At 43.3% G+C, this 288,358-nt stretch overlaps 4 protein-coding genes across 10 annotated transcripts; 1 reads left to right on the top strand and 3 right to left on the bottom strand.

The window, feature by feature from the left end:
• Window positions 1-48,165: 48,165 nt before the first annotated feature.
• Window positions 48,166-66,323, bottom strand: LOC140733608 (protein FAM167A-like). Of its 4 annotated transcripts, XR_012100322.1 has the most exons (5): window positions 63,213-64,321; window positions 62,842-63,056; window positions 57,366-57,762; window positions 54,518-54,970; window positions 48,166-48,801 (listed from the first exon to the last, which is right to left on the bottom strand). XR_012100322.1 is itself a non-coding variant. In XM_073057176.1 (4 exons), the coding sequence occupies exons 3-4, from the start codon at window positions 57,732-57,734 to the stop codon at window positions 54,707-54,709; spliced, it is 633 nt and encodes a 210-aa protein (XP_072913277.1). In that variant the 5' UTR covers window positions 57,735-57,762; window positions 62,842-63,056; window positions 64,745-66,323; the 3' UTR covers window positions 48,166-54,706. The 4 variants fall into 4 exon arrangements, 3 of the variants coding, with proteins under 3 accessions (XP_072913277.1, XP_072913276.1, XP_072913278.1); XM_073057176.1 differs by lacking the exon at window positions 63,213-64,321 and adding an exon at window positions 64,745-66,323 and having other exon boundaries at window positions 48,166-54,970; XM_073057175.1 differs by having other exon boundaries at window positions 48,166-54,970.
• Window positions 66,324-78,861: 12,538 nt separating this feature from the next.
• Window positions 78,862-82,004, bottom strand: mpg (N-methylpurine DNA glycosylase). The gene has a single exon (XM_073057178.1). The coding sequence runs from the start codon at window positions 81,610-81,612 to the stop codon at window positions 80,827-80,829; it is 786 nt and encodes a 261-aa protein (XP_072913279.1). The 5' UTR covers window positions 81,613-82,004; the 3' UTR covers window positions 78,862-80,826.
• A 6,616-nt stretch (window positions 82,005-88,620) lies between these two features.
• blk (BLK proto-oncogene, Src family tyrosine kinase) lies at window positions 88,621-164,618 on the top strand. 4 transcript variants are annotated; one of them, XM_073057179.1, is made up of 13 exons: window positions 88,621-89,258; window positions 120,383-120,471; window positions 120,963-121,005; window positions 127,660-127,753; window positions 130,834-130,932; window positions 132,790-132,893; window positions 134,035-134,184; window positions 134,272-134,424; window positions 146,686-146,865; window positions 147,867-147,943; window positions 156,176-156,326; window positions 162,283-162,414; window positions 163,393-164,618. In XM_073057179.1, the coding sequence occupies exons 2-13, from the start codon at window positions 120,388-120,390 to the stop codon at window positions 163,590-163,592; spliced, it is 1,467 nt and encodes a 488-aa protein (XP_072913280.1). In that variant the 5' UTR covers window positions 88,621-89,258; window positions 120,383-120,387; the 3' UTR covers window positions 163,593-164,618. The 4 variants fall into 4 exon arrangements, with proteins under 4 accessions (XP_072913280.1, XP_072913283.1, XP_072913281.1 ...); XM_073057182.1 differs by having other exon boundaries at window positions 127,663-127,753; XM_073057180.1 differs by having other exon boundaries at window positions 88,621-89,057.
• A 4,508-nt stretch (window positions 164,619-169,126) lies between these two features.
• LOC140733612 (tyrosine-protein kinase Src42A) lies at window positions 169,127-217,573 on the bottom strand. The gene is made up of 10 exons (XM_073057183.1): window positions 217,195-217,573; window positions 207,053-207,174; window positions 199,185-199,318; window positions 196,652-196,814; window positions 181,491-181,652; window positions 179,022-179,077; window positions 176,749-176,902; window positions 175,220-175,351; window positions 174,880-175,095; window positions 169,127-174,722 (listed from the first exon to the last, which is right to left on the bottom strand). Exons 1-10 carry the CDS (start codon window positions 217,521-217,523, stop codon window positions 174,691-174,693), a joined length of 1,500 nt encoding a protein of 499 aa, XP_072913284.1. The 5' UTR covers window positions 217,524-217,573; the 3' UTR covers window positions 169,127-174,690.
• Window positions 217,574-288,358: the final 70,785 nt, after the last annotated feature.

The raw sequence follows: 288,358 nt of genomic DNA on the forward strand, positions 1-288,358 counted from the left end.
GTGGGGGAGGGATCTCGAGGGTGGAGAGGCTGCAAGTGGTGTCAGTAGCGCGGCCATTGACATGGTGTTGGGTGGGATGTGCGGGTCAGTGTGTGTGTGTGGTCAGTAGCGGGGTATATGACGAAGTCCCAGAAAACTGAAGATTTCTGACAGTGAGTGGTGGGAGGGGCCCGTCATATGCCATAGTCACACTTCCCAGGTGGCTCTGGAAGTCCAGCCCCAATAGCACAGGGGCGCACAGTTGAGGTATGACCAGTAACGCAAAGTCCCGATATTCTGTGCCCTGCACCACCAATGTCGCTACACAACCCACCCGGATGTCTGTGGAATGCGACCCAGAAGCCATGGTGACCTTCTGGCTTACCGGCCGTGTCACGAGTCCGCAGTGTTGCACTGTGTCTGGGTGAATAAAACTCTCAGTGCTGCCCGTGTCAAACAGGCAGCTAGTCCTGTGCCCCTCCACCAGGATGTCCATCATCGACCTGGTGAGCTGGTGTGGGGCGCTTTGGTCGAGGGTCACGGAGGCCAGAGTTGAAACGCCGTCTTGGTGCCCGGTAAGCACTCGAGGGTCGGAGGCAGGGCAAGGTGGCACTGACAAAGATGGCCGCCCCCATGCCTCGCACAAGGCGGGTAGGCAAGATGGCGGCGACCAATATGGCGACCCCCATGCCTCGCACGCGGCGCTGCTCGACCCCGCTCGTGGTTTGGACTCACCAGCCTTGGCGAAGTGGCCCTTCTTTCTGCAGCTGGAGCAGGTAGCTTCTTGGGCTGGGCAGCATTTTCGGGGGTGCTTTTCAAGTCTGCAGAAGTAACACTGCGCGGACTTGCGACTGGCAGCAGCCGAGGTCGATTCGCCGGCGGGTTGCGGGGACTTCACGGACTCGCGACTGGCAGCAGCCAAGGTCGATTCGCCGGCGGGTTGCGGGGTCTGCAGCGTCCACGGGGCCGGCGGGAGAACGCGCGCCTGGTCAGCGTCAGCATCGTGCAGAGCGGCCTCCAGCATGTCGGCCAGCTCGATCGCCAAATGTAAGGTAAGAACGGTGTGTTCCAGCAGTCGCTGGTGCACGTACACTGACCTGATCCCCATAACGAAGGCGTCTCTTACTAGCAGCTCCGCATGCTGTTCCGCCGTCAGTCCCCTGCAGTCGCAGGTCCGCACGAGTGTCTATAGGGCCCGGACAAACTCAGCGCTCGACTCTCCGGCCCGCTGCCGCTGTGTCGCTAAACGATGTCTTGCGTAGACGGTGTTCACCAGCCGCAGGTATTGTCTTTTGAGGACGTCCAGTGCCCCTTGGTGGGTCGGCAGGTCCCTGATCAGGGAGTAGACCCGCAGACTGACTCTGGAGAGGAGAATTTTGTGCATTGTTGCAAGCTCGGTCACACGAATCTCTTCCAGGTACGATTGGAAGCGTGCAAGCCAGAGTTCAAAAGCGATGCTGGCTTCCGGAGATTGAGGGTCAATATCCAACCTGTCCGGTCGTAAAATGCTCTCCATGTTTTAAAATTGCTGCTAATAAAATTGATGCACCATCAATAACTCTCGGAGACGGGAGGCGAACAATAGGCTTTTATTAGCAGCAAAAGTGACCACAACATCTTGGAGACTGAGGGAGGAGCAGTGCCTCCAATCGCCTTTATACAGGGGTCTGTGGGAGGAGCCACAGGAGCAGTCAGCAGAGGGGCGTGTCCAGACAGGTATACATAATTTACCACAATACTGCACTGCTGACATCTGCTTGTGACTTTGACATTGAGTGTGTGACCTTCCCACCCCAACATTGCTTGTCCTTGTCGATACTCAATCACAGGTCCAATCCTTCCTTTTGGCAGCCAGTTACAGTCTGATTCCCTGAAATGCTCAGTGTTGTGTTCAGTACTCCAGCCCTGAACACTCAACTCTCACAATGTGTGTGCAATGCTTCAGGCTGCCATATCCTGCAACACAGAATCACATGTCTAATAGTTCCTAAGACCTAATTGGTTATCTGACCTCCAAACCCCAACTGAGAGTCTTATCAACTCCAACACAGAGTTGTGTATAACACCTATTTGAGTGGCTGACCCATTGGCATTTTCTGTATCTTAATACAACATAGAAGGAGGCCATTTGACCCATCTACTCAATGCTAGAGCACATTGAAATTACAACCTATTCTCCCTAGAATGCCTAATCATATCTCTGACATTTCCAAGTAAAAGATATAAGAGCAGATGTAGGCCATTTGGCCCATCGTGTCTGCTCTGCCATTCAATCATGGGCTGATCCAATTCTTCCAGTCATACTTCTCTCTCTATGGGATGTACCTATCCTCCAGAAATACAAGCCATTACTGCTCTGCTATCATCCCTGCCAGTTTTCTTTTCCAATCAATTCTGGCGGACTCCTCTCTCCTGCCTCTGTAATTCTCTTCACTCCACAGTAATACTGATACATCTGACTTTAGCTTCTCCTTCTCAAATTTCCACAAGACCTCAAGATAGAAGAGCAGAAGTGGGCCATTTGGCCCATCGAGCCTGCTCCTCCATTCAATCATGGACTGATCCAATTCTTCCGGACATCTCCACTCCCCTGCCTTCATCCCATACCCTTTGATGCCCTGGCTAATCAACAACCTATCTATCTCTGCCTTAAATGCACCCAATGACTTGTCCTCCACAGCCGCTCGTGGCAACAAATTCCACAGATTTAACACCCTCTGACTAAAGTAATTTCTCCACATCTCTGTTCTAAATGGATGTCCTTCAATCCTGAAGTTTTGCCCTCTTGTCAGAGACTCCCCTACCATGGGAAATAACTTTGCCATATCTTATCTGTTCAGGCCTGTTAACATTTGGAATGTTTTTATGAGATCCCCCCCCCATTCTCCTGAACTCCAGGGAATACAGCCCAAGAGCTGCCAGATGTTCCTCATACGGTAACTGTCTCACTCCTGGAATCTTTCTTGTAAATCTTCTCTGAATCCTCTCCAATGTCAGTGTAACCTTTCTAAAATAAGCAGCCCAAAACTGCACACAATACTCCAAGTGTGGTCTCACAAGTGCCTTATAGAACCTCAACATCACATCCCTGCTCTTATATTCTATACCTCTAGAAATGAATGCCAACATTGCATTTGCCTTCTTCACCACCGACTCAACCTGGAGGTGAACCTTTGGGGTATCCTGCACAAGGACTCCCAAATCACTTTGCATCTCTGCATTTTGAATTCTCTCACCATCTAAATAATAGTTTGCCTGTTTATTTCTTCCACCAAAGTGCATAACCATACACTTTCCAACATTGTATTTCATTTGCCACTTCTTTGCCCATTCTCCTAAACTATCTAAGTCTCTCTGCAGACTCTCTGTTTCCTCAACACTACCCGCTCCTCCACCTATCTTTGTATCATCGGCAAATTTAGCCACAAATCCATTAATACTGTAGTCCAAATCATTGACTTACATCATAAAAAGCAGCGGTCCCAACACCGACCCCTGTGGCACTTTACTGGTAACCAGCAGCCAGCCAGAATAGGATCCCTTTATTCCCACTCTCTGTTTTCTGCTGATCAGCCAATGTTCCACCCATGCTAGTAACTTCACTGTAACTCCATGGTCTTTTATCTTGCTAAGCAGCCTCATGTGAGGCACCTTGTCAAAGGCCTTCTGAAAATCCAAGTACACCATGTCTACTGCATCTCCTTTGTCTACCCTGCTTGCAATTTCCTCTAAGAATTGCAGTAGGTTTGTCAGGCAGGATTTTCCTTTCAGGAAACCATGTCGGCTTTGGCCTATCTTGTCATGTGCCTCCAGGTATTCCGTAATCTCATCCCTAACAATTGATTCCAACAACTTCCCAACCATTGATGTCAGGCTAACCGGTCTATAGTTTCCTTTCTGTTGCCTCCCACCCTTCTTAAATAGCGGAGTAACATTTGCAATTTTTCAGTCATCCAGTACAATGCCAGAATCTATCAATTCTTGAAAGATCATTTTTAATGCCTCGGCAATCTCTTCAGCTACTTCCTTCAGAACCCGAAGGTGCATTCCATCAGGTCCAGGAGATTTATCCACCCTCAGACCATCAAGCTTCCTGAGCACCTTCTCAGTCGTAATTTTCACTGCACAAACTTCACTCCCGATACTCTTGAATGTCCGGTATACCGCAGATGTCTTCCACTGTGAAGACTGATGCAAAATATGCATTCAGTTCCTCTGCCATCTCTGCATCTCTCTTTACAATATCTCTAGTGTCATCTTCTGTTAGTCCTATATCTACCCTCAACTCCCTTTTACCCTTTATATACTTAAAAAAGCTTTTAGTATCTTCTTTGATATTAGTCACCAGCTTCCTTTCATAATTCATCTTTTCCTTCCTAATGACCTTCTTAGTTTCCTTTTGCATTTTCATAAGGTCCCCTATCCTCTACCTTCCCACTAGCTTAGTTTCCATGTATGCTCTCTCTTTTGCTTTTACTTTGGCTCTGACTTCACTGCCTCTGTCCAAATGCCACTAATGCCCACTAGAGAGTCTGATTTATCTCCACAAAACACAATTATATGCCTGACATCCCAGCACCCAAATGCAGTCAAAACATCATTCAACAGTGAGCTGAGGAGATGGGAGATGTGAATTCTATAATAAATGAAAGGTAAACCTATTTGCTAACAGTGGACAGATGGGCTTAATCCCTTTCACCAGTGGTGGAACTGCCAATAGTCCTCTCGTTTAAAACCAGCTTCACTGCTCGTTGGCAAAATCACTCGGAGACATTGAACAAAGAAATATATTTTGTGCTAATGACATTGTAGTATGTGGTGTCATTTAGTCTCACTGCACATCCCCTGTAGATTTCTTAATTAATTGTTATTTCAGATGCCAGACACTTGCAAGGTATGTAATGGAACTCAGCTTCCTCTGCATCTCAGATTCTTCCCACTGAAACAGTATGTATGCACTTTGTTTTCACTTTCAACAGGGACAATTTCACGTTTTCCTGCATTATTTTATGCTTACCAGATCTCTGCCAACTAACCGATCTGTATTCCATTATCATATTCTTCTGTCCTCTACACATCTTACTTCCCAACCGAATTTTGTGTGATCAGCAAATCTGGCATGTTTTCCTTTGATGGCCTTGTTAGCACACGACTCATTCCACCTTGCCAAGCAGAAAGAGGCCTACTAATGCCCGTTCTTTGATTACTATTGATGCTGATTTGTTCTGCAATAACCTTCAATGTGGCATCTTGTCAAATGCCTTCTGTAAATCTGAATAAAATATATCCAAATGTTCCCCTTTAACTTATTCATGTTACTTCTGCAAAGAACCTCAATAAATTGATCAAATATTATTCCCTTTTATAAAGACATGCTGACTTTGCATAATCACCTTGAATTTTTGAACTCTGCCATCACCTCACAAATAATGGACTAACATTCCCCATGTCAGATGTAAGGCTAACTGTCCTATTGTTTCGTGCCTTCTATTCTCTCTTATTTTTGGATAAAGGAGTTACAGTTACCTTTTTTCCCAATCTAAAAGAATTTTCCTTAAATCAAGGTAATCGTGGAAAAGTCAAACTGAAGAGGGGTAACTACAGAGGTTCTCTATGCCTAAGAAGGTTTTTCTTAGCTTTTCATTTAGAATTTTTGAAATTCTAGATCAATGTAAAATTTTGTTTCTGATCTTTTTCTTATTTCAATTGCTGTAAATTCAGGTGAATTGCCTCTATTTATTTTAAGATGTAGAATTTTACATGGATTTAATTATTTTCAGTTAAGCTAAAACTGTAAGTGGAAATTACAAGAGGTTTTCATGTATTTGTACGCATGCTTACTGACTTCAAAAATCCTGTATATATTCCATATTATTTCTAGATTTATTTGAGTTCTGATCTTAATAGAAAATTCACTTTTAATAATAAATCTATTAAGCATTTTTACATATTAAAGGATTTTCTGAAATACAGCCATAATTGAGGAATTTAGAAATCCTTAAACTGAACACTAGATGGCTATTTGACAGGGCTGGGTGCTTCTACAGGTCTGAATTTCTATGTCAATTAGAGTATTTCTCATGGCATAAAAGATACCATTGTTAAGCGAGCTAATTAATTTACACGCACAGGGCTCTCAATAAATGGATCTTATCATATTTGTTGACTTTGAAAGACAAATTGGCCTAGGCTTCAGGAAAGGAGTCTTATCTTTACAAAGAGGTCGCATAAAAGATTTTATAGAACAGGTCAGTAAATAACAAAGGCTTCTTTTTAATGCAAAGCAATGCAGCCCTGCCTAACTTGATCACATATTTAGGTTTGGAATGAGACCGATAAGGCTCCATAGAAGCATTAGACTGACGCTATCACAGGTCAGGGTGTCAGAGTTCAGTGTTCAGTTCTGGCACCATCTGTAAGGAGCTTGTACTGTACATTCTCTCACCTCATTTTCCTTGGTGCTTTGGCTTCCTCCCACAGTCTAAACATGTACTAATTAGTAGTTAATTAGTCATTGCAAATTGTCCTGTGATTAGGCGAGGATTAAATAGGTGGGTTGCTGGCTGGCATGGCTCGCTGAGCTGTAAGGGCCTTCTGCACAGTATCTCTAAATAAATAAGGTAAAATAAAAAGGTCTGTGTGTATGCACTCGAGTCGAGTTCTCTCCCCAATAATAATTAACTGCATTAAGGACACAGATACATGAACATTTTTATATAATATGCAAAGATTTTGAGTTTATTTCCAACAGTGATCAATTTTACACTTGGACTGACGTATAAAACTCCTAACATTTTGATTTAGGTAACAATGAAGATTATTATACAGTCGGCCCTCTGTATCAGTGAGCTCCGCATCCACGGATTCAACCAACTGCGGATCGAAAGGATTTGAAAAAAAAATTCCAGAAAGTTCCAAAAAGCAAAACTTGAATTTGCTGCGCGCCGAGCACTACGCTGAATCCACACGAATGAAGTGATGTGTAGGCATACCCTGCTGTAGCCTCCCGCCAGTTCACAGATCCTCAGTCTCTCTCCAGCACTCGTTGTTTGAGCATTGTTCACCTCACGTCTCGTTCGTTCGCTACTTGTGTTGTGAGCGAGAGGAAGGAGTTTAAGGCTAGTAAGGGATGGCTGGCTAGCTGTGTAAAACGCTACAGCCTTAAGAACCTAAAGATCACGGGAGAATCGGCATTGTCTGATGCCGAGGCAGCATCAACGTTCCCAGAAGAGCTACGATGGTTGCATCTGTACTTAACGTGTACAGACTTTGTTTTCTTGTCATTATTCCCTAAACAATACAGTATAACAACTATTTACATAACATTTACATTGTATTAGGTATTATAAGTAATCTAGAAATGATTTAAAGTATACGGGAGAATGTGTGTAGGTTATATGCAAATACTATGCCATTTTATATAAGGGACTTGAGCATCCGCGGATTTTGGTATCTGCGGGGGGTCCAGGAACCAATCCCCTGCAGATACCAAGAGACGACTGTAGTGAGAGAAGAAAAGAAAGATCTCATTGAAGCCTATTAATGAGGGCCTCGATAGACTGAATGTTGAAAGGATGTCTCCCATAGTGGGGGAGTCTAGGACCAGAGGGCACAGCCTCAGAATAGAAGGACACCCTTTTAGAATACAGATGAGGAGGAATTTCTTTAGCAAGGGGGTGGTAAATTTGTGGAACGCACACAAAATGCTGGAGGAACTCAGCAGGCCAGGCAGCATCTATGAAAAAGAGTAAACAGTCAACAATTCGGGCTGAGACCCTTCAGCAGGACTGGAGAAAAACAAGACGATTTAAAAGGTAGGGGGAGGGGAGAGAGAAACACAAAATGTTGGGTGAAACCGGGAAGAGAAGGGGTGAAATAAAGAGCTGGGAAGTCGATTGGTGAAAGAGATACGGGGCTGGAGAAGAGGAAATGTAAGAAGGCCATGGAAGAAAGAAAAGTGGGGGGAGGAGCACCAGAAGCAAGGAGATGAGATGAGAAAGGGAAAAGGTGATGGGGTATGGTGGGGTGGGAGGAACATTACTGGAAGTTCAAGAAATTGATGTTCGTGCCATCAGTTTGGAGGCTACCCAGACGAAATATAAGGTGTTGTTCCTCCAACCTAAATGTGGCCTCATTGCGATACAGAGGAGGCCATGGATTAACATATTGGAATGGGAATGGGAAGTGGAATTGAAATGGGTGCCCACTGGGAAAACCCGTTTTTTCTGGTGGATGGATATCTGGTGAAGTGGTCTCCCAATCTAGTCGGGTCTCACCAATATACAGGTGGCCACACCAGGAGCACGGGAATCAGTATATGAGCCCAACAGTCTCACAGGTGAAGTGTCGCCTCACCTGGAAGGACTGTCTGGGGTCCTGAATGGTGGTGAGGGAGGAGGTGTAAGGGCAGGTGTAGCACTTGTTCCACTTGCAAGGATAAGTGGCAAGAGGGAGATTGGTGTGTGCTGCGTCTGCGAGGCTGAGTCGGGCGGCGCCGTGGAAGTTCATAGCGAGGGTATTCCCTTCTGCCGGGCGTGGGATGGCGAGTCTGTCGGGACCCTGGGGACTTGTGGAAACTGTGTGGTGGTTTCTTTTGAACTTATAGTCCTTTAACATCTTGGACTATTTTTACTGTGCCCATAGTCTGTTTTTTTAATCAATTATGCTATTGTCTTCACTGTTGTAACTATATGTTGTAACTATGTGGTGTTGTGCAGGTCTTGTAGCTTTAGTTTTTGGTCTTGTTTGTCTGGTGGATTTGGAGCTCCTTTCCGGGGAACGCACGAAGACGGTAGCGCGATATTAATACGCAGCAGCCTCTCTGGACTCTGGATTGGGGATTGCCAAACGTTATGTGGATTTCCTAGTGTAGTCTGTTTTGTCATATGCTTTTGCGATATCATTCTGGAGGAACATTGTCTCATTTTTTAACTGCATTGCATTTGTGGTTTCTAAATGACAATAAACTGAATCTGAATTTTGAGGTGATTTGGTATGTCACCAAAGACCCCAGAAAATTTCTATAGATGTATGGTGGAGAGCGCTCTTACTGTTCGGTATGGAGCCTCCAAAGCACAGGATTTAAAGAGGCTACAAAGGGTTGTAGGCAACCAGCTCCAGAAAAGGCACATTCCTCCCCACTATCGAGGATATCTTCAAGCCTCAGTGCCTCAAGAAGGCAGCAGCTATCATTAAGGACGCGCATCATCATATCACCTTCTTGTTGCTACATTAACGGAGGACTTTGAGAACCCTGAAGACCCTCATCAATGACTTAGGAACAACTTCTTCCCCTCTGCTATCAGATTTCTGAATGGTCCATGAAAACTACCTTATTATTCCAATTTTTGCAATACTTACTTTGTAATTTATAGCAATTTTTATGTTTTTACACTGCATTGTTGCATAGCAACCAATTTAGTGACAGTGATATTAAATCTGATTCTGATATCTGAAGCCCCTCATTCTTCACCTCATTCTCCAATTCCCTTCTTCATTCTTTTCATATCCTTTTTATCTTCAATAAAATGTAGTGCCCAGAGCTGAACGTAATACTCACCAAGTGTCTTATAAATATTTCTACAACTAACTTGCTCTTGTACTCTCTGTTTCTTGTAATGAAATAAAGCCTTTTCTCAACTTGTCCTCATATGTGCACACTGGTTCCTCTATGCCAATCACAATTAAAATTGTACAATTTAGATTATACTGTTTCTTGTTTTATTAATTATTAATTCTCCTAAGGCTTAATCTAGCATACAGCTGCTCATACCACGTTGATCTACAGCCTTGTGTATTCTCACTGGTACACTGGACTTTTATACCACTAGTGGAGTCTGAAATTGTGCTCATTATCAAATAAAGCAGCAAATACTAAAGATACCTACCTGGCTAGGTTGTACCTGTGGACAAGGAAATAGAGTTGATGGTTCAGGTCAATGATCTGAAGCAACAAGTTAGAATAAAACAATTTTTAAGATGGAGGGTAAGTAAAAAATAAATAAATACAGTAAATAAGAAAGAGAAGGAGAAGTATATAAGAGGGAAAGATCCGAGATGGTGGCAAGGATGAGAAATTAAATGACCAAGAGGATGATAGAGCAAGGTGACATGTTCCACCCAGCTTGGTTTTACATCCTGTAAGCCTTCCTTCTTCCCAGTCATCTACCCTTTTACAGATTATCCACTCATGTATCCCTTCCATTTTACTGTAATTGGTATTACTGTGTTCTTGCCATGTGAAAAAAATACTAATGTTGTAAATCTGAAATAAAAAGAGAAAATGCTAGAAACGTTCTGCAGATCAGGTCATCATTAGCATTAAGCCAAGTATATTAGGTACTGTGAAGTCCATGTATTTTATTCTTTCCTATCATTCTAGAGGTTATGTTGAACAGATCTGCCAATATTACCAAAAGTGAGCTACGGACTCACTAGGGCATAAACATAAAACAAGACATGCACCTTTTCCCATGACCTTGTGCTGACCTACTTTAAGGTCAATCTAACCTTTGCCTCCTACATAGCCCTCCTTGTGCTTATCTAAGAGTTTATAAAATGCCCCAAATATACCTGCCTCTACCACCAGGATATTCCACGCACTCACCACTCTCCACGTAGAAAACTTATCTCTGAGTGCTCTTTTACACTTTCTTGCAATAACCTTAAAATTATGCTCCCTCATATTAGCTATTTCTGCACTGGCCTGAAGTCCCTCGCTATCTACTTGATCTACTGTATGCCTCTTATCATCTTGTACATCTCTAGAAAGTCATCTCTCATCCTCCTTTGTTCCAAAGAGAAAAGCCCTAGCTTGCTCAACCTATCCTCATAAATTATGCTCTCTAATCCAGACAGCATCCTGGTAAATCTCTTCTGTATCCTCTCTAAAACTTCTACACCCTTCCTATAATGAGGCGACCAGAACCGAACACAGTATTCCAAGTGTGGTCTAACCAGGGTTTTATCAAGCTGTAACATTACCTCACAGCACTTGAACTCAATCACCCAACACGTTTGTTATTATGTCACCTTCACATGAGTAATAATGACAATCAAGGGAGTAACGGTGCAGACTTCTCTTATAGCATGAGTGGAGTCATCCCTTGCCCACCCTTGCAGACCGACATTGTAGGCTGCTCATTTAAATTTTGAAGCTATGTTTGCTTTCACTCTTTACATCTTTTGTAACATTGGTAGACACTAGGTGAGGAGTATTTTAATATCAAATTATATGTCACAAAGATTAAAGGAAATTTGTTCTGTATCATATCTTGTAGTCTGGTTTTATTTCTAATAGTGGTTATAGTTATACCTTTTAAAGGTTTGCATCTTATTAATAAACTCCCAGAGTAAAAAAAATCAATGTCAACTCCTTTTGATGAATTGACTGAAAATTATTTTATATCAGAACCTTCATACACCTTTTGTGTGATGTACACCAAGCATTAAGCAGGATGCAAGATGTAGATTTGATGAAGTGTGTTCAATCTGATTTCAGGTTTACACCATCTGCAATTTTTGATGGACATTTTTCCTTGAGATTCTACAGAAGATAACACCATTGTGATTTTCAAATCGTCCCTGCTTTTTCTTCCCTTCTGTTGTAACTGGAATAAGCACTCCTGCAGAACAAGCGCTATCAGATAGCAAATTATCTCACTCTGAGAGACAGAACCAAGTACTGTAGTAAGTGGTATGCTTAGGAAAATCCAGCACATTTGAAGTCCGGGCTCTTTGTTTCTCTAAATCTGAGGTTTGCATTTTGTAAGAATGTGTGTGTGGAATTGTTTAAATTGAAGTAAGTGAGTGTAGAAACTCAAAATGCTCTTAGCCCATTTATTCATTTCACTCATCAAATTGTTTAGAATTCTCCATGTTACTTATGTTTTGTGGAAGAGTTATTGTGGTCGTTTCTATCCAAGGATATTTCACTTCCTGCATGCCTCTACGATTTTTAATTTTATCTGTTGATGAATTGTATCTCTTAGGTAACAGAATCCATAATGTGGATATCATACAGATGTGGTATGCATCCAATGATAAATATAATTATCATTTTTGTCCAGTGCTCTTTATTAGGCATTTGTTAGCTATTCATTTTTGCTGTAGCTTTTAGCCTTTGAACATATTGTTAATGAGATAGATGTCAAGAGATTTTATGTGGTAGTCTTAAATATTTAACATTGTTTGTAAGATGGGTTTTCTTATCCTGAATTTTGATGTAAGAGCTATTAACCTTCGTAATTCATTAGAATGTTGTGTTGGCCTAATTCTATTGTAGCTTAATCAGTGAATTTTCTTTTGAAATCAATGTATCCATTTCTCATTTGCTGATTTTTGCTCTATGTGTTCGCTGGGGTTGGAGAGCTGGGTGATTGGTTTTACAAGTTCAAGTTTATTGTCATTCAACTGTGTACATGTGTACCACCAAATGAAACAACATTCCTCCGGACCAAGGTGCACAACACTGTACATATAACTCACACACATAGCACATAAAATAATATTACCACAAATAAATTAACAAATAATAAGATGAATATATGATACAAATTAAAATGTAACAATACTGTATCATGCTACTGGCACTTCATACATGATGATACTGTACGATGAGTTTCATGCACGGTGGTAGGGAGTTCAGTCGTCTTACAGCCTGGGGATAAAAGCTAGTTCCCTTCCTAATGGTTCTCCTCTATTGCTACAGTGCCTCTTGCCTTATAGTAGGGGGTCAAAGAGATTGTTGAGTGGAATAGGAGGCATCACTCACAATGCTAAGGGCCCTGCGAATACGGCGCTCTTGATAAATAACTCTAGTGGGAGGGAGAGATGATCCCCCCAGCAGTCTTCGCAATCCTTTGTAGGTCAAATGTCCCTGACAGTGATGCAGCTGGTCAGGACACTCTCAGCGGTGTTCCTGCAAAAATTGGTTAGTGGTGGAAGACTGGGGTTCTTTCTCTTAGCTGAGGGTGCTTTGTGGATAATAGCACCAGGGAGAGTGAGATCATCCTTATTACTGTAGAAATGACACTAAGTAAGTTTCAACGCACATGATGACCAGAGTTTATTCTGCACCTTATTGCTGAATAAAATAACTTACAAGATTTCTTAAATAGTTTCTAGACCTCTGCAATTTGATATCTGCAATCTTCATTCCTATATTATTGTAGACGAAATGGCAAGACCAAATTGAGCCAATAGCCTTCAGTAATATAAGATTAATGTCACATACTGTTTTTACAGCATTATTTTTCTTTTAAGTTGTTAGCCAATAATGATTCATGTCATTGGGAAAAGCATTGTCATGTTAAACATTATTAACAAAGCCTTCAAAGAACCAAAGTCTTATCTGTCTTCATAAAACCAATGCGATGTGGTAAATCCCTCCAGGTCTTTACTGCAAAAGGCTTGTGCCGTGAAAAGCAAAACAAAAACAGTTTGATGCAGTGCCAACCGAATGCATTTCAGCGTTGTAGAAACCTGAAACAGAAAATGCTGGAAAGAAGCAAGAAGACCATTAGCAATTCATGCACTTGCAGACTGCACTTTAATGTTGTGCTTCAAATTTCCGCTCTCTACGGTATTTTGCTTTTGATGTTGGAGGACAGTCAATAGAAAGAAACGGAATCAGCGACACATATAAATGAGAGCAAATGTAGTGTTGGGGGAAGGGGTTGGGGTGGTAAACAGGAACATAACAAGAGTATGAAAGGCATTCACAATGAGAATGATTCACCACAAGCTGAGGATAAAATGGAGAGCGACATTAGGTCAAGACTCCAATGTTTCATTTGCCACCCTTTCTCCCGTTCAGTCAATCAGCTCTTAAATTAGCTCCAATTACTCATTCATACTGACAGTACTATTCTTACTTCTGTCAGAGTGCCCTGGGAAAATTGTGCTGAGTTACGTTTGTGGTAGTTTAAAATATAGTGACATGATTGTGCAGAAATTTGTATTTTACTGCACCAGAAACCCCTGAAAAGACCTCATAATGTAAAATTTCCAGCAGGGCACCAAGGTATCTGATATCCTGCTGCACACTTCAAGTCAGCAATTACATCTTGAAAAGTACTGTACAATCTTACATCCTTGTAAAGTCAAGCTTTACTTGAGAACTACGCAATACTTTGAGAAAAGAGGCAGATTTTCTTTCCACTTGTTTGAAAATTTGATTGAGTTGTGTGCCAACAGCCTAGAAAATTGTGCAGTTACCCAGAGCAACGGCGCCACATGGTGCAGCAAAGTAACCTTGTAAGTGAAATCCTGCTCTGCTAAATCTGCCTGTTTCAGGTTTCTGGAACTGTGATTTTAGTCTTTCTATTGATATGCCAATGATTTCTATTGACAATTGCTGAAAGATCTTAATACCTATGGTACACATTTAAGGAAGGGTAATTTTAGCCAGATTATGACTTATAAATCAAGTCATACTTGAATCTAATGCAGGACCAATTGCAACAGCGTGGTACGGGGATTCGAAAGAGAAATAAAAATGTGCAACATGCTAAAAAATAAACTACATCTATTAGCTGCAACGACTACAGTACCAATTTCCATTCTATTCTCATAAAAAAATCACTTATTAAGTATTTAAATAGATTGGAAAGAAATGCAAACAGCTATATCAAATCTTAAACCAATAATCAAAGCCTGATTATTCCACAAGTCTCGCTATTTTTTATGACCATTGGTAAAACTTATTTATGAAAGTCAACAATTCAGTACTGTAATCCATCATCTATTCATGAGAGTAATAGGCCGTTTCTGATTCTGTGGAGTGGATAGACTGGAGAAGAGAGTGCCCATTATATGGTTACTATCCATATTGATGAGAAAATCACTTTCTGAACAGTTAACGGGAGAACTGCATCAAAGGTTAATATCAGGTCGTGGCATTAGTTGCTCTGTCAAGTCAGTTATTGAATGGCATTTTCAGCAATCCTGACAAACACCTCAGCTGTCACAGAGAGCCTCGATGAACAAAGTGGTCACAGACTTTCCCAAAGTAGGATTGTTGACCTATAAAATAGTCTTCTATAATCACAGAGCTCTTGCTCCCAAATTTATTGATTTATAACACAATTCATTAAAAAGTCCTTCAATTGTTTTTATGACTTTTAATGAATTATTTTACAAATTAATATTATTGGGAACAAGAGCTCAAAAAGTCATAGAAATTGGGAGTGCAGAAGCAGACTCTTTGGCCCATCTAGTCCATACCATACTGTTATTCCATTTGCTCCCATCAACCTGCACCTGGACCATAGCCCTCTACACTAATCCCATCCATGTACTTATCCAAACTTCTCTTAAATTTTGGAATTGGACCTGCATCTACCACTTCCGCACTCCCACCACCTTCTGCGTAAAGAGGTTCCCCGTCATATTCCCTGTAAACTTTTCACCTTTCACCTTAACCTAGTCTCACCCAGTCTCAATGGAAAAAGCCTGCTTGCATTTACTCTATCTCTGTCCCTCACAAATCTCCCCTCATTCTCCTACACTCCAGGGAATAAAGTCTGAACCTATTCAACCCTTCCCTGTAACTCAGGTGTAATGAGTTTTCAGGCTTGTGCAGGGCACCAGGGAGCAATGGACTCCAAGGCTTTTAGAGCACCTGAATTGGTTTGTTTTTTGACGAGAGTTGTTAACCGTTCATAGTTCCTTGTGTTTTTCTGGAGTGACTCACCCTTTGTAATGCAGCCTCCTGTTCCTTCTGTTGAAGCTTGTTAACTTTATTTTGATAGGCTCAGGGGTTCTGTGTTACTTGTATTGTTTAAGTGGATGCCCAATTCACACTAATCGTAGGGTCCTGGTGTTGCTCAGCCAAGGCACTAACGTTCTTTTGGAATTATTATGAATAAACTCTCTTTGTCATCTCTACATCAAAATCTGTGGCAACATCCTTGTGATTAATTCTATAGTCCTCAGTAATTACAGAAGATTGTATGTCACAGGTCAACCATCCTACATTGGGAAAATGTGTGTCCATTTTGCTCACTGAATAACCAGCTAATTTGTAATTTCTCTCTGTAGCAATGCAGCAAGTCATAACTTCCAGGAAAGCAATCTTTCTTTATGGACTAATCAGCTTTGTGCAATATAATGTGGACTTCCAGCTGGCATCCATTTCACCAGTAATGGGTAAGAGAACATTCAGTTCAACACATAAACACTATATTGTGTGGAACAATATGCTCGGATTTCCTGTTTATCCAGTATTTTTGTAGTCTATACTTCAAGGTATTTTGCTATATGGCACATTGGTGCATTTGATAATGTTGGATTAGTTCAATGTCCAGAGTGTTATGGCAGCATAATTTCTCCTGGGTGACGTTCTCTACATGGTGATCAGGAACATGCAAGGTTGCTGTTTGAGCTTTCTGTCTTGCAAACCCTATCGAAAGAGTAATTTATGTATTCACAGATATGGTTTCATTCAGTTATGTCCAGTTGAAGATGGTTTTTGAGGAGTCATTCATAATTCTTTAAGAACAAATTATACAGAGTAAGATATTTATAATCACAATTCACCCTTGGGAAATAGAAGAAATGATCACGATCAGAGGTAAGGACAACACAGAGGTGGCTGCGGGAGGCAGAGGAATGACAGAGGCAGGATCATTTTGAGTCTTTGGACTGGGCCATGTTCAAGGACTCTCCAGAGGATTGCGTAGAGGCAGGGTGAGTTTAGAAGAAGAATGCGGGATAGTGGGCACGTTTTGCATGCCGCTGTTCTGAGGAGGCCCTGGATTGTGTAGAAGGGAAGACAGTTTAAAAGGAGCAAGGAGTAGTTGGCACATTTTGCACACCACAGTTCCCAAGGGGTGTTTGGGTAAAAGAGCTCAAAGAGTCATGGAGCATAAGAGTACAGAGGCAGGCTTTTCAGCCCATCTAGTCCATGCTGAGCTATTATTAAAGCAGGTACAGGGTTCTGAGTTGGATGATCAGCCATGATCATACTGAAAGGCGGTGCAGGCTCGAAGGGCTGAATGGCCTACTCCTGCATCTATCTTCTATGTTTCTATGATCCTGCCTGGTCCTGTCAACTTGCAAGCATGTAATTAGGCACTTGGCAAGGTCCAATAAAAAGAAGTTAGAACTGAGCAGAGCAGCCAATGTGAGAGTGGTCATTCAATTTATTTAAATCTTACATCCATCCCACAGCGTAAGCATGTAAAAATCTTTGTGTTATGGCTCTGTCGCAATGTACAGACACGTGAATATATGTCTAACAATATGTGTGAGTGGCCCAGTGTTAGAATGGGGAGTTAAGGCTTTGGCTCGTCGAGGCTTCCCCAAGGAGAGGCATAAGCCGTCGATAGGTTTTCTTCATTATTTATTCTTTATTGGACATTTAGAACAGTGGGAATGCCAGACAGGATACTGGAATGCTCCTCTTGTGGGATGTGGGAAGATTGGGAGACCTCCAGTGGCCCTGACAAATACACAGTGACGAAGTGCATCCAGCTGAAGTTTCTAAGCATTTAAGGAGTTGGAGCTGGAACTGGATGAACTCCGGATCATTCCGGAGGCTGAGGGGTTGATAGACAAAATGAACAGGACACAGTTAACTGGCTGACCATCGGGAGGGGGAAAGGTGTTAAGCAGTCTGCACAGAATACCCCTGTGGCTGTTCCTCTCATCAACAGGTTTACTGTTGGGGTGGGGGAAGATCTAGCAGAGGATACCCACAGCGGTCAAGTTTCTGGCACTGAGTCTGGCTCTGTGGCTCAGAAGGGAAGGGAGAGAAGAGGGGATTTCGTACAGAAGGGATGGTTTACTCCTGAACTAGAGGGGGACTAATATCCGAGCGGGAAGGTTTGCAAATGCTGCACTGGAGTGTTTAAACTAGATTTGTAGGGGGATGGGAACCAGAGTGTCACAACAGATAGTGGAGTGGTTGTGGAGAAAGATGTTGTTAAGCCTACATACAAAGTCAGAAATCAAAAGGTTCAGCATGGTGCAACTTTCATGTTCTGAGATGCGTATATTTCATTGCAAGGAAAAGATGGATCAGCATGTGGGTTTATAACGTTGTCGCCATTAGTGAGACTTGGTTATGGAAGGGGCAGGATTGACAGCTCAGTATTAGGCATGATAGAGTATAGGCATCCATTAATCTCGTGAGACCATGGATTTGCACCTTGGAAGGCCACCGATGTTGTCCAAGGGAAAGGCACTAGGATTCAAGCAGCTTGGCACCGGTGTTGTCGCAGAGTTAAGTGCCTTGCTCAAGGCCACAACACGCTGCCTCCGCTGAGGCTCGAACCAGTGACCTTCAGATCACTAGACCGATGCCTTATCCACTAGGCCACGCACCAACACTAATAGCGTGATTGAGTGGGAGGGATTAAAGAGGGAGAGGTAGCATTACTAGACAGGGAAAATGTCACGGTAGTGCTCAGTCAGGACAGACTGGAGAGCACATCTGGTGAGGCTTTGTGGGTAGAACTGAGGAATAAGAAAGGTATGACCACATTATAGAGAATATACTATAGACCACCCTATAGCCCACGGGATATAGAGGAGCAAATTTGTACAAACAGAAGGTTGTGATAGTAGTTCATTTTAACTTTCCACATATTGACTGGGACTCCCATACTGTAAAAAGGGCTGGATGGGGAAGAGTTTGTTAAATGTGTTCAAGAAAGTTTGCTTATTCAGTACATAGAAGTTCCAACTAGAGAGAGCGCAATACTCGATCTCCCATTATGGAATGAGACAGGGCGTGTGACAGATGTTTGTGTAGGGGCACGCTTTGCACCTGGTGATCATAATGCCATTAGATTCAAGGTAATTATGGAAAAGGTTAGGTCTGGTCCTTGAGTGAGATTCTTCATTGGAGAAGGGCCAATTTTGATAGTATCAGACAGCAGCTGGCAAGTACAGGTTTGGACAGGTGGTTTTCTGGCGAAGCTAAGTGGGAGGCCTTCAAAAGTGAAATTTTCAAAGTATTGAGTTTGTTTGTGCCCGTCAGAATAAAAGGCAGGAACAACAGGATTAGGGAGCCTTGGTTTTGAGAGATATAGTTTTGAGACCCTGGTTGAGAAAATGAAGGAGAAGCATAGCAGGTATAGGTAGGTAGGAACAAATGAGGTACTTGAGGAGTATAACAAAAGCAAGAAAACACGTAAGAAGGAAATCAGGGGAGTTAAAAGAAGGCATGTGATTGTTCTAGTAGACAAGGTGAAGGAGAATCCTAAAGACCTCTAAAGATATATTAATAGCAAAAATATTTCTGTTGGCCGATAGATCCTACAAGGGGGGGCGGGCGCGGGCGCGGGCCTGTCATCTTCCTCGCTCGGTCGCTCTCTCCGGACTGCGACCACTGCGGCCCTGGTACGGGGACCTCCGGCCCTGATCTTGTCCTCTCACCCCACCCACGACCAGCCGCACCTGGCCAAGGCGTCTGGCAGCGGGCGGGGGGGTGGGAGGCTGGAGCTCAGGCCCGGAGGCTGTCTGATGAGGCAACAAAGCCCTCAAAACTGCTTCGGTACCTTGAGTCCAAGCACCCTGCACTTAAAGACGAATCCACTGAGTTTTTTCAGCAGAAAGAGCATGAGCAGCAGGGGACAGCAGCTAAGTGCCGAGAGCCGCGAAGACTAAATTGCGGAATAGACTGGACTTAAGGAACCTGCTTCAAATATCGCTGTATTCCTGTCGTGTTTAACACCTCCCACCCCGATCGGCCGGTCCGCAAGAATATCGTCAATATTAAACCGGTCTGCAATGCAAAGAAGGGTGGGTACCCCTGGTGTTTATGCATTATTTCTACTTCCAGGCTGCGGGTTTTACTTCTGGTCTTTTCTGCCCCAGTGCACATACGTGTAACTAATCAATTTGGAGTCGATCTCGCCTTGCACTAAGGCCGAGGTGGGGGATCTTGGGCTCAAAAAGGTTGGTGACCACTAATCTACATCAATGATCTTCTAGATCATAATGTGGTAAACAGGATCAGCAAATTTGTGGATGACACTAAGATTTGGGGAAGATATAGCTTGAATTAACTCCTGTCTCGGCAAGGACCTGAAACCACTGCGATTTGCCTATTGCTCCAATAGGTCTATGGCAGATGTGATCTCATTGGCTCTTCATGCAGCCTTGGATCACCTGGACGATACAAATGCCTATCTCAGGATACTGTCTATTGACTGTGTTTAACACAATCATTCCATCAGTTCTGATCAAAAAGCTCCAGAACCTGGGCTTCTGTACCTCCCTCTGCAACTGGATCTTCAACTTCTTCACTGGAAGACCACAATCTGTGTGGATTGGAAATAACATCTCCACCTTGCTGACAATGAACATTGCCACACCTTAAGGATGTGTTTATAGCCCACTGCTCTACTCACTCTACACCTGTGACTGTGTGGCTCGGCACAGCTCAAATGCCATCTATAAATTTGCTGATGACACAACTATTTATGGCAGAATTTCCGATGGTGACATGAAGGCGTACTGGAGTGAGATAGATCAGCTGGCTGAGTGGTGCTGCAGCAACAACCTTACACTCAACATCAGTAAGACCAAAGAACAAACTGACTGTGGACTTCAGGAAGGGTAAGATAAGGGAACTCACACCAGACCTCATAGAGGGATCAGAAGTGGAAAGAGTGAGGAATTTCAAGTTCCTGGGTGTCAATATCTCTGAAGATCGAAACTGTACCCAATGTATTAATGCAGCTACAAAGAAGGCATGATAGTGGCTATATTTCATTAGGTGCTTGAAGAGATTTGTTAGATCACCAAAGACACTCGCAGATTTCTACAGGAGTACCATGCAGAGCATTCTAATGGCTGCAACACCCTCTACTATGGTGGGGCAGGGCTACTGTGGAGGATCGAAATAAGCTGCAGAGTGTTGTAAACTTAGCTCCATCAGGGCACTGGACCCTGTAGTATCCAGGACATTTTCAAAGAGTGATGTCTCAAAAAGTTGGCATCCAACATTAAGGATCCCCAGGTCATACCTTGTTCTCATTGTTACCATCAGGAAGGAGGTACAGAAGCCTTAAGACACACACTCGGTGATTCAGGAACAGCTTCTTCCCCTGTCACCCAATCTCTGAATGGATATTGAACCCATGAACATTACCACACTACTTTTTAAATTTCTATTTTTGCACTACTTATTTAATTGAACTATTTTATACATATTTACTGTAATTCACTTTTTTTCTTTTGTTATGTATTGCATTGTACCGCTGCTGCAAAGACAACAGATTTCACAACATCTGTGGTGATATTAAACCTGATTCTGATCCATTTACTTATCCAGATGGCTTTTCAATGTATCTGCCTCAGCTACTATTTCTGGCTGGTTATTCCAAATACTGTACACCACACATTTTGCATGTCCCTGATGTCCTTTTAAAACTCATGACTCTGATCTAAGCCCTCTTGTTTCTAGCACCCTCTCCCTGGAAAAAAGGATTCTGTGCTTTCACCCTATCTACACCCCTCTTAGCTACCTCTGTCAGATCACTTTTCAATCCCTTATGATCCAGGGAATAAAGTCCTATTTACACACCCTCTCCCTGTAACTCAGCCCCCAAGTTCAGATAACGTCCTGGTAAATCTTTTCTGCAATTCTTTTCTAAGTTAATAAGATCTTCCTTTTAACTGGGTGACCAAAACTATTCACAATACTCCAACAGTAGATAGATAGATAGATAGATAGATAGATAGATACTTTATTCATCCCCATGGGGAAATTCAACTTTTTTCCAATGTCTCACCAATGTCTTGTATAACTGCAACATAACTCCCTACGTCGAGACCTGATGGCAGAAGGCGAACCTGTGGCTGGCTTCATTACTCCGTGCCAATTAAAGCGTCGAGGATTGAAGTGTGAAAATAGACATGCCTGTGTTTGACCGGTCTCCCTCTCTCCTCACTACTACCGTTGGGCGGGAGGTGCAGCAGTCTTGAGTCCCACGCCGCCAGGTTCAGGAATAGTTGTTGCCCTGTAGCCATGGGGCTCCTGGAGGGGCTTCACTCCGCTGTTCATGCTCCGTGCGTTTTTCTTTACTAGTTTTTACTACCTATGCAACCTGATAAAGGCATCAAAGCCGAGGGAAAACAGCGAACCGGCGTTCCGCTCACTACTCCATGAGGTTTGCTGGTTTCAGAGCTGAACTGACTCCGCGGCTGCGGCTTGCAACCATTGGCGCTCGCAGCCATCGGTTCCTGAACCAGCTGCACTCATCTCAGCGCTGAGCTGTCTCCATGGCTGTAGCCTCACTTTCGGGGGCTCTGCCGTTAATCTTCTGTGTGTTATTTGTTTATTCTTTTCATTGATCGCACGATTTGTTCTTTTTTTGCATATTAGATGTTTGACAATCTTTGTCGGATGGCGTTTTTTAATGGGTCCTATTGTGTTTCTTTGTTTTGTGGCTGCCTGCCGGAAGCCAAATCTCAAGCTACATACTTTGATAATAAATGTGAACTTTGAACCTTCCACAATATTGACAACACCATTTTGACAACATCACCTACTGACAACATCATCTAAACATCTTGAGAAAACATCAGCACTGCGCCTCTGCTGTCCAGTTCCTTAAAAATGTTGTGCCTCTACCTCTCATTCTTCTGAACTATTGAGAGTTTAGAGTCAGTCTGCTTAATTTACAACAAGACCCACTACAAGATGATTGGCATTGACCAGTTGGGCTGAGGGACCTCTTTCTATGCTCAATGACTCTATTATTATTATTGTTATAACAGAGTAAGCATTCATTGTGTTCCCTCTATCCAAAGTATATCTTTCTGTATGTACAGAGGCTCAGAATCAGGTTTATTTTCACTGGCATGTGTTGCGAAATTTGTTAATTTCGACCTGCAGACGATACTGCATCTGCAAGGTCTCACAAAAATGAGTTGGTAAACACAAAAGATTCTGCAGATGCTCCAAATCCAGAGCAACACACACAAAATCTGGAGGAACTGAGCAGGTCAGGCAGCCAATTTGGAAGTGAATTCACCGCTGATGGTTTGGGCCAAGACCCTTCAGCAGGATTGGACATGAGGGGGGCAGAAGTCAGAATAAGAAGTAGGGAGAAGAGGAAGGAGTAGAAGCTGGCAGGTGATAATTGAATGCATGTGGGGGTGGTGGCACCTCCCAGTTTCACATTCTGCACACCACAGCTCCAAAGGAAATGCTGGATTGTGTAGCAGCAGAGTGAGTTCAAAAGAAGCGAGTAAGGGACATTGTGTGCATCAGAGTTCCCGAGGAGACATTGGAATGTGCATAATTAGGCACTTGGCAAGGATCAATAAAAAGAAATTGGGTTTAAGTGGAGCAGCCATTATGTGAGTGTCCCAGTGGGGGAGCTCAGGCTTTGGCAAGGAAAGGCAAAGGCTGTAGGTGGAGTTTTTCATTTTATTTTTTGTTCCTTCTTTCTTAGAGCAGTGGGGTGCCAGGCAGGATAGTGGAATGGTCCTCTTGCAGGACTTAGGAAGGCAGGAAGGCCTCCAGGGTCCCTAACAACTACACCTGCATGACGTGAGTCCAGCTGCAGCTTCTTACAGGTCGTGTTAAGGAACTGGAGCTGGAACTGGATGAACTCCTGATCATTTGGGAGACTGAAGGGCTGATTATCAGGACATGCAGGAAGGTAGTTTCACCTTAGGTGCAGGACACAGGTAACTGGGTGACCATCAGGAGGGGGAAAGGGGATAGGCAGTCAGTGCAGAGAACCCCTGTGGCTTTTCCCCTCAACAGCAGGTTTGAACACGGTTGAAGGGATGACCTAGCATAACAAAGCCACGGTCTGACAGAGTCTGGCTCTGTGGCTCAAAGGGGGAGGAAGAGAAGAGGATTGCAGTAGTAGTCACATAGAAACATAGAGAAACGACAGCACAATACAGGCCCTTTGGCCCACAATGCTGTGCCAAACTTCAGAAATGATGGATTTCATAGTGATTAGTGATGATGGATTTCATAGTTAGAGGAGCAGAAAGGAGATACTGTGCACGTAAAGAGACACGTGGATGGTACGTTGCCTCCTGGGTACCAGGGTCAGGGATGTCTCAGATTGGGTCCATAGCATGCTAAAGGGGGAGAGTGAGCAGCTGGAAGTCATGGTATATATTGGTACCAATTCCATAGGTAGGAAAAGGGAGAAGGTCCTGAAGACAAAATATAGTAGAAAGCTGAAATGCAAGTGCTCTAGTGTAACAATCTCTGGATTCCTGCCTGTGCCACACACCAGTAGGGGTAAGAACAGAATGATCTGCAAGATGACTGTGTAGATGGAGAAGATGAAGATGTAACATGGAAGCAAAATCAAGAAGGGTGATGAATATGGGACTGTAGGTGCTATATTTGAATGCACACAGGATACAGAATAAGGTAGATGATCTTGCAATCTTAGAGGTATGATGTTGTGGGCATTATTGAGTCATAGCTGAAAGAAGATCAGAGTTGGAAGCTTAACATCCAAGGATACACCTTTCAATGAAAGGACAGGCAGAGAACATCATACACAAAATGCTGGCAGAACTCAGCAGGCCTGATGAAGGGTTTTGGCCTGAAACGTCGTCACTACCTCCCCCCATAGATGCTGTCTGGCCTGCTGAGTTCTGCTAGCAATTTGTGTTTTTATTTTCAAGAAACTTAAGGTTGTTTTAGTAGATGATTTTAACTTTCCACATATTGATTGGGAATCCCATGCTGTGAAACATCTAGATGGGATAGAGTTTGTCAAATGTGTTCAGGAAAGTTTACTTCATCAGTATGTAGTTGTCCCAATGGGAGAGTGTGTAATACTGGAATCTGGTATTTGCGAATCAGAGAGGCCAGTTGACAGAAGCTTGTGCAGGGAGCACTTTGATCCAGTGACTACAATGCCGTTAATTTCAAAGTAACTCTGCAAAGAGATAGGTATGGTCTACAGGTTGATATTCCAAATTGGAGAAGTGCCTTCAAAGGTAAAACTTTGAGAGTACAAAGCTTGTATGTGTCTGTCAGAATAAAAGGTAAAGATAACAAGTGCAGGGAACCTTAGTTTTCAAGAAATATTGAAGCCCTAGTTAAGAGAAAAAAGGAGGTGCATAGCAGGTATAAGCAGGAAGGAACACAGGAGGTGCTTATGGAGTATAAAAATGCAAGAGAATACTTAAGAAAGAAATCAGGAAGGCTAGAAGAAGACATGAGGTTGCCCTAGCAGTCAAGGTAAAGGAAAATCCTATGGGATTCTACAGATATGTTGAGAACAAAGGGATTGCAAGGGGTATAGAAAGAGTAAATGCAAGCAGGGTTTTTCCCACTGAGGTTTGGTGGGACAACAACCAGAGGTCATGGGTTAAGCATGAAAGGTGAGAAGTTTAAGGGGAACATGAGGGGAATCTTCTTCACTCAGAGGGTCGTGAGAGTGTGGAATGAGCTGTCAGCACAAGAAGTGCATGCGAGCTCGATTTCATCATTTAAGAGATCTTTGGATCAGCACATGGATTATAGGGATATGGCGGCTATGGTCCCCGGTGCAGGTCGATGGGAGTAGGCATTATAAATGTTTTTGACATGGACTAGATGGGTTGAAGGGCCTGTTTCTGTGCTGTACCTCTCTATGATTCTATGAGAGTGGACCATAGGAGAAAGGGAAAGAGGAGACAAGCCAGGGGAGACGTGATAGGCACATAGGAAGAGGTAAGAGGCATGAGTTGGGAATAGAAGAAGAGGGGATGGTGAGAGAAATTTTTTTACTAGAAGGTGAAATCAATGTTCATGCCATTAGGATGGAGGCTTCCCAGGCAGAATATAAGGTGTCACGCCTGAGGATTGTCTTATTGTGGCACAAGAGGAAGCCACGGACTGACATGTCAGAACAGGAATGGGAATCGGAATTAAAATGTTGAGCCACGTGAAGTTCTGTTTTTGGCAGATGGAACGGTGGTGCTTAATGAAACGGTCCCTTAATTTACAAAGTGTCTCACCAATGTAGAGGTTGCTTCATCGGGAGCACCAGATACAACAGACAGCCCCTGCAGATTCACAGGTGAAGTGTTGCCTCACTTGGAAGGACTGTTTAGGGCCCTGAATGGAGCTGAGGGAGGAGGTGTAGGGGCAGGAATAGCTGTTTAATCACTTGCAGGGGTAAGTGCTGGGAGGGAGATTAGTGGGGAGGGATGAATGAACAAGGGAATCATGGAAGGAGTGATCCCTGCGGAATACGGAGAGTCAGAGGGAGGTAAGGATGTGTTTGGTGGGAGGATCCCTTTGGAGATGGTGGAAGTTGCGGTGAATGATGTGTTGGATGTGGAGTCTCATAGGCTGGCTGGTAAGGACAAGAGGAACTTTATCCCTGTTAAGGCAGAGGAAAGATGGAGTAAGAGTGGATGTCTGGAAAATGGAGGAGATGTGGGTGAGGGCAGCATCAGTGCAGAGGAAAAGAAACTCTATTGTTTGAAGGAGGACAACATCTCTGATGTCCTGAAAGGAAAGCCAGATCCTGGGAATAGATGCAGTGGAAATGAAGCAACTGAGAAAAGGGAACAGGAAGTAGGCAGAGAGGTAAGGTGTCTCTGTTGGTAAAAAATGAAATTAAATCCTTAGGAAGAGGTGATGCAGAATCAGAAGATGTAGAATCTTTGTGGGTTGAGTTAAGAAAGAGCAAAGCAAAAATGACCATGATGGGTATTACATACAGGCTTCTGAACAGTAGCCAGGGTGTGGGGTACAAATTACAAAGGGAGTTAGAAAACACATGTAAAGAGGGCGATGTTAGGATAGTGATAGGGATATCAATACGCAGGTAGATTGGGTTAATGAGGTTGGTGCTGGATCCTAAGACATGCAATTTGTAGAATGCCAATGAGAGGGCTTTTTAGAGCAGCTTTTGGTTGAGCCTACTAGAGGAATGGCAGTTCTGGATTGGGTGTTGTGTAGTGAACCAGATTTGATTAGAGAGCTTAAGGGAAAGAAACACTTAGAAGACAGTAACACACACAACATGCTGGTGGAACGTAGCAGGCCAGGCCGCATCTATAGGGAGAAGCACTGTCGACTTTTGGGCTGAGACCCTTCGTCAGGACTAACTGAAAGGAAAGATAGTAAGAGATTTGAAAGTGGGGGGGGGGAAGAAATGCGAAAAGATAGGAGAAGACTGGAGGGGATGGGGTGAAGCTGAGAGTCAGACAGGTGATTGGCAAAAGGGATACAGAGCTGGAGAACGGAAAGGATCATGGGACGGGAGGCCTACGGAGAAAGAAAGGGGGGGGGGGAGCACCAGAGGGAGATGGAGAACAGGAAGAGTGATGGGCAGAGAGAGAAAAAAAACCTAAATATATCAGGGATGGGGTAAGAAGGGGAGGGGCATTAACGGAAGTTAGAGAAGTCAACGTTCATGCCATCAGGTTGGAGGCTACCCAGCCGGTATATAAGGTGTTGTTCCTCCAACCTGAGTGTGGCTTCATCTTGACAGTAGAGGACGCCATGGATAGACATATCAGAATGGGAATGGGATGTGGAATTAAAATGTGTGGCCACTAGGAGACAGTGATCATAATATGATAGAATTCACCCTGCAATTTAAGAAGGAGAAGCTAAAGCAGATGTATCAGTATTAAAGACCCAGGTAGAGTGGATTTGGAGAGAATGTTTCCTATAGTGAGGGAGTCTAGGATCAGAGAGCACAGCCTCAGAAAATAGGGATGTCCATTTAGAACAGAGATGAGGAGGAATTTCTTAAGCCAAATGGTAGTGTACTTGTGGAATTCATTACTGCAGATGTTGTGTTGGAACACGGAAACTTCCGGGGGTGGGGGGGGGGGGGGTGAATATTTTTACAGGCACTGTATCTATAGTATGTGTGCAGTAACTTCTGATTCTTCCTCTAATCCATCTACCTCCTCCAAAGCCAACGAACCACAGTCCACACAATAGTATATTAAAGTGTGATTGTCACAGCCCTGATATGTACGGTAGGTCCATTCTTTTGTAGAAAGCAAGTGTCTTTATTTGTTCAGTTGGGGAATACAGATTTAGTTGACCAGGCTGGTATTAATTTCCCTCATCTATTTAACGTTGGTGGTAGTGAGCTATCTTGTTGAATCACCTGCACTCCTTCTGGTGACGGTACTGACATAGAGCTGCTGGAGTGCTAGCTCAGGACTCAGCCCCAGTGAGAGGATAGCAATATATATTCCAAGTCAGGATGGAGGTTACGTAAGAGGAGTCCCTGGTGTAGTGATGGTGGTGCTCCCATACAGCTGATGCCCTTGTCTTTCTTGCTCTATTGCCTACGTAAGACAAGATTGCAAGTATGGTCATAGAAGTGCAGCATTGGGAAATGATCACTTTCTACTTGCAAGAGTGATGAATCTGTGGAAATCTTTACCACAGGCAGCCATGCAGGGCAGAGGTTGATAGATTCTTGATCAGTCAGGCATTGAAGAGATATGGGGAGAAGCAAGGAGGTTGGGGCTGAAAGGAAAAAAAATAGATCAGTGATGCTGAAATGGCAGAACAGACTCAATGGGCCAAATGGCCTATGTCTTATGTTCTTGTGATCTAAGGTTACTAGTTATTGTACATTCTACTAACTGGGTGATAACCAGCTTGGAAATAGTGTGGTTAATTAACCTAGCTTCTTTGGTTATGCTTGGTTATTTAGATCTTCAACCAATGTGAGAGACATTAACAAAACTTTTTTCCTATGTACTAGTTTTATTTTATCAATCTGTTGGAGACAGTTGCTTCTGAATCAGAAGGATACAATTTCAAGCTGTATTCCATAGTCTAGAAGATCAGTAAGACCATAGACCATAAGACATAAGATACAGGAGAAAAATTAGGCCATTTGACCCATCGAGTCTGCTCTGGCATTTCGTCATGGCTGATACTATTTTCCTCTCAGCCCCAATCTCTTACCTTGTCCCTGTATCTCTTCATGCCTTGACTGACCAAGAATCTATCAACTTCTGCCTTAAATACTTGCCATAAAGACTTGGCCTCCACAGCTGACTGTGGCAAAGAATTCCACAGATTCATCACCTCTGGCTAAGGAAATTCCTTCTCATCTCCATTCTAAAAGGACACCTCTCTATTCTGAGACTGTGTCCCACCATAGACTCTCCCACCACAGGAAACATCTTCTCCACATCCACTTTATTGAGGCCTATCAACATTCCATAGGTTTCAATAAGATCATCCCTTGTTCTTCTGAATTGCGGGGAGTACAGGCCCAGAGCCATCAAGCGCTCTTTGTGTGCCAAGCCCTTCAATCCAGGAATCATTTTTATAATCTCATATAACTATGCAGGACTCATACACCTATGCATGAGTGGAAATGGAAAGCATTACTTTGTCTGGTCTCTCAAGAGGAATTAAAAGATGTTGAGGAAGAGCAAAGGAGTCAGTGTCATTGCCAAGATCCATAGATCCAATAGGCAACAGCAGAACACACTGGATTGGATTGGGTTATCAAAAATTTGCCAGTCTTAATTTCTAAGTTATGTCACTTAATGAGTGATAATAGGTGACCATAATTTAGGTGACCAGAGAATAAAGTCTGGCAATTTTTGATAACCCATGAAGCCTCATCCTCCACATTGTGCAGTTCAACCCTCAGTAAGAATTTCTGGATAAAGTCCAGTGAAAAGTTCAGTAATATTGGCCTGTTGGGGTTTGATGGGTGAATGTTTAAGTTAGCTGAATGTGCTACTGTCTAATCTACATCAAAGACTTTGGAACAGCCAAGACAGGATTATCAAACTAGCCACATTTTGTCCATGGTTGTATATTGTACAAAATCAACCTTAAACCTGTTGGAATTAATTCAGAACATAACAGAACATTCAGCAGCTCAGGAAGCAAAGATAATATTTCATATTAGTGAGTTTTCATTGGAATTTTTGGATAAAAGATACTAGAAACAGGTAATATCTTGATAAAAATAATGCAAGGTTTCTTGTTTCTGATGTTACCTTTAATCGAAAATATTTGCCATAATTTTTAATAATTAATGTTGCAGACAAAAATCTTAACATAAGATCTTTTGATCAATATTCCTTTGTAAATTTGAGACTCATCTGCGCTTATCCCATAAAATCTTCCTGTGAAACCTTCATTGAAGGCATTACTTCAGTATTTCTGATCATTTGACCCCTTTAAGTTCTATAATTAATTATTAATAATAGAGTTTGAAAAGTCATTAATCAAAGTTAACTGTCAGCAATTGTGCTATCATCATCTATGCCAGCAACATCATTAAACAGGGACACTTAGGATTGGGTTTCAGGGTAATAGTGTAGCCTTAACGATTGGTGTGAGTAAATAAAATGAGAAAATGAAGCTGGCAATATCCAATAACCGAGCCTGTTATTCTAGGCAATGGAGGGCTATCAGACTGGTCTTAGATCCTGTATTATCATTGTGCATGATCAGCAGTTTCATAACTAGTACTGGAAATTGCCACAAGCTGTTCTATTTATCTCTTTTTTATTTACAGCATTTAGAAATAAGGCGTGGAACAGGCCCAACAAGCCATGCCATTCACCTATTTAACCCTAGCATAAACACAAGGCAATTTACAATGACCAATTAGCCAACTAATCACTCCTTCCTGGGACTGGGGGAGGAACCCAGAGTAGCTGGAGGAAACCTGTGCGGTCACGGTGAGAAAGTACAAACTGCGGACAGACAGCGCCAGAAATGAATGCCGAACTCCAACACCCTGCACTGTAATAGCATCGTGCTAACCACTACGCTACCATGATGCCCCATGTTTTTCACCTTTGTGGTTTATTTGGTTTAGTTCTACACAGTGAATAATGATTAAACCCTGTAGTTTTTATGTGCATTGAGTTCCTTAATATGTTGATTAGTTGGTGAAATACAAATAAGACAGTTAGTTATGAGTAAGGATAAAATTGGAACTTGAGGGAAGGTACTAAATTTGTGTCGAACAAATTATGACAGGATAACACAGGAGCTAAGGGGTGTTGATTGGGAGAATTGCTGTCTGCCAAGTCCATATCTGACATGTGGGAGTTAAGGGTTCCAGTGAGGAGATAGGGCAAGGACGGGAAGGTAATGAAACCTCGCACGATCGGGGATGTCCTGAGGAGAAAAGGAAGCATATGTTAGCTAAAGTCAGATTGGGCTCTTGTGGAATATAAAGTTAGCAGTGAAGTGCCCAAGCAGGCAATCAGGAATGTCAAAGTAGGTCAAGAGATGTTCTTGGAAAGCAGGGTCAAAGAGAATACCAAGGCATTTTGGACTTACTAAGAAAGAGAGGATAAGTAAGGAGGGGATAGGGTCACTCAAAGATAATAAAGGGACTTTATACTTTGGGTCAGAGCTAATGGGCGAGGTACTAAATGAGTACTTTGTGTGTGTGTATTGGAGAAGGATTTGGAGGACAGTGAAGTCAAACTGGGGCATGCTAATGTGAAAGGATATTTTGAGATTAAGTGGAAGGTAGCGCTAGGTCTACAATTTCTGAGGTCCTCAGGCAACTCTGCTTGGCACCAACAATCATTCAATGGTCAAAGTCACTTCAATCACATTTCTTCCCCATTCTGATGTTTGGTCTTAACAGCAACTGAACCTCTTGACCATGTCTGCATGCTTTTATGCATTAGTTGCTGCTACATGATTGGCTGACTAGATATTTGCATTAATAAGCAGGTGTTCAGGTGTAGCGAATAAGGTGGCCACTGACTGTAGTACTATGCAATATCAGGGTTGGTTAGTAATTTTATACTTTATCTGTGGAAATCAAAACATAATACAATTTAAAGTCAAAATACGGTAGATATTGGAAACTAGACATAAAAACTGCAAATGTTGCGAAAACTCATCAGGAAAACCAATCTCTGTGGGGAGAGAAATAGAGGTTACCTCTTCAGGGAGGAAATCCTGAAGAGAGAACATAGGGAGTTAGGTAGAGAACCGAAAATCAGGTCCTCCATGGTCGTAATCTCTGGATTGCTGTTTGTGCAGACCCCAGTGAGGGAAGAAGAGGATGATTTGGAAGATGAATGTGTGTTTGAGGAACTGGTTTGGGGGGTGGGCAGGGTTTCAAATTTTGGGATCATTGGGATCTCTTCTAGGGAAGGTATGACCTGTACAAAAAGGATTGGTTACACCTGAACCGGTGGGGGGTGGGGGAGACCAATATCCTCATGGGCAGATTTGTTAGAACTGTTGGGAAGGGTTTAAATTAATCTGGCAGGAGAATAGGAACTGGAATGATAGGGCTGTGAGGGTAGTTGGTATAGGTAAAAGCAGATGCAGTGTGTAGTGAGACTGTGAGGAAGAACAGGTCAAAATTGCACAAAAATACAACTGCAGATGCTGTGGATCAAAGAATACGTACACGATGCTGGAAGAACTCAGCAGGTCAGGCAGCATCCATGAGAAAAGAGTAGCCAACGTTTCGGGCCGAGACCCTTCATCAGGAATGGAGGGGGGAAGAGAGGGCCGAAGCCCAGTAATAGAGATATTGCAGTCAGTGGAATCAGTTGAAGTGTAACTTGGAGGCAAAATTGAAAAAGTGACAAGTACAGGACTGAAGGTGTTATATCTGAATGCACGCAAAATACGGAGTAAGGTAATGATCTTGTAGCGCTATTAGAGATTGGTAGGTACGATGATGTGAGTATCACTGAGTCATGGCTGAAAGATCCTAGTTGGGAGCTTTATGTCCAAGGATACACATTGTATCAAAAGGACAGGCAGAGGGAGTGGGGTGGCTTTGTTTGTTAAAAAATGAAATCAAATCCTAAGAAGGAGATGACATAGGATCGGAAGATGTCAAATCCCTGTGGGTAGAGTTAAGAAACTGCAAAGGGAAAATGACCCTGATGGGATTACATACAGGCCTCCAAACAGTAGCCTGAATGTGGAATACAAATTTCAAAGGGACATAGAAAAGGCTTGTAAAAAGGGCAATGTTACAATAGTCATGGGGGCTTTCAATATACAGGTAGACTGGGAAAATCAGGTTGGTGCTGGATCCCAAGAGATGCAATTTGTAGAGTGCCTACAAAATGGCTTTTCAGAGCAGCTTGTGGTTGAGCTCACTAGGGGAATGGCAATGTGTCTCATGTAATAGCCCAGTTTTGATTCAGACGCTTAAGGTAAATGAACCCTTAGGAAGCAGTAACCATACTATGAGAGGACTGGAAAATTACAAATATCACTCTGCTCTTTAAGAAGGGTGAGAGACAGAAAGAAAGGAAATCACAGGCCAGTTAGCCTGACTTCAGTGGTAGGGAAGGTATTGGAGTCCATTATTAAGGACAAAGTCTCAGAATATTTGGAGGCACATAATAAATTGGGTCTTAGAAGGAAATTTTGCATGACAAGTCAGCTGGAAATCTTTGAGGAAATAACAGGCAAGATGGACAAAGGAGAATTGGTGGATTTTCCGAAAGCCTTTGACACGTGAGGCTCCTTAACAAGATAAGAGCCCATGGTATTACAGGAAAGGAACTGGCATGGATAGAAGTTTGGCTGACTGGCAGGAGGATAAAGGGGGAATAAAGGGGGTCTTTACTTGTCGGCTTTCAGTGTTCTGCAGGAGTCAGTGTCAGGACCGCTTCTTTTACAGTAGGTTAATGATTCAATGATGGATTTGATAGCTTTGTGGCCAAGTTTGCAGATGGTACAGGGATAGGTGGAGGGGTAGATAGTGTTGAGAAAACAGGGAGTCTGCAAAAGGATTTAAACAGATTGGGAGAATGGGGGAAAAAGTGGCAAATGGAATATATTTATATATGAAGAATATCAGAAATGAGAGGTGCAAAGGGACTTGGGAGTCCTTGTGCAGAGATTCATGAGAATGATTCTGAGAGTGAAAGGTTTACGTATGTGCAATGTTTGATGGCTCCAGGGCTTTACACGCTGGAGTTTAGAAGAATGATGTCTCATTGAAACCTATTGAATTTTGAAAGGCCTGAATAGAGTGGATGTGGGGAGGAGGTTTTCTATAGTGGAGGAACCCGGGACCAGAGTGCACATACTCAGAATAGAAGGACATCCACTTAGAGCAGAGTTGAGGGGGAGTTTATTTAGCCAGAGGGTGGAATTCATTGCCACAAACATCTGTGGAGGCCAGGTCACTGGGTATATTTAAAGCGGAGGTTGATGGGTTCTTGATTAGTCAGGGCATCAAAGGTTATGGGGAGAAGGGTGAAGAATGGCATTGAGAGGGATAATAAATCACACGGTGGAATACAGAACAGACTTGGGAATTTGAAACAAAATGCTGGAGGACCTCAGCAGGCCAGGCAGCATCTATGGGGAAAAAGTACAGTCAACGTTTCAGGCTGAGAACCTTCGGCAGGACTGGAGAAAAAGAGATGAGGAGTAGATTTAAAAGGTGGGGGGGAGGGGAGAGAGGAACGCAAGCTGATAGGTGAAACTGGGAGGGGGAGGGATGAACCCGGAAGTACTCAGCAAGCATCCTTTTTTAAATTTTGTTTTATCCTCTTGATTTGGACATTCCTGCTGGAGCCTGCATTTATTATTTGCCCTGAGAGGGTAATTATGAGTCCAGCACATTGATTGGTCTGGAGTCAGACAGGCCAGAAGGACAGCATGCCCTCCTTGAAGAATAAACGTGAACTACTAGCCTTTTGGTAGTTTCATGTTTATAATTAATGAACCCAGTTGATTTTTATTGCTAACTCCAGATTTATTGAGTGGCCTAATTCTGCTTCTATGTTTTTATGTAAATGACCTTTCATATTATTTTTGACACATGAATGCTAAGGAAATGGTCTTTTGTTGAAATGATGGATGTGACGAAGGATGAAAGACTCTGAGGATTTAGCTCTGAGACAGGCTATGTCACTGCTGCTGTAGAGAGAGTGCAACAGCCTGTGTGTACCGATGCATGACTCTGAGTGTGGGTTTCATGAGGCTGCAACTTCAGCTGGAATCTAAGTGGAAAAATTCAGTGAGGCATTCAGTAAGACAAGAGATGCATCTACGGAATCAAGTTTAGTAAATATCTTATCAACAACAAGGGAGAAAACAGAAACCAATGGAAAGTGAGCATTAATAAGAGAGAAACGCAAATTGCATGCGATACAGGAGCAATGCTTCTTTCATGTGGGAATTCCTGGAAAAGAAGAGCCAGTAATTTAACAGTGATTCAAAAAGAGAATACTGCAAATGTTGGGAATTTGAAACAAAATACTGGAAATACTCAGCAAGCATCCTTTTTTTTTAACTCCTGAACTACCTCCTCCCATAGATGCTGTCTGGCCTGCTGAGTTCTGCCAGTATTTTGTGTTTTTTATTCCTTTTTTTAAATTTTTGTTTTATCCTCCCGATTTGGACATTCCTGGTAAAGCCAACATTTATTATTCAGCCATACTTGCCTCTGAACTGAGAAGGTAAATATGGGTCCAACACATTGATTGGTCTGGAGTCAGAATGACAGCAGTCCTTCCTTGAAGGATAAAGGAGGACTATTTGCCATCTTGTAGTTTCAGGTTTATAATTAATGAATCCAGTTGTTTCTTTTTCTTTGCTAACTCCAGATTTATTGAATCACTTGAATTAAAATATCCCAGTTAGCACTGTAGGATTTGAACTTGTTTCTCTGGATCATTGATCCAATAGCCTTGCCAGTAACTTAACTACTGAACTACTGTTAACATTCTAAGTCAATGACTACAATTAGGCTGATATTTTTTGACGTTTAGAAAGAAAGGGTAAAAAGTCTTGCATTAAAATTTTTTGAATGTGCTGGTGATATGAAAACGTTAACTCACGTTTCTTTCTCTGCAGATGCTGCCTAAACTCCTGAGAATTTCTGGTATATATCACTTTTATAACGTAATATAATTTCCTAAGTTTGAAAACATGGTGGCTGTCAGCTTTCTAATTCTAGGGTGGTTAATCTAAACAAAACAAATCATAGTAGTAATTTTTCTACTATTTAAATAGCAAATAGTAGTAAATAATAGTATGATTTAAAACAGGCCAGTTTAATCTAGACAATATGATAATAACCAATGCATAATTTTTAATAATTATGCATTCCCTTGAAGAATAAAAATTCAACAAGTGATCTAGCCTGAAGAAATGGAACACGGGAGCATAAGGAACAGAACCAGGAATAGGCCTGAAGCCTCTTGGTCTCTTCACAATATCATGGCTGATCTTCCAGTTTAAACACCATTTACCTGTTTCATTGTTTGTTTCTCTAAATATACAGTCTCTGCTTTGAGTACAATTGATGACTGAGCTTCTCGCCCAGCCAGGTAACAAAACTATCTGCATCTGAATGAAGAAATTTCTCCCCACTTCAATCCTAAATGACCTACCTTTATTCTGAAGCTACGTCCACACTACACCAAATAAATCTGTAACTGAAGCCTTTTCTTTTCGTTTTTACCCTCCGTCCACACTAAAACAGCATTTTTGTCCCCCGAAACCGGAGCTTTTCAGAAACGCTTTCCAGGGTGGGTATTTTTGAAAATGCTGCTCGGGCAGATCAGTGTGGATGGGGTAACTGGAGACTTCTGAAAACGCTATCAGACGGCAGCGTGCTATTTCATTGTTTTCTTGAACGCAACCTAACAATTTCAGAACAGACGGCAACAAGACTGAAGCCAGAAGAGTTAGAAATGTATTCACCAAATACTTTGACCCATAACTTACTGAATAAATAAGTATACTGTACTCACTTTGTCCTGTTTTCTGTCCTTGCTCGTATGAAGGTGGTTTACCTATTCATGCAAGTACTTCTCTGACAATAGATGTGTAACAGCCTAATGTAACATTGTATGGAAATACAAGATAACACTGATGCAGACATGTTTTATACATTTAACAAGGTGCTTTATTAATGCAACAGAGTTCGTCAGTTTTTCAATGTTCGTCGTCAGCCAGGTCAATCTGCCCGTGAACTCCCTGTCGGTTGCCTCCATCAGCTCCAGTATTTGTTTTTTTTAGTTTTAAGTTCTCCTGCATGACAGCCAACAGCTGCCTGTCGTTTTAAGTTTTTCTAGTCTATAACTACACAAACGCGCACTTTTACGGCGAGATTCGACACCAAGCATGTCACTTGTTTTCGGTAGATTTGTCCTGTGCATGCGCAGGAGGAGGAGGTTCGCTGAAATCTCTGTTTCAGTGTGGATAGAGATATTTTCAAAAACACATAGTGTGGACGCCTATCGTTTTTACGTGAAACCGGCGTTTTCAAAATTATCCGGTCTAGTGTGGACGTAGCCTTAGTCGGAAATCTCCCTCCTCCATCCACTCTGTCAAGCTCGAATGGAATCTTGTACATTTCAATGAGGTTTAAACTCTCTAGAATACAAGTCTAAATGAGGTAAAAAATTTTACCCTTGTATCAAATCCTCTTGTAATGAATGGCAATAGACTATTTCTCTCCTAACTAGCCTGCTAAACTTGCATGTTAGTTTTCAGTGGCTTGTTTATAAGGATTCTGGTCCCTTTGATCAGTAGGGGTTCCCAGTCTTTCATCATTTAAACAATACTCCCTATTCCTGTCTTTTGTTACTAAAGCAGATAGTCTCACCGTACTCCATATGGTACTCCAGTGCTGTTGCTCACTGGGCTGGTCTGTATCCCCTGGCAACCACCTCACATTCTCATCGCTGTTCACATTCCCACATGTCACCTGCAAACTTAGAAACATTCTGCTTGGTTCTCTCAGGAAAATCATTGAAATAGATTGTGAATAACTGCGGCCCAAGCAGGGATCCCTGCTTGATTCCACGAGTCACTTCCTACCAGCTGAGAAGGACACTTTGATTTCTACCGTGTTTTATTATCTCTAACCTACTTTCAATCAACATTGATATATTATTCCCAGGCCATTTACTCTAATATCATTCTGTCCTGAGTTCAACCTTTTAGAAATCCACATACGTACCTCAGATCCACCATTTCCCCGTCACTTACTCCTCTAGAACCTCACCAGGCAACTCTACTAGACTAGATGAACATGACCCTTTCATAAATCAACATTGCCTCTGCTCAACCATATTATTTTTCTATGTCTTGATATCACATCTTTTATTATAGATTCCAGCCATTTTCCTTCCACATGGAGGTGACCTGATAGGGGTGTATAAGATGATGAGAGGCATTGATCGTGTGGATAGTCAGAGGCTTTTTCCCAGGGCTGAAATAGTTGCCCCAAGAGGATACAGGTTTAAGGTACTGGGGAGTAGGTACAGAGGAGATGTTGGGGTAAGTTTTCTTACGCAGAGAGTGGTGAGTGCATGGAATGGGCTGCTGGAAACGGTGGTGGAGGCGGATACGGTAGGGTCTTTTAAGAGACTTTTGGATAGGTACATGGAGCTTAGAAAAATAGAGGGCTATGGGTAAACCTAAGGTAGGGACATGTTCGGCACAGCTTTGTGGGCCGAAGGGCCTGTATTGTGCTGTAGGTTTCCTATGTTTCTGTATGCCAGGTTTGCAGGTCAGTAATTCTCTTCTTTGCTTTCTCTCTCCCCAGGTAGGTACTCTCCAAACTGCAGGAAACCATTCTAGAATTTATTGACTTTTGCAGGAGAATTCATTATCTCTAGCCATTTAAAAAATTAAGGTATTTCAGGGGTTCCCTACCTGGGGTCCACAGGCTCCTTGTTTATTGGTATTGGTCCATGGTATATAGAAAGGTTGGAAATGCCTACTTTAGATCATCGGGGTTATCAGTTGTCCAGCTTATTGACTTCTTTAGTAGTGTTACTTTATTAATAATCATATGTTTTATTGCCTCATTTGTGCTGGTCCATTCGTTTTCCACTAATTCTTAATGTTTAGTGTACCTAAAGCTGGACAGGTTCATGGATAGGAAAGGTTTAGAGGGAAAAGGGCCAAATATAGACAAGTGTGACAAACTCGGGAAGCTTGCTTTCTAACTCTGTGCTATTCTGACTCTATGAGATGCAGTCTGACCTACTGAGCATTTCCAGTATTTTCTGTTTTTATTTTAGTTTTCCAGCATATGCATCTTTATTTGATTTTCAGCTTCAGTTCTTAGCATTAAGGAATACGCTTATGTACAATTCTTTACAATGACAGACCTGCTATAAGCGCAGCGTACGAAAAATACTGAAATAAATCCTGGTAATCAGCAGATTTTCTTATCAGTTTCCAGTTGCAATTTCTGATTTAGCCCAAGCACTGTCACAGACAGACATTGTGCTGATAATCGTGGCATTGCAAGAAATCTCCATCAGGCAGTCTCTGCTCTCTTCCTTTAACACAGGGAGTGCGGCCGTGGAAATCTGTTGATGCCAATGAATCGTGTGGATAGCCCAAGGCTTTTTCCCAGGGCTGAAATGGCTAACACGAGGGGGCATAATTTTAAGGTGCTTGGAAATAGGTACCGAGGGGATGTCGGGGTAAGTTTTTCACACAGAGAGTAGTGGGTGCGTGGAATGCACTGCCGGCGACGGTGGTGGAAGTGGATACAATAGGGTCTATTAACAGCTTCTTTGAGAAGTACATGGAGCTTAGAAAAATAGAGGACTGTGCATGAGGGAAATTCTAGGCAGTCTCTATAGCAGGTTACATGGTCGGCACAACATTGTGGGCCAAAGGGCCTGTAATGTGCTGTAGATTTCTATCTTCTATGTTCTATGAATGGAACCTGGAAGTAAATTCCCAGGTATTGCCAGAACCTATATAGCTGGATTACATGACCCATTTAGGCTGGAAACTGGGTGGAAAGAAAAGGTGAAAATATATGGAAGAAGCAAGGTGATAGTTTATTAGCTCAACTTGCTTGTTTTTTCCCTTCTTCCCTCTGGGAGTGGAGGATGTACCCTGCCTGATATACTGGGATTGTCCTGCTTCACATTTTGCAACTCCTGAATTCTTGTTGAAGTTCTCACTCCCTAACTGTTCCCATTGACTCACTGACCTTCCACCTTATCCCCATGGTCGCCCCAGTTTTACCCTACCAGTCATACATTCCCTCCCCACATCGCCCAGGAGTTTCATGAGGTTCTTTTCTCTCTTTCCTGATTGCAATGAAAGGTCTTCAACCTGTAAAGTTTCTCTCTTCCCACAAAAGTGACATGACTTGCAAAGTATTTCCAGTATGTTTTGTCTTGATAATGAAGTAGTTTTCTTTACAATGATAAACGTCTATGCTTACTGCACTGAGACAGGGTGAAGATTTGATAAAGCAAGTGCAGACAGTTTCCTATCCCTGCTTTCAAATCCCTCTGATTTAGATCCACACCCAAAAGGTGTGGTCTGAAGGCAGAAGCAGGCTTTGTAGTAGGTAGGAATGCATGGTAACATCCCTTAACAAGAAAAACTTTGAGAGCTGGGGCACTTGAATGACCAACCAACAGGATTACTATTTACGCGTACTGTAGTTTTTAACAGAAAGGGCATTGTCACTTGAGGATAATTATATGAACTTCAACTAAATTCTCAATTTAAATTGAGGAGTTGTTTAATTTCTGGATTAAGCACCAGAGTGAATGCCATTACAATGAAATGCAGAGATTACACTTTCTACACTTGCAGCTTGTGACTTACCCTAGCGTATCACTGGCAGAAATATAAACAACAGTTTTATTCAGCATATGGGATGCACATCATTAGCAAAAGGGAATGGTAACGTTGCCAATTCAGTCATAGCGATGTGGGATCCACTGACATTGCTGACTATTCTGAGCCAGGTAAGGATTAGTTCCACTCCTGGCACCAATCCAGTATGTTTGCTAAAATATACTTACTCTGGGTGTGGTTGGATTGCTTGCCTGATGTTTAGAATTGAACCATATGTAATGCCCTGGTTACTATTACTACTGTCATGCTGTTATGTGTTTTATTTTCTGCAGCTTTTCTGTAAAACACAGTATGTTCTGTTAATTAAGCTTCACAGCTCAGTATTTTGGCTGCTGCTAAAATCAGGAGTTGTTTGCTCAGTTTAGGAATGTTGTGTCAGCCAATCAGGTGTGTCTTGGTAACATTCTGTCCAGTGGGATGCCATACAACATTTGAGAGAGCTTGGTGGCATCAGTTTCCTAGGAGACGGTGGGTCTTCTGTTGGCAAGTGGGAAGAAGAAGGCAGAGAAGAGCCCAAGGGAAGATGCTCACAGAATCCTGCCCGAGGGAGAGACCCCGTTGTAAGAAATGCTTTGTGCAGCTGGATGCTTCCAAGGAGGAAGTGCCAATACTCCTGAGTTAGCCATTTCGTTCATAACGGTCTTTGAGGGAAGTTCAAACCGGGTTGGTGACATGGGTTCAGTGTGTGAGTAATTAAAGCGAAGCACCGGACTAGCCAGAAACGAGCTCCAATGTTTATGCGCACATTTAATCCGGTTTTACTGTAATGGGCCCTTTTATTTTTCTAATAACTGTTTGTTAAAGTTGCAATATCTGCAAATATACTTTGACTTCAAGTTTCTGCTGCTGTAAGGTCTGTTAGTTCCTGGTGAGCGATAACTGCATGGGGCAGCACTTATACAGGATTCACCATAATTTCCGTTCCCTTACTGGAACGTTCCAACCCTCCTGTTTGGTTGAACCAGAATCATTCCGACCCAAGATGTGTGTTGCTGATTGAAGGTGGCTTCCCACCATTACCCATGCAATGTTGAGTCACGTGGCTGTTAGACTGAGTTAGCTAACGAGCCTAGTTTGTTGTGAGCCACATTGAGAGGGTTACATGTAATCTTGTCCAGCCTTCTCCACGTATCCCACTATGCTCAAAGATAATTCTGTGCATAGAGAAATACATTGACTTCTAGCTACTAAATGGCTCCTATTTAAAATATCCATCATTAAGAGTGTCAGGGGGCTGAAGTGAGTGTAGTTGTCATTGATATAGAGAAGGTTCTTGGGAAGCTGAAAGGTCTGAAGGTAGATAAGTCACCTGGACCAGATGATGTAAACCCCAGGGTTCTGAAAGAGGTAGCCAAAGAAATTGTGGAGGCATTAGTAATGATCTTTCAGGAATCTCTAGATTCTGGTATGGTTCTGGAGGACTAGAATCAGATTCAGGTTTAACATCACTGACTTGGCCCATATAGGCCTGGCAAAATGTGGGACTTGAGTTGATTTACTGAGGACTGTGATTTTATTTAAAATAGATGTAAATCTACATTGAGGGGTGTTGTAAAGTATGTAGATCATGTGTATGTTTGTGTATGTATGTAATTGTAGTGTGTGGCACGTGGCCAAGTGGTTAAGGCGTCGGTCTAGTGATCGTGAAGGTCGCTAGTTCAAGCCTTAGCTGAGGCAGTGTGTTGTGTCCTTGAGCAAGGCACTTAACCACACATTGCTGTGCGACAACACCGGTGCCAAGCTCTGTGGGTCCTAATGCCCTTCCCTTGGACAACATCGGTGACGTGGGAAACTGCCGGTCATCCATATAACCTTGCCCAGGCCTCAGTCATCATCGAAAATCGATGGACAGCCGAAGAAGATGTAATTGCAGGTAATTGCTTTTTATTTCTTCTTGCTCCTACTCTCTTCCACCCCGGTATTGTTAATATAAGTATTTACCATTGTGCAGTGAATTGCGGTTAGCCAATGCTTGTTTGTAGATATGTGTTTGTTCAATAAAGTTAAAAAATAAAGTTAAAAAAATGATATCACTGACATATATAATTAAATTTAATGTTATGCAGCAACAGTACATTGCAATATGTAATAATAAAACTAAATTAATATATAAGTATATATATATTAAAAAATGTTAAATTAAATAAGTAGTGCAAAAAAGAGAAAAAATGTAGTGAGGTAGTGTTCATGGGCTTAAGAAATCTGATGGCAGAGGGAAAGAAGCTGTTTCTGAATCGTTGAGTGTGTGCCTTCAGGCTCCTGTACCTCCTTCCTGATGGTAACTATGAGAAGAGGGTATGTCCTGGGTGGTGGGGGTCCTTAATGATGGATGCTGCCTTTTTGCGGCTTTGCTACTTGAAGATGTCCTGAATGCTGGGGAGTTAAGTGCCCATGATGGAGCTGACTGAGTTTACAATTTTCTGCAGCTTATTCCAATGATACCATCCATTCCATGGTACATCTGTAGAGATTTGCAAGTGACATACCAAATCTCCTCAATCTCCTAATCAAGTATAGTGCTGTCATGTCTTCTTTGTAACTGAGAGAAGGGAAGGAGACAGAGGAAAGGAAATTGTAAGCCGGTTAGCCTGGCTTCAGTTAATGGGAACACGTTAGAGTCCATTATTAAGGATGAGGTTACAGAGTACTTGGAGGCAGATGATAAAGTAGGCCAAAGCCAACATCGTTTCCTTAAGGGGAAAGGAAGAGGCTGTATGTCAACGATTTGGATAACAGAATTAATGGCTTTGTGGCTAAGTTTTCAGACAATACAAAGATAGGTGGAGGGGCAGGTAGTGTTGAGGAAGCAGGGAGTCTGCAGAAGGACTAGGACATGTTGTGAGAATGGGCAAAGTGGCAGATGGACTATAGTATAGGGAAGTACTTGGTCATACAGTTTTTTAGGAGTAAAGGCTTGGACTATTTTCTAAACAGGGAGAAAATTCAAAAATCAGAGATGCAAAGGGACTTAGGAGTCTTTGTGCAGGATTCCCTAAAGGTTATCTTGCAAGTTGAGTCAATGGAAAGGGAGGCAAATGCAATGTTAACATTCATTTCAAGAGGACTAAAATGTAAGAGTAAGGATGAGATGCTGAGGCTTTAAGGCATTGGTCAGACTACACTTGGAGTATTGTGAGCAGTTTTGGGCCCCTTATTTAAGAAAAGATGTGCTGACATTGGAGAGGGTCCAGAGGAGTTTCACGAGAATGATTCTAGGAATGAAGGGGTTAACATATGAGGTGCATTTGATGGCTCTGGGCTTGTACTCGCTGGAGGGAGGGTGAGTGGAATCTCATTGGAAACCCATCGAATATTGAGAGGTTCAGACAGGGTGAATGTGAAGAGGACATTTCCTCTTGTGCAGGAGACTAGGACCAGAGGGCACAGCCTCAGAGTATAGGGAAATCCATTTAGAACAGAGATGAGGAAAAATTCCTTCAGCCAGAGACTAATGAATTTGTGGAATTCATCGCCATGGATGGCTGTGGAGGCCACGTCATTGAATATATTTAAAGCAGAGGTTGATAAGATCTTGGTTGGTCAGGGCATCCAAGGATTACAGGGAGAAGGCTGGAGAATGGGGTTGAGAGGGATAATAAATCAGCCATGATGAAACGATGGAGCAGACTCGATGAGTTGAGCAGTCTAATGTCCTATGTGTTATGGTTTTTAAATTCCTCCTTTGCTCAATCCTTCCTCACAAGAATTTTAACCCGCCCCCAAGAACTGTTGTCTATGAATAAGATGCGTAAACACATCTTATTTTAATACCATGTAATCCAAAATCAATGTAACCTGCAGTAAATGCATCCGCAAAGCAAACAGCATTGTGAAGGACCCCACGCACCCCTCATACAAACTCTTCTCCCTCCTGCCATCTGGGAAAAGGCACTGAAGCATTCAGGCTCTCATGACCAGCCTATGTAACAGTTTCTTTCCCCAAGCTATCAGACTCCTCAGTATCCAGAGTCTGGACTGATACCAATCTACTGCCCTCTACAGTGCCTATTGGCTTTATTGGACTGCCCATTATTTATTGTACTGCCTGCACTGTTTTGTACACTTTATGCAGTCCTGTGTAGGTCTGTAGCCTAGTGTAGTTTTTATGTTGTTTTATGTAGTTTCAGTGTAGTTTTTGTATTGTTTCATGTAGCACCAAGGTCCTGAAAAACATTGTCTCGTTTTTACTGTGTACTGTACCAGCAGTTATGGTTGAAATGACAATAAAAAGTGACTTGACTTGATTAGTGACACTTGACATTATCCCTACAGAACTCACATCTTAAAGACAGACAAAGCAGAGTGAGCAGTGTAATGACCCCATATTAACATGCCGTGGAAGATCAGGCTCACGTTTCCACTCCATTCATTGTCATGGCGCACATCAATCTTCAGGAGGGTGAGGATCATGTTTGTATTTGCATTTTGTATCAATGCTTGTGAGTTTGTCCCACCAAGCTGCACGAAGAAATGTTACACTATCACCTAGATACAGGGGTGACAAACCTTTCAGAGAGCATGTGCCCAGATTGACAATAATCTTTTAAAAATATTCTCTTGCATGCCATTGTACAAACGTAGATTTGAGCAGAGATTATCATTGATTAATGAACTAGTAACAATAATTATGGACTTTAAGGAAACATGTTGAGTCATGTTGCATATTTGTGCATTTGTTGCATCATTGTTTTACCCATTAATTAAAGTACGTATAATAGAGACAGGTTGGAAATAAGTTAACCATTTTCAAAAAATATTAATATTAGACTTATAAAAGAACAAATGAAAAATAACATAATTTCTAAATAGTACTGTTATTGTAACTGCTTACTCTTCAGATACTGATGTGTACTCCAGGGCTGTGAGAATTTTAATATGTATCACCCAACTCACTGCTCTCGGGTTGTAAAGCAAAATGCTGTTTTATTTAGCAGTAAGGATTATGTATCTTGTTATTATGGGAGTGGTTTCAAGAATTGAGGGATATGACTATATGCCAACAAAATTTTTGTGCATGTCACCTTGGGAATGCATGTTCTTCTTTCTCACGTACTCCTAGTTTTTTTTTTCAGAGCTGTGCAATCTAAGAGCCGTAATCTGGATTAAATCATATTAACAATCATTTCCATGTGAATTTGCACCAATCTCCAAACCAGATCAAACAGTTCTGGTGGGGATCCTCACAAATGGGCCAGACACTTCCTTCCTTGCCAGATGTGCACCTAATGATTAACTCAGCCTGAACTGTAATTTAAGTCCTTCCCAGAGCATGGCTGCCATGAGGCCGTCGTACAAAATGCGGAGCATTACCCAGAGCCCATCAGTTAGGTGTCACTTGTGTGGCCACTAAGGGCACAATCTCACTCTGCACCTGACGGTCTAGGCTCACAGGAGGCTGTCAACCCATCTACCAAAGTGCTCAGACCAGTAGTGTGCTTTTTGGAGAATTTAACAAGTAAAACTCATTTAATTCCGTGTACGTTATCCATAAGCAGGAAGTATATCCTCAGTGTCAGCCTGACCCTGAGAGGACAACTCGCCAGCCCACTGGAGGAGATGAAGTGAATTGCGTGTTGTAAAAAGGTTTTAGGCTTGATCTGTATGGATGCTATTGGAGAATGGGGCTGGTAACAGTCAGTGGGGTTGTGGAAGGGGTGAATGTAGGGGAATGTGTACCAGCATTGAGGAGTGGATATTTATCATTATGGAGAGGTTATTTTGAGTTACCTTGCAAAAACATAACATTTTTTTCTGGCATTGTTCCATAGCATGATGGTTTCCCCCTTCTGGGATTTATTTTATTCCCCTCAAGAAACTTAATGCTTTTCCTACATCCATTCCGGTCTTCCCCTGCTTCGACAGACGTTAACAACTGGTGTGAGAAGGCAGAAGAGAACATTTAGAAAAGCGTTTGAACTTCCCTGCTAAGAGTGGAGGTTTTTGTTCCCAGTGGAAGAATTTTATAAATCTGTCATGGGGAGTCAATTTTTAAGGGTGGGTGTCTTTTTCATGTTTCTGTGAACTGGTGATGGAGGATGAACCTGGCTCCTCTCTGCCTGGTTGTCCTCTCTGGGTCAGCACCTCACCAGGCTGACGCCCAGGATATCCTTCCTGCTTATGGATTAAATGTGTTTCTTGCAATAAACTGCAAGCACTGCTGCCTGAAACAATCTCTTCAGGTAGAAGCTACACTGGAGCTATTACACTCTGACTTCAGCTACTTGCGTCATCTTATGTGTGTTGGGGGGAAGAATGGGGGTGGCCTGATCTGGGGTCAATTCTGCACAACATTTTGGCAGATTGAAAAGGTTGTTAAACAATTTCATTCTTCCTATTGGTATCCTCCAAGCCCTTCATTTCAATAGTGACCACTGTAGCTATGGCAACTAGGCCCTTGGCCTGAGCTCCAAAATGTTCTCACTAAGTTTCTGTCCCTCCAGCAACCTCTTTCTCTCCCAGAACCCTCCTTGAAACCTCTCACAAAAGACTTTAGTTTATGCTTTTGGCATTGTTTTCAGTGAATTGGTGTTAATCTTTGACATGAAATGCAGCCAAGTGAAACAAAAAAATTCATATTGGCAAGGATGTAGATACACAAATGATATTTCCTTTGGCTGAGGATCTAAGAACCAAGGGCATGGGGTCATAAAGTTAAAATAAGGGTTGGGCATTCAGGACAAAGAAGTTTCTTCACCCAGAGAGTTGTGAATCTTTGGAACGCACAGATTTTTTGATATTAATGCAAGTATGGTCTGAGTGTGGGAGTGTGGTGATGAGCTAAACAATTAGTACAATGACCTATTGCTGCAATGACCCATTACAATGACCTTTTTCTTGTGGAACTCAGCTCAGAAGTTGCAGAGAGGGGAGAGATTGCTCTACTACAGAGAGGGGAGACTGCCTTTTGATTGCTGCTGGGATCAATCTGCTATAGAGAGGAGAAACTGTCTTTTGGTCACTGGTGGGATCAATCGCTACTGGAGAAGGAAAGGCCTTCTGCTGTGCTCAGAGAATGTTACCCAGGTTTTCTGTGTTTTGGATGTGGACTTGGACTATAGACTTCCCCCCCCCCACAGTCTTATAATTTTTTATATTCTGTATTTTTCACCTGCGGGGAGGAGGGATTTTGTGGGTGGGGCAGGGGGATTTGGGGATTGATGTGCCTGTTCCATTTTTGATTGTTTTTTTGTGCGGGGAGGAGGGATCTGGGGGTTGATGACTATGCTGCCATTCTTTTCTTTCCTGGTTTCATGGCTATCTGGAGAAGAAGAATTTCATAGTTGCATACTTTGATAATAAATGAACCTTTGAACAATCTCAATACCTGAGTAATGAAAATTAAGGTGGGAACGTGAATCCACAAAATCTCCAACACATTGAGAGATCCTGAAGAACTTGCATTCAGGAAGATCACTCTACGGATTGGGGAACATGTTGAAGGTGCCGGGTGAGTGAACCAAGAGTACTGTCGATGTTCCTCTGATAACTCCAGCAGGTCCAACAAGCAGTGCGAGAGCAACTGCTGGTTCGACCCTGGAGCTTGTGAAGTGTCCAACAAGGGACAGCAATCCGCTGACATCACCCCTCGTTTTTCCCCATTTATGAAGAACATGATCACCAGTGTTCTTAAATCAATGAAGACAACTCCTCGGTTTTCCCTTTTTACATTTTTATTAATTTTGAAACTGCCACAACAAAGCAATAGCTACTGTCAAGGGTAGTATCCTGCTCCCATTCAGAAATTAGTAATATGATCATATTCTGCCTAATCCACATTCATATTCTTCCGACATAGAGCCAATGGTTATTACTGTCATCAGAAGAACAGAAGCAGCTGTGAGACAATGCTGTTGGGCATCTATTCAGTCTTCAAGCAAACAAATACAATCTCTCATATAATACTGCGGCTGCACACACCCAGCAGCTTGTTATGATGCTACAACATGATCAGTCAGACTGTGTTTGCTATTGGGCACTTCTTGACATTCTTCTGTTAAAACAACACCAGTCCTTTGAATTTCTCTGAATTACATTATTTCTGTAATACCTGCACTGACTTGCTGAGTTCCTTTGGATTTTTAAAAATCTGTAATTCAGAGGAAGCCCCTCCCACCCTGGTCTAGTTCCAGGAATAGTTATATACACAAGGCATCCCTTCCAAAGGAGTGGGAGAAATCTAGTTGGCTTCATTCACTCACACTTTCTCCTCTTTGGCAGTGACAGATAAGGCTGGCATCAGCTTCTTCCAACTTGGAAAAAGACCATCTGTGCTTCTGTCCACTTTCATCCTGACAATAAAAGAATGCAAAGGCACAAAACTAGATTGACTGCAGAAGGCAAGCATTAATCAGCTCCTATTCAGTTTTGTTTCTACCATGGAGACAGAAGAGATTCTGCAAATACTGGAATTCTGGGGCAACACACTCCCACAAAATGCTGGAGGAACTGAGCAGGTCAGGCAGCATCTACAGAAGGAAAAGAGCAGTTAACATTCCAGGCCAAGACCTGATGAAGGATCTCAGCCCTAAAGCATCGACTGCTCATTTCTCTCCATTGCCTGCCCTGTAGAGTTTCTCCAGAATTCAGTGTGTGAGTTCTTTCTGCCAGGGTTTCAGTGGTGTGGTACCAAGCCATAAACTCCAGGAAAGACAGAATTCTTTTAAAATCTCCAATTGTTTTCTAATAAGCTTTAAATGCCGCTGCTGGAAGTTCTGATTGATATTGCACAAGAGGATTGGACTTGCCTAGATTGCTCAGTAGTCTGCCAAGGCCAATGGATGATGCAAAGCTGATTGTAAGGGAATGGATGGCTGTTGGCAACAATGGAACCACTTCTGGGATAACTGGCTGTTGTTAGAAGCAGGGAGAAAACTATAGGTGGAGTGGGGGTGGATCCTAAATGGAATTAAACATATTTCCCTAAATTTTAAAAGAACATGTTCAATATCCCAGGTAGAGAAATTACAGATGGCCTTATCAGCAAAACAACAAAACAATAGTGATTGACTAAAGTGGTGACTTGTTCTTTCAGGATTGATATGCAAATACTCTAATTATTTTACAGATTTCTTTTTTCTGTTTTGGCTATTGAAGAATCTGATTCCCATTCTCCCTGGTCTTGTAAAACTTCGGTCAGTTTTCCCACTGTTCCATTCAGACAGGCATTGTATTATTTAGTTTGTGACTGCTACAATGATTTTGCTTTATTGCATCTGAGAAACCCACAATATAATTGGTTAATCAGCTTGCCTGATGTCTTCCTTGTTGTCAAATAGTATCAAACAGAGGAGACCCACTGAAGGATCTGTGAGGGCTGTTTTCTTTTGGTGTTACTGACAAACACTGTTCCCATATCTTTGATTACAATATCCTAAAGATAGATTTCAGAACAATGGGGCCATTTTTCCCAGGCAAATTTATTTCCCTAACCCTGGCAGGTGAAAGTGAAAATTCTAACCACATTGAGGTCCTTTAACGGTTCAGAGAATATCAACTAAGTCAAAGGACCAATATTTGGTCTTAAAGTACTTCATGTTTCCTTTCCTTCCCACCTTCATATCAAATCTAAATCCCATTCTACAGGCAATTTAAAGTATCACATAAACCCTCTTAGCCTTGGCCGATGTTGTCTTGTCTCCAGCTATTGTTTTGGGCTTTGCCTTCTGACTCAGGGAGGGTGATTGTCACAAGAACAGTGCACAAATCGCTCCCCATCTTGTTCTGCAGCAATATTAAGACTATAAATAAGTACTTTAGTTGTCATTATGGTTTTACAATGTCCCACAACAATAGCTTTAATATTTACATTTAGACACAGTGGCCATAGCTTTTTAGCACACTGAAGTTCCCTCAGATTGCAGCGGGCATTGTTTTCAATCAGCAGATGTGGGGACAGTAAGAGAGGCAGAAGTATTAATTAAAACAAATGCAATTGTTGAATAATCCACCTCTGATTTTCACTCTGTTCAGATAGTTATGTCTTCCTTCCACCTAGCATCTGATATCAAAGATGTGATCAGTTTGAGAAACTCTCTCTTTGGGGAATTGGGAGCATGAACCCACTATTTCATAGTGCTGTATTTAGGCTGTAACGTCTTCCTGACTGCACATCTCCTGGGATCATTTTCCAGCAGCTCAGAAGTTTACGTATACAGTATTCCTTTTTAAATAATTGTAGTGCATCAACTTTGTTAAATTTCAATTTTTAAAAAATGTTTACTTTGAAATTGAATGTGATTGTCTTTAAAGGGTTAAAGCTAATAAGGTTGTTGGGGATGGGACATGTATAAAAGTAGTTGCCCCATTATTGGACTCCCCATGACAGTTTTACTATGTGTAATCAGAGATTACTTTAGGATAAGCAAATGACTTCTAGTCATTGATTAAACATGGTCTTAGATAACATACCAGCAGTCACATGACTACAAAATTCATACCAGCAGTCATATGACTACATCCTAGGATTTCCCATGGTTTTCTCTGACCCCTACCAACAAGGAGGACAGGAACATCAACCACATAGAAACGGCAGCAAATCTACTTCCCTCTCCAATTTACACACCACTCTGACTTGGAAATGTAGGAGTTCCGATGTCATTGCTGGGTCTAAGTCCCAGAATTCCCTCCACAACAGCAATTTCCTCAGGACTGCAGTCCATCAAGGAGGCAACACGCCACCACCTTCTCCACAGCAATGAAGGATGGGCAATAAAAATTGGCTTTGCCAGTGATTCCCCACATCACAAAAAATGAATAGTTGAAAAAAAATTAAAATCTCAACTTGCAGTCTTCTCAGGGTTGCCATACTGGCAATCAGGAACTCACTGTGCAGGATTGTGGTAGCTGAACGGAGCAGTGACCTATCACACGATTGGTCCAAAGTGTTGTACGTCAAGCTACTGTTTCTTACCAGGCTTTTAAAAGCGTGTGGGGGATTTTCAGCGATCTGTCAAGGGACTTTACCTTGTTCACCATGCAAATTACTATTGACTATTTTGGACTGAATTTGAATTTGTGCAAGCTGATAGTCTGTTCTTTGGAGGTTGGCTACAGGCGCACAGGGAGGAGGAGCGGGGAGGCTGGCATTCTCCACTGCTAATGGTGCTCCATTGCCTCTTTCATCTGTTTATGGGGACTGGATGGGGGGTGGGGAGGAGGTCGACTTGGTGTTTGGGAGGGGCTGGTGAGACCAGGGAGACTACATGTTCTTGGAGAGGGATTGATAGCAGCAGTAGTAGAAGTGGGGAAGAGAAAGGGGGCATTTCAGCAAGGGTTCGGGTAGAGATGTAGGGTTCAGGGAGTGATGGCAGCATTTGGAGGAGTTTATTTACTTAGGGATATGGCAATGAGCCCACTCTGCTCAATTGCACACATATGACTAATTAAACTACTAACCTGTACATCTTTGGAATGCGGAAGGAAACCAGAGCACCCAGAGGAAACACACGCGGCCATGAGGAGAATGTGCAGACTCCTTACAGATTGTAGCGGAACTGAACCTGGGGGTGACTGTAAACCATTACACTAAGCACTGGGCTAACATTGTAGGCTTTGAGGGTAATCTGAGGAGTGGGTTATATATTTTAACTCGAGGCCCCCCAGGTCTGTGTACTCCTATGACAAGCTCACTCAGGACAAGAAGTCCAGGGTTTGCCTGCCATTTCAATAGGTCATGGGGAAATGGTGTGGAACTTGCGTTGGGGTTGTAAGGTTGACTTAACAACAAGAAGTGTTGAATCCATATTCATGAACTGCCATGACTTAACCTGGAAATGTTTGGAACTTTGAGCTGATTCAAACCTCGGTTTGAATACCGGTGGAAAATAAAGCACCATGTTACCCAGTTTCCAAGCCGTGTTTCTCCTATCAGTGGGGAAGAGATATGAACAACTCTGCATGAATTTCAAAGGAGACTCATATAGGATGGGGCATCAGAATCTTCAAAATGCTACAATTCATTAGGATTTGTCCCACTGGCTACATGCTCACTAAAAGCCTAACGCTTCATGGATATCAGGACCATAAGATCATAAGACATTGTAGCAAATTAGGCCATTCTGCCCATTGAGTCTGCTCCCCGTTCATCATGGCTGATCCATTTCCCTCTCAACCCTATTTTCCTGCCTCCTCCCCGTAACCTTTCGCGCCATGACTAATCTAGAACTTATCAACCTCTGTCTGAAATACACCCAATGACCTGGCCTCCACAGCCACCTGAGGCAACAAATTCCACAGATTCTCCATCTTCTGGCTACAGAAATTCCTCCTCATCTCTGTTCTAAATGGATGCCCCTCTCTATGCTGATGCTGTGCCCTCTGGTCTTAAACTCCCCACCATAGGAAACATCCTCTCCACATCCACTCTATCCAGACCTTTCAGCATGATAGGATTCAATGGGATCCCCCTTCATTCTTCTTAATTCCAGCAAGTAAAGGCCCAGAGCCATGAATGGCTCCTCATACGATAAACCAGAATCATTCTCGTGACCTCCTCTGAACCGTCTCCACTGTCAGCACATCTTTTCTTAAATAAGGGGTCCAAAACTGCTAACAACGCTTCGTGAGGCTTCACCAGTACGTTATAAAGCTTCAGCACTGGTAAGGCCTTATAAAAGTAAGGCTTCATAAGGCACTGGTGGCGCCTCAGCTGCCTTTAGGTGTCCTATACCTTAATTGAGAGGCAAATGCAGCTGAAACAATAACAAACTGGATAATGGAAAAATACAAATATGGGGAATCTAAAATAAAAACAGAAACTGCTGAATCACTCGAAAAGTCAGGCAGAATCAGTGAAATTATGAACAGAATTAACATTTCAGGTCCAATGCCCTACCCGAGGACCAGGAAATAGAGAAACACAGGTCTGAAGTTGCAGTGAAGTGGTGGGCACATGGGGGTGGGAATAGATAGAAGTAAGAGAATAATTGTGAAAGGGTGAGGTCAGGGTTGCCATGGAGATGAGTAATGGTCTGTCGGTTAATGGCAGCAGTCAGACAGTGACGGGACAAGCAATGGAGAATAAAATGTTGCAGGTTTGTTGGACATGGTCAGCAAGTCAGGAGGTGACCATGGAGAGAGGAGAAATGGAGCCAATGTCACTGATTGATGACTTAGAACAGAAATAGCGGTTCTGATGCGGACAGTGAAAGCAAGCTACCTGCAATTAAGCAATTCGATACTGAGTGTGAAAGGCTACCCAGTGTGCACGTTCCAAAGCTGAGGTGTTGTTCTAATTTTCCAGTGGGCCTTGCTCCAAATAGTGCAGGAAACCACAGGCAATAGTGCCACACAACAGGAAACTGAGGATTACGCCTGTGGACTGAATACAGATACTCCACAGAGTGTTCACCGAATCTGCATTTGAGTTTTCCAGTGTCAGCCAATCACAGATACTCATTTTACTCCATTTACCCCGCTCTCCTTGCCTTCTCTGCAAATTAAAGCAAACTTGTTTTTCCCTCTTCCCAGTTCTGATTTGAAGAGTATCTTTCCGCAGATGCTGCCTGATGCACAGAGTGGCTCCAGAATGTTCTGTTTTTGTAACTGGATTGACAGTCTCAGGTTGGGTGAATTATTTTCCAGTGGTAGTGGCACAGCATTGGTCACGGCAGGTAACCTTTCCAGCTGACAGGAATTGGTAAAAACTAAAGGGAGGGAGTATAACACATGATTTCCTAAGTTGCTGAAGTTGAGAAGAATTGAAGTCAAAGTGCTTTTAGACCGGGGTTCTCAACCCTTTTTTATGCCATTGACCAATACCATTCAGCAAGGGGTCCATGAACCTTAGGTTGGGAAACTCTCTTTGACATTCATACTGAAGAGACTTCAGGTCTGATGACCAACAGAGTCCTGTGTTTGATCAAGGGATCCCCAAATAAGGCAAAGTGACTTTCTGTAGCATGCCTGGATAAAAAGAGTATGATAATCTTTTTGAGGTCCCCATGTTTCTGATCTGCACCTCGATTACAAGGAGAGGACTGAACCACGTAACCTGCTGATACTCACCCTGCAAAGGTCATTCCTGTTACTCACGGAGAACTACCACACCAAGAATTGCTGTCATCGGGAGAAGCTTGGAGGAAACGGGGAAATAGAGTAAAGGGGAAAGCAAAACATTGGGGAAAAAAATCAGAAAAGGTAAAACTATTCAGTCTTATTCAGCTGTTAAATACAGTTAAACAATACATGGTGCTCTTAGCACAAAGAAAACCGCCTAGAATTGATGTTCATTTTAGTCACGCCGATGAGCTTGAGAGGAGCCGACAGAGAGAAGGCATTGGTCACTGGGAAGTCACAGAGCAAATCCGACAGTTCATCCCGCTCCTCCAGCTCATAGGTGGCATCGTTAAGCATCCGCTGATGCAAGTGGCAGGTCTGCTCAATCTTCAGCTTGCTGATTTCATTGCGAAGGCGCATCAGTTGCCTGGCCAGCTGTTGGTCTTGCAGACGCATTTCTGTCTGTTTTTTTTTTGTTTTAAACAAAAACTCTGTGGATTATTATTGTAACAAGCAGCAAAAACACATGAATACTGCATTAGCAAACAGGCACATTTTCTGGCTTGGTGTACTTGGCAAAACAGCCATTACAATGTTAGTTGCCGCGGTAGCATAGTTACACTGCTTCACTGAAGATAGGTCTGAGGAGTGTTGAAGATTTTCCATAATTTATATAGTAAATTCTAGTTTACATGCAGTAACTGACAAAAAAAATTGGGAAGTATGCCCAGAAATAATTTAACTTTTCACTTTTAATAAATATGTCATCAAAAAAAGGCTGATGGCCTTTGTATATTTTCTTATGTCAAATTTAAGGACAGATGGAATTGAAGCCAGAGTAATTATAACAACGTGAAACCTTCTTGCCTAGCCCACCGATATTATTCACTCAGCAAACAATTGCTTTGTAGCAAATACCTTCTTAAAAGCATTGATTTCTTGTTCCATGCCTCTCTGTCTAGCTGACTTCTTGTTGATGAAGATAACTAAGTTTCACAGATCAACAACTTATCTTTTTAGATATTTAACTTTAGGAATGTAATCGAATTGCAATTGTATTTACTGTCTATTGCCAAAAATGTAATCAAATAAGACCATAAACAATAAGATATTGGAGCTGAATTAGGCCATTTGGCCCATCGAGTCTGCTCTGCCATTTCATTATGGCTGATCCATTTTACCTCTCAGTCCCAATCTCCTACCTTCTCCCTGTGTCCTCTCATGCCCCAACCAATCAAGAATCTATTAACCTCTCCCTTAAATATTCACAAAGACTTGGCTTCCGCAGCTGCCTGTGGCAAAGAATTCCACAAAAACTAATTACAATGTCAAATTAACAATGTCATTAAATAGGATGTATTACTCTAGACTAAAATTTGCATCAGTATAATATGCAAACTCAGTTATATTGCTACCCATTTCAGTCGTTTGTTGATATCTGATTGTAACTGACAGATATGATGTTAATGGTCAATGCCCCGGTATACTGTACAGAAGGCTGCGATTCTAAATGGTGTACTTCTATGTGCTTTACGGATACTTTCTTCGCTCTCAATACTTCTTTCTTTCTTCATTCTTGATTTTTCACTTGTCAGAGTTAGCCGTTGCTACTCTTGTCACCTACCACCAGCTTTTATTTTCATTCAGGGATACAGCACAATGTCAGGCCCTTACAGTTGAACGAGCCCGCGCTGCCCAATTACGCCTGCGTGAACAATAAACCCCCTAACCCCATATGTCTTTGGGATGTGGGAGGAAATCCACACAGTCGCAGTGAGCGTGTGCAAACTCCTCACAGACAGCAGGATGAAATGAACCAGCATCGCTGGCGCTGTTAGAGCGTTATGCTAATCACTACGTGACTGTGCCGCCCCAAGTTCTAGCTCTCAAATATTATTCCGTTTTTCCCCTTCACAAGCATCATAATTGCAGCTTTTCTCTCAACTTTCCCTAGCACCAGTCAAAGATATGAAGAGATATTAGTTTTTAAAAAAAACTAATTTGTTAAGATGTTTCAGAAGTTCCAATATTAAAATTCCTCAATTTATGAGATTATTATTGAAGTAAACAAGATGACAAAGGGGGTGGGTGAAGAAAATTAAGGTGACTAAAAACTGAATATAAAAATAATTCAGCCCCCACAACTGCAATAAAATAAGATAGCTAATATCAGCAAATGAAAGATCACAGCTCTGTCTGGGAGAAAGACACCTTCTTTCTACTACATGGTTTGCATTTATTGTGTAAATTTTCAGGTAAATAAAGAGGAGGATCAGGTTAGATGGCCCTGGAGTCTTCACCCATTCAGTATGATCACAGCTGTTCTCATCACTGGCCTCATATTGTCTTCCTTATCTGAATCCTGTAACTCTATTTCCCCGTGGGTTAAAACTTTATCCGCTTCAGCTTTTGGTAAATGACAGTATTGTGCTTTAAAGAAATGGCTGTTGCCAGTAGCAATCAATTGCTGTGAAAAGAACTGCTCTTGATCACAAGGTGTGTGAGAGTGTGTGGTGACGCTCTGTTAAAACTATCATCCCTTCCATGATGCCATGGGATAAGCACCTTTGATGTGATATCTCTTCGGCAAAGTGAGCTTTATTTTAAAGCGGGGATTGAATCCTGAGCTGGCTTAAGGCACGTGCATTATGCTCAAGACACAGAAGCCTGCTTTACAGTTGATCTCACAGTAAACAAGTTGTTCAGGTAAAAATTTAAACTGCCAAGATTTGAAGTTTGCCATTTACAAAAAAAAAGTAAGAAAATCAATTTGCCCAAGTATTATTCAAATTTCAGTAATAAATAACCTTGAGGAGAAACAGAAAAGGAAAATGAAAGAGAATGTATTTAAGCTTACCAATTCCTTCCTGAGCCAGTTCAATGCCTGGTCAATATTTTCAAAGTCACTGAATTTCCCTGGAGTCAAGCTCCTATCCTTGTCAGAATTCTCACTGAGTTGCTTTTGTGCTTGCTTGAAGTTGCTGGGGTCCTCACTGGGCTTCTTTGTAGCTGCAGGCTCTTGGTCATCCAATGGCTTTGTGCTTTTCCAGTCTTTCCCTTCCAGATTTGCTTTCCACTCTAGGTAAGAAGGCCTCCTGGTTTCAAGCCTCAGTTTCTGGGTCAGTGCTTTTAAACTCCTCAGGTGATCATCAGTCTGACTCTCTGGGTTGTCCTGTTCGTCTTCGAAAAGACTTACTTCAAGTTTTGGCACAGACCAGGAGGCCATTGTGCCTTATTTACAGCGTAGCTGTTATCTGTAACAGAGAACAGAACCTCACTTTAAAAAAAAACTAACTTATTAAGACATTTCAGAAGTTCCAACGTTAAAATTCCTCAATTTATGGGATTATTATTGAAGTAAACAAGACTACCTTAAGAACTAATTTTATTTGGATTGTAAAGAATCATAAAATATAGCATTAATAATGATCATTCAGTGTATAAATATTTTTTATAATGCTCAATATAAAGAAAACTCAAAATCTAAAGATGTTAAATAACATAACCTTTTTTATAGTGACACCTTTCCGTTTTTGAAGATTGTTTTCTGACATCAAGTTCTGATAGTCATGAGTAATGGAAACACATTCCAATTTTTGAACCTACACACAGATGGCTGCTGTTTCTGCCTGTTTCCTTTAGTGCCCAGCAGGCCACAGACTCAGTACACAAACACTCAGCTGCAGGTTGCCTGTCTTAACCGAACAACAAAATCCACCATGGACAGAATTCATTCATCATTGTAATAGTCCCAACAGTAAACTGAATATTCTGTTGTTTGACTCAGCACACTTGTTTACCACCTGTCATTGTTGATGCGATTGCAATAGCAAACCTGGGCTCTAAACTTGCGGGCGGTAAACGCCTTCCATGTGGCTGAGTATTCCTGCCAGGAAGCTGTGATGCCATTACGTTGGAATAAAAAACACCAGGACGTTTATGGATGCCAGGAATTTACTTGAGCACCCTCCCATTAAGCACACTGACTTTATCTAAAGGTCAATAGAAGCTCAGATTAATGACTATCCGGACTTGCTGGACAATTGAGAGTCGCCAAGGAAATTTCCAGTGACAAATGTAGGAATACTTAAAAGAGAACAAGTTGGCGGAATTTAGAAATAAATGAAGTTTTATTTTAAATCATGTAAAGAGAAGAATAAATTAACAAGATCATCACTGGGACTTATTGGGGTGCTTTGTTAATTAGCTGATGTAACTTCAGTGTAGGATTGAGAAAAAAACTTTTCATCTCAGCTGGGGTATTTCATCATTTACCTGTTAGCAAGAAAACTCATGAGGAAGCATAAAGCAGATTTAATACTCAACAACTAAAGGTGGCCAACATCTTCTAGATTCCTTTCTTGCTGAACGGTGATTTGTAATAATATTCCACCTGTAAGGTTGTGAACAATACATTCACCTGGTAGCTTAAGGCAAGGTGACAAAGTACAGAGAAAGTTTTAAATGCTTAGCGTGCATAGATAATTAATCTGCCACTGAATCTCTTGAGCATAGCTTCAATAAATTTGAGGGTGAGGAATGATTTGTGAATGACTGGCAGATAAACTTCAGCAACAGTTTTTAGCGGTTGTGGTGGGGTTGGTCCTGAGCCTCTCCCTAAAGCGGAATCCCATATTTTCTAGGGCAGCCGAATTATCTTTCAAACCTGTTCTGATAATGCTGCTTCAATATCAGCTTTCCATTGGCAATAGCTCGCCGAACCCTGTTAGTGATTGGAGGAATCATGCAGTCAGAATTACAGAATTGGGTGTTGCAACGACCAAGCTCCTTGCAGAACACAAGCATCGTTCACTTTTGATTACTTTTCTAACAGGTGGCCACTGTTTGACTATTTAGTTTGCCTGCCATATAATTCTTTATTCTGCAATTAAATATTATCCATTATCTGGAATGAGACTTGCCGGACAGTCTGCTGTCAACCCACGCCTGAAATCGGCTGAAGGTAGCCCCTCTGCTTCAGATACTCCTGTACTTAGCACAGGTTCAATTTTAAGTAGGCTTTTAATAGGCTTCCATTAGTCCACTGAAAGCAGAGGTGCTCAGGTTAGGATTGGAGGTCACTGATTAAGAGGTTGATTATACCTGCCTTTACCCATCACCTTCTAGCTAGCCCTCCTTCCCCTCCCCCCCCACCTTTCATTCTGCCATCTTCCCCCTTCCTTTTCAGTCCTGAGGAGGGGTCTCAGCCCAAAACTGTTTATTCATTTCCTGACCTGCTGAGTTCCTCCAGCATTTTGTGTGTTATTCAGGATTTCCAGCCTCAGCAGACTTTCTTGTGTTTATGATTTGCTGATAGACCTTGGTTTGTTGAATTTTAGTGGCTTAATCAGTTTAAAATTTGTAAACATTTATCTTTGATTTATTTAGTGTGTCCTCTGTTGGGGGTATTACCCTTTACAGTATCATTTTTAATATTCTCGATCTGAAAAATGTTATTTCATACTTCTGCATATTGAATGGCATCCACTCCTACCAGTCTAATGCACTAATTATGTCCTCATTTGTCTATGAAAGTTCCCAGTCATCCAGGTCATTCAGCAGTAAATCAAGATAACTGGACTTGCTGGTTGTCTAGAAGATGTTTCGCCACTCATCCGAGAGGCTTCTTCAGTTCTGATCCATGGCGGGTAGTTTTCCGGCTTATAAACTCTGTGAGTTGTTTAATGGTATAGCAATCACATGAGGGTTGTGTTAAGAGTCGTAGAGGTAATGAGAGGGTCATTAGTCTCATCTTTGAATGAAAGGAGATGTGAACTGTTGTGGAGACGCTGGTGTAGAGATGTTAGAACTGCATTGTAAGTAGCTGATAGGTGGTGTCGTACCCCACCCCCTCTGTTCAGGGATGGGTGTTCCAGATTGACATATATGGCTTCTTTATCTCCTCTTTCAAACCACCTACAGCCTATCTTGATGCCAACTTATATTACATATCCTCTTCCTGTGTATCATTCATATTCCTCCAGCCCCTTCATATTCTTATGACTATCTAAAAGCCTCTTAAATTCCACCAAAACTTCCCAATTTCACTTCTAAACTTGGAAACCCACTCTAAACATCTACCATTCTCTGCTTAAAAACTTACCCCGCACATCACCTTTAAACTTCCCTCCTCTAACATTAAAAGTACGCCCTCTAGTTTTGCCATTTCCATCTTGGGGGGGGGGGGGGGGGGAGAATTCTGTCTACATTATTCATGCCTCTCGTAATTTATAAAAAAAACCTCTGTTAGGTCTCCCATCAACCTCTGAAGTTCTAGGGAGTCTGTCCTATCATTCCTTATACGCATAGCTCTCACCAGTTATACCAGGCAGTCTCTTCTTCACCCTCTCCACATCTTTCCTATGATGGGGTGACCAGAATTAACAGTAGACTCCAAGTGAAGTCTGACTAAAGTTTATATAGCTGCAGAATAACTTTATTACTCTTATACTTAAAACCCTGACCAATGAAGTCAAGAATGCCGTATGTGCAGACAGAAACTCTCTTGAGTATTTCCAGCACTTCTTGCTTTTACTTCAGAATTCCAACATCTGTCAATTTTGCTCTCAAATAATAAATTGAGGTTTCTTGTCAATTTGTTTCCTGAAGGGATCTGCAATCTGTGCTTCACATTGCTCCAGTTCCTCACCTTCATTCATAATGTGTGTCTAGACCTGAATTAGCCAGGCTCTTCAATCAACATCATATATAGTAGAGAGAAAAAGACCCTGGAACATTTTTAATTCCATTTTCACGAATGGTAAAGTAGAATGACTCTCAAAAGGCAAATAGACAAGGATTTACATTTAAATAGTATGAAAAGAAAGAGTGAAAAGGCAGAAAAATAGTCAAATTGTTCCAGCTGGGGGGGTTAGTATAAGTAAGAAGGACTGAATGACCTCTATGCGATTTTATACACTACAGAAGTAATCACTTTAAATATTTTCTGGTACAGTCACTAATACTGATTGATTGTTTTTGAAATAAGGTATACAGTTTATGAAAACAATTTTCTGCTTATAAATCTTTCTGTATTCCACTTATTGAATTTTTTTAACAGAGATCATTACTTATTTGTCTATATTCCAGTGAGTGAAGGGCATTCCCACACTTTTGCTCCCCTCAGAACAACCCTTCCATCTCAGTAATTAATCTATAGTGTATCATCAACAAGGAACAACATCTTTCCATGGGTAAGAGAAGAAACCGCACACAAGATTCCATGTAAAGCTTTGTACAAAAACAGCAAGATTCTAACATTGCATCAGAGTTCCAACATCCTTCCCAGCTGTAGTGGCACCTATCTATCTATACATTTGTAAACACATTCAGATCCCTCTTTAAACAATTTAACAGTTTGTCATCATTTCTAAAATATGTTTTTTTTCTAATCTTCTTTCTAAAAAGAACAATCTTACTTTTCATCACATTATACACTCAATGCCATCTTCTTCCTACAGAAATTTCTGTCCAGTTTGTTCCTCAAGCTCTACATCTTTCTCACAGCTGGGTTCATCTCAAACTTACTTATCTTCCATTTTTCAGATTTTCACTGTGGCCAATTCCATGTATACTGATTCATATGGCAAAAATGGGCCAACCGAAGGATGATGCATTATTCATACTTTTGTTTTCTACCAATCAGTCCTCACTGGTCTTACTACTCCAAATCACAAGCCTTATTCGTTAAATACTTTTGAACAATACCCAGCACTTATTGGCCTCCTCGTTAAAGGTGCCAGATGCAGCAAAACATGAAAATATTTTCATTTTATGAAATATGCCTTCTCCACCCAAACACAGTAAAATGCTCTAAAACCGCCGTGACCACTTGTGAATAGCGATTTCTAGCACTTTCCGATAACCGATGTCAGGCTCTCTGGTTTATTTTCTTTCCGGAAAAGCATCATTATGTTTACTGATTTTCATTCTACTGGAATCATTCAAGAAACCCAGAATTTTTATTCCCCTGAAGATCATCACCAATTTATACAGCGATTTTTTAGAAATCATGAGTTACAGAGCATTTATTTGCACTTTGCTAATGTTAATTACTTCAAGTTCCTCAATTAAGTTCATTGGCTTCTCTCTATTTTTGGTTTGTTGTATTGTGTCTTCTACCATGAAGCAAAACAAAATATTTGTTTAACGTTTTAGCCATTTTCTTCTAATCTTAAAGTACAGAATGTTCTACCCCCAGTGAATGGTATACGTACTTAAATCTAATTTTACAATCAGACATCTATAACTAGTTACAAATAGATTATTAAGATTTAGGACTGGCATGAATCGCCCTTGTTCGTTTTCTTTAACATGGAAATATTTGTACTCACATGCTAATACTATCTTAAACGGTTGGCGAAGATATATTTCGTTTTGAGTGCTGGTTAATATTAAGATTCTATTATTGCAAAAGCGGGAGGCAATCCTTTGTAGTGAGCCCCCACATGGCATGGATCAGAAATGTCAGATTCTGGTGGTGTGACAGTTTCATGGGTGAAACTGCCCGCCAATTCTCACTCCTTCACTCTGCCCCCTCCTCTAGATCCTGTAAAACGGGAAAGGTTTTGTTTAGGCAGGTTAAAAAAAAGAACATACGGAAGCAAATCGGACTACCCCTTCATTTCTCACATTTACCATTCTGTTCATGAGAGCCAGAAAGCCGACGTCCCTCCGAATGCACTGAGGCAGAAGGTGTGCTCACCTGCTTTTACTGAGGGAAGGAGAGGAGCCCAGGGTCCATGTTGCCCCTTTCTGATTGCACCAACTACCCGCAGCCGGCGGCCAGAGCTTCTTCTCAGCACGAGTCCCTGGGAAAGAGCTGGGATTTCTGCGTCAGGGCCGTTGCCGGGAGACCGCAGAGGGTATTTAGCTCCAGTTATTCCTCAGCTCCTCGTCTGTGTGTGTGTGCGGTGCAGACTCCTATCTGTCTCACTCCGACAGGGATTGCAGCACCAGCTGCCCGGGTCCTAGCGCCTTCATGTTACCGCCTGTCCCAGTTGTGGCGAGTCAGTGCACACAAGAACGGTTTTCAGGGCAGGTCTCGGCAGGCAATAAAGAACAGCTTAGATTCTTGATTTTAATGCCTTGTTGACTATTAGTTAAATTTAGTTCCCGATTTTCTTTTTATCTTCCTTAAGTTTTCATCCTGTTCACTTGGACCTATATATTTCCATACAAATTTCTATCCGGTTCTGCTCTGAAATTTTGACATGTTTTCGTCCTTTGTAAGCGGCATGGCGGAAGAGTGAAATGGACGATATTAAGTAGGTAACAATTTATCCAATCACTTCCATTTCCCACTTTCACAGATTTATACAGAAGGAAGTGGAACCGTGGCCCTGACTTATCCCAAGTTGGATCTGAATCTGATGAAGTTCCCGAATGGCTGCTCTGCCTAACATTAACGAATACCGTACTGTACTTTCTGAGAATAAGCCTAAGTGTCTGGTCCAAGTGGCTGAATCATTCGCTTAACTGTAGTGGGAATGTTTTATCTTCTTTTTCTAAATGACACGTTCTTTTAATGGATGGAATATATTCTGCAATGTAATTCAACACCATCCTGCAGAAAGCACTAATTTACCAGTGGATGGAGCTGATAATGAAGGGATAGCTACACACCTGGAAATAAACTGAATTTGTTGCTCAAAATAATGAATGTTTCGTTAAAGTTAAACCTTGCTCTTGGATGCTTGACGTGGCATTATTCCCTGGTGCGTAGGAGAATGAGGGGTGATTTGTTAGAGGTATATAAAATTATGATGGGTATAGATAGAGTGAATGCAAGCAGGCGTTTTCCACTGAGGTTAGGGGAGAAAAAAGACCAATGGACATGGGTTAAGGGTGAAGAGAGAAAAGTTTAAAGGGAACATGGGGGGGGGGGGCTTCTTCACACAGAGAGTGGTGGGAGTATGGAATGAGCTGCCAGATAAAGTGGTAAATGCGAGCTCACTTTTAACATTTAAGGAAAACTTGGACAGGTACATGGATGAGAGGTGTATGGAGGGATATGGTCCAGGTGCAGGTCAAGTGGGACTAGGCAGAAAAATGGTTTGGCACAGCCAAGAAGGGCCAAAAGGCCTGTTTTTGTGCTGTGATAATGTTCTATGGTTCATTACAAATGTTGTATCTCTGCAGCTGCCTAGGATCAGTTTGCTTAATTCCTATTTTTAACTATTCTGAAGTACAAAGTAAAATTATTATCTAAGTTCATATATCACACCATATACAAACCTGAGATTCATTTTCTTGTGGGCATACTCAATAATCCACAATGGAATAATGATTATAATAAAATCAATAGAATCAGGAGTCTGATGGTTGAGGGGTAATAACTACTCCTGAAGCTGGTGGTGTGAATCCTGAGGCTCCTGTACCTTCTTCCTGGTGGCACAATGAGAAGAGAACATGTGCTGGGTGATAGTGTCCCTAATGATGGATGCTGCTTTTCTGTGAAAACATATCATGTAGATGTGCTCAATGTTGGGGAGGGCTTTACCTGTGATGGACTGTACCATATCCACCACTTCTTGTAGGATTTTCCATTCAAGGGCATTGGTGTTCCCCTGCCAGGCTGTGATGCAGCCAGTCAATATACTCCCCACTGCACATCTATAGGCGTTTGTCAGAGTTTTAGATCTCATGGTAAATCTTTGCAAACTCCTAAGGAAGTAGAGACACTGAGATGTTTTCTTCCTAACTGCACTTACATGCTGGGCCCAGGACAGGTCCTCCAAAATAATAACACTGAGGCACTTAAAGTTAATAATAGATCTCTGGTTTCCTCCTCCAGAAGCCAATAATCAGCTCCTTGGTCTTGTTGAAAAGGAGTAAGAGATTGTTGTAATGGCATCACTCAGCTAGATTTTCAACCTCCTTCCTGTATGCTGATGTGTCACCACCTTTGAGTCAGCCAATGACAGAAGTGTTGTCAGCAACTTTGAATATGGCACTGGAACTGTGCTTAGCCACATTGTCGTAAGTGTAAAGTGAGTAGAGCAGGGGGCTAAGCTCACAGCCTTGTAGTGCACCTGTGTTGATGGAGATTGTGCAGGAGATGTTGTTACTAATCCAAACTGACTGGGGTCTGCGGGTGAGAAAATTGAGGATTGAATTGCACAAGGCTGTATTGAGGCCAAGGTCTTGAAGCTTATTGATTAGCTTTGAGGGGATGATGGTATTGAATGCTGAGCTATAGTCATCCTGATGTATTCATCTTTTTTGTCTACATGTTCTAGGTTTGAGTAGAGGACCAGTAAGATGCCATCTGCTATGGACCTGTTACTCTGGTAGGCAAATTGGAGTGGATCCAATCTCGGGCAGGAGTTGATATGTTTCATCATCAACCTCTCAAAACACTTCACCACTCTGGATGTAAGTGCTACTGGATGATAATCATTGAGGCAAGTTACCACATTCTTCTTAGGCAATGATATAATTGAAGCCTGCTTGAAGCAGATGGGTACCTCAGATTGCTGAAGTGAGATGATTTCTCTCTCTCTCTTTGCTTCCTATTTCACATTCCCCATTGGTGACACTGGCTGAGACCTTGCAGTTAATTGCCTGGGCTGAACCACGAAAGCAGCCACCCATAAATATGGAATCAGCTTGGTCTGGATTTCGCTCTTCCCCGTCAATGGGCTCCGCCACCCATTGTATTCTTTGTGTCAAACTGCTATGACGACATCACATGGAAATATTCTCACAAGCTGTAAACCTGGGAGTAAAAGCCACAATTTTTGAGAAACACTTGTACATAGAAAAATAAAAGGAAATGACAATTGATTCTTAATTACAATGTTAAAGTGATATTGCAATGTCATGAACTTTTTAAATAAACCACAAATTCAGAAAAACCTGTTGAATGCTGTAATATTTAGTGTGAGGGAATAAAAATCCACAAATATAAAACTAACATTTGAGCACCAGAAAACTATTAAGCAGTGATTATAACCAGTGTACTATTAAAATCCCATGCAACAAAGTTTAATACTTTTACAGTAGTAATAAATGCCTTAGATTTTCATCAGATTCTGGAATTTGGAAAATCAAAGTGGTATAGATTGCAAAATAGGATTTCCTATTGAGAAGCAGTAAATCAGTATTAGTACTGTCTGGATTACCATGATTAACCATGCAAAATGTACTACAGAGGTTGTTACCAATTTTGCTGTTTAATAACAAGGATGTAATGCAAAACCAGGCATCATCTGCAGCCATGGGGGTCATCTGATTCATCAGGGGTTTCCAAGCTAGGAACCACAGGCCCCTTGCTTAATGGCATTCGTCCATAGCATGAAAAAAAAGCTGGGAAGCCCTGTTCCTCGCGTATGCTGAAAATATCTGGCTCATTTTCTCTGACACTCCTCTTGAATCCCAATGGCAAATTCCCCACTCATATCTCATCTCTTCACCTCACCTGCCTGTCATCTACCCCTGGAGTCCTTCCACTTCCCTTTCTCCCATGGTTCACTCTCCCCTTCTATCAGATTCCTACTTCTCCAGCCCTTTGCCTTTTCCACCTATCACCTGCCAGCATCATACTTCATCCCCTCCCTCCCCCCCACCCACCTGGCTTCCAGCTTATACTCCTTCTTAATCTGGCTTCTTCTTTTTGCCCTGATGAAGGGACTCGGCCCAAAATGCCAACTATTTATTCATTTCCATAGATGCTGCCTCACTTGCTGAGTTCCTCCAGCATCTTGTATGTGATTTTGGATATTGAGTCTCAAATGGGCTGTAACAATTTCCTTGATGAAATCCTTCATTAAGCTCTTGCAACAGTTCCATTACTCTGCTTGGCGTATTTGCATTCTTATCATCTTATTTTTAAAACATGAGGTGAACTTCCAGTCTTACGCATTTTCCATCACAGCAAACCATTTACATTCATATATGTTACAACTCCACTTTATGTCAGCTCATTAGCCATTATAACTATCATCCTGAGTCCTGTCACTCAAAATTTGACTATTACAATGCTCTCCTGGGAAGTGTTATAATCATTTTATTAAATAAACTCCATCTTAAGCCATTTGCTGCCGCCCATATTTTATCTTTGAGGTAGTCACTATTCAAGGAAGGAGAATTCATTTGACGCATATTTTAAGTATGATGCCTACCATTAACCATCAAAAGCAAGAGATATTCTCACACATTGGAGGTAGTCCAGATAAGAGCTGCAAGACTATCCTTCTCATCTGAAGAATGAGTATAAAGATTAAGGGTCAGAGAACTGAACAAAACATTCTAACTGAAAGCTTCACATGTTGGATAACTTACCTTGTAGACCTGGTCAGTTCAGTGCAGACAAGCTGATGGAAGTGGGTGATCACATTGGCAAGTGTGGCTAATAAAGGAGGATCAGGAGACTTCTAGAATCTGGGGGTGCTCAAAGAAACAGAGGGGCTGAGCCGTAGACAGAGATGGGTGGTGTTGCAAAATTAGAAGTGGGGGGGGGGGGAGTTATGTGAGCGGCAGGGCAATGGAAAACCACTGCTGAAATCCTGCCCACATTTTCAAAGTTCATGGATGAGCACAGGACCAAGGACCAAAGGCTGGACGATGAACACAATCTGCTTTGACAGCCGAGGACACGAACAGCTGAACACCACTGTAAGTTTTTGTAACAGTATGAGAATATGAACTTGATGGCTGGATGGGATGTTGAGGTTTTCTATAACCAGCTTCAAACTGAAATAAGTACTGGTAAGGTTGAAGAGAGCCAGTGCAAGTGGTAGAGTTGGTTACAGTTACGGCGTTAAAAAGAAAGTTGGACAGGTTCGTGGATGGGAAAGGTTTAGAGGGATATGGGCCAAATGTAGGCAGATGTGATTAGCTCAGGAAGCTTGGTTGGCATGAAAAAGTTGACGTGGAGGGCACGGTTTTGTGCTCTATGACTCTCTGACTAGAGAACTTTTGATGAGGAACAAAGCCAATGGTTTGCTTTCTGAATGTTTAAATGGAGGAGACTGCCACTTGGTGAAAATGATCAAACAACCTGACCTCACATGGAAAACCCAGTTAATCCTACTGCCACCAAGTGGCGGTTTAAGAATGTCAATTGCAAAGGCAGTAAATATACTGCAATATGGATTTAACACCCTCCCCTGGAGGCCCGTGGAACTATCACTAAAATGGTATAGTTAACAATGGCCCAACAGATCCTAAAACTTAATTACTGTAATAGAAAAAACCTACCACACAATACAGGCCCTTCAGCCCACAAAGATGTGCTGAACATGTCCCTACCTTAGAAATTACTAGGCTTACCCATAGCCCTCTATTTTTCTAAGCTCCATGTATGAATGTGATGTCTTCCTCTTCCAGCATTGTAACTTACCCATTCATGACAGCAAGTCCTATGGTAGGATCACACTAACATCTGCAGCATAAGTTTTATTCTGCGGAAACCATTTGACTAGAACATAATTTTCCTAAAAAAATAATAATTAATCATTTCAAAATAGATTCAAGAACCTATCACCCTCAATGCCCCCAAAGCACTCCCAAGGTTTTACCAGGCTGCTGGTAGAAATTGCCTTTGGCATATTGGGTGCCACCTTCATCCATACTTCGAGCTACCTTTACACAAGCAGGTCACTGATGCAAGCTGAAGGAGATATGAGCATGCTGCTGAAAGTTCCAGGTGACTTGCCAGCCAACTACCATGACTTATGATCAATAACTTATATTTTGGACAAAAGGGAGTGGGATGGTTATATTGTTGGACTAATAATCTTGAGGCAGCCACAAAGACATTCAATTTGCATCACGGTAGTTTGTAAATCTGAATCTGAAGAGCCAATATCCATAAACAAATCCAGGACAATGCTAGATTGCTGTAAAAATTCAATTGATTTACCAATAACCTAATTCCAGACTCATATGGGCAGAAGTGGAATTTGCTCCTGTTAGCCTATTTAGAGAGTTGCCTTGACCTTGTTTTCTGCCATTGAGCCCAATCACAACAGAACACTCTACTTTTGAATCATGTGGAAGATTCACTCACAATTTCATTGGTTATGAATCTATTTTCCAGGAGCAATGTTATGCTGTTTATCTCTGAAGAGTTCCTTCAGGTTTGAACCAACTCAGAGATGAGAAGGACCTCCTTGCAAACGTTCTGCACATTCCGTTCAGCGGGCCAATCAAATGTACACTGAATAAGTGACCCCACTGTTTCTGATTTGTCATTTTGTTCACAGTGATATTATAACTATAACTAAGCAAATATAGAGTACGATTGCTGTGAAGTTGTGTGTTACATATCTAAACTGCTGATTATCACATTTGCAGAAAAAGCTCAGTGTTACACAACTGATTTGTTGAAAGCATTTAACTGTGTTAGAATAATATACTTAACAGTCCTCGAGGTGCCAACATTTCTATATACTGGAATTTGTTCTCTTTTAACTTGGGCTCTCTGCTTATGACATCACTATAACATCATTAATGAATGCGCTTTACTTCATAATATATTAGATAAGATTCAACATAAATATATACTCTGTGTTGATATTTTCACCATTAATTTCTATGCCAATAAATTCTTGCTGGAGAAAAAACAAGTTTATTCAGATTGCAACTTTACTTTTTGTAAATGTCAACTAACATGTTAATTAATGTTGACCGTCTGAAATATCTGAGTTACTTAGATTGTGCTAATTGGCATTTCATATTATTGCTTATGGTTTTAAGTAGGTTGGTTACCACTGCCTGTTGTATTTGGAAGTTCTGGATCTGATTGGTTAATGAGATTTTACAGTAGTATGGCACTATATACAAATAAAAAACTAATATACAAATATATTAAATAAAGGATAAGAGATGTCATTAGGGTAATCCTATCTGTTTGATGGACAAATAAGCATTAATAATCTCAATGATTAATTTCTAAATGCTGGCTCTCCGGATAAATCTAACAAGGGACCAAGGGAATGGGCTATTTTAGCTCTCGCATTGAGTAAAGAGAAATATTTAATCAATAATCTCGTAGTTATGAATCCTTTAAGGGAATATTGATCATAACATGTATATAAATATTGGAAATTTTTTCATTCAATCTGATTCTATCATCATAAACCTGCATAAAGCAAAGTATAAAAGGCATGAACTATTAGAGAATGTACTACCATCAGCCTGTGTAAAGTTTAATCTGTGCCTTTATGCCTTTTGTCTTTGGTTCTACTGATGCTCCAAGATGTAGTTAGATATGTAAAAAAATAAGATCATGAATTTTTGGTAAAAAAGGAAGACAGAGGAAAGGAAAAATGGTGAGATATTGAAAGGTATTCAGATGTAACCAGGTGTCTTTGCATAGAAAGTATTGAAAATTATCATGCAGGTTCTGCAAGCAATCAGGCAGGCAAATGGTCTGTTGGCCTTTATGCAGAGAATTTGATAATAAAGGATATTTGGCTGTGCAGAGGTTGCAAGTGGAAGACTGTGTACTGGTCTGGTCTGCATACCCCAAAACGAAGTTTGCCAGATTGATTCCTCCAATGTTAGGTTTGTTGAATGACAAGACATTGGCTCTTTCAAAAGTTTAGAAGGGGAAGTGATCTCATCTATCAGAAATGTACAACATTAGAAAGGATAGACGTAGATAGAGTTGACGCTTACCTTGGTTGGGGTGTCTAGAAATCATGTTTCAGAATGAGTAAACTGACCATTCATGGCAGAACTGAGATGAAATTTCTTTGACATGTCCTTAAAATTCTCTACCTGAGTGAGCTGGAGGCTGCAGCTGATGGTTATAATCCTAGATATTCGGGGAGTCAGAGGGTGAAGAATTAGTGCAGGAAAGTGGCACTGAGGTACAAGAGGCCCAGTTTGATAGAACATAGAACAGTACTGCACAAGAACAGGCCCTTCGGCCCACAATGTTGTGCAGAACCAACTAAAACATCTAAAACTACTATCTTCCAACTGCACAATGTCCATATCCCTCCATCCTCCTCACATTCATGTGCCTATCTAAATGTCCCTTAAACGCCTCTAATGTATTAGCCTGTACCACCGTAGCAGGCAGCGCATCCCAGGTATCCACTCCATCTAACCTTCAATGCATGCTCTCTGGTATTAGACATTTCTATCCCAGGGAAAAGATACTCCCTGCCTACTCTATCTATGCCTCTCATAATCTATCAGATCTCCCCTCAGCCTCCACCATTCCATAGAAAACAGCCCAAGTTTGTCTAGCCTCTCATGATAGCACATGCCCTCCAAACCAGAGAGTATACTGGTGAACCTCTTCTGCAGCCTCTCCAAAGCCTCGACATCCTTCCTGTGGTGTGGTGACCAGAACTGTATGCAATACTCCAGATGTGGCCTCACCAGATTTTTATAAAGTTGCAACATAACCGCTTGACCTCAGTGCCTTGACAAATAAAAATAAGCATTCTATAAGATTTCTTAACCACCCTATTGACTTGTGTACCCACTTTCAAGGAGCTATGAAATTGGACACCAAAATCTCTCTGCTCAGCAACATTTGCCCTACCAAGGTGCAGCACCTCACATTTATTTCCATCTGCCCATACCTGCAACTGATCTTTATTACGCTCTATTCATTGTCAGTCTTCTACACTACCCACAACTCCAACAACTGTGGTATCATTTGCAAACTTACTAACCCACCCATCTACATTTTCATTCAGGTCATTGATATACATCAAAACAGCAGAGATCCCTGCAGCACTCCACTGATTGCAGATCTCCAGCTTGACTAAGTCCCTTTGGCCACTACCCTCGATCTTCATGCACAAGCCAGTTCAGAATCCAAGCAGTCAATTCACTGTCGACTCAATGCATCTTAATCTTCTGGAGTGGCCTCCCATGAGGGACTTTGTCAAATGCCTTACTAAAATCCATATAGACAACATCCTTACCTTTATCAATCTCTCTCATCACCTTTTCAAAAAACTCAATCACGTTGATAAGACATGACCTGGCCTGCATTAAGCCATGCTGGTCCTTCCTAATTAGACCATAGATTTCCAAATGCTCCAATATCCTATCCCTGTGAATTTTCTCCAGCAATTTCCCTTCAACTGATGTGAGACCTTCAACCATCGTTCCCAGGATTTTCCCTGGTTTTCTTCTTAAATAGAGGTTCAACATTAGCCACTTGCCAGTTCTCCGGGGCCTCGCCTGTGCTTAAGAGGGGATATGAAGATACTGGTCAAGGCCCCAGCAATCTCACCTCTTACCTCCCTCCATAAACTAGAATAAATCCCATCCGGCCCTGGGGAATTATCCATCTTAATACTCATTAGGAAGCCTAACACTTCCTCCTCCTTGACCTCAAAATGCCCTATCACTCAGCACTGATCTCCTGGTCCTCCATGTCCTTTCCCTTGGTAAATCCTGAGGCAAGTACTCATTAAGTACCTCACTCACATTCTCTGCATCCAATCATTAATTGATTAGGCAGGTGGGTGGGACCGAACGGTTTACTTGATTTATTATTTTCTCTTATATATGATGAGAGGCATTGATCATGTGGATAGTCAGGGGCTTTTCCCCAGGGCTGAAATGGCTAGCAAGAGAGGGCACAGTTTTAAGCAGCTTGGAAGAGGTACAAGTGGAGAGTGGAATGGGCTGCCTGAGACGGTGGTGGAGGCAGAAATGATAGGGTTTCTTAAGAGACTCCTGGATAGGTACACAGAGCTTAGAAAAATAGAGGGCTATGGGTAACCCGAGGTAATTTCTCAAGTAAGGACATGTTCGGCACAGCTTTGTGGGCTGAGGGGCCTGTAATGTGCTGTAGGTTTTCTATGTTTGCTCTCCTTCATCCTCCCCTTCCCCTAACAGACAACATTTCTTTTGTCCTTGAGCACTTCAGTAGAATAAATATTGTCAGGATCTCTGCATGTATTTAGGGAGGACAATGTTCCTGCTCCAGAGTCCCACAAATTGACTATTGCTTAGAGAGCAACTCAGTGAAGCAGAATTCCACTACCCATATCATCAAGTTCTGATTCACAAGAGATGTCGGGTGAGTTGAGTAAGCTGCAGTAAGAGGATCCCAGCCTGTGCTCAGGGAAGTTAGTGATTCTTTTTGCCCGAGTCAGAAAGCTGGGAGCACAAACAACATCCATTTTTTGGCACTAATATATTTGCAAATAATGCAACTTAGCTGTGCTTCATTTATAGAAGCAGAAGTATCATCTATCCTGTGAGCGAGAGAGCAAAATGAAATCCTGAAATGTTATAAAATAACTATATTCCCCAAAGAGCTCCAATGTGTCACTATTTGGTCTTACACACGGGAATACCCCATTGGAGAGGATCCAGAGGAGGTTCATGAGACTGATCCCGGCAATGAAAAGGTTAATGTATGCGGATCATTTGGTGGCTCTGGGCCTGTACTCGCTGGGCTTTAGGAGAATGAGGGGATCTTGCAGAAACCTATTGAATGGGCGTGGCGAGGACACTTCCGAGAGTGGGGGGAAATTTAGGAGCAGAGGCCACAGCCTCAGAATACAAGGGAGCCCCTATAGAAAAGAGAGGAAGGAGAAATTCCTTTGTCAGAGGGTGGTGAATCTGTGGAATTCATTGCCACAGATGGCCATGGAGTGCAAGCCGTTGGATATATTTAAAATGGAGGATGACATGTTTTTGATCAGCATGGGTGTCAAATGTTCTGGGGAGAAGGCAGGAATATGGGGTTGAGAGGGATAATGAAGACCACAAAACACAGACAAAAGAAAATCTGTAGATGCTGGAAATCCAAGCAACACAGACAAAATGCTGGAGGAACTAAGACTGTATTGAAGCATCGACTGTACTTGTTTCCATAGATGCTGCCTGGCCGACTGAGTTTCATAACCAGGCTACTTGGCTCATCGGTTCCAATCTGCCAATCTCTCATGGTTGATTTATTATCCTAGGATTCAGCCATGACAGTATGGTGGAGCAGGCTTGATGGGCTGAATGGCCTAATTCTGCTCCTATGTTTTATGGCTTTGTGGTCATTCTTTAACGAAAGAGGTTTCATTTCATCAAAGTCCATTTTACTTTGAGCTGAATACATGCAATATTGCAGGTGAATGGCTAATTTCTTGGCAGCAGCCTTGATATTTAACGCTGGTCTACTTTGCCACTGAATATGAGCATGGATAGTAGGTCAAATTCCTTTGCAGCCTGTGATTTTCTTGGCTCATTGCCCTTCATTCACACCCTGAGGCACTGCCAGAGCAGATTAAATGACTAACAAGAGAAAATCTGCAGATGCTGGAAATCCGAGCAACACACACAAAATGCTGGAGGAACTCATCAGGCCAGGTAGCATCCATGGAAAAAAGTACAGTTGACATTTCGAGCCGAAACCCTTCGGTGGGACTGCTGAGTTCCACAGCAGAAAATTTGAGGTCTTCCCAGATCAATACGATTAAGTGTAAGCTTACAGAGTAATTGTGCTCCATTTCCAGAAAATGGCAGATGAATAGAGAAACTAAACAGAGCAGTTACAGCAAAAGCACTCAAAAGAAAGATTAGAATACATGTTTGGCATTAGCATTTGTCAAATCAGTCATCATTTTAGAGAGATGATAAATAATCATGTGAAGAGGATATAATAAGGGTTGATAAATTGTTTGAAATGTTGTAGGTAGTTTAGAATGATGAAAATTAAATATAGCACCCTGAGTAGAAATTTGGTCACTAATCAGAAACAAATTAGAGTTAGTTAGTGCTGCCTACATTCATTGAATTGGGAGAAGGATTGATAGGCCGTGCTACATCAGTTATGTTCTCAATAAATTAATAATTTGTGCAACACACACAAAATGCTGAAGGACTCAGCAAGTCAGGCAGCTTCTGCGGAGAGGAATAGACAGTTGGCGTTTTAGACTGCGATCCTTCATCAGAACTAAAAAGAGATCAAAGTTTGGGGGGGGGTGGTGAGGGGAAGGAATACAAGCTGGCAGGTAATAGATGGGACTAGGTGAGGGGAAAGGTAGCTGGGTGGAAGATGGGGAATGAGATGTTGTAAGATACTGGGAGAAGATAAGTAGAAAGATAAAGGCCTGAAGAAAAAGGAACCCGATAGAAGACAGTGGACCATGGAAGAAAGGTAACGAGGAGGGGAACCGTATGGAGGTAATGGACACCAGAGAAGAGGAAAAGGGGTGAGAGGAGAATCAGAATGGAAATTAGAAAGAGAGGGGAGGGAGAGGAGAGATGACTATAAGTTGAAAAAATTGATGTTCATTCCATCAAATTGGAGTTACCCAGACGGAATACAAGATGTTGCTCCTCCAGCCTGTTAACTTCGATATCTCCAACTTCTGGAAATCTCTCCCCCTTCCCTCTTTTCTATTCTCCACTCTGGTTATTCTGTCATTCCTTTTCTTGGCCCACAGATGCTCCCTGACTTGCTGATTTCCTCCATCATTTTACACGTGTTGGCAAGATTTTTGACAAATGCAGAATCTCTTGTGTTAACGAGAGCTGCAGGTCATTGACCTTTGGGCCCTACAGGAGAATGAGGTGATACAGGTAGATAGTCGCCAATAATTTGCAGGAGGCAAGTACTGGATAATTCAGGATAGAGAAACGGAATAGGCAGCAAATGCAGAGTACTTTTGTGTCTGCTCAATAGGTATACTGCTTTGGATACTGGGAGATTGTCTCAGATATTGCACTTGCAATGCCAAGACTCTGGACAGTGGACAGTGATAATGTAAGTTGCCCAAGGCAAGTTACCTTCATCTGTTGGAGTGACATGGGAGCTATGTAGCCTCAGATGTAGTGAAGACCACGCTTCAAGCCTCGGGCTTGCTTGCAGTTACAGACCAGGTGAATGACACAAAAGCACTAGTGTTGTGAGTTCGGTTGGGGCCTGGCCTCTCCCATTGGAAGTATCCTCCTATATTCCAGAAGTGGAATCACAGGCTGAATTCTGTGCATCTTTGCACTACTGGGAGACTGCACCATTGATTGCTGGGCATTGTCACTTAGGTCTTGGACCATATATGTTATTTTTCAAGTGAATATACTTCTTTGCTCGATATTTTTAATTATGTTACTTGTTTTTTTTAATGTTTGCTTGCTATTTTGAATGTTTTGCACCTTGGCTCCAGAGAAACACTGTCTCGTTCAACTATATCTATGTATAATTTGAATGATAATTAAACTTGATCTGATTTGATACTTTTAGGGGAGACAACCTATCAGAAGGAAACGGCAGCAACCGAGTCTCTAGGGACATTCTAAAGAGGAATGGAGAGCAGCCAGAAGTTGTGGTACATATTGGTTCATAAGACATAGGTAGGAAATGGGGATGGTCCCGAAGAGAGAGCATAGGGAGTTAGGTAGAAAGCTGAAAAGCAGTCCACTAGGGTAGTAATCACTGGATTGCTGCCAGTGAGGGTAAGAATAGGGTGATTTGGCATGTGAGTGCGTGGCTGAGGAATTGGTGCAGGGAGCAGGGTTTCAGATTTCTAGATCATTGGGACCTCTTCTGGGTGAGTTATGACAAATACAAAAGGAATGAGTTACACCTGAACCCAAGGGAGACCAATATCCTTGTGGGCAGTTTCCTCGCACTGTTTGCAGGGTTTAAACTAACTTGGCATGGGGATGGGAACCAGAGTGATAAAGCTGAGGATGGGGCAGATACTATACAAGTCGATGTAATGTGCATTGAGACTGTGAGGAAGGGCAGGCACAATTGCAGTCAGCGGGATGAGTTGAATTGTAACATGAGGGCAAAATCGAAAAGGGTGATGAATACTTGATTGTAGGTGGTATATATGAATGCACGCAGTATACGGAATAAGGTAGATGATCTTGTAGCGCAATTATAGAATTGCAGGGATGACGTTGTGGGCATTACTGAGTTGTGGCTGAAAGAAGATCATAATTGGGAGCCAAGGATAAACATTGTATTGAAAAGACAGGCAGGTAGGCAAAGGAGGAAGGGTGGCTCTGTTGGTTAAAAAAACCATGAAATCAAATTTGTAGAAAGTGACATAGAATTGGAAGATATAGAACACTTCTGGGTCGAGTTAAGAAACTGCAAGGGAACCAAATGGGAATTATATACAGGCCTCTGAACAGTAGCTAGGATGTGGAATCCAAATTATAAGGGAAATAGAAAAGGCATGTAAAAAAGACAATATTACAAAAGTCATGGGGGATTTCGTTATGTAGATAGACTGGGAAAATTAGGTTGGTGCTGAATTCCAAGAGAGGGGATTTGTAGAATGCATATGAGATGGCATTTGGTTGAGCCCACTAGGGGAAAGGTAATTTTGGCTTGGGTTTTGTGTAATGAACCAGATTTGATAAAGGAGCTTGACATAAACAAACTCTTAGGTAGCAGTGATCATAATATGATAGAAACCACCCTGCAGTTTAAGATAGAGAAAATAAAGTCAGGTGCATCAGTATTACAGTGTAGTAAAGAGAATTATAAAGGCACGAGAGAGTAGCTGGTCAAAGTTGATTTGGAAGGGGACACTAGCAGGGATGATGGGAGAACAGCAATGGCTGGAGTTTCTTGGGGAAATTCAAAAAATGCAGGATAGATGCATCCCAAACATGAAGAGATATTCTAAAGAGAGGATGAGTTAACTGTGGTTGACAAGGGAAGTCAAAGACAGCATAAAAGGAAATGAGAGGGCATATAACAGAGCAAAATTTGGTGGGAAGTTAGTGGATCTGGATGCTTTTTAAAAACCAACAGAAGGCAACAAAATAAAAATGTCATAAGGAGAGAAAAGATGAAATATGGTTAGCTGGCCAATAATATCAAAGACGATACAAAAACTGTTTTGCAGATCTACAGTAAGAGATGGGAGTGGATATTGGGCCACTGGAGAGGTGGTAATGGGAGAAAAGAAATGGAGAATGAACTTAATATGTATTTTGTATCAATCTTTACTGTGAAAGACACTAGCAGTATGCCAGAAATTTGAGTGTGTCGGGGGCAGAAGTGATTGTAGTTGCTGTAACAAAGAAAATTCTTGGGAAGCCGAAAGGTTTGAAAGTAGGTAAGTCACCTGGACCAGATGAACCCTCAGGGTTCTCTGAAAGAGATAGCAGGAGAAATTGTGCAGGCATTAGTGATGATCTTTCAAGAATCACTGGATTCCAGAATGGCTCCTGAGGACTGGAGAATTGTAAATGTCACTCCCCTCGTTATGAAAGGAAGGAGCCAAAAGAAAGGAAATTATAGGCCAGTTAGTCTGGCCTAAAAGTTGAGTCCATTATATATGATGTTTCAGGGTACTTAGAAATACATGATAAAATAAGTCAAAATCAGAATGGGTTCCTTTAGGGGAAACCTTGTCTGTTGAATTCTTTGAGGAAATAACAGGCAGGATAAACAAAGGAGAGTCAGTAATCTTGTTTACTTGGATTTTCAGAAGGCCTTTGGCAGTTTAACAAGATAAGAGCTCATGATGTTACAGGGAAGATACTAGCTATTAGTAATTAGTGGTGTTCTACAAGGGTCAGTGTTAGGACTGCTTCTTTTCAAGTTATATGTCAATGATTTGGATGACAGAATTGATGGCTTTTTGGATGACACAAAGATGGGTGGAGGGGTAGGTAGTGTTGAATAAGCAGAGAGTTTGCAGAAGGACATTACAGATTGGGAGAATGGGCAAAGAAGTGGCAGATGGAATATAGTGTAGCGAAGTGCATGGTCATGGTGCATGCAATAAAGGTGTAGACTATTTTCCAAACAGGGAGAAAATTCAAAAATTAGAGGTGAAAGGGACATGGGAGTTCTTGTGTAGGATTCCCTAAAGGTTAACTTGCAGATTGAGTTGGTGCTAAGGAAGGCAAATGGAATGTTAGCATTAATTTTGAGAAGACTAGAATATAAGAGCAACAATGTAATACTGAGGCTTTATAAGGCATTGGTCAGACTGCACTTTAAATATTGTGAGCAGTTTTGGGCCCCTTATTTAAGAAAATGGAATTGGATAGGATCAGGAGGAGGTTCAAGAGAATTATTCCAGGGATGAAATGGTTAATGTATGAGGAGCATTTGATGGCTCAGAGCCTGTACTCACTGGAATTTAGAAGACTGAGAGGGGATCTTATTGAAACCTACTGAATATTGTAAAGCCAGAAATAAAGTGGAAGTGGAGAGGATATTTCCTATAGTGAGTGAGTCAAGGACCAAGGGGCATAACCTCAGTCTAGAGGGACCTCCATTTAGCACAAACACTAAGATGAATTTATTTGGTCAAATGTTACTGAATTTGTGGAATTCATTGCCACAGATGGCTGTGGAGACAAGTCATTGAGTATACTTAAAGCTGAGGATGATAGGTTCTTGATTTGTCAAGGTGTAAAGGTTACAGGAAGAAGCAGGAGAATGGGGTTGAGAAGAATAATAGAGCAGCCATGAGGAATGGTGAAGCAGACTCAATGAGCCGAATGTCCCAATTCTGCTTCTCTGTCTACGGTCCAAGTCGTAGGATGTGTCATATTACAATACACCATTAACACAATGTATCTGTGCCTCTGAACCCCATGTTCCTCTACCTCTTTTGGATACGTTGTCCATGGCATATACATATAGGATATCTCTAGACGTGGATGGTTCTAATTATGTGAAGAGAGTTGAGATACTGGAACTGATAAACTGAGAGATGTTTAAAATGATTACGTATTTTGATAGTGAGGGAGGAAATGTTTCTCATTTGGAGAAGTCAGCAACTAAAATGTTAAAAATTACCACACAGGGAATGAGGAGAAAAGTTGGGAGGAATATGTATAATGACATAGATTACAATCACTCATCTCTAGGCAAAAGCACACATCTCAAATGGGATTGTGTCTATAAACCAAGGAGAACGCTAAGTTTTGTGGAGCACCAGAGCTGTGGGATTTTTGTTAAATGTTAGATAAACAGCTGGTCCAGACCCAATGACTGGTTGGTTTCTGTATTATATGGTATTTATAACCTACCATAACAAATATAAAAAAATTATTGTGAACAGTTAATTGAAATGTACATTATACAAACATGTTTATGGTGTACTTAAGGTACTTATCTACCTGTACCTGTGCAATTTTAAAACGCTGAGTCCATCTTACATCTATTACACCTTAACACTGATTTTTTTGTATTTTAGTAAATAATCGTTTTACATTACTTCAGAGATTTAAAATTGTGTTTCCTTTCTTTTTTGTCAAGCTATGCGCTATTTCAATATGGCCATTATAAGGACGGAATCAGAACACTTCAATTCCTGTAATGTCACACACAAAATTACATTACAGAGCCACTGACAGTATAACGAGGGCATCGAAAAGGATGAGATTTTATGGATACAACCCCAGTACGATCAGTCGTTCATCGTCTCTGCTTTCCTATCTATAACGCTCACACACTTGTTGCCTTTGATGTAAAACCGGAGAGGTTTGCTAACCCACTCCCCTGCATACCCTATACCAATTCGGCTCGTGGAGATTATATCAGCTCCGACAATGGCTGCAGGACCTCGTTCCATCCAGAGACCCGTGTCCGTGGCCAAGTGCTCCTTGTTAAAGCTCTTGGTGATGTCCAGCGCTTGGCACAGTTTGGAGGGGCCGTTACACAGTTGGTGGTCTTTGAGGGGTTTGCCCCCTGCCCTCCTCCGCTGGCCGCGGAGCCCCCTCATTGCGTCCAGCCCTTGCAGAGGCTCCAGCGAGCGCACCAGCACGGCCGCTCCATCGCCCTGGCTCGACACGTTGAGGCAGAAGTAAACGCCGTAGATCTGGTAAACGTACAGCGTGCCCGGGCTCATGAACATCGCCTCATTCCTGAGGCTCCGCCTGCCGCCGCGGGAGTGCGAGGCCTCATCCTCCCCGCCCAGGTAAGCTTCGGTCTCCACGATCCTGCCCCTCAGCTCGGTGCCGTCGGCCAGCTTGCGCACCATCACCTGCCCCAGGAACTCCCGGGCCAAAGCCACGCAAGGCCGGCTGAAGAAGTCCCACAGAAGCCTGCCAGGGTGCGACAAGCCAGCGGGACGTTGCTCGGAGCAGGCCGCGCCATCCTCCCGGGTCTCCTCCGCCTTTTCAGCAGCCGCCTGCAGTACACTGGATGGCCCTGGGCTTGCGGTGCGCACCAGCCCCCTTCTCCTCGATGCCATTCCAAGCAGAGGCCGCTGCAGGCAGCACTTACGCTCCTCACCCGCGGAACAGGAAGTAGGAGCCAGTCCCGACAGACGACCACTCCGGGCGCCCTGGGTCACCCCCAGCACCTTGACTGCTGTGTCCCAATTCAAACTCTCTGCTGCGATAGCACACTTTAGCGGTTTTGCCTTCAGCCGAGCAAGTTAAAAGAGCTACAACGTTCTCGCTATTTTACCCTGTTAAATTACCTACAATCTGTGTGCCCTTCTTTCTCAAGAGACTCTTCTAGAAATTCAAATCCCCCCGCGGCCGTGATGGAAATTAAATTCAGCAATCCACGGTTTCAAAATAAAAGAGCAACTAACTATTAGGAATCAAACTCTCCTGACTACAGTACTGGATTGTAAAAAGAATCCTGTTCACTGATGCCCCTAGGGGAGGAAATCTGCCATTAGGTGTGAGTCCAGACCTAGCAGCATGATTGGCTCTGAATTTGGAATCGCCAATAAATTCCAGTCAGTGTCTCACAGATCTTCAGTAGTACATTTAAAAGAAAGATCAAACTACTCGCTCCGAAGGTTTCCCGAACCCAAGCGATTACATTAATATAGATGATCTCAGTTCCTCACATTACGCCCCCTGAATTCTCATCATTATCAGTTAGGTTTTTCAGCCAGTCCAAATCCAAAGCTGCTTCCCGGGTTTTTCTATATCGTCTGGCCAATTCACCCCAAGTAAATGCTGATCCTGACTACTCTCACATCTATCTACCCCGAGCGTCCCAACGCCGAGAGCTTCAAGTCGGCCGGGAGAACAAAAAACAAGGCATCAATTCTGTTCATTTGATGTTACTCAGTGTGGTATATTCAAATGGTATAAAGTACATTGAATAATTACGAATGGGTGGACCACATAGATTCATTCCGCCTCTTTCAATGCCAATACTAAATCAGAAATGAATATCTATATACCTCGTCAAAGGTCAAAGCACGACGTAGTCCGCACATCTGGGAATGACGTTGGGCAGAACCGAGACAACTCAGGAGCATCTCAGGAAATCAGTAGGAAAAGTCAGCTCTTGGGACAACCTGCTCTTCAACGATGGAAACCGTGACAAAACAGCTCATGACATACAGGAAAGTTCTGTATGTTTTCAGATTTAAATGTCCTTGCTCACTATTTCCAGGTTCGGTAATCACTGACAGAAGTTGCATGTGCCTGCATAAAAATTGCGAATTCCTGTTAAGAATTCAAGATGCCAGCTTCCTAGTACATTTCTGTTCAGTTTTTTTCCGAAGCAACCTCGAACTCTAAGCTCTGGGCTTTGTTTTTCCCATCCTCAGTATTGGAGGCTCTGCAGTGCTGGGCGTCATATCGTCACTCAGTACCTAACCACCCTGGTAAGGCGACTTATTCAATTCACCGGCTGACCCTTTGGGTCGATGGAATGAATCCCTTGTTCCCAAAGCCACGCTTTACTTCAGTGGGTTTGTTACTACGGGGAGAGAGGGCCCTGCTGAACACCCAGTCATGACTGGGCCTTTGCGTAGGAGTGGTGAGATGTAAAAGAAGCGCTGAGGCAGAGCTGGCAGTACCCTCCCACACTGGCTGGTTCATCACGTCGGAGGATGCCAGTCTGTAGAAAGTCCGGTGTTCCACTGGAGTCACCAGCTCCAAGTCGTTACGTTGGCGGACGGCCGCGGCGACCTCTAAACGGGCATCACCACCACCGCGAGTAGATGCATCATCGCAACGACGTCTTCCTGTCACCTAAATGGGTGGTGGGTAGCAAGCTGGAAGCAGGGAAGAGACGAAATGGAACAAATCGCCATTACTTCACTGCAACAAAATACAGTGCTGTATAAAAATACCTATCATCACAGACACCTGTAAACATTCAATGGCATAACTGCGGGGTCAGCGTGCGGTGGACAATGTAGTGGCTATGGCCCGAAATTAGCCGGGGAGTTTGATTAGAAGGTGGCTCAGTTGAATGTGTTCCTATCTGCGATCCATTAAGTCTGAATCAAAATCCACAGTCACGACAAAATAAAAAGGAATCCATAAAAGGCTGCAGATGCTGGTATCGGACGCAAAAGAAACGCAATTTACCAGAGCAACCGAGTGCGCCAGGAACAGCCTGCAGAGAACCTCGACTATCCAGATGCTGCCTGACCCGCTGAGTTTCTCCAGCAGTTTGCTTTTATTGAAAACTGTAGAAAGAATCCTACTTTGTAACCACACTGAAAATAATGAATTGCTGAGTGACATCACGATGTCCCGTAAATTGCCACTCTTTTATGTATGGAATACTCTGTACAATGAAATGTGCAGCTGATCGTCAATAAATTACCATTGTAACAGTATTGTGCCATAAATGACAGCGGTCAGCATGAGAAAGCGCGCTTAATACGATCCTGATTGCTGAACGGGTGCTTGCCCTCTTCTCATTACTGCCATTGGGGAGGAGGTACAGGAGCCCGAAAACCCACACTTTACCTGTTAGGATCAGATTCATCCCCTCTGCCATCAGATTTCTGAATAGTCCTCGAGCCCATGAGTGCCACCTCGCACATTTTTTGAAAGTTTTATTCATGTAGCAACTTACTGTAAGTAATAAATTTATGTCTTACTCTTTGCTGCCAACACGCAATTGCACTCCATATATCAGTGATAATAAACCTCATTCTGATTCTGTTTCTCAGAATGTTTTCGCAGATCTCAGGTGTTCGCTACACTCAACTGCACAGCATGTTTGCTTATAATTGGATCTATCTTTTTGTTTGCTGTTAATCAGAAAGCGAGGATGCCCCGATATCTTCACTTATACTTAATATTGAAGAATGTGCTCTATTATAAATAACACCAAGTATTCGGAAGCAAACGATTCATCGCATTGATTTTAATGTCTTACTTTTACTGTATTTAATGCAGGCAAGTTTTGACGGCATCAGCAAAATTGGAATGTTTTTATTTTGCGCTGCCTGTATTTTGCCAAGTCTTTGACGGCAGTGAATTCCAAGAAACGCCGGGTTCAGGTGTGGATGACGAAATGCTGAGGGTTGAAAGCCTCCACAGAAACCTGGACAGCTCTGGCGAGAGATTCTTCTGATGCTCACCCAGCGGAATTCGGGCGTGGAGGTCGCGGATTGGAGTAGCAGCCACATAGGCTGCCAACAAGCCCGATAAGCAGCGAGTTCAGTAATCCAAAAAAAACTTTTGAATAATGTAGAATTTCTTCCCATCAAATCTGGAGACAGTCTAACAATCCGAGTGACTGGGAATACTGTCGATCGGCTTTGCGGACAATATTTACTCATTAAAATAGACTTATTTACTTGGTGTTTTTCCATGCTTTTTCTTTACCATTCAGTGTTTGCTGGACTTTTTTTTTTACACTTATATATGTCCTTTTGGAGACGAACACTAGATCCCTCTCTCGGGGCCACTATGTAATATTATCATTTCGTTATTGTAGGCTAAATGGCAGGTTTGATTTAATACAATTTCATGGAAAAATGTCACAGTTTCACCTGCAGCCTTCAGAAAGTTTAAACTAAATTTATTATCAAAGTACATATGTCACCTGAGAGGCATTTTCTTGCGAGCATGCACAGTAAATACAAAGGGACATAATAGAATCAATGAAAAAGGACAAAACGCACAAAGTGCGGGAGGAACAGTCGGAAGATGTCACCCAGCAATTTAACGTGCGGGGGAAAAGAGTGAACAGCCGGCATTTCGAGCCGAGTCCTTTCATCAGGACTTCGTGATGAAGGGTCTCAGCCCGAATCGTTGATTCTTTACTATTTTCCACTGATGCTGCCTGGCCTGACGAGTTCCTCCAGCACTTTTTGTGTGTCGCTCGGATTTCCAGCGTCTGCAGATTAGTCAAACAAAAGACAACAAACGATGCAAATAGAATGAGAAAAAAAAACAACATAATAAATATTAATCGGTAAAGCTAAAGCAAATTCAAGTAGTAGAGCTATATTCTAAAGACGAAAATATGAACTTTGGACTAGATAAGTGCAAAACAGTAAAGGAAGGTGCAGCAGAGCTAGTGGAATATAAAATAGAGCAGCAGTATACTATGTATACAGGATAGAATGCGAAACATAAATATCTTGGGTATTTATCCCAGATAAACTACATAGTGCAATAAAGGGATTTGTTTCAAGGCTTAAGAAGATCTGCCAAATAGAACCCAATAGTAAAAATATAACAAAGGCAACAAATACTTTCGCTGTACCCATATTAACGTATTCTTTTGGCATAATATCTTGGTCTGAAACTGACCTGGAAAATTTACAAAGAAAAATAAGAACTGAAATGACAAATTTTAGAAAACATTTAGAATAGTACTACCTGGGACAGAAAGAGGAAAAGAAAAACAGACAGAAATAATTACACAACAGTCATATAAAAACATATATTTTCATCAACGAGGACAGGATTTAGTGCCTCATGCAAGCATACGTAATTCTGATCCTTAGTGGTACATGCCAGTAAACCTAAATGAAACCACAACCCCCCCCCCCCCCCCAATTAAGAAATTATCACTGCAGAAGAAAAAGTTAACCAATGGAAGAACCTGACCTTTCATGGAAGACATCCCCACTATCTGAGCAGACTAGATGTTGACAAGGAAGTGTTGAACGCCAGGCTCAGATTGGGACTCCTCTTCCCAGAAACGGAGGGGCTCCTTGTGGCAACACAGGACCAGGTGGTTAATACAAAAATATTAAAAAAAAACATAATAAAAGACCAACAGATTGAAGACAATAAAAGCAGAAAATGCCAAAAGAAACCAGAAACAATCCAGCATATTACAGAATCCTGCAGCAGTTTAACTCAGTCTGATTACTGACACAGGCACAATCAAAATGGCAAACATCATTCATCAAAATCTTGCTTTAGAATACAAACTCCATACCTTACTATAAATACAAGCCTGATCCAGTTTTTGAGTCCCACAAATTATATTACTTCAATCCATAATAACCATCCACATATAATATTACAGGACACAGAGTGTATTGAAGTGAGGCAAAGAGGCAGCAACTTTATGAACCCTACACAGATTACAGAGGAGGAGCTGTTCTTTGTCTTGAGGCAAATTAGTGTGGATAACTTGCTTGGGCCTGACATGGTGTTCCCTCGAACACTGGGGGAGGCAAGAACAGTAATTGCCAGAGTCCTTGCAGAGATATTTAAATCATCCTTGGTGACAGGAGAGGTACCAGAGGATTAGAGGATAGCTAATGTTGTTCCACTGTTTAAGAAAAGTTCTAAAGATAACCCAGGAAATTATAGGCTGGCGAGCCTGACATCGGTAGTGGGAAACTTATTGGAAGGGATCTAAGTGACTGGATATATAAGTATTTGGAGAGACATGGACTGATTAAGGGTAGTCAGTATGGCTTTGTGCATGGTCCTTGCTCACTATTTCCAGTTTCCGTAATCACTGACAGAAGTTACATGTGCCTGCATAAAAATTGCGAATTCCTGTTAAGAATTCAAGATACCAGCTTCCTAGTACATTTCTGTTCAGTGTGGCAGAACAAAGGGATTTGGGAATACAGGTCCATAATTCATTAAAAATGGGGTCAAAGATAGATAGGGTCATAAAGAAAGCTTTTGTCACATTGGCCTTCATAAATCAAAGTATTGAGTGCTGGAGATGGGATGTTATGTTGAAGTTGTATAAGATGTTGTTGAGGCCTATTTTGGAGTATTGTGTGCAGGTTTGGTCACCTTCCTACAGGAAAGATGTAAATAAGGTTGAAAACGTACAGAGAAAAATTACCAGGATGTTGCCAGATCTGGAGGACCTGAGTTATAAGGAAAGATTAAATAGTTTAGGACTTTATTCCTTGTAATGCTGAAGATTGAGAGGAGATGAGATAGAGGTATACAAAATTATGAGGTGTATAGATAAAAATTTTTATAAAATGGCTTTTTCCATTGAGGTTTGGTGGGACTACAACTAGAGGTCATGGGTTAAGGTTGAAAGGCGAAAATTTTAAGGAGAACATAGGGGAAACATCTTCACTCAGAGGGTAGTAAGAGTGTGGAATGAACTGCCAGCGCAAGTGGTTCATGTGAGCTCCATTTGAATGCTTAAGAGAAGTTTGCATAGGTACGTTGGTGGTACAGGTATGGAGGGCTATGATCCTGGTGCAGGTCAATAGGAGTAGGCAGTTTACTTAGCTCAGCACACACTAGATGGGCAGAAGGGCCTGTTTCTGTGCTGTACTTTTCTATGACTCCAAACAAGGAACAACAACTTAGTTAATAGATATAGCTATTCCAAACAAACGTAACATACACATATAATGTGAAAAAACACCAGGCATATTAGAAATTAAAAGATGAAATTGAAAGACTATGGAACGTGAACATTTTCCCAATAGCAATAACTAGGACAGGTATCATTACACAATAGTATTAACCAATTAAGCCTATACAGCAATATTTATATACATCTCCAGAAAGTCACGATAATAAACTCGACTAGAATAGTTCCAAAGTTCCTAGCAATTGAGAAATGTGTATGCATGGCTATGCTTGGACCTCAGTTTTACCAGAGAAAAGTATAACACTAATAATGTAATAAATATCGAGAACGTGAGATGAAGAGTCCTTGAATGATCGTGGAGGGAAGTTATGGCCTCTGGTTCAAGAGCCTGATGGTGTGGGTCTTGAGGCTCTTGTAAATTCTTCCTGATGGAAGCAGCGAGAAGAGAGCGTGGTTTTCACGGCGCGGGTCCTTGATAATACTGCTTTCTGCGACAACACCCTGTATAGATACACTCGGACAAGCAAAAAGGGAATTGAAAAAAATACCGCCTGGATGGGCAACGGTGGATGGGAACGTTACTTATCTACCGCGGCTGGACTTCAATGTCACCTGGGTTTACAAAGGGTTAAATTTTACCGACAGCGTGGGACCATGGTGAGTCCAGAAGGCAGTTCCCATTTAGCCGCTCAGCAGCTCGCATGCGGTGTAGCAACACCCCTTGATTCAGAAAATTTGCTCCTGGCATCTCAGAGCGACGCTTCCTTTTTGTTGGAGAAATAATTAATAAAGAAAATGACACGGAAGAGCCAAGGCTTGACTCCACCCGTGGCGGCATCTCAGCAACGTGTGGCTAGTCCAGCTGAGAAGTCCGTTCAACCTGTGGCGTAGGGTGGACAGGGGTGCCAGACGAGAGCGGACGCGAGCTGAAGGGAGGTCGGACTCGGCTCGGCTTACCCGCTACCGAAGCCCCTGCGCCGAGGAAGCAGCGCGCAATGCAAGTCTTTCATGCGGCTGATGTGACTGACTGACCTGAGTTCCCCACTGCGCTGAGGCACCCTAATTCTTCGCCTGCATCCTCTCTGGTGCCGGGCCAGCGTGGTCGAAGGGCTGTATTATCGCCGATCATTTTCTGTGGAAACTAGACCAAGACAAAACAAGGTGTGTTGTGGCCATTTTCGATCCGATGGTTTCCGATTATTCTCGATGTCCAACTTGATTAGACAGCCAGGAAAATAGAACAAACTTGCGCCTCTCAGCCGGGTTGTAAAGGACGTCCCCTCATGTTACCTTCCGCAGAATCAGATGAAGCCGTTGCCATTTTCACCGATTGAGACTTAATGTAAATAGACTACATTTCAGGTAAATATACAATAAAGTTGAACTTTCGTATAAAGATTCAGTTAAGTAAAATAGTTCTTTTCAAAGGAAAAGATTAAGACGATCAGTGAGATGTATCTGTACGATAAAGGTTGTCTATTTGTAATCGCCAATATTTGAAGTGAGGGGTACAGTCTTTCAGAAGATGAGTGGAATCCAACCAGGAGAAAGTCAAATCTTTCCGAGGGTGACAGGATGATAATATCGTTTAACATCAGTACGGGGACGGGATATCGCCATGATAGAGTTAACTTTGTACTTAAGTGAGGTGAACTTTCTCAGATCGCTCGCCGTGTTTTACAACTGTCGTTTATTATTACCGTTAGATGGGATATTGCCAACCCCGAAGTCCTCGCCCCTCACTTTTTAATTCAACTAAAGCCGCTTGCCCCCCTCCCCCCCCCAAATACACGGAACATCATGAATCGCTGGATTACACAAAGGCACAAAGTCAATTAATTTCAAATTAACCTTAAAGACATGATAATTGGTAATTACTTCCGAACAATCTCTTCGGTACTGAAAATTAGCAGCAGCAATTGCCGATTCCCACTCTTTCAGATTTCATTTATGATAAGTGATTTTAATTTTTTTTTCCTTTTTCACTCCTACTTGGATCTTTTGTCTTTTATTTCGCTTTCTATTCCTGCTCTGAAATTAAAGCCAGTATTCTCACAGGCACTTCCTGCTTTTCAACACCGGTTCTGAAGTTCATTTGGTAAAGTAGTTTTGCCTGCTTGCCACAGGTGTCCTGCAGTGGCCACAGCCTTCTGCAACTTGCATTGCAAAGCCTGGAAGTAAGTTTGTGGACTAATGGCAGATGGAGTTCAACCCAGATAAGTGTGAGGTGGTTCATTTTGGTTGGTCAAATATATTGCAGAATGGTATGACTCTTGGCAGTGTGGAGGATCAGAGGGATCTTGAGTCCATAGGACACTCAAATCAACTGTGCAAGTTGACTCTGTGGTTAAGAAGGTGTACAGTGCTTTGGCCTTCATCAATGGTGGGATTGAGTTTAAGAGCCGGGAGGTAATGTCAGACCCCACTTGGAGTACTGTGCTCAATTCTGCTCGCCTCACTATAGGAAGGACGTGGAAACCATAGAAAGGGTGCAGAGGAGATTTACAAGGATGTTGCCTGGATTGGGGAGCATGCCTTCTAGATTGAATGATCTTGGCCTTTTCTCCTTGGAGTGACGGAGGATGAGAGGTGACCTGATAGAGGTGTACAAGATAATGAGAGGCATTGATCGTGTGGATAGTCAGAGGCTTTTCCCCAGGGCTGAAATGGCTAGCACGAGAGGACATAGTTTTAAAGCGCTTGGAAGTAGGTACAGAGGAGATGTCAGGGGTAAGGTTTTTACACAGAGAGTGGTGAGTATGTGGAATGGGCTGCTGCCGGCAGTGGTGGTGCAGGCGGAAACGATAGGGTCTTTTAAGAGACTCCTGGATGGCTACATGGAGCTTAGAAAAATAGAGGGCTATGGGTAACCCGAGGTAATTTCTAAGGTAAGGACATGTTCGGCACAGCTTTGTTGGCTGACGGGCGTGTATTGTGCTGTAGGTTTTCTATGTCTCTATGTGAATGTACCCAGGCACTGGTCATTCCCAGCCCATAGTGGAATTCTGTGCCTTGCTCCTATTTATATATTTAATTATAGGATCAAAATAGCAAAATCACATTTATTTCATGTTGCTTTGCATTCCATTAGTACTGGAAACAACAGTACTATGGTAAGTGCAATGTACCTGTATCTTATCACAGAACTGGGCTAGACAAACACATGAGAGAAAGGAATACAGGGGATTTGATGAGAGCATTAGAAAAGGACAGGGAGGTACAGGCAGTAATTGAAATGCTCCCGAGCACATTGCATTTGTAACCACGCAGCTGAAATTGGACTCAGCTAGAAAAAGTTTATGAAACATGCAAGATTTTCTTTGTTGCACTGTATTTCATTATACCCTGCAATTAATAAATAAAATCGAGCATATGTGAGTTTTAAATTTTCATTCTAAGTATTCATAGTATGCAAATTACAAGAAGATTTAAAGTGCTGCGGATTTTTCAGGCTGTGTTTAAAAAAAAAAAAAAAAAAAAAAAAATCCTGCTCAGAGAAATGGTTGGTTTTTCTCGCAGCTGTAAAAAAATATAAAGGGAGTTTTGGAGAGGTGGTATCTAGGTATAAGTGAATTGAGATGTATGGTTTGTTTTCACACAGAATTTTCTGTCAAATTCATGTTACCAAGAAACTGGGTAACTACTTAGAGAAGAGATTTTTGTAGGGCCCCATGAAGAGGACAAAGTTACAGGGTTAATTGGATTGCTCATCCAACAGGACACACAGGCATGATGAGCCTTATGAAGATAAGACATAGGAGCAGAATTAGACCATTTGGCTTATTGATTCTTCTTCGTCTGATTTATTTTCCTTCTCAAGCTCATCTCCTGCCTTCTCCCTATCACCTTTGACGACTTTACTAATCAGGAACCTATCCACCTCCGCTTTAAATATACCCAATGACTTGGCCTCCATGGCCGTCTGTGGCAATGAATTCCACAGGTTCACCAACCTCTGGCTAAAGAACTTCCTCCTTATCTCTGTTCTAATGAGACATCCTTCTATTCTGAGGCTGAAGTAGGACAAGATCAGATCATTCAGTGCCTCAAACCAGCAACAAAGTACTGCCACGTTATCTTTATCTTAGTATCACTTTCCTGTACTAATGCTGTAACTAAACATTCTTTACATTCTGGGTGAAGAAGTCCCTGAATGGCTGATCCTTTATTGTGTAATTGCCTCCCCTTTTTCTGGATATCCCAACCAATAGATGATCATTGCTGCATTATCAAACCCAGAATTAAGATTATTTCTCATTCTTCTCTACTCTAGAGCGTACAGCCACAGATTATATAATCTCTCCTCATATAATAAATGTATTATCACAGGAATTAATCCAGTGAAACTGTGCAGCATTCCCTCCATTACACACCCATTCTTGCTAAATCTCAAACATAGAACTGTACACAGTATTGAAGGAGCAATCACCCCAGGTCCAATGAATTTGTATTAAGACATCTTTATTCTTGTACTCAACTCTTCTTTAAATAAAGGACAATATACTATGTACCTTCCTAATTGATTGTTATGCTTGCATATTAGCTTCAAGTGATGCACATACAAGATCTGTCAGACCTTGATCTGTGCTATGGAGTTAGACTATTCAGCAGTAAATAAGCTCTAGCCAATTTAAGTGGAAGTTTTCTCAATGTAGTATTCTAGAAGATTGATTCATTGAACATTATGTCTTCAGAATAACAGAAGGTTTTAAAGTCAGTGAAGCTTTGAAGAATAACTTTTCATAGGTTGTTTCTAAATCTATTTCTAGAACTAAAATCTGTTCCTGAACTCACATTATTTGCAACCTGAAGCTTTGAATGTTTAATATTTATCTTCAGTGATAAGAAGCAGAGATTGCAAATGGTTTTGCAGGGTATTTGGGGTGGCTGACCATTTAAGTTTGAGCAATTTAAATAAATATATTTAAGCTAAAGAGTGCTGATGACATAATATAAGTAATTGGGATTTTTAAGAGGACAAAATATAATATTAAATTCTGCTAATGCTAGGAAGTAGAAACAGAGAATACTGTGATAGCTCAAGGAGAAAAGTGTCTTGTTTGTAATTAATCTTTAGAAATATCGGTATTCCACAGAGTTGTTTTTGGGCAGCTGTTTGAACTGAGTTTAAGAGCAGAACTCTTTAAGAATAATTTGGAATTTGGGCTGTAAATGTGTTTTATTAATAAAACTGATTATTATTTAGTAATATTTATCAAATCTGCAACCCTCTGTGTGAATGTTCATTAAGTAATATCGAAATTTGTGTGCTGATTTTTGCAGCAAATAAAAATGACGATGGATTTTGTCATATTCTTACAAAAAACCCTTTTTGCTCAATAACAATCTTCAGGAGCATTACAATCAGAAACAGGAGCTGGTTGTTAAGCCCGTCAGACCTGTTTCACCAGTCTATAAGCCCTTGGTGTATCAAAACACAAATAGGAACCTTAGTTTTGTATTTCTTTCTACCCCCTTACTTATCAAAAAACAATTTACCCTGCCTTAAACATATTTAAAGAGACTGCTTCCCATATCCTTTGAGGTTGTGAGGTGCAACGACTCATGACCCTCAGAGCGAAAATAACAGGAACCCTCAACTGTTTGTGAAATGGAGAGCACTTTATTTTCAAATGGTGGCCTCAGGAAGAATTGCCCTTTCCATTTACACCCTATGACCACCTGTCATATATGTTTTACTAACACTTAAGGAAGAAATCCGCCTACATTTCTGGTATGATCTGTGTGACACCACAGAATCTCTTAACAATTTGTCTCTTAATAAGTTCGAGGTGACTAGATGTGGACAATAAAAACTTCAAACCAGTGTCACATGTGGCACAAATAAACTCAATCTTTCATTATTATAAAATTTTTCAAACTGCAGTTTACTTACCATTTGATCACACTTCTGACATGATATATTCTATTTCTCTTGGGCAAGTAGCCCAATAAAAAATACTGTAACTCACTAAAATACTGATTTGGCCTTTCAGATTAATGAGCAGCTGACAACACTCGGTAAGCATAACATCTTAATAAGATTGTCGGTTTCATTAAGCCTCAGACCAAAACTGTGAGAGATCAAAGTAAATGCATTTTGTATTTTATGTGCAGCCATTTATCACCTCTCCATTTCATTAATAGCCGTGCTCAGGATTTTGCTGAAAATGTCACAGTGGCCAAGTCCATTGCTAAGTGCATACTTACATTAGTTGCACTGGCAATTAACTTTGTGTAAAGGAAAATATATTTTCACATGGAGATGAGGAAACAAATTCAAGAGTATGGGAAATCTCAAATAATTGTAGAAAAGCTAGAGAATATGTCAGTGGCTAGAAGGGAAACACAATGCTGAAGATCTATTTATTGTGTAGACTGTGGTAGATCCATTTAGAGCTTTTATCTCTTTTAGTTTCTTGACCACTCACCTGCAAACTGATTTGTTCATTTTGATGAAGAAGTTTGGCTTGGCCACCTAGACTGATTTATGTTGTGTTCCTTTTATTGTACTTTTAGGTGAACACGCTCCACTGTAATGTCTGAGGAAACATATATTTGTTGGTTTTATTATCTGTGGGCAGTTCATGGGGCGCATGTGGAGACGAGCATCAAATGCTGTTGACAGATCATCAACCCTTTCGTCTAGATGAAAGTTGTTGGTCTGTCAACATGTTCAGATGTCCGTGGAGGAATGCTGCCAACTGGCTCATTCCAGATTGCAGCAGTACCTGCTGCGGAACGCACTGTAGCCACCGCAAGGGCTCGGTGAAGAAGGACCACAGTGTAGGTTTCTTCTCCCGGAGAGGAAAGGGTCTGGTTGGGGAAAGGAAGCCCCTCAATTATTTTTCCCCTCCCCATCCTACTTTCAAATCTCTTACTATCTTTCCTTTCAGTTAGTCCTGACGAAGGGTCTCGGCCCGAAACGTCGACAACGCTTCTCCCTATAGATGCTGCCTGGCCTGCTGTGTTCCACCAGCATTTTGTGTGTGTTGCTTGAATTTCCAGCATCTGCAGATTTCCTTGTGTTTGCCCCTCAATTATTTTAATAGTTGGTATACTACCCCAGAGTCCCACACGAATGGCAGCAGAGATCTATATCAATGTAATAGAAGAGTACGGAAAGGAACGTAAAGAATGAAAAGGCATTGAATGATTATTCTTGTAAATAATTTTAAAATTATGAATAAAGTTTATTTGTTTAAAAATAGGCAGTTTAACAACTTAATAAGCATTAACTTTTTCAAACTTTGCTCTTAAAACACCTTAATAGATTCAAGGAGGACGCCAAAATGAATGCCTAATATTTTGAAACGCATTGGTGATTGATCATCGGTTTATTATTGTCAGATGTACTGAGTTAAAATGAAAAGCTTTGTTTGCATACCATCCAGACAGTTCATTCTTTCCATGGGTGCATCGAGGCAGTACCTAAGGAAGACAGAATATATCGCTGAGTCCCAGAAAAGGTGCAAGTAGGCAAATAGAGTGCAAGGGCCACAATGAAGCTGATTGAGAGATCACAGCTATCCCAGAGTCTTATAATAGCAGGATAAACTGTCCTTGAGCCTGATGGTACATGTGTTCAAGCTTTTGCGTCCTCTGCCTGATTGGGTGTGTGAAGAGAGAATGACCAGGCTGCGAACGATCCTTGATGATGTTGGCCACTTTCCTGAGGCAGAAGGAAATGTAGACAGAGTTAATAGTGGGAGGCTGATTTGCATGATGAAATAGGCTATGTTTTCAACTCTGCAATTTCTTGCGGTCTCGCGCAGAACTGTTGTCGTACCAAGCTGCGGTGCATCTGGGAGATTTATTTTTTTCTCTGTTTATGAGCAAAGAATGACTTCATGGAAGTTTGGTTTAAACATATTCTTTGTTTGGACCTGATAAAGTAACACAGAATATTCACAATATAGGTATGAATGTTGTAGAATTCGAAGTGGTTTCTATTAATTTCAGCCTTTCCTTTAGAAGTGAGGAAACTATGGACCTCCCCCTCTAATCTGGAAGATCACTATTGACAGCAACTGCTGTTATCTGCAGATTGCCCTTATTTGAGTGGTATGTTTTAAAAATCATAAAAGAGATTATTCTTAGCTTACATGATCCCATTGTGGGGCCTTGTCACATTTCAGTTAAAGTATTAATCAATCTGATTTTTAAAGTACTTAAATGTTATGGGTATAAAAGTAGAGAGGTTGTACTTCCATTGTATTGGGCTATGGTAAAATCACATTTAGAGTATTGAGCACAGTATTCGCCTTCTTATTTAAGTAAGTATGCTAACACGCTGGAGGCATTTTAGAGAAGCTTTACTGAACCAGTATTTGGAATAAGTGGGTTATCTTAGCTGTAAAGATCAGTTAACAATGATGAAGTAAAAGCGTAAAATGTCGGAAGCTCTCACCAGGCTCAGGAAGCATTTGTGGAGGGAGACATGTATGACGTTTATGTAGACGACTCTTCATCAGAACTTTTGTTTCTAAAATTTTCTGTTTTTATGAGAGATTTCCAGCACCTGCAATCTTTCTGACTTTCATTTACCATTGTATCTTTAGAAGAGTGAAAGGGGATTGGATTAAAATATAAAAGATTCTGAAAGGTTTCTTCATGAATGTTTGCGAGAATGCTTTCCCATGTGGGGACCTAGAACTAAAGGTCACAGTTTTACAATGAATGGTTGCCCATTTTAGATGGAGATGAGATTTTTTCCCTCTCAGATACTTGCAACTGTTTGGAATTTTCTTCTTAAAGTCTTTTAGCTCAACTAGATGAATTGTTAAGTGAAGGTTACCGGGGTAGATTGGAATGAAGAATAGATGTATTGTTAGATTAGCTTTGATCTTGTTGAACAGAGAAGCAGGCTCAAGGGGTTCAATGGCTTACTACCTTCCTAATTTGTATGATGGTAAGACCGTAAGATATAGGAGCAGATTTAAGCCATTTGGCCTATCGAGTCTGCTCCACTATTTCATCATGGCTGACCCATTTTTCCTCTCAGCCCCAATCTCCTGCTTTCTCCCCATATCCCTTCATGCCCTAACCAATCAAGAATCAACTTCTGCCTTAAATACACATACAGACTGGGCCTCCACAGCTGCCTGTGGCAAAGAATTCCACAGATTCACCATTCTGAAGCTCATGAAATTCCATCTCATCTTCGTTCTAAAAGGACACCCCTCTATTTTGAGACTATGTCCTCTGGTCTTAGACTCTCCCACCACATGAAACATCCTCTCCACATTCAATCTATCAAGGCCTTTCACCATTGACAGGTTTCAATGAGGTCACCTCTCATTCTTCTGAATTATAACCAATACAGGCCCAGAGCCATCAGACACTCTTCATATGACAAGACGTTCAAACCTGAAATCATTTTCATGAAACTCCTTTGAACCCCGAACAGTATCAGCACATCCTTTCTAAGATAAATGGCCCCAAACTGCTCACAGTACTCCCAGTGAGGCCTCGCCAGTGCTTTATGAAGTCTCAACATTACATCCTTGCTTTTATATTCTAGTCTTCTTGAAATTTATGCTAACATTGCATTTGCCGCCTTCACCACAGATTCAATCTGCAAAATAACCTTTAGGGAATCCTGCACAAGGACTCCCAGTCTCTTGGTGCCTCAGTTTTTTGTAATTTGTCTCCTTTTAGAAAATAGTCAACCTTTTCATTTCTTCTACCAAACTGCATAATCATACACATCCTGACATTATATCCCATCTGTCATTTCTTTGCCCATTCTCCTAATTTGTCTGTCCATCTTTAGCCTCTCTACTTCCTCAAAACTACCTGTCCCTCCAACTATCTCCATATTGTCTGCAAACTTTGCAACAAAGCCATCAATTCCATCATCCAAATCATTAACATATAATGTAAAAGGAATCAGTCCCAATACAGACACCTGTGAAACACCACTAGTCACTGGCAGCCAGCCAGAAAAGGCTCCCTTTATTCCCACTCTTTGCCTCCTGCCAATCAGCCGCTGCGTTATCCATGCCAGAATCTTTCCTGTAATACCATGGACCGCACGTGTGGCACCTTGTCAAAGGCCTTCTGAAAATCCAAGTACACAACATCAACCGATTCTCCTTTGTCTATCCTGCTTGTTATTTCTTCAAAGAATTCCAACAGGTTTGTCAGGCAAGAATTTATTGAACACCAGACACATAAACTGGTAAATTGCAATAAACAAACAAACATACACACAAAATGCTGGTGGAACACAGCAGGCCAGGCAGCATCTATAAGGAGAAGCACTGTCGAAGTTTCGGGCCGAGACCCTTCATCAGGACCCTTCATTCAAATTGCATTAAAAATAGTTTTAATTTGAAATTAGTATTGTCAAGTCATATAAGACTTGCAGTAACACGGCAGCGTGCTCCTACTCAGCATCCTCTTGAGGGAAAGCCAAAGGGGTGTGTGTGTGTGTCTATGAAGAATGCTTTAAGGAAGTGCAAGATCAGTCCTGAGGACCTGGAGGATGTTGCTGCTGACCATAACACTTGGCGACAGCTGTGTAGAGATGGGGTTCGTATTCTGGAATGGAAAGAACAACCAGAAGACAGCAGAAGAGAGCAGGAAGAAATGCAGCAATGGTTGCCATCACTACCACCACTGCCACATATACATGTCCCACCTGCAATAGAACTTGTGGGTCCAGGATAGGACTGTATAGTCATCAAAGATCTCACCGTTAAAGGAGTGGACGTCGTCATTGGATTCCGATGGACAACCGAAGAAGAGTGAGTGTGTGTGTGTGTGTGTATATATATCTATATCTATATATATATATACACACACACACGCACAAACATTTGTATATATATGTATGTATGTGTGTATATTTTTTTTGCATGATTGTATGTTTGCTTGCGATCTTGAATGTGTTATGAGTGCCATGTGCTGCGCATGTTTGCACTTTTGCCCCAGAGGAATGCTACTTCGTTCGGCTGTATTCATGAGTAGTTGAATGATGATTAAACTTCAACTTGAACTTCCATTTCTAATTACCTCTCTTGACTGCTTTCAATGAACTATGTGCTTGTACTGTTAAGTCCCTTTGTTCCTACACTCCCCGTGCCCCTCCATTCACAGTGTCAGTCTTATACTGGTCTAACTTTAAATGTGAACAGTGCGCTTTTTTTGCTTATGATAGCTGTTGTTCTGCAATATGCTATCTGCGTGTTAAATTGCTAACTGAATTCTAACTGAGACAAATTCAGCAATATTGCTTTCAAATGATGTCCCGATCAAAAATAGATGGATATATCATAGTCTGAAGCCAAAGGATTTTTTGCTCAGTTAAAGAGCTAGCTCAGTCTGAGAGCAATAAGGGATTTTTATTTATTTAGTGATACAGTGTGGATCCCTTCAAACCACACCACCGCAGCAACCCCACAACTCTGATCAACCCGAACCTAATGATAGAGCAATTCACAATGACTAATTAACCTACCCGGTACACCTTTGGACTGTGGGAGGAAACCTGAGCACACGGGAGAAAACTGGGGAATTATTCTTTTTCCATGATGAAGATAATTATCAGTTTTTCAATAGGACATAAAACTCATTGGACTGGAATAGGTCTAGTAAAATGGAGTTATCTCAATGACTGACAATCTAAACTGCTTATCCTAGAAATTTATCATGTAGTACAACATTCCTGTGTGGAATTTTAACAATAAACTTGAATTTGAAGTACATCTTGGTGACACTGAAAGGTGTCTTGCCCGACCAGATCCCGAATCACGGAGTCTCTTGTTTAGGGCTCGTTACAATTTGCTGCCTTTTTTGGTAAAACATGCTACTTTCTGTAGGTGTCCCAGCTTCACTGGCTTGCTCTTCTCATCATGACCCCACCCACCATACGAAGCTCGCAGCGCCGATACCTGCTTCCACCACAAGTCCCACCTTCACTGTAACGTGTGATAGGGGAGCCTCTGTCTATCTTTCTGACAATGCCTCTACTCTGCAGTAGTGGAGTGAGTGGCTTAGTGCAAGTCAAACATGAACAGACTGTGCTCTATTGTACAAACCCCATTTCCAGAAAAGTTGGGATATTTTCCAAAATGCAATAAAAACAAAAATCTGTGATATGTTAATTCACGTGAACCCTTATTTAACTGACAAAAGTACAAAGAAAAGATTTTCAATAGTTTTACTGACCAACTTAATTGTATTTTGTAAATATACACAAACTTAGAATTTGATGGCTGCAACACACTCAACAAAAGTTGGGACAGAGTTAAAATAAGATTGAAAAGTGCACAGAATATTCAAGTAACACCGGTTTGGAAGACTCCACATTAAGCAGGCTAATTGGTAGCAGGTGAGGTATCATGACTGGATATAAAAGTAGCGTCCATCAAAGGCTCAGTCTTTGCAAGCAAGGATGGGTCATGGCTCACCCCTTTGTGCCAAAATTCATGAGAGAATTGTTAGTCAGTTCAAAAGGAACATTTCCCAATGCAAGATTGCAGAGAATTTAGGTCTTTCAACATCTACAGTACATAATATTGTGAAAAGATTCAGAGAATTCAGAGATATCTCAGTGCGTAAAGGACAAGGTCGGAAACCACTGTTGAATGTGCGTGATCTTCGAGCCCTCAGGCGGCACTGCCTAAGAAACCGTCATGCTGCTGTGACAATTATAGCCACCAGGGCTCAGGAGTACTTCGGAAAACCATTGTCACTTAACACAGTCCGTTGCTGCATCCAGAAATGCAACTCGAAACTGTATTACGCAAGGAGAAAGACATACATCAACTCTATGCAGAAACGCCGGCGAGTTCTCTGGGCCCCAGCTCATCTCAGATGGACCGAAAGACTGTGGAATTGTGTGCTGTGGTCAGATGAGTCCACATTTCAGCTAGTTTTTGGAAAAAACGGGCATCGAGTTCTCCGTGCCAAAGATGAAAACGACCATCCTAATTGTTAACAGTGAAAGGTGCAAAAGCCAGCATCTGTGATGGTATGGGGGTGCATCAGTGCCTACGGCATGGGTGAGTTGCATGTATGTGAAGGTACCATTGACTCTGAGGCATATATTATGATTTTAGAGAGACATATGTTGCCATCAAGGCGATGTCTCTTCCCGGGACATCCATGCTTATTTCAGCAGGACAATGCGAGACCACATTCTGCACGGGCTACAACAGCGTGGCTTTGTAGACACAGAGTGCGTGTGCTTGACTGGCCTGCTGCCAGTCCAGATCTATCTCCTATTGAAAATGTATGGCGCATCATGAAGAGGAGAAGCAGACAACAGAGACCACGGACTGCTGAGCAGCTGAAGTCTTATATCAAGCAAGAATGGACAAAATTTCCAATTGCAAATCTACTACAATTAGTATCTTCAGTTCCAAAATGATTAAAAAGTGTTATTAAAAGGAAAGATGATGTAACACAATGGTAAACATGCCTCTGTCCCAACTTTTGTTGAGTGTGTTGCAGCCATCAAATTCTAAATTTGTGTATATTTACAAAATACAATTAAGTTGGTCAGTAAAACTATTGAAAATCTTTTCTTTGTACTCTTGTCAGTTAAATAAAGGTTCACGTGAATTAACATGTCACAGACTTTTGTTTTTATTGCATTTTGGAAAATATCCCAACTTTTCTGGAAATGGGGTTTGTACATGAACCCTAGCATGTGATGGAGCTTTGCAACAAATGCCCCTTGAAGCAATGTGAAGCAAGAAGCACCTACCATGTAAAGTTTCTCTCCCTGTGCAGGAGAAAAAAATCCTAAACCTGTTTCTGTTCATCACAATACTGTTTCATGATGTATCGGATGTGCTCTCTAGAATCTGGGACTAAATACCAATTTAACCAATCGCTAGAGCATTTGAACAGCTTACTTTTAATTTTCATAAAAGCCCTCCTGTCATGGAAAATTAGATGTTTAGAACAGTGAATTGCTTATTTACCAAGATACTTCGCAGCTGCCTGTCTTACTTTTTCTCGATAAATCAAAGATCGCTGGTTTGTTTCTTCGAAACACTGTGCATAAAAATCAGGGTTGCAACTAACCTACACCATTTTTAACTTAAACTCCACGAAAACATCATGGTCACAAATTGTAATAGCATTCTGACAAATTCTGATTTCAAGTTTCAGTGGCTGCTTCCAGATGTCAGCTAAACACAACATTTCTAATTTTATAAATCAGATTTCAAAATGGAGAAATAGTTATTATTTTCTGAATCCGTAGTTACGCTGCTCTGTTCACTGCAGTTTTCACTGCCATCTCCAAATTTGTCGTCTGAGCTCTTAAAAGTGCAACATGATGACCAGATATCTGCAATAAACAATGTCAAAGCAACTTGTACCACAAATGTAATTTACTTAGAAAATCGGTCTCAGGAAACTGAGACAGGAGATGCTGTGACTACAGAAAGAGGAGCCAGGATAGTTCCTCCCAGGTGTTAGGGTCAAGGATCTCTTTGAGTGGCTGAAGGAGATTAGTGAGGGGGGAGGAAATTATGACTTGGGTAGAAGAAGGGATGAGGTCTTGCAGAATGAATATAGGGAGTGAGGTGAAACGTTAAGAAGCAGGACCTCCGGAGTAGTACTATGTGTAAACAAGGTCAGAAGTAGAAAGGCCAAATGAATTTGTGGATGAGGAGTTGGTACAAAGGGCAGGGACTTGGGTTCTTGGATGACTGGGGATCTCTTCTGGGGAAGGTGCGACCTGTACAAGAGGGCCAGGTTGCACTTGAACAAGGGAGAGGGTCCTACTCAGGAGAGTACGAAAGTGACCTTCCGTTAGAGAACGAGGCAGGACAAGTAACTGATGGTGCAGACACAGAGCACTTTGGCTCTGGTGGCCATAATTCTATTAGTTTTTACATTGAATTAAATTGACTTTATTACTTACATCCTTCATATATGTGAAGAGTAAAAATCTTTACATTACGTCTCTGCCTAAATGTGCAATTGATAGTAATTTGTAATAAATAGTATGTGCAGCAGGACAGTAACAAGAGGGTTAAATATGAACAGTCAATATAACATAGAAATACAATTGTATCAGCATGAATTAATCAGTCTGATGGCCTGGCGGAAGAAGCTGTCCTGGAGCCTGATGGTCCTGGCTTTTATGCTGCGGTACTGTTTCCTGGTTGGTTGCAGCTGGAACAGTTTGTGGTTGGGGTGACTCATGTCCCCAATGATCCTTTGGGCCCTTTTTACACACCTGTCTTGAGTAGTGGGAAGTACACATCTACAGATGTGCTGGGCTGTCCGCACCACTCTCTGCAGAGTCCTGCGACTGAGGGAAGTACGGTTCCCATACCAGGTAGTGATGCAGCCAGTCAGGATGCTCTCAATTGTGTATCTATTTCCTGAGGAGACTGAGGTCCTTTAACATCTGCTGGACGATGCTGAGGGTGTTCTACGAGGCTGTGGTAGCCAGTGCTATCATGTTTGCTGTTGTGTGCTGGGACAGCAGGCTGAGGGGAGCAGACACCAACAGAATCAACAAACTCATTCGTAAGGCCAGTGATGTTGTGGGGGTGGAACTGGACTCTCTGACGGTGGTGTCTGAAAAGAGGATGCTGTCCAAGTTGCATGCCATCTTGGACAATGACTCCCATCCACTCCATAATGTATTGGTTAGGCACAGGAGTACATTCAGCCAGAGACTCATTCCACTGAGATGTAACATTGAGCGTCATAGGAAGTCATTCCTGCCTTTGGCCATCAAATTTTACAACTCCTCCCTTGGGGTGTCAGACACCCTGAGCTAATAGGCTGGTCCTGGACTTATTTTTCACTTGGCGTAATTTACTTATTATTATTTATTTGTGGTTTTATATTGCTATATTTCTGCACTATTCTTGGTTGGCGCAGCTGTAACGAAACCCAATTTCCCTCGGGATCAATAAAGTATGTCTGTCTGTCTGTAGAAAGTTCTTAGGATTTGGGGAGCCATACCAAATTGTTCAACAGTCTGAGGTGAAAGAGGCGCTGTTGTGCCTTTTTCACCACACAGCCAGTGTGTACAGACCACATGAGATCTTCGGTGATGTTTATGCTAAGGAACTTGAAGCTGTTAACTTTCTAAACCCCAGATCCATTGATGTCAACAGGGGTGAGCCTGTCTCCATTCCTCTTGTAGTCCACAACCAGCTCCTGTGTTTTTTGCGACATTGAGGGAGAAGTTGTTTCCTTGACACCGCTGTGTCAGGGTGATGACTTCCTCTCTAAAGGCTGTCTCATTATTATTTGAGATTAGGCCAATCAGTGTAGTATCGTCAGCAAATTTAATCAGCAGATTGGAGCTGTGGGTGACAACACAGTCATGGGTATACAGAGAGGAAAGGGGGGACTAAGTACACAGCCCTGAGGGGCATCTGTGTTGAGGGTTAGAGGGACAGAGGTGAGGGTTCCCACTCTTATCACCTGTTGGCAATCTGACAGGAGGTCCAGGATCCAGCTGCACAAGGCAGGGTGAAGGCTGAGGTCTCTGAGATTCTTGTTAAGCCTGAAGGGAATTATTGTGTTGAATGCTGAACTGTAGTCCAAGAACATTCAGCAAAGCTTATTGAGAAAGTAAGGAGGCATGGATTCCAAGGGGACATTGCTTTGTGGATCCAGAACTGGCTTGCCCACAGAAGGCAAAGAGTGGTTGTAGACGGATCATATTCTGTATGGAGGTCGGTCACCAGTGGTATGCCTTAGGGATCTGTTCTGGGATCCCAGCTCTTCGTAATTTTTATAAATGACCTGGATGAAGAAGTGGAGGATGGGTTAGTAAATTTGCTGATGACACAAAGATTGAGGGTGTTGTGGATAGTGTGAAGGGCTGTCAGAGGTTACAGCAGGACATTGATAGGATGTAAAATTGGACTGAGAAGAGGCAGATGGAGTTCAACCCAGATAAGTGAGGTGGTTCATTTTGGTAGGTCAAATATGATGGCAGAATATAGTATTAATGGTAAGACTCTTGGCAGTGTGGAGGATCAGAGGGACGTTGGGGTCCAAGTCCATGGGACAGTCAAAGCTGCTGCACAGGTTGACTCTGTGATTAAGAAGTCATACGGTGTATTGGCCTTCATCAATCGTGGGATTTTATGAGCTGAGAGGTAATGTCCCCACTTGGAGTACTGTGCTCAGTTCTAGTTACCTGGATTGGGGAGCATGCCTTATGAGAATAGTTCGAGTGAACTCAGCATTTCCTCCTTGGAGCAGCAAAGGATGAGAGGTGACCTGATAGAGGTGTATAAGATGTTGAGAGGCATTGATCGTGTGGATAGTCAGCGGCTTTTTCCCAGGGCTGAAATGGCTAGCATGGGAGGGCACAGTTTTAAGGTGCTTGGAAGTAGGTACAGAGGAGATGTCAGGGGTAAGTTTTTTATGCAGAGAGTGGTGAGTGCGTGGAATGGGCTGCCAGCAGCGGTGGTGGAGGTGGAAACAATAGGGTCTTTTAAGAGACTCCTGGACAGGTACATAGAGCTTAGAAAAACAGAGAGCTATGGGTAACCCTAGGTAATTTCTAAGGTAAGGACATGTTTGGCACAACTTGGTGGGCTGAAGGGCCTGTATTGTGCTGTAGGTCTTCTCTGTTTCTAACAGCATTTTCACATAAGCATCCTTCTTCTCCAGATGTGTAAGAACGATGTGTAGAGCTGTAGCTATTGTGTTGTCAGTCGATTGGTTGTGTCGGTAGACAATTTGTAGGTATCATGCTGTAGATGTAGTCCTTGACCAGCCTCTCAAAGCATTTGCTTATTATTGAAGCGAATGCGACAGGACGCCAGTTGTTCAGACGTGTTACCTTGGTCCTTTTAGGTACGGGAACAATGGTGGATGTTTTGAAGCAGGAGGGCACTCTACACTGGGAGGGGGAGAGATTAAAAATGACTGGAAACACACCTGCCAGTTGTGCCAAGCACACTCTGAGTACTCCCCTGGGACGCCGTCCGGTCCCGCGGCCTTGCGACTGTCCACTTGTTGGAAACACCTGCATACATAGTGATTGGAAAGGATAGGACGTGTCCACGGGTTAGATTTCTACACTGGAACTGGGTTAATTTTGGGAAAATTAGGCAGGGTCTACCAGATGTCAATTGGGCAGACCTGATTGAAGGCTTTTAAGGGTATGATATCAAGATTCCAGCAGCAGCATGTTCCTGTAAGAGAGAAGGGTAAATCCGGCAAGTTTAGAGAATCTTAGCTGATGAGAGATTTTGAGGTTCTGGTAAAGAAAAAGAAGGAAGCATACATTGGGTTTAGAAGATTGAAGATGAGTAACTTCCTTGATGACTATAAAGATGATGAATACCCTTAGGAGGGAAATCAGGAGGGCAAAGAAAGGGTATGAGATGGATGTGGCAGGTAAGGTTAAGTTAAATCTCAAAAGGTTCTATAATTATAGGGTTAAAAGGTGCCTAGGGAAAGAGTAGGTCCCCTTAAAGATCAGCAGGGCTGCCTATGTCTTGAGCCAAAGGCCATGGGTGGGATTTTTCAAAAATATTAATTCTGTTTTTTTTACTGTGGAAGAGATGAGGGAAACAAGTGGAATTATTTTGAATAACATTTTACTCAGAGGGAGGCATTTGCAGTCTTGCAGTGTTTTAAGGTGGATAAATCTCTAGGACTGACTTGAGTGTATCCTCAGACTTTGTGGGAGGCTAATGGAGAAATTTCTGGAGGCCCATGTCGAGATAATGCTTCACCATTAGCTACAGGTGAAGTTCCCTAAGTCTGGAAGGTGGCTAAATTATTATGTAGTTTAAGAAGGGTAGCAAGGACAAGCCGGGGAACTACAGACTGGTTAGCCTGACATTTGTAGTGGGGAAGTTACTGGAGAGAGTTCTGAGGAACAGGAAAAGTGCCAGCATTTAGATAGACAGAAGCAGAAGGTACTGGTCGAAAGTTGTTTCTCAGAAAGAAGGCTGGTGACTAGTGGTGTTGGGACCTTTGTTACTATTTATTTATAGAAATGATTTGGATGAAAATGCATAAGACTTGATCAGTAATTTTGTGGATGACACAAAATTAAGAGATGTTGATAGTGAGGAAGTTTATCATCGGTTACGGGGGTCAAGGAGAGGAAAATGGATTTCAATACAGATACGTATGAGGTGATGAACTTTTTACAGTTCAGCCAGCCAGTGTAGGACTTGTACAATAGATAGCAAGGCACGGGGGAGTGTAATGAAACAGAGGAGCCGAGGAATGCAAGTGCATAGTTCTTGAAACTGGCATCACAGGTAGACAAGGTGGTGAATAAGGCACTTAGCATGCTGGCCTTAATCAGAGTACTAAGTGTTGTAGCTGGGACAGTACGTTCAGATAGACAGTATAACTCATTGGTGAGGCTCCACGCGGTTTTGGTCACTCCTTTCTAGGAAAGATGTGGTTAAATTGGAAACGGTGCAGAGAAGAGTTATGAGGATGTTGCCAGGACTAGAGGGTCTGAGTTATAGGGAGAGATTGGCCAGGCTAGATCATTATACCTTGAAGAATGAGGGATAATTTTAATAAAAATGTTTCAAACTATGAGAGGCATAGATAAAGTGGATGTTAGCTGTGTTTTCCCAAAGGTAGAGGAGTCCAAAACTAAGAGGTCTAGATTTAGGGTGAGAAGGGAAAGATTTAAAAAGGACCTTGTGGGACAGCTTTTTCACACAGAGGGTGGTGAGTATATGGAATGAACTACCAGAGGAAGTTGTTGTAATATAATTTAAGAAGCAGTTGGTAGGTACATGAAGGGCAAGCTCAGGGATAAGCAATTGAATGTTTCAAAGTGCGCAATAAAAGAGTCAATTTTAATCCTTAAAATTTATTCCTATGATACCTATTACATCATAAACAATAAAATTATTTTTTTCTCTATTTAAATGATGTGCAACAGCTAGGCCATTCTTCAAGGCTTGCTGATGTGAAAATAATTGGAAATTAAATGCACTAGGTTGTCAGTCACAATGAGTTAAAATATGGATAAACAGCTTTGATATCTGCCATGTTCCATTTTCTTGTGGGGTTTTTGCCATTTTGCCTTTGTGAAATTGAATAATTTACAAGGTAAATCAAAAAATAGTGAACCAAGCCTACAATTTAAAAGTCTATTAAGTTAAAGGAGAAGACTCGGAGAGGGAGGGGTATCTAACTGTATTTTTTATTCCTAACTTATTACTTCTAATATCAAAATTACAGCCAAGGTTGGCATTAATTAAAAAAGTGTCAGTAGAGAAAATGCATTTCATATCTCTGCTGTTGTCCTGAACTTGTAGTTATGTTAGAGACAAACTATTGACCATTGGTGAAAGTATCTGCAGAACCTCTTGTGTTGGTGAAAGTATATGTTGCTGGTTCTACCTTTCACCTGCTAGCTTTCATTCCAAACACCACAACCCTTTCATACTGTTATGCACTGGCAATCATTCCTGTTTCTTCTCAAGTCCTGAGGTGAAACACCAGCTTTTGCTCTTCTTTCCACGATGGCTGCTTGGCCCGCCGAATTTTTCCAGAGGTCTGTATTTTGTACCGGATTCCAGCATCTGCTGTCTGTTTTTCCTTCATTCACCATGTGGAACTCATGACCATGTCTCACCAAACAGGTATTTTATTTTCTTGAGGCATCTAATTATCTCTTACTGTCATAGTAACAGCCAGCTCTTCTGCCCATCTCGAGGCCTTGGATGCTGTCAGAGATGCCTTGAGGTGGATGTATTGTTTTTTATCCCACTTCAAACATCTGACCACTTCCCATCTGGTTATCCCCTGAGACCTTGAATCTTAGTAAAGCAAGTTACTTGCAAACACATCACTACGACTTAGTGAAGCTGACTATAGTCCCTTACTTAGTGCAAAGCTAGGTTAATTTGTCCTGGAAGTTCACTCCTTCAGTTACATTGTTATCAATCTCCTTGTTAATATCTACTTTAACTTTCTCAGAGAACATCACGAACCATTAAGCATCCTTGTATGTGGTAACCTCCAAATGTTGGTTCAAACTGCAAACACTGTCCATTCTTCTTTTCTGGGATAGTTGATTTTAACCTCTATGACCACTATATTGGGTATAGAAAAAATTAAGCGATTATTGTGATGATCAATTCAAACTTTGTTTTAAAAAATAATTTGATTGCATGGAAAGGATATTTCTGCATCTAATATGAATAGAACTGACTTAGCTTTTCTTGAGCAACATAAATGTAAGTGCTGTTTTAAATATAAATATCTTTTTAAGGGAAATTACTTTTCAATGGTAATTTAATATTTATAGCATGTTAGTCTACTACAACTGGCTTGTCTGCAAAATAATCCTGAAAACTATTTCTTTTCAAGCATTACACAGATCTTGAGATGATAACTAGTGCTTAATAACACAAAGTATTTGTCAGTAATGATTTGCAGAACCAGTTTTTAAATTATTGATTGATTTAGTTGCTCAGGTACATCTGTACCACACCATCTGGACATCTCACAAATGGGCATCTAATCTACCCATACACTGGGGACGGAATTCACTAGTTATTGCTTAGATATTACTTGTGTTCTTTGAAAAGTAATTGGTGCTAAGATGTGAAAAGTTAAGTGTTGAATAGTTTCCCTGTTTCTATTTCAGAATTGGAATCAGACTCAATGTCACTGGCATCTGTCGTGAAATTTGTTAACTTTACGGTAGCAGTACAATGAAATACATAATAAATATACAGAAAAGCTCAGTTACATTAAGTTTATAAATGTCTATTAAATTGTTAAGTTAAATGAAGTAGTGCCAAAAAAAAAAAGAAATAAAAGAAGTAGTGAGGTAGTGTTCATGGGTTCAATGTCTATTTAGAAATCGGATGGCAGAGGGGAAGAAGCTGTTATTGAATTGTTGAGTGTGTGCCAGAGGTATCAGTGTGAAGAGGGCATGTCCTGGGTGGTGGGGATCCTGAATGATGCACGCTGCCTTCCTTAGGCACTGGTCCTTGAAGATGTCTGGGATACTATGGAGGCTAGTATCCATGATGGATCTGACTAATTTTACAGGTTTCTGCAAACTATTTTGACCTTGTGCAGTAGCCCCCCACCCTCAACCCTCCATACCAGACGGTGACGCAGCCAGTCAGAATGTTCTCCACGGTACATTTGTCGAAGTCCTTGAGTGTTTTGGTTGACAAACCAAATCTCCTCAAACACTTTCTTTATAACTGCATCAATATGTTGCACCCAGGTTAGGGGTCCTCAGAGATATTGACACCCAGGAACTTGATATTGCCCACTCTCTCCACTTCTGATCCCTCTACGATGATTAGTATGAGTTCCCTCATTTTACCCTTCCTGAAGTCTTGCTGATGTTGACTGCTAGGTTGTTGCTACGACACCACTCAACTAACTGGCATATCTCGCTCCTGTACGCCCTTTCACCACCATCTGAAATTCTGCCAACAATGGTTGTATCATCAGCAAATTTATAAATGGCATTTGAGCTGTACCTAGCCATGTGGGTGTGGAGAGTAGAGCAGTGGGCTAAGCACACATCCCTGTGGTGCGCCAGTGTTGATTGTCAGTGAAGTGGAGATGGTATTTCCAATCTGCACAGATTGTGGTCTTCTGGTTAGGAAGTCCAGCATCCAGTTGCAGAGGGAAGTACAGAGGCTTAGATTCTGCAGCTTTTCAATCAGGACTGTAGGAATGATGGTGTTAAACGCTGAGTTATGGTCAATAAACTGCATCCTGACACTGTGGATGTTTGTATTGTAAGGGTGAGTTTAATATTTTATGAAATAGTGGATTCTGGTTAACTGGTACTTGGGGCAGCCTCTTATTTGGGACAAGTTATAAAGAACAAAACTAATCGACAAAATAGCTGGAATTTCTGTTGTTTGTTTGGGACACTATGCTGCTTAATTGGGATAGGAGACTGTTGCCAAACGGTTTCTAACTTGTGTCAGTTATGCATACGTGTGTGCATGGCCTTTAGACATCACACTGTGCTTAGAGCAAATGGTTTTTAAAATGGTGTCAGTTGTGTGCTTTTTTTCAATAAGCAGTATTGACTCTGGCAGCTGGTGAAAAATAAGCAGTAACACAGTTCAGAACTGCTTTTGCTTACTGTGGTTTCAAGCATTGAGGCTTGGAAATGCCAGAAATGGCTGGGAGTGAAAATGAACATTTTATTTATTTTTTACTCTGAGATACAGCAGAGGACACTGGGGTTGAACTCTGAACTCTGATATCCCGAGATGTAATAGCATTGCTCTAACTGCTACACCACTGTGGCACCCAGATGAAAATGAAACGATCTCACTACTTCACAAGTTAGGAACCGTGAAATATTTGAAGGAATTGGCAAATGTCTTGAATATTACAATGAAAATGAAGATTTGGAGGATGTAATTGCAATTGTCGAAAGCTTTGTATGAAAGCAGTCCATTATCTGCACTAGGTGTCTGTGCTGATATTGTTCATTTGCATTCAATCAACAGAACACAGCAGTGGTGAATTCTTCTGTGATAACTATTGTGAACTAACACACAGTTTTATAGTATTGTAGTAATTTGTTCTGTATTTCATTTAAAAACATAAGTTGTTGCTCAGTTAAATGGTAGTTTTTTTTAAATATACCTTTTAGACCGTTTTCATGAAACTTCATTTAATTGGGGCAACTGCACAACTGGGCCAAAATGTATTGGTCTCAACGTGTCCCAATTAACCAGAATCCACTGTATATATAAGAAAGGATTACCAAACATGATGCCTTTAACACAATATTCACTTAATAGTTAATGAATTGCTGTTGCTGTGTAGTCACTCTTGTAATTTTCAACCACTGAACATCAAACAATATATGCTGAGTTGTCTCTGAGTATCACTGTCACTGTATTGAGACAACCCAGAGGATTATCAGTCCTTTAGCCATGGAATATTCTTAGCACACAACTTATAACCAAATACCACCAGAGAAAATTCTAGGTTCATTGACGATATTTATTCTGTTGGATTTATTGTTGAGATTCTCTTCAGTGCCTTCAGCTTGTTCTCTTGGCACCGATCCTGCCATCTGCTCTTGTACTTGATAGAAATCATTCTGCTTCTGGTTTTAATTTTTGTTTGCTCGGCACTCTTCTGACACACCTGCAAAGACCGAATCTTATTCATCTCTGTTGTCAAGGTTGTAAATCTGCCTTTCTTTAATTTGTATTCCGAACCTCTTTAAATCTACAAAAATCTGCTCATTGCGGGCCCTTTGGCCCACGATTTCTGTGTTGAGCATGACACAAAACTAAACTAGTCCCTTTTGCCAGAGCATGATCTATATCACTCTATTCCCTGTGTATTCAGGTGTTTATCTTAAAGTATCTTGAATATCACAATTGTATCTGCTTCAACTTCCACCCCGGTAGTGCGTTCTAAGAAGCCACCTCTCTCTGTGTAAAACTCTTGTCCTGCCCCTCCCTTTTACATATTTTCCCTTACCTTGGCATTTCTACCCTGAGAAAAAGATTCTCATTATCTTTAATCTGGACCCTCTCCGAAACCTCCACATCCTTCCTGTAACAGGGTGACCAGAATTGCATGTGATACTTTGTGTGGCATAACCAACGCTTTATATAACTCTGTCATGACTTTCTGATTTGCGTAGCAGTGAAGACAAGCATGCCACATGTCTTCTTTACCACTCGAAATGCTTGCATTGCCACGTTCAGGGAAGTATTGACTTGGATCCCGAGAACCCTCTGTACATTGGTCCTGCCATTAACTGTATACTTTGCCTTGCATTTAATCTCCGAAGGTGCAGCACTTGCCCAGATTAAACTTTATTTGTCATTCCTCATATGCATATCTGTAATTTATCTCTGCCCTGCTGTGTTCTTTTTGGCTTTCTTCACTGTCTGCAACTCTTCCAATTATGTAGAAATATCTCATTCAAGGCCATCATGCTGTGACTCTCCTTTCTTCGCTATATGAAAGCAAAACTTCAGGTCTGTGAAAAACTGACTGAACTGCTTTTTAGATCTCCTTTGCAACCTTAATTTATGGGGGAAGGGAGAGAGCTTGATATTTTCTGATTGATTTACTGTTATTTCATTTGCGTGAATTCTTCTCTCATTTTGAAATATTTTGAGTTAAGTGTGGGGTATTAATAAACTTGTCAATTGTTATAAAGAACAATTAAATGGAATGATATTACCTTTATTAATAATACTAGGGTGTATGGGGATATTATTACTGCGGCTGGGGAAGTAATTGGTAGCTTCCCCAGAAAAAGGAGCACATGAACGAGGCTGTGTATTCAGTACATTACTGAGGGTGTACTTACAGTCAGAGGTGTCCTAGTTTCACATGATTTCAGGGGTGGGCCGTAGACCTCAATGCACAGGCTTTCATCAAAATGGCCGAGAGCACGTTGTTGTTGTGGAATGTCTGAGGGAGATATTCTCCACTTACTGTACTGAGGATGAACTTTTCAGCAGTGAAACTTGCTTAGTTTTGGTTTGAAATGATCTGAGGAAAGGTTACACCGGAAAGTTAGCCCATTTTGCTGTGGTGCAGCTGTTCCTTTAATGTGAATTTTAGATGCTCGACAAGCGACTATTTTAATGAATGTTTTCTTTTAGTTATTTTTCCCCAAAACATGACATATCGACTGAAAACTCCTCAACTGAGAAATCACATCAGTCCACCTTACTGCAAGGATGCTTGGTTTCCTAAAGAACAAGAGGAAAAGTTTACTTGGTGTAAACTTTTCACTACTGTCATTCGATAAAAATAGTCACTGAAATGGAAACTTTCTTTCAGGCAAGGGTCTGTCATGCAGAGCACAACAAGCATTTTATAAATATTACGAACAAAACAGGAAACCAACCTTAAAAAAAACATATCTTCAGCTTGTTGGCCAGAGGCTGAAATAGAAAATAAAACAAGAGCATAGCTCTGAAATGTGGATAATTGAGAATCACAACTGCCTGTGACCAAGCCATTTTAGATCCTTAAGTGATTTAAGTTAAAGGGTAAATTGTGAATCGAGTTGCAGAGATTCGTTATTGAATTGGTTTCTGTTTTCTTAGTCTCTTATGTATTCCAATTGTAAAGAAACAATTCAAGGCAAATTTAAATACTCAATAGTTTCAGAGTTTTAGTCTGATGATAAATTCATGTTATAACACCATCTGTCAGTTAAAATGGATAGGTTTGAGGATTTAGAGCAGTAAATTCATTGGGACAAGTAGGAAGTGTCCTGAATGGTAAAAAAGGCAATTTAGACCACCTTGTTAGTCATTCAGTATTCAGGATATACTTAGTCTACATTAGATCACACTTGATTGTGATGATTCATATTTTAAAGTATGTTATGAAGTACATTTGGAATGGGATAAAAATAATCCAAAAAAGGATGTGCCGACATTGAAGAGCGTTCGAAGGAAGTTCACAAAAATGATTCCAGGATTGAAAGGCTTTATCGAATGAGGAACGTTTATTGGCTCTGGGCCTGTTCTCACTGGAATTCAGAAGAATGATAGGGGTGATCTCATTGAAACTTTTTGAATGTTGAAAGGTCTCAATAGAGTGGATGTGGAGAGGATGTTCCCTCTGCTGGGGGAGTCGATGACTAGAGGACTCAGCTTCAGAATGAGGGATGTTCATTTAGAAAGGAGATGAGGAGGAATTTCTTTAGCCAGGGAGGTTGTCCTTAAGAGAGACTATAGGGAGTTAGGTAGAAAGTTGAAAAGCGGGATCTCCAGGATTGCTGCCGGTGAAGGTAAGAATAGGATGATTTAGCAGGTGAATTGGTGCAGGGGCAGAGTTTTGGATTTCTGGATCATTGGGTCTCTTCCAGGGAAGGTAATGACCATATAAAACGAATGAGTTGCACCTGACCCTGAGCTGACTATGATCCTTGTGGGCAAGTCTGCTAGAGCTGTTGGCAAGGGTTTAAAATAATTTGGTAGGGGAATGGAAACCAGAGTCAGAATGGGGCAGTTGGTAGTGAGACTGCAAGGAAGGACAGGCAAATGACAGAGAAAAGTCACAGTCAGTGGGATGAGTTGAAATGTAACATGAGAGAAAATTGAAAAAGGTGATGAGGACAGGACTGAAGGTGTTATATTTGAATGCACTCAGTATACAGAATAAGGGAATGATCTTGTAGTGCTGTTAGAGATTGGCAGGTATGACGTTGTGGGCATCACTGAGTCGTGGCTGAAAGAAGATCATAGTTGGGACCTTAATACCCTAGGATGCACATTGTGTAGAAAGGACATGCAGGTAGACAGATGGGGTGGAGTGGCTCTGTTGTTAAAAAATGAAATCAAATCCTTAGAGGTGACGTAGGATCGGAAGATGTTGTATCCATGTAGGTAAAGTTAAGAAACTGCAAGGGTAAAAAGACCCTAATGGAAGTTATATACTAGCCTCCAAACAGTAGTTATGTTGTGGGATACAAATTAAGACAGGAGAGTGAAAAGGCATGTGTAAAGGACAATGTTATAGTCATGGGGGATTCAATAGGTATTTTGGGGAAATCGGCTTGGTGCTAGATCCCAAGACAGGAAATTTGCTTCTTTGGGCAGCTTGTGGTTGAGCCTACTATGGAAAAAGCAATTCTGCGTTGGGTTTTGTTTGGTGAACCAGGGTTAATTAGTGAGCTTAGGTAAAGGAATCCATAGGAGAGAGTGACCTTAATATGATAGAATTCACCCAGCATTTTGAGAGGGAGGAGATGAAGGCAGATCCATCAATATTAGAATGGAGTAAGGGGAGCCACAAAGGACTGAGAGAAAAGCTGGCCAAAGTTGATTGGAATGGGGGTACTAGCAGTGATGATGGCAGAATGACAACAGCTGGAGTTTCTGGGGGCAAATCGGAAGGTGCAGCATAGATACACCCCAAAGATGAAGAAATATTCTAAGGGAGGATGAGGCAACCGTGGCTGACAAGGGAAGTCAAAGATAGCAGAAAAGGAAAAGAGAAGGCATATAGTATAACAAAACTTAGTGGGAAGTTAGAGGATCTAGAAGCTTTTAAAAGTAACAGAAGACAACTAAACAGCCATAAGGAGAGAATAGATGAAATATGAGAGTAAGCTAGCCAATAATATAAAAGAGGATACCAAAAGATTTTTTTTTTCCTGATGTGTATATATAGAGTAAAATAGAGGTGAGAGTGAATATTAGGCTGCTGGAAAATGATGCCAGAGAGGTAGTAGTGGGGACAAGGAAATGGCGGATGAACTTAATGAGTATTTTTTGTAAGTCTTCACTGTGGAAAGCACTAGCAGTATGCCAGAAATTCTAGAGTGTCGGGGGTGCTGGTGACAGAAGTGAGTGTAGTTACTATTACTAAGGAGAAGATGCTTATGAAACCGAAAGGTCTGAAGGTACATACAGTAAGTCACCTGGACCAGATGGACTTCACCTCAGTTTTTTGAAACAGGTAGCTGAAGAGATTGTGCAGACATTAGTAATGATCTTTGTGGTATCACTAGATTCAGGAATGGTTCTGGAGGACTAGAAAATGGCAAATTTCACTTCATAATTTAAGAAGGGAGAGGTGCATCAGGAAGGAAATTATAGACCAGTTAGCCTGACTTCAGTGGTTGGGAAAATGTTGGAGTTCATTATTAAGGATAAGATTTTGGGGTACTTGGAGGCAGATGATAAAATATGCCAAAGCTATCATGGTTTCTGTTGAAATTCTTTGAGGAAATAACAGGCAGAAGAGATATTGGAGAGTCAGTGGACACAAACAAGAGAAAAGCTGCAGATGCTGGAAATCTGAGCAACACGCACAAAATGCTGGAGGAACTTAGCAGGCCAGGTAGCATCTATGGAAAAAGTACAGATGATGTTTCAGGAGAGTCAGTGGATGTTGTTTACTTGGATTTTCAGAAAGTCTTTGACAAAATATCGCACATGAGGCTGCTTAACAAGATAAAAGCCCATGGTGTTACTGTAACGATAGTAGTATAAATATAAGGTCAACTGACTGGCGGGAGTCAAAGAATGGGAATAAAAGGAGCCTTTTCTGGTTGACTGCTGGTGATTGGTGGTGTTCCAATATATGCCAATGATTTGAATGATGGAATTGGTGGTCTTGTGGCCAGTTTTGCAGACAAAGTGAAGATAGGTAGAGGGGCAGGTGGCCTTGATGCCAGTTTTGCAGACAAAGTGAAGATAGGTAGAGGGGCAGGTGATCTTGTGGAAGCAAGGAGTCTGCAGAAAAACTTAGATAGATTATGAGAATGGGCAAAGTAGTGGCAAATGGAATTTAGTGTAGGGAATTGTATGTCATGCACTTCAGCAGAAAGAAAAAAGCTGAGGTGCAAAGGGACTTGGGAGTCCTTGTACTGGGTTTCCTAAAGGTTAACTTGCAGTTTGAATCGATGGTGAGGAAGGCAAATGCAATGTTAGCATTCATTTTGAGAGGACTAGAATATAAGAACAAGGCTTTATAAGTGATTGGTTAGAGCACACTTGGACTATTGTGAGCAGTTTTGGGCCCCTTATCTAAGGGATGATATGCTAGCATTAGAGAAGATCCAGAGGAGATTCACAAGAATTATTCTGAGAATGAAAGAGTTGATGTATGAGAAATGTTTAATAGCTCTGAGCCTGTACTTACTGGAGTTTAGAAGAATTAGATATCTCATTGAATCCTATCAAATATTGAAAGGCCTAGATAGAGTGGAATTGGAGAGGATGTTTCCTATAGAGAGCACAGCATCAGAATAGAGGGTTGTCAATTTAGAATAGAGATTTTGAAAAATTTCCCTGGCTAGAGAGTGGTGACCTCTATAGGAATTCATTGCCATAGATGGCTGTGAAAGCCAAGTTATCGACTATATTAAAGCAATATTTAGTGATATATCTTTACGTTCAGTATTTTTTGGTGATACTAATATCATACAAGTGATGTGGAGGAAGAAATTCATCATCATTGGTAACACTCGATGTGTAGGTGTGTGTCTGATGCTGACTATAACACCTTCAGATGTGCAGTACAATTCCGTAGATATGATGGACTACAGTGGAATCAAAAGTCAGGAAATGAGTACTTGAATGGAAAGCAGATTACTTACCAATTCAGTCTCAGTCTTTTTCTACTCCAATTTTCCTTCTACCCTGCCGTTTCTGAAGAAGGGTCTTGGCCTGAAGTGTCGGCTGTACTGTTTTCCACAAATGGTGCCTGGCCTGCTGAGTTTCTCCAGCATTTTGTGTGTGTTGCTCAGATCTCCAGCATCTGCAGGTTTTCTTTAATTTCTGACCTGCTTGGGTTTACAGTGGACTGTGATCACTTTGCCACATTTTCTGAATTAACATGTTTTATAATCATCAAGCAACAGTGGGAAGAGGGCTCGTGCCTGAGGTTGACCTCTCCTCCATTTTGCAAGGGAAGTTCCATTGCATGTTGTCCATGAGCAACAAATTTCTCTTCCATCACTAGGGTTCTTGAGGTATGTTATCACATCTCTTATACCACCGTGCCTGAGATTAGCACAGACTGGTGCTTGGTTTAGTGCAAGAATTTTTTTGGTCTGGGGTAGTTTGTTGTAAAATGAAAATCTATATGTTAAAGGTTTATTACAGCTTAGAAAGAGGCCATTTTCCATGCATTCTTGAAAAGCCTAGGTTGTTTCACTCTTCCAGTAACCCTACAAGTTTCTATCAAGGGGTCTGATTACCTTCCTTTTCAAATCACTTGATGTCTTTGTCTTCTCCTCCCTTGTAGGTGGTGAGTTCCAGCTCTTGGTGAGCTCTGGATATTGTAATTTTAGAAAACATACACCTTTACTTGAGACCAATTACCTGACAGGTTTGGGTACCAACATAAATTCAGTGATTCAGTGTTCACAGTTTTGTAGCCCTGCCTCCTAACTGCGTAACTTTCAGAAAATGGCACCATTAATAAAACCACAAGTAAAAGGGGCCATTCTACCTGAGCCATATCTGCTATTCTTCAATTTCATGGCTGACCTTTCACCTCAACATTGTTTTCCTGCACTATTCCTGGATTCTACTTGTGTTTGGACATCAATTGATCTTTGATTTCATCCATGACTGAGCCTTCGCTCCCGCTCAGGGTAGAAAATCCCAAAGATACCCCACCTTTTCAGTGAGGCAGTTTTTCCTCCAGCTTTCAATCAGCGAGTATAGGAATCCACAATATTTGGACAATAAGGGTGTGAAAGTGAATCCAAAGGCTCACTGTGCAGTCCTGTCACATCTTTCCATCCATCTATCTATCTAGTTACAGCACTGTCACTTCTATCTGTTCACTGTGTTACAACACAGAAAAGGTGTGTCACCCAGCAGCTCCCGAATTAACCCTAGCCTAAATATGGGACGATTTTACAATGAGCAATTAACCTACCTTTGGACTGAGAGAAAACTGGAGGAAGCCCACGCAGTCACCACTTCTTACAGACGGTGACAGGAATTGAACCCAGGTCGCTGGTACCATAAACTGTACTGCTAACCACTGCACTACCGTGCCACCCAGGAATAACTCTGTTTTATAGTCTAGGAAAATCCTGTTGGTAAACAGTGGACTATGCTGAAGTCAAACTGATGCTGTAAGATGGCCTCAGCAGCCTGTTTGGTGATAGGAAATATGAGCAGTCTTCCTATTTGATTTCCCTCATTTAGTCTTAGCTCTGGGTGTTGACTTCAGATGGTAAAAGCCAGCTATGATCACCCATATGATCACATAGCCTGGCAAGGGTCATGATCGATGCAGAGTGTGGTTGGGCTAGAACATACTGCCAGGGAAGTGGTTGGAGAAGAGATACCATCAGTGTTCAACAAGCATTTGTACAGGCTTGTGAACAAGCAAGGAATGAAGGAATATAGAGCAAGTGCAGGTAGATGAGATTAGTTTAGATTAGCATCATGATCAGCACAGACGTCGTGGGCCATTCCCTGTGCTGCGCTGTCTATGTTAATGCTCGTGCATGGACTTACCTTAATCAGACACGAGAAGGGAGGAGAAATTGAGGTGAAGAAAGAAGACACGAGACTACACTGCATTCACTAAAAATAGTGCATGCTGACTTGTGCGATCTGGTCTGTCTCATCGCAAGAGTGCAGTTAATGGGTAACATCCTCTGCTGGATTGTGACTCAGTTTAGCCACGATGACAAATGACACACTCATCGATCTGGTACCAGTTTAATTCGGTCTCGGTGCGGAATTCAGAATGTAGTTTGGTTTGGTTGATTTTTCACTCGTCACATTCACAGCTGGCAGAAGGAATGTTGCCCACAGATGTCTGCACGCAATGTGCTTGCAGAAAATAGATAATTTTGTTTAATTAAAGAATCTGACCCATGATTAGAGGCACAAGAGAGAGACTGCAGATGTTGGTAATCTGGAGCAACACACACACGATGCTTCATGAATCCAGATGAAGGGTCTTGGCCTGAAACATTGACTATCCATTTCCCTCCATAGATGCTGCCTGACCTGCTGGGTTCCGTGGTGATTTGAGGCAGATATCAAACATTCCTTTCTGAATTAATTAGTTTCTTCCTTTTTCAGCAAGGATGGGCTGTGCAATAAGCACCAAACCGAGAGTAAACAGTCTTGTCCATCGGAACCGGGCCAATGGCGTTGAAGCTGGGCGACAGGTTAGTCTTTTCCCTTGCCTGGTGAGTACAGCTGAAGGTTACTCACGTTTTCCTCTTATCTGGGCACTTAATACTGATGACTGATTTTTAAAAATAATAATAACGCATGATATCCTGGAAGTAATTAATAGCCTGGCCAACAAATGTTTGAAAAACAAACTAAAGTTTAACTTGGATAGTTGTGATGAAGAGTTAAATGTCAAAAGTTCTTCGTTAGGTGTAAAGGACTTAGTATGTTATTTTAATGGTACAAAAATACTTTATAAGTGTAAGTTCCTTTTCTTTCTGATAGCTAGGTTACTCCTTACACATACACTTTTCAGCATTAGTTGTTAGATTTCAACTCTGATGGCTGCTTCTAGATTATTATGGGTTGCCCAAAATCTTTAAAGCACCAGTCCTCATATTTCAGCTTCTCAGAGGGAATAGCCAGGGTCATCTGTTAGTTATGAAATTAGTTTACCATAATACTACTTCCCCTTATTTTGTAGGTTCATTTTGAAGATCAAGAAGCATCATTTGAACACTCCCAGGGTAAGCAATTCTTCTGTTTTTCTTTCTTACCATGGCTTCGGCATTCCCACGTACTTCACAATAGTGAACTCTAACTTTGACGAATAAGCATTGCTTTTAAGATTATGGTTTAAATTAATTGTCAGTGTTTTCCCATCCAAACATATTGAACTTAAATATATAAATGCACTTTACATACATGTTAAATAATTTCCTATGTCTATTGCTCTTTTTTTTTCTGACTTTTTAACTTTGTGGGCTAACATGAGTGTTGTGCTTGTGTTTTCTGATGATGTTGGTAGTATGTTACCTCAGTGGGAACTCGCTGCATCCCTGGCAAAGACCCGTCTCAGAAATGTACTTTGTTCCCAAAGCAATTGGTGACTTGTCATTAGAGAAGGATAGATTGCATAAAGTTGTTTGCTAATATTTTCCTACAGATCTTTCTTTAACTGATGAGGCAGTTTTCTGTTTTACATAGTGTATACTTGTGTATTTAATTGAATTAGAAAATGTAGCAGTGCAGAAGGTTAATGAGTGAAATCAACAAAACGGCTATTTTAGAAGTAATTTTCAGTGATTTAAAATTAATGTCCAGATGGAGGACAAAACATTTAAAATACATAATTTTTTGTAGTAAACCCTTTGCAAAAATGTGAGCAATCACCGCGTCCAGTTTAACTTTGATATTGCCAGAGAGAACAAACCCTCAGAATCCACTAGCACAGCATACTATAGGGTCTTTTAAGAGGCTCCTGGATAGGTATATGGAGCTTGGAAAAATAGAGGGCTATGGGTAATTTCTAAAGTAAGTACATGTTTGGCATAGCATTGTGGGCCGAAAGGCCTGTATTGTGCTGTAGGGTTTCTCTTCCTATGAATCAAAACGCGCAAACTTTACAAATAAGTTGTCAAAGTGAGGGCATTTGTTAATGATTTGTGAAGAAATTTAACAATAAAATCAATTTTACCAACACTATAAAAATAGAGGGAAATTACAGGATGCCATAATGTTTAGTATGTAATAACTATTGATACTGTAATGTTAAAGCTTCTGGATTTTTATCTGCCAATTAAATGCTTAGAAATAAGGTGGGAGGTTATTGTTGGTTGATGTGAGGCTCCATCATTTGGTCACAGGTTCTTCCTTCCATGTTTATTTTGCCAGCCTTTGGCTTTTTCTGGTTTGTTACTTTTTGTCTGATCTACCCTAAATAAAAATTGAAATGTGACATAAAATATTCACGTATGCGATGTAAAATGTAAGTCCCAGGGTGAAAACCTGGAACCCACATTTCTGATGCTGCCAGAAGTTATTGTCTGTGAGTCTATGTTGCCCAAGGAGTGACAGTGCAAGGAGTCAGATACTGAAGACACCTGGAGGCACCACCTCGGGGCTTCTGTTAAAACAAGGGTACATGCAGTACTTTCAACTGGGTTTCCTTTCCCACTTAGCAGCCTGTCGGGTAATGCCATGACTGTGATGTTGGTGACCCACATCCATCTAATCTTCTACTATACGATGGGTGATCTCCTACACTATGCTATGATCCAGCTTACTTAGTTCCAACTAATGGAATTCCTTTGCAAAATTACAAACTGCCGGAGGAATGCTCAGGACGTATCTGTGGAGGCAAAGGGAAGGTGGATATTTTAGGTCAAGATTGAGAGTGCAGAGGAAAGAAGGCCAGTATAAACTGGTGAGAGGGCTGTGGCTGGCAGGTGATAGGTGGAACCAGGTGATGAGGGGCACGATGGACAGGTGGAGCCAGGTGTACGATGGGAAGGGCTGAATGTGGGAGATTGGGGTGATAGAAATAGATAAGGAATGAAAAAAAGCATTAAAAATGGGCTATATGGAGCTAGTGGTTGTGGAGGGTGGGGGGTGGAGAAAGATACAGAGGGACAAGGTGATAAATGCGGGCACTAGAGATGTTTGAATTCATTTGAAGTGTGCAAACTGACTGGCAGTGTTACACATTATAGAATTCACTTCTCTCAGGTTCCTATCAATCATAACTAGGCAAAAAGTTTGCAAATGATTGTGGTATTTAAAACGTGGGCAAGGCCACCTGTGCATATATATAGTTCAAGGCTTTCACAGTTTGCTCGAGTCGTGCCCTTTACAAAACTGAGTGCACAGTCAGATTGAAGTTAAATTAATCTACCACTTAAAGGTAGTTTTATTTTTGGCAAGCTTTTCAGCATGAACTAATTTATTAGGAAAACATTTTCAAAGTTTATTCTTGTCAATACAATGTTAATATATTATGAAATAAGTTAAGCTAAGAAATAATTTGTGGCTATTTTAAAAGTAATTTTCTGTGATATACAGTAAAGTAGTTACAGGGGGAAGACTGAACGTATTAAAATGCATTAAAAAGGGTGAGCAGTTTTGAGTTCCTGGGTGGGAACGTCTCTGAAAATCTATCCCATGCCGAATATGTTGTTGCAATTACACAGAAGGTCTGACAGCAGTTATATTTCATTAGGAGTTTGAGAAGAATTCATATAATGTCAAGGACATTTGCAAATGTCTACAAATATACCATGGAGAACATTCTAACTGCTTGCATCACTGTCTAGTATGGAGGGGCCACTGCACAGGATTGGAAAAAGCTGCAGGAAGTTTAAAACTCAGCCAGCATCCAGGGCACCTTCACGAGGCATCCATCATTAAGGACCCATTCACCCAGGACATTGCCCTCTTCTCATTGCTGCCATCTAGGAGGAGGTACAGGAACCTGAAGACACACCCTCAACATTTCAGGAGCAGCTTCTTCCTCTCTGCTATGAGATTTCTGAATGGACAGTGAACCCATGAACACTACCTCAGTGCTTTTTTTTCTCTCTGTCTCTCTGTGTGTGTGTGTGTGTGTGTCTCTCTCTCTCTCTCTCTCATTAGTTTTTTTATTATTAAGTAATTTGCCATGGAACAACAAATTTCACAGCATATGCCAGTGATGTTAAACCTGATTTTGATTCTGATTCTGCATAATTTTTGTCATAAACCCTTTGCAAAAATGTGGGTAAGCACTATGCTCAGAATAGTCTTGATACCGTCAGAGAGAACATGCCCTCACAATCCATTAGCAATACAATGAATCAAAATCTTTGGGTTGTGGGCAAATATAACAAATAAATTGTCAAAAGTGAGGAAAATTCTTAATGGTCTATGAGGAGAATTGACAATAAACTTAATTTTACGAACATCATAAAAATACTGGTTCAAAGAAAGTCTTTTCACACTTCATTTTAATAACATACCAGATTGTCTGGATGTCAGTTGTACTTCCCTGCTACGCATTCTTCTTTTTAAACTAAACATTCTGTTCCTTTGAAATAATATATATTTCAAGTTAGACTTTTGTGACTGATACTTTTCTTAATCTAACACTATCACATCTTCATGTTGTTAATCCAGATACAATTTTTCCCATGTAACTATACACATCTAGAGTCCAATCTAAAGGATACAGAAAGAGGTTAAAAGTTCTGGCTGGGTTTGTACTTTCTGTCAGCCAATGGTTCCATAGGCCTGCAGCCTTCAGCTTAACATGTCTAGGGCTTCCCTGCGTGTAAGTACAGGAGCTGCTTGCTCTTCACATGATGGTAAAATAGACTCAACACCATAGAGTTGAACAGAGTCACATAGAACATCACAGCACATTGCAAGCCCTTCAACCCACAATGCTCTGCTGACCTTTTAACGTACTCTCAGATCATTCTAACCCTTCCCACACACATAGAGCTCCTCTTTTGCTGTCATCCATGTGCCTATCTAAGAGTCTTTTAAATGTCCCGAATGTATCTGCCTCTGCCACTCTGGGCAAGAAAAAACTTACCTCTTATATCCACCTGTACTTTCCTACAATCACTTTTAAATTACATGGATTGGAAATAACGTCTCCTCCTCGCTAACAATTAACACTGGCACACCTCAAGGAAGCGTGCTTAGCCCACTGTTGTACTCTCTCTACACCCACGATTCTGTGGCTAGGCCCAGTTCGAACACCATCTATAGCTGTTATGATACTGACTTTGCCATGGTAGCGTGGCAGTTAATGTGATGCCACTACAGTTCGGGTGTTCCAGAGTTTAGAGTTCAGTTCCAGCGCTGTTCTGTAGGGAGTCTCTGTACATGTTCCCCATGGAATGCATGTGTTTTCCCTGGGTGCTCCGATTTCCCCTCACAGTCCAAAGGCATGCTGGGTAGGTTAATTGTCCTGTGGATTAGCTAGAGTTAATCAGAGTTATGGGGTTACCATGGTGATGTGGCTCCAAGGGCCTGAAGGGCCTTCTCTGCACTGTATTGCTAAATAGGTACAGTACTGTGCAAAGGTCATGGAGAGGTAGCTAAGACTTCTGCAAAGTACTTTATTTGTCAGTGTGGAGCAGAGAGTGAGTTTGTAAATCTGATGGGATATTGGGAATAGTGAGTGTGGGAGGGGTGTGGGACATGTGGCAGTGGCAGAGAAGGAGTGCCAGGAGTGTCGGGGGGGGGGGGGGGGCGGGTGTGGTGTGGCGGCAGACACACCCAGCCCTGAGACACCAGGCAAAGTCATTTGATTCCAAACAGTTGGTGTATTGATCATTACAGAATGTCTCCAGTGCTTCCCACTCCCTCCCCCTTTTCCCAACCATGATCCCCCTCTCCCTGCCCACTTCTCACTCTCAGCCCTCAATAGAGACGCATCAGATTCAAGTTTATCATCACTCACATGTCATGAAGTTTGGGTTTTTTTTAATGGCAGCAGTACAGTGCAATACATAAAATTACTACAGTACTATGTAAAAGTTGTAGGTTCCCTAGCTATATACATGTGTCTAAGACTTTTGCACAGGACCACAAATAAATAAATAAATGCCAACAACACAACTATTGTTGGCAGAATTTCAGCTGGTGATGAGGAGGCGTACAGGAGTGAGGTAGATCAGCTGGTTGAGTGATATTGCAACAACAAACTTACACTCAATGTCAGTAAGACCAAGGAATTAATTGTGGTCTTCAGGTGGGGGAAGTCGAGGGAACACACACCAGTCTTCATCAAGCAATCAGCAATGGAAGGAGCGAGCACCTTCAGGTTCCTGAGTGTCAACATCACTAAAGCTCCATCCTGGGTCAAACATATTGATGCAATTACAAAGGTGAAACCACAGCAGCTTTATTTCATTCGGAGTTTGGGGAGAATCAAAGACAAGTGCAAATTTCTACAGGTGTATCTTGGACAGCGTTCTGGTTGCATCACCGTCTGGTATGGAGGGACCACTGCGCAGGATGAGGAAGTTGTAGACTCAGCCAGCTCCATCATGGGCACTAGCCTCCCCAGTATTGAAGGACCTTCAAAAGGTGATGCCTCAAAAAGGCGGCATCCATCATTAAGGACTCCTATCACCTAGGACATGGCCTTTTCTCATTGCTACCATCAAGGAGGTGGTACTGGAGCCTGAAGAAGCACACTTAATGTTTTAAGAATGGCGTCTTCCCCTCCGCCATCAGATTTCTGAATGGACAATGAATCCATGAACACTGCCTCACTATTTTTTCCCTCTCTTTTTGCATGGATTATATAATTTAATATTTATATATATATTTATTGTAATTTATGATTTTTATGATCAGGTATTACAATTTACAGATGTTGCAAAACAATAAATTTCATGACAAATGCTAGCAATTTTAAGCCTAATTCCTGCCCTGGGAAAAGTCTCTGGCTGTCCACTCAATCTATGCCTATCAGGTCTTGTACAGCTCTATCAGGTCCCGCTGAACCTCCTTCGTTTCAAAGAGAAAAGCCCAATTTATCCTCATAAGACATGCTTTCCAATCCTGCTAAGTCTCCTCTGTACCTTTCTAAAGTCTCCACATTCTTTCTATAATGAGGTGACCACATCTTTGTTTTAACATTATTTTAGTATTTGGTCACAATGAAGTATTGTATTTTTTTAAAAAAGTTCTGTTCTAAACATAGATTTAAATCTATTTGAACTGTTTTTTTTCATTTCTCTCTGATCATCTGTGATTGGTAAAAAGAGTTCCAGCAGCCTTTAATAGCTCTGAGCTGTCAAAGGCCTTCAAGTCATTCTGGTGGAGGCTTGGAATCTGGAGTCTGAGGCCTAGTTTCTTTTAGTGGCCTATTCTGCCTTACAGGACACCTCATGCACAATTTTCCACATCCAAGACTGAGTGCAGACAAGCGGGCTGGCACTGCAGAGGCCTAAACCCAGGACAATCTAGTCTAACAGAGAATTTATTGTCAACACTTGTTTCAACCAATGAACTGGCTGTTTCATGAGGATGAATGAGTCACATTAATGTTTACCAAATAAAATCAATTCACACAATTAAAAGTTCTGTTTTAGTAAGCAAAGGAAACTGAAATTAAAGTTTTCCTCATTGAAACATGGTCAATTTTCTAGAAAACTTGCAGTGAATGAAGGATAGTTTATATAAATTACTTTCCAAAAACCTGCCTCAGCGGTTTGGATACCAAGCATGGGTGACAATAACCGATTATCTCTCTCGGGCTGACTGTGGAGCTATCTCCATATGCAGGCAAACAACTAAGATGAGGCTGCCTTTGTAGTAAACTAGAAACTAGAGCTGCTAACCACAAGCTGGGTTAATTTTCCAAATACTTACTTTAACTCATTATGTAATGCCTTTTCTTCCAGCAGCAAAGACATTTGTTGCAATATATGACTATGAACCAACAAGCGAACGTGATCTGGGCTTTAAGAAAGGTGAACGCCTTATTGTGATATCAGAGTAAGTAAATACCAATTGCTCTTTTACATTAACTTGAAGCATCTGCTTCCAGATATGCACTCAGTATTAAAGTTATATTTCTTATTCACTTTTATTGACATTAGCTAAGTAGACTTAGTTACAGAAAATTCAAGCCTGTGATAATGCCCTCAAACTCAGTTACAACATTGTGAATGAAGCCTGATGTGGGCAGTCTGTGCCAGTATAGAATTGCTGATTTCATAGTGGTCACCTTACGTCAGGGGTTCCATATGCCATGGACCAATGCCTTTAGGCAAGGGGTCTGTGGACCCCAGGTTGGAACCCGTGCCTCCTATACACATGTTTGATGCTGCTTTAATTCACTATGTCAACAGATGGTATTCCATTTTTATTTATTTATCTTTGAAATGTGGACATTGCTAGGGATGCAATCACTTATTATCCATCCACTTAGAAGATAGATTCAAGTCAATCATATTGGTGAGTCTGAAACCTCATAAAAGGAAGACCAGGTCATTAGTGAACTGGAAGGTCCAGCAGTGTCATGCTGATCATTACTTTAATTCCGCTTCTATTTAATTACCTGTGCTTGAATGTAAATCCTGTAATAGGATTGCTCTCATGTCTCTGGTCTAGACCGGTGGTCTGAACCACTGGACTAGTAGCTTAATCCCTTGCTACATCAAGTTGTAGTCAGTAAAACTTTTCAAAGTTGAGTGCTTGTAGTTAGTTTTATTTCTGTTAAAGGATCAATGATCAACTTGATTCGCCATTTCCTTCTTGTATTCTCGATACATGGAGGAAATACACAGAATTGCTACGTATGCCAAGTATTTGCTGCGGTGTGTTGGTTCGGGTGCAACAAGCAACAAAATCACCAATGGCCAACAACTATAAAGAATAAAAAAATTATATAAAAATGACGTTAGAGGCTGAAGTACAGATGGAATAAAATATGCTTAAATAAGGACACACCTGGGTCTGAGGCCTCCGTCGGTCATGGTTATTGCATCCCAGCTGTCTAGATACGCAAACCTGGGCAGTACGGTACGGAGAGCAAGCTGTTGCCCATGTAGCCAGCTCCCCCTCTCCACACATCTGATGAACCCAAAGGAACGACAGAGACCCATACAATTTGGTACCAGCAGCGTTGCAGGAGTTGCCAGTCAGCGTAGGAGTATCTTAGGGGCTCCAGCTTTTCCCCTCGGGTTTTACTCCTTAAGCCTTCCCCATGAGTGGGTGTAGCCACAAGGCAGAGGAGGTTTGAAATCAGAGTTTTCCTGCTCCTAGATGAGCTGCCAGCCACAGCTGGTAAGCCCCAGTGGCCTGAAGCGACTAGTTTGAAGTCGCCAGTAACCCACCCTTGACCTGTCAGTAGAAATGGTTCCACTGGGCTTAGTAGCTAAGCCACACAGAAAGGCCAGGAGCTCGTCTTGGTTGTCAGAGGTGATTTAGGGCTCAGGGCATTGGGAGCATTTAATAGGCAGTGGGAGCCTCTCCGCATCACTACCCCTGGCTATAACAACCCTAAGGAACCAAATATGGAAATACCAGCATGCATTTACAATGTAAGCAGCATTATAAAGAGTGGCTTAAAGTGTTTACAGTGTTACAGTGCAGTGTAGACAGGAATGGGGGCGGGGTTTGCTAACTAGAATGGTTGATCAGATTAACTGGCAGGGGTAGAAATTCTTAAGATGGCATTAAGTTTTTTGTTTTGTTTTTAAACCTCTATACCACTTCCCAGAAGAGAGCTTTTGGAAAACTTAATGTAGTATCCTGGGCTAGATGCCCTGCTCACTTAAGGAAGGTGAAGCTTCTCCCATAGCCTCTCCTTTCCGGGTGTAGTGATCGCCACAGGACCACTGTTTGGTTTTTCTTTCAGGAGGTCACTTGCATATGGCCTCTCCTACACTACTGTGCCCATAGCAACGCCTTAACATGGCGTGCCTGTTCTTACTGAGTTTGCTATGCCATGGTGCGACCGAGTGTCCAGCAGTATAACTGGGTGGGTAAGTTGGGCTCATCAGCCTTGGTTGGCAGTCAGCCTAGGAGAAGGACAACTCTGATTCCAAATCTGGTTAGATGGGACTCGTTAGCCTTGTCAGGCAGTCTGTCTAGGAAAAAAAAACTCCAATATGCAACCTACAGCCTTGCAGTCATCACAGCTCGCTATGCCGTTGTGGAACATCCTCCGGCTTAAAGAGTGGAATCGGTTCTGGCACACTGATCCTCACTATAAACCTAGGCAGCGCAGTCAGGAAGACACAAATATCTTACAGCATTGGAGAAGGGGGACCTCTATAGTCACCAACAATTGTGTCGTTGCTCCTGAAGACTCTTCTTTCCTCCTGATCTTCACAAGCAACGAACCAGTCATCGTCACCACCATCATCATCACCACTGGTATCTGCAGTGATTTTTCCTGCCTGTTTCTTTGTCCTGGACACATACAAGTCCTGCAGTGGTGGTTAAACTACACTAATGTCCTTTTCTGCTGACTTGACAGATTGCTGTAGTTTTCATATATTGGGAAAGGATGCTGTACCAAACCAGATAGTAATGGCTGATGTGAAAATGTAAACCAATAATGTCTCATTTTACTGTACTTTAATACATTATTTCCTTATGTAGAATAAGTACAAAGAAAACCTAACTTCTGAGATCATAGATACAAAATTGTAAACTGTGACTAGACTTGAAATAATAAATGGAGGAAGAAAGACATGAAATTTCACACCTAACTTGAAATTTATATGAGCATGAATTTGCCTTGTGTGAGGAATTTAACAAAACAACAGTTTACAGAGCAGCTCAAAAATCAGTCCAGTGGAAGGGAAAATTGCCTTATAAGGAGAATTTTGTACAACAGAGTTGATTTAATGCTCCAAATATAGCCTGTGTCAAACACTTAAAGTGTTTGAAAATGATGCCGCTGGGTTATTTTCGCACAACCACAGCCATCTACAGAAAGTTCATCTGTAGCAAGTAGAAGAGCAGCACACAATGATTGTATGTTGATAGATAATCTAGTAATAACTGTCAGTATTTTTACAGTTGCCTGATAACTGACCAGTTCTATAACATTTAATTTCTAGAAAAGGAGAATGGTGGAAGGCAAAGTCCTTGGTTTCTGGCAAAGAAGGTTATGTTCCTGGTAACTTCATGGCAAGAGTGGACACAATAGAAGTTGAAAAGTAATTCAAATTTTATTAATATTCATATTCCAGACTTTTAGTTCTTCATGCTTATTCCGTGCTTTCACAAAACTACCTGACCCTCCAACTATCTTTGTATTGTCCATAAGCTTGGCCATAAAACCATCAATTCTATCATCCAGATGACTGACATATAATTTGTAAAAAATAGTCCCAACACCAACCCCTGCAGAACACCACTCGTTACCGGCAGCCAAACAGAAAAGACACCCTTTATTCCCACTCTTTGTCTCCTGTCAGTCAGCCAATCTTCTGACTATGCTAGTATCTTTACTGTCATGCCATAAATTCTTGTTTAGTAGCCTCATGTGCAGCATCTTGTCAAAGGCTTTCTGAAAATCCAAGTAAACAACATCCATGGACTCTCCATTGTCCACTTCCTCAGAGAATTCCAACAGACATATTAGGCATGATATCCCCTTAAGGAAACCATGCTGACTTTGGCCTATTTTTTCACGCGCCTCCAAGTATCGCAAAACCTCATCCTTAATAATGGACTCTAACAGCTTCTCAATATTGAAAGTCAGGCTAACTGCCTATAATTTTCTATCTTTTGCCTCCCTCTGAAATGATGGTTGCAATTTTCCAGTTCTCCAGAATCATTCCAGAATCATAGTGATTCTTGAAAGATGACTATTAATGCCTCCATAATCTTTTCAACTGAGGTTATACCTCAGTCATAGTCACTGACAAGAAGTGGTCCTTTCGTATTCCCCCAGCAATCAGTAGCATCAATCTTTAACATAAGAACATAAGAAATAGGAGCAGGTGTAGGCCATCTAACCCATCGAGCCTGCTCAGCCCTTCAATAAAATCATGGCTAATCTGACCATGGACTCATCTCCACCTACCTGCTTTCCCCCATAACCCTTAATTCCCCTACTATGCAAAAATCTAACCAACCTTGTCTTAAATATGTTTACTGAGGTAGCCTCCACTGCCTCATTGGGCAGAGAATTTCACAGATTCACCACTCTTTGGGAAAAGCAGCTCCTCTTCAACTCCATCCTAAATTTACTTGCCCAAGCTTTGAGGCTATGCCCTCTAGCTCTAGTCTCACATACCAGTGGAAACAACTTTCCTGCCTCTATCTTATTTATCCCTTTCATAATTTTATATGTTTCTATAAGATCTCCTCTCGCCCTTTTCTAACTTCTTGCTGCACACGTACACAAACGAGCCTTTTGTAAAATGTATTCAGGGTCACATGGAGCTCTCTGCACATCAGATCTCTGCAGTCTCTCATCACTTGTGTAATATGGTCTTTTTTAACTTTTACACCAAAATGGACTCTTCCACATTTCCCAAATCATTCTCCTTTCACTCGAACTTCTCCCACTGTCTAGATCCCTTTATAACCACTTTATGACTTCTTTGCAATTTGCTTTCCTACCTGCTTTTGTACCCCTTAACGCCTTTCATCAAAGTTTTTTATACAAGTTGTAAAAAGCTGAGGCACTAACACTGATTGTTTTGGCGCACCTCTCATTATATCTTGGCGACTAAAAAAGCTTGGTTTGCGCCTACTCTCTTCTCCTGCTAGCCAGGCAAACACCTATCCATACCAACGTTTTACCTCCTACACCATGGGGTTTTGTTTCCTGTAGTGATCTTTGATGTGGCACCTTTTCATATGCCTTCTGGCAAACGCCAAGCCCAGGCTGTACATAACCTTTGTGAAAATTCCTGTTGTCTGCAGAGAGTGTTAATGCAAGCAGTTACCTATATGAATACTGGTGATCAAGCTGAACGTTTTCCATTGCAGAATGTAGGTACTGGCCCAGATGAGGCAAATTAAACAGCTACTAATATTTTTTATTATTTACAAACTTGCAGTTGGTTCTTCAAAGGAATAAGCCGGAAGGATGCTGAGAGGCAGTTGTTGGCTTCAGGCAATAAATTGGGAACGTTCCTAATCCGGGAGAGTGAAACTAGTAAAGGTTAGTGTACGAATCTGTCTTCGGAGATTAACAGGTGACCCTTTGATGTGAGATTTACTTCAGAAAGAGTGCCACAGGGTGAATCTCTTTTTAGAGGATGCAGCTGAAAAAGGGAGCTTATGAATTCTGCCATACTAGATCATGCTGATTAGATGCTGAAGTATAAAATGAAAAAGCTTTAGCTCCTTGAGAATGAAAGATATGCAATTGTTTTGTTTGGGATCTTTTACCTTTCTGTCATTCTATTTTTGCAGAATTACAGATTTTTTTTCTCCTATTATAAAATTAAACTACTTGGTGATTTTCTTTGAAATTATTAGAAAGGAATCTTTTCAAACCTCTTGAATTAGAATCGTTAAAGAGATTACGGGAACCTAAGCTATTTACTGCATCTTTCTTATGGATGGAAACAAATAGTCACAAAAGTTTTTGTGAGTGTCCGTTAACCATGGTTGTGCACAGTCAACCTTATTTAAAAGTTGTAGAACTAAAATGTGTAGCTTGTTGGTTTGAAACATTCCAGTGACTTGAGTTTGTAATTCAGGTCGCTTGTGGTGGTTTGACTAAGTGCAAAATTTCAGTGTTAATATAGTTGAAAAGTAGTTTCAAATGCTTCAATTTAATAGCAGAGAACGTATATAGTATACAACCTGAAATTCTTGATCTTTGCAGACATCCACAAAACAGAAAAAAAACTCAAGGAGTGAACGAGAGAAATGTTAGAATCCCAAAGACCCACCTGCTCCCCCTCCCACACACAAGCAGCAGCTAAGGTATCAACCCTCCACCCACTTGCCCCAGTACAAGTGCCAAGCCCCCACCACACCACCATGCAAGCAACAGCAAAGCCCCCAAGGAGACCATGATCTAGAGTCCATCAAAAGAATTGTTCGGCACAGCTTTGTGGGCCGAAGGGCCTGTATTGTGCTGTAGGCTTTCTATGTTTCCAAAAAAATCTACTGTCCATCCCCAACACTTCGGCAGCTCAGGCAGGGTCTCTCCCACCAATGATATCTGGGTGCCCTCAGCTGACAGAAAGTGGATTACTGTATACAGTATGGGAAAGCTCCAGCTCCTTCAGTTTCTAAAGCTTTGCTGCCTAACTGTGACCTTTAACAGTTTCTTTTGCTCTTTTGTTGAGGTGGCTTTTCGCTGTCTGTGAAGGACAATGACTCTAAGTATGGTTCTGTAGTGAAGCACTACAAGATAAGACTACTTGATGATGGGGGTCATTATATCACTCCGAGAGCCACATTCCCCAGTTTACAGAAATTGGTTCATCATTATTCAAGTAAGTATGAGCAACATTAGTAAAAGAACTCCATTCTAGTCATATTTGATTGCCTTATATGTTTGTAATTTTACATTATGTCTTCAGAAAGTTCAGATGGACTGTGCCAGCGTCTGACTAAGCCATGCCCCATGCAGGTTCCTCGAAAGCCCTGGTGGCCGGATGAATGGGAAATCCCAAGAGACGCCCTCAAGCTTGGAGCTAAACTTGGAGCTGGGCAGTTTGGGGAAGTTTGGATGGGTGAGTACTGAAATCAGCAAGATTTGTTGGTGACAAAACTTCAACTCCTCACTGGTTTCTAGTGTTGAAGAGTGCTGTTTTCAGATTCAGTGGGTAGGAGCCCCTCACGTTCTATTCTGCCAAAAGCTATCAGAGGCCTGCAGCAATGTGATGGTAAAGATTGATACAAGCATTGGGACAAAATTCAAAGTAAGTTTATTATCAAGGTAAATATATGTCGCCGTATACAACCCTGAGATTCAATTCTTGCAGACATTTGCATTAACTGTGAAGAAACATGATAGAGTCAGTGAAAAACTGCACAACAAAAATGGAGAAACAACCAATGTGCAAAAGACGACAAATTAAGCAAATGCAAAAAAAAAGCAATACATATTGAGAACATGAGTTGTAGAGTCCTTGAAAGTGAGTCCATTGGTTGTGGAATCAGGTGTGGAATCAGGTGTGGAGTCAGGTTGTGGAATCAGGTGAGTGAACCTGATGGTTGAGGGGTAATAACTGTGCCTGAACCTGGTGGTGTTGGGCCTTCTTGAGAAGAGAGCCTGGATGGTGCTAGATTGTTGTGCTGGACACTAATCTGCATTGAGACTGGATGTATTGTGGAAACGGTGTTTAGGATCACACCTTGCATGCCATAACAATAATCACATCAACTGCAGAAAACCACCAGAGCCTTCAGCCCTCTGAGGGAATTAGATAGATAGATAGATAGATAGATAGATACTTTATTCATCCCCATGGGGAAATTCAACTTTTTTCCAATGTCCCATACACTTGTTGTAGCAAAACTAATTACATACAATACTTAACTCAGTAAAAAAAATATGATATGCATCTAAATCACTATCTCAAAAAGCATTAATAATAGCTTTAAAAAGTTCTTAAGTCCTGGCGGTAGAATTGTAAAGCCTAATGGCATTGGGGAGTATTGACCTCTTCATCCTGTCTGAGGAGCATTGCATCGATAGTAACCTGTCGCTGAAACTGCTTCTCTGTCTCTGGATGGTGCTATGTAGAGGATGTTCAGAGTTATCCATAATTGACCGTAGCCTACTCAGCGCCCTTCGCTCAGCTACCGATGTTAAACTCTCCAGTACTTTGCCCACGACAGAGCCCGCCTTCCTTACCAGCTTATTAAGACATGAGGCGTCCCTCTTCTTAATGCTTCCTCCCCAACACGCCACCACAAAGAAGAGGGCGCTCTCCACAACTGACCTATAGAACATCTTCAGCATCTCACTACAGACATTGAATGACGCCAACCTTCTTAGGAAGTACATTCGACTCTGTGCCTTCCTGCACAAGGCATCTGTGTTGGCAGTCCAGTCTAGCTTCTCGTCTAACTGTACTCCCAGATACTTGTAGGTCTTAACCTGCTCCACACATTCTCCATTAATGATCACTGGCTCCATATGAGGCCTAGATCTCCTAAAGTCCACCACCATCTCCTTGGTCTTGGTGATATTGAGACGCAGGTAGTTTGAGTTGCACCATATCACAAAGTCCTGTATCAGTTTCCTATACTCCTCCTCCTGTCCATTCCTGACACACCCCACTGTGGCCGTGTCATCAGCGAACTTCTGCACATGGCAGGACTCTGAGTTATATTGGAAGTCTGATGTGTACAGGGTGAACAGGACCGGAGAGAGTACGGTTCCCTGCGGCGCCCCTGTGCTGCTGACCACCGTGTCAGACCTACAGTCTCCCAACCGCACATACTGAGGTCTATCTGTCAAGTAGTCCACTATCCAATCCACCATGTGAGAGTCTACTCCCATCTCCGTTAGTTTGTGCCTTAAGACTTAGCACTTGAACATGATGCTTTTCCTACGCCCTTTGGAGAGGCTGCCTGGCTTAGAGGGCCTGTGCTATCATGAGAGGCTGGGTAAACTTGGGTTGGAGCTGCTGAGGCTGAGGGGAGATCTGACAGAGGTTTATAAGAGTAGACAGGGAGTATCTGTTTCCCAGGGATGAAATGCCTAATACCAAATGGCATGCATTGAAGGTGAGGGGTGTAGGTTCAAGGGGGAAGTGAATGGTATGGTTTTTATTCAGAGAGTGGTGGATGGCTGGAATGTGTTGCCTAGTATGGTGGTAGAGGTAAATACTTTAGAGGCTTTTAAGAGATGTTTGGATAGACACATGGATGTGAGGAAGATGAAGGCATATGGACATTGTGTAGGTAGTGGGTTTGTGTTTGGGTGTTTTTGCTTTTTATCTGGTTCGCCACAACATTGTGGGCCGAATGGCCTGTCCCAGTGCTGTACTGGTCTATGTTCCATGTTCAAACAAGTAGAAAGCCCATTATCTGCTTCTGAGGCTTCAGCTAGCCCCAGCAGAATCCCAGATCACTGGAGAGGTATCACCAAAGCTGTCTGGATAAAACCATTTCAGCAGCAAAGCAGCTTCAGAGTTAGTGTTGCTCACAGACACTTAACTTTTCTAACGAATTGAAATAATTTGGAATAAAAACTGTCATGTCAAAAACCATGATTTTAATTACCTAAATAATATTTAAAGCATAGTGCAATTCATACTTTTAAGAGTTAGTAATCAAACATGGTTCTCGAAGTTAAGTGAGTGGATAAAGATCTGTCAGTTGGGGTATAATGTGGAGAGGATGCTTCCTCTTGTGAAAGAGTGCAGAACCAGGGGAAACTGTTCCAAAGTCTGAGTTATCAATTAAGATAACATTTTTCATGCAAAATCAGCAGTGCAGATCACACGAGGAGTGTATTAGTCTCCAATATTTTGCAACCCATTCGATCTGAAGAATGGCTCAGCATACCAAATCCCCAGGAATGGAACCTTGCTGTTCCTCTGACCAGGACAGAAACAGTCACCTAAATACATTTTCATTTTTATCTATCTATCTATCTATTTTATATATAAAAAGATATAAGAAAAGCTGCAGAGGATTGTAGACTTGGACAACTCCACCATGAGTACCAGCATCCCAACCATTAAGGACACCTTCAAGAGGCGGTGTCTCCAGAAGGTGACAGCCATCATTAAGGACCCTCACCATTTGGGTCTTCTCATTGCTACCCATCAGGAAGGAGGTACAGGAGCTTGTAGGCCCACACTCAAAGTTTTAGGAACAGCAAATAGATAAATTGATATATCATTAATCTGGAACAACTTCTACCCCTCCGCCATCATATTTTGAAAGGTCCATGAATGCTGCCTCACTATTTTGTTTTCTTGTTTATTAATTTTTAAAATTTATATCTATCTAACTGTAACTTGCAGTATTTTTTTTTTAAATGTACGGTGCTGTACTGCAGCCACTAAACAAGAAATTTCACGACATGTATCTGAGTATAAACCCGAATCTGATTCTGTTTCTGGTCAACTTGTGGAATAATTGACAAGGGTAGTAGTGATAATTGTAGTCAGCAGATAATAGTTTTGATTAAACTTTCTGATTAATGATAGATCAACTTATGCTTCAGCATGTAATGGGGATGATCTCATTAAAGTGCATTTATGGCTGGGAAGTTGCAGCTCCTGGGAGTACTCACTGGGGCTGTGGACCCCTTGTCCCCATATGCTCTCTTGTGATTTCCCTGCTCCAAGAAGCTTTCTAAAAGGAACATGATATTGGAAACTGACCAGCAAGGGAAAAAGGAATGAGGTAACAGTGGGCTTATAACTGCAAGGAGTGTTTAAAATAAAATTGTCTATAAACTCATTCAAAGTCAATAGCGCTAAGGACTACAGAATTTCTTACTTTGAAATTCATTCCATAGTCAACGGGAGAAATTGTAGAGGCAGAGTTTTAACACAGCAGTTGTTACTAAACATACTAGACCAGGGAGAAATCAGATGGTCTTTGACAATGGCTGAGAGTTGCAGATATTTCACAAACAATCTCACAATCTTTGATGCTGTTGACTAATGACTTTCAGTCACGTGTAATATGTAATATATTGGTAACAGACAGCCATATGTGTGATCTGCAAACTGATAAAGTTCCCTCTCAATCTCTCTGTCTCTAACTTTGGAGACAGTCTATCTACTGATATCTTTTATAAATCCACTGACTGTCACAGTTGTCTTGAATATACTTCCTCCCACCCAGTCATTTGCAAAAATGCTATTCCTTTTCCTCAGTCCCTCCGTCTCCGCTACATCTGTTCTCTGGATGAGGCTTTTCATTCCAGAACAACTGAGATGTTCTACTTTAAAGAAAAAGGCTTTGCTTCCTCCACCACCAACACTGGCCTCACCCGCATCTCTTCCACTTTGTGCTCATCTGCCTTCACCCCATCCTCCTGCCGTCACATCAGGAATAGGGTTCATCTTGTCCTCACCTATCACCCACAGCCTCTGCATTGGCACATAATTCTCCATAACTTCCGTCATCTCCAATGGGATCCCACCACCAAGCACATCTTTCCCTCCCCCCACATTCCAATTTCCACAGTGGTTGCTCCCTGCACAACTCCCTTGCCCACTCGTCCCTCCCCACTGATCTCCCTCCTGGCATTTATCCTTGCAAGTGGACCAAGTGCCACACCTGCCCCTACACCTCCTCCCTCACTACCATTCAGGATCCTAAACAGTCCTTCCAGGTGAGTGACACTTCACTTATGAGTCTGTTGGAGTTGCGTACTGTATTCGGTGCTCTCAATGAAACCTCCTCAATGTAAGTGAGACTCGATGTGGATTGGGAGATAGCTTCGTCGAGCACCTTCACTCTGCCCACCACAAAAAAGCGGGATTTCCCAGTGGCCACCAATTTCAATTTTACTTCCCATTTCCATTCCACTATGTCAGCCCATGGCCTGCTTTACTGCCATGATGAGGCCTCACTCTGGTTGGAGAAGTAACACCATGTATCCTACATGATTTTTTGAACTTCAGGTAATTGTCTCCCCCCCCCCCCCCCCCACACACCTCTCTTTCACCACTCCCCATCCTTGTTCCCCTCTCACAGCTTCTCTTCTTACCTGCCCATCTCCTCCCCTTCCCTTTCATGGTCTTCTGTCATCACCTATCAGATCCTCTCTTCTCCAGCCCTTTATCTCTTTCACCATTCAAATTTCCAGCTCATTACTTCACCCCTCCCATCTCCCAGTTCAACCTATCACCTAACACCTTGTATGCCCTCTTACTCTGAATTCTCCCCATCCTTTCCAGTCCTGATGGAAGGCCTTGGCCCGAAACATCAACTGTTTATTCCCATCCATAGATGCTGCCTGATCTGCTGAGCTCCTCCAGAACATTGTGTCTCTAGATTTCCAGCATCTGCAGTACCTCTTGTGTCTAGGTTAAAGTATGCAGTTTATAGGATGTAGCAGCAGTTGGAAAACTCATTGTGATCTAAATGCAATTATCTAGACATAGAAGCATATGAATTGGAAGCAGGGTTACACCAGTTAGCCACTCACATTGTTCTTCCATTTAATAAGATTGTAGTGATTCTGACTACCCACATAAGTTTTCACCCCCTTGAATATCAAGAATCTGTGTCTGACAAATAGTTCAAAAACTGTTTCTACCACCATTTGAAGTCAAAGTTCCAAAGTCTCCCACTGAAAGAAAAATAACCCGCTGATTTTGCAAGAAAAATGTTATCTTAATTGATAACTCAGACTTTGGAACAGTTTCCCCTGGTTCTGCACTCTTTCACAAGAGGAAGCATCCTCTCCACATTATACTCCAACTGACAGATCTTCGTCCACTCACTTAACTTCGAGAACCATGTTTGATTACTAACTCTTAAAAGTATGAATTGCACTACGCTTAAAATATTATTTAGGTAATTAAAATCATGGTTTTTGACATGACAGTTTTTATTCCAAATTATTTCAATTCTTTAGAAAAATTAAGTGTCTGTGAGCAACACTAACTCTTTGCTGCTGAAATGTCCATCTATGTCTGTCTACCTCTATGTTCAAGTATTTTAATGCTTTTTTGGCTGCCCTCCCACCCAGAACTCTGCTGCTCATAAAACCCGTGCTAATTGAACTACATTGGCACCAAACCTAGTATTATCTCAACATTAAGATCCTCATCTTTATTTGTGAGTTCCTTCAAATCCTTGCCCCTCTCGAAATTGGGAATCTCCTCAGTAATATAACCCCCAAGGATCTGTACACTCTTCCAACACTGCCCCTCTTGCACCTTCCCAGTTTTCATTTCTCCATCACTGGTAGCTGAGATTAGCTGATAACAATCAGGAGTTTTGCGATTCCCTTCTAAACCTCACCCCTTGCTACTCTGTCTCATATTAGACATTTTTAATATCCAAACACTTTTACTCATTCCAGTATTCTTTGTGGTTCAATATCACATTTCATTGGATAACATACTGTTGATGTATCTTGGGACATTTTGCCACTCTGATGTTGCCATGTACAGTATTTCCACAAGCTATTATTTTTGCAGCATACTATGAAAAAATAAACTAGAGCACGAATTTTGATGAATCTATGCTTACATGGATGTTCTATTTTAAAGTTTCAAATTTTTTTTCCTTTAGCCCGTAAGTTTTAAAATTATTAATTTACCTAAAAAATCACATTCTGCAATTAGTTTGATTAATGATGAGTTATATATACTGTAACTAGATTTTCAAAAAGGATAATGAATATTTAAAATTATTTGTCCAGAGGGATCATCAAATCTAATAAGTAATTACAATTGGTACATTTGATAAAAGCTTTATATAATGGATATTGAAAGAGAAGTCTGCATTCCTTATTTATACACTAGACCTGGGTAGAAAGATTGGAATTGTCTTTTTCAGATCAAGAAATTACTGTTAATAAAAGAAAATGTTGAATATACTTTGTAGGTTAGATAGAATCTGTGGAAAAAGAAACAATACATTTTCCGGCTGGCGAAATTTTCATCAGATCTGGAAAATGAGATGTAAGTTTTAAGCTGCAAGATGGCAGAGAGGGCAAAAAACAAGGGGCAGATATCAGAATAACCTGTATGACAGGGGTGGTGATAAAAGACACTGAAGGGCAAAATGGAGACGTCAAATGAACTCTACTTTCTTAGAAGTTTCCACGGATTCGTCCTCATCTAAAATTTTGACAAAGGCACACAGTGGAGAGTATATCGACTGATTGCATCACAGCCTAATATGGAACACCAATGCCCCAAAATGGAAAAAGCCTACAAAAGATGTTGGGCACAACCCAGTCCATCACAGAAAATGCCCTCCTCACCATTGGAAAAATTCTTCTGGTCAAAATGCAAAATAACACAGATTCTGGAAATCAGAAATTTAAAAAAACCAGGGTGCAATAGGTCAGCAAAGACCGAGGGGCTGAATTGGTAAGTTGCCTGGACTCACTACCTGTGGCTCCCACCTCTACACTCACCTGGTCTTCCTGATTTCCATGTTGGGAATCATACTTCCAATCGCTATTTCAATCTGAGAATCCAAGTATGTTCAGGTTCTGTTGTTGATCATTGTGTGGAACAAGTGAGGGAGTTAAATACCAGATGAAGTGTCACGTGCACCTGTCACACTGTTTGTCCTGGATATACAGAAGTACACCTCAGTCCAGTACCTACTGGGGAGCACACTGAATTCTGCTAATTCCTTTCAAAACTGCCAGCCTTGTTTCACCCAGTGTAAGTGGCCTTTGAAGGCTTGGCTTTGGACTCTGCCAGAGCTAAGGTGGATGATCTGAAGAGCCGAATACCAAACCTTGCTGCCCGAGCAATGATAGTCTATAACACCAAACGGGGGAAACCGTACACACAGCTGATGGTCATAATAAGAAATTTCAAGCTGATTTGGTTGCAGTAAGGAAAGATCAAGATGCACTTCATACCTACCTTACTTCTTGTGACATAAGTACTCTTAGGCTGCTGCTGTTGTCCTGCTGAGGGGGACATTATAACCAGCTAGTAAACAACTGAGAGGAGAAAGAGGTCTATATAACTACTTACGTAGTTATAGCTTTGACCATTTTTAAAATCAAATACCACCCTTATTCATTTTGTGTCTGATATTATTTCCTGTGCTCAACAGTGTGGTGTGTCTTTTTTTTAAACATGTACCTGGAAATTTGAGATCTCAAAAACCACATCTCTGTCACAAATGAATGAGTATCATTTGTGGTGGCTTGGCCCGAGTGCCAGATATTTACCTCGCCTATGTGGTAGTTGATTCAAGTATTTCCGTGATGGAAAGCAAAGGAAGTGCTCGGCTGCCTGGCAACTTTTGATGGACAGGATGCAGCACAAAGTTTGTTGTGATCACCAGTGAGTGACAGTTAGAATGAAATGTTTACTCGGCTGGATTTGCAAATGTAGACTTGAAATGGTTGAGTCCAGAGATTAATATCTTTTTTTAAATCTCTTTGGTGATTGTAAACAATTTTTATCAACGTTTTAACTTTCTCATCATGCCTATGAATCTAACCCTTTTAATTATGTGGGGAAAACCAAGCCTAAGCAATTAACAGTGTTACCTCTGTTAGATCCCTGTTTATTTACCGATCCTTGGGGTTCTTCTGGGTGTCAAAACTGGCGAGCAGATTTAGTTCCAATATTTCAGTTTATTTTAGGGTACAGATGTACAAATACCAAGCAAACTAAATAAAGAGCTGAGAAAGATGCTTTGAGATAGGAGAGATGCTTGGCTTCAGTATTCACTACGGAAAAAGGATCTTGGCGATTGTAGGGATGACTTACAGTGGATTGAAAAGCTTGAGCATGTAGATATTAAGAAAGGATGTGCTGGAGTTTTGGAAAGCATCAAGTTGGATAAGTCTCCGGGACTGGGTGAGATGCACCCAGGCTAGTGTGGGCGGTGAGGGAGGAGATTGCTGAGCCTCTGGCAATGATGTTTGCATCATCACTGGGGACAGGAGAAGTTCTGGAGGATTGGAGGGTTGCAGACGTTGTTCCCTTATTCAAGAAAGGAAGTAGAGATAACCTGGGAAATTATAGACCAGTGAGTCTTGCCTCAGTGCCTAAGTTGATGGAAAAGATCCCGAGAGGCAGGATTTATGAACATTTGGAGAGGTATAATATGATTAGGAATAGTCAGCATGGCTTTGTCAAAGGCAGATCAAGCCTGATTTAATTTTTTGAGGATGTGACTGAACACATTGATGAAGGTAGAGCCGTAGATGTAGTGTCTATGGATTTCAGTAAGGCATTTGAAAAGGTACCCCATGCAAGGCTTATTGAGAAAGTAGGGAGACATGGGATCCAAGGGGACCTTGCTTTGTGGATCCAGAACTGGCTTGCTCACAGAAGGCAGAGTGGTTGTAAATGGGTCATATTCTGCATGGAGGTCGGTGACCAGTGGTGTGCCTCAGGGATCTGTTCAGGGACCCCTTCTCTTCATGATTTTTATAAATGACCTGGATGAGGAAGTGGAAGGATGAGTTAGTAAATTTGCTGATGACACAAAGGTTGGGAGTGTTGTGGATAGTGTGGAGGGTTGTCAGAGGTTAGAGCGGGACATCGATAGGATGCAAAACTGGGCTGAGCAGTGGCAGATGGAGTTCAACCCAGATAAGTGTGAGGTGGGTTCTTTCTTAATATCTACATGCTTAAGCTTTTCAATCCACTGTAAGTCATCCCTACAATTGCCAAGATCCTTTTCTGTAGTGAAAACTGAAGCAAAGATTTCATTAAGTATCTCTGCTATCTCCTCTGGTTCCATACACAATTTTCCACTGTCACACTTGATTGGTCTTATTCTGTCACGTCTGATCCTCTTGCTCTTCACATACTTATAGAATGCCTTGGGGTTTTCCTTCATCCTGCTCGCCAAGGCTTTCTCATGGTCCCTTCTGGCTCTTGTAGTTTCATTCTTAAGCTCCTTCCTGCTATCCTTGTAATCTTCTTGATCTCTATCATTACCTAGTTTTTTGAACCTTTTGTAAGCTTTTCTTCTTGACTAGATTTTCAACAGCCTTTGTGCACCACGGTTCCTGTACCCTACCATTCTTTCCTTGTCTCATTGGCATGTACCTATGCAGAACGCCATGCAAATATCCCTTGAACATTTGCCACGTTTCTGCCATACATTTCCCTGAGAACATCTGTTCCCAATTTATGCTTCCAAGTTCCAGCCTGATAGCTTCATATTCCCCTTACATCAATTAAATGCTTTCCTAACTTGTCTGTTCTGATCCCTCTCTAATGCTATGGTAAAGGATGTAGAATTGTGATCACTATCTCCAAAATGCTCTCCCACTGAGAGATCTGACACCTGACCAGGTTCATTTCCCAATACCAGATCAAGTACAGCCTCTCCTCTTGTAGGCTTATCTACATATTGAGTCAGGAAACCTTCCTGAACGCACCTAACAAACTCCACCCCATCTAAACCCCTTGGGAGATGCCAATCGATATTTGTGGCAGGGATGAAGGAACTGAGAAAAAGGATTACCATGTTTGCAGGAGACGGTATGGGAAGAGGAATTGTCATGGGAATCAGTAGGTTTATAGAATATGTTGTTTAACAGTTTGTCTCCATAGGTTTGCAGGAAGGGTGGAGGGAAGAAAAGCTAAGCAAATAACATGTAGAACATGAGCTGCAAAGTCAGTTCAGCACTGAGGCAAGGGAAACCAGTCTAGGAGCCCAAGAGCTGCAGGGCAATAACTGCCCCCAAACCTGGGGTTTGAGACCCAAGACTCCTGCACCTCCCACCTAATGGTAGTAGAGAGAAGAGAGGGAGATGGGTCAAACTACCGTCAGACAGAGCTGAACATTGGCTTGTTTCCCATTCTCAGGACTCAATGCTTTAATCTGGCTCGATGCTTTTGGTGCGAAGTGATGGAACTGAAACATTCAGTCTATTTCTCTTTCCATAGATGCTGCCTGGCATACTGAATCTTCCCTATATTTTTGGTCTTTTATTTCATACTTCTGACATCATAGTTGTTGATGTTCAATTGCTGCTAAGTTATGGACCTTGGTACTGTCATGAAAAGTTTCAGATACATTGATACTTTGAGAAAGATGTTCCTGTAATTGTTTGAGAGACAAAGAAATGAAGAAAAAACTGTTGAAAAGCTGAAATGGAAGTAAAACTAGAAGATACCAATAGCCTGTAATGTGCTGTATATTCTGTGTAATTTTAAATAGTTCTGTAAGTTTCACTTGTCATTAGTTTGTTAGCTCTTTCGGCCTCATGAAAATGCTCTGTTGCCACAGATCAGATTTAGTATTGATTAGACTCAAGAGCATAGGACATTGAACATTTCAGCTGAGTACAGGCCACTTGGCCCATGATGTAGCCTTACAAGCGTACTCTGAGATCAATCTAATCCTTCCCTCTCACAGAGCTCTCCATTTTTCCTGTTGAACCACTCTGTGCTCTATTCTAATCTATACAATGAACTTATTGCTTTTCACAAACCTTACAATCTCTTACTTCACATTTCACCACAAAATGTTGTGGAAACAGCCCAGTCCACCATGGGTAAAGCTCTCCTCACCATTGAGCGCTGTTGCAGGAAGACAGCATCCATCATCAAGGACCCCCACTGTTCAGGTCATGCTCTGTTCTTGCTGCTGCCATCAGGAAGGTGGTAATAGAGCCTCATGACTCAAACCACCAGGTTCAGGAAGCATTATTTCCCCTCAAATCAAAGGGGATAACTTCACTTAACTTCACTTGTCCCATTACTGGAATGTTCCCACAACCTATGGGCTCACTTTCAAAGACTCTTCATCTCGTGTTCTCAATATTTATTGCTTGTTTATTTATTACTATTATTTCTTCCTTTTTTTGTATTTGCACAGTTTGTTGTCTTTTGTACACTGGTTGAACACCTAATTGGTGCAGTCTTTCATTGTTGACTCTACTATGGTTATCATTCAATTATGGATTTATCGAGTATGCCCAGAAGAAAATGAATCTCAGGAATACACATAGTGACCTATGTGTACGTTGATAATAAACTTATTTTGAACTTTGAACAGCCCCCAAGGTTTTTTAAACCTTTGTATAATCTCTGAACAATCTCTGGACTCCCAATGAGTTGGAGCATATTGGGACTGCACTCCTGTTTTGCCTGAGTCTCTTGCAGGAGCATACGGCACCAATATTCCATCCGGTTGGGATCACATTCAAACCTGGCATCTGGTGGTGGCGCTGTACTGCTTTAACTCCATCACAAATGCTGTGCACTATTTTGACAAGATCTGTTTCTGTTTGTGTAATGTTTAAAAGAGATGATTTGAAAATCCTTTGGGGATGAAATAAATAGTGTTACAATACGGGATTTGATTTTCAGTGCTGTCTCATTTAATTCTCCATGCAGGTTACTATAAGAACAATACCAAAGTTGCCATTAAAATGTTGAAGGAGGGCAGCATGTCTCCACAGGCTTTTCTGGAAGAAGCCAACCTTATGAAGACACTTCAACATGACAAGCTGGTGCAGCTGTATGCAGTTGTGACAAAGGAGCCCATATACATAGTGACTGAATTTATGGCAAAAGGTACAGTAATTAAGGTGTGGATTGTAAGTTCGCAGATAACATGAACGTTGGTGGTGTTGTAGTGAAGAGGGTAGTCATAGGCTACAAAGAGTTACAGATAGGTTGCAAAGCTGGGCAGAGAAGAGCCAGATGGAGTTCACTCCAGAAAAGTGTGAAGAGATACACTTTGGGAGATTGAAATTGAAGACAGAATACAAGATTAATAGCAGGATTCTTAGCACCATGGAGGAACAAATGGATCTTGGAGTCCAAGCCCATTAATCTCTCAAGTTGTCACATAAGTTTGTAGAGTGGTTAAGAAGACATGGAGGATTATGGGTTGTGTAGGAGGGAGGGGTTTATATAATGTTTATAGGTTTATGTAATGACCTTTATTAGTCAGGGGGATTGAGTTCTAGAGCAGTGAGTTACAGTTGCAGTTCTATAAATCTCTGATGAGGCCACACTTTGTTCAGTTCTAGTTGCCTCGTTATGGGAAGGATGTAGAAGTTTTAGAGATGCTGCGTGGACATATCTTGTGTGGAAAGGTTGAGCAAGCTAGGGCTTTTCTCTTTGGAGTGAAGAAGGATGAGAGGTGACTTGATAGAGGTGTACAAGATTATGAAAGACATAAATAGAGTGGATAACCAGCACCTTGTCATATGGTGGCAATGGCAAATACTAGAAAACATGCGTTTAAGGCAAGTGGACAGGAGTTCAGGGGAGATGTCAGAAAGAGTACTTTTACACAAGAAGTGGTAGGTGCCTAGAATACATTGCTGAGAGCAATACAACCGGGCCTTTAGGAGGTTCATATATAGGCATGTGGCTGAAAGTAAAATGGAGGATTATGAGTTGTGTAGGAGGGAGGGGTTAGAATGATTGTGGGTTAGGTTTATATAGGTCAGCACAGTATTGTGGGCCAAATGGTCTGCACAGTGCTACTCTGCTCTGTTCTTTTTATTTTTCATTAGTGGTTGTGGGTTTAAGGTGATTTGACTGTTCATTTCTTCTTTTTTCAGGTAGTTTGCTGGATTTTCTAAAGACCAACGAAGGAGGGAAGTTAGAGCTAACAAAATTAATTGACATGTCGGCTCAGGTTGGTCTTCTGGGATTGATTTAAATTCCTTTTCCTGTTTCCTTCAGTTCACTGTGAACTGACTCCCTCGGACTGTACTGGGATGCTTTAAGTTTTTGCTGACATTTCAGTGTGTTGCCTGGAATGATTCTGAAGGAAACTAAGTTTTAGGAGGAATGACTGGGTTAAAATCATACAGACTGAATGAGACTGTTCAGCTCTCTGCAATGAACGCCCTTGTCCTTCCCCAGAGCTCTGACAAAATTTCATCCCTTCTCATTATCAATGTCACCGGAAATGGATCTGAGTGAAATAAATACCATTTCATTCTTAATTGGTGTTCTCCTAAATGGCAACTCTAATTGCACTGTTGATGCAAATCCCAAACTAGGAAACAGAGTTTACACTGATCCTGCACTGGGGCAAAAAATACAGATTCCTGCCATTTCTTCTGGATTTCTGTGCAGTGCAGTTATCTGCCATGAATTTGGCAGAAATTCCAAATAAACAGCATGGTCTTGTGGCCATTCTTATTATTTTTATTTCTTGCATGGCAGCTGTGCTTCTTTACAAACCAGTAATCTTTTGCCCATAATGATCACCACCGAGAGCAGCCAGAGTTATGATGATGACTAAGTGTGAAACGGAAGCAAAACAGACAAGGGTGAACAATTTCACCTTTCAGGTGAACGTTTCATGAACTTGGTGTGACCCAGATACATCAAGAATAGTATGAAGTTGCTTATTCTGTAGAGGAGAGATTAAGCAATTTTATTGTCTGGAAGATACAGTCTACGATGGCCACCCCTGTTGGTTGGAATTGCCATATCTTGGCTAAATAGAAACAGAGTCAATGTTTCAGGTCTCTTTCTGCAGATGCTGCCTGACCTGCTGAGAGTTCCCAGGATTTCCTCTGTTTGTTTTGCATTTCCAGAATCTGCAAATTACCTTTCATTTCCTCCTGCTTTTCTAACGAGCAGCGGCACTCCGACCCTTGGCAGAAGTGGGGCCTAATTGTGGGACAGGTTGGCTCAAAGCTGAGGTGTCAGAGAGTCATAGAGAAGTACAGCACAGAAACAGGCCCTTTGGCCCATCTAGCCAATGCCGAAAACATTTAAACTGCCATCCATATACCTATCCAAAAATTCTCTTGAATGCTGAAATTGAGTTTACATGCACCACTTGTGCTGAGAGCTCATTCCACACTCTCAATTGGCCCTCTGATTGAAGAAGTTCTCCTCATGTTTCCCTTAAACTTTTCACCTTTCATCTTAAGCCATGACCTCTGGTTGTAGTCCTACCCAACCTCGGTGGAAAAAGCCTGCTTGTATTTACCCAATGTACGTTTTCTATGCACTTTCAATCTTATTTACATTTTTCCTGGAGGTAGGTGACCAAACCTGCACACACTACTCCAAGTTAGGCCTTATCAATGTCTTATACAATTTCAACATAACATCCCATCTTCTATACTCATTACATTGATTAATGAAGGCCAATGTGCCAGAAGCTTTCTTTATGATCCTATCTATCTGTGATGCCACTTTCAATGAATTATGTACCTGTATTCCCAGATTCCTTTGTTCTACCATACTCCTCAGTGCCCTACCGTTCACTGTGTAAGATTTACCCTTCTACAGAAGTACAAAACCTTGCACCTGTCTGCCTTAAATTCCATCTGCGTTTTTCAGCCTATTTTTTTTGGCTGATGCAGATCTCTCAGCAAGCCATGATAATCTTCCTTGCTGTCCACTCCTCCTCCAGTCTTGGTGTCATCCACAAATTTGTTGATCCAGTTAATCACGTTATCTAGGTCATTAATATAGTCGACAAACAACAATAGCAGCAATCCCCGTGGCACGCCACTAGTCACAGGGCTCCAGTCAGAGGGGCAACTGTCTACTACCACTCTATGGCTTCTCCCACAAAGCCAACATCTAATCCAATTGGCTACCTCTTCACGAATACCAAGCGACTGAACCTTCTTGACCAACCTCCCATGTGGGACCTTGTCAAATGCCTTGCTACGGTCCATGTAGATAACATCCATTGTCTTGTCTTCATCCATTTTCCTGGTAACCTGTGCATAGAAGAATTGGTTTTTCACTATTTATGAGGGAAACCTGTGCCCTGTGACTGAAATTATACTTAAAAATAAATAAATTAAAATCCAAGAGCACAAGAAGTACCAAATAGGTGGGAAATCACTCAGCGGGTCAGGCAGCACCTGGGCAGACTCGAGTCTGGCTTGTCAGTTGTGGGAGTTGTTGAACTTTGTTGAAGTTAGTTAAAAACTCAGTTTTTGACAAAAATGATATGGATCTCCATACAGAAATGTGAAATACTGACCAGTTAAAAGAATAAGCCCAGAATCTTTTCATGTGGCCAGATGCTGCATGTGTTTGGTGTGCTGGTACTCTAGTCCTGTGTGTTGATGTAATGGAAACACTAACCAGAATAGTTTGTTACCAATGAAGGTGCTCATAAAGTATGGGGTGATTGCAAGAAAAGCAATTAGATGGTTAGGTTGCGGTACTGGGTCCAACATCCCACTAAATGTGAAGTAAATGCAACTAAACACGACGGGGAACATGTGTTCAGAAGATAATGAGTTAAAATCAATGTGGCCAAGTGGCAAATAGCCATTTCAACAAAGTACAAATAACAAAAAGCTAGAAGGAAATGTTTTGACAGGTTTTAGAGATGGTTTTGATAGATTTTAAAATTTAGGTTAGTCTCCTAGCCTATTTTTTTCATGGCTGCTCTCCTGTATCACTGGTGTAATCTGTGCTAAAACACTTAATTTGCATTTGTAAACATTTGCTGCAGCTGTAAGTCAGCCATACCTTTAACTCAACACATTCAATACAGCTCACATTTGCAACATGTTACAGCTGTTGTCAAGTTTCTGGGGGTGGTGGGTTGAGGTGAGAGTCTGTTAGTATCAATGATCTTTTACAGCTGTCAGTAATCTCAGATGATAGAGGCTCAGAGTTTGGCAGACCTCTACAATTGGTAGAATCAAACAAGATAATTTAGTTTGAAATCTTAAAGAAAAACATTTCTACTGTTTGTTTTCCCCTGAATCTACTAAACTACAAAGCTGAATCCCAGACAAGAGAAAATCTGCAGATGCTGGAAATCCTAGCAACACACACAAAATGGTGGAGGAACTCAGCAGACCAGGCTGCATCTATGGAAAAGAGTACAGTCTACGTTTCGGTCCGAGGTCCTTCATCAGGACTGGGAAAAACGATGAGCAGTCAGAGTAACTGCTCATCTTTTTTTTTCTGAGTGCTGATGAAGGCTCTTGGCCTGAAAGGTTGAGTGTGCACTTTTCCATAGATACTGCCTGGCCTGCAAAATACAAAGTTGATTAATTTCAATCCTTTTCTGAAACATACAAAAAGGGAGTGAACCTGTGTATAGTCTTCAATGTTGCTAAAATTAGAGACACATGCTCTTAGCAGGAGAAAATGCTAATTTAGGAAGATGGGTGGCCTATCAGAGAAACCTGTTGTTGCTTTACTTTTACCTCTTATCAACTTTGAGATCAGTAGAGGAAATGATTTCATTGCCTCTATTTTCCACTGTGATAAGCAGGTTTTTAAAAAAAAATTGGCCCGAATTGAGGAAATGAAATATAGCAGACATCTGTCCGTTATAGATTGGAATAGTTTGTTTTATTTGTGTTGAGTGGCAGACTTCTTAGAGATGACAGTTCAAAAAGTGTAGCTCCATTGTGCTGTCAAAATTGTTTATTGTGACAGCAAAACAAAACCTGGAGAGCTCAGGCCAAGATTTTACAATCCAAGAAGAGTTACTGCAAAGCAATACACAAAAAATGCTGGACGGAATCAGCAGGTCAGGGAGCATCAATGGAGAGGAACAAAGAGTCAACCTTTTTGGGGCTAGACTGTTCATCTGGTGAGGAAAGGAAGGGAGAAGAAGGTGGGGCAAGGTGAAGAAGTAGGTGAAACTATGAAAAAGGGGAAGGGGGGGGGATAAAGTGAGAAGCAGAGAGGTAATGGCTGAAGAAGAAAAAGAATCCCAGGTTGACATATATGTACATTGATAGTAACTTTACTTAAAACTTTGAAGAAGGAATCTGATAGGAGAAGAGAGTGGGACCATGGGAGACAGGAAAATGTTATGAGTTACCGCGAGTTTTGGATTTAACTGGCAAATGTAATGTTTGCTCCAAATCTACAGAAAGAAGTTAAAAGACAGCCAATCTTACAGGATGCTGTTAGAAAAGACCACAGTGAGGCTCGAACAACAACAACAAAAAAGCCTTAATTAGAAGGAGAAATAACAATCTAGGCAAAGATACCACAGCGCCTCATTTTCGCAAACTGTGCTGAAGTAAAGGTCCAGTTCATTTGATTTTGGTGGTTTTGAAATCCCCTCACCAAGGGAAAAAACCAGTTTGTGTCAATATAGGAGTGACCTCAGCCTGACGTAATTAGCAGTACTTGGCCCAGGTATACCATTCAGCCTTCATTGAGAGCCTCTAACTGCAAACCCCTTGTATCGCTGACTTCTTTTCTCTTGCTTTTGGTAATTTTCCACTGAGCCCTCTGTCCATCTTTGAGTTATTTGTTTTTCTGGCTGGCCATAACTGTACTCATTTTCATCCAGACCTCTATAACCTGATAAATTCAGTGAATATTATCCTGGGATCTTTTTTTTTAATGAACACCGGCCTTTTATACTTTCTCTCTTTTTTCCCCTCTTTCTTTGATCATTACCAAAGCTTAAGAACTTGCCATCTAGAATCCTCTCTTTAAACTCCTAAGGTGTCCTGTTCTTTTGAGCACCAACGTAATACATTATTCTTTGATATATTGGCTTCGCGATGTTGAGTGGCAGCTAGACATCTCCCCCTTGAGAAGAAAAGATTTTAAAGCAGCCCCTTTAAAGCAACATCTTTAAAACAACAGGAAGGTTTCTCAACACAATATGTAGATAAGCCTACAAGAGAAGAGACTGTACTTGATTTGGTACTCGGAAATGAACCTGGTCAGGTGTCAGATCTCTTAGTGGGAGAGCATTTTGGAGATGGTGATCATAATTCTGTCTCCTTTACAATAGCATTGGAGAGAGATAGGAACAGACAAGTTTGAAAAATGTTTAATTGGAGTAAGGGGAATTATGAGGCTCTCAGGCAGAAAATTGGAAGCTTAAATTGGACACAGATGTTCTCAAGGAAAAGTACGGAAGAAATGTGGCAAAAGTTCAGGGAATATTTGTGTGGAGTTCTGCATAGTTACGTTCCAATGAGACAGGGAATTTATAGTAGGGTACAGGAACCGTGGTGTACAAAGGCTGTAATAAATCTAGTCAAGAAGTAAAGAAAAGCTTACGAAAGGTTCAGAGAGCTAGGTAATGTTAGAGATCTAGAAGATTATAAGGCTAATAGGAAGGAGTTTAAGAAGGAAATTAGGAGAGCCAGAAGGGGCCATGAGAATGCCTTGTTGGGCAGGATTAAGGAAAACCCCAAGACATTCTACCTTTATGTGAAGAGCAAGAGGATAAGATGTGAAAGAATAGGACCTATCAAGTGTGACAGTGGGAAAATGTGTATGGAACTGGAGGAAATAGCAGAGGTACTTAATGAATACTTTACTTCAGTATTCACTACGGAAAAGGATCTTGTTGATTGTAGTGATGAATTTCAGCAGACTGAAAAGCTTGAGCATGTAGATATTAAGGAAGAGGATGTGCTGGAGCTTTTGGAAAGCATCAAGTTGAATAAGTTGCCAGGACCAGATGAGATGTACCCCAGGCTACTGTGGGAGGCGAGGGAGGAGATTGCTGAGCCTCTAGCAATGATCTTTGTATCATCAATGGGGACGGGAGAGGTTACGGAGGATTGGAGAATTGCAGATGTTGTTCCTTTATTCAGGAAAGGGAGTAGAGATAGCCCAGGAAATTATAGACTAGTGAGTCTTACCTCAGTGGTTGGTAAGTTGATGGAGAAGATCCTGAGATGCAGGATTTATGAACATTTGGAGAGGTCAGCATGGCTTTGTCAAGGGCAGGTTGTGCCTTAGAGCCTGATTAAATTTTTGGAGGATGTGACTAAACACATTGATGAAGGAAGGGCAGTAGATGTAGCGTATATGGATTTCAGCATGGCATTTGATAAGGTACCCCATGCAAGGCTTATTGAGAAAGTAAGGAGGCATGGGATCCAAGGGGACATTGCTTTGTGGATCCAGAACTGGCTTGCCCACAGAAGGCAAAGAGGGGTTGTAGACGGGTCATATTCTGCATGGAGGTCAGTCACCAGTGAAGTGCCTCAGGGATCTGTTCTGGGACCCTGACTCTTTGTGATTTTTATAAATGACCTGAATGAGGAAGTGGAGGGATGGGTTAGTAAGTTTGCTGATGACACAAAGGTTGGAGGTGTTGTGGATTGTGTGGAGGACTGCCAGAGGTTACAGCAGAACATTGATAAGATGCAAAACTGGGCTGAGAAGTGGCAGATGGAGTTCAGCCTAGATAAGTGTGAAGTGGTTCATTTTGGTAGGTCAAATATGATGGCAGAATATAGTATTAATGGTAAGACTCTTGGCAGTGTGGAGGATCAGAGGGATCTTGGGGTCTGAGTCCATAGGACACTCAAAGCAGCTGCGCAGATTGATTCTGTGGTTAAGAAGGCGTACAGTGTATTGGCCTTCATCAATCGTGGAATTGAATTTAGGAGCTGAGTGGTAATATTGCAGCTATATAGGACCCTGGTCAGACCCCACTTGGAGTACTGTGCTCAGTTCTGGTTGCCTCACTACAGGAAGAATGTGGAAGCCACAGAAAGGGTGCAAAGGAGATTTACAAGGAAGTTACCTGGATTGGGGAGCCTGCCTTATGAGAATAGGTTGAGTGAGCTTGGCCTTTTCTCCTTGGAGCGAAGGAGGATGAGAGGTGACCAGTGGTGCAGGGAGAAACGATAGGGTCTTTTAAGAGACTTCTGGATAGGTACATGGAGCTTAGAAAAATAGAGGGCTATAGGTAAGCCTAGTAATTTCTAAGGTAGGGACATGTTTGGCACAACTTTGTGGGCTGAAGGGCCTGTATTGTGCTGTAGGTTTTCTATGTTCTATCTAGATCTAATTATTCTTTTAAGAGTTATTTTGCTTATTTGTGGATGTTGGGATAACTATATACTTCCATAGCATTTGCAGAAGTACAGAGTTGAGTCTGGATGCTAGGACACACCCTGCAGAAAGATGGTCATCAATTAAGTTGAAAGAGGAGAAAGGTCTGTTGGAATTCCTGTAGCTTGTCCGGGCTAGTTTCAGGGAAAAAAAGTTGCCCTTGAAAGGGCTGTACATGACATACTGAAGTTATTATTAATAATTAGTTAAAAGCTGGTGAAACAGAATGATAAAGGATTTTGTAGTGGAGGAAGTGGTTAGGATCACCAAGGCACAGTGGGAGACTGTAGACTTGACCACCTAAGTCAGCTTGTATGAAAATCTCTGGAAGAAGTTAAAGAATGATTTTAGAAATTTATACAGAAGAATTTGTAGAATAAAAAACACCTTTATTATATTTGATTGTCATTCAACAATTCACATGTATACAGTCAAACAAAATAACGCTCCTCCAGGGCCAAGGTGCAAAACGCAGCACATACAGTCGCAAAAATAATGTTACCACAAGTCACAAACAAGAGAAAATCTGCAGATGCTGGAAATCCGAGCAACATACACACAAAATGCTGGAGGAATTCAGCAGGCCAGGCAGGACTGCCAAAGGTTTTCGGCCCGAAACGTTGACTGTACTTTTTTCCATTGCTGCTGGTGGGTGTGGGTGTGGGTGTGTGTGTGTGTGTGTCCGTGTCCGGCCACAGGTCCCTTATTGGCATGGCCTGAAGGTTGATAGTGCATGAGTGCATGTGATGATGTCCTGTAGCCACATTTCTGCAAGAGTAGGAATATTTCCATTAACATCTCACATAAATGCAGCAGGAATTGTCCTTGAGTAATGTTGAGAACTGAATTTTGGTCAGACTTCCCTGTGAAGGAACTACTTGGCTTTAATAGAATTGGAATGTAGTGTTTAGCATACTACTGTGGTTCTTGTTTCTAAATACTGAGTGAAATGGGACGAGGATGTACCTGGCTCAGGGAAAGGAGTCAACTGCATATGCAAATCTAACAGTTTATCGTGAAAAAGATGGAGGGCAAATTATTTAAATAACCACATACTGGCAAATTTTATATATGGAACGTATATTTTTTTCAGGTGGCAGAGGGCATGGCGTATATTGAACAGAAAAAATACATCCACAGGGATCTGCGAGCTGCCAATATATTGGTATCTGAATCGTTGGTCTGCAAGATTGCAGATTTTGGTCTTGCCCGACTTATAGATCATGAATACACAGCACGTGAAGGTAAGCCTTTGCTAAGCTCTTGCTTTGAGTGCCAAGACATACCTGACACTTTTATTTTGGAAATACTTTAGCCCTGTGGCCCCATTTCCATTAAGTCAAAAGGCTGTGCAAGGATGACCAAGCTGTTTCATTTTGATGTTGAGCCATTTGCTACTTTCCAATAGAGCAAATGTATTTCTCATTTCTCTTATCTGGGAAGAAGGACCATTCCGGGATCCTGCAAAATTCTGTAATTGCAACTATCACCAACAAAGGAGACAAATCTGATTGCTATGAGAATGGAAGAGTCTCTCCTTTCCAAACGTCCTGGGCTGCTTCCTCACAGTGGCTGAAGAGGTGTAGCCAGAATCACTCTATGGATTCACATTGTCTAGAGCAGGGGTTCCCAACTTTTTTATACCATGATCAATATCATTAAGCAAGGGATCCATGGGCCCCAGTTTGGGAGCCCCTAGTCTAAAGGGATAATGAGCACATTCTTCACTATGATATAAATCCAGGAGAAATCATTTTCATTAATTACTTATTATTCTGGTTCAGGAGAATACCATTCAGGACGGTGGACCTCCGCCTCCTCCCAACAAAACAATCTATTGCTCTCCTCCCTCTCTTCTCCACCTTAACCCTGAAGTTGATTATCTTCACACAATGATCTACAAACAACCTCCCTTTGCTTCTTTGGGCACTTGCCTACACAAAGTCATGATTTGCAGTAGTCAGTGAACCAAATTAGAAGGTGTTTGGGATGCAGGAGAAAACCAGAGCAGCTGAGGGAAACCCATGAGTTTGTGGGAGAATAGGCAAGTTCCACACAGACTGCATCAGAATGGGACCTGAGCATAGAATGATGAGGAACAATATCAACACAATATCTCACAGAGTCTTTGATTCTGTCAATAGAGATATTATGAATTTCTCTGCACCCTGAGGCAATCATCTCCATTTCTGTGGCTTCTACATGATAACAAGCAAGCAAACAAATTATATTTCTAGCCAATGGGTGCATTGCAGTGTCAGCACTATGTCGCAGTGCTGGGGGAGCGAATCTACAGGATAAGCAGGAAGCTTGTTCCAGAAATGCAGTCACTCCTACGTCAGGCATTGAATCACTGTGCACAGATGGGTCTTGCACGCTTGTCGGGAGAATGGGAATCACTTTCACTCGAATACTGCGTTTCTGTGTACCTGTGCACCGCTTCTGATGTCTGCTTCCCTGAGTAGCTGTAGTAGGCCCTAATGTGCAGCAAGAGCTTGCTGCACACTCTAGGCTGTAACTGTGCAACTCTCTCGTTATCCCACTCCCTTGTGCAGTAGACTTGCAGATTTTAGTATTCTTCATGGTCAGCTGTGTTTTATAATCATAGAAAAGATGAACAGGACAAGAAATTTCACCGTTGATTGGAGCTGGAGAGGCCACTGTGACTGTGCACACTGCCATCCTATAATGATAGACCTCAGGCCTGGAGCAAAGGTCACAGTCAATAGACAATAGTGATTGCCAACCTCTTGTATGCTTTTGAGTGTTTGACTAGCCAGCTTAGGCACATCGGAGCAATAGAGATTGTATTCACGAAATCCTCCACATATACTAGCGGTGTAACCAAACTGCTGGACTCCTAGCCCAACATCCTCCATACTGAGGCTGTAATTGTGCATGGTAGTATAACAGCATAACACTATTACAGCGCCAACTGTCACTAATGGGCTTCGATTCATACTGATGTCTGTTTGGAATTTGTAGCGTTCTCCCCATTACTAAGTGAGTTTCCCACTGCTTCTCCAGTCTCCTCCACATTCCAAGGATGTATGGGTTGTTGTACTGAGCTAGCCCATAAGGCCATAAAATACAGGAGTAGAATTAGGCCATGTGGCTCATTGAGTCTGCTCTGCCATTTCATCATGATCCAATTTTCCTCTCAGCCCCAGTCTCCTGCCTTCTCTCCGTGTTCCTTTATTTTCTAATCAATCAAGAATCTGTCAATCTCTGCCTTAATTACGCATAAAGACTTGGCATTCACCGTTGCCTGTGGCAAAGAGCTCTACAGATTCACCACTCTCTGGCCAAAGAAATTCTGAGACTGTGTCCTCTGGTCTTAGATTCTCTCATCTTAGGAAATATTCTCTGCACATCCACTCTATCAAGGCCTTTCACCATTCAAAAGGTTTCAATGAGGTCATCCCTCATTCTTCTGAATTCTAGTGAATACAGCCTTAGAGCTACCAAGCACTCTTCATTTGACAAGCTGTTCAATCCTGGAATCATTTTCGTGAACCTCCTTTGAACCCTCTCCAGTTTTAGCACATCCTTCTAAGATAAGGGTCACAAAACTGCTCACAATACTCCAGCTGAGGCATCATCAGTGATTTATAAAGTCTCAACAATGCACCTTTGCTTTTATCCAGTATTCTAGTCCTCTTGAAATGAATACAAACACTGCATTTGCCTTCCTCACCACGGACTCAACCTGCAAACTATCCTTTAGGGAATCCTGCACAAGGACTCCCAAGTTCCATTGCACCTCAGATTTTTGTATTTTCTCTCCATTTAGAAAAAGGTCAACCCTTTCATTTCTTCCACCAAAGTGTTGAACATACACTTCCCAACAGTGCCATATACTTCCCATCTGCCATTTCTTTACCCATTCTCCTATTATCTAAGTCATTCTGTGGCCTCTCTACTTCCTCAAAAATACCTGCCCCTCTACCTATCTTCATATCATCTGCAAACTTTGCAACAAAGCCATCGATTCCATCATCCAAATCACTGACATATTATAAAAAGGATCAGTCCCCTGTGGAACACCACTAGTCACCAGCAGCAAAGCAGGAAAGACTCCCTTTATTCCCACTCTTTACCCCCTGCCAGTCTGTCACTGCTTTGTCCATGCTAGAATATTTCCAGTAATATTATGGGCTTGTAGCTTGTTAAGCAGCTTCATGTGTGGCACCTTGTCCAAGGCCTTCGGAAAATCCAAGTGTACAATATCAACTGATTCTCCTTTGTCTATCCTCGTTGTTATTTCTTCAAAGAATTCCAACAGATTTGTCAGGCTGGTGCACTATCAATTACTCCAAAAGACTGGAAGTAGAGTAAATACTGAAAGGCTTTTATTAACAGTAAAATGGATCCACGTCCATGCTGTATGCCTGTCCTGGACTGTGGGAGGAGCAGTGACACAATCGCCTTTATTCAGGGGTCTGTGGGAGGAGGCACAGGAGCAGTCAGCAGAGGGGCCTGTCCAGGCAAGTCCAGACAGATAACCCAGTTACAACCTATATACATGGTTTACCACACAGGCAAGATTTTCCCTTGAGGAAACCATGCTGACTGTAGTCTATTTTATCATGGGCCTCCAAGTACCCTGAGATCTGATCCATAATAATTGACTCCAACATCTTCCCAACCACTGAGGTGAGACCAACTGGCCATAATTTTCTTTTGTCTATCTTTCGCTCTTCTTGAAGAGTGGAGTGACATTTGCAGGTTTCCAGTCTTCCGGAATTATTCCAGAATCTAATGATTCTTGAAAGATCATTGCTAATGCCGCCAGAATCTCTTCAGCTACCACTTTCAGAACTCTGGTGTGTATACCATCTGATCCGGGTGACTTATCCAACTTCAGGCCTTCTAATTTCCTTCTCTCTAGTTATGGTAACTTAACAAACTTCATGCCCCTGACACTCTGGAACTTTCACCATACTGCTGGTATCTTCCACAGTGAAGACTGATGCAAAATACTTATTCAATTCATCTGCTATTCAGTTGCGGACACAAGAGGTGTGGCAAATAAAACTAATTTTTACTGCTGGATGAGCCACAGGTTAGTTTTCCCAACACCAGGCTCATGAGATAGGCATCCTGTCACACAGGGATTTCCCTGGAACACAAAAAAGTGGTTCTTCTCAAAACCTACTTGGTTAAAGGGTACCATCCATATCAACTCATGGGAATATTTTGCCTGAGGCTGGTCAATATGGAAAAGGAGTATCTGGGAAAGCATTGCAGTGAAAAATAGCAGTAGTCCTAAACATTCCAACTAACACATCCAACAGTTCTGTCAAGCAGCTCCTATCCCTGCTGTGAGGGAGTCTGGAAAAGCTATATTGGTCTCATCAGATCTCTCAGAGCCTATGAACCTGGAGTGGAAGTGAGTCATCCTCAACTCTGAGGGGCAGATTAAGGAGAAGACATTTGAATCAGGTTCAAAGCTTCATGGTGAACCTGGGACAGGTGCTGTTCAATCACGTAAGATTGATTGGATGGGGATAATGGAACTGAATTTAAGGGACAGAAATCACCAAAGATACCACCTAATGTAAGAAAGGATGCATTAGACTATATCTGCATTAATCTTCACCTGTATTTCAAGATGGTGTGGACCTTAGCTGGCTCCATTGTGGTTGTGGCTCAGATTTAGGGTTTTAATGTGAGAAAGGGATGCATTCATCTATATGCCTGCTTAATGCAGGGAAAAATAGTGCAATTTCCTTTACAACATCACGGTTGAATATATAATTGTTAATGGTCATTGAGGGTCCTATATGGCGAATGTCATTATTTGGTTCTGGATTTAGGCACAAAATTGCCCAGCACTGGCCACTTGTTCTTAAGTGAAAGCATAAGCCCTGATTGTTTCAATAGTGGGCATACAACATTATAAACACGAGAAATTCTGCGGATGCTGGAAATCCAGAACAACACACTCAAGGTGCTGGAGGAACGCAACAGCAAATCAGGCAGCAACTATGGAAATGAATAAACAGTCAATGTTTTAGGCTGAGACCCTTCTTCAGAACATTGAGTAGCATGATGACATTTTTTAAACATTGGTAAAGGTAGATAAGAATAAGTTCTTGATGGTTTAAATGAATTTGAAAGGCGATTCATAATGCACTGAGAGGGTATAAATACATCTACTGTAGGGAGAGATGACATTATTCAGGCCTGGGGTTTAATTGTATTTTTCAGTAGGAAAATGGTCAGGAATAGTTCAGCTGACTACAGTGCAACTTTCCTTCAGATCCGAGATGTATTAAAGACCAACAGTTTGAATTAATCTTTAGAAATCCTACCCAATCTAACAAAAAATACTGTGGATGGCCACTGTCAATTACTTCTTAGTGAGGACAAGTGGCAAAAACATTAAAAAGGCAAGTTGGTGGGCACGTTAACGAATATTGCTGAGCAATAACAGGAAGGAGATCTGAACTGATGAGACTACTTTTCTTGGAGATGACATGTCTGAATGGCCTCCAGTGTCATGTTAAATGAATGATAAATACAACTGTGTGTGGTGAACATATTCTATCCTTCAATCACGGAGCAGAACCTTTCATTGAAAGAGCACTTTCCTAAAATTTATCCTCTGAAATGAAGCTTAAAAGACAGTATAATAACTATTTTCAGAAGATTACTATTATTATAATAAATAATTAACCACTCATAATCATTCTAGGATTGGGACAGATGTGAAAAATGTAGGCTGTTCTTAATATAGATAAATCTTCAATTGCTTTAATGCATTGCTCTGGGTAATGAGTCAACAGGGTTTTTGGATTCTAATTCTAATCAAAGAAAAGTATGTATCATTAAAAAGATTGCTATTTTACATTCCTAAAAGCAGATTGTTATTTGGCTATCAGTCTTTGTTAGCTGAAAGATCAGCTGCTCAATGTTTCAATGGCTCTGTTCATCTACGGATCTGTATAGTTCAGCTGGGTTTCATGTTCCAGGTTGGTGCTGTATTAATTACACTCAACTACATTGGACAACGTGATAAAGAGTCAATGACTCTCACTCTCTGCACAGTACCACAATATTTGCACGTTACAAGCTCTCAGAACTAGCTTTCCGGATCCACAGATATTGAATATCTAATAAATCAAGGCATTCAGAAGGAAAAAGTGGGGAAATTGGAAGGAAAATAATAAGTTTTTTTGTTATTTTTCTTTGCAGGTGCTAAATTCCCTATCAAATGGACAGCACCAGAGGCTATTAATTACGGTACCTTCACAATCAAGTCTGATATCTGGTCCTTTGGTGTACTTTTAACGGAAATTACAACGTATGGGAGAGTACCATATCCAGGTAATATGGATCTTGAGAAATTTATGCTCTTTTACTCATAGTCGTAGAATAATTTCATATAGTTGATATTAAAGGCAGTCCCATGACACTCCAAGAAGGACCCATTAAATCAGTGACACAATGTTGTAGCAGTGAAATATTTAACTTAACATGACCCCACTCCTCCCTTAGAATATGTGCATAATTTGATATGATGGTCATTTTACCATGATCCCTTAGGCCATGGACCAAAGTGAGAAACTGGATTGTATCCTCTGGCTATATTGGCAAATGCGAAATGCCAAGTAAATAGTGCTTGATGTAGTGTATTACTGAATGCATATAATATTTTGCAACACACCAAGCCTGCTGGAGCTCTGAGTAACACACACAAAATGCTGGAGGAACTCAGCAGACCAGGCATCATCAATGGAAAAAAATACAGCTGATGTTTTGGGCTGAAACCCTTTGGCAGGACTGGAGAAAAAAAGCTGAGGAGTTGATTTAAAAGGTGGAGGGAGGGGAAAAAGAACCACTAGGTGGATCATGATTCACACAAAATATGATTGGATAAGAGGCTTTAACATCTATTATGACTTCTATATTTCAGTTAGGTTTCAGTTATCCTAATTGACACTTCTGGAGACTTGTCTGTATTGAGCTTCAGAGTTGTGAGATTAGAGGCCTAGGGCAATTTGGCATGGCTGCTTCCCTCATGTTCTGGTATCCCCTGCCGTCACTCAAGAAAAAAAATCCCCTGACCCTTGCCCTGAACCTATTTGCCACAGCAAGGTATTAGCTGCTGATATTCAAGTAACTTGATGCAATGGTAAGAGTAAGAATTAAGATGACGTTCAGTAGGCAGGTAGAGGCTGAAAACCTCCACACGAATTTCTCCTGTAGGTATATGTGAATTTCATGTAATTGACTATTTCTCATGTGAAATCATAGACAAGTAACTTTGCTGATTATTTGTTGGTTACCACTTGTGTTCTGCAGGGATGAGTAACCCTGAAGTAATCCGGAGTCTAGAACGCGGGTATCGAATGCCTCGCCCCGACAACTGCTCAAATGAACTCTATGATATCATGTTGAACTGCTGGAAAACTGCTCCAGAAGACAGACCCACATTTGAATACTTACAGAGTATTCTGGAGGACTTCTTCACAGCCACAGAAGGGCTCTATCACTCTGCTTAGCTCCAGGCACCTACTTAGTGAAAGAAGCAGATGCTTTGTCACCAGACTTCAAATTAAACACTTTGTTTTCATTCATGTGTTGCTGAAAACAATTCAAAGAAAACCAGCTTCTTATGTGTTTTGTCCTAATTGGTTTGCCATAATCGTTTGGTTTTAACCCTAAACAAGCCACATTTTGGGCTGATGTTCTGAAGACTCAGTGTTAATAGAAACATGTGCCTGCAGAAGAAGCTGTTGAGCAAGTTTCATTGGAAGTGCCTTCCACAAGCTCTTGTGAGCATAGAAAAATCTCGTTCCTGATTAAGTACCCTGCCAGCATTTTTGACAGCTCCTTCTCCTTGGGATCTTTGGCTGGTTTAGATAAAATTTGTGTACACTTTTCATGCTGACTTGGGAAACTCATTCCAAGCTTGTCATCTTGAAACCTTCACATTATGTTTTGTAGCTGTCTAGCTGTGTCAGTTCACTGACTGAATGCTAGAAACATTGAGAGTTTTTTTTATTTCATTTTCATTATGTTCTATATTTTATAGAGAGTATCTGAACAATTTCATATGAAACCATTATTGCTTATGCTGGAAGTTTTCCTGAAGCTATATTGGCTGTTCTGGCTTGTTAATGTATTATAAAATGTAAGCCAAAATTTTTCAAAGCTACAGGTTTTTCTGAAGTTTAGATCACCATTGAACTCATGTTAAAATGATCTTGCTTTTTACTTGAATATGCACAATTGTTCACATCTAAACATATTGCTTAGAGACTGTACAGTGCAATTCCAATTAAGTGGTTTGCTGATTTTCCAACTGTTGAGTGATGCAGATCATGACTGCATAACCTTGACTCTAGCTCAAGCTCTCTGATTACCATCAGTTTACAGAGCAGAAGTTTATTTAAGAACTTTTGTTGAACATTGAACCAAAATATGATTTGCAGAAAGGGTTGAGGATTCATCCTTTTAAAAGACTTGTGGTTTGGTATTTTGCAGTTCATGGATGATAAGAAGGAACCACGTGATTTGAAATTATTGTCCTGCTATAAATAAAGAATTTATTGAAGAAGTGTCTTAAAACTTCAAAATTAACTGTTCCTTTTTCCACAGAAACTATCTGATCTGCTGGTTTTTCCAGCATTTTCTCTTTTTACTTCAGATTTCCAGTGTCTGCATTTCTTTACTTGACAGAAGATCAGTGGAAGCAACACATTTAGAACTGAGAAATACAGTGATGTACTCACCTGAGCTGGGCACTCTTTCCATTTAAATCTGGCGTTTGCAATCTTTGCAAGGTAGTTTGCACATTCCTATGTGTCACGTGTCCGAAGTTACTGATTGGTGAAATATGCTTGCTGCAAGAAGTCAAATCAAGTGGTGTCAGATTGTACCTTGTTCATCGGAGGCATTTTCATTACTTCATTTAAATATTGTTGGTTGATGAAATAAGGTCTCTCTTTTCCAGATTTGACATCAGTACTTCTCTTTGCAGACAATTAAAGCCAGTACTGATGGAAGACAATTGGATGGCAAATCCAAGGATAGTGGCAAGGAGGTTTCTTTGCAGGGGAAGGATAGCAACCTGTATTTCCTCATTTGTGGCTGAATCAGCATTTATGTATAATACACCTTTCTTTAAAGGGTTCTTTCAAATATGATCAAATGTAAGTTCACATACAGAATCAGGTTTGATATTATGTTGTGAAATTTGTTAACTTGGTGGCGGCAGTACAATGCAATACTTTACAATATAGAAAAACGTATAATGGTCATATTAAATAGGGAGTGTAAAAACAGAAGTAAAAAGAAGTAGTGAGGTTGTGTTCATGGTTCAGTGATGAGAAAATCGAATGGCAGAGAATTGCCGGAGGTTATAGTAGACGCGTTGGTAATCATTTATCAAAACTCTCTAGACTCTGGGCAGATCCCGGCGGACTGGAAGACAGCAAATGTCATGCCACTTTTTTAAAAAGGATGTAGGCAAAAGACAGGTAACTATAGGCCAGTTAACTTAACGTCTATAGTCATGAAAATGCTTGAAGCTCTCATTAAGGAAGAAATAGCAAAACATTTAGAAAGGAGTGGTTCCATTAGACAGACTCAGCACAGATTCAGAAAGGGCAGGTCCTGTTTTACAAACTTACTGGAGTTCTTTGAGGACAAAATGAGTGTAGAGGATAGAGGGAAACAGGTGGATGTCGTATACTTGGATTTTCAGAAGGTGTTCGTTAAGGTGCCGCACAAGAGACTTATAAATAAGATACGGATGCATGGAGTCGGAGGAAGTGTATTGGCATGGATAGTGGATTGGTTAACCGATAGAAGGCAGAGAGTTGATATAAATGGGTGTTTCTCTGGTTGTCAGTCAGTGGTGAGTGGGGTGCCGCAGGGGTCGGTGCTGGGCCTGCAGCTGTTTACAATTTACATTGATGATTTGGAAGAGGGCTGAGTGTAGCGTAGCAAAATTTGCTGATGACACTAAACTGAGTGGAAAAGCAAATTGTACAGAGGATGTGGAGAATCTCAGATAGGTTATATAGATAGGTTAAGTGATTGGGCCAAGGTCTGGCAGATGGAATACAATGTTGGCAAATACGAGATCATCCACTTTGGAAGGAATAATAGAAGAGCAGATTGTTATTTAAATGGTGAAAGATTGCAGCATGCTGTTGTGCAGAGGGACTTGGGAGTGCTTGTTTATGATCGCAAAAAGTTGGCTTGCAGGTACAACAGGTTATTAAGAAGCCAAACGGAATGTTGGCCTTCATTGCTAGAGGGATTGAATTCAAGAGCAGGGAGGTCATGCTACAACTATACAGGGTACTGGTGAGGCCGCACCTGGAGTACTGTGTGCAGTTCTGGTCTCCATACTTGAGGAAGGATATACTGGCTTTGGAGGCAGTGCAGAGGAGGTTCACCAGGTTGATTCCAGGGATGAAGGGGTTAACCTATGAGGGGCGATTGAGTCCCCTGGGACTATACTCTCTGGAGTTCAGAAGAATGAGAGGGGATCTTATAGAAACATACAACATTTTGAAAGGGATAGATAAGATAGAAGTAGGAAAGTTGTTTTCATTGGTAGGTGAGACTAGAACTAGGGGACATTGCCTCAGGATTCAGGAGAAAAGATTTAGGACAGATATGAGGAGAAACTTATTCCCAGAGAGTGATGAATCTGTGAAATACTCTGCCCAGGGAGGTAGTTGAGGCTTCCTCACTAAATATATTTAAGAAACAGTTAGATAGATTTTTACATAGTAAGGGGATTAAGGGTTATGGGGAAAAGGCAGGTAGATGGAGCTGAGTTTACTGACAGATCAGCCATGATCTTATGGAATGGGCCGAATGGCATACTCCTGCTCCTATTTCTTTTGCAGAGGGGAAGAAGCTGTTCCTGAATCATTGAATGTGTACCTCCATCCTGATGGTAACAATGAGAAGAGGGGATGTCCTGGGTGGTGGGGCTCCTTAATGATGAATGCCGCCTTCCTAAGATGTCTTGGATACTACGGAGTCTAGCATCCATGATGGAACTGACTAATCTTACATCTCTCTGTAGCTCTTTTTCAATTTATTCATTTATGGGATGTGGGCATCACCAGCTAAGCCAACATTTATTGACCATCCCTAGCTGCCCTTGAGAAGGTAGTGATGAGCTGCCCTCTTGAACCGCTGCAGTCTCTGAGCTGTAGCTATAACCACAGTGATGTTAGGGAGGGGATTCCATAATTTTGACTCAATGACAATGAAGGAACAGTGATTTGTTTCAAGGTCAGGATGGGGAGTGACTTGGAGAGGGACTTCCAAGTGGTGATGTTCCCAGGTACCTGTTGTTCTTGTCTTTCTAGACAGTAGTGGTTGTGGGTCTGGAAGGTGTTGCCTTAGGAACTTTGGTGTGTTGTTGCAGTGCATCTTGTAGATAGTACACACTGCTGTACCTGTTTGTCAATGGTGGGGGGATTGGATGCTTGTGGAAGGGGTACCAATTAGGTGGGCTGCCTTGTACTGGATGTTGTCAAGCTTCTTGAGTGTTGATGGAGCTGCACTCATCCAGGCGAGTGGCGAGTATTCCATTACACTCCTGACCTGAACCTTGTAGATGGTGGACAGGCTTTGGGGAGTCAGGAGTTGAGTTACATGCCCCAGGATTCCTAGCCTTTGACTTGGTCTGGAAGCCACGGTATTTTTATGGCTAGACCAGTTCAGTTTCCTGTCAATGGTAATCCCCAGGATGTTGATAGCAGGGGATTAAGTGATGGTGACACCACTGAGTGTCAGGGAACGATGGTCAGAACTTCTCTTGTTGAAGATGGTCATTGCCTGGCACTTAGATGGCTTGAATGTTATTTGCCACTTGTCAGCCCAAGCCTGGATATTGTCATGGTCCTGATTTGGCATAGTGTTAATTACCACTGGATCAATAATCCAGAGACCCAATTATATGCTGGGGACATGAGTTCAAATCCCACCATGGTAGATGGTGAATTTGAATTCTATAAAAATATCTGAGCATGAAACCATGTCAATTGTCATAAAAACCCATCTGGTTCACAAATGTCCTTTAGGGGAGGAATCCTGCCATCCTTACCTGGTCTGGCCTATATGTTACTCCAGACCCACAGCAACGTGGCCTAACAAGCCATTCAGATGTATCCAACTGCTTAAAAAAAAAACTTATTGCGATCCTGTACGGTGGCCCTCCTCTCCCCCACTCTCACCCATGCCAGGTGATGATGCAGCCAGTTAGCGTGTTCTCCATGGTACGTTTGTAGAAATTGGTCTGTGTTTTAGGTTGCATTCTATATTTCCTCAAGCTCCTAATGAAATATAGTCGCCGTCTTGCCTTCTTTATAGCTGCATTGATATTTTGGGACCAGGCTTAAGTTGTGAACACCCAGGAAATTGAAATGACCCACTCTCTCCACTTCTGATCCTTCTATGAGGACTGGTGTGTGTTCCCTTTCTGAAGTCCACAATCAGCTCTTTAGTCTTACTGACGTTGATTGCAAGGTGGGTGCTATGACACCACTCAACTAGCTGTACACCTTCTCATCATCATCTGAGATTCTGCCAACAATCATCAGCAAAGTTATAGATGGCATTTGAGCTGTGCCTAGCCACACAGCCATGGGTGTAGAGAGAGTAGAGCAGTGGGCTAAGCACACATCCCTGAGGTGCGCCACTGTTAATTGTCAGCAAGTCATCCTTTGAAACCAAATAATATATTACTAGATTTTATCAATATTATATGTAGATTATTTAAAGACTCTTCTTGGTCTATCGATTTCTACCAAGCCTTGAAACAAAATTGTTAGTGTTCTATGTTTTATAAAAATGGAGGTCTAGGTCAAAGGAATTGATCGAAGAGTAGGTTAAAAGGTCGGTACAATATTGTGGCCCAAAGGCCTGTACTGTGCCGTTGAGTTCTATGTTATATTTTCCTTTTTAGATTCGTCGAGAAATGGATCTACAGAAATTACTGACAAGGTGGATTTCTTAAGTTACTTGGCATTTATTTATAACATTACAATGATATACATATTTACAAAGACTTTACTGACATATAGATACAAAAGAAATTCATAAAATGTATGAGATTTATTTTTAGTATTTCTTTAACTATCTGTTTATTATCAAAGTACAGATATGTCACCATATACAACCCTGAGATTCATTTTCTCGTGGGAACACTCAATAAATCCAATAACCATTACAGAATCATTGAAAGACTGTACCCAACAAGAAGGACAACCAGTGTACAAAGGGTAATGAATTGTGCAAGTATGAAAAGAAAGAATTAATAATAATAAATAAATAAGCAATAAATATTGAGAACATGAGATATTGAGTCCTTGAAAGTGAGTCCATTGTTTGTGGGAACATCTCAGTAATGGGGCAAGTAAAGTTCTCCCCTTTGGTTCAAAAGCCTGATGGTTGAGGGGTAATAAGTGTCCCTAAACCTGGAGGTGTGAGCCTTGATGTTCCTATACCTCCTTCCTGATGCCAGCAGTGAGAAGAGAGCATGAGCTAGCTGGTGAGGGTCTCTGGTGCTGGATGCTGCTGTCCTGTGTCAGCGCTCTGTGTGGATGTGCTCAATGGTTAAAAACCCTACAGACCCAAAATAAGTGAGCTGTGTTCAAATTGTGGTTGTGGAAGTTTGTCCCATTTGGAATTCACGCCTCAGTTTGTTGGAAGTCCCCAATTAATCACTGTGTATCAACAGTGCAAAATCATCATCAGTTTTGTGATCATAATTACCAATTCATTATTTTTATCAACTATGTTTATACATAAACTGAATGGTATGAGTTGGACCAGATAATTTTACCTGTTTCTGGACTATGTACCAATCAATTATGGCAAAACTAAAGAATACAGCTTGCTTAATATATAGTTTTAAAATTTTTAAATCATTGGGGTGACTTTTGCAGGTACTGTAAATCTACAGGTCATGCTCTGTCTGACAGCTTTGGAAGAACCAATCTACTGTTGTGATCTGGCTTTATTATTCTGTAGGAGGTACCATTGCTAGTTGCACACCTAATCATGTTACCTGTTCAGAAGATGGGAAGTTCAGTGAGATTATCACCATTTAAAAGTAGCCTGCACCTCGATGGACAGGTACCTTTACCATGTTTACTATTGTAGAGCTGAGATGAAGATATATATGATGTTATAATATAATGATTCTTCTGTGCCTTGCTGTCAATGCCAGGGGTGAGAAGTGGCATCATAAGTAATGCCAGTTAATGTTTCTAGATGCTGGCTGAAATGCTGAGCAGAATGATACAGCAGGAGTCTACGTTTGGCAGGCCAAAACACGAGATTCTGCAGATGCTGGAAATTCAGAGCAACATATGCTAAATGCTGGAGGAACTCGGCAGGTCAGGCAGCAATAAGGAGAGGAACAAACAGTTGATGCTTCAGGCTGAGAGCCTTCATCAGGAAGGGGAGTGAAGCCAGAATAAGGTAGGGCGAGATGAAGGAGCACAAGCTGGCAGGTGATAGGTGAAACCAGGTGGGTGGGTGGGTGGGGCAAGGGGGGGAAGAAGTGAGAAACTGGGAGGTGATAGGTGGAAGAGGTACAAGGCTGAAGAAGAAGGGATCTAACTGGAGAGGTAAATAGACCATGGCAGGAGGGGAAGGAGGAGGTGACAGACAGGTGAGGTGAAAAGAATGGGTAAGAGGGGAGCTGGAATGGGGAAAGGAAATAGAGTAAAGGGGGACAGGGGAAAGTTACCAGAATTTAAAATCTATATAGACAGGAAAAACAGATGGGTAAAATTATATCAGAGCTGATAGAATATTGTGGGAGTAGTTTCTTTGAAAAGATTTAATTTTAAGATCAAGAAGTTAAAGAGTGAAGAATATGTGCAAAACTAGTATTTTCAAGTTAAATAAGGGCATGAAAGGAATGCTTGCCAGGGTGAACTGGTAGATTAGATTAAAGGATCCATTCATGACAATAGAATGGCAGACAAGGGAATCCTCCATAATACACTGTATAGATACGATCCAAAGAGAAAGAAAAATTCCAGGAAAAGTTAAATTCCAAGAACTTAAATATCGTTAGCCACTTAAAACAATAACACAGAGAAGGGTGGCAGGTCAGAAAAAAAATAAAATAAAATATATTTTCAAAAGATTAATAAAGGCAAAATTAGAGCACAAACTATAAATATTTGGCAATATAAATACAGATAATGAGAGTTTACATAGTTCATACAATGGTAAACAAGAAGACCATAAGATATAGGAGCAGAATTAGGCCAGTTGGCCCATCCACTCTTATCAAGGCTTTTCACCAATTGATAGGTTTCAATGAGGTCATCCCTCATTCTTCTGAATTCTCGTGAATACAAGCCAAGAGCCATTAGACATTTTTCATATGACAAGCCATTGAATCCTGGAATCATTTTCATGAACCTCCTATGTACCCTCTCTAGTTTCAGTACATCCTTTCTAAGATAAGGATTATCATACAAGGAACAGCATTGTGGGCCAAAGGGCTTGTATTGCGCTGAAGGCTTTCTATGTTTCTATGAACGTTTGATGGCTCTGGGTCTGTACTCGCTGGAATTCAGAAGGCTGAGGGGGAATCTCATTGAAACCTTTTGAATGTTGAAAGGTCTAGAGAGTAGATGTGGAAAGGATGTTTCCATGGTGGGAGAGTCTAGGACAAGAGGGCACAGCCTCAGGATAGAGGGGTGCCCTTTCAAAACAGAGATATGGAGAGATTTCTTCAGCCGAAGGGTGATGAATTTGTGGAATTTGTTGCCACATGCAGCTGTGGAGGCCAGCCCACTGGGTGTATTTCAAGGCAGAGATTGATAGGTTCTTGATTGGACATGGCATCAAAGGTTACAGGGAGAAGGCTGGGAACTGGGGCTGAGGAGGAGATTTAAAAAGAAAAGAATCAGCCATGATTGTATGGCGGAGCAGACTCAATGGGCCAGATGGCCTAATTCTGCTCTTATGTCTTATGGTCTTATAAGGGGCCCAAACCTGCTCACAATATTCCAAGTGAGGCCTCACCAATGCTTTATAATGTTTCAACATTACATCCTTGCTTTTGTATCATCCAAATCATTGATATATAAAGTAAAAAGGAAGCAGAAGAGTTAAAGATTATTTTGCATCAGTCTTCACTATAGGAAGTAACACCCCAGAAATAGCTGTAAATCAAAATTGGAACTCAGGAAATTTACTATCCCCAAGAAAGTGGTACTGAACAAATTGATGGAGATCCAGACTGAAAACTCTCTGGTTCCCCAAGGACTTCATCATAGGATCTTTAAAAAAAAAGCTAGTTAGATAGTCGAGGAATTGATTTTAATTCTCCAGAATTTGCTAGATTAAGAGAAGTTTGTTCTGGGTTGCAACTTCTTTAACTTAAGAGACAGAAGACAGGGAACTACAGATTAAATGTCTTAACATGTCTTATGGGGAAATGTTTGGAAACATTAGGACGTATAATTATTTACATAATAGCACTGCACTTAGCAAAATTTAAATTACTCAGGCAAAGTGAACAGTTTGTTGAAAAGAAACTACGATTAACCAGTTTATCAGGTTTCTTTCAAGAAGTGTGCTGTGGATAAAGGTAGATCAATTGAATCATTAGATGTCAAGAAGGCATTTGAAAGGATATTTAATCAAACGTTATTGTAGAAAGTAAAAAGTCTAGCCTAAGAGGTAACTCATTTGAGAGGGTAGAAGATTGGCTAGATAACAGGAAACAGAGCAGGTATTTTCCCGGATGGCAGCACGTAACCAATAGTGTACTACTGGGACTGCTCCAGTGGCTGATTACATACTTGACTTGCAAGAAGACACCAAAGGTATGGTGGTAGATTGGCTGATGGCAGGACATCAAGTGGGAAGTCTTCACCGGAAAGATTGTAGTGGTTCACAAAGGTGATGAATCATCGCTTTTGCAAGGGCAGTTAAGGATGGCTTGCAAATGTTTGCATTGCTTGTAAAGCCCTCATCCTGACCTACTGGTTGCAATTATCAAACAGGCAGAGCCAAACAGATAGGTACAGTGACATATTGTGCAATTAACATACTTGAATTACTAACACACCTTTGCTTCTTTGTTGATAATTAAAGTATGTTAATCACATAATAAAAGCGACCTTACCTTCTTGTTTTGAAATTTAACCCAGTTTGATTGATTTTCTCCACCTTCCTGAAAGTTGGCAGTGAAAAGTCGGTGAGAGTGGGAAGGCAGTGTATGGAACAGATAAGGTGTCATCATAGTCTCACAATACACAGCTCCCGTGGCTGCTGCTCTGGCCAAATGGATTTCTTCCGAATAGCCGTGTTGTTTATTTCCTTGACAAATGTCTTAACACATTTGTGCTAACTTTATAGTCAGTCCCTCTTGTGCTCCTCTCCCCCCAACTTTCTTCTTTCTTCCATGGCCTTGTCTTTCACCAACAACTTCCCAGCTCTTTGCTTCATCCCTCCCCCTCCAAGTTTCACCCATCGCCTGGCATTTCTCTCTCCCCCCGCCACCTTTCAAATCTACTCCGCAGCTCTTTTTCTCCAGTCCTGCCGAAGGGTTTCAGCCCGAAACATTGACCGTACTTTTTTTTTCCCATAGATGCTGCCTGGCCTACTGAGTTTCTCCAGCATTTTGTGTGTGTTGCTCAGATTTCCAGCATCTACAGAGTTTCAACTGTTTGTGTATTCAGTACCTACCTGATTAGAATTGCCTAATTGTTTAATGAAATGAGAAGTTCTGTATAAGACAAATTGCACATTGGCCTTTATTTGAAAGGATTTGTGTCTTCCTGCAATTGTAAAGGCACTAGATGGGACTGCATTTGGTAAACTCTGTACTGTATTAGATTTTCTGTAATTGCTGAAAAGGCTGATGGCTAGACAGGTTCCAGGGATCTAGGGAGCCTGCTTAAAACACTGCCATTTACTTGGATGCTTGTACAGTGAAATACCATATAACTCATTAAAAAGGCAAGTTCTTCCATATAAACAATAGAGCTCATGATATACTTGAGTGCTGTATATGAAAAAAAGAGTTGTCCTGAGTTTTGTGGTAAAAAGTGTTACAATAATCCTTGGGGCTATTTTTGTTGTAGCATATGACATTAGCGTCGAGTGACATTAGAATCTTAGACCAGAGGACGCAAAGTCAGAATAGAGGGGCGACCTTTTAGAATGGAGATGAGCCAGAGAGTGGTGAATCTGTGGGATTCTTTGCCATAGGCAGCTGTGGAAGCCAAGGCTTTATGTATATTTAAGGCAGAGATTGATAGATTCTTGATTGGTCAGGGCATGAAGGGATATGGGGAGAAGGCAGGAGATTGGGGCTGAGAGGAAAATTGGATCAGCCATGATGAAATGGCGGAGCAACTCAATGGGCCAAATGGCCTAATCTTGCTCCTACATCTTAAGTTCCTATGGTCTTATTATTGAAGAGCATGAATCCTTCAATGAGGTTTGACATTGCTATTTCCAGACAAGTGCTCTCAGATTTACAATGCTGTATTTATCTTGTTTGAATATGCAGTATGAATGTTCATCCAGGATCCCCATCCTACCCTTGTTGGTAGCTGATGCAATTTGATTTGGTTTTCAAGTGTGTTAAATGCTGTGCCATTTTCCCAGTTTCTTACCTGTCACAAAACAAGACAAAAGCATTAACTTGTTTTCGGGAAGTGCAGACTACAGATAGAATGAAGAAACAGGATTATTGCTGCGGTTTTCAGAGCTGGTTTACAATTTAGTGCAAATCATTTTGTGGCTGAGTAGAAAGAATTTTATTCTGCTTACTGTTGCATTCCAGTGTTGATAAAAGTAATTCTTCTGTTTTTAGCATTGGACTACATTTCATTAGCATGGCTTGAAGGTCTTTAAATGTTGGCCTTTCATCTGAATTCCGATTCCAGCACTGAAGCACAATATCATTAAGGCTGTCTGGGCAGCAGGCAGGAGGAGAGACGTCTATTCCATTCAATAAATCATTTACAAACTCAAGTATACTTTTATCTGTTTCAAATAAAACCAGAGCTGTAAAGTGTTATACACTTTTACAAGGGCACAGCAAATGTCCATGAATTCATAACACCAGCTAGTTATCTCCAAAACTTTACTGGTGATGTGCATGTCATACCTGGAAATGGAGCCTCACCATATGACACAATTTCTGTCAGCAGGACACCAAAAGACCAGACGTCAGACTTTACAGTGTAACTAAATTCAAGGAAAATTTCTGGTGCCATCCACTTAATTGGAACTTTACAATCTATGAGAAACATAACAAAATTGTAATATGGCAGAATATTAAGGTATGTAAAATATTCTTTGATTCATTACATTTTGGATAGAAAAATATGCAGGAAACTCATTATTTATCTTACAACTGTACTTCCAAGGCTGGAGGGAGAGAGGCTGTCACGTTATGAACTGTAGATTTGATGGACTCTGGATCAGGATCTCTTTGGGGGGGCTTTTGCTGATGTTTGCATGGTGAAGAGTGGTGGGGTTGGTGCTTCTGCTGGCACAAGTGGGGGGGGGTAGGTTGATGCTTTTTGCTGCTGGGGAAGGGAAGCTTCAGGGCTTTGATGTTTCTGTCTTTCATTCTATGGGGTTTCTTGTTTCTTGGATGTCTGTGAATTGTACAAGTTGTATACTGTATACATTCTCTGATATTAAATTAACCTTTGAAGGCTGAAATTCTTTGGACAGGATAAAATTCTAGGGCAAAGTACAGTAGAACTCCATTAATCCCGCATATGCAGGGCTTTGGTGATAACGGACTAGCAGATTTTCCAGACTACGGTATGTCATCCAATTAATACTCTGGCACATTTGTAAATCGCTTTTATTTTTGAGATTACACAGTAAGGTAGCACAATAAATTTTCAAGTGAAGCTAGTAAATTTCGGAGAAGCATGGGAACCAGGGCCCTGATGTGTTGCCTAAGAAGGGATACTTGCCATGAGGGGAGTGCATTGGACTGGTTCTGGGGAGGGTGGATTTGGTGTATGAGGGCTTGCAATTTCTGGAGGATGGTAGGAAGGCAAATGATAACTGGTCTGTTATTGTCACATGTACCATGACACAGTGAAAAGCTTTGTTTGCTTGTCATTCAGGCAGATCATAAGCTCATATAGCTAGTATTAAAGGAAAAGCAATGACATAATACAGAAACACAGTATTATAGTTAGAGAGAATGGAGTACAAGTGGACAAGTACAATACAAAGGTTATGACGAGTCAGGTTGAGAGATAAGGACTTCATCTTTCTTGTATAAGAGGCCCATTCAAGAGTCTTATACAAATGGAATAGAAGCTGTACTTGAGCGCAAGAGGAGATCTCAATGAAAATTGCAACAGATTTAGAAAACTCCTGGGTGTAATAGAATCAAAGGGTTGTCAAAGGTCCTGAGGAATAGTGGAACCAGCTTGAGGGGCCAAATGGCCATCCCTTCTTATGCCCTTGTTTTATTTCTTATGCTCTCATCTTTTTTCCATTTTGGTTTGAATGGATGGAAACATCGGGCAGTGTCTGTTCTGATGGCAGCCAATTCTCATTTATAATTTGATGATTGATTAATGAGCGAGATCAAGAAAAGCACATTCTGCACCAAATGCAGACCGGTTAAAAGCTGTTTGTGTCGCAAGTTAAAGCTGATCTTACCAGGTGCCATCCAGTCGTGATCATCCTTAAGCAGGCGTGCAAGGCCAAAGTCAGAGATCTTACAACACAGCATTTCTGTAAGGAGGATATTTTCAGACCGTAGGTCCCTGTGAATGCAACATTTCTCTTCAAGGTAGACCATTCCTTCTGCAATCTATAATATTGGAAATATTGCTAGAGCTATTAATCTACACTGTTTTACATCATAATCCTACTATTCAATTATAAATTGAAATCATCAGTTGAAACTTGCTATAACTTCCTGAGAGCCTTCTTTATACAGAGTAAGAGGGAGATACGGAGGGCATTATTTATTTCCTTTTATTTTCAGCTTCTTTTATTCCATGAAAATAACATTTAACCATTTCACATTTTTTACCCAAAAGCTTCGAGAGATACGTACACTCCCAGTCACTTATTGCTAAACTGAAGACAATAGAGCCAGCCTTCCAAAGCCTGCCTGGTCCCACTGACCTGCACCTGGACCATATCCCTCCATACACCTCTCATCCATGTACCTGTCCAAGTTTTTCTTAAATGTTAGAAGTGAGCCCGCATTTACAACTTCATCTGGCAGCTCATTCCACACTCCAATCATTGTACCCTTTAAACTTTTCCCCTTCACCCTTAACCCATGTCCTCTTTTTTTTTTCTCCCTTAGCCTCAGTGGAAAAAGCCTGTCTTTTTATACTGTAATATCTTCCAAACCTGTAGATGGACTCTCCCTGCTTACTATGATTTTCTACATAACTCTGGCCTGAGTGCTTTTGTTTTAAATATTGAGATAAAAGTTGTCCCGATTTGTCACACGTACATCAAAAGGTACACTGAACTGCATTGTTTTGCATCAATGAGCAACGCAATCCATGGATTATGCACGGGGCAGCCCACAAGTGTCACCCTGCTTCGGGTGAAAATATAGCATACCCACAACTCACTAACCCTAAATCTAACTGCATACATCTTTGGAATATGGGAGGAAACCAGAGCAGCCAGAGGAAACCCGCGCAGGGAGATTGTAAAAAAACTTTCAGATAGTGACAGTAATTGAAACTCAATTGGTGATTGCTAGCACTGCTTTAGCCTTATAGCACCTTCAATGTTTTATTTCCTGTCTGTATTTTATTGTGGCAAACAAATTTATACTCTTTCAAGTAAATTTGAAGTTGTTCAATGCTTAAATAAGCTTTCTACTAATTAGGAGTGTCCTGTATATTAGTAAAATTCTATTTTGTGCGCAAAATATTATTTAGAAGGATAAGACATAGGAGCAGAATTAGGCCATTTGGCCCATCGAGTCTGCTCTTCCATTTCATCATGGCTGATCCATTTTTCCCTCTCAGGCCAATCTCCTGCCTTCTCTCCATATCCCCTCATGCCCTAACCAATCAGGAATCTATCAACCTCTGCTTTAAATATACATAAAGACTTGCCCTCCACAGCTACCTGTGGCAACGAATTCCACAGATTCACCACTCTCTAACTAAAGAAATTCCTCTCCATCTCCGCTCTAAAAGGACATTCCTTTATTCTGAGGCTTGGATCCTCTGGTCTTTGACTCTCTCACCATAGGAAACATCCTCTCCACATTCACTTATGAGGTCACCCCTTGTTCTTCTGAATTCTACTGAACACAGGGCCAGAGCCAACCAAAGCTCTTTATATGACAAGCTGTTTAAACTTGGAATAATTTTCGTGAACGTCCTTTGAACCCTCTCCAGTTTCAGCACATCCTTTCTAAGATAAGGGGCTGAAAACTGCTCACAGTACTCCCAGTGCTTTATGAAGTCTCAACATTACATCCTTGTTTTTTATATTCTAGTCCACTTGAAATGAGTGCTAACATCACATTTGCCTTCCTCACCACCGACTCAACCTGTGATCTAACCTTTAGGAACTCCTGCACAAGGTCTCCCAAGCCCCATTGCATCTCAGTTTTTGATATTTTCTCTCCATTTAGAAAACAATCGACCATTCATTTTTTCTACCAAAGTGCATGGCCATACACTTCCTGACACTGTATTCCTTCTGCCATTTTTTTTCCTATTCTCCTAATCTGTAGCCTCTGTATTTGATCAAAATACCTGCCTCTCCACCTAACTTTGTAAAGTCTGCAGATTTTGCAACAAAGCCACCAATTTCATCATCCAAATCATTAACATATAATGTAAATAGAACTCCCTTCCTCCTTTCTCCAACACATCTGCATACAGATGTCACTTTTCCTCATAGCCTCTTTATTTTATTCTGAGCGAGGAGGTAAATCTACAGACCTGAATGGCAAAGCCATTGAGCAAAGAAAATTCCAGATTCCTTGTTTCTGAATGTGCTGTAAAATGAAACAGAAGATTTTGTATTAGAAACAGGATTAAATTGTCTGGACTTGCAAATATCTCGTAAGGCAAGTGACTAAGATTACTGGGTATTGATGCTCCATCACACTTTAGCTTGCTCCTTTCCTTTGCCACTAGACCTGTATACCCAAGGCTCAGATACTTTGCAACTGGCTTGTTTATTCTTGCTGTTTCATACGCTGCCCACAACAGGTGTAACAGATGTTCCTTGATGCTGTCCATGAAAATACCTTGCCTGAACATTTTGGAATGATTGATAGCCTGTCTCTCTTTGCACTGTGACACCCTCGGATCCTTCTTACTGAACAATCAAACCATCACAGAGGCTGGGTTTTACTTCTCTTCCTAGTGTCTCTGCCTGAACTTGCTATGACACGATAGAGCCAAATGGATATCAAGGCAACTCCTCCCCAAAGCCTGCCTAGGGATGAGAACTTGGGAATCCTAAGGGATCAGTGTTTCCAATCAAACTCCATCCATGAACACTTCCCCTGAACTGAGGATTACTTACACCAAACACATCACTTCATCTCCAAATGTGAGACTGAAGACTCGTGCTTCAGTGAACTGAAACCAGGTCCCTCTTCTCCACATCTCCGTCAAGTTGCCTCTTATCTTCAGTTGATTCAAACAGAAAAGCTGCAGCTCACGCATTCTTTCCTGGTAAGATATGTTCTCTAATCCAGATCATCCCTCCCAACTATCAGCAGCATAATGTCTCGAATCAGGAATAGCATAGAGACAGAGCAGTACAACACAATTACAGGCTCTTCATGCTGGCTACAGTGCTCTCCCATCTAGTACCAATTTCCTGCATTCAGCCCATATCCACGTGAGTACCACCTCCCCCTCCCTCCCACCCCTGCCCTTTACCTGTCCAAGTGCTCCTCCTCAAGTGATACTATTGTACCTACCTCAACCACCTTTTCTGGCAGCTCGTTCCACGTACTCCTCACCCTCTGCATAGAATAAGTTTCCCCTCTCACGGTAAAAATGTGCCCACTACTCTGGGGAAACACTATTACCATCAACCTTACAATTTATGTTCTTCAAAATTTAAAATATTTTTATAAGGATGACCCTAACTCTCCTACAATCCAAGAAGTAAAAACTTAGCCCTGGCCTATGTCTCTCTATTACTCATGTCCTCCAGTCCTGGTAATATTCTGGTAAATTTCTTCTGCACTCTGTCCAGTTTAATCACATCTTCCCCATAACAGGATGATCACAACAGCACGCTGTGCTCTGAGTGTCAATGACGTGTACAGCTGCTACATAATGTCCCACCTGAATGCCTGAGTGATGAAGACCAGCATACTAAATGCCTTTCTCATCAACCAGTCTGCCTGTTACGTAGATTTCAGCCAAGTATGGATTTGTACTCTGGGGTCTCTCCGTTCCACCTCATTCCCTCATACCCTACCATTCACCATGTCCTAAGCTGGTCTGACTTCACAAAATGCATCACCTCATCCATTTGCCACTCCATGGCCCATTTCTCCAACTGATGAGACCCCTGCAATTTATAATAACCTTCTTCAATTTCTACACCTCCTAATTTTGTGCTATCTTTGTTGCATCCATAGGATTTCAATAAATGATGAATAACGAGGGTTCCAACAACAACCTCTGTGGCACACAACTAGTCACTGGTCTCTACTCCAAGAAGAAATCTCAGTTACCACCCTCTGCTTCCTACCTCAGAGCAGGTTTTGAATCCACCTAACCAGCTGTCCCTGGATTCCAGTGGTCCTAACCTTCCAGGCCAGTCTGCCGGGGGGATCTTGTTGCGAGCCTTGTTAATGTCCGATCCACTACTCCTGTGCCCATCTTCCCTTTTGGTTACCTCTTCAAAACAAAACTCAGAGATTTCATGCTGACTCCTCCTAATCAGACTTTGTCCATTCAGATAGTGGTAGATCCTATCCCTCAGTACTCCCTCCAGTAATTTCACCACTACAGATGTCAGACTGACAAGCCTGTAGTTCCCTGGCTTGTCTTTGCTACCCTTCTTAAACAAAGGAACAATACCACCTTCCAGTCTTCAGGAACATTACCAGTGGCTCATGATGAAGCAACTACCCCACAAGGGCACTGGTTTTGGTAGTTTAAATGTAGAAAATTAAAGTAATATCCTGATGTATGCTAACAAGAATACAACCCTCAGTTGACCTGAGCTGAAAGTACAAATCACTAAACTTTGGGGTTATGGACACAGATTTCCATTCTGTAAAATCCATTATAATGTTTTCACATCTTTTTTTTCTGTAAATCATGTTTTACTCAGCTCATATAGTGATTAGGATTAGTGATAACTGTTGATTTGCCCATCAATTCTCATGGCTACATATAAAGGAAAGAAAAGATAAAATCCAGTAATTGACTTACACTTGAGGTACTTGTGGAGATTTCCTTTTGTCATTAACTCTGTCACTATACAAAATGGTTCCCTTTCTGTGCACACAGCTAAAAGTTTGATCAACCTTTCGTGCTGTAATTGCTTCATGATCTCAACTTCTTCCAAGAATTTCTTCTTCGACTGTAAATCCACTGCCAGAACAAAAGAGAATAATGAGCCATTTGTTCTTATTATAATTTATTTTGTACTTAATATCCTTTACATTTTATGTATTGCACAGTACTACTGCCGCAAACAACCTTTTTTTTTGGTAAAATGACATGTTGGATGTCAGGCAACAAATTTCTTCCCCCCGTACATCAACATCTGCACCTCACAGTGAAAATTACAGACCCCCCCTCCCTCCACCTCTGGGCCGCTCAGCCCTGCTTCCCAGTCCAGTCGGTTTCTACTAGTGCTGAATGGTCAAAGTAAAAAACGCCACACTGGTGTGGTCATAGACTGCAGGGAGCAAGAGCTCAGCCGGAAGCTTTACGATAGAGATACTGCACAGGTAACAATGGACCTTGCTCCTGATAAGGGTGAGTCGGGGATGGGAATCACGCCAGTTAGTAGTACGCTACCAGAGCTACTTCAGATATTCTCTGCACCCTAATTCTGTTTCTACCTTCTGCATCATTCTCCATACAATGGAGCAAAATCATAAATAGGCATGGGTCTCTGACTCAGGCTATTTATTACATTCCAATTGATGTGTGGTCGCCAGGACATGAAAGTAACTTTTTTTTTTATCAGTATGGTCATAACTTTCTTACCAGAGAACTGTACTGCAGCACAGTGACTGAGGTTCGGATGGTGTTGAACATGAAGTAAAGAGACTGAGCACATTAACTTACTTCAAATCTGCCTACTAAGCTGCAAAGACAATTCATTAGAACAGAGCAAACAGATAAAACCTCATGCCGAATAAGTTAGAAGAAAAGTTGTTGCATTTACACTGGACAACAAATTAATTTGAAAGTGTTGCTTCCTCAGAATTTTTGTTTGGTTTTTGATGGACAGCTTAAATCTGAACACCAACGTGATTTCAGACTACTTGTATCACGTAGGAATTTGGAGAAACAAGAAGTGAACTTTTATTGAACACATTGTGTTTAATTGCATTATGGTGCTGGCACTTAGTAATAGATTAACTAAGCTAGAAGGAGTGAGGTGAAGTAGCAACAATAGAGAGGATATTTTGAGACCAAGTGGGTTTGCTTGTAGATCTTCTCTGGAAGACCATTGTTAAGTGACGCTTTCTTTTACACTTGGCTTTTGACTCATTATATCTCGCTCTGACATCCAAAGATATTTGTTTTTACCTAGTGGTTTTGTTCATCTCATGAGACTCATGTGGTTAGGGTGGCAATAGATCATAAGATGTAAGAGCAGCATTAAGCCACTTGGCCCATTGAGTCTGCTTTGCTCTTTCACCATGCCTGATCCAATTTTCCTCTCAGCTCCAATGTCCTGCCTTCTCCCCGTATTCATTCATGTCCTGACCAATCAAGAATCTATCAACTCCGGCCTTAAATATACATAAAGGCTTAATCTCCACAGCTGGTTATGGTAAAGAATTCCACAGATTCACCACTCTCTGGCTAAAGAAATTCCTCCTCATCTCCATTCTAAAAGGATGCTTTCCATTCTGAAGCTGTATCCTCTGGTTTAGACTCTCTTAACACGGGAAAGGTCCTCTCCATATCCACTCTATCAATGCCTTTCACCATTTGATAGGTTTTAATGAGATCACCCCTCATTCTTCAGAATTCTAGTGAATTCAGGGCAAGAGCCATTGAGTGCTCTTCATGTGATAAGCTGTTCAATCCTGGAATCTTTTTCATGAACTTCCTTTGAACCCTCTCCAGTTTCAGCACATCCTTTCCATGATAAGGTGTCCAAACTGTTCATAATGCTCCAAGTGACGCCTCAAAGTCTAAACATTACACCCTTGCTTTATATTCTAGTCCTCTTACAATGAAAGCTAACTTTGCATTTGCCTTCCTCACCAAAGGCTCAACCTTCAAATTAACTTTTAGGGAATCCTGCACGAGGACTCCCAAGACCCACACAACAGTTTTTTGTTGTTTCTCTCCACTTAGAAAATAGTCAACCCTTTCATTTCTTCTACCAAAGTGCATGACCACACACTTCCCAACGTTGTATTCCATCTGCCATTTCTTTGTCATTCTCCTAATCTGTTTAAGTCATTCAGTATCCTCTCTACTTCCTCAAAACTACCTGCCCCTCCACTTATCTTCATACCATTTGCAAACTTTGCAACAAAGCCATCAATTCCATCATCCAAATCATTGATATATCACATAAAAAGAATCGGTCCCAACACAGACCTCTGTGGAACACCACTAGTCACTGGCAGCCAACAAAAAAATGCTCCCTTTATTCCCACTCTTTGCCTCCTGAAATCAGCCACTGCTTTATCCATGCTAGAATCTTTCCTGTAATACCATGGGCCCATAGCTTGTTAAGCAGCCTCATTTGTGGCAGCTTCTCAAAGGCCTTCTGAAAACCCAAGTACAGTATACATCTCCTTTGTCTGTCCTGCTGGTTATTTCTTCAGAGAGTTTCCAACAGATTTGTCAGGCAAGTTTTTCCCTTGAGGAAACCATGCAGACTATGTCCTAATTTATCATGCGGCTTCAAGTACCCTGAGACCTCATCCTTAACAATCAACTCCAACATCTTCCAAGCACTGAGGCCAGACCAACTGGCCTGTAGTTTCCTTTTTTCTGCCTCTCTCCCTTCTTGAAGAGTGGAGTGACATTTGGAAGTTTCCAGTCGTCCAGAACTATTCCAGAATCTAGTGATTCTTGAAAGATTATTTCTAATGCTGCCGCAATCTGTTCAGCAACCTCTTTCAGAACCCTGATGTGCACACCATCTGGTCCAGATGACTTATCTACCTTTAGACCTTTCAGTTTCCCAAGAACCTACTCTCTCATATTGGTAACTTCACACACTTCATGATCCTTGACAACAGGAATGTCTGCCACACTGCTAATGTCTTCCACAATGAAGACTGATGCAAAATACTTATTAAGCTCATCTGCCATTTCCTTGTCTCCCATTACCAACTCTCAAGCATTGCTTTCCAACTGTCTGACTCTTGCCTCACTTTTACAATTTATGTATCTGAAGACACTTCTGGTATTCTCTTTAATATCATTGGCTAGCTTACTTTTATATTCCATCTTTGCCTTCTTAATGACTTTTTTAGTTGCCTTCTGTTGGTTTTTAAAAGATTTCCAATCCTTTAAACTTCCCACTAGTTTTTGCTCTAATAGATTCCCTCCCTTTTGCCTTTATGTTGTCTTTGATTTCTCTTGTTAGCCATGGTTGTGTCATCTTTCCTTTAAAATACTTCTTCCTCTTTGGGATGTACATATTCTGTGCTTTCTGAATTGCTACAAGAAATTCCAGCCATTGCCGCTCTGCCGTCATCTGTGCCAGTGTTCTTGTCCAAACAATTCTGGCCAATTCCTCTCCCATGCCTCTATAATTCCCTTTACTCCACTGTGATATTGATACATCTGACTTTAGCTTCTCTTTCTCAAATTTTAGGGTGTACTCAGCCCCCTGCTATACTCACTGTACACCCATGATTGTGTAGCCAAGTTTCCATCGAACTCAATATATGTTTGCTGATGACACCACAATTGTAGGCCGTATCTCGCGTAATGATGAGTTTGAGTACAGAGAGGAAATTAAGAACCTGGTAGCATGGTGCAAAGACAATAACCTATCCCTCAACGTCAGCAAGACGAAGGAATTGGTTGTTGACTTCAGAAGGAGTAGCAGACTGCATGACCCCATCTACATCGGTGGTGCGCAGGTGGAACAGGTCAAGAGCTTTTAAGTTCCTCAGGGTGAATATCACAAATGACCTGACCAAGCAGAGTCCACTGCCAAGAAGGACAGTTGAAGAAAGCTGAAGAAATTTGGCCTGTCCCCCAAAACCCTCACTAATTTTTATAGACGCACCGTAGAAAGCATTCTTCTAGGATACATCACATCACAACCTGGTATGGAAGTTGTCCTGTCTGAGACTGGAAGAAGCTGCAGAAGATCGTGAACACAGCCCAGCACATCACACAAACCAATCTTCCATCCTTGGACTCACTTTACACCGCACACTGTCGGAGCAGTGCTGCCAGGATAATCAAGGACACGACCCACCCAGCCAACACACTTTTTGTTCCACTTCCCTCCGGGAGAAGGTTCAGGAGCTTGAAGACTCGTACGGCCAGATTTGGGAACAGCTTCTTTCCAACTGTGATAAGACTGCTGAGTGGATCCTGACCCGGATCTGGGCCGTACCTTCCAAATATCCAGACCTGACTTGCACTACCTTACTTTCCCTTCTTTTTTTTAATTTATGATTTATAATTTAAATTTTTATTATATTTACTATTGATTTGCACTCCAGGGATTGCAAAGTGCAGAATCAAATATCGCTGTGATGATTGTATGCTCTAGTATCAATTGTTTGGTGACAATAAAGTAATAAAGTAATTCGATCATAATAAGACCATAGGGCATAGGAGCAAAATTAGGCCATTCAGCCCATTGAGTCTGCTCTACCATTCCATCATGGCTGTTCCCAGATCTCACTCAACCCCTTTCACCTGCCTTCTCACAATATCCTTTAATGCCCTGACCGATCAAGAAATGATCAACTTCTGCCTTAAATATACCCACTGACTTGGCCTCCACCACAGTCTGTGGTAGAGCATTCTACAGATACCCTAATCTCTGGTTTTAAAAATTCCTCCTTAATTCTGTTCTACAAGGTTGCCCCTCAATTTTGAGGCTGTGCCCTGGAGTTCTGAATACCGCCACTAGAGAAAAGATCCTCTCCACATCCACCCTATCTGGTCCTTTCAACATTCGGTAGGTTTCAATGAGATCCCCATGCATTCTTCTATATTCCAGTGAGTATAGACCTAAAGCTTCCAAACGCTCCTCATAGGTTAACTTCTTTCATTCCTGAAATCATCCTCATGAACCTCCTCTGGACTCTCTCCAATGACACCACATCCTTTCTGAGATATGGGCCCAAAACTGTTGACAGTACTCTAAGTGCAGTCTGACTAGTCTCTTATAAAGGCTCAGCATTATCTCCTTGCTTTTATATTCTATTCCCCTTGAAATAAATACCAGCATTTCCTTTACCCCAGACTCAACCTGTAAACTATCCTTCCGGGATTCTGGCATGACGATTCCCAAGTCCCTCTGTACCTCTGCTGTTCGAACCTTCTCCCCATTTAGATAATAGACCGCATTATTGTTCCTTTTACCAAAATACATTATCAAGCATTTCCCAACACTGTATTCCACCTGCCACTTTCTTTTGCTCATTCTTCCAATTTGTCTAGGTCCTGCTACAATCGCATTGCAACCTCAGCACTACCTACCCCTCCACCTATCTACATATCACCTGCAAACTTTGCCACAAAGCCATCAATTCCATTATCCAAATCATTGATATATAATGTGAAAAATCATGGTTCCAATACTGATCCCTGAGGAACACCACTAGTGACTGGCAGCCAATCAGAAAAGGCAATTTTTATACTCACTCACTGCCTCCTGCTTGTCAACCATTCCTCTATCCATGCCAAAATAGTTACTGTAACGCCATAGGATTTTATTTTGTTAAGCAGCCTCATATGTGGCAGCTGATCAAACGCCTTTAGAAAATCCAAATAAATGACATCCACTACCTCTCCTTTGTCCACTCTGCTTGTTACTTCCTCATAGAACTCTAACAGATTTGTCAGGCAAAATTTCCCTCGACAGAAACCATGCTGACTTTAGTCTCCAAGTACCTAAACACCTCATCCTTAATAATAGACTCCAACACTTTCCCAACCACTGAGGTTAGGCTAATTTCCTTTCTTTTGCCTTCCTCCCTCCTTAAAGAGTGGAGTGACATTTGCAATCTTCCAGTCCTCCAGGACAATGCCAGAATCAAGTGATTCTTGAAAGATCATGACCAATGCATCCGTTATCTCTTCAGCAACCTCTCTCAGGACTCTGGGATGTAGTCCATCTGATCCAGCTGACTTATCCACCTTAAGACCTTTGAGTTTGCCCAGCACTTTTTCCTTTGTAATTGCAATGGCAATCACTCCTGCTCCCTGACACTCACAGTCCTCTGGCACACTGCTAATGTTTTTTACAGTGAAGACAGATGCAAAGTACTCATTAAGTTCATCTGCCATTTCTTTGTCCCCCATTACTACCTCACCAGAGGTCCAATATGAACTCTCACCTCTCTTTTACTCTTCATATAAGTGAAAAAAAACTTTTAGTAACCTGCTTTATATTATTGGATAGTTTGCCCTCATAGTTCATCTTTTCCCTCTTGTAGCCTCCTTAGTTGCCTTTTGTTGGATTTTAAAAGCTTACCAATCATCCAACTCACCACTCACTTCTGCTACCTTATATGTCCTTTCCTTGGTTTTATGCAGTCCTTCACTTCCCTTGTCAGCCACGGTTGTCTAGCCTTGCCACTTAAGAACTTCTTCCTCTGTGGGACATATCTATCCTGTGCCTTGTGAAATATTCCCAGAAACTTCAGCCATCTCTGCTCTGCCATCATTCCCGCCAGTATCCTCCTCCAATCCACCCGGGCAAGCTCCTCTCTCATGCCTCTGTAATTGCCTTTATTCCATTTACTAACGCATTTGAGTGCAGTATTAACACATTTGAGTTATGCTTCTCTCTCTCAAATTGCAGAATGAATCCAACCATACTACGATCACTGCCTTCTAAGGGTTCCTTTACATTAACTCCCTAATAAGTTCTGAATTATTACACAACACCCAATCTAAGATAAGCTTTCCCTGAGTAGGCTCAAGCACAATCTGCTCTAGGCAGCCATTTCATAGGCATTCAACAAATTCCCTCTCTTATGATCCAACACCAACCTGATATTCCCAATCCCCTTGCATATTGAGGACCTCCATTACAATTGTGTCATTACCCTTATACAAAATGCCTTTTCCAGCTCCCTTTGCAATCTCAACCCCATGTCTTGGCTACTTTTTGCAGGCCTATATATGACTCCCATAATGGTTTTTTGACCCTTGCAGTTTCTTAACTCCACCCACAAAGATTCAACATTCTCTGACCGTATGTCACCCCTTTCTAAAGAGCCTTACACAATCTCTTACCAACAGAGTCACACCACTTCCTACGCCTTCCTGCCTGTCTTTTCAATACAAAGTATATCCTTTGATGTTAAGTTCCCAACTATGGCCTTCTTTCAGCCACGACTCAGTGATGTTCACAATGTCAAACCGACCAATCTCTAATCACTGTTTATGATCACTTGCCCATAAGGGTCCTTTGACCTTAAGCTTTTCATCAATTCTGGTTCATTGCACAACAACCCATTATAGTCGATTCTGTAGTGGGCTCAACCACGAGCAGCTCTGGAAAGCCATCTCACAGGTACTCTAGAAATCCCACCTCCTGGAAACCAGCACCAACCTGATTTCCCCAACCTACCTGAATATTCTAATTTCCCACGACTATTGTAACATTGCCCTTTTGGCATGCATTTTTTACCTCCCATTGTCATTTGTAGACCACATCCTTACTACTGTTTGGGGGTCTGTACACAACTCCCGTCAGGGTCTCTTTACCCTTGCACTTCCTTAGCTCTATCTACAATGATTCAACACCTTCTGGCCCTATGTCACCCTTTCTAATGATTTGATTTGAGTTTTTTTAAAAAAACAACAGAGCAATGCTGCCACCTCTGCCTTCCTGCATGTCCTTTCGATACAATGTGTATCCTTGGATATTAAGCTCGCAGCTATAACCTTCTTTCAGCCATGATTCAGTGATGTCTACAACATCACACCTGCCAATCTGCAACTGTGCCTCAAGTTCATTTACCTTAATCTGTATACTACGCACATTCAAATATAACAGTTTCTGTCCTGTATTCAACCTTTTCGATTTTATCTGATTTTTACATTGCAACTTATCCTGTTGACTTGCAGTTTTGGCCCATCAACAGCCGTTGCTTGCAAACCAGCTACCTCATCTTCAGCACTACTACCCACCTTTCCTACGATACTTCTTGCATTGAAATATACACAGCTCAGGACAGTAGTCGCACCACGCTTAACCTTTTGATTCCTGACTTTGTCTGAGGTCCTTACCAACATCTGCCTCCACAACCTCTCCACTAACTGTTCTGGCATTCTGGTTCCCACCCCCCCTGAAGCTCTAGTTTAAGCTCCATCATGCAGCATTAACAAACCTTCCTGCTAGGATAATAGTCCCCTTCCAGTTCAGGTGTAAACTGTCCCTTCTGTGCAGGTCCACCTTCCCTGGAAGAGAGCCCAATGATCCAAAAATCTTATGCCCTGCTTTCTACACCAACTCGTTAGCCAGGTATTAAATGTATAATCTTCCTAGTTCTGGTCTCACTCACACATGGGTAGCACTCCTAACATCACAAGCCTGGAGGTCCTGCTCTTTAACTTAGCACCTAACTCCCTGTGCAGAATCTCGTCACTCGTCATACCCATGTCACTAGTACCTACATGGACCATGACTTCTGGCTGTTCACCCTCCCACTTAATAATACTGAGGACTCAATCCAAGATATCCCGGACCCTGGCACCTGGGAGGCAATACGTCATTTGGGAATCTTATTCTCACCTATAAAATCTCCTGTCTCCTATCATCACAGCATGAATCTTCTTCCCCCTTCCCTTCTGAGTCACAGAGGCACACTCAGTGCCAGAGACCCAACTCACTATGGCTTTCCTCTGTTAGGTCAACCCCTTGACAGTACCCAAAGTGATATACCTGTTGTTGAGGGATGGCTACAGGGATACTCTGCACTGGCTCCTTAACCCCTGTCCCTTTCCTGACCCAGCTTCCTGTGTCCTGCTCCCTGGGTATATCTACCTCTTTATATGTCTATCATTCCCTCAGCCTCCCAAATGATCCGGAGGTCATCCAGTTCCAGCTCCAACTCTTTAACATGGATGTTTAGAAGCTGCAGCTGGATGCACTTCATCAGGGACACTGGAGGTCTCCCTGCCTTCTCACATCCCACAAGAGGAGCATTCAACTATTCTGCCTGGCATCCCTACTGTCCTAACTGAGCAGATATAAAGGGAAGGAAAAGAAAATTCAACCTTGAGCTTTCCTTTCCTTTGCCTTCTCTGACTGAAACCTCTCCTTGCTGATGCCTCGAAGAGCTAAACCCTCAAGTTCACCACTCTGACTCCGGCCACTCAAATGATGACAGGCCCTGCCTTCCTTTAACTTGCTCTTACTAATCAATCCCAAATGCCGATTGGTCGTTGGTCAAATCTCTATTTCGCTCTAGCGACCTGCTGTTGCCTTTTCTACTCACCTGTTTAAAATCCCCTCCTCTCAAAACTTCCAAATTTATGAACCTTCGTCACACTTTAAGAGAAAATAAACAGTACTACAAACATCTGAAACTCAAAACCTTTTTATCTAAAGAACAGATGAAGAGAGGAAAAAAATGTACCATAATCTGGCAACTCACCAACACCCAAGCATTGATGCTGTCAATACCATCTCTGGTCCAGAAACCTCTGGTGCTAAACAGCTAGAAGCCAAGATTAGAAGGGGACAGACAAACAGTAAGTACCTATATTTGACCGACTCTCATTGACCTTCCCACAGCATTCTATCTGAAATGCAATAAGGCTTCTATAGCAGACAAAATCCCCGCTGAAGATGATAAGACCGATGGTTGGCTACAGATTCAATTCTATTGTAAACTGGGATAAAGCCAAGCTGAGTCATTGTTCCAGGTCTCCTCAGTCTTCTGCCTTATAGAATGGCAACTTGCCTTCAACAGGTTTCCAACTTAAAGAGGAGTTAATCTGCAGGATAAGCAGGAAGCTCTCAACTTCTGTCAGATCTACTTCAGAGCCAAAATCACCATAGCCTCGGCCACTGAACTGCGGTAGGCAGATTGTGCTTGCCTGAAAGGAGTTCAGGAGTGAGATAGATCAGCTGGTTGCGTGGTGTCACAATAACAACCTGGATTGAGGGGTCAGCATTGGAAAGGGTAAGAAGCTTCAAGTTCTTGGTTGTAGACATCTCTGAACATCTATCCTAGGTCCAACATATTGATGCAATTACAAAGATGGCACACTAGTGGCTACATTTCATTGGGAATTTAGGAGATTTGGTATCTCACCAAAGACTCCAGCAAATTTCTACATATGTACCATGGAGAGTATTATGACTGGCTGCATCACCATCTGAAATGGAGGGGCCAATGCAGAGAACTGGAAAATCCTGCAGAGGGTTGTAAACTTTGCCAGCCCTAGCATGGGCACTAGCCTCCTTACTGTCAAAGGTGATACCTCAAGAAGGCAGCATCCATCATTAAGGATCGTCACCACCAAGGTCATGCCCTCTCCTCAGCATCAGGGAAGTGGTACAGGAGCCTGAAGACACACACTCAATATCTTAGGAACAGCTTACTGCCCTCTCCCATCAGATTTCAGAATGGTCCATGGACCAATGACCACCACCTCACAAACTCTGCTCTTCTTTTGTGCAAGATTTATTTATTATTGTAACTTGAGTTTTCTTGTGTATTGCACTGTACCGCTGCCTCAATTGACAAATTTCATTACATACTCTCAGTGGTCACTTTTTTAGATACCTCTTTACACCTGTTCATCAAGGCAAGTATCTAATCAGCCAATCATGTGGCAGCAATTCAATGCATAAAAGAATGAAGACATGGTGAAGAGGTTCAGTTGTTGTTCAGAACAAACATCAGGATGGGGAAGAGGTGTGATCTGAGTAACCTGTTGGTGGTTTGAGTGTCTCAGAAATTGCTGATCTCCTGGGATTTTCACACACGACAGCCTCTGGAGTTTACAGAGAGTGGTGCACCAAGTGAAAACATCCAGCGAGCAGCAGTTCTGAGGGCAAAGATAACTTATGAGAGAGGTTAGAGGAGAATGGTTCAAACTAACAGAAGTATGACAGCAACTCAAATGAACATACGTTACAACTGTGGTGTTCAGAGGAGCACCTCTGAATGCACAACACATTGAACCTTGAGTAGATGGGCTACAGCAGCAGAAGACCATGAACATACACTCAGTGGCCATCTTATCAGGTTCAGAAGGTTCCTAATAACATGGCAACTGAGTGTAGGTCGATGATAATAAACCATATTCTCAAAACCAAACTCAATTTTTGCTGTATTGGTGCATGAAAATTGTACTATGCAATGACAATAAAGATATTTCACATTCTGATTCTGAGAGCTCACTTGCAGTTTATGCTCCAAGTTGTCACTGACACCTTTGTTGAAGTGAACTGAACTGAAATATGGAAGAGAAGAAGAAGAATAGTCCTTAGCTCCTTAACACCTGAGATTTACGGTGAATTCACTGAAAGCATGGATCAATTTTCAAGTCCTTGGAATCAGGTGTCAGAAAATGTAGACTTTGCCGATGAGATCACCCGCTGCTTCGGTAGCCGAACATTGGCTTTCTCTGCTTAAGGAAAAAAGTTTTCAAAAATCAACACCTCTGACTTGGCACCAAGTTTGTTATCCACGGTGCAACAGGATCCTCAAAGATCTAAACAAGTTTCACCAATGGTGTCTCTGCAAACTGTTATCAGCATAGGTAAACATAAGAATATAAGAAACAGGAGCAGGAGCAGGCCATGTGGCCCGTCGAGCCTGCTCTACCATTTGATAAGTTCATGGCTGATCTGACTATGGACTCTTTTCCACCTACCTGTCTTTTCCCCATAACCCTTAATTTCCTTACTATTCAAAAATTGACCCAACCTTGTCTTAAAAATATTTACTGAGGTAGCTTCCACTGCTTCATTGGGCAGAGAATTCCACAGGTTCACCACTCTTTGGGAAAAGCAGTTCCTCCACATTTCAATCCTAAATTTACTGCTCCGAATCTTGAGACTATGTCCCTTAGTTCTAGTCTCACCTTCCAGTGGAAACAACTTTCCAGCCTCTATCTTATCTATCCCTTTCATAATTTTAGATGTTTCTATCAGATCTCCTCTCATCCTTCTGAATTCCAATGAGTATGTTCCTAGGTAACTTAATCTCTCCTCATAGTCTAACCCTCTCATCTCTGGAATCAACCTGGTGACCCTCCTCTGCACTGCCTCCAAAGCCAGGGTATCCTTCCTCAAGTAAAGAGACCAGAACTGCACAAAGTCCTCCAGGTGGGGCCTCACCTGTACAGTTGCAGCATGACCTCCCTGCTCTTAAGTTCAATCCTTCTAGCAATGAAGGTTTTGGCCTTCTTGATAGGCTGCTGCATCTACAAACCAACCTTTTGTGATTCATGCACAAGCACTCCCAAGTCCCTCTGCACAGCAGCATGCTGCAAATTTTTACCATTTAGATATAATCTGCTCTTTCAGTTTTCCTTCCAAAGTGGATGACCTCATGATTACCAACATTGTACTCCATCTGCCAGACCCTTGCCCGTTCATTTAACCTATCTCTATCCCTCTGCAGAGCCTCTGCATCCTCTGCACAATTTGCTTTTCCATTCAATTTAGTATCATCAGCAAACTTAGATACACTACACTTGGCCTCCTCTTCCAGACAGAGAAGCAGTTTCAGTGACAGGTTACTATCAATGCAATGCTCCTCAGACAGGATGAAGAGGTCAATACTCCCCAATGCCATTAGGCTTTACAATTCTACCTCCAGGACTTAAGAACTTTTTAAAAGCTATTAATGCTTTTTGAGACGGTGATTTAGATGCATATCATATTTTTTTACTGAGTTAAGTATTGTATGTAATTAGTTTTGCTACAGCAAGTGTATGGGACATTGGAAAAAAAGTTGAATTTCCCCATGGGGATGAATAAAGTATCTATCTATCTATCTATCTATCAGGACCATCAGGATGAAGTGTCTCAGTCTACAATGTAAACTGTTTATTCCCCTCCATATTGAGTTGCTGAGATCCTCCAGCATTTTGTGTGGATTGTCATGAAATAAACTTTCTCCTCTGCCCTCGGAATGATTGCCAATAGGATGGAGAAACACTTCTGTCTCAAGATCTCATTGAACTAATGAAGCATCACCCTCCACTCATGGGCAGGTCTCACCTGTGACTGCCCAGAATGGAGAGGGGGTTTGATTGTGTGGGATCTCTATGCGGGATCATGTGGGGGTTACTCACTAGCTGCAGAAGGAACAGACTAATTCACCAAGTAATTCACTTGTGCATCATCCTAGTCCACCTGTCGACACCACGTTGCCTCCTTTAATACACGGATCTGAAACAACTGATCCAGAGAGCAGGCAAGTCACTATCAACGCACACCTGCAGCTGGCCAATCTGCTGGGGTGTAGCACCATCTACTGGACAGTTTGAAAATACATTTTACAGATCTGTTTCGGGTGATGTTCTTATTTTTGTTGTCTCTCATCACGTGCCCTTTCACAGACAGCTATCTTTACCAAGTTACTTTCTTTGAGGAGCTTTAAACAATTCCTGGTGCATGTGGATATGTATTTTCATTCTGTTCCTCTGTCCTTTCTATAATGTTAGGACATCAGTTGTTTTCCAAGATGGGCCTGTAATGTGGAAGTTGTGGTAAGGCAAGGGTTAAAGACGACATCCAGGTAAGAATAACCTGAGGCAGTTGTGGTCAAGTGAGACCGCCAGAGTCATCTCTGCTTACTACAGATGAGATAGGAGGGCGGGGATAACTGCAGAACTACGTACTCAAGTGAGACCTCTGTAGTGAGACTTTTCTTGAAATATTTTCCTAAGACATAGCATCCCTTTGCACAACAGGAAGTTGCTGGAGACAGACGAGATAGGAATAACAGAAGAATGTGAAACACACCCAACAACTAAGGGACAATTGCTTTACTAACTTCAAAATATTGTCAGTTGTCAGCTTAAAGTTTCGATAGACTTTTAACACCTCCATTGTGAATGGTGATTGGTCCTGTGGGTTAGGAATTCAAACATGTGCAACTTACCAAATGGTCACTATTCATAACTGAGAAACTAATTTTGTACAAATTATCAGTTTTCTGTTCAGACTTCAGAACATTCTGGGTGACAGGGGCCATACTGTTTTCCTTGTGCACATGTAAAATACAAATAATGTTTGAGTGCTTGTGTTCTGGGCCCAGTTATTTTAGTTACTTTATTATCTAGAATCACAGTTGATTTAAGATATTCACAAGAACTGAATATTGAACTCACCTTAAAATATTTTCTAAATAATACATACAAATGGAATTGGAGTTAGTTTATTGGTGTCATATGGATCGAGATAAAGTGTTTGTGTGCCCTCCAGACAGATCGTTCCATATTAACGTAGTATAAAAATAAAACAGAATGCAGAATACAGTGTTACAGCCTCAGGGAAAGTGTAGTGGAAGTAGACAAGTTCAAAAGTTTGAAGTTCAAACAAAACTTATTATCAAAGGATGTGTATGTTACCATATATACTGTGAGATTCATTTTCTTGCAGACACTTACAGGGAAAAAGAATTTATTAAAAGCAAAAGACTGACAAGTAACCAATGTGCAAAAGAAGACAAATAGTGCAAATAAAAAGTCATAGTGAGAACATGAGCTGCAAAGAATCCCTGAAAGCGAGTCTAGAGGTTGTAGCATCAGTTCAGAAGAAGTGGGGAATGCAGTTATCAACGCTGCTTAAGGAGCCTGACGGTTGTAGGGCAATAACTATTCCTGGTGGATGGTGTGGGACCTCAGGCTTCAGTACCCCCTACCCAATGGTAGCAGAGAGAAGAACACATGGCCAAGATGGTGGGGGTCAAGATGATGGATGCTAGTGTCTTGTGGCAGTGCTCTATTTAATGGTGGTGATGGCTTTTCCTGTGATGGACTGTGCTGTGTCCACTATGTCCTGTAGCCTTTTCCTGGGCATTGGCATTTCCGTACCAGGCCCTGATGCAACCAGTTAGGATACTCTCCATTGCGCATTTATTGAAAGTTGCCAAAGTTTTGTCAAAGGGCAAAGACCACAACAAGGTAGAGTGGGAGATTAAGAGTTCTATGAAATCTCTGTTGCATTCATCCCCATGTAGCCTTTAAAGTATTGACTTGAGACTGACCTCCTTTCAGTTCTTTGATGGCCACCTCAGTGGTGCCGTTCCAGGTGCCTTCCCACACCTCTCCGAAGTGACCACTCCCGATGAGCCGCTTCTTCTGAAGTGAGGTGTGTTGGATTTCCCATTCAGCAATATGAGCTAAAGTGCAAGTGGATGGGCGATCAAGCTGCAGACAAATTTTGATATACATTAATTTTAATCAGAGCAAAAATAGTGGGTTTTTTTTGCCACATTTGCTCTCCAGATACCATTGGCACCTCTCTGTAGCATCTACGCTAGGACAACTTAGTAACACTTGGCCTGGAGTAGATCAGTAAACTAGTATAAGTTTCAACTTGTCACAGTTCCAGACCCCAAGAATGACTGGTTTACTCCCACTGACTGCTTGAGGTCCACCATCTCCCTGACTGTCTGAGACACAAGACCTTCCACAGTTCATGATAGAACCCTGATCCTAGGCCTCCTCCCCAAGATAGTCAACTGATCCCCGGACCCCAATTCCTTCCATATTTGCTAACGTCCTCCTCACCCTTCTCCTCGTCTCTTTTTCCATTCCCCATTCTGGCTTCCCTCTTATCCTTTCTCTTCTATTCTCCTACCCCTCCTCCTTCGGTCCTCTGTCCTCTTCTATCAGACTTCTTCAGCCCTTTACTTCTTCCTCCTAACCCCTCCCCAGCTTCTCACTTTATCCCCCTTCCCTGTCACCTAGTGGAATGGTGCCACAGCAACAACCTAGCATTCAACGTGAAAGAGCTGACTGCGGACTTCAAGGGTAAGATGAAGGAGCACATACCGATCCTCAGAGGGATCAGAAGTGGAGAGAGTGAGCAGTTTCAAGTTCCTGAGTGTCAAGATCTCTGAGGATCTAACCTGGCCCAACATATTGGTGTAGTTATAAAGAAGGCAATACAGCGGCTATACTTTATTAGGAGTTTGAAATGATTTGGCATGTCAACAAATACACTCAAAAACTTCTATAGTTGTACCGGGGAGAGTATTCTGACAGGCTGCATCACTGTCTAGTATGGAGGGGCTACTGCACAGGACTGAAAGAAGCTACAGAAGGTTGTAAATCTAGTCAGCTCCATCTTGGGCACTCGCCTACAAAGTACCCAGGACATCTTTAGGGACCAAGGTGACTCAGAAAGGCAGTGTCCATTATTAAAGACTTCCAGCACCCAGGGCATGTCCTTTTCTCACTGTGACCATCAGGTAGGAGATACAGAAACCTGAAGACACACACTCAATGATTCAGGAACAGCTTCTTCCCCTCTGCCATCTGATTCCTGAATGGATTTTGAAGCTTTGGACAATACCTCAATTTTTTAATATACAGTATTTCTGTTTTCGCACAATTTTTAATAATCTATTCAATATACATAATTGATTTGCTTGTTTATTTATTATTATATCTTTTTCTCTCTCTGCTAGATTATGTATCGCATTGAACTGCTGCTGCTAAGTTAACAAATTTCACATCATACATGCCAGTGATAATAAACCCGATTGATTCACCTGCTGACTTGTACTCATTCCCCTCCTGCCACCTTCTTATTTCGACTTCTTTCCCCTTCCTTTCCAGTTCTGATGAAGCGTCTTGGCCCAAAGTATCAACTGTTTATAGATCTCCCTAGAGGCTGCCTGACTTGCTGAGTTCCTGCAGCATTTTTGCGTGTTGCTGTAGATTTCCAGTATCTGCAGAAGCTCTTGTGTTTATGTCCCCCTACAATCATCTGCTCCTACTTCCAACCTTGCTCATTAACATCCAGTTCCAACTTCTGTCCTTACCTTGCTTGGACACGACCGTAACTTTTACCTTCATCAGGACTGGAGAAGAAAAGAAAGAGTCGAGGGCAGCAGAGATCACAGAAGGGGAGCAGTGAGAGAGGGTGAACTCCTGTCGAAGGAGAGATTTAAACTCAAACTTTCGGATGTTAATGAGCAAAGTCGTGAGTAGGACCAGATGATTACAGGGGGGCATACACTGAAGAGATGCTGCAGATACTGGAAATCTAGTGCAACGTGCAAAAAATACTGGTGGAACTCAGCTGGTCAGGCAGCATCTAGAGAGAGGAATAAACAAAATGGCAGGTCTTCTGAGTTGGTGGGTGTTGCTTGGATTTCCAGCATCTGCAGATTATTTCTATAACTATTACCTGCTCGTTTACTGGACCTTAGTCATACTCGAGAGGCAGTCACTAGCCTCAACCTATCCATAACCCCCAACTTTCACCCTCAGGTTAAGCCTTGATGCCCAAGAGCACATTTCCTATACCAAATGTCACTCAGAAATTCTCAATTGATGAGTGTGAGTTTCTATTGATGAATTATCAAATAATACACAGACTGCTATATTAACTGCTAAAAATACATCTATTTCAAGCTGAATAGATTTTAGTAAAATATGAATTATATCGTTAAAAATATAGAAGACTTTTATTAGAATACTACTAGGCAAAATCTGTTAAATTTCACCATAGAAATTATAAAGAAAATGTGTTGAATTAAAGTGCAACTGAGATTTGACTTTACATACCTTTACACATGGTTTAGTTAACCGTGTGCACAAGTAATCTGCCTCTTCTGAGCATTGATTGATTACTCGGGACAAGTTCTGAAAATCTGCCTCTTCATTGATTTTGTAGTGTTTCACTATGTCACCATAACGCACTGCAAAGGAAATCCAAACTAAGCACAGTAGAGATGTCCAGAGCATTGCAGGATAAATGTTAATGCTAAATTAAAGTACAGCAGGCTATATTTGCAATTACCGCATATCTAATGAGGTTGGCATAAAGGTTGATGGAGTTGTGGATTGTAGATTAGAGTAGGACACTGATGGGATGCAGAGCTGGACTGAGAAGCGGCAGATGGAGTTTAACCCGGAAAAATGTGAAGTGATTCATTTTGGAAGATTGAATTTGAAGGCAGAATACCTGGTTAATGGCAATGTTTTTTGGCAGTGTGGAAGAACAGAGGGATCTTGGGGTCCACATCCACAGATCTCTCAAAGTTACTATGCAAGTTGATAGGGTTGTTAAGAAAGCATATGGTATGTTGGCTTTCATTAGTTGGGGAATTGAATTCAAGTGGAATGTTTTGCCAGGGGCATTTAAGAAACTCTTAGATGGGCATATGATGTTAGAAAAATGGAGGGCTATGTAGGAGGGAAGGGTTACATTGATCTTAGAGTAGGTTAAAAGGTTGGCACAACATTGAGGGCTGAAGAGCCTGTACTGTTCATGAATTTCTCTGTTCTAATGATGTTGTTTGTTGACTGGAATTTCTCTTATACAGCCAAGGTTCTTAAACTTTTGAGTCATATTGCAGCAAGGATAACAGGATAGTGGACCCAAATGAATAGGGAAGCTTCTAATTGATTACTTTAATGAATTATGAAATTAACAGCCAAGGACTGAACAGGAAGTATAAACTATAGTGAATGAAAGATCGAATAAAGAGCTTCCTTTTCAATTGCATTATAAATATTTTGAAGTTTAAGCAGTGTACATTCTTCCTCCATGGACATCAATAGGCTGAGTCATGTCTTATTGTTTGCTCTGCCAGGGCTGGAGTGAAATTGCTGATTTCGTTCTTGTACTTTATATGAAAATATTGCAGTTTTTGGAAACACAACATAAAATCAAAAAGTAGCACAGTATTTGGAAAGTAGATGAGTCTGGAATATAGGAGTGGGACATTTCTCGAGACTGGATATACACAGAGTAGAGAAGCATGCTTGCAGATACTTTTAATACTTAGGCCCTCTGATCTAGAGACAACAATCCCAACTTTCATCTTGGGTAGATAATTGTACCTTGTCAACTCTTGCAATATTCTAGAATACGTTCATGGTTGCAGCTTAGTTTAGAGAAAGCATTGATTTTTTTTGTGTACGTTGCAACTCCATTAATGAAGCAAAATCCAATTTGCCTTTTAAGAACATTCTTACCATGATTGTGCTGTACACACCACAGACCTTTATTACTCATCTACACCATTTATTCTATATTGTTACTCATCAGAATCTCTACCAAAATATTCACTTCTCACTCCTCTGCACTAGATTTCATCCACTATGTGTTTGCCCATTGCACTGCAGTTCAATATGCCAATGTCATTCTGAATTTTGTAACTTCATACTGCTTGTCTCATTTCTTGGGTTTGCTTCAACTGTGAACCTTGAAGTTATGCTCCAAACATATGTCCAGTGGACTAATATACTGTAAATCACGATAACTAATGGGTATAACACTGACTCTTGGTCAGGTATATTTGCTCCAGTCTGATAAATAAGTATTAAATAACTATTTCTGCATTCGATTTCTTATCTGGTCTATATTCACACCACAGCTCACACAGTAATTCCATGGGATTTAATTTTGCTTACAGGTCTCCTTTCTGGCACATCGTCAATATTTCTTTTTGCAACCCTTCTACACAATATACTCCTTAACCTTCTCTGTTACTTCATTAAGAAACTAATTTAAGTTGGTCAAACATTATTTCCTTTACACTAATATCATTTCCATTTCTCAGTCCCTACTCTTTAATATTTTCTTGCCCTTTTCAATCACTGATCTAAACTCAGATGTTCCTAAAATGCTCCCTTGCTGAAAGATTTATTAGCTTCATTTCGTCCCCCCAGGATTATACCTACTGACTTCTTCCTTGTAAGGCTGCAAACACAGACCAAAAAGATGCAAGTTTACACGTCAATAATTCCTCCCTCTCGTTGGCTGTTACTAGTCAGAAACTACATTACTGTAAACATTTATCACATTTTCTGGCTTACCTGGGAACACAGAGACTTAACAGAGTGAAGAGAGGTGTTCAAGCAAAGCAGTTGTAACGGAGAACACAGGGAACTATATTGGTGCATATGAACGGGAGTACCAGAGTTCCTTATAGAGAACATTCCTTCTGAATGTTCAGGTTGAACAAGTTAGGTCTTTATTCCTTGGAGCGTAGAAGGTTGAAGGGGGTCTTGATAGAGGTATTTAAAATTATGAGGGGGATAGATAGAGTTGACGTGGATAGGCTTTTTCCATTGAGAGTAGAGGAGATTCAAACAAGAGGACGTGAGTTGAGAGTTAAGGGGCAAAAGTTTAGGGGTAACACGAGGGGGAACTTCTTTACTCAGCGAGTGGTAGCTGTCTGGAACGAGCTTCCAGTAGAAGTGGTAGAGGCAGGTTCGATATTGTCACTTAAAGCAAAATTGGATAGGTATATGGACAGAAAAGGAATGGAGGGTTATGGGCTGAGTGCAGGTCGGTGGGACTAGGTGAGAGTAAGTGTTTGGCACGGACTAGAAGGGCCGAGATGGCCTGTTTCCATGTTGTAATTGTTATATGGTTATATGAATGCTAAAAGGAGATGGGATGATTTGTTTGATGACAGCTTCAGGTTGGAAGTTCTGCTGTTGGCTAGAAGGAACTACAGTGTACGAATTAGTGGATTCAAATGAATCAAGGACAGTGGAAGTAGACAAAATGAATTAGTCTACAAATTAGTGGATTTGTATGAATCAAGGACAGGGGAAGAAGACAAACCAATTGTCTTTGTTTCCCCCATTTTGTGAACCCTGAACTGATTCGTGCTGTGATAACCTAATCAGAACAATTCAATGTGGACACGAGGAACTTCAGATCTGGTCTGGTGGTTGTCTCTCGGGGTTCGAGGAAGACTAAACATTGTGCAGTCGTCTGTGGATATGCATGTGGCCTCGGAGGCTGAAGGTTGAAGCACACGTGGGGTTGCAGGTTGGACATGGAATGGGGGTTGTTGGAACAGGTGCATACACAGCTTTGTGGTGTCGGTCTCGTGCTGCTGCAAGGCGCTGATTTCGGTCATCCTCAAAGTCAGACGCAGCTTTTCTGGTCAGGGCGAACCACACAGCCCTGTAGGCTGCAGACTCCTCAAGTTGTCGAGGATGGAGGTCTGCCCATGTGATGTACGATTTTAAATTGTCTTTGCATCTTTTTTTGGGGCGGCCCTGATTGCCACTGCCGTGCTCAAGCTCACCGTAGAGCAGCTGCCCGGGGATTCTTGTTTCACCCGTGTGGATTACATGGCCAGTCCAGCGTAGCTGGGCCTGGAGGATCCTTGCCTCAATGCTTGTGCTGTTGGCTCTGTCAAGGACTTCCTGGTTGGTGATTCGGTCCTGCCATCGAATCCTCATGATCGACCGCAGAGAGTGCATGTGAAACTGCTCCAGCTGTTTGATGTGCCTGCGGTACAGGGTCCAAGTTTTGCAGCCGTACAGGAGAGAGGTGAGGATCACAGCCTTGTACACCTTGAGCCTGGTTGAAAGCTGAATGTCCTTGTGCTCCAGAACTTTGACACGGAGTTCCCCGAGTGCCTGGCTGGCTTTCTGGATCCTTGCTATGATCTCTTTGTCAAGGGATCCGTCACTGGAGATGGTGATTCCTAGATACTTGAAGCTCTCCACGTGCTTCAGGACAGAGCCGTCGATGGTGATGCATGGCTGAGGAGGGTGACTGTTTGGTGCAGGTTGTAGGAGAACTTCTGTCTTACCGAGGCCGATTTTCAGGCCAAACAGCTTTGAGGCTGCGGAGAACTTGTCGACATCGTCTGCAGGTGGGTCTCCTGGTGGGCCATGAGGGCACAGTCATTGGCAAACTGGGCTTCAGTGATGAGCCTCCTCAATGTTTTAGTCTTTGCAGCAAGGCGTCTCAGGTCAAACATCGATCCATGTAGGTGATATCTTATGTAAATACCCAGGCCTAGGTCCTTAACAGCATGCTTCAGCATTTGGGTGAAGAAGAGGTTGAAGGGCACTGGTGCTAGAAGGGCACTTGCTTCACACCATTTGAGATGTTGGAAGTCTCAGATGGGGAACCACCTGAGAACACTTCTCCTGTCATGCCATCGTGGAGCAGGCAGATGAGTGGAGTGAATATCTGCGGGCAGCCAAGCTTTCTAAGGATAATCCACAGCACGTTTCTGTTGATCGTGTCAAACAACTTCGTCAGATCAATGAAGACAGTATAATGACATGTTCTGTTCCAGGCACTTCTCCTGTATCTGTCTCACTGCGAAGATCATGTCGACAGTGCTGCGTTCGGAACGAAAGCCGCATTGCGACTCGGGAAAATTCTTTTCTGACACCGTTGGAATCAGTCTGTTGAGGATGATGCAGGTGAGGATTTTTCCGGCAATGGAAAGTAGTGAGATGCCTCTTTAGTTCCCGCAGTCGGTCCTTGAACCTTTATTTTTGTATCGTTGCATCTGAGGTCAGGGGACATCTCTGCTTCCCAGATGCTAGTCAGGGTGCTGTGGAAAGCCTCAAGTGAGTCCTTGCTGCTGCCCCACTGAACTCACATCTGTCTTATCCCCCTAGTTCAGCCCCTTCCTACCCACATCCGTGACACTTCACACACTCTGGATCTTTTCAATGATTTAAATTTCCCTGGCCCTTATTTTCACTATGAATGTCCAGTCCCCATACACCTCCATCCCCCACCAGGGAGGCCTCAAAGCTCTCCGTTTCTTTCTGGACACCAGACCCAACCAGTTCCCCTCCACCACCACTCTCCTCTTTCTAGCAGAACTTGTCCTCATTCTCAATAATTTCTTCTCTGGCTCCTCCCACTTCCTTCAAACAGAAGGTGTAGCCATTGGCACTCACATGGGTCCCAATTATGCCTGCCTTTTTGTCGGCTACGTGGAACAGTCTATGTTTCAAGCCGACACTGCTGGTCATCCCGCACTTTTCCTATGCTACATCGATGACTGCATTGGTGCTGCTTCATACACCCATGCTGAACTCGTCAACTTCATCCACTTTTCCTCCAACTTCCACTCTGCCCTCAAATTCACCTGGTCCATTTCTGACACTTCCCTCCCCTTTCTTGATCTCTGTTTCTGTCCCTGGAGACAGCTTATCTACTGATGTCTATTAAAAATCTGCAGATTCTCACAGTTACTTGGACTATACCTCTTCCCACGCTGTTACTTGTGAAAACGCTATCCCTTTTCTCAGTTCCTCTGTCTCCAGCACGTGTTCTCAGGATGAGGCATTTCATTCCAGAATGAAGGAGATGTCCTCCTTTTTCAAAGAAAATAGCTTCCCTTTCTCCACTAACATTGCCCTCAACCGCATCTCTTTCATTTCACGCATGTCTGCTCTCACCCCTATCCTCCCACCACCCTACCAGGGATAGGGATGTTCTTGTCCCTACCTACCACCTCACCAACCTCTGCATCCAGCACATAATTCTCCATAACTTCTGCCATCTCCACCGCGATCCCACCACTAAGCACATCTTACCCTCTCCTCCACTTTCTGCAGGGATCGCTCCCTACGCGATTCCCATGTCCATTTGTCCCTCCCCATTGATCTCCCTCCTGGCACTTAGCCTTCCAAGTGGAACAAGTGCTATACGTGCCCCCTACACCTCCTCCCTCAGGGCCCCAAACGGTCCTTCCAGGTGAGGCGACACTTCACCTGTAAGTCTGTTGGAGTCATATACTGTGTCTGCTTTCCTGGTGTGGCCTCCTGTATATCAGTGGGACCCGACGTAGATTGGGAGATCATTTCGCTGATCACCTATGCTTCGTCTGCCAGAAAAAGTGGGATTTCCCAGTGGCCACCCATTTCAATTCCACTTCCCATTCCGCTATGTCAATCCATGGCATCCTCCTCTGTCACGTTGAGGCCACACTATGGTTGGCGGAACAACAGCTTATATTCCATTTGGCTAACCTACAACCTGATGGCATTGACATCAATTTCTTGAATTTCCAGTAATACCCCTCTCCTTCACCATTCGCCATCCCCTTTTCCCTTTCTCACCTTATCTCCTTGCCTGCCCATCACCTCCCTCTGGTGCTCCTCCCCCCTTTTCTGTCTTTCATGGCCTTCTTACCTCTTCTATCGGTCTCCCCCTTCTCCAGTCCTGTATCTCTTTCACCAATCAATTTCCCAGCTCTTTACTTCTCTCCCCCCCCACCCCCGGTTTCACTTATTACTTATTCACTTATTTCACTTATTATCATGGGTTGAGAGTTAAGGGGCAAAAGTTTAGGGGTAACACGAGGGAGAACTTCTTTACTCAGAGAGTGGTAGCTGTGTGGAACGCATTAGAAGTGGTAGAGGCAGGTTCGGTATTGTCATTTAAAGTAAAATTAGATCGGTATATGGACAGGAAAGGAATGGAGGGTTATGGGCTGGGTGCAGGTCAGTGGGACTAGGTGAGAGTAAGCGTTCAGCACAGACTAGAAGGACCGAGATGGCCTGTTTCTGTTCTGTAATTGTTATATGGTTATATTACCATGTGTTTCTCCCGCCCCTCCCCGCACCTTTTAAATCTACTCATCCTTTTTTTTTCTGCAGTCCTGCCGAAGGGTCTCGGCCTGAAACGTCGACTGTACTCTTTTCTATAGATGCTGCCTGGCCTGCTGAGTTTCTCCAGCATTTTTCGTGTATTGTTTGGATTTGCAGCATCTGCAGATTTTCTCTTGTTTCAGGGTGTTTCTATGACACACTCCTTTTGGTATCAGAAAAGAAATTAGTGTTCCATGATGTAGATTATATTGTTAAATCAGTCTCTCTGTGACCATCTGGTGCTTGAAGGGAACTTAATGATGAAGACAACTTAGGTCAGTGGTAATTAATCAACAAAAAGAACCAGACGTAGGAGGAGGTGTAATTCATGACAGCCGGGCAGCAGGAGTCTTCTTGTCAGGAAAAGGTGGGCAATAACACCAGTGACTATAACTTTTCATTAAGTCTGGTAATACATGGAATCAGCAGAGATGAGCTTAATAATAATGAAATAAGTAACACCTACCATTTCAGGCCAGTAAGCCAGGGGGCGCTGCAGGAGGAGTGTAGACAAGTTGATTCAAGCTTATATCAATATCAGAAAGCTGACAGATATTTGGTTTTAAGCTTCAGATTGACTATTTAATTACCAGGGTTTTACTGTGAAAGTGGAAAGTTAAGTCAGTAAAGCGTCGTGGTGAATTAAAAAGAAATCTGGTCCACATTAGTTTCCAAATGCCAGGTATAAAAGGGATTAAGATGGATGTCTGAGGAGAGTTGTGCACACTCCTTCCTAATGTTGGGTGATATCCAGTATTCTATTCATCATGGATGTTATCATTTGTTAATAGATCTATTAAGAAGTGCAACTGAATACTAAATACGTATATTTCTGAACTCTTTATTTTCCTGAGCAAGCTGGGTAGACTCGGTAGCACAGATGCACCAGGTTGAGACCCAAAGGGTGTGTCTTTACTCTGCCAGCACCAATACTGTCTCTGGCACAGGTCCGATCCCCAAATTTCATCCTCTCCTTCTCAGGAAATGATGAAGTAACCTTTCATCATGAAAGGCTGATTTTCTTAAAATACATGTAATGAATTTTATCAAAATACCTGACAGGAAATGAAGGTCATCCATTTCGTTATTCTGCCAAACCAGGAATGAACCATTCTGATTTTCATCTCGCAGCAGACACCGCTTTACATCTACATGGGTCATTCTGCCAAAGAACCATCTGAAGGAGGAACAAAATTTTATTCAGTGACTTCTACAACCAGATTTATTACAATACAGAGGAAATCTCCTTTGCAGTTCTTGCTAATGGATAAAGAATATGACAGGAGGCTTGAGAGGGGAACTTTGATATTTTTCCATAGCCATTTGACATGAGATATGTTGCTCGTGGTATTCAAGGTTCAGCATTGTTTATTGTCATTCTTCGATACGTAAGTGTAAAGGAGAACTTAATGATTCTGGATCTAACACAAAATACATGATAAGCACAACAAATATAAATGTAATCCTGTGAAACACAATGTACAAGCAACTGTTGAGTGTGGTCATATGTACATTAGATTAGCTTATACATAGACTGGTTGTGTGAGTATGTACTGCGCATAAAATGACGCTAAGTGCAAGAGTGTTTGAAGGTGATTCCGACAGGAAATGATAAAACGACTCTTGGCAAGAAGAGACAGCAGGTCATATCAAAACGTAGTAGGCCTGTGACTGTGTCAATGTGGGTATTTATGAAGTGTGGGGTGTAAATGGAAAGTGGCAGTGCATAGGGGAATGAGAGGTGCTGAGGGGCCGTGAGGAGGAGTAGCTGATATGTTTAGAGTGGTGGTGGGCTGGGTTAATGGGTGGAGGCGTTGATCAGCCTGACGGCTTGGGGGAAGCAGCTACTTTTTGAGTCTGGCGTGGATGCTGTGCGGCCTCTTCCATGACGGGAGTGGAACAAACAGCCCAGAATCAGGGCATTTTCATATCCAGGAAAAAACATATACTCTGCACATGGTACTGATACCCATTGTACAGAGGCAACTCACACCTAATATAATAATACTATGAAAATATTGTCTGTGCATTATAATAGTGTTTTAGGGAAGATGAGTAAAATCCATTTGAAATATTTTTAATATTGTTGCTGTACAATAACAATGCTCAATGTTCAGATTATTATCAGTTTCAATATAACCCTGCCATTTGTGATGGGGAAGAGGCTTAACATTTGTTACATATTATTGGACAATTTGTTGTTCCTCTCAGTTTTTATAAAAACACGACTTCAGTATCAATGTTCCCTTGGATTTCAACAAATTACTGCATTTGATCTTTTCCAATTATTGAATTGAATTGACTTTATTACTTACATCCTTCATATACATGAGGAGTAAGAATATTTATGAAACGTCTCCGTCTAAATGTACAAATTGCAATTTTTAGTAATTTATAATAAATAGTATGTACAAAAGGATAATCAATAAAACATAAACACAATTGTGTCTGCATGAGTTAAGCAGTCTGATAGGCAGGTGGAAGAAGCTATCCTGGAGCCTACTGGTCCTGGCTTTTATGCTGTGGTACCGTTTCATAGAAACATAGAAAACCTGCAGTACAACACAGGCCCAAAATGCTCTGCCGAACATGTACTTTAGAAATTACCTCGGGTTACCCATAACCCTCTATTTTTCTCAGCCCCAAGTACCTATTCAGGACTCTCTTAAAATACCCTATCGTATCCACCTCCACCACTATCGCCAGCAGCCCATTCCACACACTCACCACTCTCTGCGTAAAAAAATTATCTCTGATATCCCCTCTGTACCTACTTTAAAGCTGTGCCCTCTTGTGTAAGCTATTTCAGCCCTGGGAAAAAGCCTCTGACTATCCACTCGATCAATGCCTCTCAACATCTTATACACCTCTATCAAGTCACATCAAGGACTCTGTCACTCCAAGGAGAAAAGGCCGAGTTCACTCAACCTATTCTCGTAAGGCATGCTCCCCAATCCAGGCAACATCCTTGTTAATTTCCTCTGCACCCCTTCTATGGTTTCCGCATCCTTCCTGTAGTTAGGTGACCAGAAATTAGTACAGTACTCCAAGTGGGGTCTGACCAGGGTCCTATATAGCTGTAATATTGCCTCTCAGCTCTTGAACTCAATCCCATGGTCGATGAAGGGCAATGCACCGTATGCCTTAACCACACAGAAAACCTGCGCAGTAGCTTTGAGTGTCCTGTGGATTCGGACCCCAAGATCCCTCTGATCCTCCACACTGCCAAGAGTCTTACCATTAATCCTACATTCTGTAAACGTATTTGACCTACCAAAATGAAATACTTCACACTTATCTGGGTTGAACTCCATCTGCCGCTTCTCAGCCCAGTTTTGCATCCTATTGATGTCCCACTGTAACCCCTGACAGCCCTCCACACTATCGACAACACCCCGACCTTTGTGTCATCAGCAAACTTACTAACCCATCCCTCCACTTCCTCATCCAGGTCATTTATAAAAATCACGAAGAGTAGATCCCTGAGGCACACCACTGCTCACCAACCTCCATACAGAATGTGACCCGTCAACAACCACACTTTGCCTTCTCTGGGCAAGCCAATTCTGGATCCACAAAGCAAGGTCTCCTTGGATTCCAATAAGCTTACTTTCTCAATAATCTTTGCATGAGGCACCTTATCAAATGCCTTGCTGAAATCCATATACACTACATCTATGGCTCTACCTTCATCAATGTGTTTTGTCACTTCCTCAAAAAAATTCAGTCAGGCTTGTAAGGCACAACTTGCCTTTCACAAAGCCATGCTGACTATTCCTAATCATATTATGCCTCTCCAAATGTTTATAAATCCTGCCTCTGGATCCTTTCCATCAACTTACCAACCACTGAAGTAAGATTCACTGGTCTATAATTTTCTGGGCTATCTCTACTCCCTTTCTTGAATAAGGGAACAAAATCCACAACCCTCCAATTCTCCAGAACCTTTCCCATCTCCATTGATGATGCAAAGATCATCACCAGAGGCTTAGTAATCTCCTCCCTTGCCTCCCACAGTAGCTTGGGGTACATCTCCTCTGGTCCCAGTGACTTACCCAACTAGATGCTTTCCAAAAGCTCCAGCACATCCTCTTTCTTAATATCTACATGCTCAAGCTTTTCAGTCCTCTGTAAGTCATCCCTACAATCACCAAGATCCTTTTCAGTAGTGAATACTGAAGCAAAGTATTCATTAAGTACCTCTGCTATTTCTACTGGTTCCATACACGCTTTTCCAGTGTCACACTTGACTTGTCCTATTCTCTCATATCTTATCCTCTTGCTCTTCACATACTTGTAGAATGCCTTGGGGTTTTCCTTAATCCTGTCCAACAAGACAGTCTCATGGCCCCTTCCGGCTCTCCTGATTTCTTTCTTAAGCTTCTTCCTGTTAGCCTTATAATCTTCTAGTCAAGTCAAGTTTATTTATACAGCACATTTATAAACAACCCATGTTGACCAAAGTGCTGTACAGATCAGAGCAGATAGCTAAAATCACAAATACAAGAAACACAGACATAACGAACAAGGAAACAACTTATAGGCACAAAAGAAACAACACAAGATCTAGATCTCTATCATTACCTAGTTTATTGAACCTTTTGTAAGCTCTTTTCTGCTTGACTAGATTTACACCAGCCTTTGTACACCATAGTTCTTGTACCCTACCATCCTTTCCCTGTCTCATTGGAATGTACCTATGCAGAACTCCACTCAAATATCCCCTGAACATTTGCCACATTTCTTCCGTACATTTCCCTGAGAATATCTGTTCCCAATTTATGCTTCCAAGTTCCTGCCTGATAGCCTCATATTTCCCCTTACTCCAATTAAACACTTTTCTAACTTGTCTGTTCCTATCCCTCTCCAATGCTATGGTAAATAAGATAGAGTTGTGATCACTATCTCCAAACTGCTCTCCCACTGAGAGATCCGAACCCTTCCTGAACACACCTAACAAACTCTACGCTATCTAAACCCCTTGCTGTAAGGAGAGGCCAATCAATATTGGGGAAATTTAAATTTCCTGCCATGTCAATCCTGTATTTATAGCACCTGTCCAGAATCTGTCACCCTATCTGCTCCTCAATGTCTCTGTTACTAATGGGAGGTCTATAAAAAACACCCAGTAGAGTTATTGATCCTTTCCTGTTCCAAATTCCACAAATTCACCACCCTTTGCCTAAAGAAATTTCTCTGCATCTGTTTTGAAAGGGCGCTCCTCTATCCTGAGGCTGTGCCCTCTTGTCCTAGACACTCCCACCATGGGAAATGTCCTTTCCACATCTACTCTGTCTAGGCCTTTCAACTTTCGAAGATCTCCCCTCATCCTTCTGAATTCCAGCAAGTACAGACCCAAATATAAAATTGCCAGATAATGTGAAGTGAAAGCTGATCGCTTTCTTTTCTTTTCCAAGATGTCTTTAGCCTGATACCCATGTGAGAGGGGTTATTTACCACTCGTCAGCCCATGTCTACATGTTCTGCAGATTATGCTGAAAGCACTTTTTCATTATCTGATGAGATGGAACTGAACTAAATTCTGTGCATACACCAGATACAAACTTGCCCCTTATAGAGAGTAAAGGCTAGGCAAAGCAATTGAAGATAGTTGTGCTTCAGGTACTCCTGTTTTGAAGCACTATTGTTGCAATACACAAAAACGTGGTGATGGACATCTTAAAGTCAGAACCAGAGTAAAGGGAAATATCCCCACCCATTCAGGAGTCCATATCCTGAGTTACATTCAGTGCTCTTGCCTATTGGAAACATCACAACTGACGAACATGCCACGCACAATAGTTGTGAATTGTTGTGGCATGCAGGTCTGTTGTTGTCAGTGGTCGAAAGGCCTCATTGGTACCTAGTTCAATAAAGGTTGCATGGAAGGGAACTTCAGTGTGAAGATGGTTCTATTTCTCCATAAAGAGAGTATGGGGATTATTTTTGCCAGCTTATCTGAATGTTTCTGTGAAACAAAGAATGATAAGGATCCGAAAAGGTACAATAACTCTATTTCTCAGTACTCTTAAGGGCACTGCTGGAGGTGTAGCAGACAGCAATGCCAAGCAGGAAACATCTTCCTGTAAATCTCATTGACTTTCAGCCATAATGAAGCATCCCCTTCCATGTTTTTTTACCCTCTAATTCAGTACTCTTCCACACTACAGTATGTTCAATCAACTGATTGCTCTCTAAGTAAATAGCTTTGCATTTTTCATGATTCAGAGATGGTGCCATTTGAACCATTAAGTTTTGCTTAGCATCTACCTTTGATCAAATATATTTCATGACGCAAAAGAAGCACATCCACCCAAGAAACTCCATGTCTGTGTAACTAGTAAAGTATTGGCAATGGATTCAAAGAATGGCCGATCCAGTAAAACTCTAACAATCTGGGAAACCGAATGGCATGGCATCTGCCTCACCAACAGTAGCTCCCATGCTCCTAACAAAGTCTCCTGGTTCATTGGAGAATTTAGTAAACTACGATATAACATCTTACGAAAAGACAATTTGATGGTGGGGGGAAGGGGTTAGAGATTGATAATGGGATTAGTAAGAGTAATATCCATTAGTATAGACTGTCTTCCAGTCCAGCACCAGTAAAATGCCAAGTGCTGAATTATTTGAATTTTACGGATAACCAGCACAGGGTAACGGGTTGAAGTGAAACTTCACAACAGTAAACAAGCTTGAAAATGTAATGTTCTTTCAAATAAATGAATATATTGATGAAATGTAACTGAATAGCATTTTTTAATTAGTTGAGGGGAGGGTGACAAAATGTGGGGAGATTCATAAAACACTGAGGCACCACAGGCCCAGATTCTGTGGAGGGAATAACAATGAAAATATCACTGCTTGTTACTATTTCACCCTAAAGTGACTTTACATTTGGGGCTTTTCCTTGTGCATAGTTTTAATATGCAAATTATTATTTCTTTGCTTGAAGATTTCCTTATTTCAACATTTAACATTTTTAAAATTATAAACATATTTTGAATATTTTGATCAGCATCATTTCTGCACGTCTAACTTTTTTTAAGAACTTGATATTTGTTCAAATTTTTTAAACTAAAATTGTTTGTGCTGTGCTATTTATAAGCATTTTAAACTCCAGTTGGCCGATCAGTTAATTTGGTGACTTTGCAGTTGCTGAATTTCAGGAACCCTGTTAAATTGACTGCAGCAATTCTAAAGGGAAGATCCCACTAGAAAGGTGGCCAGCTCAGTGGGGAACTGTTTACACGAACTGATTAAACCAGCAACCCCGACTGCAAGTTCTGGGCCATCATTTTATAACACTTACTTTGGAAATGACAGTGCATATTAGGACATTGTCTTCTCACAGAGCAATAAAGAAATTGTTCTCTAACTGGCAGTTTTAGCAATTAATTACTTTATTCACAGTATATACTTTTCTTCCCAAACCAGCAAATTATTTAATAAGTAAAATTTTACTTCACTTTTTGAAATTAGCTCCCTTCCAAGAAACTGATTATATGACTTCAAACATTTTAATTTAAGTTGTTCTGTTTTAAGCACAGTAACACCAAAGATTCCTCATCCAGTTTCTAAGGCAACTATTGGTTTATTTTTCTTCAAATGACCATTGTTCTTGCAGGTCCTCTAGTGAGTTAAGGTTGGGCAGGCTGGGCTTGTACTCACTCAACTTCAGAAGAGTGAGAGATGACTTGATTGAAACATGCAAGAACAGTAAGGGGTTGGCATATGGGTTGTGAAGACAGTGTTTCTAAAATGAGAAGCTATTGTTTAAGACTGCAATGTTTCTCTGAGAGGGCCTGCATCTTTGGAAATTCCTTCCTCTAAGTGCAGAGGAATTAAAACCTTGAATGTACAAGGCAGAGGTAGATAAGTACTTGATAAGCCAGGAATTTAAATGTTTCCTGGGTTAGGTGAAATGTGAAATTGAGTTCAACATCATATCAGTCGTGATCGTATAGAGTGGTTCCAAGTCCAAAGTTCAAAGTAAATTTCATTATCAAAGTCACCATATACAACCCTGAGAATCATTTTCTTGTGTGCGTACTGAATAAATGTATAGTATAATTACTATAACAAATCAATGAAAGACCACCTAACCAGGATGGTTGACCAGACTGTAGAAAACAACTGTGCAAATGCAAAAGAAGAAACAATAGTAATAAATAAATAAACAACAATTATCGAGAACATGAAATGAAGTGTCCTTCAAAGTGAGTCCATGGGTTGTGGGAACATTTCAATGATGGGGCCAGTGAGGTGAGTGAAATTATATCTGATGGCTGAAGGGTAGTAACTATTTTTAAACCTAGTGGTGTGAGTGGCTCTTGGGCCTTCTTCCTGAGGGCAGCGGTCAAAGGAGAACATGTTCTAGGTGGTGGGGATCCCTGATGATAGATGCTGATTTCCTGAGACAGTGGTTCATGTAGATGTGCTCAATGGTTGGGAGGGCTTTACTCGTGATGAACTGGGCCGTATCCCCTAATTATTGTAGGATATTCCATTCAAAGACATTGCTGTTTCCATACCAGGCTGTGATACAGCCAATCAATATATTCCCAACAGGAGCAGGCTCAAAGGCCCCAGCGACCTACCTCTGGCCCTAATTTGTATGTATGTATGCAAGTGTTGTTTCCAGCTTTTCTCTGACAACTGCTTACATGGTTAAGGCATGAAGGGATACAGGGAGAAGGCAGCAGATTGTGACTAAGAGGAAAAATTTATCAGCCATGATGAAATGGGTAGAGTAGACTCAATGGCTAAGTTCTGCTCCTATATTTTATGATCTTATAGTCTTATTATTCCTAGAGGACAGTATCAATGACTGATCCAAATTCATTTTTGCTCCCTCTTCTTGCATGAAAAGTGACTCCAAACTTTCTCATCACCGACACTTAGTGGCCTGTACACCTGCTCGTTAATGCAAATATCTAGTAAGCCAATCACGTGACAGCAACTCAATGCGTAAAAGCATAAAGGCATTGTCAAGAGGTTCAGTCGTTCAGACCAGACATCAGAATGGGGTAGAAGTGTGATCTGTTACTTTGATTGTGGAATGATTGAGGGTGATTTGAGTATCTCAGAAGTGGCTGGTCTTCTGGGATTTTCATGCATAACAGTCTCTAGAGTTTACAGAAAATTACGTGAAAAACAAAAAAAAATCCAGTGAGTGGCCGTTCTGTGGGCGAAACTGCCTTGTTAATGTCACAGATCAGAGGGGAATGGTCAGATTGGTTCAAGCTGGCAGGAAGGTGCAACCTTGAAGTAAGTGGGATACATTAACATATTAGGTAAAGGATGTATCTAACGAGGAGGAGACTGAGTGATTGTACTTCAAACTCTGGCATTCTCAGTTCTTGCAGAGAGAGATGGTTTTGTCTAGACAGTGTGGAATGCCTAAACAGGACTGATGCAGGGGGACTGCATGGTTCATTGCTTCTAATCCGCATAATACAGATGGCCCGTAAGACCATAAAACCACAAGACATAGGAGCAGAATTAGGCCATTCAACCTATCAAATCTGCTCTGACATTCCATCATGGCATATCCCAGATCTCACACAATCCCATACACTTGCCTTCTCGTCATAACCTTTGATGCCCTGACTGATCAAGAAATTATCAACTTCCAGCTTAAGTATACCCATAGACAGTCTGTGGCACAGCATTCCACAGATTCACTACTCACTAGCTAAGAAAAAATCCTCCTTAGCCCTGTTCTCTAACCAAGGTGTCAGGCAAGATTTCTCTCGACAGAAACCATGCTGACTTTGACTTATTTTATCATTAGTCTCCAAGTACCTTGAAACCTCATCCTTAATAATAGACTCCAACACTTTCCCAACCACTGTTAGGCTAATTTCCTTTCTGTTGCCTTCCTCCTTTCTTAAAGAGTGGAGTGACATTTGCAATCTTCCAGTCCTCTGGGACCATGCCAGAATCAAGTGATTCTTGAAAGATCATGACCAATGCATCCGTTATCTCTTCAGCAACCTCTCTCAGGACTCTGGGATGTAGTCCATCCGGTCCAGGTGACTTATCCACCTTAAGACCTTTCAGTTTGCCCAGCACTTTTTCCTTTGTAATAGCAATGGCAATCACTCCTGCTCCCTGACACTCACAGACCTCTGGCACACTGCTAATGTATTTCACAGTGAAGTCTGATGCAAAGTATCCATTACATTCATCTGCCATTTCTTTGTTCCCCATTACTACCTCACCAGCATCATTTTCCAGTGGTCCAAAATCAACTCTCACCTTCCTATTAATCTTTATACAACTGAAAAAAAAACCTTCTGGTATCTTGCTTTATACTATTGGCTAGTTTGCCCTCATAGTTAATCTTTTTCCTTCTAATAGCTTTTTTTGTTCCCCTTCTTGTTGGATTTTAAAAGCTACCCAATCATACAGATTCCCACTCACTTTTGCTACATTATATGCCCTTTCCTTTTTTTCATGCAGTCCTTAACTTCCCTTGTCTATCCCGTGTCTTGTGAACTATTCCTAGAAACTTTAGCCATCTCTGCTCTGCCGTCATTCCCCTCCGTCAAGCCACAAGTAATTGTCAGCTGCCAGTCTGCACCCATTCTCTACATGTAGTTATCAACACTGGTTAGTTTACAAAGTAGGGAAGGAAAGAGGCAGACGGAGCACAATTTTCAATCCGTCCTGTATCTACCCTTGTCACTCTTTTACTCTTCATATATTTAAAAAACTTAGTATCCTTTTTTATGTTAGTTGCCAACTTGCTTTCATAATTCATCTTTTCTTTCCTAGTTTCCTTCTGTAAGTTTTTAAAAGTCGTCTAGTCCTCAGTTTTCCCACTAATTTTTGCTTCCTTGTACACCGTCTCTTTTGCTTTTATTTTAGCCTTAACCTCTCTCGTTAGCCAGATTTGTGCCGTTTTTCCATTCATGATTTTCTTTTTACTTGGAATATATTGAATTATGATGAGTTAACGCAGTACCAGCAGTTATGGTCGAAATGACAATAAAAGTGACTTGACTTGAGTTAGTCTCATTTGACCTGTATCTCTCCAAATCTTTCTTATCCGGCTTTATATGCCGAACTATACCTGCCTGAACTACGCTGTCGTGCATCGTTACATACACGCACTCCCTGCGTGAAGGAATCCCTGCTTCTGCAAACCGACGAGGAGGTGAGCGGTGTCACTGGGATGCCGTCGACTTACCGTGCAGCTGCCAGGCTCCCCACTTCGGCAACGAAGCTGGAAGGCACGTAGCCTTCCTCCACATCGCGTCCTTCTGTTTTTTTGACCAATGTCCACTCGCCTTCTTGGCTTAAAATTTCAACCTCTTCGCCTTCTTTGACGGGGAGATCCTCTGAAGTGCGGGGTTTGTAATTGTAGAGCGCGACATATCGCGACTGAACGGCATATTGGTTCGTATAAACTAAATTGCCTGCTCGGTTTGAAGTCCTTTCATTGCTGTCATTAGAATTGGATCGACAGCAGCGGCAAGGGCAGACAGCACAGTATTGCTTACTCAGAGCCCTGCCCATGACCGTCTCCGATTGACTTTGTTTTCATTGAATGTTAAATCCCAGAAAAGTCGTCAACGTCAATTCAGGAAGCAGAGCAGCAAATGCGTTAAATCTTTGGGAATTAGTTCTTCCTGCTTTTAAGATTCGTCGCCTCATTTGTATGTGCCGTTTTGAAATTGTTTAGCAGGAATGTGTGTGGGTGTGTATGTGTATATACACACACACCACCTAATGGGGAGCGAGAATTGGAGGAGAATTTTAAGGAGACAGCAGATATTTGTAGTAAGCACAGGGCTGTGATTGTGGCAGATTTTAATTTTCCGGTCATAGACTGGGAAGCCCATTCTGTAAAAGGGATGGATGGTTTGGTGTTTGTAAAATGTGTGCAGGATAGTTTTTTTGCAGCAATACATAGAGGTACCAACCAGAGAAGGGGCAGTGTTGGATCTCCTGTCAGGCAATGAAATTGGTCAGGTGACGGAGGTATGTGTTGGGGAGCACTTCGGGTCCAGTGATCACAATGCCAATAGTTTCAATCTAATTATGGAGAAGAATAGGACTGGACCCAGGGTTGAGATTTTTGATTGGAGAAAGGCTAACTTTGAGGAGATGCAAAAGGATTTCGAAGGAGTGGATTGGGACAATTTGTTTTATGGGAAGGATGTAATAGAGAAATGGAGGTCATTTAAAGGTGAAATTTTGAGGGTACAGAATCTTTATGTTCCTGTTAGATTGAAAGGAAACGTTAAAAGTTTGAGAGAGCCGTGGTTTTCAAGGGATATTGTAAACTTAGTTCAGAAAAAGAGAGAGATCTACAATAAATATAGGCAGCATGGAGTAAATGAGGTGCTCGAGGAATATAAAGAATGTAAAAAGAATCTTAAGAAAGAAATTAGAAAAGCTAAAAGATATGAAGTTGCTTTGGCAAGTAAGGTGAAAATAAATCTAAAGGGTTTCTACAGTTATATTAATAGCAAAAGGATAGTGAGGGATAAAATTGGTCCCTTAGAGAATCAGAGTGGACAGCTATGTGTGGAGCCAAAAGAGATGTGGGAGATTTTGAACAATTTATTTTCTTTGGTATTCACTAAGGAGAAGGATATTGAATTGTGTAAGGTAAGGGAAACAAGTAGGGAAGTTATGGAAACTATGATAATTAAAGAGGAGGAAGTACTGGTGCTTTTAAAGAATAAAAGTGGATAAATCTCCAGATCCTGACGGGACATTCCCTAGGACTTTGAGGGAAGTTAGTGTAGAAATAGCAGGGGCTCTGACAGAAATATTTCAAATGTCATTAGAAACGGGGATGGTGCCGGAGGATTGGTGTATTGCTCATGTGGTTCCATTGTTTAAAAAGGGTTCTGAGAGTAAACCTAGCAATTATAGGCCTGTCAGTTTGATGTCAGTGGTGGGTGAATTAATGGAAAGTATTCTTAGAGATGGTATATATAATTATCTGGATGGACAGAGTCCGATTAGGAACAGTCAACATGGATTTGTGCGTGGAAGGTCATGTTTGACAAATCTTATTGAATTTTTTGAAGAGGTTACTAGGAAAATTGACGTGGGTAAAGTAGTGGAGTAGTGGTAGATGTCAGAGTAGTGGTGGATAACTGTTTGTCAGGTTGGAGGCCAGTGACTAGTGGTGTGCCTCAGGGATCTGTACTGGGTCCAGTGTTGTTTGTCATATACATTCATGATCTGGATGATGGGGTGGTAAATTGGATTAGTAAGTATGCAGATGATACTAAGGTAGGTAGCATTGTGGATAATGAAGTAGGTTTTCAAAGCTTGCAGAGAGATTTAGGCCAGTTAAAAAAGTGGGCTGAACGATGGCAGATGGAGTTTAATGCTGATAAGTGTGAAGTGCTACATTTTGGTAGGACTAATCAAAATAGGACATACATGGTAAATGGTAGGGCATTGAGGAATGCAGTAGAGCAGAGTGATCTTGGAATAATGGTGCATAGTTCCCTGAAGGTGGAATCTCATGTGGATAGGTTGGTGAAGAAAGCTTTTGGTATGCTGGCCTTTATAAATCAGAGCATTGAGTATAGGAGTTGGGATGTAATGTTAAAATTGTACAAGGCATTGGTAAGGCCAAATTTGGAGTGTTGTGTACAGTTCTGGTCACCGAATTATAGGAAAGATGTCAACAAAATAGAGAGAGTACAGAGGAGATTTACTAGAATGTTACCTGGGTTTCAGCACCCAAGTTACAGAGTAAGGTTGAATAAGTTAGGTCTTTATTCTTTGGCGCGAATGAGGTTGAGGGGGGCTTGATAGAGGTATTTAAAATTATGAGGGGGATAGATAGAGTTGACGTGGATAGGCTTTTTCCATTGAGAGTGGAGGAGATTCAAACAAGAGGACATGAGAGAGTTAGGGGGCAAAAGTTTAGGGGTAACACAAGGGGGGATTTCTTTACTCAGAGAGTGGTAGCTGTGTGGAACGAGCTTCCAGTAGAAGTGGTAGAGGCAGGTTTGATATTGTCATTTAAAGTAAAATTGGATAGGTATATGGACAGGAAAGGAATGGAGGGTTATGGGCTGAGTGCAGGTCAGTGGGACTAGGTGAGAGTAAGCGTTCGGCACGGACTAGAAGGGCAGAGATGGCCTGTTTCTGTGCTGTAATTGTTATATGGTTATATAGGCACACACACACACACACACACACACACACACACACACACACACACACACACACACACACACACACACACACACACACACACACACACACACACACACACACACACACACACACACACACACACACACACACACACACACACACACACACACACACACACACACACACACACACACACACTTGAAAACTACATTTCCAAAACAAAATTGCTGGAAGTGATGGAGGTCTCAATAGAGGGTTTATGTGCTTGCTCTTCAGAGCCATGGGCAATTAGGGTGTCAGTGTTAAAGATATTGGCCTAAGAGACAGTCCCTGAGATTATTTGGCTTAAACTGCCAGTAGGGTTGGAGAACCTTGTGGAGAACCAGTGAGCCCCTCCAGTTCTCAAAGTATTTGCTGCCAGTAGTCTATTTCTGAGAAGTTAACACTGCAGTCTGATGGAGCATAGGCTTGGTTGTCATATTGAGACAGAGGCAGAAATAGACAGGAGTTTCAGGGAGATAGTCACCCCTAAGAGTCAGGTAGCTGGGTGACTGTCAGGAGAGGGAAGGGGATTAGACAGAATGAGAGAGCACCCGTGGCCATTCTCATCAATAACAAGTATACCGTTTTGGATACTGTTGGTGGGGACGACCTACCAAGGACAAGTTGCCGTGGCTGCGTCTCTGGCACCGAGACTGGACCCTCAGCTCAGAAGGAAGGAAAAGAGGAGAGCAGTAGTGATAGGGGATTCAATAGTTAGGGGGACAGATAGGAGGTTCTTTGGAAGAGATCGAGAACCCCGGATAGTCTATTGCCTCCCTGGTGCCAGGGTCCGCGATATCTCAGATTGAGTTCTCAGTATTCTCAAGAGGGAGGGTGAGCAGCCAGATGTCATGGTCCATGTAGGGACCAATGACGTGGGGAGGAAGTGTGAGGAGGTCCTGAAAGGTGAGTTTAGGGAGCTAGGCACCAAGTTAAAGGACAGGACCTCCAGGATAGCAATCTCAGGATTGCTACCAGTGCCACATACAGGTGGGTTTAGAAATAGTAAGACAGCGCAGATCAACACATGGCTGAAGACATGGTGCAGGAGGGAGGGCTTCAGATTTATAGATAATTGGGCAGTTTTCCAGGGAAGGTGGGATGGTTTACATCTGAACTGGAGGGGGCAGTATGAAACATTGAGACTTCAAGGATAATGAAGTTTTCTAGTAGTGCTTAGTTTTCTTAAACTTTGTTGCACTAATCCTATTCTTTTGAAATTTAATATCTTTTATACTGGCAACACCTTATCTACATTTCTTAAAATGGATTATAGTTTTTACTCTTGCTTTGCTCAGGATGGTAAAGAAGATGTTTATTTTTAATCACTTATCTAATAAACTTATACAAGGTATAAGAAGTATCTAAGTTACAAAATATGGATTCATTATGCTGTTTTATATATGTCATTACTTTATAATCACTTTCCCCAAGTCAATTTAAAGTAAAATTGGATAGGTATATCGACAGGAAAGGAATGGAGGGTTATGGGCTGAGTGCAGGTCAGTGGGACTAGGTGAGAGACTTTGGCACAGACGAGAAGGGCAAAGATGGCCTGTTTCCATGCTGTAATTGTTATATGGTCATAATGCCATAAGACACAGGAGCAGAATTAGGCTATTTGGCCCATTGAGTCTGTTCCCCATTCAATTATATGTGTAAGCCTTCTCAACCCCTTTCTCCTGTCTTCTCTCATAACCTTTGATATTCTTACTAATTAAGAACCTACTAAATTCTGCTTAAAATATGCCTTGCCCTTCACAGCCATCTGTAACAATGAATTCCACAGATTCACCACCCTCTGGCTAAAGAAATTCCTCCTCCTCTGTTCTAAAAGGGACATCCTTTTATTCTGAGGCTGTGCCCTCTGGTTCTAGACTCTCCCATTATAGGAAACATCCCCTCCATTCACTCTATCAAGGGCCTTCAATATCCGATAGGTTTCAATGAGATTTCCTCATATTCTTCTAAACTTCAGCGAATACAGTCCCAGAGCCTGCACTCCTCAGAAGTTAACCCTTTAACTCTGGGAATTATTTTTGTGACATCTTCTGGACCGTCTCCAGAGAGTGGTGTTGTGCAGCAAAGCAGATTGGTAAAACATTTTAGCTTTCTCTCACATGCATTCAGTGAATGAGAGTTTATAGATAGGGTAAATTCAAGCAGGCTTTTTCCACTGAAGTTGGATGGGACTACAACCAGAAGTCATGCATTAAGGGTGAAAGATAAAAGGTTCAAGGGGATCATGAGGGACATGAGAGTGTGGAATGAGCTGCCAGCACTAGTGGTGCATGTAAGCTTGATTTCAATGTCTAAGAGAGGTTTGGGTAGGTACATGGATGGTTGGGGTATGGAGGGCTATGGTCCCAGGGCAGGTCGATGGGAGTGGGCAATTTAAATGGTTTGGCATGGACGAGATGAGCCAAAAGGCCTGTTTCTGTCCTGTATTTCTCTTTGACTTTATGAATAAGTGGATGAAAATCTGGAGCTTGGGATCCCCACATGTGCACATACAAGTGTCATCTGTAGCGCAATAGTTGACACCATAGATTGAAGATTTTAGCTTCCTTACCTTTACCTCAAAACAAAAGTAACACTATTGCAGCTGTTTCTCAGATTAGTTTCTGTTACACGAGCAAGGCGGCAGACGAACCCAAGTGCAGAACACAGGCACGGAGGCAGAGTCGGGAGGCATTCTTAACATAACGAGCATGGAGTCTGTATCCAGGAGCGATGCTTGACCTAGAACTGGCAGTCCTATGACCCACAAAACAAGGTTATTCACACCAGAGTCAACCAAGCTCCTTGTTGTGATCACAGGGTTTTTACATTGCATTTTCTGATGGAAAGCAGGTGTGGGTAGTTAGTGGAACCTGGGAATGATTGGAAACTAAACGAGGGGATTGAGGCCCAATTCCTGAGGTAAATAGCCAGGTGGGGGGTTGCCAGAAGAGACCGTGACAGTACCCCTCCCTCAACGGGAGCCTCCCGGCGATCCTCCAGGCCTGTCTGGATGGTCCCGATGAAAATCCTGGATGAGGGAAGGGTCTAGGATGAAGGAGCTGGGGACCCAGGAATGCCCTTCTGGACCGTACCCTTCTCAATCTACCAGGTATTGGAAACCCTGCCCCTACGGTGCACATCCAGTAGTCTTTGGACAGTGTATGCCGGATGGGTGTCTATGATAGGGGCAGGTGGGGGAGTCTCAGCCAGGAGACACAAGGGGCTGACAGAAACTGACTTTAACTGGGAAACATGAAAGTCGAGTGGATGCACATAGATCTTGGCAGTTTTAGGCGGACCGCTGCGGGATTGATAACACTTTCAACCTGGAATGGTCCCTGGAAGCGAGGTGTGAGTTTCCTATGCTCGTTCTTGAGTGGAATGTCCTCGGATGCAAACCACACCATTTGCCCCGGTTGGTGCTCAGGCGCTGGAGTGCAGTGTTGGTCAGCCATCTTCTTATTGCATTTTGCTGATCTGAGAAGGGCCGTGCATGTCTCCTTCCAAACCTTCAGGCACCGATCAATATAGTCCTGAACCAATGGTACCGCAATCTCCTCTTTCTGGGCGGGGAACAGCGGGGGTTGGTACCCTAGGGAACACTCGAATGGAGACCTTCCAATGGCTGAGCTCACTCGAGAGTTATGGGCGTACTTATCCCGCGGGAGGTGGTTGCTCCAGGTCGATGGGTTGTTTGCCGTTGTAGCATCGCCTCCAGGTCTTGGTTGACCCGTTCCGTCTGCCCGTTCATCTGGGGGTGGAAACCAGATGACAGGCTGACCGATGCACCTAAAGCTTGACAGAAGGCCTTCGAAAGATGTGAGACAAACTGGGGATCACGATTGGAGACGATATCTGCGGGGATTCCGTGGAGGCAGAAGATGTGGTGGATGAGAAGATCTGCGGTTTCTTGAGAGGATGGGAGTTTACGGAGGGCTACGGAGGGCTACGAAGTGCACCGCCTTGGAGAACCAGTCTACCATGGTGAGTATAGTGTGTTTCCATGTGAAGAGAGTAGACCGGTGATGAAGTCTAGGGCGATGTGCGACCAGGGACAGGTAGAGGACGAAGTAAACCCACAGATGGCTGATGAGAGGCTTTTCCCCGGGCACAGATGGAACATGCCGAGACATAGGAAGGGATATCCGCCTCCATGGACGGCCACCAAAAGTGTCTTTTCAGGAGCGCTAGGGTCTGATCACTCCCGGGGTGGCAGGTGAACCGAGATGTGTGCCCCCACTGGAGAACTGAGGCCTGACGGAAACGGGCACATACAGGCGATCGCCGGGTCCATTGCCGAGGTCGGGGTCATCCTGTTGGGCTTCCTTTACTTTGGACTCGATCTCCCAAGTGAGGGTGGCGACCACACAGGATGGTGGGAGGATAGTCTCTGGGCTGGAAGTGTCCTCCTTGGAGTCGTATTGGCAGGAGAGCATGTCCAGCTTCTCGTTCTTGGACCCCGGATGGGATGTGAGGGAAAACTTGAACTGCCCAAAAAATAACGCCCAACTGGCCTAGTGGGAGTTCAAACGTTTGGCGGTCTGAATATACCCCATGTTTTTATGATCAGTCCATACTACAAACTGTTGTTCTGCCCTCTCCAGCCAGTGCCCCCAATCTTCCAATGCTAGTTTGACCGCCAGGAGTTCCCGATTCCCCACATCGTAATTCCACTCGGCGGGGGACACTCAGCGAGAATGGAAGGCACAGGGGTGAAGCTTTTCATCCGAACTTGATCGTAGGGACAGGAATGCTCCTATCCTGGAGTCAGAGGTGTCCACCTCGACAATTAATTGACAGGCTGGGTCCTGATGGACCAGGATGGGAGCGGTGGTGAAATGCCTCTTCAGGTCGGTGAACACTGAGTCAGCTTCAGAGTCCCAACAGAAGGGGGTAGTAGGCGAGGTAAGCCGTGTAAGGGGGCCGCCACTCCACTGTAGTCTCTGATAAATCGGCGGTAGAAGTTTGCAAACCCCAGGAACTGCTGAAGTTGTTTGCGGGTCGTGGGCCTGGGCCATTCTTCCACCGCCCAGATCTTCTCGGGGTCTACTCTCACCTGCCCGCTCTCGATGATATAACCCAGGAAGCTGACTGAAGGAACGTGGAACTCACATTTCTCCGCCTTCACAAATAATGGGTTTTCCCAGTCTCTGGAGGACATGACGGACATGGTGAATGTGTTCTTGGGGGGTGCTAGAAAATATCAGCATATCATCGAGGTAAACGAATACGAACTGATGAATAAGGTCCCTCAGTACATCATTAATGAGGGCTTAAAAAACGGCAGGAGCATTGGTGAGGCCAAACGGCATGACCAAATATTCGAAATGGCCCAGAGGTGTATTAAAGGCCGTCTTCCACTCGTCCCCCTCCCTCACCCTGACTAGATGGTATGTGTTCTGAATGTCCAGCTTTGAGAAAATGGTGGCTTCATGCAGTGGTTCAAAAGCTGAACTAATGAGGGGTAAAGGGTACTTATTCTTAACTTTTATACTGTTTAGGCCTCTGTAATCAATACAAGGACGAAGTGACCTGTCCTTCTTTTCTACAAAGAAGAAACCAGCGCCTATGGGGGAGGAGTAAGGTCTGATAATGCCCGCCGCGAGGGACTCAGTGATGTTCTTCTCCATTGCCTCTCTCTCCGGTTGGGATAGGTTAACAAGGCGACTGGTGGGTAGCGGGGCCCCAGGGAGAAGGTTGATGGCACAATCATACGGGCGGTGCAGAGGCAGGGAAAGAGCCCATTGTTTACTGAATACCGGTCCCAGGTCATGGTACTCGGTGGGGACTCGGGACAAATCGAGGGGTTCTGGGGCAGGCGGAGTCGCGGTAGTTTCCCTGGGAGATGGGGCTGACCACAAGACAGTTGGCATAGCAAGACTGGCTCCATTTGGCTATCCTCCTGGTAGACCAGTCAATGCGGGAATTGTGTTGGGTCAGCCATGGATACTCTAGACCCACCGGGGCTTGAGGTGAACAAATGAGACTGAATCATACCTCCTCCCGATGATTGCCAGGTAGAATCAAGGCGTACAGTGGTTCAGCCGAGCCAGCAGTTTTCCGTCCAGGGCCCGGGCCTCTGGGAGAGTAGTTAGCGGCTCGCGAGGTATTCCAGCCTGGGAGGCTATGTCCTCGTCCAGCAGGTTGCCCTCGGTGCCGGAATCCACCAGAGCAGATAGGGACAGAGACTGGCGTTGGTAATTTACGGTAGCCGGGATCTGCATCTGAGTCTGGGCGGCTGAAGGGAGTATCGTCCGGCTCACCAGGTACCCTCCTTTTGGACCGCTGAGGGCAGGTATCCCGGAAACGTCCTGGCTGGCCACAGTAGAAACAACCTCCAGCTCTCCACCTCCGAAGTCGTTCGGCCGGGGAGAGCCTGTTCCATCCCAGCTGCATCGGTTCCTCCCCCAGGGCGGTGGGGACGGTCAGAGCAGGAACTACACTCGGAGCGGCTGGGGAAGGCAGGCTGGCTGGGACTGATAAGGTGGACCGCGGGCTTCCCCGAGGAGCGGGGCAACTGGTTCTCTCTCAGCCGCTCTTGAAGTCGATTACCTAATCTAGTGGCTAGCGTGATCAGAGAGTCCAGACAGTCCGTGTCGTCCCTCGCTGCCAGTTCATCCTTTATCTTGACCGAGAGGCCCTGTCGAAACACCTCCCGCAGGGCCTCGTCATTCCACCCTGAGTCTGCGGCTAAGGTTCGGAACTCGATGGAATACCTTGCTACGCTTCGCGAACCCTGACTAAGAGTCAGCAAGCATTTGGCGGCGTCCTTACAGCGAATGGGTTGTTTGAAGACCTTCCTTGGTAGCTGAGCGAAGGGCGCTGAGTAGGCTACGGTCAATTATGGATAACTCTGAACATCCTCTACATAGCACCATCCAGAGACAGAGAAGCAGTTTCAGCGACAGGTTACTATCAATGCAATGCTCCTCAGACAGGATGAAGAGGTCAATACTCCCCAATGCCATTAGGCTTTACAATTCTACCGCCAGGACCTAAGAACTTTTTAAAAGCTATTATTAATGCTTTTTGAGATAGTGATTTAGATGCATATCATATTTTTTTTACTGAGTTAAGTATTGTATGTAATTAGTTTTGCTACAACAATGGGACATTGGAAAAAAAAGTTGAATTTCCCCATGGGGATGAATAAAGTATCTATCTATCTATCTATCTATCTCATTTCAGTAACCAAGGAGGGGAAGGAGGAACAAACCTCCAGTCTGTTATCCCATATCACGGTTGCCCAAGCCAAGGCATCCCCTCGTAAAAGCCCCATGATGTACGCAATCTTGGATTTATCTGAAGTGTAGGTACATTGCTGTAGCTCAAAGACTGGAGAGCATTGTAACTGGAAGGCCCAGCACCTCCCTATGTCCCCAGCGTAGGACTTGTGTTGCTGATCCCAGGGGAGACACCATCCCGAGCGGTGCGCTTTGGGTAGTCGGGATTCTTGGAGGGGACGGAGAAAGGGAAGCTGAAACTCGATCCGCCTGCTCACTGACCTTCTGTACATTTGTAGACAGCATCCGAAGGTTTTCCATGACCTCCCTAAGTAGTTGGCCATGGGTGCCCAGTAGGTAGCCCTGACACGAGAGGGCCAGTTTACAGCACAGAAAGAGTCCATTTGCCTGACTGAGTTCATGTAGGTTCAAAGTAAGAGTAATCCAGATGCCATCACTCCCTGCCCTCATTTAACACTATTTCCAAATTCTTTTTGACAATTTGATGACTTTATAGCACAGGTAGAAATGGGCAGGTATGGTGTTGTGGGCATCACTGAGGCATGGCTGAAAGAAGATCATAGTAGAAAGTTTAACATACAAAGATACACATTGTATCAAAAGGACAGGCATGTAGGTAGAGGGGGTGGGTGGTTCTGTTGGAGAAAAAAATAAATCCTTAGAAAGAGGTGACATAAGATCAGAATCACTAGATCTGGAAAGGTTCCCTGGGATTGGAAAATTGCAAATGTCACTCCACTCTTTCAGAAGAGAGGGATGGAGAAGAAAGGAAATGATAGGCTAGTTAGCCTGACTTCAGTGGTTGAGAAGATATTGGAGTCCATTATCAAGGGTGTGGTTTTGGAGTATTTGAAGGCACATGATCAAATAGGCCAAATTCATCATGGTTTCCTTAAGGGGAAATCTTGCCTGACAAATCTGTTGGACTGCTTTGAGGAAATAACAGGCAGCATAGCCATGAGAGTCATTGGATATTGTTTACCTGGATTTTCAAAAACCCTTTGACATGTCACTGCACATAAGGATCTTTAAGAAGGTAAGAGCCTATGGTATAATAGGGAAGATTCTAGTGTGGACTGAAGATCGTCTGATTGCCAGGAGGCAAACAGACAGAATAAAGAGTGCTTATTCCTGTTGGCTGCCACTGACTAGTGGTGTTCTACAGAAATGATTATTTGATGACTCAGGGTCTATACTTACTTGAATTTAGAAAAGTGAGGGGATGATCTCATTGAAACCTATCAAACATTGAAAGGCTTAGACAGAGTGGACATGGAGAAGATGTTTCCTATAGTGTGGGTGTCCAGGACCAGAGGGCGCAGCCTCAGAATAAACATCTATTTAGAACAGAGATGAAAAGGAATTTCTTTAGGGAGAGGGTTGTGAATCTATGGAATTCATTGCCATTCATGGCTATGGAGGCCAAGTCATAGGGAATATTTAAAGTTGAGATTGATAGGTTCTTTATTATTAAGGGCATCGAAGGTTACGGGGAGAAGCCAGGAAAATGGATTTGAGAGGGAAGTAAATCAGTCATGATTGAGTGGTGGAACAGACTCAGTGGGTTGAATAGCCTAATTCTGCTCTTAAGCCTTTTGGTCTTATGGTATAAAAGAAGATTTACAACTCCAGCATTTTTCATCTATACACAGACCTTCAATAGCAAAATACTGTGAGACATCTAATGGGAGCTTTAAAAAGGAATGAAAATCTAATACTGCATCTAATCTAATTAGAAATAAAAATAGAAAATGCTTAAGAGGTTCAGCAGGTCAGACAAATTGGTTCTTGATTAGAAAAATTTACGGGCCAAAGGCAGGAGAATTGGATTGAGAGGAATAATAAATCAGCCTTGATGGAATGGCAGAAGAATCTTGTTGGGCCGAATAACTTAATTCTGTTTCTATGTATAATGGTCTTATGGTCTATTCCTGTTGTCACTGGACATGGCCCACGATTGTGTTTTAACAGACCGCTGAAAATAGCATTTGTTTCAGGGCATCCATGATCACCTTACAGCCCATGAAGTTGTATTTGAAGTGTAATCACAGTGTGATGAAAGAAATATGACAGTCAATTTGTGTACAGTAAGCTCCTATAGACCACCAATGTTTCTTTAGTCATGGTGCTTGTGGTGTTAATATTAAATTGAGAATTTGGCTTAACTCTAAAATCAAAACAGGAAGTACTGGAAATTATCATCAGCTCAGTTCAGTGAACATTAATAGAGAGAAATACAATCATTCACCTAAAATGTTAATTCTTTTCCTCACTTCACACGTGCATCCTAATGACACTGAGTATTTCCAGCATTTTCTGTTTTTTTTCCCCAGATTTCCACAATCCCATGTTATTTTTCCAAATGATGTCGTTATATCTTTTACGTCCACCTCTGTGAGCAGAGAGGGTGCTTACTTCCTGTTAAAGGCAGACCCTACCGACAACGCAGCTTCCCCAAATCCCTATATGCAACTTGGAATTTTAGGTTCAAGTCACTGGAGTGGGCCCTGAGTCAATAGACAATAGACAATAGGTGCAGAAGTAGACCATTTGGCCCTTCGAGCCTGCACCGCCATTTTGAGATCATGGCTGATCATCTACTATCAATACCCGGTTCCTGCCTTGTCCCCATATCCCTCGATTCCACCATCCATAAGATACCTATCTAGCTCCTTCTTGAAAGCATCCAGAGAATTGGCCTCCACTGCCTTCCAAGGCAGTGCATTCCAGACCCCCACAACTCTCTGGGAGAAGAAGTTTTTCCTTAACTCTGTCCTAAATGACCTACCCTTTATTCTCAAACCATGCCCTCTGGTACTGGACTCTCCCAGCATCTGGAACATATTTCCTGCCTCTATCTTGTCCAATCCCTTAATAATCTTATATGTTGCAATCAGATCCCCCCTCAATCTCCTTAATTCCAGCGCGTACAAGCCCAGTCTCTCTAACCTCTCTGCGTAAGACAGTCCTGACATCCCAGGAATTAACCTTGTGAATCTATGCTGCACTTCCTCTACAGCCAGGATGTCCTTCCTTAACCCTGGAGACCAAAACTGTACACAATACTCCAGGTGTGGTCTCACCAGGGCCCTGTACAAATGCAAGAGGATTTCCTTGCTCTTGTACTCAATTCCCTTTGTAATAAAGGCCAACATTCCATTAGCCTTCTTCACTGCCTGCTGCACTTGCTCATTCACCTTCAGTGACTGATGAACAAGGACTCCGAGATCTCTTTGTATTTCTCCCTTACCTAACTTTACACTGTTCAGATAATAATCTGCCTTCCTGTTCTTACTTCCAAAGTGGATAACTTCACACTTATTCACATTAAATGTCATCTGCCAAGTATCTGCCCACTCACCCAGCCTATCCAAGTCACCCTGAATTCTCCTAACATCCTCATCACATGTCACACTGCCACCCAGCTTAGTATCATCAGCAAACTTGCTGATGTTATTCTCAATGCCTTCATCTAAATCGTTGATGTAAATCGTAAACAGCTGTGGTCCCAATACCGAGCCCTGTGGCACCCCCCTAGTCACCACCTGCCATTCCGAGAAACACCCATTCACCGCTACCCTTTGCTTTCTATCTGCCAACCAGTTTTCTATCCATGTCAATGTCTTTCCCCCCAATGCCATGAGCTTTGATTTTACCCACCAATCTCCTATGTGGGACCTTATCAAATGCCTTCTGAAGATCGAGGTACACTACATCCACTGGATCTCCCTTGTCTAACTTTCTGGTTACATCCTCGAAAAACTCCAATAGATTAGTCAAGCATGATTTACCCTTGGTAAATCCATGCTGACTCGGCCCAATCCTATCACTGCTATCTAGATATTGTACTATTTCACCTTTAATAATGGACTCTAGCATCTTCCCCACTACTGATGTTAGGCTGACAGGTCGATAGTTCCCTGTTTTCTCCCTCCCTCCTTTCTTAAAAAGTGGGATAACATAAGTCATTCTCCAATCCTCAGGAGCTGATCCTGAATCTAAGGAACATTGGAAAATGATTACCAATGCATCCGCAATTTCCAGGGCCACCTCCTTTAGTACCCTAAGATGCAGACCATCTGGACCTGGGGATTTGTCAGCCTTCAGTCCCATCAGTCTACTCATCACTGTTTCCTTCCTAATGTCAATCTGTTTCATTTCCTCTGTTACCCTATGTCCTTGGCCCATCCATACATCTGGGAGATTGCTTGTGTCTTCCTTAGTGAAGACAGATCTAAAGAACTTATTAAATTCTTCTGCCATTTCTCTGTTTCCCATAACAATTTCACCCACCTCATTCTTCAAGGGTCCAACATTGTTCTTATCTATCTTCTTTCTCTTCACATACCTAAAAAAGCTTTTGCTATCCTCCTTTATATTCCTGGCTAGCTTGCGTTCGTACCTCATTTTTTCTCCCCGTATTGCCTTTTTAGTTAAGTTCCGTTTTTCCTTAAATATTTCCCAATCATCTGTCCTCCCATTCACCTTAGCTCTGTCATACTTCCTTTTTTTTAATGCTATGCAATCTCTGACTTCCTTTGTCAACCACTGTGGCCCCTTTCTCCCCTTTGAATCCTTCCTTCTACAGGGGATGAACTGATTTTGCACCTTGTGCATTATTCCCAAGAATACCTGCCATTGCAGTTCTACTGTCTGACTCTGTCGAAACTTTCCACTGTCGAAACTGGTCTGACTCACAAGAGGGAATGTGATCATCTGAGCTACAGCTGAGAAGTGACTGTTAGAAGCTCTAGAATTGTGAGTTCTAAAGCAAAGTTAGAGCATCCACAGCTCTAACTTTCCAAATTATTTACAGTAGGATTAAAATTTATCACATTCTTACCTAAATCTAGTTTGCATTCTTTTCCACCTACTGGTATCACCATAAAGCTAAAGTTGATTCTCAGCAGCACCGAATATTTTAGTCATGATCTGAAAACAAAACCAAAACTTGAATGGTTTTGGCTAGGAATGCAATTTTATGATATGATGTGATAAACGTGAAAACCTGGTTGATAACATGCACTTCCTTCAACATTTATTGTTAGCGTAATTGTAATATCAAACACTCACAAGGCAATTTAGGGAGAATGAAAAATATAAAATGGCCTGACAATTGTCATGATTGTGATGTCAACTAAATGTCAACTGGTACAAAGTTATGTTTTGAGAAGGCTTACAAAACAAATTAAAGAATCAAAGAAATGTATGTCTTTCAGGAAGTTGTTTCAGGCAGTGAAATCAAGAGCTCTGCCTCTGTTTGTGGTCTGGAAATCACAGAGCAGAGGGATACAGAAATGGCCAGAGTTGGAAAAGTTTTAAGGATGGAGAGCTGCTTTGACATAGGAGTGTGCTTTTTGGAAAACTTAATTTCATTTGCATCCAACTAGTGACTGATTATAAACAATGATAAAGTTCATTGTTCAAGTGGATGAAATACTCATGGACAGGGTTTTATTCAATTCCTGAAAACATCTGAGCTGAGAACGTTCAACTGGTATGATAGTTTCTTTTAATGGCTGTGTAACCTCAGGCTCATGCAAGTTGTATATTTGTAATACCAGCAACTACAATTTCCAACAGAGTCACATCGGCATTAAACTCAGCATCTCTGCAGCTACAAGGAAGGAGAAGAAAACAGATGTTTAAAAAAGTAAATCATAAAATGGTTCCTTAACATATTTGGAAGCACTTGTTCCTGACATAAACAGATTGTTAACTAAATTACAAACATTGTACCAGAGCAAGTTGCATAAGGAAATTATGAACCTTTTTACAAAAAAAATTGAATATTTATAACAAAAGCCTGTTACCGCATGTACAAAGTCACCAGAGGGAATTAGTAGTGGACATGAAGTAGTCTTTTAAATGTACAAATTGAGATACAGCAGGCATCATACTGATACCCTTTCTGGGCAAAAGGTCTGCTTGACCCTATGCTACATGACATTTTACATGCTGTATTTCAAAGGACAATTTCATATTTATAATGCATCCAGAATGCTTTCTTTGAACTACAAAATTCACACCTCCCCCACCCAATTACTCTATATGCATCTACATCTACTCTATCATCCCTAATGGCTACCTACAAGATGCTAAGCAGAAATTTAAAGAACAGATGTAAAAAATGCATCTTCACCATTCATATGCCTGTTGCCTCCTCCCCTGCTGGCCAATTGCAGTTTTGATCACATTCCTTATCTTCACCATTCTCTGATAGCTAAAACTCTCTCTTTCCAGGGGCACCAGCAAGGTAAATGTATTAGACACAAAGGCAACTCTCATCGATGCTCAGGAGGGGTTGGGGTGGTTTCAGTTTGAATGACTGCAAGGATCTCTCCACCCGGCACCTCCTTCTGAACTGTCCCGTTGATCGCTGGCCCAACTGGTGAAGGGGTCCAGCTCATTTGTATTCACTCCCCATTCAGGCTGGGGGTGACTGCCTTCAGATGGCTTGGGCAATCTTTTACAGTCTGCCATCTGGTTTCTCAGTTGTGGAACCTGATGGGTCTGCTGTAACATAAATCCCTTCCTGTCTATTTTCCCCAATATCTTTTCTATTCTATGCTATACAACTAACCATGCACCTTTAGCAACTAGCCTTCATTACAGAGTACCATTACCATTCCACTTTAACATGCTATTCATGGCTTTCTGTCACGCTCTCTCGGTATCCTCTGTCTTTGCATTTAACCATATAACCATATAACAATTACAGCACAGAAACAGGCCATCTCAGCCCTCTAGTCAGTGCCGAATGCTTACTCTCATCTAGTCCCACTGACCCACACTCAGCCCATAACCCTCCATTCCTTTCCTGTCCATATACAAATCCAATTTTTTTTAAATGTAAAAAATCGAACCTGCCTCTACCACTTCTACTGGAAGCTCGTTCACACAGCTACCACTCTCTGAGTAAAGAAGTTCCCCCTTGTGTTACCCCTAAACTTTTGCCCCTTAACTCTCAACTCATGTCCTCTTGTTTGAATCCCCCCTACTCTCAATGGAAAAAGCCTATCCACGTCAACTCTATCTATCCCCCTCATAATTTTAAATACCTCTATCAAGTCCCCCCTCAACCTTCTACACTCCAAAGAATAAAGACCTAACTTGTTCAACCTTTCTCTGTAACTTAGGTGCTGAAACCCAGGTAACATTCTAGTAAATCTCCTCTGTACTCTCTCTATTTTGTTGACATCTTTCTTATAATTCGGTGACCAGAACTGTACACAATACTCCAAATGTGGCCTCACCATTGTCTTGTACAATTTTAACATTACATCCCAATGCCTATACTCAATGCTCTGATTTATAAAGGCCAGCATACCAAAAGCTTTCTTCACCACCCTATCCACATGAGATTCCACCTTCAGGGAACTATGCACCATTATTCTTAGATCACTCTGTTCTACTGCATTCCTCAATGCCCTACCATTTACCAAGTATGTCCTATTTTGATTAGTCCTACCAAAATGTAGCACCTCACACTTATCAGCATTAAACTCCATCTGACATCTTTCAGCCCACTCTTCTAACTGGTCTAAATCTTTCTGCAAGCTTTGAAAACCTACTTCATTACCCACAACACCACCTATCTTAGTATCATCTGCATACTTACTAATCCAATTTACCACCCCATCATCCAGATCATTAATGTATATGACAAACAACATTGGACCCAGTACAGATCCCTGAGGCACACCACTAGTCACCGGCCTCCAACCTGACAAACAGTTATCCACCACTACTCTCTGGCATCTCCCATCCAGCCACTGTTGAATCAATTTTACTACTTCAATATTAATACCCAATGATTGAACCTTCCTAACTAAGCTTCCGTGTGGAACCTTGTCAAAGGCCTTACTGAAGTCCATATAGACAACAACCACTGTTTTACCTTCATCAACTTTCCTAGTAACCTCTTCAAAAAATTTGCTGTGGGTCTGCTTCCATCAACTGTTGTCAGGTCTGGAGTGGTCTGGTGTTCATCTCTTAGGTTCTCTGTAATTACATGGTCTCCTGCTCTGTCTGTGGGAGCAACAAGAACTTGAGTTGTATGGTTTAACCTGAGTCCAGTGCTTCCTTTGGGAAAAGCAATTCCTCCTCTGGGAAATGCTGTTCCTCCTCATCTCTCTCTTAAATCTACTCCCCTGAATTTTGAGTCTGTGTCCCTTAGTTCTAGTCTCAGCTATCAGTGGGAACAACTTTCCTGCCTCTATCTGATCTATCCCTTTCATAATTGTACATGTTTCTGTAAGATCTCCTCTGATTCTTCCGAATTCCAGTGAGTACAGTCCCAGGCGTCTCAATCTCTCCTTATAGTCTAACCCCCTCATCTCTGGAATCAACCTGGTGAACCTCCTCTACACCGCCTCCAAATCCAGTATATCCTTCCTCAAGTAATGAGACCAGAACTGCACACAGTACCCCAGGTGCAGCCTCACCATTACCCTGTACAGTTGCAGCATAACCTCCCTGCTCTTAAATTCAATCCCTCTAGCAATGAAGGCCAACATTCCATTTGCTTTCTGCTGCACTTGCAAACCAACATTTTGTGATTCATGCACAAGCACTCGTAAGTCCCTCTGCACAGCAGCATGCTGCAATTTTTTACAATTTAAATAATAATCTGCTCTTCCATTCTTCCTTCCAAAGTGGATGACCTTGCATTTACTAACAATAGACAGTAGGTGCAGGAGTAGGCCATTCGGCCCCTCTAGCCAGCACCGCCATTCACTGTGATCATGGCTGATCATACACAATCAGTACCCTGTTCCTGCCCTCTCCCCATATCCCTTGACCCCGCTATCTATAAGAGCTCTATCTAACTCTCTCTTGAATGCATCCAGAGACTTGGCCTCCACTGCCTTCTGGGGCAGAGCATTCCACATATCCACCACTCTCTGGGTGAAAAAGTTTTTCCGCATCTCTGTTCTAAATGGCCTACCCCTTATTCTTAAACTGTGGCCTCTAGTTCTGGACTCACCCATCAGCGGGAACATGCTTCCTGCCTCCAGCGTGTCCAATCCCTTAATAATCTTATATGTTTCAATCAGATCTCCTCTCATCCTTCTAAATTCCAGTGTATACAAGCCCAGTTGCTCCAATCTTTCAACATATGATAGTCCCGCCATTCCGGGAATTAACCTTGTGAACCTACGCTGCACTCCCTCAATAGCAAGAATGTCCTTCCTCAAATTTGGAGACCAAAACTGCACACAATACGCCAGGGGGGGTCTCACCAGGGCCCTGTACAGCTGCAGAAGGATCTCTTTACTCCTATACTCAATTCCTCTTGTTATAAAGGCCAGCATGCCATTAGCTTTCTTCACTGCCTGCTGTACCTGCATGCTTGCTTTCATTGACTGATGTACAAGAACACCTAGATCTTGTACTTCCCCTTTTCCTAACTTGACTCCATTTAGATAGTAATCTGCCTTCCTGTTCTTGCCACCAAAGTGGATAACCTCACATTTATCCACTTTAAACTGCATCTGCCATACATTTGCCCACTCACCCAACCTGTCCAAGTCACCCTGCATTCTCATAACATCCTCCTGACATTTCACACTGCCACCCAGCTTTGTGTCATCAGCAAATTTGCTAATGTTACTTTTAATCCCTTCATCTAAATCATTAATGTATATTGTAAACAGCTGCGGTCCCAGCACCGAACCTTGGGATACCCCACTGGTCACAGCCTGCCATTCCGAAAGGGACCTGTTAATCGCTACTCTTTGTTTCCTGTCAGCCAGCCAATTTTCAATCCATGTCAGTACTCTGCCCCCAATACCATGTGCCCTAATTTTGCCCACTAATCTCCTATGTGGGACTTTATCAAAAGCTTTCTGGAAGTCCATGTACACTACATCCACTGGCTCTCCCTTGTCCATTTGCATAGTTACATCCTCAAAAAACTCCAGAAGATTAGTCAAGCATGATTTTCCCTTCATAAATCCATGCTGACTCGGACTGATCCTTCTACTGCTATCCAAATGTGTTGTAATTTCCTCTTTTATAATTGACTCCAGCATCTTTCCCACCACTGACGTCAGACTAACCTGTCTATAATTCCCTGTTTTCTCTCTCCCTCCTTTCTTGAAAAGTGGAGCAACATTAGCCACCCTCCAGTCAGCAGGAACTGTTCCTGAATCTATAGAACATTGGAAAATGATTACCAATGCGTCCACGATTTCTAGAGCCACCTCTTTAAGTACCCTAGGATGCAAACCATCAGGTCCCGAGGACTTATCAGCCTTCAGACTCAACAGTCTATCCAACACTGTTTCTTGCCTAATATAAATTTCCTTCAGTTCATCCTTTACCCTAGTTCCTTTGGCCACTATTACATCTGGGAGATTGTTTGTGTCTTCCCTAGTGAAGACAGATCCAAAGTACTTGTTCAGCTCATCTACCATTTCCTTGTTCCCCATAATAAATTCACCTGTTTCTGTCGTCAATGGCCCAATTTTGGACTTAAACTATTTTTTTGCTATTCACATAACTAAAGAAGCTTTTACTATCCTCCTTTATATTCTTGGCTAGTTTACCTTCGTCCCTCATTTTTTCTTGACGTATTGCCTTTTTTGTTTTCTTCTGTTGCTCTTTAAAAGCTTCCCAGTCCTCCGGTTTCCCGCTCATCTTTGCTATGTTATACTTCTCTTTTATTTTTATACTGCCCTTTACTTTAATGTCACTTCACTCTTTAAGAAGAGAAGAAGGCAAAAGAAAGGAAATTATTGGCCAATTAGCCTAACCTCAGTCATTGGGAAAGTGTTAGAGTCTGTCATTAAGAGTTAAGTTTCAGGGTACTTGGAGACTAATGATAAAATAATTCAAAGTCAGTATGGATTCTGTAAAGGGAAATATTACCTTTTAGAGTACCTTGAGGAAGTAATAAGCAGAGTGGACAAAGGAGAGGCAGTGGATGTCATTTACTTGGATATCCAGAAAGTATTTGATGAGGTGCCACACATGAGGTTGCATAACAAAATAAAATCCTATGGTGTTACAGGAAAATACTGGCATGGATAGAGGTATGGCTAACAGCCAGGAGGCAGTTGCCAGTGGCTAGCAGTACTTCTCAGGGGTCAGTACTGGGATCGCTAATTTTCATATCGTTTGTCAATGATTTGGATAATGAATTGATGTCTTTGTGGCAAAGTTTTCAGATGATACGAAGATCGGTGGAGTGGTAGATAGTGCTCAGAAAGCAATGCGACTGCAGCAGGAATTAGACAAATTGGAAGAGTGGGCAAAAAAAGTGGCAGATGGAATACAGTGTTGGGAAATGTATGTGTGGACTATTATCTAAATGTGGAGAAGGTTCAAACATCAGTTGCAGAGGGATTTAGGAGACCTCATGTAAGACTCTCAGAAGGTTAATTTACAGGTTGAGGCTGTGGTAAAGAAGGCAGATGCAATGTTGGCATTTGTTTCAAGGGCAATAGAATATAAAAGCAAGGAGATAATGCTGAAGCTTTATAAGACAATAGTCAGGCCGCACAGAGTATTGTTAACAATTTTGGGCCCCATATTTCAGAAAGGATGTGTTGTCATTGGAGAGAGTCCAGATGAGGTGCACAGGGATGATTCTGGGAATGAAGGGGTTAACATATGAGGCGCATTTGGCAGCTTTGGTCCTGTATACACTGGAATTTAGAAGAATGCGGGGGGTGGAGGAGGTGGGGAATCTCATTGAAACCTACGAAATGTTGAAAGGACTAGATAGGGTGGATGTGGAGAGGATGTTTCCTATGGTGGGGGTATCCAGAACTAGAGGGCATAGTCTCAAAATTGAGTGGTGACCTTTTAGAAGAGGTAGTAGGAATTTTTTAGCCAGACAGTGAATCTTGTGGAATGCTCTACCACAGATTGAAGTGGAGGCCAAGTCAGTGCATATATTTCAGCTGGAAGTTGATCATTTCCTGACCAGTCAGGGCACCAAAGGATATGGCGAGAAGGCAGGTGTGTGGGGTTGAGTGGGATCCGAGATCAACTATGATGGAATGGCAGAGCAGACTCGATGGGCTGAATGGTCTGACTCTGCTCCTATGTCTTATGTTCTTATGGTCTTTTAAAGCGATTGAAGATAACCTACATGTTGTAAGCTGGTCAGCCAGTAAGATGTTAGATTGAGCTTCTCCAAAGTCTGCGCCATGATCTTATGAAAAATTGCTGGGCTATTGTGGAATGCCTGGGAGAGTCTGGTCCACTTAGGGTGAAAACAAATCAGTCTTGGGACTCAAGTGATAAAGGGATCCCCTACGATCCTTTAGCAATATTCAGGACTGAGAAAATTTTGTCTTCTGGAAACAGGCCATTCAGGATTGTAACAGGGCTTGTCACAGTGAAATGCAATCTCAGTGTGGTCTCATTAAAGGCAGCACAGTCTGTTGTTAACCAATATGATCCATCTGACCTCCTTGCTGGCCAGACAGGCAAATGAGTGGTTAATGCAGTCTCCCTTCGTATCCCCTGGTGGCTGAGTTCCTTCACTATACTCTGAACTGCCGTCAGGGCATAGGATACCCCTCATGGGTTTTATGCACGCCCCCCTCTACCTTAACTGAGCTTATCTCCAATCGACCACAACCTTGCCCATACCACTGGGAACTGCTGACAAAGCAACCCATAGACACCATCTTGGCTCCAGACTCTGATGATCAGAGCAGCTGTGCTATGCTGGCTGGGTTGTGTACTCTATTGGTTGTACATGTTCACTGCTCTTGACTTGTCCTTGTTATTTCTCCCTTTTTCCAGAATCGATAATAGCCCTTATTTTATTCCAAGGGGTAGTACCCTTGTTATTTGGCCAGACCCAGTAATGTACAGGAAGCTGCACTCCCTCAATCTCGAGTACCTGGGGCTGACTTCTCTCTGCCCTCATTGTTTCACCTCCCGCACTGGTAATGTAAATTTCCTCTCCAGTCATGGTCAAGGGTAGGTCAGTTACCAATACTGACGACCCCATGTCCATTAACATTTCATATTGCTGGCCCCCGAATAAACCTCTTGTGTACATCTGTGAATGACCATTACTGACAACAGAGGTGGCCATCAGCCGTTTGTCTGATCTCACCAGCTCCATAACCTAGTCAGCAGTAAAATCAGAAAGAGAGGGTGTTGTTGTGGCCTCTGCCTGCTTTGGTAAGTGGTTTTTCAGAACACTGCCTCCAAGCTGTAACAATCATCTCCTTTACCCTCTCACGTCTAACCCAGCAGTTTCCTGCTATGTGCCCTGGCTGCTGATACAGAAAACAAGCTCTCTGTAATGTCATGGCAGCTACATTCACTACAGTCACTTTATGACTTCTCTTCCCTCTCCTCTGGTCCTTCTCATCGGCCAGTGAAACCATTGTGGAGTAGGTTGATCCACCGCTATCCCCAAATCTAAAACATCCTGATGGGCTGAGCTCAGGCCTTCCTTCAGCATTTTTAGGATGATTGAGTTGTCCCTCCCTGGATTATCCAACCCTGAATACTCTTCATACGCTTGATATTTACTTTCTGCATAATCCATGGCTGTCTCATTAGCTTTGTGCATCACTGACATAATCATTCCCCAGTTACTCGCACCTCTCCCCCCATCACTGCTTCACCTCCGCTTTAAAGAAATACTATCTCTCTTTCTTGTTGACATTCCCTGTAGTTGTCCATGTACCATCCTGTACTCCCTGGGCCATAGTGACCCCTCGGGCACTTCACCTTTACTGACACATGTATACCTTTGGGGTGCATCTGTGAAATTTCAACCATTTCCTCAAGCTTGCATCAGAATTCTGCATTCCACAGGTGACTTTAAGTGAGGGCAGCTCTGACAAAATGCTCTGCCTCTCCCCAGGGGTGAAGGGCACATGGATGGTCATATTCAAGGTCAAGGGCTCATTCAGATCATCAGGGTTCTTTACCTGACGTTGCCATCCTGACAGATACCTCTGGGTAAATACTCTCCCTGAAATATCTCCACAGTAATTCCCACACAGAGCAAAATATAAATGACGGATACAAGTTAAACAATACACACTTAAAACCACAGAGTATGTGCTCTGTAATCTGCCACTTATGTGTATCTAAACTCATGATACCTGCTGTACTTCTTTGCATCTGTTACACCAAATCACACACACTCACAAATGCATATGCTAAAATACTGTTCCCAGAACGAATATATATGCCCCCCACTGGCATCCCAAATCTTCAATAACCACCTTTTGCAACTGCTGGTGCTGTCTCACCAAACTAACACAAGAAGTTTAGTCTCTTACATAAACGTACATGCATGCGTGCACACACACAACTTTTATATCTACCAGTTCAGCTCTCCATCGTGTTTGTAACACCTGGCGATCCCATAGCCACCAACATGAACAGGTCCAAGTGTGAGTGCTAGTTTTAAAAATACTCACCCACTGCTGAGATTGCTGACCACACAATGGGTCGTAAAGACATCCCAGATGAGCCCCCAAATGATGTCGCATGAACAAAGTCACCAGAGAGAAGTACTGATAGGCATGAAGTAGTCTCTTTATTTGACAAAATGAGATACAGCAGGCATCATACTGAAACCCTTTCTGGGCAAAAGGTCTGCTTGACCCTATGCTACATGACAATTTTATGTGCTAAAGATCAAAGAACAATTTCATATTTATAATGTATCTACAATACCTTCTTTGGATGACACACAAACTTCACACCACCCGCTTCGTGCCCACACCACTGACATCTGAATAAATTTTAAGCAGCTTCGTCTAATCTTCCAATTAACTGTGATTCATGGTTCTTAGGAATGTATGGTTCAGAGCTGCATTTAGATTTAATCCACAGTTTATGTTTGCATCTGAAGACTGGAGGTTGAAGTCAGTTGCTGAAGTTATTTGCTGTATGTGCGGGCAACCCTGTGCTGGGCAAAAGTCCTCCCCCAGTCAGCGGCATTCGCCCGCCACTGGCCGTGATGGTCAACCGTGGACAGATAGACGGATGGAAGACATGGTGGCAGATGTGGACTAACTACAGTGTCATAGCACGACTGGACAAGCAAGTTCCAGCATACCAGACGGCATTATTTTTGCATACAATTGGGCCATCAGGACTTGAGGTCTACAACAGTTTTGTGTTCGCAGATGAGGCTGCAGGCCAAGACCTCACAAAGGTTTTAGCTGCATTTGACAGACTTCCTGCTTTCCACAGGGATCGCTCCCTACGCGACTCCCTTGTCCATTCTTCCCCCCCCCATCCCTTCCCACCAATCTCCCTCCTGGCACTTATCCTTGTAAGCGGAACAAGTGCTACACCTGCCCTTACACTTACTCCCTCACCACCATTCAGGGCCCCAGACAGTCCTTCCAGGTGAGGCGACACTTCACCTGTGAGTCGGCTGGTGTGGTATACTGCGTCCGGTGCTCCTGGTGCGGCCTTTTATGTATCGGTGAGACCCGACGCAGACTGGGAGACCATTTTGATGAACACCTATGCTCTGTCTGCCAGAGAAAGCTGGATCTCCCAGTGGCCACACATTTTAATTCCATGTCCCATTCCCATTCTGATATGTCTATCCATGGCCTTCTCTACTGTCAAGATGAAGCCACACTCAGGTTGGAGGAACAACACCATATATACCGGCTGGGTAGCTTCCAACCTGATGGCATGAACATTGACTTCTCTAACTTCCATTAATGCCCCTCCTCCCCTTCTTACCCCATCCCTGATATATTTAGTTGTTTGTTTTTTTTCCCTCTCTCTCTGCCCAACACTCTGCCTGTTCTCCATCTCCCTCTGGTGCTCCCCTCCCTCTTTCTTTCTCCCAAGGCCTCCCGTCCCATGATCCTTTCCCTTCTCCAGCTCTGTATCCATTTTGCCAATCACCTTTCTGGCTCCCAGCTCCACCCCACCCCCTCTGGTCTTCTCCTATCATTTCACATTTCCCCCTCCCCCTCCTACTTTCAAATCTCTTACTATCTTTCCTTTCAGTTAGTCCTGACGAAGGGTCTCGGCCCGAAACGTCGACAGCACTTCTTCCTATAGATGCTGCCTGGCCTGCTGCGTTCCACCAGCATTTTGTGTGTGTTGCTAAGGCTTTCAGCAAGCTTGATATGAGTTCTGCATTCAGGCAAGTGAAATTGGACAGTGAATCAAGCGTGCTCACCACCTTCAACACACCTTTCCGGCGTATAGATGGCTCAGACATCCGTTTGGAACCAATGCTTCATCAGAGATCTTCCAGCACAGACTGCATCAGGCACTGGAAGGACTACTGGGAGTGATCTGCGTCACAGACGACATTCTGGTGTACGGAAAAGGGGAAACACAGGGAAAGGCAATTGCCGATCATGATGTGAAACTTGAGCAGCTATTACAGCATTGTGCAGAGCAGCATATCAGGCTCAACAAGAACAAACCTGTCTTCAGAGCGACAGAGATACCCTTTTTGGGACATCTCATCACAAGTGATGGACTTCAGCCTGATCCTAAAAAGGTTGCTGACGTTCTCAACATGCCAGCACCCACAGATGTGCAGGGAGTGCAGTGATTGATCAGATTTGTCAACTACCTGAGCTGTTTTCTACCAAGTCTCTCAGATACCCTTGAGCCAATAAGACAGCTGACAAAGCCAGATGTAGCATGGGAGTGGTCAGCTGAGCAGCAAAACGCTCTCTCCAAAGTCAAGCGGATGATATCTGAAGCACCAGTGTTAGCATACTGAATCCTAAGGAAAAACTAACCACCCAGCAACAAAGGCCCAGGGGCAGCACTCCTCCAGAACGAGCATCCTATCGCATAAGCAAGCAGAGCGCTAACGGACACAGAAACGTGTTACGCAGCGATCGAAAAGGAAATGCTTGCAATCGTTTTCGCCCTTGAGCGTTTTCATCAATATACTTCTGGCCGCTTCACAAGAGTACTCTGCGATCACAAGCCACTTGAAATGACAGTTAAGAAGCTGTTGGTGAAGGCACCAAAGCGCCTGCAGGGAATGCTTCTTTGCCTGCAGAGCTATGATTTCGACATCGCCTACCATCAAGGAAAGCTCATGCACCTCACGGACATGCTATCCTGGGCAGTCAGCGGTACTCCAGGCCAGGAGAACAGCTTCAACGAGGTCAACAGGCTATCGCACCTGCCAATCCGCGATGAGCGTCTAGAGCAGATTCGCATAGAAACAGCGAAAGATGACACACTACAGATATTGAAACACATAATCATCAGCAGATGGCCAAGCAAACGTGACGCGCTACCAGAGCAACTCACACCGTACTATAGCTATAGGGATGAGCTCACAGTCCAAGGCGGCTTAATCTTCAAAGGTGAGCATGTCATCATACCAGAAAATGAGCGAAAGCAAATGAAGGAAAGAATTCATTCGTCACACTTGGGCATAGAAGGATGCCTCAGATGCGCATGCGACTGTCTTTTTCGGCCAGGCATGAGCAGCGACATCAAGCAATATATTGCTACGTGTGATGTTTGTCGCACATACGAAATGAGTCAGCAGAAAGAATCGCTTATGAGTCATGAGGTACCTGCTCGGCCGTGGGAAAAGATAGGTACCAACCTATTTATGTTCGAAGAAAAAGAGTACCTCGTCACTGTTGATTACTACAACAATTTCTTCGAGGTAGATCTTCTTTGTGATATGACCAGCGCAGCCGTTATTTGCAAATTGAAGGCCCATTTTGCGAGATATGGTAGCCCAACACAAGTGGTTAGTGATAATGGGCCACAATACACGTCAGCGGAATTTCACAGATTTGCACGGGAATGGGATTTTGAGCACTTGTGTGGCAGTCCCGGAAATAGCAAAGCGAATGGAAAAGCTGAATCAGCAGTTCAAACAGCGAAGCGGATCCTCACAAAGAGCAACAAATCGCGAGCAGATCCTTACCTCGCACTTCAAGACCATTGCAACACACCTTCTCAAGGGCTCAGCACGAGTCCTGCCCAGCGTCTGACGAATCGCTGCACACATACGCTCTGGCCAACAACAGCGAGTTTACTGGAACCGAATGCGAGCGTATGAAACAACGCGTCCAGCAGCAGGCCGACAATTACAACAAATCAGCCAAAGATCTTGCCCCACTCGACGAAGGGCATACCGTGTGCATGCAAACCCTGGTGCAAGGTAAAAAGAATTGAGAGAAAGCAATTGTGTATTGGCGCCTTGATGAGCGTTCCTATGTAGTTCAGACATAATCGCACACATCTACGAAAGACAGCTGAGGAACCGCCTGAAAAGCTAATCACACATGAATAGGCAAAATCTGGTCAAACAACCGAGATCAATGACCACAGTGTGCCTACCGCATCAAATGCACACAGACAAACACTAGCAGAGTCTAATGACACAACACAAACACTAACACAAATGTTGAAACATGCAAATAACCAACAACAAGACTCGGACAAAACAGTAAAAACTCGTTCTGGCCACACAGTGAAAAGAACACAATATCTAGAAGACTTTGTCCCACATTGAATAATTGCATGAACAATTGAACAATAAGTCTGTGACACTATTTGGCATTTTAATGTCATGTTTATACTCAAAGAAGGACCATGTTCTATTTGAAGTTGTGTAGTTTGTAGTTTGAAGTTAAAGTTGAATGTCAGCATGTTTTATATTTTGTATCATACAAATGGAAATAATGAGTGGTATTTATTTGTGACAGGCATAAGAGACATAAAGCATGATTAATGAATGCTTTGAAAGTTAATTCCATGAAAATATACTGGAAAGCAGACTCCAGAAAAATTGAGTTTAATTGTTAATACAATTGTTCCTTTTCTTTGTTTTGATAAAAAGGGGGATTTTATGATACACTTGTACAGCAATCGTGAGCAGACGATTAAAGTTGGCGCGCATGCACCGTTGTTTTTATCTGAAATATCTGTCTTGAAACAGTATCCATATTTCCTTGATGCCAGGTACAGACGGGTTCACACTGAATGTGTGTGTTGACATTGGAATGTCAACTATTGCTGTTGTGCAACAGCCTGGCTTCCACCTTCTACATCAACATTCTCCTCATACACAAAGACAATCCATGAAGAAAATTCAATTTCCCCCTAAAACACACTTTCTGTATATGTGGCTCCAAGGGTAGTCGTAGCTGAAGGGTGGTGGTGGGGACGAGCTCCCACTGCTAAACAAATGCTCTTCATGGCGTGCGTCTCAAACAGCCTATGACAACCAAGTCCACCTCCTGGCCTTCACGTGTGACACAGTTCTTACGCCCAGCGGAGCCGTTCTCACTGACAGGAGAAGGGGCGAAGGCAGACCACTGGTACCTTAAAACCAATTGCTCTGAGCAGATGGGGCTTGTTAACCACGGATGGTGGTTAACATCTAGGAGAAGGAAAACTCCGATTTCAAACCTCCGCTGCCTTGTGGCTATACCCGCTCACGGGAGAGGCTTTGGGAGTAAACCCTGAGGAAAAATCCGGAGTTGGAGTCCCGAAGGTGGCTGACTGCTGTACCCAGCACCGGCACGGCAACTCCTGCGATGCTGCTGGCACCAAACTGTATCGACTTTCATCGTTCCTTCGGACCTGTCGTCAGCATGGAGAGGGGGTTCCACTGCATGGGCAACAGACAGATCTCCATATCAACTCTGCCCTGGCTTGCGCCCTGGAGAAGCCACTCCCAGTGACTACCAGAGGCTCAGTACCCATGGTTGACCACGACCGACGAAGGCCACACTTCTGTGAGTTGCTTACAAATTTCAGCAAATTCCTTCCAATGCAGAATTTTTGAATTTTATACCTTGCAGTTCACTTTCATTTTACTCAGAATTTTAAAACCATATTGCTGCCTTTCTTGACCTCCTTCATATTGAATGACAATGCGCTGGAACAATGCTGTCCACCTTCATTGTTAATTCTGGCCAGTAAATACATTGTTAGTATTTCGTAATTGCTGGGTCAAAAGTTTGGAACTCCTTGTCTAATATCTGAGGGAACACTTTCATCAAAAGCATTTCAGCAGCACGTGAAGGCTCTCTATTTCCCTTTGGAGTGAGCTAAGGAGGACGATTAAATACTGTCCTTAAAGATGCCAACATCCTGTGAATGACTGAAAGGGAAATATTGTGGAGGATGCCCCTCATCTCATCTCATCTAGATATTTAGAAATTGGCTACCTATGAGTAATTCAGGCTCTTCATAGTTAACCTCCATGTAGAAGAATCTATTTATTGCAAGTAATTTTCCTTGTACCAGCCACCAGACGTTGGTGCTCATTTTGATGAAAGGTTTGTGTTGCTAAAGAAAGGGACCACAAAACAAAGCAAATGAAAAACCTTCAGTCCTGGTGGAGAGAGGCCTGCAGCCCAGGATCTAACAGGTGTCTCTCTCAGTTACTGTATCCACATTTCCTTGATGCCGGCTACAGACGGGTTCACGCTGAATTGTTGTTCATGTGTGTGTTGACATTGGAATGTCCACTATTGCTGTTGTGCAACAGCCTGGCTTCCACCTTCTACATCAACATTCTCCTCATACACAAAGACAATCCATGCAGAAAATTCAAGTTTTCCCTTAAAGATATTCCCGTGAACTGCTTGCAAATTTTAGCAAATTCATTTTAATGCAGAATTTTAAAATTTTGTACCTTGCAGGTCATTTTCATTTTACTCAGAATTTTATAACGGGATTGCTGTCTTTCTTGACTTTTGACCTACTCAGTAGGCAGAGACAATGCTCTGAATGTTCTGGAGCAATATAGTCCCCCTTCATTGCTAATTCTGGCCAGTAAATATATATGTGTAGTAATTTGTTACTGCTAGTTGAAAAGTTTGGAAATCCTTGTCTAATAATTGTGGGAGTACTTCCATCAAAAGCATTTCAGCAGTTCATGAAAGCTCTCTATTACTCTTTGGAGGGTGCTAAAGGAGGACAATTAAATACTATCCTTAAAGATGCTCACATTCAGTGAATGAATAAAAGGGAAATACTGTAGAAGATGCCTCTCATCTCATCCCATTTAGATATTTCAGAATGGACTGCCTATGAGTATTTCAGGCTTTTCATAGTTTAACTTTCACCTAGGAGAATCTATTTATTGCAGGTATTTTTCCTTGTACAAGCAATCAGATGTTGATAAAAGATTAGTATTGCCAATGAAATGGACCACAACCAAAGAACTGCTTTGGATCGTAAACTTGCACTGTGCTCCCCTGACCTTGAATATCTACAAATCCCATCTGTTCTATTTACCTAGGGTGTTCTCCTCTGTAACACTGGCTGCAGTTTACATACCACCATCGACTGACTATAATTAAGTGCTTGAGATTCTGCATGATGTTATCTCCAAACTAAAAACAGTTCATCCCAATGCATTTCATATATAGTCAGCATCTTTAACCAGGTTTATATGAAGAAAACCCTGCCCAATCATCATCAGCGTACAACCTGTAACACCAGAGGTCCCACTGTTAAACTAAGATAAGGAATACCTACTGTCTCATACCCTGACTGCATTTTGGTAAATATGATCACCTGTTCTTCTCCTACCTGCATACAGGCAGAGGTTAAAGAGCAAAGCTCCAGAGGTTAGGACAATAGAGAGATGGTTGCAGGAGGCTGAGGCATGGCTACGGGATTGCTTCAAGTCGGTGGACTGTGCCGTGTTCAAGGATTCATCTGTGGAGCTGAATGAATACACCATAGTTGTCACAGATTTTATAAAAACAGTTGTAGATGAGTGTGTCTCTTAAAATCACTCAGAGTCTTCCCCAGCCAGAAGCCCTGGATGAACCATGAGATTCACAATCTGCTGAGGGCCAGATCAGAGGCATTCAAGTCCAGTGACCAAGAAAGTTATGAGAGATCCAGGTATGATCTCTAGAAAGCCACCTCACAGGTGAAGTGGTAATTCCGGACAAAACATGATGAAACGAAGGATGCTCGGCAGCTGTGGCAGGGTCGGAACGCTATCACCTCTTATAAAAGAAAATCAAGAAACGTAGGCAACGACAGGGCTTCCGTTCCAGATGAGTTCAATGATTTGTATGCTCGCTTTGACCATCAAGACATGGAGCAACCACCACAAACTCTCACGGCCCCCGATAATCCTGTGATTTCAATCTGTGAGGTCAAAGTGCAAGCAGCCTTCAGGAGGGTGAACCCATGAGAAGCATCGGGCCCAGGTGGGGTACCTGACCAGGTGCTAAAGACCTGTGCTGATCAACTGGCTAGGATGATCATTGAGATCTTTAACCTCTTGCTTCAGCAGCCTGAGATACCCACCTGCTTCAAGCAGGCTTCAATTATACTGCTGCCTAGTAGAAGAAGGTGGTAATCTGCCTCAATGACTATCATCCTCAGTGGAGAGTGATTTGAGAGGTTGGTGATGAAACATATCAACTCCTGCCTGAGAACTGTCTTGGATCTGTTCCATTTTGCCTACTAGAGCAACAGGTCCACAGTAGATGCCATCTCATTTGGGTCCTCATTCAATCCTGGAACATCTGAACTGTAAATATGCATAAATTAGGATTCTCTTTTTCGACTACAGCTCTGCATTTAATACCATCATTCCCTCAAAACTAATCAACAAGCTACAAGATCTTGGCTTCAATACCCCCTTTCGAATTGGATCCTTGACTTCCTCACTTACAGACCCCGATCAGTTTGGATTGGCAACAACATCTCCTCCACAATCTCCATCAGCACAGGTGCACAAGACTGTGTGTTTAGCCCATTGCTCTACTTGCTTTACACTTGTGACTGTGTGGCTAAGCACAGCTCCAATACCGTATTCAAATTTGCTGATGACCCCAGGTTGTAGGCCAAATCAAAGGTGGTGTTGAATCAGTATATAAGGGGGAATTGAAAAACAGGCTGAGTGATGCCACAGCAACAACTTCTTACTCAACGTCACTGAGACCAAGGAGCAAATCATTGACTTCAGGAGAGGAAACCAGAGATCCGTGAGCCAGTCAGAGTATCAGAGGTGGGGAGGGTCAGCAACTTTAAACTCCTCTGTGTTATCACTTTAGAAGACCTGTCCTGAGCCCAGCATGTAAGAGTAATTACAAAAAAAAGTACTAAACATAGAAACATAGAAAACCTACAGCACAATACAGGCTATTCGGCCCACAAAGCTGTCCGGAACATGTCCTAACTTTAGAAATTTCCCAGGGTTACCCATAACCCTCTATTTTTCTGAGCTCCATGTACCTGTCCAGGAGACTCTTAAAAGACCCTAACGTATCCGCCTCCACCACCGTCACCAGCAGCCCATTCCACGCACTCACCACGCTGCGTAGAAAACTTACCCCTGACATCTCTTCTGTACCTACTCCCCAGCACCTTAAACCTGTGTCCTCTCCTGTTAGCCATTTCAGCCCTGGGAAAAGCCTCTGACTATCTACATGATCAATGCCTCTCATCATCTTATACACCTCTATCAGGTCACTTCTCATCCTCATGCTGACTATTTCTAATCATATTATGCATCTCCAAATGTTCATATATCCTGCCTCTTAGGATCTCCTCCATCAGCTTACCAACCACTGAAGTAAGACTCACTGGTCTATAATTTCCTGGGCTATCTCTAATTCCCTTTCTTGAATAATGGAACATCTGCAACAACTCACTGATTTGTGATGATAAAGTCTGCCAAGTTGCGTTTTTTTCAAGTTAGCCAACTTGATAGTTGTCAACAGACTCTCCCCCACCAATGAGAGAGAGAGAGAGCACGTGATTTGCCGAGTACAGCTGACAGTCAGTCTGCTGTTCCCAAGGTTCTGTTTCCTCCCATGATGCTTCTGTTGGTGGCACCAGCATAGAGTCATCTCATTCGCAGGGCCACAAAGCCTCGGAACCCTGATGGTGCACTCGTCTTCTACGCTACGTCCTTGGGATATCGAAAAGTGGCTGATTGTGAGCCCCAGGGAGTGCAAAGAACCGGAGTCTAACTGTAGGTCAGGGTCTCCAACAGAAACCCCATCCACCTTGAAAAGGAAAAAGAGAGACTTTAAAGGTAGAAATTAAATTGTTTCTGCAGATGAGCTCAAAGGAGTCAATGTTAAGCGCCATCGTTGCTCCACCCCATCACTTGGTATTACGGGAATCATTAATGCAAGTAAATGTACACCAACATTTGGAGCAGGTACTTTATTGTACTCTGCTATGGTTTTATTTGAACATTATTTCAAAAAGAATTAGTAGTGTTGGAAGAAAAGTCAATATTTGCCCTTAGAGATGTGATTGCCTTGGGAGGCAATGGAAGAAAAGATGAGGTGGAGGAGAGATGTCATATAGCTTCTCTCGCCAAGAAAGGCGTAACTCGTGCAAGTAATAGCAGTTGTTGTTCTTGAAGGGGAATACATTAAACTCTATATAAATTCTCTTTGTACATTAATCAAATAGTACTGTAAACTAGGAGTGTGGCAATACTAAGAGGCAGTGGAGTAGGCTATTCCTGACTTGATATTCAGTTACAATACTGCCATACTGGAAAATATGTAATGCAGCAATACTACATGTCAAACGACATCCATCATTTAGAACCCTCTCCACCCCTTCTCATTATTACCATCAGGGAGGAGAAACAGGAGACTGAAGACTCACACTCAACATTTTAGGGACAGTGTCTTCCCCTCTACCATCAGATTTCTGCGCGGTCTTTGAAACCCTGAACACTACCTCACTATTCCTCCTTTGCAGTATTTTTTATTGTAACTTACAGTAATATTTTTATGTTTCACCTTGTACAAAACAACATACTTCATACATATGACAGTGTTAATAAACCTGAATCTGATGATTGAAGTTCAAAGTATATCATCAAAGTACCTATACTGCATGTCACCATATACAATGCTGAGATTCATTTATTCATTTTCTTGCAGGCATACCCAATATAACCATAATAGTATTGATGAAAGACCACACCAACTTAGGCATTCAACAAGTGTGCAAATTTTGTTTCAATCCTTTTTAGCATCACTAAATCCCCACACGATCAATATCCTGGGTGCTTCAGTTGTCCAGAATTAATGTGGATACAAGATCAATTCAGAAGATAGGAATCCTGCACCTCCTAACTCCTGAAAGCTCGATTCACTGTCCAGAATGCTCAGGTCAGGATGAATGAGAGCAATTACAACAACATTAAAGAAACCCAACACCCAATCCCACTTCGAGAGGCACTCCATCCACAACGATTCACCACTGCAACACCAGTTTGTGCCACGTGCAGCAGGCACTTCAGAAGATCAACAGGACTCCTTCGACAGCACCTTCCAATCCCACAATCTATACAAAAGCTTGAGAGCACCACCATGTTGAAGTTACCCTCCAAGTCACACACTGTCCTAACTTGGAAATAGATCACTGAGCCAAAATTCTGAAGCTATCTCCTTAACAATGTTGTGTGTGTGCCCACAAGTACATGACAAGTACTGCAGCAGTTCAAGAAAGCAGCTCACCACCACCATCTTCAACGTTAACTAGATTAAAAAAGGGGGAATGCAGGCAGCAGCACAATGATGGACCAGGACAAGGCACAGGAACACACACACACAGCAGCACAATGACGGACCAGCACAAGGCACAGGAACACACACACAGCAGCACAATGATGGACCAGGACAAGGCACAGGAACACACACACACAGCAGCACAATGACGGACCAGGACAAGGCACAGGAACACACACACACAGCAGCACAATGACGGACCAGGACAAGGCACAGGAACACACACACACAGCAGCACAATGACGGACCAGGACAAGGCACAGGAACACACACACACAGCAGCACAATGACGGACCAGGACAAGGCACAGAAACACACACACACAGCAGCACAATGACGGACCAGGACAAGGCACAGGAACACACACACACAGCAGCACAATGAGGGACCAGGACAAGGCACAGGAACACACACACACAGCAGCACAATGATGGACCAGGACAAGGCACAGGAACACACACACACAGCAGCACAATGACGGACCAGGACAAGGCACAGGAACACACACACACACACAGCAGCACAATGACGGACCAGGACAAGGCACAGGAACACACACACACAGCAGCACAATGACGGACCAGGACAAGGCACAGGAACACACACACACAGCAGCACAATGACGGACCAGGACAAGGCACAGGAACACACACACACAGCAGCACAATGACGGACCAGGACAAGGCACAGAAACACACACACAGCAGCACAATGACGGACCAGGACAAGGCACAGGAACACACACACAGCAGCACAATGACGGACCAGGACAAGGCACAGAAACACACACACACAGCAGCACAATGATGGACCAGGACAAGGCACAGGAACACACACACACACACAGCAGCACAATGACGGACCAGGACAAGGCACAGGAACACACACACACAGCAGCACAAAGACGGACCAGGACAAGGCACAGAAACACACACACACAGCAGCACAATGATGGACCAGGACAAGGCACAGGAACACACACACACAGCAGCACAATGATGGACCAGGACAAGGCACAGGAACACACACACACACACAGCAGCACAATGAGGGACCAGGACAAGGCACAGGAACACACACACACAGCAGCACAATGAGGGACCAGGACAAGGCACAGGAACACACACACACAGCAGCACAATGATGGACCAGGACAAGGCACAGGAACACACACACAGCAGCACAATGACGGACCAGGACAAGGCACAGGAACACACACACACAGCAGCACAATGACGGACCAGGACAAGGCACAGAAACACACACACAGCAGCACAATGATGGACCAGGACAAGGCACAGGAACACACACACACAGCAGCACAATGACGGACCAGGACAAGGCACAGGAACACACACACAGCAGCACAATGAGGGACCAGGACAAGGCACAGGAACACACACACACAGCAGCACAATGAGGGACCAGGACAAGGCACAGGAACACACACACACAGCAGCACAATGACGGACCAGGACAAGGCACAGAAACACACACACACAGCAGCACAGTGATGGACCAGGACAAGGCACAGGAACACACACACACAGCAGCACAATGACGGGCCAGGACAAGGCACAGAAACACACACACACAGCACAATGACGGACCAGGACAAGGCACAGGAACACACACACACAGCAGCACAATGATGGACCAGGACAAGGCACAGGAACACACACACACAGCACAATGACGGACCAGGACAAGGCACAGGAACACACACACACAGCAGCACAATGACGGACCAGGACAAGGCACAGAAACACACACACACAGCACAATGACGGACCAGGACAAGGCACAGGAACACACACACACAGCAGCACAATGAGGGACCAGGACAAGGCACAGGAACACACACACACAGCAGCACAATGACGGACCAGCACAAGGCACAGAAACACACACACACAGCACAATGACGGACCAGGACAAGGCACAGGAACACACACACACAGCAGCTCAATGAGGGACCAGCACAAGGCACAGGAACACACACACACAGCAGCACAATGAGGGACCAGGACAAGGCACAGGAACACACACACACAGCAGCACAATGACGGACCAGCACAAGGCACAGAAACACACACACACAGCACAATGACGGACCAGGACAAGGCACAGGAACACACACACACAGCAGCACAATGAGGGACCAGCACAAGGCAGAGGAACACACACACACAGCAGCACAATGAGGGACCAACACAAGGCACAGGAACACACACACACAGCAGCACAATGATGGACCAGCACAAGGCACAGGAACACACACACACAGCAGCACAATGACGGACCAGGACAAGGCACAGGAACACACACACACAGCAGCACAATGAGGGACCAGCACAAGGCACAGGAACACACACACACAGCAGCACAATGATGGACCAGGACAAGGCACAGGAACACACACACACAGCAGCACAATGACGGACCAGGACAAGGCACAGGAACACACACACACAGCAGCACAATGACGGACCAGGACAAGGCACAGGAACACACAGACACAGCAGCACAATGACGGACCAGCACAAGGCACAGGAACACACACACACAGCAGCACAATGACGGACGAGGACAAGGCACAGGAACACACACACAGCAGCACAATGATGGACCAGGACAAGGCACAGGAACACACACACACAGCAGCACAATGACGGACCAGGACAAGGCACAGGAACACACACACACAGCAGCACAATGACGGACCAGGACAAGGCACAGGAACACACAGACACAGCAGCACAATGACGGACCAGCACAAGGCACAGGAACACACACACACAGCAGCACAATGACGGACGAGGACAAGGCACAGGAACACACACACAGCAGCACAATGATGGACCAGGACAAGGCACAGGAACACACACACACAGCAGCACAATGACGGACCAGGACAAGGCACAGGAACACACACACACAGCAGCACAATGACGGAGCAGGACAAGGCACAGGAACACACACACACAGCAGCACAATGACGGACCAGGACAAGGCACAGGAACGCACACACAGCAGCACAATGACGGACCAGGACAAGGCACAGGAACACACACACAGCAGCACAATGACGGACCAGGACAAGGCACAGGAACACACACACACAGCACAATGATGGACCAGGACAAGGCACAGAAACACACACACAGCAGCACAATGACGGACCAGGACAAGGCACAGAAACACACACACACAGCAGCACAAAGACGGACCAGGACAAGGCACAGAAACACACACACAGCAGCACAATGACGGACCAAGACAAGGCACAGAAACACACACACACAGCAGCACAATGACGGACCAGGACAAGGCACAGGAACACACACACACAGCAGCACAATGACGGACCAGGACAAGGCACAGGAACACACACACACAGCAGCACAATGACGGACCAGGACAAGGCACAGAAACACACACACACAGCAGCACAATGACGGACCAGGACAAGGCACAGGAACACACACACACAGCAGCACAATGAGGGACCAGGACAAGGCACAGGAACACACACACACAGCAGCACAATGATGGACCAGGACAAGGCACAGGAACACACACACACAGCAGCACAATGACGGACCAGGACAAGGCACAGGAACACACACACACAGCAGCACAATGACGGACCAGGACAAGGCACAGGAACACACACACACAGCAGCACAATGACGGACCAGGACAAGGCACAGGAACACACACACACAGCAGCACAATGACGGACCAGGACAAGGCACAGGAACACACACACACAGCAGCACAATGACGGACCAGGACAAGGCACAGAAACACACACACAGCAGCACAATGATGGACCAGGACAAGGCACAGGAACACACACACAGCAGCACAATGACGGACCAGGACAAGGCACAGGAACACACACACACAGCAGCACAATGACGGACCAGGACAAGGCACAGAAACACACACACACAGCAGCACAATGATGGACCAGGACAAGGCACAGGAACACACACACACACACAGCAGCACAATGACGGACCAGGACAAGGCACAGGAACACACACACAGCAGCACAAAGACGGACCAGGACAAGGCACAGAAACACACACACACAGCAGCACAATGATGGACCAGGACAAGGCACAGGAACACACACACACAGCAGCACAATGATGGACCAGGACAAGGCACAGGAACACACACACACACACAGCAGCACAATGAGGGACCAGGACAAGGCACAGGAACACACACACACAGCAGCACAATGAGGGACCAGGACAAGGCACAGGAACACACACACACAGCAGCACAATGATGGACCAGGACAAGGCACAGGAACACACACACAGCAGCACAATGACGGACCAGGACAAGGCACAGGAACACACACACACAGCAGCACAATGACGGACCAGGACAAGGCACAGAAACACACACACAGCAGCACAATGATGGACCAGGACAAGGCACAGGAACACACACACACAGCAGCACAATGACGGACCAGGACAAGGCACAGGAACACACACACAGCAGCACAATGAGGGACCAGGACAAGGCACAGGAACACACACACACAGCAGCACAATGAGGGACCAGGACAAGGCACAGGAACACACACACACAGCAGCACAATGACGGACCAGGACAAGGCACAGAAACACACACACACAGCAGCACAGTGATGGACCAGGACAAGGCACAGGAACACACACACACAGCAGCACAATGACGGGCCAGGACAAGGCACAGAAACACACACACACAGCACAATGACGGACCAGGACAAGGCACAGGAACACACACACACAGCAGCACAATGATGGACCAGGACAAGGCACAGGAACACACACACACAGCACAATGACGGACCAGGACAAGGCACAGGAACACACACACACAGCAGCACAATGACGGACCAGGACAAGGCACAGAAACACACACACACAGCACAATGACGGACCAGGACAAGGCACAGGAACACACACACACAGCAGCACAATGAGGGACCAGGACAAGGCACAGGAACACACACACACAGCAGCACAATGACGGACCAGCACAAGGCACAGAAACACACACACACAGCACAATGACGGACCAGGACAAGGCACAGGAACACACACACACAGCAGCTCAATGAGGGACCAGCACAAGGCACAGGAACACACACACACAGCAGCACAATGAGGGACCAGGACAAGGCACAGGAACACACACACACAGCAGCACAATGACGGACCAGCACAAGGCACAGAAACACACACACACAGCACAATGACGGACCAGGACAAGGCACAGGAACACACACACACAGCAGCACAATGAGGGACCAGCACAAGGCACAGGAACACACACACACAGCAGCACAATGACGGACCAGGACAAGGCACAGAAACACACACACACAGCAGCACAATGATGGACCAGCACAAGGCACAGGAACACACACACACAGCAGCACAATGACGGACCAGGACAAGGCACAGGAACACACACACACAGCAGCACAATGAGGGACCAGCACAAGGCACAGGAACACACACACACAGCAGCACAATGATGGACCAGGACAAGGCACAGGAACACACACACACAGCAGCACAATGACGGACCAGGACAAGGCACAGGAACACACACACACAGCAGCACAATGACGGACCAGGACAAGGCACAGGAACACACAGACACAGCAGCACAATGACGGACCAGCACAAGGCACGGGAACACACACACACAGCAGCACAATGACGGACGAGGACAACGCACAGGAACACACACACAGCAGCACAATGATGGACCAGGACAAGGCACAGGAACACACACACACAGCAGCACAATGACGGACCAGGACAAGGCACAGGAACACACACACACAGCAGCACAATGACGGACCAGGACAAGGCACAGGAACACACAGACACAGCAGCACAATGACGGACCAGCACAAGGCACAGGAACACACACACACAGCAGCACAATGACGGACGAGGACAAGGCACAGGAACACACACACAGCAGCACAATGATGGACCAGGACAAGGCACAGGAACACACACACACAGCAGCACAATGACGGACCAGGACAAGGCACAGGAACACACACACACAGCAGCACAATGACGGAGCAGGACAAGGCACAGGAACACACACACACAGCAGCACAATGACGGACCAGGACAAGGCACAGGAACGCACACACAGCAGCACAATGACGGACCAGGACAAGGCACAGGAACACACACACAGCAGCACAATGACGGACCAGGACAAGGCACAGGAACACACACACACAGCACAATGATGGACCAGGACAAGGCACAGAAACACACACACAGCAGCACAATGACGGACCAGGACAAGGCACAGAAACACACACACACAGCAGCACAAAGACGGACCAGGACAAGGCACAGAAACACACACACAGCAGCACAATGACGGACCAAGACAAGGCACAGAAACACACACACACAGCACAATGACGGACCAGGACAAGGCACAGGAACACACACACACAGCAGCACAATGAGGGACCAGGACAAGGCACAGAAACACACACACACAGCACAATGACGGACCAGCACAAGGCACAGGAACACACACACACAGCAGCACAATGACGGACCAGCACAAGGCACAGAAACACACACACAGCAGCACAATGACGGACCAGGACAAGGCACAGGAACACACACACACAGCAGCACAATGACGGACCAGGACAAGGCACAGGAACACACACACACAGCACAATGACGGACCAGGACAAGGCACAGGAACACACACACACAGCAGCACAATGATGGACCAGGACAAGGCACAGGAACACACACACACAGCAGCACAATGAGGGACCAGGACAAGGCACAGGAACACACACACACAGCACAATGACGGACCAGGACAAGGCACAGGAACACACACACACAGCAGCACAATGACGGACCAGGACAAGGCACAGGAACACACACACACAGCACAATGACGGACCAGGACAAGGCACAGGAACACACACACAGCAGCACAATGACAGACCAGGACAAGGCACAGGAACACACACACACAGCAGCACAATGACGGACCAGCACAAGGCACAGAAACACACACACACAGCACAATGACGGACCAAGACAAGGCACAGGAACACACACACAGCAGCACAATGACGGACCAGGACAAGGCACAGGAACACACACACACAGCAGCACAATGACGGACCAGGACAAGGCACAGGAACACACACACACAGCACAATGACGGACCAGGACAAGGCACAGGAACACACACACACAGCAGCACAATGACGGACCAGGACAAGGCACAGGAACACACACACACAGCACAATGACGGACCAGGACAAGGCACAGGAACACACACACAGCAGCACAATGACAGACCAGGACAAGGCACAGGAACACACACACACAGCAGCACAATGACGGACCAGCACAAGGCACAGAAACACACACACACAGCACAATGACGGACCAGGACAAGGCACAGGAACACACACACAGCAGCACAATGACGGACCAGGACAAGGCACAGGAACACACACACACAGCAGCACAATGAGGGACCAGCACAAGGCACAGGAACACACACACACAGCAGCACAATGATGGACCAGGACAAGGCACAGGAACACACACACACAGCAGCACAATGATGGACCAGGACAAGGCACAGAAACACACACACACAGCAGCACAATGACGGACCAGGACAAGGCACAGGAACACACACACACAGCAGCACAATGATGGACCAGGACAAGGCACAGAAACACACACACACACAGCACAATGATGGACCAGGACAAGGCACAGAAACACACACACACACAGCACAATGATGGACCAGGACAAGGCACAAGAACACACACACACAGCAGCACAATGATGGACCAGGACAAGGCACAGAAACACACACACACACAGCACAATGATGGACCAGGACAAGGCACAGGAACACACACACACAGCAGCACAATGATGGACCAGGACAAGGCACAGAAACACACACACACACAGCACAATGATGGACCAGGACAAGGCACAGGAACACACACACACAGCAGCACAATGATGGACCAGGACAAGGCACAGAAACGCACACACACACAGCACAATGATGGACCAGGACAAGGCACAGGAACACACACACACAGCAGCACAATGAGGGACCAGCACAAGGCACAGGAACAGACACACACAGCAGCACAATGACAGACCAGAACAAGGCACAGGAACACACACACAGCAGCACAATGATGGACCAGGACAAGGCACAGAAACACACACACACACAGCACAATGATGGACCAGGACAAGGCACAGGAACACACACACAGCAGCACAATGATGGACCAGGACAAGGCACAGAAACACACACACACACAGCACAATGATGGACCAGGACAAGGCACAGGAACACACACACACAGCAGCACAATGACGGACCAGGACAAGGCACAGAAACACACACACACAGCACAATGACGGACCAGGACAAGGCACAGGAACACACACACAGCAGCACAATGATGGACCAGGACAAGGCACAGGAACACACACACACAGCAGCACAATGACGGACCAGGACAAGGCACAGAAACACACACACACACAGCACAATGACGGACCAGGACAAGGCACAAGAACACACACACAGCAGCACAATGATGGACCAGGACAAGGCACAGAAACACACACACACAGCAGCACAATGATGGACCAGGACAAGGCACAGGAACACACAGACACAGCAGCACAATGATGGACCAGGACAAGGCACAGGAACACACACACACAGCAGCACAATGACGGACCAGGACAAGGCACAGGAACACACACACCCAGCAGCACAATGATGGACCAGGACAAGGCACAGGAACACACACACAGCAGCACAATGATGGACCAGTACAAGGCACAGGAACACACACACACAGCAGCACAATGACGGACCAGGACAAGGCACAGGAACACACACACAGCAGCACAATGACGGACCAGGACAAGGCACAGGAACACACACACACAGCAGCACAATGATGGACCAGGACAAGGCACAGGAACACACACACACAGCAGCACAAAGACGGACCAGGACAAGGCACAGAAACACACACACACAGCACAATGACGGACCAGGACAAGGCACAGGAACACACACACACAGCACAATGACGGACCAGGACAAGGCACAGGAACACACACACACAGCAGCACAATGAGGGACCAGGACAAGGCACAGGAACACACACACACAGCAGCACAATGATGGACCAGGACAAGGCACAGGAACACACACACACAGCAGCACAATGATGGACCAGGACAAGGCACAGGAACACACACACACAGCAGCACAATGACGGACCAGCACAAGGCACAGAAACACACACACACAGCACAATGACGGACCAGGACAAGGCACAGGAACACACACACATCAGCACAATGACGGACCAGGACAAGGCACAGGAACACACACACACAGCAGCACAATGAGGGACCAGCACAAGGCACAGGAACACACACACACAGCAGCACAATGATGGACCAGGACAAGGCACAGGAACACACACACACAGCAGCACAATGATGGACCAGGACAAGGCACAGAAACACACACACACAGCAGCACAATGACGGACCAGGACAAGGCACAGGAACACACACACACAGCAGCACAATGATGGACCAGGACAAGGCACAGAAACACACACACACACAGCACAATGATGGACCAGGACAAGGCACAGAAACACACACACACACAGCACAATGATGGACCAGGACAAGGCACAAGAACACACACACACAGCAGCACAATGATGGACCAGGACAAGGCACAGAAACACACACACACACAGCACAATGATGGACCAGGACAAGGCACAGGAACACACACACACAGCAGCACAATGATGGACCAGGACAAGGCACAGAAACACACACACACACAGCACAATGATGGACCAGGACAAGGCACAGGAACACACACACACAGCAGCACAATGATGGACCAGGACAAGGCACAGAAACGCACACACACACAGCACAATGATGGACCAGGACAAGGCACAGGAACACACACACACAGCAGCACAATGAGGGACCAGCACAAGGCACAGGAACACACACACACAGCAGCACAATGACAGACCAGAACAAGGCACAGGAACACACACACAGCAGCACAATGATGGACCAGGACAAGGCACAGAAACACACACACACACAGCACAATGATGGACCAGGACAAGGCACAGGAACACACACACAGCAGCACAATGATGGACCAGGACAAGGCACAGAAACACACACACACACAGCACAATGATGGACCAGGACAAGGCACAGGAACACACACACACAGCAGCACAATGACGGACCAGGACAAGGCACAGAAACACACACACACAGCACAATGACGGACCAGGACAAGGCACAGGAACACACACACAGCAGCACAATGATGGACCAGGACAAGGCACAGGAACACACACACACAGCAGCACAATGACGGACCAGGACAAGGCACAGAAACACACACACACACAGCACAATGACGGACCAGGACAAGGCACAAGAACACACACACAGCAGCACAATGATGGACCAGGACAAGGCACAGAAACACACACACACAGCAGCACAATGATGGACCAGGACAAGGCACAGGAACACACACACACAGCAGCACAATGATGGACCAGGACAAGGCACAGGAACACACACACACAGCAGCACAATGACGGACCAGGACAAGGCACAGGAACACACACACCCAGCAGCACAATGATGGACCAGGACAAGGCACAGGAACACACACACAGCAGCACAATGATGGACCAGGACAAGGCACAGGAACACACACACACAGCAGCACAATGACGGACCAGGACAAGGCACAGGAACACACACACAGCAGCACAATGACGGACCAGGACAAGGCACAGGAACACACACACACAGCAGCACAATGATGGACCAGGACAAGGCACAGGAACACACACACACAGCAGCACAAAGACGGACCAGGACAAGGCACAGAAACACACACACACAGCACAATGACGGACCAGGACAAGGCACAGGAACACACACACACAGCACAATGACGGACCAGGACAAGGCACAGGAACACACACACACAGCAGCACAATGAGGGACCAGCACAAGGCACAGGAACACACACACACAGCAGCACAATGATGGACCAGGACAAGGCACAGGAACACACACACACAGCAGCACAATGATGGACCAGGACAAGGCACAGGAACACACACACACAGCAGCACAATGACGGACCAGGACAAGGCACAGAAACACACACACACAGCACAATGACGGACCAGGACAAGGCACAGGAACACACACACAGCAGCACAATGAGGGACCAGGACAAGGCACAGGAACACACACACACAGCAGCACAATGACGGACCAGGACAAGGCACAGGAACACACACACACAGCAGCACAATGACGGACCAGCACAAGGCACAGAATCACACACACACAGCACAATGACGGACCAGGACAAGGCACAGGAACACACACACAGCAGCACAATGACGGACCAGGACAAGGCACAGGAACACACACACACAGCAGCACAATGAGGGACCAGCACAAGGCACAGGAACACACACACAGCAGCACAATGACGGACCAGCACAAGGCACAGAAACACACACACACAGCAGCACAATGATGGACCAGGACAAGGCACAGGAACACACACACAGCAGCACAATGACGGACCAGCACAAGGCACAGGAACACACACACAGCAGCACAATGATGGACCAGGACAAGGCACAGGAACACACACACACACAGCACAATGATGGACCAGGACAAGGCACAAGAACACACACACACAGCAGCACAATGATGGACCAGGACAAGGCACAGAAACACACACACACACAGCACAATGATGGACCAGGACAAGGCACAGGAACACACACACACAGCAGCACAATGATGGACCAGGACAAGGCACAGAAACACACACACACACAGCACAATGATGGACCAGGACAAGGCACAGGAACACACACACACAGCAGCACAATGATGGACCAGGACAAGGCACAGAAACACACACACACACAGCACAATGATGGACCAGGACAAGGCACAGGAACACACACACACAGCAGCACAATGAGGGACCAGCACAAGGCACAGAAACACACACACACACAGCACAATGATGGACCAGGACAAGGCACAGGAACACACACACACAGCAGCACAATGAGGGACCAGCACAAGGCACAGGAACACACACACACAGCAGCACAATGATGGACCAGGACAAGGCACAGAAACACACACACACACACAGCACAATGATGGACCAGGACAAGGCACAGGAACACACACACAGCAGCACAATGATGGACCAGGACAAGGCACAGAAACACACACACACACAGCACAATGATGGACCAGGACAAGGCACAGGAACACACACACAGCAGCACAATGATGGACCAGGACAAGGCACAGAAACACACACACACACAGCACAATGATGGACCAGGACAAGGCACAGGAACACACACACACAGCAGCACAATGACGGACCAGGACAAGGCACAGAAACACACACACACAGCACAATGACGGACCAGGACAAGGCACAGGAACACACACACAGCAGCACAATGATGGACCAGGACAAGGCACAGGAACACACACACACAGCAGCACAATGACGGACCAGGACAAGGCACAGAAACACACACACACACAGCACAATGACGGACCAGGACAAGGCACAAGAACACACACACAGCAGCACAATGATGGACCAGGACAAGGCACAGAAACACACACACACAGCAGCACAATGATGGACCAGGACAAGGCACAGGAACACACACACACAGCAGCACAATGATGGACCAGGACAAGGCACAGGAACACACACACACAGCAGCACAATGACGGACCAGGACAAGGCACAGGAACACACACACCCAGCAGCACAATGATGGACCAGGACAAGGCACAGGAACACACACACAGCAGCACAATGATGGACCAGGACAAGGCACAGGAACACACACACACAGCAGCACAATGATGGACCAGGACAAGGCACAGGAACACATACACACAGCACAATGACGGACCAGGACAAGGCACAGGAACACACACACACAGCAGCACAATGACGGACCAGGACAAGGCACAGGAACACACACACAGCAGCACAATGACGGACCAGGACAAGGCACAGGAACACACACACACAGCAGCACAATGATGGACCAGGACAAGGCACAGGAACACACACACACAGCAGCACAAAGACGGACCAGGACAAGGCACAGAAACACACACACACAGCACAATGACGGACCAGGACAAGGCACAGGAACACACACACACAGCACAATGACGGACCAGGACAAGGCACAGGAACACACACACACAGCAGCACAATGAGGGACCAGCACAAGGCACAGGAACACACACACACAGCAGCACAATGATGGACCAGGACAAGGCACAGGAACACACACACACAGCAGCACAATGATGGACCAGGACAAGGCACAGGAACACACACACACAGCAGCACAATGACGGACCAGGACAAGGCACAGAAACACACACACACAGCACAATGACGGACCAGGACAAGGCACAGGAACACACACACAGCAGCACAATGAGGGACCAGGACAAGGCACAGGAACACACACACACAGCAGCACAATGACGGACCAGGACAAGGCACAGGAACACACACACACAGCAGCACAATGACGGACCAGCACAAGGCACAGAAACACACACACACAGCACAATGACGGACCAGGACAAGGCACAGGAACACACACACAGCAGCACAATGACGGACCAGGACAAGGCACAGGAACACACACACACAGCAGCACAATGAGGGACCAGCACTAGGCACAGGAACACACACACAGCAGCACAATGACGGACCAGCACAAGGCACAGGAACACACACACAGCAGCACAATGATGGACCAGGACAAGGCACAGGAACACACACACACAGCAGCACAATGACGGACCAGGACAAGGCACAGAAACACACACACACAGCACAATGACGGACCAGGACAAGGCACAGGAACACACACACAGCAGCACAATGATGGACCAGGACAAGGCACAGGAACACACACACACAGCAGCACAATGACGGACCAGGACAAGGCACAGAAACACACACACACAGCACAATGACGGACCAGGACAAGGCACAGGAACACACACACAGCAGCACAATGATGGACCAGGACAAGGCACAGAAACACACACACACAGCAGCACAATGATGGACCAGGACAAGGCACAGGAACACACACACACAGCAGCACAATGACGGACCAGGACAAGGCACAGGAACACACACACACAGCAGCACAATGACGGACCAGGACAAGGCACAGGAACACACACACACAGCAGCACAATGATAGACCAGGACAAGGCACAGGAACACACACACACAGCAGCACAATGAGGGACCAGGACAAGGCACAGGAACACACACACACACAGCACAATGATGGACCAGGACAAGGCACAGGAACACACACACACAGCAGCACAATGACGGACCAGGACAAGGCACAGAAACACACACACACAGCACAATGACGGACCAGGACAAGGCACAGGAACACACACACAGCAGCACAATGATGGACCAGGACAAGGCACAGGAACACACACACACAGCAGCACAATGACGGACCAGGACAAGGCACAGAAACACACACACACACAGCACAATGACGGACCAGGACAAGGCACAAGAACACACACACAGCAGCACAATGATGGACCAGGACAAGGCACAGAAACACATACACACAGCAGCACAATGATGGACCAGGACAAGGCACAGGAACACACACACACAGCAGCACAATGATGGACCAGGACAAGGCACAGGAACACACACACACAGCAGCACAATGACGGACCACGACAAGGCACAGGAACACACACACCCAGCAGCACAATGATGGACCAGGACAAGGCACAGGAACACACACACAGCAGCACAATGATGGACCAGGACAAGGCACAGGAACACACACACACAGCACAATGACGGACCAGGACAAGGCACAGGAACACACACACACAGCAGCACAATGACGGACCAGGACAAGGCACAGGAACACACACACAGCAGCACAATGACGGACCAGGACAAGGCACAGGAACACACACACACAGCAGCACAATGATGGACCAGGACAAGGCACAGGAACACACACACACAGCAGCACAAAGACGGACCAGGACAAGGCACAGAAACACACACACACAGCACAATGACGGACCAGGACAAGGCACAGGAACACACACACACAGCACAATGACGGACCAGGACAAGGCACAGGAACACACACACACAGCAGCACAATGAGGGACCAGCACAAGGCACAGGAACACACACACACAGCAGCACAATGATGGACCAGGACAAGGCACAGGAACACACACACACAGCAGCACAATGATGGACCAGGACAAGGCACAGGAACACACACACACAGCAGCACAATGACGGACCAGGACAAGGCACAGAAACACACACACACAGCACAATGACGGACCAGGACAAGGCACAGGAACACACACACAGCAGCACAATGAGGGACCAGGACAAGGCACAGGAACACACACACACAGCAGCACAATGACGCACCAGGACAAGGCACAGGAACACACACACACAGCAGCACAATGACGGACCAGCACAAGGCACAGAAACACACACACACAGCACAATGACGGACCAGGACAAGGCACAGGAACACACACACAGCAGCACAATGACGGACCAGGACAAGGCACAGGAACACACACACACAGCAGCACAATGAGGGACCAGCACAAGGCACAGGAACACACACACAGCAGCACAATGACGGACCAGCACAAGGCACAGGAACACACACACACAGCAGCACAATGATGGACCAGGACAAGGCACAGGAACACACACACAGCAGCACAATGACGGACCAGCACAAGGCACAGGAACACACACACAGCAGCACAATGATGGACCAGGACAAGGCACAGGAACACACACACACAGCAGCACAATGACGGACCAGGACAAGGCACAGAAACACACACACACAGCACAATGACGGACCAGGACAAGGCACAGGAACACACACACAGCAGCACAATGATGGACCAGGACAAGGCACAGGAACACACACACACAGCAGCACAATGACGGACCAGGACAAGGCACAGAAACACACACACACACAGCACAATGATGGACCAGGACAAGGCACAAGAACACACACACACAGCAGCACAATGATGGACCAGGACAAGGCACAGAAACACACACACACACACAGCACAATGATGGACCAGGACAAGGCACAGGAACACACACACACAGCAGCACAATGATGGACCAGGACAAGGCACAGAAACACACACACACACAGCACAATGATGGACCAGGACAAGGCACAGGAACACACACACACAGCAGCACAATGATGGACCAGGACAAGGCACAGAAACACACACACACACAGCACAATGATGGACCAGGACAAGGCACAGGAACACACACACACAGCAGCACAATGAGGGACCAGCACAAGGCACAGGAACACACACACACAGCAGCACAATGATGGACCAGGACAAGGCACAGAAACACACACACACAGCACAATGACGGACCAGGACAAGGCACAGGAACACACACACAGCAGCACAATGACGGACCAGGACAAGGCACAGGAACACACACACACAGCAGCACAATGACGGACCAGCACAAGGCACAGGAACACACACACAGCAGCACAATGATGGACCAGGACAAGGCACAGGAACACACACACAGCAGCACAATGACGGACCAGCACAAGGCACAGGAACACACACACAGCAGCACAATGATGGACCAGGACAAGGCACAGGAACACACACACACAGCAGCACAATGACGGACCAGGACAAGGCACAGAAACACACACACACAGCACAATGACGGACCAGGACAAGGCACAGGAACACACACACAGCAGCACAATGATGGACCAGGACAAGGCACAGGAACACACACACACAGCAGCACAATGACGGACCAGGACAAGGCACAGAAACACACACACACACAGCACAATGATGGACCAGGACAAGGCACAAGAACACACACACACAGCAGCACAATGATGGACCAGGACAAGGCACAGAAACACACACACACACAGCACAATGATGGACCAGGACAAGGCACAGGAACACACACACACAGCAGCACAATGATGGACCAGGACAAGGCACAGAAACACACACACACACAGCACAATGATGGACCAGGACAAGGCACAGGAACACACACACACAGCAGCACAATGATGGACCAGGACAAGGCACAGAAACACACACACACACAGCACAATGATGGACCAGGACAAGGCACAGGAACACACACACACAGCAGCACAATGAGGGACCAGCACAAGGCACAGGAACACACACACACAGCAGCACAATGATGGACCAGGACAAGGCACAGAAACACACACACACACAGCACAATGATGGACCAGGACAAGGCACAGGAACACACACACAGCAGCACAATGATGGACCAGGACAAGGCACAGAAACACACACACACACAGCACAATGATGGACCAGGACAAGGCACATGAACACACACACAGCAGCACAATGATGGACCAGGACAAGGCACAGAAACACACACACACACAGCACAATGATGGACCAGGACAAGGCACAGGAACACACACACACAGCAGCACAATGACGGACCAGGACAAGGCACAGAAACACACACACACAGCACAATGACGGACCAGTACAAGGCACAGGAACACACACACAGCAGCACAATGATGGACCAGGACAAGGCACAGGAACACACACACACAGCAGCACAATGACGGACCAGGACAAGGCACAGAAACACACACACACACAGCACAATGACGGACCAGGACAAGGCACAAGAACACACACACAGCAGCACAATGATGGACCAGGACAAGGCACAGAAACACACACACACAGCAGCACAATGATGGACCAGGACAAGGCACAGGAACACACACACACAGCAGCACAATGATGGACCAGGACAAGGCACAGGAACACACACACACAGCAGCACAATGACGGACCAGGACAAGGCACAGGAACACACACACCCAGCAGCACAATGATGGACCAGGACAAGGCACAGGAACACACACACAGCAGCACAATGATGGACCAGGACAAGGCACAGGAACACACACACACAGCAGCACAATGATGGACCAGGACAAGGCACAGGAACACACACACACAGCACAATGACGGACCAGGACAAGGCAGAGGAACACACACACACAGCAGCACAATGACGGACCAGGACAAGGCACAGGAACACACACACAGCAGCACAATGACGGACCAGGACAAGGCACAGGAACACACACACACAGCAGCACAATGATGGACCAGGACAAGGCACAGGAACACACACACACAGCAGCACAAAGACGGACCAGGACAAGGCACAGAAACACACACACACAGCACAATGACGGACCAGGACAAGGCACAGGAACACACACACACAGCACAATGACGGACCAGGACAAGGCACAGGAACACACACACACAGCAGCACAATGAGGGACCAGCACAAGGCACAGGAACACACACACACAGCAGCACAATGATGGACCAGGACAAGGCACAGGAACACACACACACAGCAGCACAATGATGGACCAGGACAAGGCACAGGAACACACACACACAGCAGCAGAATGACGGACCAGGACAAGGCACAGAAACACACACACACAGCAGCACAATGACGGACCAGGACAAGGCACAGGAACACACACACACAGCAGCACAATGACGGACCAGCACAAGGCACAGAAACACACACACACAGCACAATGACGGACCAGGACAAGGCACAGGAACACACACACAGCAGCACAATGACGGACCAGGACAAGGCACAGGAACACACACACACAGCAGCACAATGAGGGACCAGCACAAGGCACAGGAACACACACACAGCAGCACAATGACGGACCAGCACAAGGCACAGAAACACACACACACAGCAGCACAATGATGGACCAGGACAAGGCACAGGAACACACACACAGCAGAACAATGACGGACCAGCACAAGGCACAGGAACACACACACAGCAGCACAATGATGGACCAGGACAAGGCACAGGAATACACACACACAGCAGCACAATTACGGAACAGGACAAGGCACAGAAACACACACACACAGCACAATGACGGACCAGGACAAGGCACAGGAACACACATACAGCAGCACAATGATGGACCAGGACAAGGCACAGGAACACACACACACAGCAGCACAATGACGGACCAGGACAAGGCACAGAAACACACACACACAGCACAATGACGGACCAGGACAAGGCACAGGAACACACACACAGCAGCACAATGATGGACCAGGACAAGGCACAGAAACACACACACACAGCAGCACAATGATGGACCAGGACAAGGCACAGGAACACACACACACAGCAGCACAATGACGGACCAGGACAAGGCACAGGAACACACACACACAGCAGCACAATGACGGACCAGGACAAGGCACAGGAACACACACACACAGCAGCACAATGATAGACCAGGACAAGGCACAGGAACACACACACACAGCAGCACAATGAGGGACCAGGACAAGGCACAGGAACACACACACACACAGCACAATGATGGACCAGGACAAGGCACAGGAACACACACACACAGCAGCACAATGACGGACCAGGACAAGGCACAGAAACACACACACACAGCACAATGACGGACCAGGACAAGGCACAGGAACACACACACAGCAGCACAATGATGGACCAGGACAAGGCACAGAAACACACACACACACAGCACAATGATGGACCAGGACAAGGCACAGGAACACACACACACAGCAGCACAATGAGGGACCAGCACAAGGCACAGGAACACACACACACAGCAGCACAATGATGGACCAGGACAAGGCACAGAAACACACACACACACAGCACAATGATGGACCAGGACAAGGCACAGGAACACACACACAGCAGCACAATGATGGACCAGGACAAGGCACAGAAACACACACACACACAGCACAATGATGGACCAGGACAAGGCACAGGAACACACACACAGCAGCACAATGATGGACCAGGACAAGGCACAGAAACACACACACACACAGCACAATGATGGACCAGGACAAGGCACAGGAACACACACACACAGCAGCACAATGACGGACCAGGACAAGGCACAGAAACACACACACACAGCACAATGACGGACCAGGACAAGGCACAGGAACACACACACAGCAGCACAATGATGGACCAGGACAAGGCACAGGAACACACACACACAGCAGCACAATGACGGACCAGGACAAGGCACAGAAACACACACACACACAGCACAATGACGGACCAGGACAAGGCACAAGAACACACACACAGCAGCACAATGATGGACCAGGACAAGGCACAGAAACACACACACACAGCAGCACAATGATGGACCAGGACAAGGCACAGGAACACACACACACAGCAGCACAATGATGGACCAGGACAAGGCACAGGAACACACACACACAGCAGCACAATGACGGACCAGGACAAGGCACAGGAACACACACACACAGCAGCACAATGATGGACCAGGACAAGGCACAGAAACACACACACACACAGCACAATGATGGACCAGGACAAGGCACAGGAACACACACACACAGCAGCACAATGAGGGACCAGCACAAGGCACAGGAACACACACACACAGCAGCACAATGATGGACCAGGACAAGGCACAGAAACACACACACACACAGCACAATGATGGACCAGGACAAGGCACAGGAACACACACACAGCAGCACAATGATGGACCAGGACAAGGCACAGAAACACACACACACACAGCACAATGATGGACCAGGACAAGGCACAGGAACACACACACAGCAGCACAATGATGGACCAGGACAAGGCACAGAAACACACACACACACAGCACAATGATGGACCAGGACAAGGCACAGGAACACACACACACAGCAGCACAATGACGGACCAGGACAAGGCACAGAAACACACACACACAGCACAATGACGGACCAGTACAAGGCACAGGAACACACACACAGCAGCACAATGATGGACCAGGACAAGGCACAGGAACACACACACACAGCAGCACAATGACGGACCAGGACAAGGCACAGAAACACACACACACACAGCACAATGACGGACCAGGACAAGGCACAAGAACACACACACAGCAGCACAATGATGGACCAGGACAAGGCACAGAAACACACACACACAGCAGCACAATGATGGACCAGGACAAGGCACAGGAACACACACACACAGCAGCACAATGATGGACCAGGACAAGGCACAGGAACACACACACACAGCAGCACAATGACGGACCAGGACAAGGCACAGGAACACACACACCCAGCAGCACAATGATGGACCAGGACAAGGCACAGGAACACACACACAGCAGCACAATGATGGACCAGGACAAGGCACAGGAACACACACACACAGCAGCACAATGATGGACCAGGACAAGGCACAGGAACACACACACACAGCACAATGACGGACCAGGACAAGGCAGAGGAACACACACACACAGCAGCACAATGACGGACCAGGACAAGGCACAGGAACACACACACAGCAGCACAATGACGGACCAGGACAAGGCACAGGAACACACACACACAGCAGCACAATGATGGACCAGGACAAGGCACAGGAACACACACACACAGCAGCACAAAGACGGACCAGGACAAGGCACAGAAACACACACACACAGCACAATGACGGACCAGGACAAGGCACAGGAACACACACACACAGCACAATGACGGACCAGGACAAGGCACAGGAACACACACACAGCAGCACAATGAGGGACCAGCACAAGGCACAGGAACACACACACACAGCAGCACAATGATGGACCAGGACAAGGCACAGGAACACACACACACAGCAGCACAATGATGGACCAGGACAAGGCACAGGAACACACACACACAGCAGCAGAATGACGGACCAGGACAAGGCACAGAAACACACACACACAGCAGCACAATGACGGACCAGGACAAGGCACAGGAACACACACACACAGCAGCACAATGACGGACCAGCACAAGGCACAGAAACACACACACACAGCACAATGACGGACCAGGACAAGGCACAGGAACACACACACAGCAGCACAATGACGGACCAGGACAAGGCACAGGAACACACACACACAGCAGCACAATGAGGGACCAGCACAAGGCACAGGAACACACACACAGCAGCACAATGACGGACCAGCACAAGGCACAGAAACACACACACACAGCAGCACAATGATGGACCAGGACAAGGCACAGGAACACACACACAGCAGAACAATGACGGACCAGCACAAGGCACAGGAACACACACACAGCAGCACAATGATGGACCAGGACAAGGCACAGGAATACACACACACAGCAGCACAATTACGGAACAGGACAAGGCACAGAAACACACACACACAGCACAATGACGGACCAGGACAAGGCACAGGAACACACATACAGCAGCACAATGATGGACCAGGACAAGGCACAGGAACACACACACACAGCAGCACAATGACGGACCAGGACAAGGCACAGAAACACACACACACAGCACAATGACGGACCAGGACAAGGCACAGGAACACACACACAGCAGCACAATGATGGACCAGGACAAGGCACAGAAACACACACACACAGCAGCACAATGATGGACCAGGACAAGGCACAGGAACACACACACACAGCAGCACAATGACGGACCAGGACAAGGCACAGGAACACACACACACAGCAGCACAATGACGGACCAGGACAAGGCACAGGAACACACACACACAGCAGCACAATGATAGACCAGGACAAGGCACAGGAACACACACACACAGCAGCACAATGAGGGACCAGGACAAGGCACAGGAACACACACACACACAGCACAATGATGGACCAGGACAAGGCACAGGAACACACACACACAGCAGCACAATGACGGACCAGGACAAGGCACAGAAACACACACACACAGCACAATGACGGACCAGGACAAGGCACAGGAACACACACACAGCAGCACAATGATGGACCAGGACAAGGCACAGAAACACACACACACACAGCACAATGATGGACCAGGACAAGGCACAGGAACACACACACACAGCAGCACAATGAGGGACCAGCACAAGGCACAGGAACACACACACACAGCAGCACAATGATGGACCAGGACAAGGCACAGAAACACACACACACACAGCACAATGATGGACCAGGACAAGGCACAGGAACACACACACAGCAGCACAATGATGGACCAGGACAAGGCACAGAAACACACACACACACAGCACAATGATGGACCAGGACAAGGCACAGGAACACACACACAGCAGCACAATGATGGACCAGGACAAGGCACAGAAACACACACACACACAGCACAATGATGGACCAGGACAAGGCACAGGAACACACACACACAGCAGCACAATGACGGACCAGGACAAGGCACAGAAACACACACACACAGCACAATGACGGACCAGGACAAGGCACAGGAACACACACACAGCAGCACAATGATGGACCAGGACAAGGCACAGGAACACACACACACAGCAGCACAATGACGGACCAGGACAAGGCACAGAAACACACACACACACAGCACAATGACGGACCAGGACAAGGCACAAGAACACACACACAGCAGCACAATGATGGACCAGGACAAGGCACAGAAACACACACACACAGCAGCACAATGATGGACCAGGACAAGGCACAGGAACACACACACACAGCAGCACAATGATGGACCAGGACAAGGCACAGGAACACACACACACAGCAGCACAATGACGGACCAGGACAAGGCACAGGAACACACACACCCAGCAGCACAATGATGGACCAGGACAAGGCACAGGAACACACACACAGCAGCACAATGATGGACCAGGACAAGGCACAGGAACACACACACACAGCAGCACAATGATGGACCAGGACAAGGCACAGGAACACACACACACAGCACAATGACGGACCAGGACAAGGCAGAGGAACACACACACACAGCAGCACAATGACGGACCAGGACAAGGCACAGGAACACACACACAGCAGCACAATGACGGACCAGGACAAGGCACAGGAACACACACACACAGCAGCACAATGATGGACCAGGACAAGGCACAGGAACACACACACACAGCAGCACAAAGACGGACCAGGACAAGGCACAGAAACACACACACACAGCACAATGACGGACCAGGACAAGGCACAGGAACACACACACACAGCACAATGACGGACCAGGACAAGGCACAGGAACACACACACACAGCAGCACAATGAGGGACCAGCACAAGGCACAGGAACACACACACACAGCAGCACAATGATGGACCAGGACAAGGCACAGGAACACACACACACAGCAGCACAATGATGGACCAGGACAAGGCACAGGAACACACACACACAGCAGCACAATGACGGACCAGGACAAGGCACAGAAACACACACACACAGCAGCACAATGACGGACCAGGACAAGGCACAGGAACACACACACACAGCAGCACAATGACGGACCAGCACAAGGCACAGAAACACACACACACAGCACAATGACGGACCAGGACAAGGCACAGGAACACACACACAGCAGCACAATGACGGACCAGGACAAGGCACAGGAACACACACACACAGCAGCACAATGAGGGACCAGCACAAGGCACAGGAACACACACACAGCAGCACAATGACGGACCAGCACAAGGCACAGAAACACACACACACAGCAGCACAATGATGGACCAGGACAAGGCACAGGAACACACACACAGCAGCACAATGACGGACCAGCACAAGGCACAGGAACACACACACAGCAGCACAATGATGGACCAGGACAAGGCACAGGAATACACACACACAGCAGCACAATGACGGACCAGGACAAGGCACAGAAACACACACACACAGCACAATGACGGACCAGGACAAGGCACAGGAACACACATACAGCAGCACAATGATGGACCAGGACAAGGCACAGGAACACACACACACAGCAGCACAATGACGGACCAGGACAAGGCACAGAAACACACACACACAGCACAATGACGGACCAGGACAAGGCACAGGAACACACACACAGCAGCACAATGATGGACCAGGACAAGGCACAGGAACACACACACACAGCAGCACAATGATGGACCAGGACAAGGCACAGGAACACACACACACAGCAGCACAATGACGGACCAGGACAAGGCACAGGAACACACACACACAGCAGCACAATGACGGACCAGGACAAGGCACAGGAACACACACACACAGCAGCACAATGATAGACCAGGACAAGGCACAGGAACACACACACACAGCAGCACAATGAGGGACCAGGACAAGGCACAGGAACACACACACACACAGCACAATGATGGACCAGGACAAGGCACAGGAACACACACACACAGCAGCACAATGACGGACCAGGACAAGGCACAGAAACACACACACACAGCACAATGACGGACCAGGACAAGGCACAGGAACACACACACAGCAGCACAATGATGGACCAGGACAAGGCACAGGAACACACACACACAGCAGCACAATGACGGACCAGGACAAGGCACAGGAACACACACACACAGCACAATGACGGACCAGGACAAGGCACAAGAACACACACACAGCAGCACAATGATGGACCAGGACAAGGCACAGAAACACATACACACAGCAGCACAATGATGGACCAGGACAAGGCACAGGAACACACACACACAGCAGCACAATGATGGACCAGGACAAGGCACAGGAACACACACACACAGCAGCACAATGACGGACCAGGACAAGGCACAGGAACACACACACCCAGCAGCACAATGATGGACCAGGACAAGGCACAGGAACACACACACAGCAGCACAATGATGGACCAGGACAAGGCACAGGAACACACACACACAGCACAATGACGGACCAGGACAAGGCACAGGAACACACACACACAGCAGCACAATGACGGACCAGGACAAGGCACAGGAACACACACACAGCAGCACAATGACAGACCAGGACAAGGCACAGGAACACACACACACAGCAGCACAATGATGGACCAGGACAAGGCACAGGAACACACACACACAGCAGCACAAAGACGGACCAGGACAAGGCACAGAAACACACACACACAGCACAATGACGGACCAGGACAAGGCACAGGAACACACACACACAGCACAATGACGGACCAGGACAAGGCACAGGAACACACACACACAGCAGCACAATGAGGGACCAGCACAAGGCACAGGAACACACACACACAGCAGCACAATGATGGACCAGGACAAGGCACAGGAACACACACACACAGCAGCACAATGATGGACCAGGACAAGGCACAGGAACACACACACACAGCAGCACAATGACGGACCAGGACAAGGCACAGAAACACACACACACAGCACAATGACGGACCAGGACAAGGCACAGGAACACACACACAGCAGCACAATGAGGGACCAGGACAAGGCACAGGAACACACACACACAGCAGCACAATGACGGACCAGGACAAGGCACAGGAACACACACACACAGCAGCACAATGACGGACCAGCACAAGGCACAGAAACACACACACACAGCACAATGACGGACCAGGACAAGGCACAGGAACACACACACAGCAGCACAATGACGGACCAGGACAAGGCACAGGAACACACACACACAGCAGCACAATGAGGGACCAGCACAAGGCACAGGAACACACACACAGCAGCACAATGACGGACCAGCACAAGGCACAGAAACACACACACACAGCAGCACAATGATGGACCAGGACAAGGCACAGGAACACACACACAGCAGCACAATGACGGACCAGCACAAGGCACAGGAACACACACACAGCAGCACAATGACGGACCAGGACAAGGCACAGGAACACACACACACAGCAGCACAATGACGGACCAGGACAAGGCACAGAAACACACACACACAGCACAATGACGGACCAGGACAAGGCACAGGAACACACACACAGCAGCACAATGATGGACCAGGACAAGGCACAGGAACACACACACACAGCAGCACAATGACGGACCAGGACAAGGCACAGAAACACACACACACACAGCACAATGATGGACCAGGACAAGGCACAAGAACACACACACACACAGCAGCACAATGATGGACCAGGACAAGGCACAGAAACACACACACACACAGCACAATGATGGACCAGGACAAGGCACAGGAACACACACACACAGCAGCACAATGATGGACCAGGACAAGGCACAGAAACACACACACACACAGCACAATGATGGACCAGGACAAGGCACAGGAACACACACACACAGCAGCACAATGATGGACCAGGACAAGGCACAGAAACACACACACACACAGCACAATGATGGACCAGGACAAGGCACAGGAACACACACACACAGCAGCACAATGAGGGACCAGCACAAGGCACAGGAACACACACACACAGCAGCACAATGATGGACCAGGACAAGGCACAGAAACACACACACACACAGCACAATGATGGACCAGGACAAGGCACAGGAACACACACACAGCAGCACAATGATGGACCAGGACAAGGCACAGAAACACACACACACACAGCACAATGATGGACCAGGACAAGGCACAGGAACACACACAGCAGCACAATGATGGACCAGGACAAGGCACAGGAACACACACACACACAGCACAATGACGGACCAGGACAAGGCACAGGAACACACACACACAGCAGCACAATGACGGACCAGGACAAGGCACAGAAACACACACACACAGCACAATGACGGACCAGGACAAGGCACAGGAACACACACACAGCAGCACAATGATGGACCAGGACAAGGCACAGGAAAACACACACACAGCAGCACAATGACGGACCAGGACAAGGCACAGAAACACACACACACACAGCACAATGACGGACCAGGACAAGGCACAAGAACACACACACAGCAGCACAATGATGGACCAGGACAAGGCACAGGAACACACACACACAGCAGCACAATGACGGACCAGGACAAGGCACAGGAACACACACACCCAGTAGCACAATGATGGACCAGGACAAGGCACAGGAACACACACACAGCAGCACAATGATGGACCAGGACAAGGCACAGGAACACACACACACAGCACAATGATGGACCAGGACAAGGCACAGGAACACACACACACAGCAGCACAATGACGGACCAGGACAAGGCACAGGAACACACACACAGCAGCACAATGACGGACCAGGACAAGGCACAGGAACACACACACACAGCAGCACAATGATGGACCAGGACAAGGCACAGGAACACACACACACAGCAGCACAAAGACGGACCAGGACAAGGCACAGAAACACACACACACAGCACAATGACGGACCAGGACAAGGCACAGGAACACACACACACAGCACAATGACGGACCAGGACAAGGCACAGGAACACACACACACAGCAGCACAATGAGGGACCAGCACAAGGCACAGGAACACACACACACAGCAGCACAATGATGGACCAGGACAAGGCACAGGAACACACACACACAGCAGCACAATGATGGACCAGGACAAGGCACAGGAACACACACACACAGCAGCACAATGACGGACCAGGACAAGGCACAGAAACACACACACACAGCACAATGACGGACCAGGACAAGGCACAGGAACACACACACAGCAGCACAATGAGGGACCAGGACAAGGCACAGGAACACACACACACAGCAGCACAATGACGGACCAGGACAAGGCACAGGAACACACACACACAGCAGCACAATGACGGACCAGCACAAGGCACAGAAACACACACACACAGCACAATGACGGACCAGGACAAGGCACAGGAACACACACACAGCAGCACAATGACGGACCAGGACAAGGCACAGGAACACACACACACAGCAGCACAATGAGGGACCAGCACAAGGCACAGGAACACACACACAGCAGCACAATGACGGACCAGCACAAGGCACAGAAACACACACACACAGCAGCACAATGATGGACCAGGACAAGGCACAGGAACACACACACAGCAGCACAATGACGGACCAGCACAAGGCACAGGAACACACACACAGCAGCACAATGACGGACCAGGACAAGGCACAGAAACACACACACACAGCACAATGACGGACCAGGACAAGGCACAGGAACACACACACAGCAGCACAATGATGGACCAGGACAAGGCACAGGAACACACACACACAGCAGCACAATGACGGACCAGGACAAGGCACAGAAACACACACACACAGCACAATGACGGACCAGGACAAGGCACAGGAACACACACACAGCAGCACAATGATGGACCAGGACAAGGCACAGAAACACACACACACAGCAGCACAATGATGGACCAGGACAAGGCACAGGAACACACACAGACAGCAGCACAATGACGGACCAGGACAAGGCACAGGAACACACACACACAGCAGCACAATGACGGACCAGGACAAGGCACAGGAACACACACACACAGCAGCACAATGATAGACCAGGACAAGGCACAGGAACACACACACACAGCAGCACAATGAGGGACCAGGACAAGGCACAGGAACACACACACACAGCAGCACAATGACGGACCAGGACAAGGCACAGGAACACACACACACAGCAGCACAAAGACGGACCAGGACAAGGCACAGGAACACACACACACAGCAGCACAATGACGGGCCAGGACAAGGCACAGGAACACACACACACAGCAGCACAATGACGGACCAGGACAAGGCACAGGAACACACACACACAGCAGCACAATGACGGACCAGGACAAGGCACAGGAACACACACACACAGCAGCACAATGACAGACCAGGACAAGGCACAGGAACACACACACACAGCAGCACAATGACGGACCAGGACAAGGCACAGGAACACACACACACAGCAGCACAATGATGGACCAGGACAAGGCACAGGAACACACACACACAGCAGCACAATGACGGACCAGGACAAGGCACAGGAACACACACACACACAGCAGCACAATGACGGACCAGGACAAGGCACAGGAACACACACACAGCAGCACAATGACGGACCAGGACAAGGCACAGGAACACACACACAGCAGCACAATGACGGACCAGGACAAGGCACAGGAACACACACACACAGCACAATGATGGACCAGGACAAGGCACAGGAACACACACACAGCAGCACAATGACGGACCAGGACAAGGCACAGGAACACACACACAGCAGCACAATGACGGACCAGGACAAGGCACAGGAACACATGCACAGCAGCAGGAGGGGATAAACGATTAAATGCTCGAGCAGCCTGCAAAGCCTTGAATGAATACGTGGAAACATAGAAGCATAAAAACACCTACAGCACAATACAGGCCCTTCGGCCCACATAGTGGTGCTGAACACGTCCTTACCTTAGAACTACCTAGGCTTACCCACAACCCTCTATTTTTCTAAGCTACATGTATCCATCCAGGAGTCTCTGAAAAGACCCTATTGTTTCCGCCTCCAGCACCTCTGCCGGCAGCCCATTCCACGCACTCACCACTCTCTGTGTGAAAAACTTACCTCTGACATCTCCTTTGTACCTACTTCCAAGCATCTTAAAACTATGCCCTCTCGCCCTAGTCATTTCAGCCCTGGGAAAGAGCCTCTGACTATCCACACAATCAATGCCTATCAATACAAAAATAAACTTTAGCCCCACATTAATATGCTTGTCTTTTAACTGTTCTCTGAAGAGCCGTTTTGTTCTAAAGCAATTAGATAAGAGCAACAAATGCTGGTCCTTCAAACAATACCCTTGTCCTCTCAATAAACTAGCATGTAGTGTAGAAAAGTTACAATGAAGCAAAATGCCATGGAAATACTAGTTAAAATTCTTGATTCACCATTTTGTGGTGTGGTTGAATCAGCAGATTTCCTACCCTGAGCTTGATTGTGGTTATGGGAAATTTAAAGGCTTCCTACCATTCCAAGAAGAACAGGTCTTCTTTTCACTAAAGAGGGTGGAGATGCTTCATTTCTGATCTGTTGGGGATAACCAGGCAAGGGACAATGCATTACCTGCAGTCATGTTAGCTTATAGGAATAAAAGACACAGTTCTGAATCACTCAAAACCACACTTCCCTTGTTCTCAAATAAGTATAAAATTCCACGATATATTTGTAAAATAAAGCATCAGGAGTTAAATGGTGTAGGTGTAGGTCCCTTTTGAAAATTAACACAATTGCAACAGTAGGGCATTGATGAGTCTGGAATAAATTTTTAATTTGGTCACTCCAGTGCCAAAAAGGTGGGAGTGACATCACAGAATACTATCTCCTGAGAGAAGTCTGTGATGTCGGTTCCACATTGTTAACACTTGTATGACCAAGTTAAAAGTTACCCCAGACTCTTCAATTGGAAAATGATATTATGCTAAGTTCCCTACCAGTGCTGACAGATCTTGCTTTGCCATTTCTTTGAAGCCACGGTATATAAATCCATACACGTGACTGGCGTCTGCAATAACACAAGCAGGTGGCAGCAATACTTAGACTTAAGGATCTGCAAGGATAAAAAGACCTAGATGGGAGATATGTTCAGGATTCTGAATAGTTGTCAGGGTGTGGGTACAAACTATAATGGGAGATAAAAGCAGCATATATAAAGGACAATGTTACGATAGTCGTGGTGTATTTCAATGTGCAGGTAGATTGGGAAAATCAGGTTGGTGCTGGATCCCAAGAGAAGGGTTTTGTCAGAGTTTTTAGAAGAATTTTAAAGGAGAAAAGAGAGCTGGAGAGATCTGGGGTCAATTCCAGAGTTTAGGATCTTGGTAGCTGAATTCAGATTGCTAATGTAATCAGGGCAAATAAATTCAGGGAACATTAAGACTCTTCAAGTAGGTAAACACAGATAACTTGACAAGTTACATCGACAATTATTGCCTTCATCCAGAACAACTTAACAAACTTTCACAATTACACCCTATTTCTGATTTCTTATCCATTTTGTTTTTCTCTGCCGCTTTTGCTTTTAAGTCTTTGGGCTTTCATTATAAATAGACAATTTTTTTTCCAAAGGTCCATAATCTCCTCATGCAACTTGCTCTGGTACAAATGTTTATAATTTAGGTAACAGTCTTCTCTTCTTCTTCTTCTTGTATCATGGCAGTTGGCACCCAGCTTAATGGTGCATTACCTCCAGCTTCTGCTCCGGAGTGTGGATCAGACGATAGATTTACGTTCTAAATCCCTCCATATACACACACACACACCGCCCCCCCCCCCCCCCCCCAAACACACTTTATCCTTCCTTCTTTGGCCATCCTAGTACTCTATTCCGGCTTATCCATCATATCCTATATAAAAAAGACCCTGTAACAGTCTGTTTATGTCTGGAGCAAGTGCTTACCAACATGTTAAGGAGCCATTTTATAAATTACTTCTTGTGGATTTCTGTTTTCTTCTCCTTCCTGTAGCTGCAGAGATGCTGAGTTTAATGCCGATGTAAATCTGTTGGAAATTGTAGTTGCTGGTATTACAAATATACAACTTGCATGAGCCTGAGATTACCACCAATAAAAGAAACTATCATATCAAGTCGACATGCTTAGTTCAGATATTTTCAAGACCTAAATAAAACCATATCCAGTCAATATTTCATCCACTTGAACAATGAACTTTATTATTGTTGTTTACAATCAGTCGCTAGTTGGATACAAATGAAATGAAGTATTCCAGAAAGCACGTTCTTGTTGTCAAAGCAACTCTCCATCCTTAAAACATTTTCAGCACCCTTTAGCTATCCAACTCTGGCCATTTCTGTATCCCTCTGCTCTGTGATTTCCAGACCACAAACAGAGGCAGAGCTCTTGATTTCACTGCCTGAAACAACTTCCCCAAAGACACACGTTTCTTTGATTCTTTAATTTGTTTTGTAAGCCTTCTCAAAACATTCCTTTGTACCAGTTGACATTTAGTTGACATCACAATCATGACAATTGTCAGGCCATTTTATATTTTTCATTCCCCCTAAATTGCCTTGTGAGTGTCCGATGTTATAGTTTAAAAAAAATTATTCATTTACGGGATGTGGGTGTTGCCAGCTAAACCAGCATTTATTGCCCATCCCTAGTTGCCCTTGAGAAGTTGGTGATGAGTTGTCTTCTTGAACCGCTGCAGTCCCTGAGACATAGGCACAACCACATTGCAGTTAGGGAGGGAATTCCATGATCTTGACCCAGTGACAATGAAGGAACGACGATAAGTTTCCAAGTCAGGATGGTGAGTGATTTGGAGGGAGATTTCCAGGTATCTGCTGTTCTCGTCCTTCTAGATGGTAGTGGTCATGGGTCTGGAAGGTGATGCCTTAGGAACTTCAGTGTGTTGTTGCAGTGCATCTTGTAGATAGCACACACTGCTGCAATGGTTCATCGATGGTGGGGGGATTGGATGCTTGTGGAAGGGGTACCAATCAAGTGGGCTGCCTTGTACTGGATGCTGTCAAGCTTCTTGAGTGTTGATGGAGCTGCACTCATCCAGGTACTCATTACACTCCTGACCTGATCCTTGTAGATGGTGGACAGGCTTTGGGCAGTCAGGAGGTGAGTTACATGCCCCAGGATTCCCAGCCTTTGACCTGCTCTGGTAGCCACAGTGTTTATACGGCTAGACCAGTTCAGTTTCCTGTCAATGGAAACCCCCAGGATGTTGATAGTAGGGGATTCAGTGATGGTGATGCCACTGAATGTCAAGGGACGATGGTTAGAGCCTCTCTTGTTGGAGATGGTCATTGTCTGGCACTTACATGACTTGAATGTTACTTGGCACTTGTCAGCCCAAGCCTGGATATTGTCCAGGTCCTGCTGCATTTGGTTGTGAACTGCTTCACTATCTGAAGAGACACAAATGGTGCAGAACATTATGCTGTCATCTGCAAAGCAAACATCCCCACTTCTGACCTTATGACGGAAGGAAGGTCATTGATGAAGCAGCTGAAGATGGTTGGTCCTAGGACACTTCCCTCAGGAACTCCTGCAGTGATGTCCTGAGGATGAAATGATTGACCTCCAACCGCCACAACCATCTTCCTTTGTGTCAGGTATGATTCCAACAAGAGGAGGGTTCCCCCCCTAATTCCCATTGACTCCATTTTAGCTAGGACACCTTGATGCCATACTCAGTCAAATGCTGCCTTGATGTCGAGGGCTATCACTCTCATCGCACCTCTGGTATTTAGCTCTTTGGTCCATGTTTGGACCAAGGAGGTGATGATGTCAGGAGCTGAGTGGCCTTGACGGAACCCAAACTGGGCATCCGTAAGCAGGTTATTGGTGAGTAGGTGCTGCATGATAGCACTGTTGATGACCGCTTCCAATACCTTGCTATTGATTGAGAGTAGGCTGATAGGGTGGTAATTGGCTGAGTTGAACTTGTCCTGTTTCCTGTGTACAGGCCATACCTGGGCAATTTTCCCCATTGTCAGGTAGATGCCAGTGTTGTAGCTGTACTGGAACAGCTTGGCCAGTGGTGTGGCAAGTTCTGGAGCTCAAGTCTTCAGGACTGTTGCTCGGATTTTGTCTGGGCCCATCGCCTTCACAGTATCCAGTGCTTTCCGCCGTTTCTTGATAATGCATGAAGTGAATCGGATTGGCTGCATACTGACATCGGGGATGTTAGGGACTTCCGGAGGAGGCCGAGCTAGATCATCTACTCGGCACTTCCGACTGAAGATTGTTGCAAATGCCTCAGCCTCATCTTGTGCACAGGTGTGCTGGGCTCCTCTATCACTGAGGATGGGGATATTTGTGGAGCCCCCTCCTCCAGTGAGTTGTTCGATTGTCCACCACCATTCATGGCCGGATATGGCAGGACGACAGAGCTTAGATCTGATCTGTTGGTTGTGGGCCCACTTAGCTCTGTCTATCACTTGCTGCTTATGGTGTTTGACATGCAAGTTGTCCCGCATTGTGGCTTCACCAGGGTGACACCTCATATTGAGGTATGTGTGGTGTTGTTCTCGGCATGCCCTCCTGCACTCTTCATTGAGCCACTTGTTATGCTAACAATAAG

Source organism: Hemitrygon akajei, chromosome 9, assembly GCF_048418815.1.
Source record: "Hemitrygon akajei chromosome 9, sHemAka1.3, whole genome shotgun sequence".
NCBI classification, from domain to species: Eukaryota; Metazoa; Chordata; class Chondrichthyes; order Myliobatiformes; family Dasyatidae; genus Hemitrygon; species Hemitrygon akajei.

Excerpts from the sequence above, each read along its gene's own strand:
- blk (XM_073057179.1), top strand. The coding sequence starts at position 120,388 with ATGGGCTGTGCAATAAGCACCAAACCGAGAGTAAACAGTCTTGTCCAT. Across the intron at positions 130,933-132,789 it reads GACACAATAGAAGTTGAAAA|TTGGTTCTTCAAAGGAATAA; the intron begins GTAATTCAAATT and ends ACAAACTTGCAG. Across the intron at positions 162,415-163,392 it reads TGGGAGAGTACCATATCCAG|GGATGAGTAACCCTGAAGTA; the intron begins GTAATATGGATC and ends TGTGTTCTGCAG.
- LOC140733612 (XM_073057183.1), bottom strand. The coding sequence starts at position 217,523 with ATGGGCAGGGCTCTGAGTAAGCAATACTGTGCTGTCTGCCCTTGCCGC. Across the intron at positions 207,175-217,194 it reads GGGAGCCTGGCAGCTGCACG|ATGGTTCTTTGGCAGAATGA; the intron begins GTAAGTCGACGG and ends TTCCTCCTTCAG. Across the intron at positions 196,815-199,184 it reads TAACTAAACCATGTGTAAAG|CTTGATCGCCCATCCACTTG; the intron begins GTATGTAAAGTC and ends ATTTGTCTGCAG.
- LOC140733608 (XM_073057176.1), bottom strand. The coding sequence starts at position 57,734 with ATGGCCTCCTGGTCTGTGCCAAAACTTGAAGTAAGTCTTTTCGAAGAC. Across the intron at positions 54,971-57,365 it reads ACTGGCTCAGGAAGGAATTG|ACAGAAATGCGTCTGCAAGA; the intron begins GTAAGCTTAAAT and ends AAAAAAAAACAG.
- mpg (XM_073057178.1), bottom strand. The coding sequence starts at position 81,612 with ATGGCATCGAGGAGAAGGGGGCTGGTGCGCACCGCAAGCCCAGGGCCA.